At 41.1% G+C, this 288,358-nt stretch overlaps 12 protein-coding genes and 2 pseudogenes across 25 annotated transcripts; 8 read left to right on the forward strand and 6 right to left on the reverse strand.

Annotated features, from left to right (window-relative positions):
- Window positions 1–7,394: 7,394 nt before the first annotated feature.
- LOC138628535 (paxillin-like) lies at window positions 7,395–45,121 on the reverse strand. Of its 3 annotated transcripts, XM_069711648.1 has the most exons (12): window positions 44,897–45,114; window positions 26,544–26,725; window positions 26,318–26,403; window positions 25,923–26,062; window positions 25,523–25,718; window positions 25,227–25,374; window positions 19,283–19,441; window positions 18,113–18,286; window positions 15,434–15,515; window positions 15,180–15,328; window positions 10,751–13,603; window positions 7,395–7,487 (listed from the first exon to the last, which is right to left on the reverse strand). In XM_069711648.1, the coding sequence occupies exons 1-11, from the start codon at window positions 44,907–44,909 to the stop codon at window positions 13,337–13,339; spliced, it is 1,596 nt and encodes a 531-aa protein (XP_069567749.1). In that variant the 5' UTR covers window positions 44,910–45,114; the 3' UTR covers window positions 7,395–7,487; window positions 10,751–13,336. The 3 variants fall into 3 exon arrangements, with proteins under 3 accessions (XP_069567749.1, XP_069567730.1, XP_069567738.1); XM_069711629.1 differs by lacking the exons at window positions 7,395–7,487; window positions 10,751–13,603; window positions 15,180–15,328; window positions 15,434–15,515; window positions 18,113–18,286 and adding exons at window positions 21,895–22,164; window positions 23,072–24,505 and having other exon boundaries at window positions 19,393–21,600; window positions 44,897–45,121; XM_069711637.1 differs by lacking the exons at window positions 7,395–7,487; window positions 10,751–13,603; window positions 15,180–15,328; ... (1 more) ...; window positions 18,113–18,286; window positions 19,283–19,441 and adding an exon at window positions 22,073–24,505 and having other exon boundaries at window positions 44,897–45,120.
- On the forward strand, window positions 7,441–8,313 carry LOC138631031 (GTPase IMAP family member 7-like; annotated as a pseudogene).
- Window positions 8,757–9,649, forward strand: LOC138631043 (uncharacterized; annotated as a pseudogene).
- A 5,386-nt stretch (window positions 45,122–50,507) lies between the features above and the next one.
- myl2a (myosin, light chain 2a, regulatory, cardiac, slow) lies at window positions 50,508–53,035 on the reverse strand. The gene is made up of 7 exons (XM_069711690.1): window positions 52,956–53,035; window positions 52,416–52,508; window positions 51,796–51,871; window positions 51,565–51,669; window positions 51,367–51,445; window positions 51,160–51,208; window positions 50,508–50,886 (listed from the first exon to the last, which is right to left on the reverse strand). The coding sequence occupies exons 1-7, from the start codon at window positions 52,956–52,958 to the stop codon at window positions 50,782–50,784; spliced, it is 510 nt and encodes a 169-aa protein (XP_069567791.1). The 5' UTR covers window positions 52,959–53,035; the 3' UTR covers window positions 50,508–50,781.
- A 2,042-nt stretch (window positions 53,036–55,077) lies between these two features.
- On the reverse strand, window positions 55,078–94,266 carry cita (citron rho-interacting serine/threonine kinase a). Of its 7 annotated transcripts, XM_069711745.1 has the most exons (46): window positions 94,215–94,266; window positions 93,600–93,775; window positions 92,792–92,893; window positions 90,134–90,276; window positions 89,687–89,780; window positions 89,391–89,597; window positions 89,038–89,191; window positions 87,580–87,769; window positions 82,496–82,601; window positions 81,670–81,813; window positions 81,354–81,473; window positions 79,672–79,842; window positions 78,931–78,984; window positions 78,772–78,825; window positions 76,924–77,064; window positions 76,649–76,774; window positions 76,011–76,106; window positions 75,601–75,717; window positions 74,813–74,922; window positions 72,565–72,739; window positions 71,398–71,595; window positions 71,098–71,151; window positions 70,123–70,320; window positions 69,703–69,896; window positions 69,443–69,578; window positions 69,167–69,271; window positions 68,737–68,877; window positions 68,400–68,507; window positions 68,067–68,259; window positions 67,329–67,490; window positions 65,747–65,884; window positions 65,230–65,410; window positions 65,037–65,128; window positions 64,761–64,865; window positions 64,381–64,550; window positions 61,911–61,991; window positions 61,665–61,800; window positions 60,688–60,827; window positions 60,436–60,528; window positions 60,186–60,294; window positions 59,937–60,065; window positions 59,653–59,733; window positions 59,464–59,542; window positions 59,164–59,346; window positions 57,617–58,004; window positions 55,078–57,232 (listed from the first exon to the last, which is right to left on the reverse strand). In XM_069711745.1, exons 1-46 carry the CDS (start codon window positions 94,249–94,251, stop codon window positions 57,209–57,211), a joined length of 6,135 nt encoding a protein of 2,044 aa, XP_069567846.1. In that variant the 5' UTR covers window positions 94,252–94,266; the 3' UTR covers window positions 55,078–57,208. The 7 variants fall into 7 exon arrangements, with proteins under 7 accessions (XP_069567846.1, XP_069567813.1, XP_069567804.1 ...); XM_069711712.1 differs by lacking the exons at window positions 89,038–89,191; window positions 89,391–89,597; window positions 89,687–89,780; ... (2 more) ...; window positions 93,600–93,775; window positions 94,215–94,266 and adding exons at window positions 63,955–63,999; window positions 66,374–66,397 and having other exon boundaries at window positions 87,580–87,662; XM_069711703.1 differs by lacking the exons at window positions 89,038–89,191; window positions 89,391–89,597; window positions 89,687–89,780; ... (2 more) ...; window positions 93,600–93,775; window positions 94,215–94,266 and adding exons at window positions 63,955–63,999; window positions 66,374–66,397 and having other exon boundaries at window positions 76,649–76,777; window positions 87,580–87,662.
- Window positions 94,267–96,105: 1,839 nt separating this feature from the next.
- On the reverse strand, window positions 96,106–97,467 carry LOC138630816 (beta-crystallin B3-like). The gene is made up of 5 exons (XM_069715392.1): window positions 97,393–97,467; window positions 97,138–97,253; window positions 96,896–97,028; window positions 96,617–96,759; window positions 96,106–96,470 (listed from the first exon to the last, which is right to left on the reverse strand). The coding sequence occupies exons 1-5, from the start codon at window positions 97,465–97,467 to the stop codon at window positions 96,176–96,178; spliced, it is 762 nt and encodes a 253-aa protein (XP_069571493.1). The 3' UTR covers window positions 96,106–96,175.
- A 1,057-nt stretch (window positions 97,468–98,524) lies between these two features.
- LOC138628622 (golgin subfamily A member 6-like protein 22) lies at window positions 98,525–120,755 on the reverse strand. Its single transcript, XM_069711764.1, has 10 exons — window positions 120,575–120,755; window positions 117,162–118,172; window positions 112,728–115,131; window positions 103,414–103,526; window positions 102,633–102,723; window positions 102,270–102,414; window positions 101,956–102,092; window positions 101,641–101,840; window positions 101,451–101,533; window positions 98,525–100,700 (listed from the first exon to the last, which is right to left on the reverse strand). Exons 2-9 carry the CDS (start codon window positions 118,160–118,162, stop codon window positions 101,461–101,463), a joined length of 4,164 nt encoding a protein of 1,387 aa, XP_069567865.1. The 5' UTR covers window positions 118,163–118,172; window positions 120,575–120,755; the 3' UTR covers window positions 98,525–100,700; window positions 101,451–101,460.
- Window positions 120,756–124,380: 3,625 nt separating this feature from the next.
- Window positions 124,381–128,455, forward strand: LOC138628668 (protein unc-119 homolog B-like). The gene is made up of 5 exons (XM_069711838.1): window positions 124,381–124,766; window positions 125,708–125,821; window positions 126,062–126,161; window positions 126,354–126,526; window positions 127,652–128,455. The coding sequence occupies exons 1-5, from the start codon at window positions 124,535–124,537 to the stop codon at window positions 127,762–127,764; spliced, it is 732 nt and encodes a 243-aa protein (XP_069567939.1). The 5' UTR covers window positions 124,381–124,534; the 3' UTR covers window positions 127,765–128,455.
- Window positions 128,456–137,276: 8,821 nt separating this feature from the next.
- On the forward strand, window positions 137,277–162,164 carry LOC138628659 (RNA-binding protein Musashi homolog 1-like). The gene is made up of 14 exons (XM_069711827.1): window positions 137,277–137,417; window positions 137,923–137,963; window positions 138,709–138,790; window positions 138,915–138,999; window positions 147,561–147,602; window positions 147,974–148,066; window positions 154,029–154,077; window positions 155,368–155,450; window positions 155,569–155,686; window positions 157,229–157,309; window positions 157,774–157,830; window positions 159,262–159,321; window positions 159,539–159,693; window positions 159,863–162,164. The coding sequence occupies exons 1-14, from the start codon at window positions 137,353–137,355 to the stop codon at window positions 159,902–159,904; spliced, it is 1,053 nt and encodes a 350-aa protein (XP_069567928.1). The 5' UTR covers window positions 137,277–137,352; the 3' UTR covers window positions 159,905–162,164.
- A 2,677-nt stretch (window positions 162,165–164,841) lies between these two features.
- On the forward strand, window positions 164,842–167,857 carry LOC138628692 (transmembrane protein 233-like). 2 transcript variants are annotated; one of them, XM_069711881.1, is made up of 4 exons: window positions 164,842–165,064; window positions 165,175–165,365; window positions 165,923–166,057; window positions 166,591–167,857. In XM_069711881.1, the coding sequence occupies exons 2-4, from the start codon at window positions 165,180–165,182 to the stop codon at window positions 166,600–166,602; spliced, it is 333 nt and encodes a 110-aa protein (XP_069567982.1). In that variant the 5' UTR covers window positions 164,842–165,064; window positions 165,175–165,179; the 3' UTR covers window positions 166,603–167,857. The 2 variants fall into 2 exon arrangements, with proteins under 2 accessions (XP_069567982.1, XP_069567973.1); XM_069711872.1 differs by having other exon boundaries at window positions 164,842–165,059.
- A 13,143-nt stretch (window positions 167,858–181,000) lies between these two features.
- dnai1.2 (dynein, axonemal, intermediate chain 1, paralog 2) lies at window positions 181,001–207,404 on the reverse strand. The gene is made up of 20 exons (XM_069711815.1): window positions 207,287–207,404; window positions 207,080–207,139; window positions 206,682–206,780; window positions 206,384–206,464; window positions 206,157–206,283; window positions 205,290–205,345; window positions 204,993–205,139; window positions 203,156–203,215; window positions 202,926–203,051; window positions 202,102–202,186; window positions 201,875–201,989; window positions 201,712–201,755; window positions 201,212–201,459; window positions 200,769–200,858; window positions 200,529–200,616; window positions 200,267–200,346; window positions 194,201–194,349; window positions 192,431–192,530; window positions 187,989–188,174; window positions 181,001–183,335 (listed from the first exon to the last, which is right to left on the reverse strand). The coding sequence occupies exons 1-20, from the start codon at window positions 207,326–207,328 to the stop codon at window positions 183,234–183,236; spliced, it is 2,085 nt and encodes a 694-aa protein (XP_069567916.1). The 5' UTR covers window positions 207,329–207,404; the 3' UTR covers window positions 181,001–183,233.
- A 525-nt stretch (window positions 207,405–207,929) lies between these two features.
- Window positions 207,930–220,101, forward strand: fam219aa (family with sequence similarity 219 member Aa). Of its 2 annotated transcripts, none has more exons than XM_069711851.1 (6): window positions 207,930–208,173; window positions 212,111–212,207; window positions 213,065–213,158; window positions 213,820–213,900; window positions 216,049–216,124; window positions 217,060–220,101. In XM_069711851.1, the coding sequence occupies exons 1-6, from the start codon at window positions 208,114–208,116 to the stop codon at window positions 217,216–217,218; spliced, it is 567 nt and encodes a 188-aa protein (XP_069567952.1). In that variant the 5' UTR covers window positions 207,930–208,113; the 3' UTR covers window positions 217,219–220,101. The 2 variants fall into 2 exon arrangements, with proteins under 2 accessions (XP_069567952.1, XP_069567960.1); XM_069711859.1 differs by having other exon boundaries at window positions 207,931–208,173; window positions 216,049–216,103.
- A 991-nt stretch (window positions 220,102–221,092) lies between these two features.
- Window positions 221,093–226,751, forward strand: LOC138630825 (BOS complex subunit ncln). The gene is made up of 15 exons (XM_069715404.1): window positions 221,093–221,231; window positions 222,877–223,067; window positions 223,328–223,472; window positions 223,657–223,754; window positions 223,897–223,974; window positions 224,129–224,232; window positions 224,482–224,570; window positions 224,656–224,795; window positions 224,888–225,066; window positions 225,180–225,267; window positions 225,378–225,416; window positions 225,773–225,945; window positions 226,057–226,110; window positions 226,189–226,267; window positions 226,422–226,751. Exons 1-15 carry the CDS (start codon window positions 221,093–221,095, stop codon window positions 226,476–226,478), a joined length of 1,653 nt encoding a protein of 550 aa, XP_069571505.1. The 3' UTR covers window positions 226,479–226,751.
- Window positions 226,752–230,191: 3,440 nt separating this feature from the next.
- Window positions 230,192–236,883, forward strand: myorg (myogenesis regulating glycosidase). Of its 4 annotated transcripts, none has more exons than XM_069711793.1 (3): window positions 230,192–230,273; window positions 232,801–233,179; window positions 233,353–236,883. In XM_069711793.1, exons 2-3 carry the CDS (start codon window positions 232,917–232,919, stop codon window positions 235,142–235,144), a joined length of 2,055 nt encoding a protein of 684 aa, XP_069567894.1. In that variant the 5' UTR covers window positions 230,192–230,273; window positions 232,801–232,916; the 3' UTR covers window positions 235,145–236,883. The 4 variants fall into 4 exon arrangements, with proteins under 4 accessions (XP_069567894.1, XP_069567877.1, XP_069567886.1 ...); XM_069711776.1 differs by lacking the exon at window positions 230,192–230,273 and adding an exon at window positions 230,286–230,469; XM_069711785.1 differs by lacking the exon at window positions 230,192–230,273 and adding an exon at window positions 230,286–230,440.
- Window positions 236,884–288,358: the final 51,475 nt, after the last annotated feature.

Here is a 288,358-nt window from a genome sequence, read left to right on the forward strand (position 1 = left end):
CATCTTTCTTCAATTCAAAACTCTGTCATCTCTGATGGTTTGTAACTCGCATGAGTCACTGACTTTGCCTACGAGCTAATTGGCAGTTGAAAGACGTGACATGCCTTCGGCTCTAAAACTGTCCACCGGCGGCTTCGCAAGCCGGACTACAGGCGACATCATCAGGCTTCAGTCGAGCTGAGACAGGCCAGTTCACAATGTTTCCCCTGCTGCCTTGAAAACAGTTTCATCTCATCGCAATTATTTGGTCTGAACTGGGTTTAATGGTAAATATTAGATGTTGTTTCATTGTAAAACAGATTGCCTGAAGTCCATATTTATATAATGCATTGGGTTTCATCAGTGACCTGTATGTGACCTGAATGTCAGACAATTAGCAAGACGATGGCTAATTCTAAAAGGAATACTGACTTTAATTGGACTGTTTTAAGCAACTCATCTTTTCATTGTAACCTCAGATTGACACACACAGCTGTAAAGTTGATATTGTCCAAAGTATAATTCTTGTTTTTTGAAAGAAGGACCAAAGCCTTCTGGGCAAGTAAATAGATCAGAAGTCAAAACGCTAAAATAATTCAGCACTATAAGTTTCATGTTTTAGTTCAATTCACAAATGTGTGTCCCTTTGTTGACTTTATCGCGGAGAGCCGTCTGGAAAAAAATGTTGGATGATCTCTTTTAATTCAGACTAACAGATACTTACCCTGCAGACAAAGCATTCAGGGTGCCAGAGTGAGTTCAGAGCAGAGATGTAGTTCTCCAGGATAGCATGGGCACAACCACCACATTTAGGGGCAAACATGTCAAAGTAGTCTTTTCTGCAAAACGCCTTTCCATCCTTCTCATGGAAACCTAGAGGGCAGCAAAGGCACACACTGACTCACACTGTACACTTCTTTTAATACGACTAACGAAAACATCTCTGATCCATAACATGCCACGGTTTGTGGCTGGTACCTTCTGGTCCAAAAAAGGCTCCACACTGGGCACAGAAGAAGTGCTCTGGATGCCAAGTCTTGTCCAAAGCTGTCACTACTTTCTGTAAAACAAAGGAAAAGCAAACGGTCAGTTTGTCACTATCTCCTTGAGTTAGGTCAAACAAACTGGGGGGGAAGGTGATTTATCACGGTAATCTAAAATAAGAACAACATGGGGTCTGTCTGTATGGAAACAATGAACACATCAGTGATTCAGAGGCCAGAAATCAGCAGGTGAAGTCCACAGAGGACCCATGGGAAGAGTGGTAATACTTTAAGACTGTTGGCTCATGTTTTCCAGGCCAGATAGCAGCTTCAGCTGGAAGCACACTCACACTGCCCATGTGACACATGATTTTAAAACATCCACAACTGCTCAGTTTCTGCAGCACGGCAACAATTACTCACTGTAAACCAATGAAACAGAGATCTATACATTTTTAGGCAGCTTCGCCACCAGGGGGTGCAATCTTGTAAAGGGGTGTTTTTAAGAGGGAGAAATGTAAAACACCAATAATTAGATTCAGTTTCTAAATTTAAATATTGAGGCAGGGGCAATTCAACCCTGATGTTTAACAGTTAAAAATAGACAGGCATATATGTAAAGTTCTGAATTATGTTTTTATATATATAATTGCCTTTACTTAAAAAATTTAATCTCAGTAGTTTCCTCAGGTCTTTGTAGGATACAATCCCACCTGTGCAGCTGGAACTATGAGGGTTTTTGTCGTCCTTCTTTTTAACAAAATGACCAAACTGCACCACCTTGTTAACCTGCCATCCCTCCTCTCCATCACCGTGCAGCAGAGAGAGTGTGGGGGCAGTGGGGTTGTCTGGCTGAATATGTTAATCTGGTCTGACTCATTGATAATTTACTGTATCTGACTGAGGTTTGCACAAGATAGAAGCAACGGCGAGACCATGGGTCTGAAATATCAGAAGAATAACTGTGTTGTGTGTTACAGATGTGACATAGGCCGATACTATTGTTCGTGATAATTTTGTTTTAATCTAGTTCTGATTTGGAAACTTGTTTGTAAGTGCTTAAATTTAAGCTGTGGCGCTGTGATGTAGGCATGAGGCTGAGAAACTGAGATTTGAAATACTATTTTCTGTGAAATTGCAAACTCATATAGGGTGGTGCACTGGTTAGCACTGTCATCTCACAGCAAAAAAAGGTTCCGGGTTCGAATCCGGTCCTGGGCCTTTCTGTGCGGAGTTTGCATGTTCTCCCTGTGCTTACGTGGGTTCTCTCCAGGTTCTCCGACTTCCTCCCATCATCCAAAAACATGCACCTCAGGTCAGGTTACCTGGCGCCGCGCTAGTGGCAGCCTGCTGCAGCATCTCCCCCCTAAGAGCCCCCCTGCTGTAGTGAAGAAATTTCCCCTCGGGGATTAATAAAGTGTATAAAATAAAAAAAATAAAAAAATCAAAGTGACTTGAAACCCCTCTGGCCATGTCGTTTATTCCAATTGCCATAGTTCTGAGTAGGAAACTTGCTTGTAAACACTTAGTTTATGCCATTGCGCTGTGATGCAGTTTTACATTAGACTGAGAATGTGAGGCTTGAAATGCTGTATTCTGTGTAATTGCGGACACAAAGTTACTTGAAAACCCCTGGCCTTGTAGTTTGTCCCATTTGCCATAGTACTGATGAAGAAATTCTTTTGTAAACACTCCGTTTAAGCCGCGGCACTGTAATGCAGTTTTACGCTATATTTGAGCTTCTCTCGCTGAGATAAGGCCGTTTTTTAAACATTGTGTTTCCTGTGAAATTGTCCACACAAAGTGACCTGAAACCACTTTGGCCTGTAGTTTGTCCCAATTGCCATAGTTCTGAGGAGGAAACTTGTTTGTAAACACTTAATTTAAGCTGTGGCGCTGTGATTTAGTTTTATAGTAGGCTGAGAAAGTGAGATTTGAAATACTGTTTCCTGTGAAATTGCCCACACAAAGTGACTTGAAACCACTTAGGCCATGTAGTTTATTCCATTTGCCATAGTACTGATGAAGAAATGTGTTTGTGACGCAGAAACCACTATATTTGAGCTTCTCTCGCTGAGATGTTTTTGAAACATTGTGTTTCCTGTTGTTTCCACACAAAGTGACCAGAAACCACTTTGGCCTGTAGTTTGTCCCAATTGCCATAGTTCTGAGTAGGAAACTTGCTTGTAAACACTTAGTTTATGCCATTGCGCTGTGATGCAGTTTTACATTAGGCTGAGAAAGTGAGGCTTGAAATACTGTATTCTGTGTAATTGCAGACACAAAGTAAGTTGAAACCACTTTGCCCATGTAGTTTGTCCAAATTGCCATAGTATTGATGACGAAATTTGTTCGTAAATACTTAATGTTAACCGTGGCACTGTAATGCAGTTTTAAGCTGTATTTCTCTCGCTGAAATTGTCCACACAAAGTGACTTGAAACCACTTTGGCCTGTAGTTTGTCCCAATTGCCATAGTTCTGAGTAGGAAACTTGCTTGGAAACACCTAGTTTAAGCCATGGCGCTGTGATGCAGTTTCACATTAGACTGAGAAAGTGAGGCTTGAAATACTGTTTCCTGTGAAATTGCCCACACAAAGTGACTTGAAACCACTTAGGCCATGTAGTTTATTCCATTTGCCATAGTACTGATGAAGAAATGTGTTTGTAAGCACTCCGTTTAAGCCGCAGCACTGCAATGCAGTTTTACGCTATATTTGAGCTTCTCTCGCTGAGATAAGGCCGTTTTTGAAATATTGTGTTTCCTGTTGAATTGTCCACACAAAGTGACCTGAAACAACTTTGGCCTGTAGTTTGTCCCAATTGCCATATTTCTGAGTTGGAAACTTGTTTGTAAACACTTAAGTTTATGCCATTGCGCTATGATGCACTAGGCTGAGAAAGTGAGATTTGAAATACTATTTTTTGTGAAATTGCAGACACAAAGTGACTTGAAAACTCCTTGGCCATGTAGTTTATCCGAATTGCCAAAGTATTGATGAAGAAATTTGTTTGTAAACACTTAGTTTAAACTGTGGCACAGTAATGCAGTTTTACGCTATATTTGAGCTTCTCTCGCTGAGATAAGGCCGTTTTTGAAATATTGTGTTTCCTGTTGAATTGTCCACACAAAGTGACCTGAAACAACTTTGGCCTGTAGTTTGTCCCAATTTCTGCATTGGAAACTTGTTTGTAAACACTTAAGTTTATGCCATTGCTGTCAGGAGTTCAGTTTTGTCCTCCATTTTGCCCCCGATCACCTCTCCTCCTGGGTCCCCTGTCTTTGTCTGTGGCCACGCCACTCACCTCCCGTGGCCACGCCCCCTCACCAGTCCCAGCAGATGCAGCCACTCATCCCTGATCACCACCTGCAGGTGTGCTGCATCTCCCTGATCACCTCCCCAGACTATATGTAACCTGCCCCTGCACAACTCTGGTTGTCGGTTCATTGTGTTTTTGTTAGCCACCCGTCCGTCTTCCGTCTGCTCCCCGTCAGCTCCCGGTCAGTCCTGTTCCTGTTCCCGTTCCTCCGGCCTCTGTGTCTCCTGCGGATATCCCGGTCAAAATCACCAGTCGGTGGAGTTGCCCTCCCGGCTAGGAGGATTGTTGACGCCGTCCCTTCCGCTGGTCTGCCGGCTGCCCTGTTACCCGTGTCCCCCTGGAGCTGTCGGTGGTTGAGTTGCCCTCCCGACTGGACGAAAAGTGGACACGCTCGGTGCCACCCTTTTGGTTTGTAGTTTTTGTTTGTTTATTTTTTGGGACAATAAAGACAGTATTTTTGGAACTGATACCTCGAGTCTGTGTGCTTGCATTTGGGTCCTGGAAAAATAAACTCCACCTCATAACAATTGCGCTATGATGCAGTTTTACATTAGGCTGAGAAAGTGAGATTTGAAATACTATTTTTTGTGAAATTGCGGACACAAAGTGACTTGAAAACTCCTTGGCCATGTAGTTTATCCGAATTGCCAAAGTATTGATGAAGAAATTTGTTTGTAAACACTTAGTTTAAACTGTGGCACAGTAATGCAGTTTTACGCTATATTTGAGCTTCTCTCGCTGAGATAAGGCTGTTTTTGAAACATTGTGTTTCCTGTTGAATTGTCCACCCAAAGTGACCTGAAACAACTTTGGCCTGTAGTTTGTCCCAATTGCCATAGTTCTGAGTAGGAAAACTTGTTTGTAAACACTTAATTTAAGCTGTGGCGCTGTGATTTAGTTTTATAGTAGGCTGAGAAAGTGAGGCTTGAAATGCTGTATTCTGTGTAATTGCAGACACAAAGTAACTTGAAACCACTTTGGCCATGTAGTTTGTCCCAATTGCCATAGTATTGATGACGAAATTTGTTCGTAAATACTTAATGTAAACCGTGGCACTGTAATGCAGTTTTATGCTATATTTGAGCTTCTCTCGCTGAGATAAGGCTATTTTTGAAACATGGTTTTTCCTGTGAAATTGTACACACAAAGTGACTTGAAACCACTTTGGCCTGTAGTTTGTCCCAATTGCCATTATTCTGAGTAGGAAACTTGCTTGGAAACACCTAGTTTAAGCCATGGCGCTGTGATGCAGTTTCACATTAGACTGAGAAAGTGAGATTTGAAATGCTGTTTCCTGTGAAATTGCCCACACAAAGTGACTTGAAACCACTTAGGCCATGTAGTTTATCCCATTTGCCACAGTACTGATGAAGAAATTTGTTTGTAAGCACTCCGTTTAAGCCGCAGCGCTGCAATGCAGTTTTACGCTATACAGTATTTGAGCTTCTCTCGCTGTTTTTGAAATATTGTGTTTCCTGTGAAATTGTCCACACAAATTGACCTGAAACAACTTTGGCCTGTAGTTTGTCCCAATTGCCATATTTCTGAGTTGGAAACTTTTTTGTAAACACTTAATTTCAGCCGTGGTGCTATGATGCACTAGGCTGAGAAAGTGAGATTTGAAATACTGTTTTTTGTGAAATTGCGGACACAAAGTGACTTGAAAACTCCTTGGCCATGTAGTTTATCCGAATTGCCAAAGTATTGATGAAGAAATTTGTTTGTAAACACTTAGTTTAAACTGTGGCACAGTAATGCAGTTTTACGCTATATTTGAGCTTCTCTCGCTGAGATAAGGCCGTTTTTGAAACATTGTGTTTCCTGTGAAATTGTCCACACAAAGTGACCTGAAACAACTTTGGCCTGTAGTTTGTCCCAATTGACATAGTTCTGAGTAGGAAACTTGCTTGTAAACACTTAATTTATGCCATGGCGCTGTGATGCAGTTTTACATTAGGCTGAGAAAGTGAGGCTTGAAACGCTGTATTCTGTGTAATTGCAGACACAAAGTGACTTGAAAACTGTTGACGACATCACGGCGCCAGGTGCACAGCCAAGGCTACCGACATGCAGCCATCTCATGGCAGACAACACACCGGGAAGAGAGCCAATTGAAGGAAGCCACCACTCCAGAGGAACTACCTATAAATGTACTATAAAATACAGGAGCGAGGGACAGACAGTCAGTCAGACTTCGCGAACACTCACACATAATCTGGGCTCCTAGCTGATACTCTGTTGCTTTTATAATAAATGCTTTTGAGACCAGCCGATTCTCTCCAATTGCCTCATTAAAGAATACGCAGGACTGGGGGCTGACACATATTTGCGTTGTACTAGCATAAGCCCGAAAAGTCCAACAATTTGGTGACCCCGAGGTGATGAGGATGGAGTGAGGAACGGCAATCCAACAATAGAGGACAACGGAGCGGTGATCATCTCTGACAACAGTGGCCATATCTAAGAAAGTAAGCAGACACCTGTTAAAACAAAGCTCTGCGATTGGATTTTGTCAAATTATATTGTCGTCATGACAATGAATGAAGCAACAGAGTAACGGAGGAGAGTAATAAAAGGGGCGAGTAGGTCCCGGTGTCGAGAGGGGCACGGAAAAGTATTATATAAGGCGTAAACTTAAAGAGGCCCGGCGATATAATACATGTGAGGTAATTAATTTTTCTTATGGAGAACTGACCACTGCAGTCTGATGTTGAAGTGAAATTGAAGATTGTTGAAAGCATTTAAATACGGGGAAATGTGGGTGGCTTCCAAGAACTAAGCAAGTTTATAGAGACAGCCAGTCTCTGCAAGTTCTTGTTCTGTGGGGACAAAGGGTGGTGTTGGTGAAGAAGTGAGCGTGAATTAAAAGATGTGTGGTTTCTGGGGCGACCCCTAGAGTGAGACTGGACTGAATTTATTCAGCCTAGAAGCTTGTCTCAAGAAACACTCGGTTTTCCGCGGGGGGATTGTTCCTGTTGGGGATATTCAGAAGCGGACAAACGTGTCACTGCCAAAAGAAACACAAAGGTAAGTGGTAAAAAACACACAAAAAAAGCAAACCATCACTGAGTCAGCAGGTTTGTCAGGAGAGCAGAGTGAATATCAGAAGTCCCTTATAAGAGTCTAAATATAGACAAAGAAGTACTTTTTATTATGAAATGACTTGGTCCATTCACGAGTACACCAACACAACCGATTTTCTCCCCTGCGGTACTGCAAATACAAAGTCACATATGTAGAGCTGCTTCTGGCTTTTTAGCTTCTATATTATTTTAGTGATGTATTGAGGATAGTAATAACTTGAGAATACACACAGTTGCACAAAGACGAGTACTTCATTTAGTGAAACAAATGTTGTTGTTTTTGTTTTTTTATTTATCTTGCACAGGGTCCACGTATCTGAACGAGCTGAGTCGTTTTGGTTGGAAAAACCGGATCGGGCAAGAGTTCATCAGGAAACACCATCCTGGGCCACGTTGATGCCTTCAAAGAGGACACGTCACCTGAATCTGGGATTAAAGAATGCCAAAAACAACAAGTGAAATACGGCGACAGGAAACTCGTCTCCGGGGCTGTTTGACACCAACAAAACCCAACAACAAGTGAAAGTCAGCATCGAGACGTGCGTGGAGCAGTCCGTCCCGGGGCCCCACGCTTTCCTGTTGGCGATCACTCTCAAGTCGAGATTCACGCAGGAGGAGCGGGACGCGGTGAAGTGGATCCAGGACAACTTTGGACCGGACACTGACACCTACATCCTCGTGCTGTTTACACACGCTGGATAAATCTGTGGAGGAATACGTGGCGGAGAGCAAACATCTACAAAAGCTGATCAACAGGTGCGGAGGAAGATACCATTCGCTCATCAATGACCGGAGGCCGAGCAGGATCCAGGTCGAGGAGCTTCTACGCAAGATAAAAGACACGGTGAAATTCAACGGAGGAAAACACTACACCAGTGAGATGTACCGTGAAGCCCAGAGGAGACTCGAGGAGAGGAGGGAGAAGAGGAGGCAGGAGGAAAAGTGAAGAAAAAGACAGGAGGACAGGTTGAGAGAGCGCAAGAGAAATATGGACTGGTGTAAAGCAGAAGGCTTGGCGTCGCTGGGAGTTGCCGTGGCAGGAGCGTTTTACCCTTCGTATGCTCTCTTCGCACTGGATGGAGGACTGGGACTAAGAAATGTCTACGATTGCACAGTGGACATGTTTTTCTGAGTGAGTTACCTGTGACAAAAATGAACAATTGGTAATAGAGGCCTGACGGTTGTACAACAGGACTCGCGTCTCACGCACACCCCTCGTCCTCGGGTCTCCCGCAGGCAAAAAAAAAAAAAGCAGAGAGATGGACTCCATCGCCTGTGGAAAATATCAACCCGGTCCACGTTTTGTCTATTTTGCGTACGAGCAAACGTAACATATTAATTTAGCCTCCGCGACACGTGCAGACTACGAATCTGTCCTACACCTCAAAGCCATGGCTGCGCGTTTCACAGCCGAACAGGTCGTGCAACAGCTCATGTCGGACGTACAGCAAGATTACGAAGAGGAAGCGGAGGATGTGTCTGAGGAAGAAGACGGGGAAGAGTACAATCCGGACCACGACGAGTCCGCGTCAGAAGGCGAAGAACAGGAAATTCCCCGGGGTGAAACTCTCCTCTCCAAAAACAGAAAAATAACATGGTCGTCAGCATCGTACGCAAAAGGGCCAAGTAGAGCCGGAGGACAGCCGGAGGGGACCGCCACGGAGCCAGGTCCCACTGCACGCGACATGGCCTCTGCCTTCTCCCTGTTTGTCACCCCAGTGATAGAAAAAAATCATCCTGAAGATGACCAATCTTCAGGGTTTCAGAAGGTACGGAGAGGGCTGGAAAGCGATGAACGAGACCGATCTGCGCGCATACATAGGGCTGCTCATCCTAGCCGGCGTCTACAGGTCCCGAGGCGACTATGGGACGCGGAGAGCGGAAGGGTTATTTTCCGTGCCACTATGCCACTCAAAGTCTATCACACTTACTCGAGATTTTTACGAATCGACGACCGCAAGACAAGACCCGCCAGACGCGCTATGGACAAACTGGCAGCCGTACGAGAGCTCTGGGACGCGTGTGGTGGAGCGACTGCTGCACCTCTACAACCTGAAGTGACCGTGGATGAGCAACTGGTGCCATTCGGAGGTGGGGTTTCTATATTTGTTTTTGTTGTGTGTCGTTGTTCACAGTTTTTACAAAATAACATAACCGTGCGATTGCCAGCTTTCCTCTCGCTCTACCCGCCCGAGCAAAAAAAACCCCAAAAAACAACCAAATGTGTTCTCCCCTTTCCAAAGCTCGTTGTCCATTCCGTCAGTACATGCCCAGCCCGCCCTAGCATCAGCCCCAAACAGCGCGCCAGCTCTCGGGGCGAGTAAGAGGAAGAGGTGTCAGATCTGCCCGCCGAAGGACAGCTCGGAGAAGAACCAGTGCCCCAGCCCTGTCCAGTTTGGAACTGATCGACTGCTTGGATCACGCATTGCCAGAAGATGCAATGAGGCTCATGCCTGGCCTCAAACGTCTTGCTGTTTTCTACAAGCATTCGAATCAGGAGATAGCTGAAAACTTGGAGCCACCTGTGCGTCACCTGGAAACGTGGCTGCATGACCTCCCTCAGCTGTCAACCCTGGTCATCGTGAAGGGTCCACCTGTTATGATGTATGCCAGCTCCATTCCAGCATCAGTGACCAGTCTCACACTGTGTGTCACAGGATTATCCACAGAGGACATGGCGGCCGTTGCAGTGCAGGTACCGAATCTCGTCCACCTCCATGTCGACCCCTGGCCCTCACATTTGGGAGCTCACACTGCTGAAATCCCACAATTTCCAAAGCTCAGAAGTCTCAAAGTTTGGCATGAACACGTACCCAAGAAAGATTTCTTACACCTTCACAAGCTGCAGGACCTAAAGTACTTGGAGATCCTAGATAATAGGCCCTTTCTCTCTGAGCTCATCACCGAGCTTCAAGCTGTCACAAAGAACAGATTTCAGGTCACAACTTCTCACCAGAGAGATTTCATGTATTGTCCTTGTGTTTATCAAGCGTGCTGAATTACTTTGCCATTTGGACTTCTGATTTGAGTATCTACAGTGCCTTTCCATACTTTCCATATCCTTGAACTAAATGAGTGGTAACCAATCTGACTGTATGATGATTAAGATAAGATGTTTGCCTTTTTCTTTCCAAGTGCATGAGCAAGTTGGCATCATTAGCCACAAAGTTGCAAATCAGCGTAAACTCTGTTTACCAAATGTTCTGTTTCCATTTGATAATGTAAAGTGAACATTATGACTATTTTGTTTTTTTTACATTTTACAAGCTATGCAATCTAATTTTGCTCCTTTTTGTAAAACACCTTAGGCATTGCATTTTTTTCTGCATGAGACTCAGGTAAAAACAGAAGATCTTTTTAATACTTTTTTTTATTACAATGTTACATCTATTTTGTGAAAATGTGTGCCAAAGATCTGATTTAATGCAAAATGTTGAATATTAAAGATTTCTGTGAAAATAAAAAGCAAAAAAGTGACAAAACAATGCAAATAAATACTTTATATTTTATTTGCGGAATATTAAGCAATCAGGACCCACAAAAGTTTACACCCCACCCAGGCAAAGAGCCACACATGTTTATGGCTCATGAGGAAATTCAAAAGGTAAAAGATCACATGAATATGTCTCCGTTTACAAAGCAAAGTTCACTTAGTACCAATAACGGTAAAAGGCTTTCTTTTTGTTTTGTTTTTTATGAATTCTGTGACAGAAGCAAAAACTATAAGGCAATATACTGTAAAGAAGATAAATTTACATGAGCAAAATTAACTCAATTCCTGTTCTTTTTTCAGAGGCATACACAATTTAACTGAAAGCGTAAATGTTGAAGTCTTTTCCGACAGTCACATTCGCCCCTGCTGCATCCCGTGAATCTGAGTCTGCTACAAGGGAACACTTACACTGTCTGCTGAATGACTCTGTACAGCAGGTTTCTCCTTGGCCTGTCTACTACAGTGTACAGTTCAGAGTTAAGATGCACCGCAGCAGATGAAGCCTCTCCCAGAGTTCAGCCCAAAAAGAGTCAAATCACAGGAAAAAGGCTGAGAACTCCACAGTGTATAAGACCTTATTGCATTGACACATTTGGCACAAGAACACAAGAAATATCTTCTCAAAAACAATCTGAGTGTGGGTACTGTGCACTCCTTGCACACAGGGATCAAAATTAAAAGACAAGAAATGTTGTCCAAAAAAACCCCACATAATGCCTCATCCGGCAAAAACAGAGCTACAAGGAAAATGAAGTTGAAACGAGTCGTCATATAAATTCTGCTAAAGGCTCAGCCCTGTGTTTCCTGACCAGCAAACATCCAGCTTCCATCAGTGAGCTTTGCACTGACACCACTCTGACAACAGGATCATAGTTCATGATCCTTAATAAAAAATACTGAAGGCTGCGTTTCTTTTGAAGTCTGACACACTGGAATCCAAGCTCGTGTGTGTGCGCGTGCGTGCATGCTTGTGTGCGTGTGTAGGAATGAGACCAGGGTAAACTATTACTGGGCTACATGCCCGTAGAGCCAGCTCTTTGCATATCAGTGTGAGCTCTTAACAGCTCAAAAATATATAAATTTTCATTAAAAATGACAAAACACAGTTCTGTTGAGCGTCTTACAGGTATATAAATTTAGATTGTGATTGTAACAGCAACTGGCAGCTGGTGCTGATTAAACTCCACATATAGAAATTAGTATCTCCTCAATGAAAAGGAAAAACACGTCTGAAACCTTTAACCGGCCTAATTAATCAATTTAATACAGTGATAAATGCACAGAAGTAGCAACAGTAGAATAATGAAAATGTTGAATTTGAGCATCATTTGTTCAGAATAAAATTTGTTTGAATGTTCTGATAATTGTGGGTAGATACAGCAGTAAAATCTCCAGAACAAAAACAATCAACTTTGTTTTGGCTTGGTTTTCTCATAGATTGCACCAAATGTTCATAAATTTTTAAACATTTTACTTTAATTCATTTTAATTTTATATTTTTATAAATGTAAATGACACAACACACACTGACGTCCCTTGAATCTACAGCTGTAAATCTAAAAATAAAGTTGCAACAGGTGAAAAGCTTCAATGTGATATTTTTGTGATGTTTGATTTCACTCCCTGGTGGGTAAAAATTGCATTAAAAACAAGCACAAATGTCAATGAAATGTATGCTTAAATGGAGAAAACATCTGGATTCATTCATCACAGGACAACTGTAGAAAAATAAGAACTAATATCTGGATGACACAAACTTATAAAATGCACCTTAAGATGGTCTCATCAAGAGATCGGTTGTTGGAGTGTGCAAAGAGGTTGGACGATTATTTTAAAAAAGATGAGAGGGTTCATTGTGTGTCTGTGTGTACATATGAAGTATTTTCATGCTTATTTTAAATGGCACCTCAACAGTTTTCAAAGTTAGAAAAATACATCTTTTTCAACACTCAATGGCCAAGCACTGGTTACTCAACATACTTTAAAACTACTTAAATCAACTCTCCGTGGCCCATGCAATCAAGCAACTGTCTCATAACTGCATCAAACTATGTCAACATACGCTCATCACCATATGATGCAAGGGATTGCCCTGTAATGGGGAATAAAATATTTTACAAATCGGGGCTCTCAACTCGTTTCTCGTATGCACAAGGGGAAATGAGCATCTTTTCTCTCCTGTCCCTGCTGCACACAGGAATAAAACTCTAAATTAAAATCTCTTTGGGTTCTGTTAAAAAATGTCTTTTGTGAAAGACTGAAATGTCAAACCTGAGAGGTTGGACAGCCAGGGAAGACCCTCTGTCATGAGTTAGTAGTCAGAGACATTTCTCACCTTTCTCATGATGTGATTGACAAATCCGTCTGAAAAACAACTGACTCCTAAATGCTAGACGCGCGAGTGCACGTTCATCTGCATGTGCATTCAAACACAGATGTATGCATGTACACGCACGTTTGCACAAACACAAATGCGGTCTAACTGAAGAGTTTAACGAAGCAGCCATGACAGTAGGGCTTGTCATTCTGCTCTTTGAAGGTGCCTTTGTTAAGCTGCTTGAGGCAGAAAGCGCACACGAAGTGCTCGGGGTGGAACTTCTTGCCCATGGCTGTGATGCAGCGGCCGGTGATGGGCTTCTGGCAGCCCGAGCACAGCGAGCCCCGCCGCTCGTGGTAGTGGGCCTCGCAGTACGGCTGGCCATCGTGGTCAAAGAAGCTGCCGTTTATGAATGGCGTGAAGCACTCCTGAAAAACACAACAGACAGTGACATTGGATGGTCTGTCTCACACACGAGGGTCATATCTATCTGGCCCGCAACGTTCCGGAAGGAAATGGGGAAAAAAATAATAATAATCAACAAAAGGCAGCATCATGTTTATGAATCCTGAGGTGATATAAACTGGATTTCACTAGCTAGGACCCCGCCTCGGCTGAGGGCGAACCTTCATTGATTGGGGGAGATTAAGCCAGGGTGAGAGTTTCGCGGTTTGGGGAAGACTTAGTCGAGGATCCACTGCGGCTCCCGGGCCTTGCAGATCCCCGAGATCTCCATGTGGGACGGAAGGATAAAGGCTATGAAACATGATAACCATAAGTGAAACGGTTTAACAAGAGGGAGGGAGGGCGGGATGCAGAAAACGTGAACAGGCCGAGGTTTAGAGTGGGTGGATATTTACAGGAGTGTTACTGGAAGTGGGGGAGTGGTTGAGGCGTGGTCCTGCTGCTGAAATTCAGCTAAAACTTTATCTCCAAATAATTTGTAGCTTCGTAAAACATAAATGATGATGTAAACTGATGAGGGGATCCTCTTTTTCATCTTTCTTCTATCCAAAACTGTCATCTCTGACGGTTTGTAACTCGCATAAGTCACTGACTTTTTCTACGAGCTGATTGGCAGTTGAAAGACGTGACACCGTAAAACTGTCCACCGGCGGCTTCGCAAGTCGTACTACAGGCGACATAATCAGGCTTCAGTTGAGCTGAGACAAGCCAGTTCACACTGCTGCAACGTTTCTTTTTTTTTTTTTAATTTTACTTTATTAATCCCCGAAGGGAAATTTCTTCGCTACAGCAGGGGGGCTCTCAGGGGGGAGATGCTGCAGCAGGCTGCCACTAGCGCGGCGCCAGGTAACCTGACCTGAGGTGCATGTTTTTGGATGATGGGAGGAAGCCGGAGAACCCGGAGAGAACCCACGCAAGCACAGGGAGAACATGCAAACTCCGCACAGAAAGGCCCAGGACCGGATTCGAACTGGAACCTTTTTGCTGTGAGGCGACAATGCTAACCACTGCACCACCATGCCGCCCTTTTCCCCTGCTGCCTCAAAAACAGTTTAATCTCATCACAATTATTTGGTCTGAACTGGGCTTAATGGTAAATATTAGATGTTGTTTCATTGTAAAACAGATTGCCTGAAGTCCATATTTATATAATGCATTGGGTTTCATCAGTGACCTGTGCAGTGATGAATGTCAGACAATTTGCAAGACGATGGCTAATTCTAAAAGGAATACTGACTTTAATTAGACTGTTTTAAGCAACTCATCTTTTCATTGTAACCTCAGACGACACCAGATTGACACATACAGCTGTAAAGTTGATATTGTCCAAAGTATAATTCTTGTTTTTTGAAAGAAGGACCAAAGCCTTCTGGGCAGGTAAATAGATCAGAAGTCAAAACGCTAAAATAATTCAGCACTATAAGTTTCATGTTTTAGTTCAATTCACAAATGTGTGTCCCTTTGTTGACTTTATCGCGGAGAGCCGTCTGGAAAAAAATGTTGGATGATCTCTTTTAATTCAGACTAACAGATACTTACCCTGCAGACAAAGCATTCAGGGTGCCAGAGTGAGTTCAGAGCAGAGATGTAGTTCTCCAGGATAGCATGGGCACAACCACCACATTTAGGGGCAAACATGTCAAAGTAGTCTTTTCTGCAAAACGCCTTTCCATCCTTCTCATGGAAACCTAGAGGGCAGCAAAGGCACACACTGACTCACACTGTACACTTCTTTTAATACGACTAACGAAAACATCTCTGATCCATAACATGCCACGGTTTGTGGCTGGTACCTTCTGGTCCAAAAAAGGCTCCACACTGGGCACAGAAGAAGTGCTCTGGATGCCAAGTCTTGTCCAAAGCTGTCACTACTTTCTGTAAAACAAAGGAAAAGCAAACGGTCAGTTTGTCACTATCTCCTTGAGTTAGGTCAAACAAACTGGGGGGGAAGGTGATTTATCACGGTAATCTAAAATAAGAACAACATGGGGTCTGTCTGTATGGAAACAATGAACACATCAGTGATTCAGAGGCCAGAAATCAGCAGGTGAAGTCCACAGAGGACCCATGGGAAGAGTGGTAATACTTTAAGACTGTTGGCTCATGTTTTCCAGGCCAGATAGCAGCTTCAGCTGGAAGCACACTCACACTGCCCATGTGACACATGATTTTAAAACATCCACAACTGCTCAGTTTCTGCAGCACGGCAACAATTACTCACTGTAAACCAATGAAACAGAGATCTATACATTTTTAGGCAGCTTCGCCACCAGGGGGTGCAATCTTGTAAAGGGGTGTTTTTAAGAGGGAGAAATGTAAAACACCAATAATTAGATTCAGTTTCTAAATTTAAATATTGAGGCAGGGGCAATTCAACCCTGATGTTTAACAGTTAAAAATAGACAGGCATAGATGTAAAGTTCTGAATTATGTTTTTATATATATAATTGCCTTTACTTAAAAAATTTAATCTCAGTAGTTTCCTCAGGTCTTTGTAGGATACAATCCCACCTGTGCAACTGGAACTACGTGGGGATTTGTCGTCCTTCTTATTAACAAAATGACCAAACTGCACCACCTTATTAACCTGCCATCCCTCCTCTCCATCACCGTGCAGCAGAGAGAGTGTGGGGGCAGTGGGGTTGTCTGGCTGAATATGTTAACCTAGTCTGACTCATTGATAATTTACTGTATCTGACTGAGGTTTGCACAAGTTAGAAGCTACGGCGAGACCATGGGTCTGAAATATCAGAAGAATAACTGTGCTGTGTGTTACAGGTATGACATAGGCCTATACTATTGTTCGTGATAATTTTGTTTTAATCTTTAATATAATTTTAAAAATTCATATCGTGATAATGGCAAAAATTCAAAGCATGTCATACTGTTACACATCGTAACCGTAACAACGCAACTTACACAAAGCAACAAGCATGGCTTAAATATTTTACAGAGAATCTGAATCTAACTGAATCTTACTGTTGATGTTTACGAACTAAAGAACGAAGACATAATTTTTGTTTACTTTTTACGAAATATTTGAAGGCAAACACATTTATTCTGACATTAAAAGTCCCTTTATATTTATTTGTATGTTTTCATTTGATATTTCTCATTATTTTGTCATGTTGTCGAGATTATCATTATCGCAGAAATACCCTGAAATATTGTGATATTATTTTAGGGCCATAACACCCACCCTTACTGTGTACTGATTAAAATGACTTGATGAATGCTTCCATTGGACCACTGTCCCCCCCAAAAAATCACCTATTCCCAATAACAAACCAAAAGCCAACTTGTCAACTTTAAAAATCCCTGACAAAGTAAAGAAGGAAGAAAAAAAGCTGGAAGTGATGTCTGTGAAATGCTGCATGAGGATCAGTTAGGAAGTCTTGACAGTGACTCATGTTGGCCTTTCCCCACGCTGAAGTCCACTGTTCACTGTCTGCTTCCCTTTCAGACCCTCTGGCACTGCGTGTGCGCACATATGAGCAATGGCAGAGAAAAACCTCCAATGGGAGTGTATGACCAGGCAGATAAGACTGACAAGTGCTGACAAGTGAGAGAAGAGAGAAGTGAGTTTGTCAGTCAGCGTCAGTGTTGGGAAATTATTACTAATTTAAAAAGTAATTACAATATTTTAGTAGTTATTCAGCATCAAGAGTGATGTCTTTGATTACTTGTTACTGTAGGTGCCTTTTAAAAACTCTAAATTGTCAACACCCAATTTATGTATGCAACATGGAAAATAGAAAAGAAAATAATATTGCAGCTTAACATGAAGGTAGCAATAAAGTTTGGAGATTCCCAGACCAACCTGCAGCTAGCTTCGCATTAACAGCTGATCATGAATACACATTCATGACCTGAATTACATTTTACAAACTCTTTTGGTAGAGATTACCACCAACCCTGCACCTCACTTACATCCCAGACTAGTCTGTCACTGAACACAGAAAAACAAACTGCCTGCCAGCAAACAGCATATTTATAACTGGAGAGAGTAACTATAAAGTCATTACTGTATTTTAAATTTCAATCTTTTAAAATGTTATTCAGTAATATGTTCCTGCTCAACATTTGTTTGCATGCACAAGGAAACTGGAAGTCACTTCACTTTGAGTGCCTCTAGCGCCGTGTGTGTGTGTGTGTGTGTGTGTGTGTGTGTGTGTGTGTGTGTGTGTGTGTGTGTGTGTGTGTGTGTGTGTGTGTGTGCGCGTGCTTGAGCGTGTTCGCCTGACTGTCCCTGTCTGCTTAATAGAGAATTGTAATTTCCAACATGTAGTGATTTTTCCAGTAAGGCTTTAATCCGTTAAGTTATGAATAAATAAATATCATTAACTGCCTGTATACGGTATACATGTATGTATGTGTGTGTGTGTGTGTGTGTGTGTGTGTGTGTGTGTGTGTGTGTGTGTGTGTGTGTGTGTGTGTGCGTGGGCGTGTGTGTTAATGCATGCATTACTAACATCCAGTATGGGTCCGTTGCAGTAGTGGCATCGCGGGGAGAACAGGTTGTGGTAGTCTGTCTCGCAGTAAGGCTGCCCATCACGCTCAAAGAAGTTTCTGGAGCCTATCTCCTCCTGACAGTGGGTGCACACAAAGTGCTCAGGGTGCCACGTTCTGCCCATGGCAGTCACCACCTGGTGTGGGGAGACACAGCGCATTAAAATGTAATAAGCTGCAAAGGGAAAGACGTGGCTCAGCAGAGAAAATCAGTGCAGCACAGTACTTCTTGCATGCAAGCAAAGGGAATACGGCAACAGTAGCAGATGTAGATCTCACAACACAAGTTTAACAGAAATAACAACCAGTTTTGGCTTCATGTCTACATTTATCTAACTTTAAAATACAGATGTGCTTTTAATTTGTCCATCTCTGGGATTTTCAAATCGAAAGTAGAGTAAAATAATATTTTCTTTTCTGATATGATGAATTTCCTGCAAGTAAAAAACAATCTGCTAGAAGAAAGACAGCTACTACAAAAAATAGTTAAGCCAGTTAAGTGACATACATGAGGAGAAAATCTCAGTTTAATAATTACATATAAAAGTCTCCACATAAACGCTTGCAGAAAGTTCAGTTCAGTTTGATTACATTTCATTTAGCTGACACTTTTATCCAAAGTGACTTACAACACACTGATGGTACATCATTGGGAGCAATTTAGGGTTCGGTGTCTTGCTCAGGGACACCCAGGCATGTGGACAGGAGGAGCTGGGGATTGAGCCACCAACCTTCTGATTAGTGTGCAACCCACTCTACTGACTGAGCCACAGCCTCCCTCCAGACAGAGAATGTATGACGCAGGCTTATATTACTCCAGTTATTGGTTGTCAACTAAATAAAGTTATTGATAGACTGAGTGACGTTAAGGAATCAGCAGTCAGCCCATGATTATTAGGACGCGAGCCAAAACTGCACAACCCATCTCACTTGGGAGAAAGAAATTTGCAATCTGCTTCTCACCACACTATTACCAGAAAACTGCAAGGATTATGTTTTATAAGCCTCCTGGGTATTTACTGCATAAATACCACGGGCTGTGCGTGTGCGTGCATTTAAAAGTTCAGATTTAGTTTGTGTAACAGATCTGAACTTTCGTCTTTGTTTAAATGTGGAGGACTCTGTGCCAGTACCTGTCCAACAATCGGTTTCTTGCAGGCGCCACAGACACCTTTCGCCACCGTCTGGACTCCGAGTCTGTTGAGGTCGGACTGCAGGCTCCCCAGCATGTTGTCCAGCTTGTTGGCCGGCTTCGGAGGAGCGGTGGGAGAAGTCTTTCCCTGCGACTGGATCTGACAGAGATGGACGAATAAAATGGTTTCATTACATGTTTAAGGGGTTGATAAAACAAGAGAAACACCTTCATAAATCGTATGTGGTAAATACTTCAATGGAGGACCTGACAGTAATAATAATAATAATAATAATAATAATAACAACACATAATGTCATCGTTAGTGTAATTGTTGTGCTTTCCATACAGTATGTTGTCATCATTTAGGACTGACCAAGTGTCATGACCTAATTTTATAAACCTGATAGAATTACTTTACTTCATATGGCTGTCTTTGTAATTGTGATTAACAGCAGCCGCTGCCTGCATCGCTGGTAGCACACCAAGTAAACAATGTGACACATTTACAACATAAATTAAATTGTCTCATACTGTCAATGCTTGTGGTAAAAAACAATCTATTGTGAATTTTTGCATTCAGGAACAAATTCTTTATTTAAAAAGAATTGGTTTTGGTTTAGTGGAATAGATCGTTAGTCTCTTCTACTAAAAATGAGGCTGGTACGACCCTGCTCCACATATGAGATATGCTGTAGGTCTCAAAGTGAATTTAAGGCCTTTTCAAACCGCAGGAACTTTTTTGGGGGTTCTAAGAACCCTGGGATAGAGTACCGCTTTTTTCTGTGTCCGTAAAGCAGGAACTGAGAACGTTTGAAGTTCTTGGAACTCTGTTTTAGGTACTTTTTTCAGCTCCTGCTCCAGGGTACGTACTCTCACCATTACAAGAGGAACTGCAGTGAAGTATGCATACTGTGATTGGTCCATGTGATTGCAAACTGAAAGAAAAATCCTTAAAATGTATTTATTTCTGAGGGGTAAAGTCCCTGTTTGATCCTAAACACTTCTTGATGGTGATTTGGTGTCCCATCTTTCAGGTGCACAGACAGAAGATATTAAGGCAATTCATGGACACATCAACCAGGACATAATATTTTCTGATCAATCCTAATCCATGCTTTCAGGCCTGCATGATGACTCTGATATCGACATTGTGTGTGAGTGTGTGTCTGTCTACTGCAATGTAAGCAAACACAGACCTTCTCAGATGGTTTGGATATTGGAGCTTCATGAGTCCTACATTCCTCTGAGAGAAAAAATAGCATCTCTCCTCCATGTATTCTCTCTCACACCCCCCTCCCCCCCACCCACACAAATGACCTCCTTACCTTTGACAAAATAAAAGTTGACTCGCATGCATATTTAATAATTCTCATGTCAATCTACTACCACAAGTCTTCACCAAATGACTTCACTAAAAACACCTTGAGACTTCAAGATGTGATGGTCAGTACATTCAACATCAACAAACCGGTGACTAACCTAATGGGACCTGTTGACTTAAGTCCTGTGAGACATGCTATAATTGTGGTGGTAACTGTGCTATCATGTGGCAGATTAGGTTTCGGTTGCACCGCAGGCTGGCCATTCCTGTGCATGGCAGGACACTTAGTGTAACGGGAACATCAGGGAGTTCCACTCCACTTTCCCCCTAAGCTCTTAAATTCTCCTCTCCGCTCTGAACGCACGGCTCTTGGCGCCATCAGATGTCAGAATTAGAAAAGGGGCTCAGTCTCTCTGGCCTGAATGTCAGCACCCCTCATAACCTGGCCTGACTGGATTTCAGACAAAGCTTTAAACAGGCTACCTGTTTCGGTACTGAGAGTCAATGACCCGACAAATTCCATAACCACCATAAATAACCGAGTAATCCACAAACAAGGCTCAAAGTGTAAAAGAAAGTGGCTGATAGAAAGTGGAAAGACAGCGTGAGGTGAGAGAGGAGGATAGGCACAGAGGAAGAGAGCTGATCCATGCCTGCATCGGTGGGAAGACGGGGTCGTACTCTGTCTGGCAAGCCACTGATACAAAGACCTTGGGAGGTGGGGGCGGCGTGGCGGGCTTGGGTGGGGGGCTAGGTGATGGAAGGGGTTGGACAGGGGGAGGTGTTGGCTCCCTGGGGGGAGGAGGAGGAGTAGGCTCCCTGGGGGGAAGAGTAGGCTCCCTGGGGGGAGGAGGGGTGGGTTCTCGTGGAGGAGGGGGAGGAGGTAGCGGCAGAGGAGTCTGCTTGACTGGGGGTGGCTTTTTGGGTGCTGGGGGAGATTGAGGAGGGGGGAGGACTTTTTTCTGTGGGGCAGGTGATTCGGGAGGGATGATGATCTGAGGGGAAAGAAGGAAACAGCAAAAGAAGGAGAGCAAACAGATAAGATACAAAAACACAGTCAGAATGGATAAGAGGAAAAAGTAAAACTGAACTGGCACGAGAACTAAAAATGTTTGAACTGACTGCCAAAAACAAAGAAAAATTTACTGGCAATGTGATGAAATGTATTTTAATATTTACCAGTTGATCCCCTGACAAAGGGCCAAACAGCCATAAACTACACCATCAGTAGGACATTTAATTTTTCCAACTGGCTTAACAAGTTCCTTATGTGGACCTCTCGAGTCTACCTTGTCCACAGATGGCTGTATCCCTTCTTCCCGTGTTCGCTGTGGGTTGGACATAACGATGACTCCCTCGGTCAGCCAATCATCTGGATATTGTTTGCGCCTGCGCCCCACTCGCCCAATTCCCAGTTTCCCTTGCAGCTCCTCAATAAGTCGATCCTGCGAGTTGCTTTTATTCACAATGATTGGTCCCATTTTACGTCTCAACATACCCTCCCTGAACATCGGATGCACATTGGAGGTCTCTTTGGTGCGGCGGATAACTGACTTGAGCTGGAGAGTGGACGATAAAGGATGAGTTGGAAGCTGGGATTGTGCCATTCATGAGAAAATCCACTTCAGGACAGGCCGAGCACTGGACGTCTCACTTGTGTGGCAAAAACACTCAAGCACTGGCTTCAGAAGAGGCTCGTCAAAATGGACTGCAGTTTTCCTCAGTCCCAGTATTCAATCGTGTTTGTTTGCAGAAGCCAAGCACAGCCCTCTGTTCAAGTTCACTCTTTACCATCAAGTCCACTGAGCACTAGTTGGGAACCTGTGGCGAGGCATGCCGAACAGCCATGAGGTCTATCACAAAATGCTTCTCCAAATATCTACACATGCCAAAGCAAGGCCAAAGCTCAAAGAAGCAGAATCCTTGTATGTTTCTTGAATAAATGTGCACATTCTCAGTGCAAATATGCAGCAACAAAAAAAAAGTATCCCTTCTACTGTGGACTTTTGCAATCTTATTGCATTGACAGCCTTTGATTAAAAACTTGAGTAAACATGATACGTCAGGCCCAATGACTAATGCAGCGATGTCAATGAAGCAAGTGGGGATGTGTGTAGACATCTTTTCACCAAAGCTTTCAACATCAGCCACAAACGGTGTCTACGGCGAGCCTTCTCCCTGAAGCCCTTTTGTAATTGCAATTTGACACCACATGCATCACACCACACAGATTGAGGAACTTCACTTGCATGTTTGTACTATTGCACAGCTCTCCCAAAATAAGCTTATTTCAGCATCGAGAGATACACTCTGCTTGAACAATCATCTGGCAAAGCCATTCTGCTATTATTGTCAGAGATCATTTATTTCTTAGGCTACATGGTCAAATAAGAGAAAGACCACATGGGGTCTTAAATCATTTATAGCACAAAGCTTATTTTGGGAGAGTCCAGTTGAGCCTCCTACTTGACCAGAAGTAGATAGCCGCTCAACGGCGGAGGGTTGCTGTGTGGGCAGTTCCAGCGTTGCATCCGGTGTCCCGGGGCAGGTAGAGGGGGTGAGACACTCGTCTATCCAGCTGGACTCAGTCATGGGTGTCAGGGTTCCCTCTCGGCTGAGATCGGGGTAAATTCCATCTTCCTCCTCCCAAAATCTGTCTTCATCTCCAGGCATGACAGAGGCAGGTAGCTGGTTCTCACCCGGTTGAGAGGAGTCGGAGCACAAGAGTTTGTCTAAAGCATCATCCAATACGGGCTCCCGACATGGCCATGTTAAATCCAGTGCTTCACCTCCCTGATTTTCTGTAGGAGGGGCATACAGGCTATTTGATGGTACAGCAGCAAGATAAACTGGAGAAGCTCTGGGACTACCGGTGCCTGGAACAGAGTAAGCTTTTCTAATGATTGAAGCAGGACTCTTAGGAACTGCATTTTCACTCTTGGGAACTGTTACTGGACTTGAAAGTCTTGGGCTCATATTCTTTGGGATGGTTTCAGGGCTGGAGCTCTTGGGTATCACTGGATAACTAGAGATATTAGGAACTGTCATAGGACTTGCAATTTTTGGAAATGGACTTGAAAGTCTTGGAATCGTCACAGGACTAGCGCTCATAGGAACCGTTTCTGGACTAGCACTCTTTGGGACAGCTACCGTGCTACAGATATTTGGGAGCGTCAGAGGACTTGCACTTTTTGGAATTGGACTGGACAGTTTTGGCACTGTTACTGGACTAGGGGCCTTTGGCACTGTCACTGGACTATCACTCTTTGTCACTGCTTGTGGACTTGGACTGAGACTTTTAGGGAATGGGCTTTTAGATGTAATGTCAGAAGGACTGGGACTCTTGGCTCTCAGAATGGGGCTAGGGATTTTAGATGGAGTAAGAGGACTCTTGGAAGCAATTATGGGACTAGAGCTCCCGGCTGCAGGACCAGGACTAGAACTTCTGCCAACAGTTACTGGGCTTAGGCTCTTTCCCAGTGGACTTGAGACTTTACTAGTACACACTTTAGTTATGGACATATGTGTAGGGCTGTTGACTTCAGTTTGACTCGAAGGTTTGACTGTACTGGACATAAGAAAGCTCTCAATACGTGAAATCTCAGAAGTGACAGTGCCAACATCATCCTTCTGTTGGATCTGGGAGTACTGAAGGCTCTTAGATGATGCAATTACAGTGGAACGAGGTGAAGATGTAGGGGCTGAACCACCATCTTCATCTATGTGGAGTTCCAGTGGAAGAGGTGTACAGGAGGGAGTCGTGTAACTAGAGGGTAGAGGAGTGTCCACAGAATCAACATAGGGAGTTTTAGATGGGTCGGTTACTGCTTGGACGACTGGAGAACCTGCTACCAATAAAGGGTCGACGGCATCCTGATTCACAGACAACTGAGAGCCAGACTGAGTCACGTAATGAACGCAATGTACATACAAAGACAAGACATACACAGTGGTAGAGAAAAGAGAAAGAGATCAGGAAACGAGAGAATGAATTGAGAATAAAGGGAATAAACAGAAGAGTCTCACACAAAGTAAAACGAGGGCAGGGTTACTACACAACCAAAATACAGTTCAAATGAATAGAATAAACTTTGGTTCAGTTTATTTCAACAAATAAAGTCTTGACTGCTGCCTGTTAATGTACAGGGGACAGACACCATTACTTCAAATTGATAATACTTCTAAGGTTTCTTCAGTCTTAACCAAACTTAATGCCGTCACTAAAGATAAAGATAACATATATTACAATGAGGTAAATATAGACCCCAATGACCATTCCCATGCTTCTGGGATGATAAGATAATGCACTTTTGAGAGTGAAACCTGTGTAAGCAGCTTATAAAGATAAATAGTGAAACAGGAAAACAGCAGATTATTGGAAAATTTGTGTAACCCTGCGAGCACCAGCAATCACTGTAACAATACAAAACCACAAATACAGAAACGGCGCTAACTAAAAACAGCCGATTTCTACAGTTAATTTAAGAGTTGTAAAAATCTCTACTGCAGCATCCTAAACAGAGACACAGCGACAGAGACACAGAGATGCAATGCCAAAAATAACTATCTGCCATCGTGAATGCAAACACCCGAAGTCAACCCTGTAATGAATCATACTCACATTGCTTTGGACTTTGAAGTCAGAGAGGGAGGCCATTAGCTCATCCAGTTCCCGTGTGGCAGAAGAGGCAGACATCCTGGCTTGTTGCTGTGATAGTGTTTCCTCTTGTCCATCTGTTTGCTCCTCTGACACCACCAAAGGTGTGGGACTTGAGAAGAAAATAACACCATCAGCAGAAATACCAGACTAGAAACATAACAATAGCTTATTTCACCTTAATACATGAAAGCACTGATTTATCTTTGACATGCAGTGTATTATCATTCCTATGTTGGTGTAATATTTTTGTCTCTTACATGGATGAGGGCACTGAGCTCTCCAGCTCATCTAGAAGGCTCTCTACACTTGGTCGAACGTCCTCAATTCCTCGAGCTGCTGCTCCACGTTTGGGCTTCTCCAACACAGGTGGAGCGGCTTTGCCTGCGGTGGCGACTCCATTTTCCTGGATATGGTGGACGATGCTGCAGGCAGGCAGTGGCGGAGCTGCTTCTTCTATTAAAGAATAAAAAGATAAATGCATTTCCTGCATGGATCTACAGTGAACAGTTCATTTGATTGTAAAACAAAACAGAAGGAGAGAATTAGATCACTGTATAATAGCATAAAAACAGAAGAGCCACATTTAGACAGTGACGTCTACGTTCCTTCAGAGAAACATGAGAGGTTCATAAACTGTAAAGTAATCTCCGTATGGACCTTCTGTGGGGAAAGCCGGGGTGCTTTGCTGGACGGCGTTTAGCTCCAACAGCAGGCGGTCCAGCTCAGACAGGTTGCTGCCCAACGATGAGTTCATGGCAATAGCTGATGACTCACTGCTCTTCTGCTTGTTAGGGAAACTGTGCAGAGGACAGGAGAACAACCAATATTTATCACTAACCTTTTTTTTAAAACCAGCTTCATTTGTAGAATGTTTTAAGCTCAATGCCGAGTCAAAAAACTAAATCAGATCAAGGATTTCCGGTCAAATGTTTTCAGATGAGTGTCAAATTCTCGTCCGAAATATTTTTTGAAAACTTATCTATTTATTTCCAAAGAGATATGGTCAGATGTTAATATACAGTTCTATATATGTATATGCCCTCTGGTCTAACCTGTATACGTGGTCCTCTTCACCAATGGGTTGGCTTGGACTGCTGCTGTCTTTGGACCAGGGACTTCTCTGAGCTGAGCTGAATGACTGAAGAGAGGAAGTAGAGTCACTATTCAGAGAACAAACTGATGTATACTTTCATTCACGAGTAAATCAAACAATGTTTTAATAGAATGATCCATGTACAATCTGTCAAACACAGTGACTCACACTGTGCATGCATTTACCTCTGTTTCATCTAGTCCATTCAGAGTTCGCTCTGGCTGAGTGGGTGGGACTTGGGGCGGAGAGCAGGGGTCTTGCTGGGTCTGACCTCCAACAGGGAAGGAGTAGGCGGTCTCGTCAGACAGGAAAAGTGTGTGCTTGGAAATGTGGGATGTTGTGGACTCAAGGTCCGCCAACAACGCATCTATGGAAAAACAAAACAGACTGATGAGCAAAACTGTTAAAACTCAACTGTAATCCGGTTAGGTTAGGTTAGGTTAGGTAGTTACTTTATTAATCCCAGAGGGGAAATTTTTTCGCCACAGCAGCATACAGGAAGCAATAAGATAATAATAGAATAATAGAAAAGCAATAAAATAGCAGTAAAAAAATATAAAATGCACAGTATATACAGTACAGTATATATATATATATATATATATTATATACAATTATTTGATTACAGTTGATTACAGTTTATAATCCAATTTTTGCTGCTCAATAATCTCTGCTTTGTTGTATTGGAAGACATCCTTGGTGTTTTGAAAGTCGTCAAGAAATAAAAAATAGTATTCATTACTAGACTGTATCATCACAGCTCTGAGGATTATTTGTGAGTTATAATCTTTAAAAATGTGATGATATAGTCTAATAATTAATAATGATTTTTATTTTTGAGTTGGGTGATATGACAATATGACAGACTTTGCTCAACCATTTCTACAAATGTTGCTATTTTTTTTTAGCAAATGAAAGCCGAGTTTTTGAGGCATTGTTAGATTTACAGGATTTTTGCATCAATGTGATGAGGTACCATGAATGTATTAGCCTAAAACCGACATTCCCATCTGGTTATCTTGTCTACACAGATTCATAGTTTCTAAGTTGAATTTCCAGAAAATGTGTTACATCACGTAAAAAGAAAACTCTGTAAACCATAATAGACTTGATCTGTATCATCCAAACCCTAATAAAAACATCACCATGAACCTCTAGTAGAAACTTTTGTTTTCCTTACACCAGCACCAAATAACGACTGCTTCTTTCGCAACCTGTCAAAAACCCATGTGCATTGACATCAGACGAGGGGGAGTTGTAAAAGTTGAATCATGCAGGCTGTCAGAGCCGCTCCTTTGGTTACTCATTGACACTCTCCAGCCTACAGCCTTGAAATGTTTTAAATCCAAGTCACAGTCAAATCTGCACGCAGGCATACATGCTAAAGTTGACCATTTACAATGGCGAGAGCGAAAGTCTCTGAGTGAGGGGGTTGTTTGGGATTCAGAGCAGAAAACGGGCCAAGAAAACAACTAGCCTACTAATTTAGCAGTCCTAACAAGTAGGTAGAAGGGACACATAACATTAAAGGGGATTTAATGAAGAGCACAGGCTCTATTACTGAACACTTATTTTAGCACACTCACTCACCAGAGCAGAGTTTAGTTTATCTTGCTGAATTTCACAAGTCCTAATAAATAAGACCCTGAATTTAATAACAAACTTGATCGAACAAAGTTTTTGTATAATTAAGACAGTATCTGTAAAAATCTAGTGCTCATACATGACAGCAGTTTAACACCATATTTAGGACAAGGAAATACTCTGGTGTCACAAATATTAAGTTAGTAAATGGACATAAACTTGAAGTATAAATAACCAATATTTAGGTATGCATTATTCTGTATTGTTCCAAAGCCAACTGGCAGGTATCCAAACTGAGGATTATATTCAATAAGAAATTGTAGTAAGATTGCAGAGGTATGTACAACAGCAAACTCTGAGGCCCCATCCTAAAATTAAACACTGTACCAAGAGAGAAACTCATAGCTAAAGTAACACGGAGCTGAAACGTACCTTAGTAAAAGACAGAGCAGAGAACCCTGGGAAGTGAAGAGGAGATAATACAGAGAAAGGTGAAGCAGAATAGGAAGAGTGCAACCTAAACACACTGTCTGCCAGGCAGGAACCGCCTTTCTTAACTCTACCATCAGCATAAATGAAGAACAAGAGACAGGCGGGGGGGGGATGTCACCGAGAGCGGAGGAGAGGGTCAGGGCCGAGAGGGGAAGGAGGGGTTAAAATTAATGGCAGGGTGAGGGGGTGGGGTAGGGGGGGTAGGGTCACTCCTCCACTGCTATCCAGCTCCAAACTCGCTGCCTTAAGAGTAAGAGATACTACTCACGCAAATGATGGACCACTGAAAACGTCTGGAAGGCAAAAGCTGTCCAAGTTTATCAGGCTGAGCACGTTAACGGAGGATGAAGGCAAAGACAACGTAGGTAAAATGAGGAAAGTTGAGAGCAATCAGAGCTCTTATCAACAGAGGCATGCTCAGCTCAGGGAGTGGTATCACACAGGTATATAAGGGGTATAATCAGCCCCTCCTTCACGCTGTTAGCTCAGAGCTTTGCTTACTCATGACTCACACTCATTCCACTGCATTTTAATGCCACATGTTATATTTAGTCTTGTGAGTATAGTCCTATTATTAAGATGTGTTATTTTGAACAGGAATCTAATTACAAACCTGAAAATGAACGCTAGGTGTACCATCGTATCCTCACCGCAGTGGGAACTTGGACTGCAAAGTTTTCCAGACAGAGAGGAGACACGGCAGAAGCTGAGCCAGATCAACACCAGATCCACCTGGACCAGCTTAGCATTAGCATGGTTAGCATGGCTAACATGCCAGGTAACTGGGTTTCACAAGCAGAGGGACTCCTCTCTGGACGCAGAAGCCCGAGTACATTCCTGAGAGTTTCATTATGGCTGCAGCAGAGCACACTGTTTACACCACTTTGTGTGTAAAAAAAAAAAAAAAAAAGCACACGCCCATAAAAGTGAAGAGGCAGAAACAATCTTTATGGTGCCTACTGAGTGTGGTGTGTTATAAAACCTACAATTAAAATACATTTTAAAACAACAGGTGCACCTCACACTCAACACTACAGCTCCATTTCTGGTACATTAGAAGGTCAACAGGGCTGTGAACTAAGAGGTTTCCTGTGTCAAAAACGTAGAGCTTAAGACTTCTTCTTTATAACTCTTCCCCTGTTGCAGCTGAATTTTTTTGTCATGACAACACGGAAAGAAATTGTAATCCGGGTGCACGTTTTAGGTAACAGTCCACCAGATTGCTGATCCTTGGCCATCACTTCTATATGTTTTACAGATGTGCACATTCAGAAGTACAAACTAAAAAAACAAACTAGATCAGAGCAAGTGAAAACAGGCCAAAACATAATTTAGACTTCATCAGATAGTTATCTGACATACTGCATAAATAAATAGTAAAAATATCGGTGGGGCTCAGAACATATCTGTTACTGATGTCAGAACAAAGTTTTATTGCAGCTGGTAGAGAGCTGAGTGTACAGATGTTAGTCCAGATGGTTTATACAAGAGATGTTAATCAACTTAGCTTTGGAGCTGAACTGGATTTAACCCTGCTTATGAAGAATCTGCTGCTCCAAAATACAGTTACTGCTCAAACATGAACCTCCAGGCGACATAAAACACGTACGCTTCCCGGCATTGGTCTGTGTCAGTGTACCGTCTTTAATGTCTGAGAGGCCGTCTCTCAAGACGAAATCAACAGCTCATTTCCCTCGACAATGCGGTTAGAGGACAATCCTAATTAACAGGATATAGTGCAGTTGTGTCAGGGTTGCCTTTGTTTGCTGAACACAGCGTGCTTGGCATGCTCTGACCCATCCACCAGCTACACAAACACACAGAGGTGTGTCAGCCTCCTCTGCCAAGGAAGCATACCATGACACACAGCACATGGCTCAGACTAATTCCCCGGTGACCAAAAATGGAACTGCAGTAAAATGAGGAACTCATGAGACAGGAGGACTAAATCTTAAAATGAGCCTCCTGAATCACTCTTATCTTTTGTGCAGAGCGGCAGAGAGATCCTCCTATTTTTTATATCTTTTTGGTAAGAGCAAGTCGAGAAAACTCCCATTAATTAATTCCACATGGGATAAAACTTTTGTTTTATAAGTGTTGTAAGAGAAAAGTTATGGAAACTTCCTGGGAAGCAGGAGGTTGTGTGAGGGTGACAGATCTGCTCCTCTTCACCTGAAGAAAAAAATAGGCCACATACTCGGTAGATCTCACCAACTGTGAACATCAATTAAACACAGTCTTTTTTAACAGCAAATGAACACAGAAAAACAAGCGGCACTCGGTCAGCTTCTGTGTCCACAATGTTAAATGTGACATGACAGGGCACAGCTGGGCTCAAACATCCAGGAACGGAGGTGGGAGTGTCGAGAGAGACAGAGATAGTGGACCTGGGAAGTGTGTGCGGCGCGCGGCAGGCAAATCCTCAGAGAAAAAAATGTGGGTTGATGTAGATTAAGGAGACTCCCTTCCTCCCAGATGAATGGTGTGCATTTTAATTACACGAACATGGCTTCACATGGGGCTCATTACAGGAAGAGGAGAGAGAGAGGGAGATAAAAAGAGGGGACTGGGTTGGCAGAAGAAGGGATGAAAAAGACAGGAAGGAAGGGGGAGGGAGGATATGGAAAGGAAACAATTTGAAGTATGTTGACAGTGAAAGGATCAGGGTATAATTGGAAAATCAATTAGTCAAAGCGGTCAAAGAGCATGACTCTCACTCCTCATAGTTTTGATCACTATACAAGTCCTGGATGTCAACAGAGGCAAGCCTCCATTATCCCTGACAGGACATCCTTCCTGCCTGACATCCTGCACCCATCAGTGCTGACTGCTGCACAGAGTGAATCAATGCTGTCCACAACTCAACACATCTACTCCTGTTTATTTAGCCCGGCTGCTTGCGATTCATTTCAGGGAATCACTTCTATCAAATGTAACGTAACCAAACATAGCATTTAAGCGCCTGCAGGGGGTGATGGTGAGTTGTGTGTGTGAGAGCACTATGCTTGCGGCTTTTTTTCTTCTCAGACAGGAAAAGGCTTTATCTGTGAGGTTCATAAATGCCAAGGCGTTTACGGAGATCCGAGCTGACACACCAAAGTGAGACTAACGTTGAATATCTGCCGCGAGATGCTGCCTGTGCAGCAAGTTTACCCGTGTTCCCTGACCTCCTTTTCCACATCCCCCCTTACTCTCATTCCTTTCATTTCTTCCCCTCCAAATCTGATGTGTTGCAAGGTGCACGCAGGCTGATATGAATTCCTAACGTGCCGCAGCTCGTCTTCCATATATGAGAGGAAAGAGGGAGAGAAAAGCGAGGCAACAGCAGGCGAACAAGATGGTGTGATAAGAGAGAGAAAAGGAGGGACTAGAGGCAAGATAGAACAAAGAAAGTCAGCAAATATTCAAAGACAGAGTCGGGTGTTGAAATGTTTGAAAATGCAAAAACAAAAATCAAAACTATGGCAATAGTAAAGAAAAATCTACATTTCTGCTGGTGTGACATGAAGCGAGAGAACTTTCATTTTTCAGAGAGAGAGAGATGGCCTTTCAATGTGACACGAGCTGACAGACCATCAAAGAGAAGATGAATCCCAGTCTTAGCTTGTACGAGAAGGGAAAGAAAAGAAAAAAAAAAAAATCAGGACAAGCTCTTATGCTCACATGCTCTTATGCATTACACCCCTGCAGGCTTGTGTTAGACAGCAGAAGGCCTGTGCCTCTGTTCATTTGGAGCGCTTCAGCGGGCACACGAGTGCAAAATTAAATCACACACACACACACACACACACACACACACACACACACACACACACACACACACACACACACACACACACACACACACACACACACACACACACACACACACACACACACACACAGGTGCAACAGTAGACGACAACAACATCGCATGCAGGTGCCTCTCTCAGCATGGCTGCTCACACATACCAGAGACAGGGAAAGAGGCATCCAGGCTCACTATAAATACTTTCCTGCCTGACCCTGACCCGTGGGAGAGGAGACATACAGTAGGTGATGGATGACCACGCCGGTCAAAGCAATAGTAGTGGAGCATTACAGACCACCCAACCAGCCTGCACTTGTAAATTACATTGGCTGTGCCATGTTATGCACCATTTCACTCTATAAAGAAGAGTCTGGTTGGAGTTTCCTTACGTCAAGATCAGTGAAGTGTTACAGATGCTATTATACATGGAAATGGAACTACAGCCCATAAGGGCAATTAAATCACAAAAGAGCCATCGGTGTGTGTTGTTGCCGGAGCGCACCGAAATGAAATGAAGCTCAAACACTTTCTTTCAACCAAGTGAGGAAATAAAGTGTTCACAGTTCTCTTGATCTGGTTGAAATTAATTTCCATATTTTAAGTGCTTGAAGCGTATGTTCTGCAAGAGAGCCCAAAAAAACCAAATGGAATATTCAAGTTGTCACGTTGACATTTAAGGTGTAGTGATTGATTGATTCACAACATCCTTGTTTTGATCCTCTACCATTTGCCCTGTTAGTTAATGCATTATGCATTAATACAAATACAGCATTTCCTATATCGGTTTCAAATTAAAAGCCTTCTAGGAATTAAGTAGACAAACCCTTGATTTCTTAACAAAGCTTTGAGGGATGTGTTCAGACTGAAATCAGACAATAACACTTTAGATGAGTAATCCTTACCAATCGCTCAAAAAAGCAGTATTATATAGTTGACTTTATGACACACGTGTCACTGGTGCGATCCACCATTTCAACAAATAGCACCAGACCTATGAAAACAACATCGACATGCAATTAAAAAGCCACACTCGAGCTCAGACAAAACTCTGCTACTCAAAATGCTAAGTAATGCAAACTCCCTCAATTCTGGAGCAAGTGATTCCTGTTGAAACACACTGCGAGTTGTATCCCTTTGACCTCAAACTGGCTTTAATAACTATTGTTAAATTATGAAAAATGAGACACTCCCTTCACCGTAGGAGGACGTGTGTGCACCGAGCAAGCAGACACACATTTCCAGCTTATGACAGAAAATATGACACAAAACATCCTCGTCGGTTTGCACCTATGACCACAACAGCAAAATAACAGAAAATTAATTGGAAAGTCTTTGAATATTGATTAATCATTTCAGTCATTTGATGGTGCCAGCTTTTCAAATGGCAGGTTTAGTTGTTTTTCTCACCGTGTTGGTCGAATGAAAGAAGTAATCAAAATATATGTGGGACACCAACATTAATCATCACTATGTACTGGCATTTTACAGATAAAACAATGTATTAGTTAATTGAAAAAATAATCAAATAATGAATAAATAATCTAAATCATATCACTATACTTGTATTCCTCTCACTCAATATAGTTCCTGTAATGACAAATGCTACAAAATAAAGCGCCTGCTCTCAGTGTCGAGCCTAAACCCATCTTCATATCGGAATATAATCAATATGTTTATACTGACAATGGATATCATGATTGTTTCCTTCAGCTCTATAAACCTTCATAGACACTTTCAGCTTTGATTCAGAGGCCGATTTGCGAGCACTACTTACAGACAGATTGCAAATTGTGCCTTCATCTCGTTTCACAAATGATTGTCATTCTTAAATTACTGATAAATGTGCGACTTCCTCTGTGCCCTTCCGTGCTCGTGTTGCAAATCTCTCTTTTGATAAGTTACAAGTGCCAAAATGAACCCAAGAGAAAATGATCTCATGCTGCAAGTCACAGTTTGCATGTTGCACATTTCATGAAAGGAGCCTCAGGCAGCAACTTCACTGTTTCGCTTCACTCTCTTCTGCTCTCATTGCAACATTTTCAGGTTCAGCAGACAGCTAATTTTCTGCATGGAATTTTACCCCCAATACACTACCTGCCCAGCACTGGGGGATAAAGTTAGTAAATGACTAGTGAACATAGCAAAGCATCATAAAAGTCAGCTATTTCCCACAGGAGTTAGAGGAGACCAAACCAGAGCTAAAAGGAGAGCGAATGTAACATTGATCTGGTAAGACTCCAAATAAATGAAAACTTAGCTGCTGCTGGATGTAAAAACAAGCAACTGTTTACCATATAAAGAGCTGCCAGTAAACAGCCACAACATCACTCATAGGAATAATCCGACATTTTGTGAAAAACATATGCTTATTCTCTTTCTTGTTGAGTGTTAGAAACCATTCTTATGTCTGCAAGGAGGCGTTTAGCCGACCTTTGCATGACTGCAGACCAGGAGAAAAAAAGCTCAGACAGCTCTTTGAATAAACTTTTTCTCAAAATGATGACAGTACTTGTCTTCCTCGAAGGGTGCAGCCACACCAACAAAGTTACAGTTGACTGCAGAAAAAGTTTGACATCTCATGTCTGTTCACTTCCACTGAAAGAGTTGCACCCAGTCAGCTTCCTGAACAGTCTGCTATCCTTCAAATCGGTGTTTGACCTCAACAAACCGACGTGTATATAAAAGCTGCAGTCTAAAAGGTATCAAAGTCATGTTCAGATATTCTCCCATAGTTTGCAGGTCAAACCAATAAAACCTAAATAATGAAAAAAAAAACCCTGCATTTTACTGAGTAACTTTTACAGCATTATCTGTATCTGTCATCTTTGATGGTGATTCTACTTCTGCTCTTTGTCGAAGGTTTATTCATGCATGCTTCATTTCCTTTAGATTTTTCTGCTGTTCAACCACTGCAGCATTATTATACATTTTTTGGAACGTAATTATTGTTTCTTTGTTTTTCTTACACTCTGTACTACTGCTGCAAGAGTGTGATGGCAATCTGTGGTGTTTGAATTTCTCCTAAATGTTACTTTTGTCACATTTTTGTGTTGTCATTTTCATCATCTTTTGTGGTTATGAACGGGCACATTCCACTTCCTCTCCTGTCTGCTTTCAAGTGCCTACCGATGATGCTCTTTAATGCTTTTTCTAATATGTTTTTCTGTATTTCTGCTGCTTTTGTTGTTCTTTTGTGGCATGTCAGTCAAGGCTGTACTGTTTTTTTCTTCTACTACCCACTGGGGGATAATAATACCCTGAATGAGATGATTTCACTTGAAAGAAGAGTAAAATTATTAATTAAAGGATTTTTGAATGTATAAATAATGTATAAGTCTCTACATATGCCTAAAAGAAGTGAAGGAAAAAAAGGAGATGAGAATATCTGTATCTAAAATAATACCATCTTTCCATCCATACTATCCATTTCTCTTGCAGTTTCCTACCTACCTCCCCTCTTATTTTACCCCCCAGTCACAGGCTCACAGAGGAAGCCATAGTTGGTTTGTGGCGCTAAAGCTTTACACATTGCCCCTTTGGTTATTTTGGGCCTCCGTGTGCGTGAAAAAGTGGTGAAAGCACTTTAAAATTACTTCAATGGAACTACGGAGTCATTTGTTCAAGACGATAAAAAAAAAAAAAAAATGTTAAAAATGCTTTTTTCTTCTTTTTTTTTCAGTGTTTTGTTGATTTGCACACATCAGGAAAATAAGCACTGATATTTAACTGAAACTAACTTCTAAGAACAAGAAAAGTTTAACACAATTTTCCTGAATGTCAGTGAAGAGCAAGTCATTCATCCAGATTTTATAATGGTGACAGGAAGTCAAACTATTTGATGGACTCTTTTATTACAGAACTGTTGCTGTGAAATTCATCCAAACACCTTCTTCAGTTCTACCGCCATATAGAAAATCTGCAGCATTAGTCCCTGAGGTGAAGCCACTCCATCTATTGAACGAGGGTGTAATTGAGGGCACACTACAGTTTCCCTTTCTAGAGGGTAACAAAAGTGGTGCACTGTCTAGGTGATTTGTGTATTACCATGCTATTATCCCAATTTTCCATATTTATACACAGTGCGTTCCATAAATGGAGATTATTTGGGCCAGGCAGATAAAATCATCCAAATTCAAATTAGGTAAATCTATCACCAGAAGGCCTTATTTCACTGTTTTCAATTTTTTTTTTTTTTTTTTTTTTTTACCACACACCTGTCTGAGTTGAGTTCAGAGTTCAACATGTGGGAAACATTGATACACAAATATAAGTAAATAACTTCCAATCTATTGTTATTTTTAATCTTTCTTTTAAATAATTAATATAATTTTTCTCTGATGCATGTAAAAACTATATGATGCATTAGAATGTGTTTAGGATAAATGTGCTGTATGGACAGTGTTTCAATCTCTGATATAATTGCAACTCGCATCTACCAAATACCAGTCATATTATTTAAGACTGAAATGTACTAACTAGTTAAAGTTTGCAGAAAATTATTATTATGTGGAATTAATTAATTTCTGTGTCTCTGCAGCTCTACTTAGGAACAAAGGTGCTTTGAGCAACATACTGATGTCAGCATCCTTACAGATACAATAATAAGAAACTGATGTTATGAAGACAGTTTTACTGTGAGTTTAACTGAAATGATAAAGGCTGTGAGATGCAGAGAGACAAACTACTATATCAACTCTGTTTTGCATTGGTTTATAACTGTCAGTACGAAGACGCCGATAAGGAGCAGAAAATACTAGAGATGGTTGGCTGACTGGCTGGTGGGACCAAGGGATGGGCAATTTCCACTTCTCCTAATCAGTCCTGTCTGGTTCTGTCTTCTGTGGTTGAAGTAGGTCACAGCACCAGAGACAAGCAGCTCTTTGTCCCCCGCCAGCAGGACAAGGACAGAGGGAAGAGGATGGAGAGGAGGGTTAGTGAGGGCCAAATCATTTCACTGGAAAACAATCAGCTCCAAGCCAATGCCAGATCTGTGTGTGTGTGTGTGTGTGTGTGTGTGTGTGTGTGTGTGTGTGTGTGTGTGTGTGTGTGTGTGTGTGTGTGTGTGTGTGTGTGTGTGTGTGTGTGTGTGTGTGTGTGTGTGTGTAAACTCTTGTTAAGCCAACACCCTTTCAAACCTGTGGTGTTATAATCCCAGCATCAATGCTGTCGTTAACTCCAATGGGCTTCCTCAGTGATCCTCTTTAAACAAGCCAGATTCTGATTGTAAAGCAATCTGACACACAAACACACACTCATGCTCACTTTCACTCATATTTTGCACACCCACTTCTCCTCCAGCCTCCTAACTTTCCAATTCATCAAAGGCTCGCATTGTGGCGGATTTAATAGGGCAATACCAGCAGAGTGTTAGTGACAATTTAAATCCGAGGAGGCAAGAGAGGAAACGCTCATATTTCCTAATAAAACAGCAGTGTTATCGAAGCCTGCAGCCACACCAACCAGCTTAGAAAAATGACATTTAGGAGCCAATTAAGGGAATGCCTGAAAAAAGCATGTAGGTGCTTTTGAAAGGCCATCTGATACTGAGACAGCTGTAATTGTGATTCATTATAGTGAAGCGTGGGAGCACAATCTTCACAGCAGTAAGGAGAGTTTTGAAACCCAGTGGTTCCTCCTAGTGCGACAAATCAAATTATGCAATTACTGTGGCATTGTTATTTTCCATGCAAACTGTTGTAGCAGCTGCTCTCTCGCTCGCGTCACAGGATCTGCAGCGTCGCATCAACTGAGCTGTCAGTCACTGACAGACTGGCAGCGATAAGAGTCTGACAACAAAGTCAGCGGGGAGCACAAATCATTGGAGCACAGCGGGATGCAGGAAGGCAGATTACAACTTTAGACGCATTCGCACACGTACAGTGTGTGTGTATGTATATATATATATATCATACCAAATGTGTTAAACTGCTCCTCACTTTCTCCTCATTTCGCTTCATTACTTCCCTGACAAGACAACAGCTAAACAGGACGGCCTTAAATTAAGGAAACTAAGTCCACAAGTTAGTATGACTAACACAAGGTCTGAGGGCTACTAGGATGAGGCCTCATGACTGCCACCACCACAGAGAGTTTACTACGGGCACTTCCTGTCATGAAACAGGTGTCGAGCTGGATGAGGAGCTGCCCAATCAAACAGGCTCAGTGAGCTTAGCTGACAAACAGCAGGAACGAGGGCACAGGAACTACACTGTAGGACTTGTGGTTAGCTAAAAATTAGGATGGAGAGATTTTGCTGGCACCCTCGCCCTCCCCCAGCCTAAATATGTTTTTTTTGGCTTGAGGGACTCTTCCCACACAAACCCTGCTTCTAAAAACCTACAGTAGCTGCTGGAGCATCGACCCTGCAGGCTGCTGGTACACTGCACTGAGCCCATGAGGGATGACATGATGGTTGGCTGAGTGTCGCGCTGTCGATGCTTAGTCAGCTTCCCATTCAGAGCTGTCTGTCCACACCAGCAGTATGTAATCAGGAGCGTGTATGAGCTTTATTGTGAGTGAGTGAGTGAGTGAGTGAGTCAGTCAGTCAGTCTGTGTGTGTGTGCGTGCGCGTATGGCATATGTTTCAAAGCCCTGCAGCGTTTTGATTTTAAACTCAGACAGATGGACAAACCCTGGAGGAGGTACAAGAGATTGTCTCAAACCTACACAGACTGTGTGTGATTAATGTGCACGTGTCCAACAGGAAAGAGTCATCATCCACCGTGTAGGCTTGTTCCCTGTTGCATTAAGCCAAGGGTCACAGAGGACATCAGGTTGTTGTTTTTTTTTTGTTTTTTTTGTGTCTTTTCCGCTTTAGTGAAGAGGAAGTTAACTGCTGGGGATTTTAGATTTTCCACGTTAAACACTGTTCAAATGATTTACATTTTGCACTTAAAAGCCTGAGGAGGTCATATTTAAAAAGAAAAGTCATCATTGAAGCATTAAAAGAAGACGTAGTCTGACTTTTTGTCCACAGAAAGGCAACTTGTTATGACCTCCATTCCAGGTAAATGTGGCCCAAATTGCTGTGTAAATATATTGAAGGTAGACCTCAGGTTAACTTGGAAACTATTGGAGCAGCCTTTAACCAATCGGCATTGACCATCATATACCCGCTGTAGTGCACTAAAACTCTACCTTCAGCTAGCTTAGCTTAGCACAAAGACTGGAATAAGGTGGAGGCAGCTCGTCTGGCTTTGTCCTGAATTACAAAATCCACCTACCAGCACTTCTAAAGATCATTGATCAATATATGGTTGTATGAAGACTATTCCTTTAAAGTATCTCTTAGGAACACACAAGGAAAATGTTTATTATGCTAACAAAGCATCAAATTCAGAAATGTAATTTATGCATTTTCAAATGTATCTGTTCCACTTTTGGACACACATGAATTATTATACTACCAGGCAAACCAGAGTAGTTACCTTTCTGATGCATCACAATTAAAACTGGAACTACAAAGGACTGAAACCAAGTGAGTGACTTGGACATGGGAAAAGAGGTTATTCCTCAAACTGTAAAAGACACCCGTGTCACAGTCTGACAAACGTTCACGTGAAAGCCGTGTGATGCGTCTTTTAGTCTATAAACAATGAACCAACCTAAATTTAGACTCAGCTGAGTATCTAGGCTACATCAGATCTCATTTGGACTTAGTAAAGAAGTACTCTGCCCATGCCCACTCCCTGAGTGACATTTCCAACGCTGCAGCTGCTGCACTGACGCGGCCCAGGGGAATCACTTCCCTTCAAATAATGCCTCCAAAGCGACAGTGAAATAAATCAATGCGGGAGAAACACAGCAGTTAGTGTGTTAGCAGACATGAAAATGGAAATACTGAACGGCGCGGTGCATCAAAGTCAGTAAAATGAAGTTAACTATTTGACATTCATGTCTTGTTGGTGCAGGCCCGGAGCAGCGAAGCACGGAGCCACGCTTGGCAGCGCTGATAGCTGAGGAGGGGAGGTCAGTGAAAGTTTGCCTCAGAACACGAAACAGAACCTTTACTGCAAAGACAGCACAAATAAAAGGAGGCGCAAACAATACAAATATAACATTAAAACTGCAAGCAGTGATATACGGGCCCTCGCACTCCGGCGCGCCGCCTCCCCAAAGCCGTCCCCCTGAAGCTGTCTCCCCGAAGCCGTCTCCCCGACTTGCAGTGCGCGAGGGACAGCATATACCCACTTAAAGTTGCTATTTTTGTCTTGTTTCCTGTCTCCAGCAGGGGGCGCTGGCGATCCGTTTGGCCACGCCCACTCGCAAAACACATTTCAGATGTATCACCACGCCGGATGTATGTCACACGTTTTGTGAGGTTTCAAGCATCCCTTGACCATAAACATCAACTTCCTGTGTCATGGCGTGCGAGCTGTTTGGCCACGCCCACTCGCAAAACACATATCAGATGTATCGTCTCACCACGCCGGATGTATGTGACACGTTTCGTGAGGTTTCAAACATCCATTGACCTTAAACATCGACTTCCTGTGTCACGGCGAGACATCACACTTTGCCGCATTGTCACGGCGACGCCCATTGACAAAGTCGAACGAATGTCTCAATATATCATCAACTACATGTTTAGGTTATTGTGACCCGATTTTACGTTCATGTGATCAACCAGCTCGACGTAGAATGTGAAAGTATGAAAAGTGTAATTTCCAGTGGCCAACAGGGGGCGCTATGACTATGAGCGAATATTACCCCACAGGGGTCTTCAGGCTGTTATCATACCTGTGATGTTTGGAGAAGGTCGGTCCATGTACATAAGATTTAAAGCAACTCGTAGTTTCATGACGAGACGCTCAAAATGGCCGCCACGCTACGGGCACACACATCGATGAAAACAAATTATTTATACAACTTTTAATCCCAAACATGTTTTCTATCCATAGAACCTAAATTCAAGTCGGTCAGACAAAATTCCTCGGAGGAGTTCGACAAAGTACAACATGTATGAATCGCCCAAAATGGCGACTAAATTCAAAATGGTGGACTTCCTGTCGAGTTGACGTAACAGTGCAATGTAACTTTTTCGTGCGTCCAGGTGTGATACATGTGTATTTAATTTAATTTAATTTAATTAAATTGAATTTAGGTAAATGTGGCCGCCGGGGCATCTCTTTAGGGGGCGCTCTCGAGCCCATTCTCGACTCCACTAGAATAAGGAATTTTCCGCCGAGAGACATGTGTGTATCCACTTTCATGAGATTTTGAATACGATAAAGCCTCCAAAAAGGCAAATCACTTTACGTGAGGAGAAGAAGAAAGAGAAGAACGAGAACATTTTCACGAAATACAATAGGGCTTTCACACCGATGCTTGGGCCCTAATAAGAAAACAAAAGCTTGGGTGAAAAAAGGAGGAAGCTGATAATTGCTAGCGATCGTGCTTTATGATCTGCCTTGATTCAAATCTTCCTACAAGGCTAATCTTCTCTCCTGCGAACTCAGCCAGCTTTAAACTGTCAATAGATTGCAGCCTGCAGTTTCCTATGTGGTTCACCACAGGAATGGTGGGGAGTGGGAAGAGAGAGGGTGGGGCAGTGCAGTGTTTAAGGAGGACACATTTTGGCTGAGGCCCAATCCCTGCATGTGGGCCTGATCCACCCCGACTCCCTGCCTGAGATTAGCACTACTCTGCTCTCATGGCCAGCACTGAGAGGAAGCACAACAAAGTCCGGATCACAAGAAAAAAGGCGTTTAAAGGTGAAAGAGATCTTGCCTGTCAGGATCGCCGCTTTCATCTGCATTGTGCTGCGATGATATGGGAACCGGAGAGACCGTTGCAAAGGAACAAAATTGAGGAAAAGAGAAAAAAAAAAGATGTCCCCTGGTTGGTGAAAGGTTTTCGGCACTGCTGGCTCAGCACTTGAGAAAACGAACTCTCCTCTGCTAAAAATACCTGCAGGTTTCCTTGTCTTCTCTGGGGTCTGAGATAGACGGACGGATCCTCTCACTTCAACTCCACTGGTGGTGCTTCGTTAGATCCCCCACTGAATCTGAACCATTTAAAAATCTTTCAACAAATCTCATTTTCATAAACACGTGGAGGTCAAATCTCCCGACGAGGCTAGCGCTACACTCTTCCTGATGACAGAGCACGTCTGGCGTCTACATTTCTCTTGTTGTTTTTTTTTGTGCCATATTTTCACACGTCTCCACTCAAACGATGACAGAATTTACAGCCCTGTGATACGGTAATTACACTGGGTTGTGTAACGCTCCTTTTTTTAGCAGCTACTTTAAGGAAAGCCCTTCACCCGTGTAAGCCAAGAAGGTATCCATAAATATTGACTGGATATAGAGTGACCAATATTCTCGGTACACTCCCACCGACATGACCTCAACCACAGAACTGGGTTTTGGGCCCTGAATAGTTACATCCAGGTGTTCTTAAGGATGGCGAAAAGCTAGAAAAGTGTATTTTTTTGCATCACTTTTTGAAATGTAATCAATAAAAATCAGTTTATTGTTTTATGACAAGTCCACCTGCAGCTCACAGAGAGAGAGGGTGGGGTGTGTGTGTGTGTGTGTGTGTGTGGGGGGAGGGGGTTAATACTTTATGGATGGCTTTTGGAAGACATTTATGATCTTTGACTTCACCAGTGCATTCTGGTGGTTTTTTTTTAGCACCCAATGAACTCGACTCCTTCAATGCATTTCACTGATGTCCTGCTAAACTTAACCTTACAGTCGCTGGGGGGAAAAGAAAAAAAACGCTCATAAAAACACTGATGCTGATTCTGCAGCGCTGTGTGCAAGCGGCATTACTTCAGAGTTTCCTGTCGGTTTATAATTGCGCTGCACATTTGTGTATCTCTGAGAGGGGTTTGCATTATTGTTTTTTTTTAATTAGAGCCAGCTCAGCCAATATCAGGCTCTCTCTGTATTGATGAATGAGCTGCGCGATAAACCTGGATATGAAAACTTGTGTTTTTTGAGGGGATTCTGTGTTCTTTTTGGTCTAATTATTAAACCCCCAGTGAAGTTTACTGCATCAATCAAGTGGCAACGCACCATGACGTCACCCGCTGGTTTGTGAACTGAGGTTTTGTTTGACAATTCAGCCCCATCTTTATTTTTTTTAAAGCCAGAAGTGAGCATAATTTGGACGAGAGGGTGGAGCCACAGAGGAGTGAAGGATTAATCTGACGGAGAGCCCGAGGACGCTATAGCCACCTATGTATAACGGTAACCTGACTGCACCCAAGGCGTGTCAATCAAACAAGTCATGCCCCAAAACATACCTCTCTTTAAGGTTTACTGCGAACATCAAATTATTGATGGGACTTTTTTTTCCCATTAAGAGCACCAGAACACCGATTAAAAAGATTGAGCTAATGACACAGGCTTTGTATTTTTTGAGAGAAGTTGACATCTTCTGAATGAGCGTCTTATGAAGCCAGAGGTATTTTGGGGGCCAGCCCCTAGTGGCCCTAAGTGGTATTACACTTCTGCTAAAGCTTCTCTTTTCAGACCCAGAAGCTACATCCAATTATATAAGCAGTCCATGTACTGATGTCATTTTGGGGGGGGAAAAAATAAATTGTTGAACTGTAATTTAATCTGCTTCAGTGTTTGACAGCCACATTTGAGGGATCACTGTTTTTTTAAAAAAAAAGTGTTTATATAAAGAATGTCAGCCAATAATTAGGGTAATTGCCAGAATTTTTTTGTATTCATTTAATCGAAATCAACCCCAAAAAGCCAGAATCAGTCAGACTCTAGTTTGAATTATTCTACACTATTAAAAAAAAAAAAAATCCTACAAGGTGAGCAATGATCTCATAATAACCACAACATGAAAAGCAAGGAGAAGATTGTTTGGCTCATGGCAAGAATTTTTTAACATCCAAGTCAAACGAACTTTCACAAAGCAAAACTGGAGAACCAGGATATGCTGAGCTCTACACAACCTCTCCCTGCCACCACAACCTGCCCCACGGCTTTACATTTCCTGCTGTCACAAAGTGCACCAGCCGTAATTCACCGAGAAAACCTTCATCCCAGCAGGCAGAGCAGCACAGGATCCGTATGTGAGAGCACAATACAGCAGAGATGTAACAGGAATCAAGCATGTGGCAGAGAAATTGTTGTTTTAAAAGCACTACAGAGGTCCTGATAAAACAAACTCCCTTTAATGATTGTTGTCACGAGAGGTTTCACTAATCTCACCTGCAGCAGGGGCAGTTATGTAACGCTGACATGCACCAGGAGGGGCTCGACAGGTCACCGGCTCCTCAAATGTCAAATGATCAGAGCGGTAATTTTCTCATTTCTGGCAGGTCTGAGCTTGAAAAAGTTCCGCGAGCTCTGCACGAGTCTAACGCGGCTGATTAAGTGATGTAGAGGGGATTTAACTCGTCTAAAACACTGTGTTTGTGTCCACGTTACAAATACCAGCTAATAAAAGACACAAATTAAATGCCTCCTCGTGTCAGTAGCACGCGGGGCCTTTCTGTCCATTTAACCTCGCGCTGCTCTCAGCTGAACCTGGTTAACTTAAACCCACCTGCGAACCCAAACACCGCCGACTCAAACACACTAACTGTAAAACCCTTCTTTTGGTCGGAGGCACCTCCGGCGTTAGCATCGTGTGTTCACGCTAGCGACACACTCTCCGCACGCGCTGCTTTAATGTTGCGTTCACGGCCAGCGAACTTACCTAAATCATCCATGTTGGCCGGAAATGGTTCCAATGCCGAGAACCGGGACCGGTCCTTCTCTCTGACGGTCACAGCTGGACTGCAAAGCGGCCGAATCCGCTCCTAATGCCGGATCTGCGCTGGCAGGTCTTCCGCGCTGAACGCAGCGAAGTTTTCAAGTCGCCCTGCTGCTCGACGAGTCTTAAACACACTCAGAAACAAACCCAGCTGCCCCCACAGGAGTCTCCAGCAGTTCACATCCAGCCCCCCTGCCAGCCCACCAGCCACAACACACAGGGACCAGCGACATCCACCGGCAGAAAGTGGAACTGAAGAGGAAGAGAGGCTGCACTGATGGAGAATTCCCATCACTACTCCATCCTACAGGGTACATCGAAGTAGTAGGATGTTTACTTACAATAATAAGACTGTTACTATATATATATATATATATATTACAATTGATCTACCATGCCTTATCCTTAATGGTTTCCAAGTTGCACCAGTTGTTTATCGACTTGTATATTGTCTAAGGTATTGGTTTTTATGTAGGATAGACATTCAAGGTTTGTACTGTATGTGGCTTTTCAAATTTTTTTCAAATTTCTTTTTTAATTTAATTTAATCAGTTTCTCCCTCCCACTTTGCCTGATTGTGTCTCTGAAGTCGTATCTTCTATCGCCTATCTATCTTATCACAGCTACTTCTGTTTAATCAAAGATCATTTAACACAGTTCACATTATGTTCAATAAAAACTCACAAGTTCTGTTTGCACAGATTCATCAGGAGTCTAACAACTGATGAACATTATTCTTTGTATGTGCTGTTCAGTTCAGTTAAATTTGCATTTAGAAAATCAGTTAAAATACGAGTTCAACAACATAGACATAACAGAGAAATATGTGACATATGGCACCCTGATAGGCAAGCAGATACAGTTTACACTTTAAATACATTGGCATTGTATTAAACAGTTAACATTTACAACCTATGAAACACCCAAGACCTTGAAAAGTGCTATTAAATGGGCCGAAGACATTTATATTATTAGTCTGAACATTGATTAAATAAGTAAGATACAACTCTTTACTCATCTCTTTACGATACAAACTGTTTCTGCTGGGGAAAAGAGTCATGATCACCATCCTCTCCTAACAGAGGGGTGAGGTCTGAGAGAAGGAGACGAGATGAAGAGCCAGGTCTTGTACAAAAACCAAGTGACGAGGTGGAGGAGAGGAAGACTTGAGCTCAGCACATGGATGTGATCACTAAGGAGGTGAAGATTAACCTAGTGGCCTGGGAACAAGAGAGAGAGAGAGAGACCGTGCACCGGGAGTTCCTTGACCTCACACTTCAAGGGGAGAGAAAAAAAACAAACTAGGTCAGCCAAGTCAGCTCACAGAAGGAAGGACACTTCAGAGTCCAGCTGCTTCCAGAGGGAGCCTATAGAGAAGGTACATATTCTGTAGGAGCAGCTGCAGAGGATGGTGGGGTCAGATTTTGAAGAGAAGCATGACTTGGGGAGAGGAGCAGACAGGATTTTCTTGTGGGGAAAGTTGGTCAGGTTCTTCATTTTGGATGAAGGAGGAGCTGCTCATGCACTGAGACAGTGGAGGAGGTGACGTGTGGGGAAAAGCCTATGGGAAAGGTTTGTCAGTTTAACGTCATCTGCTGGTGAAATGCTGTTATAACTTTGCAGGACGGCGTTGCACCTGTACTCTAAATGTGCTCGTACATATACTTTTAACCTTTAACCCGAATGATGTCAAGAATTTTGTATTAAAATATTTCGAAATATTTTAAATCAACAAGTCAAGAAACAGGAAGTTATATTTTATGTTTGTGGTGAAAAGAATCAAAATGCAGTGTATTTTGTAGAGAGCAACAGGAAGCTTTAAGGTCATAAGGAGAAATGCGCATCCACCCTTACTGAGCTCTTTGGCTTTTTGTAAAAGAAGAAACATCAGAAAACTGAATCCCTAAATTTGGGAAATGAGAAGAAAAGTTCTGGAGGGCTTAGTTAACCATTTGTAACTTTTACTGGGTTTTTTTTTGTGCATAACACCTTGTTGTGTCTGTTGTTTACAGTTATTGTTCTTGTAGGTAAGCATCATGGTTTGAGCCTCTGTGTTTTTTATCGTTTACTTCCCGGTAAATATGTTAAAAAAAAAAAGTGTTGTGTAGGTTGTTTTTATGAAGTATAAATGGTAAAGTCATTTTACTCTTATAAAAGTAAAAAAAAGAAAAGTAGAAAAGATGGAAATGCAGATACTACAGTCACACTGAATGAGCAGACCATATTCTTTTAACCCATTTCCCACACAGCTAAAATCTGCCTTCTTTGAACAGTGTCTGTTTTTTCAGCACAAATCCACAGTTCTAACAGAAAAAGTCATCCATTACTCCTGAACAGTGGAAAATGACTAAATGCCACTTAGTACTGTATTAAATCTCAATATGAAGCTCTTCGAGAGAGCGTTAATTGCACCCTCAGCACACTGTAAAATGCTTCCTCTGAGAAATGATTGGCGTAATGTTCATGTAATATTTCTGCAGGGAATTGCAGAGTGGGATGTTTAGTAGTGAGATTAATGTTTTTTTTTTTTTAATACATTTTATGTAATCTCAACAAGATTTACATTATTAATATCATAGTTCTATGTCTGTATGATTATTCTAAGGTTTGTTTTTGAGTAGTTAGTTGTAAGTTAAGATTTATCAGGCCTAGAAATTTTATTTTTCATAGGGGCATTTTATGGAGCCACATTTTGGTGCCCATTTGGTTTATTTCATCTTTCATTTTGTTCTCTGGCCACTAGAGGGGGTTCGTGTACAACGTTTTACAGATGTCCAGATGAAGTCAGAGTCACCACCACTCAACAACATTTCAATTTTAATGGTTTAGTTTAGTTTTAGTGAGGAAAATTAAAGATAAAACATTTGTCAGTTTTATTTTAGCATGTGTATATTTCAGAATCGCTTGGTTTGATTTTTGCTTTCATTTCCAATATGATTTTTTTTTATTTTGGCCGGTGAGAATGTGTCTTTGTCTTGTAGCATTTCAACATCATTTTAATAAAATTACTCTGAAACATCTAAGTGGTCGATGTCGATATTCTGACAAATGAGCTGAAACAAGCAAGCGCTGCAACTAGCAGATTAAACATTAGGCCAATCAATATTGTTATTTTTATGAACCCAGCACTAAAACAATAAATATTCCAAGTCATTTCATAGATTAATGTTTGAATCAGAGATTTGTTGGAGACTTGAAGTTATTGCAGATAGTCTATGATAATATTTCTCCTCCACATGAAAATTCTTTATTTTAGGATTTCTCTCCATGTTTGGCAGGTTAGTCACTATTCTCAGAAATGTTGATGACAAAACTTCGTATATAATCATTATATACAAAACTAACAATTTACATTCAATGAAAAAGGCCAAAGGTCAAATTAAAACCTTTATTCTTAAACTTAGGTAGGCCCCATTTCACTGTCTGAAAAGGTTGTCTGTAATTTTCTTCAAGTTTTAACATTTACTCAAAGACCCAACTATGAGTGGCATCATATTGTAGGATAATTATTTTAATGTCTTCTAATAAACAATACTTGGGTGAGTTTCTGCGCAGCAACATGCACTACTGTAAGGATGTTGCTCACCTGCTGCAGCCAAAAGGCAGACGGTGCAGTTTTAAGAACTAAATTTAACAGACCGTTTCTCATAATTGAATTTAATCACATTAAGTTCAGAACATGACTGACACTAATTTTTAGTCGACAGTGAAGACATGTTGTTTATTAATGTTCTGTAAATCCCAGTTATAGTGACGTCTCTTTAAAAGGTAGCTCTGTTCAAGATATATTTATGTTTTTACATTTACACACTATATACTGTAAAGATAAAAGGGACATTGCTCCTTTCAAATGAGATCAATATACATTATCTTTCTTTTTCTTTCTGTGCTGCAGTCTGAGTTGAGAAATATAGCCGACTCTCTGGGAAGTGGGAATGCAGTGCATTGTGGTTCAGAGGACTGTAGATCAGCTGAAGCCTGCCATCAGTGGCCATTTAGAAAAGATAATGCAAGAAGTTGTCATTGTCTCTGCCTCATTTTTTATGGACTAATCTTGTAATGTTGTCTAAAATCGAATAAAAAAAACTAAAGAAACTTGTGATGGTAAACAACATATTCCAGGATCTCACTCTGGTTATTTACTGCTTGTTGCACACACTGCAGTATGTTTTGAATTCAGAAAACTTTTTACATTGATGATAAAAACACCATGGAAACCCAGTTAGGGTGCAGATTCTGTTGTTGTACTTGTGTTACTGCCTCACTTTCTTTTCCTACTTTTCCTGCCTATCTGGGCAAATAAAGGCAAAAACATAAAAAAAAGATAAAAAATAAAAAAAAGTTTAAAAAATGATTTCAGCATAAATATCAAATGTATAAATTGTTTTTTTGCCCACTTGGGTGAAAGGAAACTCCATGACAAGCTGAAAACACCACATCTGCCATGTTGTCACTGTACAACCTTCTTGGATCAAAACAGTGTACACATCCAGCAGACTGACAGATTAGATTTGGGTCATTTTTCTGGTCACCTGATGAATGCAAGTTCAGTGGTTACTGTTTATTTAGCTCTGTTTTGAACTCCACGCACTCCCAGAAGGAAATAATTGTCTTTTTAGTCTCTAATTGTTGCAGTATTTTCAGCAGCTGGTTACCAACTTTGTCAGACGTGCAGTATTATATTTGGTTAAACCAAAACAAAGACCTACACAACTGTCATAATACGGAGGAACTGCAGACAAAGCCCTGCCGAGTTTGTCCCTACAAATGATTTGTTTCTTATTATATGTTGTGATTTCATTTTGTTGTTACTATTGCAGGTACATTTGAAGGCTGAATGACGAATGCAGTGCCGAGGTTCCCCTCCCTCAGTGGCCACAGTCTGTTCAGTCAAAACACAACACATGATATGAGCCGTTGATTCCGACACTCCCCTCGTACCTGTCTCCTCTACAGGAGACAATACACGTCTGGCGAGATGCTGGCAAACTAAGCCCTCTGCCCCCTGCCCTGGACTCTCCAGCTGGAACAAACAGGGATTTTCACCCTACCAAGGTCTGGCAGGTGGAGTTGGTGAGGATCACTTGGTGGCATCCTTTTGTGAGCCTCCTCAGTATAGTGTTACCCTCCTCACATCAGCACAGCACTAAAATAACAACAGGGCTTTGTTTCAGTAGCCAAACATTTTCATGTGCACAATACACACACACACACACACACACACACACACACACACACACACACACACACACACACACACACACACACACACACACACACACACACACACACACACACACACACACACACACACACACACACAGAGTGGATTGCACTCAGGGATTTCAGAGGGTCACCAACCTCACACCACTACTCTCAACTACACACATTCACTACCTAACATGGAGCTAAAAGAGTATCTAGCGTAGTCATTTATTTGAGCAGTAATCCTGTAAACATGAGAGCACCAATCAATGTAGGTACTTCTGAGTTCAATATTTTCGGTCTCCTCAGGTTATAAAACCTTTAAAAAATCAGAATGAACACTGTTAGCTGTCTTCAAAAACTTTTATTATTAGACTGACATTTATAGATTGAACAAGTGGATATGACAAATATAGGCAAGTGTATTTCAGTGTACAAAATGATAAGGAAAAATAATTGAATCAGTCTGAGGTGAAGGTGGGAATATAGAGTGGATGAAGTAGAAAGAGAGAAAGACCGTAAAGGTCTGTATGCTGATGTTGTCAGATGTCCATTTCTGGGGCTTAGAAACACTTTGTCGGGATTCTCCCTATGGTCATTAAATGAACACCGTTCAAAAAGCTTTACTCCTGGTCCTTCTCCTCTCCGTGAGTAATGATATGAACTAGGTTGTTGTAGTCCAGGTTTCCAGCCACATCTGGGGGGAAGGCAGCAAACATCTGCTCCATCTAACCAACAAAAAGGCAGATTATACAACCAGTCATCAGATGTTGTGCCCCACACGAACACAACACATCATTCAGGGTGCATAAAAAGGGTGTGATGATTCACCGATTTATTATTTGTGAGGTTGTTTGTTTTTTCATGAAAATGTGTCTGACGTGGTCGTGCATGGTCATCATGATGACGTTCATGCCTCAATTTTTTTGGGGGACTCATTCACAAGCTCGCACAGCAATCTGCTATAATGATAATAATTAGAGTAAAAGACTACAATGTACCTCCTCAGCTGTGAATCGGTCGGCTTGTGTTGTTAACATCTGCGTCACACTGGAGAGGGGGAGAGAAAAAAAACAAAAAAACGGGAGAAAACACTGTAAGAGATCGACGAGACCCGAGTTCACACTGAGAGGAAACTGTTGGGATAAATGACAGCAGTCAGACTGAGTCCTAAATTGTGAAGCTCAAGTAGCCCTGACAACACTTACTGGTCCTTCCTCAGCACACCCTTCCCTTCGGGGTCAAAGACTTTAAAGGCGTTGAGGATGGTCTCCTCTGGATCAGCACCTGCACACATTAAAACAGCCATTAAACTGCTTTAAACACATTTACATTGAAGCTTTGTTTACATGACTCAGATGTAGTTTTAATGGTTAAATTGGCACCTTCAGCCATGTGTATCTTACCTTTCAGCTTCTCGCCAAACATGGTGAGGAAGACGGTAAAGTTGATCGGCCCGGCAGCCTCTTTGAGCATCTCGTCAATCTCTTCCTGTTTCACATTCAGACGTCCTGCGGCAACAAATATTCAAGATGAACACACGGTACAAGCAGATTGAGCTGTTGTGTATGGTCACCACACTTAAGGCAATAAAACACAACATCTTGCGAGACTGAATATGGGTGGTGTGAACACACCAAGAGCAGCAAAAGTGTCCCTCAGATCATTTTTGTCGATGAAGCCATCTCTGTTCTGGTCCATGATAGTGAAGGCCTGAGATCAGAGCACAGGAAAAACATAAATGAGTCTCTTCACGTTACAACGGGATCGCAGGAAACTGCTTTGCAGCCACATGTTCTCGATATTCATTTTCAAATTCTCTTTCTCTGCTTGAATATTGTGCCATCTTTATGGATGTTAAGTATTTATAACATGCAAGCCCCCTCGGTTTCAGTGTGGCATCCAGGGTATGCCCAGCAGTTCATCTGCAGCCTAATCACTGATGACAGTCTGGATGTCTGGGCACTGCTGACCCTCATTCCAACATACCACAAAGCCTCGCTGCTGTCAAGCCAGTGACAGAAAAATAAACAGGTGGGCATACTACAGCGATGAACAATGGAAATGGAAAGACCTAGAGGGGAAGCTGGGAGACCTTTGTGTGTGTTTTTTTAATTTCTTTAATGCAAAAACACTTGGATCATAATCCTCGACATGGTGCTTTAACTTGCATATTCATCCATCATTTCCACAATTTCCATGTCATTCTGTGCCAAATGAAAATCAGTGGAATATAAATTGGTTTAGCAGCTTTCACCTCTTTGAATTCCTGGATCTGAGCCTGCTCAAACATGGAGAACACGTTGGAGTTGGCTCCATCTGCTGTCCTCTTCTTGGCTTTCTTGGGGGCCTTTTGAAGAAAGGAGGAAGAGATGAAGCAGAAACTGAATGCTAGTTAAGGTTAAGCAACGTGTCACACAGCATAAATACAAGAGATGAAATGGCTTAATAAGAGAAAATGCATTGTAAACAGTGAAGATATCTTTTGGGCTGCAGCACAAGTGCACAAGTTCAATTCAGGTGTGTGTACAGAGGATTAAAATCTGCTAAAAATGAATTTTTAATACATATGAAGGTAGTTACAATGGAGTTTTTTTTTTTACTTGGTGTTCAAAGGCGCTTAAATTATTGCAGAAGATGCAAACATTTCTGTTTTAAAAGCTAAGAATTAAAAAAAAAAAAAAATTATATGCAGCCAAAAAGATGAAATAATAAAAAAAGAAGGAGCATCCTTACAGCCAAAGAACCACACCTGTCCTTACTTGCCCCAACAAAGAGCACACACACACTGACTTACCATGGCTGAGCAGCTGGGAGGTCAGACCAACAATGATGCCAGTGAACAATGGGGAGATTGTGGGTGTCCTTTTGTAGCCCCAACCCTCAGCTCCACTGGATATTTATAAACTATGTCCTCTTTAGGAAGTGACAGGTAAATGATGCTTCATACACCACATACAGTATAGCATGCTCGCAAAACACACTCATGAACACATACCCCTCAGTAACAGCCACTCTCCCCATGTAGTCATAATTGATGCTGGACAAAGAGAGTGGAATAACTGGTCGAGGATATCAAGTGCAGACTGAAGGTTGAAGCGCTTAATCACTTTAAACTGCCCTTAATCTGCAGACTGTTGTCTTCACTGTCCAAACTATAGACAGTGAATGAAAGTGATGAATATTCAAACACAAGAGGCAGTGCATGAAATCTGCTCTGTTTGGTTTGGTTCGTCCACAGTTCATTGTTTTCTTCTTGTAAATCAAGTTGAACTGGATGTTTTAAGTCTGCATTGTTTTTAAAAGTGTAAGGTAACATTTGGTAAAGTTAAGACAAGTCTGCATCCAACTAATGAATTAGAAATAAAACAGTGCATGTGACTGGTGAACAAATAGGTGAAATGAATTGTCTTTAAATATAGTCACAGGTTTACATTACACCCCATGAATATAGCAACCCAATAAGGTGCTACCTGCCATGCTATTCAATAAGAGACAAGTTTGGGAACTTTTAACTATGAACATGTCTGTAGATTCAGCGGAAAAAATAATGAACTATGCTATGGTTATATGTAGAAGATAATAGTGTATTTTTTTATTTAATGGGGTAAAATCTTTCAGTCCATTTGAGAATTTCAGATCCTTCAAAGCTGTAGACCTAAAATTAAGTCAAATTAAGTCTCCTTATGTATTAAAGCAATTCAAACTTGGAGCTTCATTCACCTACAATCACACAAAAATCAACTTAATCAACTCCTGATGATATTCTGATCTGTGCAACAACCATTTCTCATCTCCACTTGATAAAAAAAAAAGAAAAAAGGCATGAGAGGGCTTGAAAATTATCGACATGTAATGAAGAGAAACAGGATCTCAACAGTGTGAATGCTGACTCATCATTCACACATTTAACTGGCCTGTCAGGACATTGTTACCACCAGCCTTACACACGCTTCTTCACATCATTGCCGCTGGCTTTCGGGATGAAAGCCATGCTCTACAGTACAGCATGCATTGATTGACATGACCTCTTTTATTTTACACAGATATATGCATGTGCTGATATTGATGGAAAGGAATAACTTTCTCTACTGGACCTAACCCACTTTGTTTATGAAAAAATCTTCCTCACATCTATTCAGCCCATGAAACAGATGAACATGAAGGGAAAACACAGATTTTAAATTCATAAATTAGATAACAAGAGTAAATACAGTGGGCAGAGAAAGGAAGGAGCAGACTACACTGGTGTAAGCATTAAAGAGCTTGTTGAAACTAAGCTCCTTGAATGTCAAAAGCAGGAAGTGCGACATACTGAAGTGTCCCACTGCTGACACTGAACACATCCTTACAATGTGCGATGGCTCTCCGCGCCATTAACAAGTCATCCAGTATCACTCTGGGGCTCCCAGGTCAAGAAAAGTGACAGTGTGTGAAAATGAGCAGAATGGGCCGAGGTTAGGAGGTGACGCCACAGGTGTGTGATCTATATAGAGAGGCGCTGAAGGCCTCGGTCCTCTTGCTGTCAGAAACAATGCTGTGGACAAACCAACAGCACATGTCATTGTGTCATGTGCGGACAGGGAGGTCCCTATCAGACGAGTTATTGTTAACTGACGAGGCAGATGCCACTGTTAAAAACTCTTCTCCTTCAGCTCCTCTCGGCCGCTGCAGCTACCGGGACAGGAATGGCAGATTATTGTCACATCGGCTGAGCGCTGGGATCACCTATAAATAGACCAACCTCTTCCCACACAATGGACGGGGACAAATGGCCGTTTCACTGGCAGTCTTCATGCACAAGATAAGAGAATAGATGGCTTCAAATATGACCTTACAGAGAGAATAAGCAGCGTTAAGTTCTTTCTCTACAATTTCTAATATCTAATCAAGCATAAAATGAAGAGGCAAATTAGAAGTGAAAGACAATGGTTATAATATTTAATATTCTGTGACAAAATCTCTACAGGGAACGCTAATAAAACATTTGTTAGCAGACATCAATATCATATCCAGCGTTGCAGCATTATGATTCAGGATCATGTGAAAGCAAAAAGAAATTAAAAAGAATATAAAAAGAAAATAAAACAAAAAAGAAAAGATTGGTAACCCTTTTGTACAGAGTCCTATAGAGACCAGCTGAGAACGTGTGCATTCTTGTAGCATCCGGTGCTTGTTGCTGAACATTTGAGACCAATGAATCAGCTCTATATTCTTGGCTTTAATACATTCAGGAAGATTTTTGATATCTAAAAAGAACTAGGGTTGAGTCAGAGTTGAAGAAAAGTTGGTTAATGTACTGTAACCCCAGATTCTACGAGTATAGGCACGAAGAGCCTGGTTAGGTTTTAACTCCCTCTTTAAGCGCCCGACTATTGACAGACACACTTGGCAAGTTAAAGTGGCCACTCATCTACTTACATTCAAAATCACAATTAAAAACCACAAAGGAATTGTATTTCCATAGATCAAATTATGAGATACAGAAATAAAATCATCGTAGCTTAATGAACCAAATACATTTGAATGGATTTTTATCATATTTTCAAATTGAAAAGGATCGTTTTAACTTGCCAAGACTGCCTTCATACAAGACAAGGAAGAGATTTAGTAAATAGAGTCTTATGAATTCACTGTGCAAATAGGTAATAGTTAAAAGACAGGAGATATTATTCACGTGCTTCGCTGTTAAATTGTGTAATAAAAATATAACCCAAATGAGGCAGAAGCAGAAGACAACACTCCGTTTCATTTCAGATATACATATCCATGCCGTTTACAAATCAGGAAAAAAACAAAGATTATTTTCATCTTCACCTTAAACAATTTGGGGTTATATACAATAGTAGGGGACATTGTACAAAAAAGAAATGCTCAAGTACTATGCTGTAAGCTTCAAACATGATCGTTTTTTTTCCCCCTCCCCTCGTGGAATTCAGCACTGAGGTTTTGCCTTTGACAGATGGAAGTGCATACACGAGTTTGATCCAGATACAATCACTCACTTGATAAAGGACGTTTGGACATATTAAAAGAATACTTATTGGACATTCAAGAGGACACGTTATCACTTTTTTTTCTTTAACAAAAATAGACACGGCTTCTCCAGCCTTGAAATTCCTTCTCAATATATATAAAATTATGTCTTGTCTATTTACAGTCAGATAGCGTTCTGAAGGGTTAGAAAGGTCCTGCTCCATTGCTGCTGGGGATTGTGGGTAGTGCAGTTTTAGTGTCGACCTGTTTGAGGGCAGACAATCATCTAGTGTGTGGTTCTACAGGGCGAGTTGTTCAGGGAGGGTTCATTTATTTCATCTTTAATAATTTATTTGTGCTCCTGCCACATCCTGCCTGCGTTTCTGACCGACGTCTCGACAGAGGACAGAGCTGGAGGTGATTGTAGTTAGTCGATAGTGATTGTGCTGACGTGTCGGTGCAGGGCTGGAGCCAGAAGTACTACTAGATGCTACCCACCTGCCCTGATCTGTAGCTACTGAGGACAGAGCTGAGCGTGGAGAGGAGCCAGCTGTCTTCATGGTATTTAGAGTCAACCTCTGCCATTTGTTTTACTGTAAGTTTGTGAATATTTAGGCATGACTTGCAAGATAAAGTTGCTACGGATGTGCTTATCTATTGTCGTCACTACTGTCTGACGTTGACTGAAGCTAAACGCCACCAAGTCAGGCCTTAAATTGAGAACTCAGATTTTCTTTGTATAAGAAGAAATCAAATCTAATTACTAATTCCTACTTGGAGCAGACTACATGCTCAGATACGTCGCAAAAAACCCTGCTCAGGTTGTTTATATGGCATTTTGTTTTTACCTTCATTGAAGAAATAACCTGATTCTAATGACATCTCTTTGTTTCTCTGGTTCTCGCTCTGTGTTGTGATGGCTGCAGGTGCTTTCCTCTGTGTGTTTTTCTGTTTAGATGTGTGGCAGTGTTTCATCATGAGTTGGTGACATTCTCACTGGTTCGCTGCTACTTTCATTTCTCTTTCCGAAGATTAATTTCTCTGTCCATGATGGGTGTGTGGCTCTGCCCTCCCTCAAACAGACGATTGGTCCCACACCTGCAGGATAAAGACATGAAGTCAGGTTAACGCATAAGGTACTGTCAGTTATTTATGTTTATTTAACCTGCATGTACTAACAGTGCTACAATGCTGGTGTTTAGCAAGCAATTTCTTTGAGGCTGAAGAGCTTCGTTTAACCTGTTAACATGCCACTGTTTGCTTATTAGAACTAAATACAAAGTAGTTTTGTGGCAATCCATGTAGTTTGATACCATCGAAAAGTTGTCACTAAGAAACAAAGGTGTGCTGAGAAGTGCTAGATGTACCGTCAGGGATTACAGAAGATGCCTAAAATGTTTTGTTACCTTCATGCAATCTTGTAGTAACTGCAGCGCATTCAGCAGAATGATTAAGAAACAACAGCAGAAATCACTGACAAACCTTGTTAACAGGGTTTATGGGTGTGCGTCCAGAGCCAGTATGAAGCCTTTGTCGCTCTTCGTACCGTCCAGGGGACCTCTCCCTACGGACGTCCATCATCCGGCCAGGGGAGCGGTCCATGCGAGGGTCCCCCATGGCCCTGCCCGGTGAGTGCTCTAACCGGGGATCGGCCATGGCCCTGCCAGGAGACCCCCCTATCCGGCTCTCCAGCATCCTGCCGGGAGACTTCTCTCTCTCCAGTGGACGGCTGGGAGACTTGTCCCGCCGAAACTCTGTGCGAGCCTCTCGGTAGCGGTGAGGTGTGCCGGGGTCTCCGTGGACCAGAGGGTTTCCTGCCAGCCTTTTAGAGATGTGCTCATTGTAGGAGGGAGGCCCACGCTTGTTAGGACTATTGGAAGGAACCGAGGAAACAAAGACGGGCAACGGAGCATCGGTCAAAGGAAATGTTTTTTGTGTCTCAGGTCACGGGCTTTGCTGTGCACTGTGGGAGTCAGTTTGCTCAGATGATGTGGTGAGGATAATGGATTCATAATCCAGCTTATTTAATAAGCAATAAGTAATTAGAAGAGACTGAACCCATCAACTCCATTTGGTTTGCTAAATGAGAACAGAGTCAGCGGCTGATGACAATAACTGAAGAACAAAGCTTTGACAGGCTTGCAAAGCGCAGTTGTTACTGAGCTTCAAATTGTAATGGACCAGTCTCGGGACATAAAAGGAGGAAGTCACTCTTTATTCAACAATCTCTTTTCTACAATTGACAGGAGGCATTGTTTAAAAAAAATGTTAATCAACAAAACAATAATGAAAAGAAATTTCCTAAGATTTATTACAGATAAAAAATGAACTCCTCCTCCTGTAAAAAAAAAAAAATCAAATGAAGGTGTTACTCCTGTTTTACAACACGAACAAACATTAAGGCCTGAATTTACCCATCACCACCTGTGGATGCAAACCTGTTCCCTTCAGTGCCAGCTCAGCCCAGTGACCCAACAACAACACCAGTGTGCACACAATAAAGGGGTGCAGTGTGCCACTATACAGCCTCCTGAGTAGAGAGGACCAACCCTCATAAAAAATACATAGAATAAATTCATGAATAAGTAAAATGCTCAAATAACTTAGAAATGAAAAAATAAAATGATATTTCTTTCTTTTACTTTTATCTCGACAGTTATTTCCCAATTTAACAAAATAAATTTTCACGTTTTCCTCTAAGTGGTCATTTAATCTAACTTATTCACCTAATTTATTCTCCTTTAATAAATGAAGTAATGATATTTTTTTATCCTCTATATATTAATGCCTCAATAAAATAGTCTAAAACTGATCATATAGGATAATAAGCTTTTAATACTTGATTGTTCTTGATACTTAGTGCTACAGACATGTTTGACTAAGAACCAAAAAGATGAATTATGACATGGAATAAATAAAAAATAAAAAATAAAGTCAGGGTGCCTCGTGGATCAAATATGTCACTAAAATAATTATAAAACCAGAAGGGGATTGTGAGCAGGATAAATATATAGTCTGTGTTCCCTCACCTGCGTCCAGAGCCGTTGCGCTGGAGATCTCCTCCGCCTTCTTGGCTCTGGACCAGGTTGCCCTTGCAGCAAATGACCCGAAGTTTGTTCTGGTAGGAGGAGGCCAGGTAGATGGCCCCAGAGGAGATGGCTGGGCCAAGGTAGCGTGGGTTTGGGATATCCAGGTGGGCGTACGAGTGAGGCCTGGAAGGAACAGAACAGCAGTGATCGACACGGAAGATATTTGTTCAAGCTGTCTCCTGAGCCACGGCAGTAAATAGCACTTTAGAAACTCGGACAAAAAAACAACAACAATCTTACCCAAGAGCAGCGTGTCCCTGAATCTCAATAACATCCAGAGAGTTGAAGTAGGTCACAAACAGGTAAGGCTCTCTATAAGCTGAAACACAAAAATACCACTCAACTTAATTTTAAATGTTGACAACTAGATGACAAAAAAATAAAAGAAACATTGGCAGTGACAGTAAAAAGATGCCGGTTTACACTAACCAAATGAGAGAGGCAGACGGCTCCATTTGATATCATCACTTCTACTCCTGCGGCCATATGCATCCACAAACACGCCAAACTCTGCAAGAAAAATGTCACTCATCATTCAAAAATACCGACTTGTAAACACAAATGAAATCATTCTTTCAACAACAAAAAATATTCCTTGGATACAGATTCACACAAGCTGTTACATTTCAGCTTCTCCACTGGTTCATGTGCTCAGCTGTACACACTACATAGTGTACATATATGTCCACACAAATGTCACACGGATGTCTAACCATGGAAACAGAGCAGGTATTCATCCTTCTGTGGAGCCGTGGTGACCTGGATGATGGAGATGGGGAAGCTGTGGGAGGACGCGGCGAAGACAGCCGAGGCGAGCGTCACATCGTTTTTATCCAGGAACTCTGTGGAAAGAAATCACCAGTATCAGTTTGCTTGTTGAAACCCCACAGAGACAGAATCCCACTTGTGTAGGCTTCGTTAGTTGTCAGAAATTAATATTCTATATACAGAATTTGAGCTACCTTCCAGCACATACTGCTTCATCTCGATCTCATAGAACTTGTTGGTGCCGATAATAATGCTGTAGCCGGTGAAGTGGATACAGCTGCAGGGCTCTGATGTCTCAATCTCCTGCAAAAACAAACAACAGTTCAGCGGTGCCACTTTTTCAAACTCTCCCTGAAGCAAAGCAGAACATCTACACTGGAACAGAAGCACTGCCTTTCCTTCATAACATCATCTATTAGTGGTTCACCTTTAAGACTCATTCACCTTTCTGATGCAGAACTTGTTGAGGCTTTCATTAAGTCGCAGGATTGTAATCTTGTTGGGCATAGCGGCGCAGATACAAGTTCCATTATCAATCTGTAAGGAAAGAACAACTCCACAATCAGGACAGCGGTAAATATCTGCAATCAAACAGCCCGCCGCAACGCTATTACTGTGATGTTCAGCTCATTAACTCTGACTGAATAACGGTCTAGAAGGAGTTTGTTCTCTGTAAGTAACAAGAACATGACTCACCTTTCCAGAGGAGAAGAGGTGGCATCCTTTGACTGTCTCGAAGATGAAGGGGTTGAGGTCAGGCTGAGCTGGGAGATGGGACTGGGACAAAGACTGTTTCACCTTCTTGATCTCCACCAGACACAGAGCCCTCTCCTCCCCTGAATCACACATCAGACATGCCAGGCATAATAAGACATACAAGCAATCTCCTGTTTACTTCAGTGCAGTTAGACACAATAAGTATTACGTACACGTGACAGTTTCTAAAAGACAAAAATATATATACCTGACCCTACGAGGTTACTATACATGTCAGTTTTAAGATTATTTAATTTAAAAGGATAAACAGCTGTTTGTCTAGAATACTTATTTATTACAGGGAAACGCATGCTATGTTCCAAATGACGTATTTGTCTACTAACATTTCATATTTTGAGTGCATCAGCGCGTTCCAAAAAAAGAAGTGTGAAACTCTGGACACTTTTCACCCTAAACGGTCGCCATCTTGGCTCCGCAGAGGAAGGGGGCGGGAGCACATATGTCAAGAATTTTCCAATTAAGACGTCTGAGGAAGCTGCAGCTGTTCCTGAACTCTGGACAAAAGTGTTTATTATCCACAGAAGAATCAGTGTGTTTGTTGAGTGTGTTAAACAGAGGGCACAAAAACACCTTCATTTTTGGGTAAAATAATTAAAGCTGCAGATATTTTAGCAGGTGTTCACATGCTGAGGTTATTTCCAGCCAGCGCAGAACGGCAGTGTGTGATTTCAGACAATACTACGCTGTCAAAATTAATCTATTACACAAGTAAGAGTCCCAACATGTAAGAGCACTATTTGTTAGTGTACAAAGGGAAGTATGTCATTTGGAACACAGCAACAGAGTAGATGTAGAGTTCAAACATTATGTGGCAATAAAATTCAAACTTTACTGAGTTGGAAAAAATGAAAATGAAATGACTTATAATTCCCTTAAAATGGTCTCCGTTTACTGACCAGTGATCATGAGCAGCTTATCAAGCTCTTTCAGGATCTGGATCTGGAAGACCGAGGTCAGGCCGGGGATGTGGGTCAAAGAGTTCTTTATGACGTTCAGAGCGTACAAACCCTCCTCAGAGCCGACCAAGACAATCTGAAGGAAAGGACGAGGAAGATCATAAGAGCTTAATAAGTGAAACACGCAGCAGGGCGGCGCTGTTCCCGACTCTCTGTTTATAAATATATAAGTTTGTATCCTGGTACCTGGTCGGTGAGAGGAAGAGTACAGTTGATGTCCAAACGGTCGTCACCCTCCAGCTTCAGCAGAGAATTGCCCAGAAGTTTCTATCAGGACAAGAAACCGACAGAGAGAGAAATGGAGCAGGGGAAGAAGGTGGGTTAAAAAGATTTCCTGCAAGTCAGTTACTATAGAACAAGACAAGCTAACCCAGCAAGGATGAGAGCCAGAAAGCCTTCGCAAACAGCAAATTACAAAACCCATCTATATTCAGTTAAATATGTAAGCTTAGGACGTCTGAATCTGACAATGGATATCTTACATCCAAAGACAAAATAAATCAGGATTTTTAAGTTAGGCCAGGTGGTGTATGATATTTTTCAACAACACCAAAGTATGAACATAATTCGATACAAAAAGCCTGCTTGTTTATTAAAAGAAAGCCAATCTTGCTTATTGCTATTCATATCACAGGCCACTGAAAATTCAGAATTATGATGGATTTTTGATACAAAAAGCCTGCTTGTTTATTAAAAGAAAGCCAATCTTGCTTATTGCTATTCATATCACAGGCCACTGAAAATTCAGAATTATGATGGATTCAGGGTTAGAGCTTGGAAATTGGCATATTTGTGTACCGACCAATGGCTGAACTATAAAAAAAAGGAATAAAGAGCTTCTCAGTGGGACCCGCAGCAACATAATGTTAAGTGTGTATCATATTTGAGTGAATCTGGAGGTCCAAAGGAGCCAACAGTAGGCAAAGGAAAAAGGCTGCAGTGAAACTGGTCGCCTGAATCTGAGGGACAGCTGCAGAGGGAAGGAGAGAAGACTGGAGAAAATCTAGCCAGAAAATTAATAGAATTACGAGATGTGGAGTGGAGAGGGCGGGGGGAGAGAGAGGGAGAGTGAGGGAGAGGGAGAGACAGAGACAGAGAGAGAGCTATATGACTTTAAACCCACTGGACATATCGTTTAATGCAGAACGCAAGTGTTCAAACTTGTCAGGATTATAGAACTTCTGGCTGAGCCTTGCAAACTCCTATTGACTAATGTTGCAAACATCAGAGAATCTGAGGCCCAGAAAACACATTTTATGATGTGGAGAGCAAGATTAGAGGTAGCTATCTTTAAATCTGATTACGTGCAGAATTTTGTTGGCCCCAGTAAAAGGAGGATTATAGAAAGCAACTTTGCACGTTCCATGATTGTGCATGTCAACACAATCAAGCTACAGTAAATACCACAGAGCTGTTTTCCTATTAGATGTGGCCCTGAGGCTTTATCAGCAAAACATCAACCTGACCTCCCATTTTTGTGGATAAATTGGAGTAAAACTATTCGGCTAGCTTGCAAAAACCTGCAGATATCCTCTGAAGAAAATTGGAGGCTGTTATAGCAATGTATTATTGCTCATGGTTATGGAAAGAGAGATTTATCCATCACATAGGGATGTTCATATGTAGCATGTTGCCGTCAAGAAAACACCCGCATATTGAACTTTTAAATGCACATTTAAAAAAAAGGTAATAACATGAGAGGCATTGAAAACACTGACACACAGTTTAAGGATAATCCAGCATTATTTCCAAAGGTCATATTTGGCACAGAATGTAGGAGATAAAAACGTTCTTCTAAAACTGTGACAAACACGAGCACCCACAGCAGATGGCTGCACGCTGAAGTTGAGCTCAAGTTGCCGGAGGTGTGTGTGTGTGTGTGTGTGTGTGTGTGTGTGTGTGTGTGTGTGTACGTGCCTCTCACGTTTCAGTGAAGGGGGCTCAAGCAGTGCATGGCCTTTGCAGAAGCATGCATGACAGCATAGGACACTAAGTCAAAGGTTCACAGCAGTCTATCCCCATCCATGCAGCATCTATGTTTGTGTGAATGCAGCTGTTTTTTTTTATCAATGGCAGCTATTCCCACAAACCATATTCAGTAACTGACCCCAGGACTGTGTTGACCTGCACCCAAGAGCATCAGTGTCGTATGTGTAGATTTGTACAGCAACTGCATGCTCAGCCGGTCGGGCGACTGAAGCCCAAGCATTCGTGCAGCTACTTACTGTACCTGAACCAGAGGGGATAGGTTCTTCTGTCTTTTAGAAACACCTGCCTATAATATGATCCACACAACCCAGTTGAATGGAGATACATACGCACAGTATAATCACAATGACAACAAATGAATACAAGATGTAGACGTTGAGAACATGCAGAGAGAGAAAGAAGAGGGAGGGGGAGAAAAAGAAGTGAAGGCACTGGGTTGATGTTTAATGGAGGCATTCAATATATTTTAACCCATTTTCACACCTAACAATACAACCACCCTTGGATTAAGTAGTTATTATTAGAAATGGGCCTAAAAAAAACAAGCTTCTGTTGTATAAAGGAGACACAGAGCTTCTGCTACACCTCAGATACACTAAAGTATGCTTAAATTTGCCTGAAACAAGGACAGACAAACCGATATAACATTCACACCCATGACACTTACAGCATCGGCATCCACCTTGTCTCTCGATCCACGGCTACCAGCCACGACAGACTCCAGCACCGCCACCCAGCGCTGCTTGTCAGGGAAGCTGGGAGCCATGAAGTAGATGGACTGGCCTGGCCAACATGTGGTGTGAGGATGTGATTCCAGCTTCAACACATATGGGATGTCTGTGTACACACAAAAAGATGGATCAGCTGGCTCTTCGGACACCAGCTTAATTTCACAGCTGAGCAGAACTGTCAATATTTTGTTATATTTTGGGATTAAAAGTGTAGAAGGGACAGGTGGATCCAATTTAAAATTTGGGGAGAGAATGATACACTTAAAATCCTACAATAGGCTGAGTGCAGCAGGATTAACTGGTATTGATCCAGTACCTGACTTGGCAGTGTTGATGAGCTCAGAGGCTCCAACAGCCCCGTGAACAGTCACCTCTCCATCAGGCAGACAGAGCTCAAACTCCTCCTCAGCTTTTATACAGTCTGCAGGAAAAAACAACTAGATTTTTATTGGATTCTGTAACATTGATCTCCATGGTAACACACTGCATTTATCATTAAAAATGACAAATTTGCATTTCTTTTTATTAAGTTTAAAATGTAGGTTTCTATTATAAATTAAAATACAGTGATCAAATAAATGTAAGCACTGACCTTCTCTGGGCTCCGTATCATAGATGGACACTTTGGTACCATCGAGCACAACATATTTCCTCTCCCAGCCCTGCTGACCACGCTTACTATTTCTATTTAAGCAAATATAGAAACACACACACTGTAGTGTCAATGCTCTGTATATAACATAATGCATATTATTTGTATGGCAGGAAAGGAGTGACTTGGTTACCTCGGCTGCTTCATCCATCCTTCCAAGCGAACATGCCCGCTGGCCTCTTTGACCTGCAGTGCAGGTGAATTTGCCTTTTCTCGACACAGAGCCTCTGAAAAGTGAGTAGCATACTCAGCTGGCAGACCACAGGTGGCGGGAAGACATGGTGAGCATTTAGGGTGGCACAGGGTGCTGCACTCTACAAGAAGACAGAGAGAGAGAAAAAGGCTCATTTTGGTTCATTAAAAACTTCTTTATATGCTCAGTTTTATCATTATTACAATAAAAATATCCAAAAAGCTATCTTAATTTCTATTGATGTTTCTCTACTGTTGGTTTGAGAATAAATCGAACTTTTGCATTTTCAAAACAGGATTTTAATGATTGCCAAAACAAGACAAATCTGATTCCACAATTTGAGGGAGACTTAAGTGAAGGCTGCGCTACAAGAGCTATTTCCAGTAATATATGTATATGGATATTCCAATAATGTGTCCTCTGAAATATTTGGCCAGCTACAGTGCAGGATACCGACCTAGACAAGTGGCAGCCTGCCGTCCAAAATGCACAGTGTCCAGGCAGACGGCACACTTGGCAGCCCTCATGTTGAGGCCCATAGTGAAACGATGAGGGATGTTGTGGTGCATTCTTTCCTTCACACGACGACCAAACTCTACAATGCAAAAAGGGAAGTAGAGGAGGGCGGGGGTACATTTTGTTACAAGCTTAATCTCTTAGAAGTCAGCAACAATTGATCGAGATCCTGTTTTTTAAAGCAGAATAGGGCAATTTGAATAATGAATTGATTTTTTTTTCAATTGCAGGTATTAGTTATAAATGAATGCTCAAGTATCTTCAAATACTCAATTAGTGTCAGATTGTGCATGCCAATGAGCATGGGATGTTTTAAAATGTTACCTATTCTACCATATGCTATATAAATCATGACTCCGGGGATGATGCTGAAAAAAAGAGACCAGAACATCATGTCAAACTTGACCAGTTAAAAAAGAAAAGAAAAAAAAAGTCTTTGGTCGAGTTACAAAGACAATAAGACAGATGTTACAGTATGATAATGAGCATGTGTATGCACACTACAGCATGCATGTACAGCAGATGAGCTCGTGTGTGAGAAGACACACTGTGGTGACTGCTAACTTACTTTCAAATGTGACCCTCCTCTTTTCTGTGAGGAGCAAGAGGAAAGAGACAGAAAGGAGAGAGCAGTCTAACAATAGCTAAGTGAAAGCAAAAGAACGTGGACAGTAAGGTGCTTGAATCACAAAGAAAGTTCAAATTCGTCAGGATAATTGTTTCATTATGAATACATGGAATTTCTGATGGTCTGTGGAACTTTTCACTTCCATATCACTGCAGTACTTTCGTCATTGTAGGATCCTTTTTCCACAGAGCTTACAAGGTGATGAGTTGTTTACACTTTTGAACGTGTTCCACTGAATACACTCCGCAGCTATGATATATGCTGCAAAGGTTCAGTTTCCATGGTGATCAACTCCATAAAAAAATGTCATTCATCTTTGTGGTAGTGGAAAGCCTGGATTAAAACCAATGTTACCTGGCAGCTAATCCACTGTTGCTTTACTTTGTGAGACAGGCCCGAGCAGGATTACAATGTAGCTGGATGACAGTGGATGAAACCCCAAACAGTGCTTTTTAAAAAAAATTTTTTACTTCGTTCATGTTACTGCTTTTACGGCTTAACATGTACTGAGCACAGTTATCCAACTTTACTTCAAGTCATAATCCTGCTTTGTGACATTGGCCATTAAAAGAACACACATAAAACACACCACGGAAACAAAACAAGTGACTAGGGAGTTCATTTGTTAGCATAAGGTTGAATGTCCCTGTGAGGAAAACTATACAGTCTCATAACAGGAAATCCATGGTTTAAAGGCTGACGGGCTGGAGGCTGCGTTTAGTTTACCTGCGTGTTTGTTTATCAGTCTCAGTCTTTGTGTGTGTGTGTGTGTGTGTGTGTGTGTGTGTGTGTGTGTGTGTGTGTGTGTGTGTGTGTGTGTGTGTGTGTGTGTGTGTGTGTGTGTGTGTGTGTGTGTGTGTGTGTGTGTGTGTGTGTGTGTGTGTAAGACACTAACCTTCGGGTGTAGACGTCTCTTTGCAGCGAGTGGAGGGGTTGAGCAGGCTGCTTGGGTTGGGTTGATGTTCTGGAGATTTGACAATGGCTGACATGAGGATTTGATGTCGAGCCTGAGCCGGTGTGGAAGGAGCCACATGTTCCTGGGCTTTGAAATGAGCCGCTGTGTCATCAGAAGCAAATAAAACAACCTAATATTAGATCAGGAGCTATTAAGCTGGAAATATTTCCCTCCATTACCGAAAAAACAAATAGATTCTGAAATGAGCCTCATAGGACCTGACAGGTGTCGGCAATGGTGCAAGGTGCTGCCATGGTAACTGTTTAAAAGATGTCTGGGAATAGATCAGGGACGAATCACACATCAGGATTTCCTGAGCTGACTGAGGTTGTAATTTCTCAGATGGGAGTCTCAGTTTTTGGCGGTATGAATTTGGAGGAAAAAAATATGTATACCAAAGTCAAACAACATGTCTCTGACTCAGTGCAGACAAGAATTTTAAAAATCTGTTTACACCGACTGAAGTGTTCATGACAGGACTGTTGCATTTTAACCTTTTTCCCTTTTCTTTAGGAGAATCAGAATCCAGTTGGCTACTGACAACATCCCTTGACAGCTGACAGGGATTTGCCATCTTGGTCCAGGACATTTCAGGACTCTGCTCAAAAACAGATGCTATTAAGGTACAAAACATAACAGAGTCTGCTATATCTTGTCCAGCAAGAGTGTTATCCCCACCTTCTTCTCTGAGGGATCGCAGCTCTATCCTCATCTTCTGCAGAGCTTCTTCCAGCTCTGAGCACCTTGAACGCTCCTTCTCCAAAGCCATTTTCATGTCGCTATACTGCATGGGAACTGCCGGCTGGGGCTGTGGAGTCAGTGCCCCGTTAGTTGTGGTGCCTACATCCTCCCGCCGCCGCCCAAATATACCCTGATAGGGAGAGGAAACAGCACTGAATTACTGATATTATACAGTACATGAACAATACAGAATATACACATCTTTATCTTGAAGCTGATAATTAATCTAATATGTCTTATGCATTGTTATAATTAAGTATTTTTCCAGACCTTCTTCTTTTTGGTGGGCTGATCCATTTTGGCTTGCAGGAAGTCAATGAGTTTGGTCTGTTGGGAGATGGTTCCCTCCATCTTCACCTTCTCATGGGAATATACAGCCTGCAGGAAGGAAAACAGAAGCTCAGAGAAGGCAATACCTCTGAAGAAAACTTTAAAAATAATTCTCTTTGGGCATACATGAATTAGGATTACTCTATGTTTTTAGTCCCACTGAGATACCTTGTTACTTGCCAACATCAGTCACACTATTTTAATATCAAACTAGGACTCTCTCCCTCCCTGGAGACAGCTCGATTTTGTCTACTTGCGGAGGTATTGCATTGAGCACCTGTATATTCTCCAGCTGGTACTCCAGATCGGTTCTCTCAGTCTTGAGCATGTCAGTCTGGTCCAGGGCATCCTGCAGGCCCTGGGTCAAACGGAAAATGTGGCTCTTCTGCAGGTCCATCTGCTGCTGGAGCTTCCCTTGCTGTTGGGACACCAGCACACAAATATTTAAATAAGGATGTCTGATTTAAAATCTGCCACATTTCAAAGTCGTCAGAAATATAATTAACTAGTGGAGATGTATCCCAAACAGATGTCTTAAACAGTGGCAATTAACAGAATGTGTTTTATGTTCATTTCTTTTAACAATTGGCTATAAAAAGTCCTGTTGGTTTTATGTTTACAAATTGCAGGGAACAACATGCAACTTAAATTGTAAAAAAAAAATACATGTATGTATGTATGTAGGTTGGTGGAACTTCATTTTCTACCTCTTCCATCAGCCTCTGTTTCAGTTCTCTCTCTGTCTCAAGTTTCTGTTGTAAGCTGCGGGCATTCATCTCCAGCATGGCGTGCTTCTTCTCCAGATCATTGAGCTGCAACAACATGTGAGTGAATGTTAACTTGTAACACAGACCAGCCATAAAAAAAGTATTTTTCTTCTGTTTCAGAAATGAAACTTAAATTTGTTGACTGTGGCAATGCCAGACATTTATTTTGAAGGACTGATTGTTGGGTTAAAGTTAAATAATAGGAGAGTGACTCACAGTATCAGACAGACTTTCAGCCTTTAGTCTCTGCTCCTTCAAAGCCTGCTGTAAGGCCACTATCTCAGCCTTATGCTCTTTGACTGCCAGTTCCACTGCCTGGCGAGACTCGGAGCTGCGCTGGTCTGCACGCAGCCTTTCAACAACACAATAACAATTTATACAATGATGGAACATTTGATTTTTAAAGAAAAATTACATACAACAATCATTTTCTATGTATAATAAATGTAGGTAAATTAGAGATGCTTGAGTGTTACCTGTTCTGCTTCTCATTGTCCAGCAGCCTCTGCAGGTCCCTGGTGCGCCTCTCGGCTTGGCTTTTCTCGTCCTCCAGAGCCCCTCTCCAGGCCTCCCACTGCCTCTCCTTCTCCAGCAGCTCGTCATTTAGGGACTCCAGCTCCACCACCTGCTCCTCCAACATGCTGCATGTGGTCTTCAGTGTCTCAATGTTCTGACAGCATAAATGAAAGAACAGACTGAAGAGAACATCTTTCACAGCTTTTGGTGATACCACGTGATTGTTGTCTCTGAATTTTCACTGACAGCACATGGTCTAAGTTTTATGAGGCAACACAATATATATTTGCAAAATTACTGTGGCCTTGAATAGGATTATTTCAGATTTTTTTTTAAATGCAACAAAGGGGTGAAACACCTTTCATTTGTTTATGTTCTACCTGTTTCTGGTTGTTGAGGTGCATCTCCCGGTCGGCCACCTCCCTCCTCAGGTGGTCCACCTCCTGGCTGAGCTGCAGCTGATCCTCCCTCTCGTCTGATGCTTCATCAAGCTGTTTGGACAGGTAGAAGTTCTGGCGGTTCAGCTCGGCGTTCTCCTGACTCAGCTGTGTGAGCTGTTCCTCCAGGTCAGTAATCACCTGTGGCAGCACAAACAGGCAGAGGTGTTAGCCTTGATCGTGGAAGTGAAAATATATTTTCAGGTTCTGGTCACAAAATCCGGGGGTGGTGCTGATTCGGAATAACTGTGATAATTGTTTAAGTCATAGCACAGCTTAGTTGCATGTTACAGCTTTATTGTGTACATTGATAGTAATATTGCCAGCCTCACTAATGACAAACAAATTGTATGCAAGTAGGAGCTGTGCCAGTTAGATGTCAAGTAAGAATTCTTTGATATTTTATCTCCAAGTTGAACAACATGTTTTGCTGAACATAATAAATTAATTCTGTCCATCTTTATTTTCTCAGTAAATGTGTAAAAATGTACGCACTGTTTCAGCCTTAACAGGATGATGTCACTAGGAAGAGCTCAATTTTGTAGAGTGAATGAATGCACTAACAGGGAAGCTAAAAAGCCTGTGTTGACATTAATCTTTTCAAGTAGAAATTTAAAGGCAGAAAAAAAACCAAATTACAATTGATACGTGTCAAAAGTTCTCCATGTTTACAAAATCTGCCCAATTCCCAGCGCTAATTGGAGTAATGTGTGGCATTATGAATCACAAAAACTGTAATGACACCTTTTACTAAATGAATGTAAAAACAATCCTGGGGTGGAGTGTTTCAGTTAAAGTCGATGAATGCCATCTCACAGCAAGCTGTGTTTTGTTGCCAAAGGCTTAACTCAATAGACTACAATTTCACATTAGATTGAGCAGCACAATGCAGAGACAAAAGGCTATAGCAGCACTTACTGAACAACTGTCTCTCAAGGCATCAAACTTGCGTTGAATGTCATCTCTGTGATTCTGTGAGAAACAAGATAATCAAGAATGAAGAGCGAAAATACAATAAATTCTGACTGCTCCATATGATAATGAGCAATGATGCAATTGCTGGCAGCAGTATCTAAAATAGTCAAATGTAGCATACATTTTCTGTCCTTACGCATTCATAATACAGACTTAAGTCTAAATATACTGAATGTACGTGCACCTGCATTTCTGTGAGCGACTTTGATCGCACACATCTGTGCTTGCACTTGTAAGTCTTACCCTGAGGGCGGTGATCTCCTCCTCGGCCTCAGCGGTGGTCTCTTCCAGCTCAGTCTTGGCCTGCTGCAGCTGACTCTCCAGGGCAAGTCGCGCAGCCTGCAGGCTGCTGATCTGGGACTCGCGCTCCTGCAGAGACAGGGTCAACTCTGACACCTGTCTCTTGATCTCCAGTTTCTCTTCTTCATGCTCCAGGCCCATCTACAAGAGAGACAGTATTAGGGTGTCTAAATCATAGTGAATCAGCATATCTTTTTCAGCATAATCGAACCTGTTTAGAGTACCAGATTGTAGGTGTTTTAGGGGAGCAGGACAATACATATGAAACAAAGCTGGAAAAAGTATCCTATTTTAATTCATCTTAGATTATCCAAGTCAAATGTAAGAAAAAGGACAAAAGGAGATTACTTAGAGGACGCCAAGGGACACGAGAGCTGATGTAGAAATGCAGAAAAAAATACACAAGGGTGTATTTAGGTTTTCCATAAATTTCTGACTGTTACAGAGATGGAATAGCTGATTACAATTGAAAGTGCATATTTGTGTGTGTGAGAGGACAGTGTGTGTATGTGTGTTTGTAAGTGGGGGGCACAAAGAGGCCAGCAATTAGTGCCAATCTGTGTATAATGTCTCAGTGGGGAAGAACGTGTGGAGGTAGAGATATGACATCCAGTCAGCAGGCTGTCCACCGGGAACATTGGCAGACAGCTCACCAGGCGGGGAGAAAGGGGTCATCGTGGTCCTCAATTATGTCAAAACTTCTTTTTATAGAGTAGGTTTGCACTGGATGCACAAATGGATAATGGATTTTGGATTGCATCTAGTTTGGAGTGTTGGAGAAACATTATATACTTTTAAAAAGTCTCAACTTGAGTTTAATGCTTTATCAAAGCATTTTTAGCATTATTCTCCGAGCTGTTGTCAGCCAATGCAACAGCATAGATCAAGAGATGATAAAGGAAGCCCGCTGTTGGCTATTTTGTAAATGGTGCCATTATGAACTTGTACTTAATTAGCTGTAAATCTGAAAGCTATCTGAGCTTGCTTACTGATCAACTGCCTTAATCCCTTTTATGGATGGTAATGATGTAAATGTGTGCTGGTTAAAGTGAATTACTTAATCTGGAGCTAACAGATTTAGAACTGTCTCTCCGCCTCCTGTTGCCTCACCTCCCGCAACCTGCTCTCCAGCTCCAGAAGCCGGGTTCTCTTGGTTTGCTCCTGCTGACTCATCTTCTCCAGGTGCTCCTCCAGTTTGGCATTTTGGGCCTCGAGCTTGCCTGCCTGAGACTCCAAATAAAACTTTTGCTGTCGGAGCTCTGAGATCATCTCTTCCTGGGCTTTCCTAACATAAAATAAACAGACAGACGGTTATTGTACTGCAGCTGTCATAGCCTGTTGGGAGGCAGTCATCTTTCAAAAAGCTTTCTGGAGTTGCATAGAATTGATCAAATATATGAATTATACAGTGGGTACGGAAAGTATTCAGACCCCTTTAAATTTTTCACTCTTTGTTTTATTGCAGCCATTTGCTAAAATCAAAAAAAGTTCATTTTATTTCTCATTAATGTACACTCAGCACCCCATCTTGACAGAAAAAAACAGAAATGTAGACATTTGTGCACATTTATTAAAAAAGAAAAACTGAAATATCACATGGTCATAAGTATTCAGACCCTTTGCTCAGTATTGAGTAGAAGCACCCTTTTGAGCTAGTACAGCCATGAGTCTTCTTGGGAATGATGCAACAAGCTTTTCACACCTGGATTTGGGGATCCTCTGCCATTCTTCCTTGCAGATCCTCTCCAGTTCTGTCAGGTTGGATGGTGAACGTTGGTGGACAGCCATTTTCAGGTCTCTCCAGAGATGCTCAATTGGGTTTAGGTCAGGGCTCTGGCTGGGCCAGTCAAGAATGGTCACAGAGTTGTTTCGAAGCCACTCCTTTGTTATTTTAGCTGTGTGCTTAGGGTCATTGTCTTGTTGGAAGGTGAACCTTCAGCCCAGTCTGAGGTCCAGAGCACTCTGGAAGAGGTTTTCTTCCAGGATATCTCTGTACTTGGCCGCATTCATCTTTCCTTCAATTGCAACCAGTCGTCCTGTCCCTGCAGCTGAAAAACACCCCCATAGCATGATGCTGCCACCACCATGTTTCACTGTTGGGATTGTATTGGGCAGGTGATGAGCAGTGCCTGGTTTTCTCCACACATAACGCTTAGAATTAATGCCAAAAAGTTCAATCTTGGTCTCATCAGACCAGAGAATCTTATTTCTCATAGTCTGGGAGTCCTTCATGTGTTTTTTGGCTAACTCTATGCGGGCTTTCATATGTCTTGCACTGAGGAGAGGCTTCCGTCGGGCCACTCTGCCATAAAGCCCCGACTGGTGGAGGGCTGCAGTGATAGTTGACTTTGTGGAACTTTCTCCCATGTCCCTACTGCATCTCTGGAGCTCAGCCACAGTGATCTTTGGGTTCTTCTTTACCTCTCTCACCAAGGCTCTTCTCCCACGATTGCTCAGTTTGGCTGGACGGCCAGGTGTAGGAAGAGTTCTGGTCGTCCCAAACTTCTTCCATTTAAGGATTATAGAGGCCACTGTGCTCTTAGGAACCTTGAGTGCTGCAGAAATTATTTTGTAACCATGGCCAGATCTGTGCCTTGCCACAATTCTGACTCTGAGCTCCTTGGACAGTTCCTTCGACCTCATGATTCTCATTTGCTCTGACATGCACTGTGAGCTGTAAGGTCTTATATAGACAGGTGTGTGCCTTTCCTAATCAAGTCCAATCAGTTTAATTAAACACAGCTGGACTCCAATGAAGGAGTAGAACCATCTCAAGGAGGATCAGAAGAAATGGACAGCATGTGAGTTAAATATGAGTGTCACAGCAAAGGGTCTGAATACTTATGACCATGTGATATTTCAGTTTTTCTTTTTTAATAAATTTGCACAAATTTCTACATTTCTGGTTTTTTCTGTCAAGATGGGGTGCTGAGTGTACATTAATGAGAAATAAAATGAACTTTTTTGATTTTAGCAAATGGCTGCAATGAAACAAAGAGTGCAAAATTTAAAGGGTCTGAATACTTTCCGTACCCACTGTATATTATATAAATCCCTTTTGTTCTTTGAATGATGCATTGTAACTAACTCATATTAGTAAACAAAAACTTGTAAATTAAGGCGATAATGTTTAAATGTAAAAATGACCTAAGCAAGCACTTTTCTAAGTTAAGATTAGTTTAAACTGCATGTCCTGCATTTAACCTCAGAGATGATTCACAGTTTACACTCAGGTGAACAGATCAGCCACAGTGCACAAAGATTTAAGTGCACACTAATGAAGCAATAGGACACAGAGTCAGTGTGCGTGGGGGCTCTCATGAAAGCCAAGTGTGGGCAGAAGGTCTAGTTAACTCACATATTCTTCTGGGTGTAGATGCTGCTGTTGGCGGCCAGCTTGTTAGCCTCTGACAGCTCAGCGATGCGCTGCTCCAGGTTTTTCATCTTGGAATCCATTGCATTAATTGTCTGTAGGAAGAGAGCAGTACAATGACCTGCTGTAAATCACATCCCAACAAACAATTTCAAATGCAAGGATATGTTCCTCTTTGATTGCTAACCAAATCCTACTAAGAATCATGGGACACCCATATTTCAGCAGCACATTTCGTATAGGCAACAGAATGTTGTACTTCAGCAAAATCCTATTAGTGTCCATTATGGTGTTGCCTGAATTGTCTACTGTCAACGTCAGATGACTACCTCTGAAAGCTTCTTAACTGCTTCAATTCTACCACATTAACCAGATTAGAATGTAAGCACAGGCTTTATAGTACAACATGAAGCATACTGCAATTTAATCTGTCTTCTTAAACTGCACATCGCAATACATTTGAAAAGCTACAACCAACTACAGTGTAAAGAAGCAAAGGAAAAACATTACTCAGTCCTGCTATCATTTTGTCAGAACAAATTCAGATGATGTATGTTTACAAACAACTTGCATCCATTGAGATTTATGTATTTAGTACATTGAAAATCCATAGTATCACTTAAAAATCACACAATCATAAATGCTGCATCTGTTCTAATGTTGCAAACTTACCCTTAGGTGGTTTACATCAGGCTCTCTGTCCACTTTAGAAAAGTTTAAAAGCGAATTCATAAGTGGGTATAATTTTTAAAAAGGTTGTTGTGTTGCCTTACTGCTTTCTGTTCGCTGATAAGTTTACAGTTCTCCCTCGATTCCTCCTCTTGCTGCGCCCTCCTGGCCTCCAGGCTCTCCTTGTCCGCCAGGTCTTCCTTCATCTGGGCCTCCAGAACCTTGACCAGTCAGAACCAATGACTATCAGACTTGCCAGTTTTGATTTGACAAATTCATCATCTCCCACATGATTAAGCAATCATTCATGACACAGTTGTAAGTGTACAACCTGGTGTGAAAACAGTACTTAGTGTAGTGTCAAATTTTGCTGTAAGAAATGTGACAGGTCTGACTAACATCCACAGCAACACCAATTTAATGTCAGTCATGACTAAGATTGACTACAGCAATAATATATATACACATTTAAAAATATATCCTCAGCAGTTTAGAAAATATGAAGCTGGCTCACCTTAATCTTGTCTTCAAAAAGCCTCTCTTTTTGGACCAGTTGGGTTTCCATCCGCTGAGCAGTGGACTGGGCATCCCTAAGGTGGTCCTCCAGTTCCTGGAGACATCACAAGTTTAATTGGATAAATCTATCATAACAACAAAATTATACGACGATTTATTATAGAAAAAAAATACAACATTGTGTACTACATACAAAAACAAAAAGCTGTCACCCAGATGATAAATTTAAGTAGCCTAAAACCCCAGACTTACAGAGGTGATGATGGCACAATATACTGACAGAGTGAAAACTATTCTAATAAGTCGACTCTTACACCAAATACAAAACAACAAAAGAAATCAAGGAACTTGCATTGAAGAGCTGGAAATCCACAATTCGATTGTATCGCTGCCTGTTCATCCTGACACCGGTAAAACGTTGTAGTTTATATGTTAGAAATTAGGAATGTAGAAAGACTAGATGACTAGTAGCCATTTGTGAGGGCTCAGAAGTGTGTGTAGCGCGTACATGTGTGTTCTCGGACAAGTGGTGAGGATAAAATGGGAGAGGGCTGAATGAGTGGGAGTGGGCGCTAGGGTGAAATTAGGGGTGGGGTGCCGCTGAGTATTAGCAGGCCTTATCTGTAGCCCTCTCACCAGGATCTTTTCAGCCATCTGCTGGATCTGCTGGGATTTGGTCTGAATGTCATCCTTCAGCTTATTCTCCCGCCGCTCCACCATTTCCAGCCTCTTTACCTGGTTCTCAAGGGTCTTCCTACCCTCCTGCTTACACAAGAAACATGACAATATAAGGCTAAATACAAAGAAACTTGAATTGGGAAGGTCAAAAAAAAAAAAAAAAAAAAATTAACAAATAAACAAGCATTATTTAATAAATTGGCTTGATTAACATTGTGGGTTAAGTCTGGTACCTCTGTCTCTCTCAGGCGGCGCTTCAAAGTGTCACTAGAATCGGTTTTGCCTCGCAGGCGCTCCAGATCTCGTTCCAGCCTCTCTTTGGCCTGCCGGACATTCTGCAGCAGCTCAGTGGCTTCTGTGCTCGCTTTCACTGCCTGGGGGATATCGGGAGGTCAAAGGCTGTTAGTGCATCCCAAGACAAACATCTTGATTTGCTTGGGCAATTCCTTCCCACCAAGACAGCGCGGGGGAAGCTATTCTAGGTGGGAGCTATAGCAGGCTGCAGACATGACAAATCTGCTTATTCTCTATACATACATATGCACTGCTGATCAGTTTTTTTAGACTTTTTTTTTTTTCAACGACTACCGACCGGTTGCCCTCACATCTCATGTGATGAAGGTGCTGGAGAGGCTGGTCTTGGCACACCTCAGGCCGCTGGTGAAATCTTCACTGGACCCGCTGCAATTTGCGTACCAGCCTCATGTGGGAGTGGACGATGCCATCATCTACCTGCTGCAACGAGCTCAGTCTCACCTGGATGGAACCGGTGACTCTGTGAGAATCACTTTCTTTGATTTCTCCAGTGCATTTAACACCATCCAACCACTGCTACTGAGTGAGAAGCTGCGGGTGGTGGGGGTGGACGCGTCCACCGTCTCCTGGATCACTGACTACCTGACAGGCAGACCACAGTTTGTCCGTCTGGGCAGTGTGCTGTCTGATACGATGGTCAGTGGTACTGGAGCTCCACAGGGGACTGTTCTGTCTCCCTTCCTGTTCACCTTATACACCACTGACTTCCAGTACAACTCAGAGTCCTGCCATCTGCAGAAGTTCTCTGATAACTCTGCAGTGGTGGGATGTATAAGGGATGGACGGGAGGATGAGTACAGGGCAGTAGTGGAGGACTTTGTGGAGTGGGCGGGAAGAAATCACCTGCTCCTGAACGTGGCCAAGACCAGAGAGATGGTGGTCAACTTCAGGAGGAAGACGAGGGCTCCACAACCGCTGAGAGTTCTGGGAGAGGAGGTGGACATGGTTGAGGAGTACAAGTACCTGGGTGTCCATCGACAACAGACTGAACTGGAAGACCAACATCAACGCTGTCTACAAGAAGGGGATGAGTCGACTCTTTTTCTTGAGGAAACTTCGATCCTTCAATGTGTGCAGCAAGATGTTGGAGATGTTCTACCAGTCTGTTGTGGCCAGTGCTTTGTACTTCGCTGGGGTCTGCTGGGGGAGCAGCATTGGAGCCGGTGACACCAACAGACTTAACAAACTGGTTAAGAAGGCCTGCTTCATCATCGGCTACAAACTGGACAGCCTGGAAAAGGTGGTGGAGAGGAGGACGTTGAACAAACTATTATCCATATTGGATAATCCTGACCACCCTCTCCACCACCTGCTGCAGGGACAGCGGAGCACTTTCTCCAAAAGATTCCTCCAGCTCCGCTGTCACAAGGACAGATACAGGAGATCATTCCTGCCGACCGCAATAAGACTGTACAATAACTCATCTCTGGCAAAATCCATCACATAACAATAACACTGTTACTGTGTTTCTTGGTTGTTTGTATATAATATATATAGATATATACTGTACTGCATATACTGTGTATTTTATATTTTATATTTATATTTTTTACTGCTATTTTATTGCTTTTCTATTATTCTATTATTATCTTATTGCTTCTGTATGCTGCTGTAGCAAAAAAAAAATTCCCCTCAGGGATTAATAAAGTAACTACCTAACCTAACCTAACCTAACCTACAAAAGATGACACGTTATAGAAATTTATGTAGAAAGAAATTGGTTGAAAATAAGTATAATTACAAAATCAAGACAAAAATTAATTTACCTTGGACAGTTTGTCCTGGAGCTCTAGGATTTTCACCTGCTGCTCAGAGTTAGTCTTGAAGATAAAGAAAACACAGTGAGCTCACTCATCAAACTTCAGGGGAACTATAGCTCTGTATAGATATCTGACATCGAAAGAAGAGTCTGAACCTTCCTTTACCTTCTCAAGTTTGGAGAGAAGCTCCTCCACTTCAGCTTTTCCCTGCTCCTTGGCCTAAAAAAATAAGAGAGAATGAAAATATTAATTTCTCCCTGCAGTCTTGTTTCACTTGAGTAAAAACAGCATGGAATCTGCAAATAAGGGAATTATAATAAACAAAAACATGTGTTATTTGCTGCCATAACCTCCCCAAATTAAGTGTGCATTGGGTTGTCTTTGTGTAATTGTTGACTTTATAGTATGCATATTGTAATTCATTTATTCATACATTATTAAGCAAAACAGTGAGCACAGCAGCCTAGACAGCACTTTTCACATACTCCTCCTCTAGTTACTCCTGAAAGACCCCCAAGAGCTTCCAGGCCATGAGGGACACGTAATCACTACAGCAGTGTGCTGTGGGTCTACTCTGGAGTCTCCTCCCAGCCAAGCATGTCAAAAGGAGGCATTCAGGGGGGCTTCAACACCATGTGACCATTTCAAATGATATCCACACAGCTATCAAGTGCTAAACTCTCCAAAAGGAACTGACAGCTAACTGTAATGTGACTCACACTTCCTTTGTGTGATATAATCTGAGAAACAATCAAAAGAAGTTGTACTTTTGATTTGTTTCACCAACATCTGAAATATTCATGAAGGACAATTGATCAGGGACAAAAAGTGAATCTTCTGCCGGTCACTTGATTCACATCCATTTCATGAACTATAAATGTTATACTGTACGAGGTGCTAATATACCTTCTGGATTCTCTGCTGGTATTCCACAGCTTTCCTTTTGAGATCCTCGCTCATTTGTCTCGAGTCTCTAAGTTCAGATTCATAGAGGTCGCTGCGACGCCGGGCAGCTGACAGGTCCTCCTCCAGCTGCCTGATGGTCACCTGCATCTCCTCCAGCTGGGCATGGTACTCCTGAGGCCACGAAAAGCACACAGTGAGCATCATTATGAAAAATAAATGTGCATCTAAAGACTGACAGTTGAACTTACATCAATCAACTGTTGACAATGGATGCTAGGAACTAAATACAATTAAGTTAATTTATTTGGTTCTAACAATGTAATCTAATAATGTCAAATAATGTAATGATTTATATAATTGTGGTCATTTTATATGCTGTATATATACAGTAGTGGTAATTTGAACCAAACTGCTGAAAGCAGACTGGACACAAGTCACTGTTGTCATCTTAGGGTCAAGAAAACATTTTTCAATAAGTAAAGTAAAACCGCTTAAAACCTTTTTAAAAAAAAAATCATAAGGAAGAATAGAATAAAATTAATGTTTATTATTTTTCTATCATGTTACAAAATGTAATGTAGCAGTATTTCAACATATGCCAACATCAAGTTCTTCTTTGTTTTTACTAAATAAAGTTATTCTTCTATTCTGGCTTTTCCTGAAAAAAAAAAAAAAAAAAAAAAAAAATCATTAGCAGATTCTTAGCTTGTATTTTCAATCAAGGTGAAAATAGCAACAGCAGCAACGGTGTGTTTGTGAAAGTCTGAACAGGAACTGAGCTATTAGTGCAGGCAGAGATTGCAGCCAGTGCTACAGACAAAGACGTACTTCACAGATCTGCTGACACCGATTTATTGTGAAGTGATCTATAGAAACTGCAATGCTCCATAGCAATGACCATTCATCACCAAAAATGTCACAATCAAAGATAACAACTCAAGAATTACCACTTTAAAGCCGTGGTTGCACTACAGAACTCCAAGTGAAAGGAAAAATAACTGCTTAAGTCCGTAAATCTTTGCAGAGACAATGTGTTTCACTGATGTTGGTAAATTCTCTGACAAATCAAAACTTTACGTTTTCATTAGACATTTCTTGTGCATTAAGATTTGCAACCCATGACCACATCAGGCTACTCAAATGGGGAGGAAGGACAAATCTGTTACAGCCCAGTTTCCATGGATGTAATTTAGGGTTTTTGTCTGCAAAAATATGCCCTTGTTCAATATTAATTTCTCATTTGAATCAATAATGTGTATTTAAATATTGCAGATACTGCGTGTCAGTCCCCTCAGTGGAGGGTGGCTCAATCTCTTGCATAATGTTCAAAGTCTCCACTTTTGTACCTTGCAGGGATGCCATCTGCAGGAATGACCTTTATGAGAGTGCAGAGGACAAGGGAGTCCTCAGAGGGGAAGCCCTGCCTGCGTAATAGGGACATTGAGAAGGAATATAATGTCCCTGCTTCCATTATCAGCTATGATAGTATAAATACAACACTATGGGAATCAGCAGAAAAGGATGCAGTATGAAGATGTTTTTTTTTTCCCCTTTCACTACACATTTTTAGTATAAATACCTTTAAGTGATTAAAGAAGAAAAAAAAAATCCAGATGCACCATATCATTAACGTGATGAGAAGGAGGACACAAAGGATCACTGGAATGAGAATATTTACATACTTGCTCCTTAATTTCTTGCAGCTTGTTGCTCTGTTCGCGTATGTCATGCAGCAGCTGCATGGCCTTGTCATCCTCTCTGGAGACCTCCACACGTGCCTCCTCTAAGCTCCGCTTCAGGCTCTACAAACACATACATGCACATAAACTCAAGGCGGCTGTTGGCCCACTTTGACACAGATTTTTGAAGTGTTGAGGACAGTGAAGCAAAATGTGTGAATAAACACTGTGTTACGTAACAGCATTATTATGTATAAACATTTCTTTTTTTTTTAACTCTGCAGACATGCACACGGACAGAGATGGTAGTATGACTCACACTGCACTCAGTAATGTAGGTGGCAAGATCTTGCTCGAGGATGCCCCTCTGAGTCTCGGAGGCCTTCAGCTCCACATCCTTCTGGTGGAGCACCGACTCCAGGTCAGTCATTTTACGCTGGAACCTGGAAATTTCCTGCTCCATCTTCATATACCGGAGAAAACATCACAACCTCTTAATTTGATGCCTTCAACAAAAGGTTGACAAATTTACACCAATTTTCAGAAATCACTGGTTTGTGTTACATCTGATGCAAGAAATACAGCAGAACATTAAGGTACTTCAACAGATGATTTAGTGTAAGTCAGCAAGACGGGTCCATCAGCCAATAGATTACTATGATAACGGATTTCTCATCACCCAACCAAGAATTCTATAAAACATGTAGTTGTAATTTTATACAAACAAGATTAACTTGGTTTATTAGAACACCAACAGAAGCTATCTTGATCTGTGTTAAGCCACACAGCCAGAATAAACACAAGGCAGCTAGAAATAAAACCCAGAACAATTGACTCACTTTGCTCAATGTACAGTTCCAAAATATGGAAATATGATTTTAGTTTCCAATCAGCAAATAGTCCATATGGTTTCCCCTCAACATTTGCTCCTTCTACGAATATGCTAATGTTATTCATATGCTATGAAAATAGACATATTGAGGTTTGCCAAAAAGGAACATTGACAAGACAAAATTATTTTGGGCTTTGCTAAACTATGTCCAGTCAAAGAGTTTCCAAGTGTTACACATTGGTTGGAGCCTGGTTAACAAAGGTCTGTGATGAAAAATAAAAGATGAATGAAAGCATAAAGAGGCTGTAGTGACCTTGTGACATTTGTCTTGAGTTTCTTGTAGTTCTTTGCTTTTAAGGTGCAGCTTCTTTTCCATGGAGTTGGTCTTAGCAGGAGAGTTGAGGCCTGCAGACACTGACCTGGGAAACAACATCAACAGAAGTCTTTAGCACTTTTTAAAGGCCCTAGATTTAACACTTTCCTGGTGTTTTATTTGCAGTCTTGATATCCATAACTAGATGTTTTTGTGGTTTTAAGCACCAAACAAAATCTGAATATTGCATCACATCGTTAAACCACCAAGAACTGCTGTGATGTTTCCGTTTCTGTAAGGTGCACTGATATCAGTAACCCTCTGTTCTGATTGGCTGATTCTTTTCCAAGTTATGCACGTCCAGGCCAACAACAGCCTTGTCGCTTGTTCGCTCTGCGATGGAATTATTGCTTTGTGTTTTCTTCCACATAAAAGTTTGAACATTAGGCCGTGTTCAGGGTGGACATATGACAAGAGTTTGCGACATCGCAAACAAATGAAAGTCCAAACGACTCGTCCAACCAGCACAGTTACTAAATACAGGCTGCGTGCATTTATTTGTGGACTCAGCATTTTGACACTTTCGCAGTACTTGAAGCATTATGAAACAAAAAAAAAACAACGGAAATTTATACAATCAGGGACATTTAAATCAAATACAAATACTTTGACTTTTAATGCAGCAAACCATAAAATAGTGCACATGATGTCGGCAATAACCAACTTGATATTTACTGAAATATTCTTTTCACAAAAATAAGGTAAAAAAAAATTGTGAAAGCACTATCTACAAAATATGATTTTATGAAGTAGTTTGGTGGCCAAACGGTTACACAACACCGGTGGTCTGGTTCTGGCCGGGGATCATGGTTGTACGACATAACACATCTCTTTTCCCTCGTTTCCTGCCTGCTGTTTTACAATCAAGTCTTACATCAGCTAATGAGAATGACTGTCAGTCTTGTATCATGACTAAAGACATAACACATAACAGCAAGACTTGACATTATCGTAGTAATTAAATCAGCTGAAATACAGACATAACACCCACACATCATAAACCAGCCACAGGCACTGCATAAGAGTTTGCATTGAATCAACTTTTCTTTTTAAGAAGAATACTTCGAAGATTATCATAACAATAAGGCTCCCGACAACAATTAGGATGACATTCAACAGAGCATTTTTCAAGCGAGATAGAGCCAATATATTTTATTCATAGTGGTTTATTGGGGACAAAACAGACTACATGAACAAAACAGCCATGTAGATGTGGGAATATTTGCTGTTTGCCTGACAAAATAATGTGACAGGAGAATTTGGGCTATGTTGTTGCTTGGGGTTGGTCTTCACAGAGCTCTGTAGTGAGCACAATGCTTTTTCTTGTTTATGTATGGTGATGTCCTATTTTGTTTCCATTCTTTTGGGAAAAACAGAGCAAAAAGTCGATTTTCACCCTGTAGTTGACCAGAGACATGGCAACTACGAATAGGAGTCTTCCGAATAACTGAATGGGTCTGTATGAATGAGTTCACAAATACTGCAGAGGGATCTTTAATAAAGTTGACTCAGACTGACTCACAGTGTTAAAAATAATCACAAAAGCAAGAACTGCCCCCTGTGCCTCTCTGCATCAAGAAACATCCCCTTGAATCACATACATACTGTATATACAATATATATATATAGTATACATACTGTATATACCGTATATATACATACAGTATATATATATACATACTGTATACTGTATGTATATGTATATATACTGTATATACAGTATATATACATACTGTATGCTGTATGTATATGTATGTATACATACTGTATATACAGTATATATACATACTGTATGCTGTATGTATATATATACATACTGTATGTATATATACGGTATATACAGTATGTATACTATATATATATATATATATTGTATATACAGTATGTATGTGATTCAAGGGGATGTTTCTTGATGCAGAGAGGCACAGGGGGCAGTTCTTGCTTTTGTGATTATTTTTAATAAATAAATATATATAAATAAATAAATCAAATATACAGAAAACCACATATGCATTTGGCTTATATCACAAACAAATACAGCAACACCCCGACTGGTCTTTTTCACAGGACTCTAGATTAAATAAAGTGTTCCAGCAAGCTGAACGTGTTTGCAATTAAAAATTTATGTTAGACATCAAAATTCATAAAGTTCTCCAGCGCCTAGTCGAACAGTTTAGGAGGCTGAAGAAAAGATAATGTGGCACTTAGTCATCAGCTGGGAGTTTTCTGCATTGATTTGCCTTTTGTTTCATCTATCTATTTTCCTTAAACCTTTCAAACAATGAAGAGTTGATAGATTTCTTCTTTACCACCTTCAGATGATTTCTCGTACTTATTGTTATGTACGCTTTATATAAAAAATTGGACCAGATAAGCAAAATATTCTGAAGGAAGCAGAAATATCAATTTAAGAGTTTTAAGCATCATGTAGGCAGAATGGAAAGTTTTTTACGAGACCAAATGCCGGGCAATTGTTTTCATAGCTGAGGAATAGCGTAGTTGTTGTGTCTTTGAACTGTGGAGGAAAAATAAATGAGTAGCCGGTGCGGACTGCATTATTGAAGAGAATCAAAGAAAGACAGGAGCACAAGGAAAGTGGGGAACAAAAAGCTCGGCAGCTCATCAGGTAGAAAAACAGAATACAATTCATACAATAAGGCGAGCATGCACATCGAAAAAAATACAAGCAGACACACATTATTCTAGACACATGCAATTAGGATGCACACAAGGGTTACAAAACAAGGCATTTTTTTCAGGTAACCTTCAGTAAACAGTAAAAATTGTGCCTATGTCAAAATAATAAAGACAAAACAACAAAGGAGGGAAAAACACCTTGATGTTTTCATTTCAAGCTGGGTTTTATCCACTTGGACAAAAATGATGCGTCTTAATTTATGCAAATGAAAATTGTTTTTGCATCTCTGATATTTCTCCCTAAAATTGTGCATAAATTACATTTAGTAATCCAATAAATGGATCCCCTTAAAAGAATCTAAACTCAAACTATTTGAAAGTGCTAGATAGAAAAATAACAACAAACTATTTTTTGTATTTTTACCAGTAGTAGGGATTAAGAGTTCAAACTTGTCCCAAGAGTGGCCTGAGTGGACAGGCATTTGGTATTTTTTTTATTAAACAGGGTTTATCTCTAGTGGAGAATATTTTTCTTGTGTCTATGTGGAGCCTGATGGTGACACTACAGTGAAAGTCAGCACCTCAGTTAAAACATAAGACACCATTTATTAAAGCCCAAGAACATCCTCAGAAGATTTCTGGAAAAACTGAGTCATTAGTTGCCAAAATAGCAGTAAACAGAAATCCTAATCTGTATGATAGCATTAGATAAAAGGCCAAATGGTCAACTAAATCATAAGAAATCATCCTCTGGAGACTGTGAATACACATATATGTCCACTACAGTCATCTGGCAGTAATCATTCAGGGCACTCTAATCAATAGTTGTCAAAATATCCTTCCAAGATGTTCGATGACCAGACAGACTGACCAACGGACACCGGTATCATGCCTAATCATGAGTGGGGGAAAAAACCAGAAAAATACTGGCAACTTGCTAAAATGGTACTTTTTTTTTTTTTTTTTAAATACTTAATGTCTTAAATTAACTCAAAATTCTTAAAAAAAAAAAAAAAAAAGGCACATTTGCCTGGAAGTTTATGACTCTACAGTCCAGCTACACTGCAGAGATGTTCTAACACTAAACCACAGAAGGCTTCTTATAAATTTGAGGCAAGCTGTTAAGGAGATTTTGTTGTTGAGGATTTCTAATGAGGAGTCAAACAGACAGTCAAGTTCAAAAAGAATAAACAAAAATAATAGCAGGAACCTCCCCCAAAACACATGATTAGCATTTGATTATGCCTGGGTCTGGGTTCATTTCTTTTTCCTATTTGGCATTGTAATGAAGAATGTGTACACGCATATGCATGCACCCACACACAATTTTGACACATTCTGTGAGCTCTGAGCACCTCTTAATCAAATGCAGTAAAGAAAATGACTGGCTTCAATTAAAAACCATGAACAGATGACTGATGGTGTAACGGCAAGGGACAGAGACATTAGAAGAGGGAGAAAATAAGAAGAGGAGATGAGACGGGTAAAGATGGGGGTGGGGACTGAAAAAAAAAAATGAAAAAAAACCAAAACATCACAGTTGTAACCATAGAAATAGATTCTCTCCCCCAATCTGAGCTCTCATCCTTTTTCCTGTCTAATCTGCTAACGCTTTTTCTTCCTTTTCTGTTGCTGCTGCTGTCATGATCCGCAGTCTCCAGCACCATTAACCTGCTAGAGCACTGGCATGGGGCTACAGAAATGAAACCCATCCCCTTGCTTTATTATCAGAGGTTAAGATGCCAAACACTATTAAGCATAATTACAGTCCCAAAACCCAAGCAATAAAAGTCAGGAGCCCATTATGCTTCACAGTAACAGAGAAAGCACAATAACAGCAGCGAGGGTGGGAGTGTGTCTATGTGTGGGGTTCCACTTCTCAGCAAACCTCATTGACACACTCAGCCGCATACCAATCAGTGTCGATGGCAAGATAACGCCAGTTCACATCCTCAGGTCCATTCATTTGATCTATCTGTGCATTGGATCAATATGCACGTGATCACAATGCAATTTAGAAAAAAATAAATAAATAAATATATATATATATATGAGCAGGAATCAGAAGACAGCACCAGAAAAGAAGGGGATCCCTCCCCTTCCTTGTTCCTCGTCTGACACAGCATATGGCCAAACCCATTTTAGCCCCAACAGGCATACCACTAATGACAGGGACAATACCAATTGCCCAGGCCACCATGCTAGGTCACCTGAAACAAGGCTACCTGGAATTTGTTGCTGTGGTAATAAGGAGTCTAATGGCAGAACAGCAGCCAATGCTAGCATGGGGTCTTTAACCAACAAAGATGTGGAACAGAAAGTACAGAAAAACACGAGGTCCACTTTGAAAAAAGCCCAACAATGCCGAGTAAACAGGTAGTACTTACTCTGTTTTGGCCAATACTGCCAACGCTCTGCTGAAGAACCAGCCTAGAAAGGGCAGATCCTGGCCCTGGAAGCCCACTGGCAGAGCTCCTCGCTGGGCTGCTGAGGCTGGCCAGGGGGCTGCCTGCTCTGGCTCCTCAAAATTAGAGGTGTCATCTTCAGCATGCAACGCAGGGACGAAAGGCGGGAGAACTGCAGGAGAAAAAGGATGAGAGGAGGGAACAAGAGAGGGCAAAGGGATGAAAGGATGCAGTGATGAACCAGGTAGTAAATAAATGTAAAAAATAAATTAACACAACAAGGAGAAAGGGGAGAGAAAGGAAGGGAGGAGGAACAGAGCAGAGCGGTGGGAAACTAGAGTGCGGTAAGTCGCGCGTTGATGCACATGCTGCCTCTGTCCCTCCCTCCTCTCTCTCTCGCTCTCTCTCTCTCACTCACTCATTCACACATGCTCACTCCCTCTCCCTCACTGCAGCAGAGCAAGCTAATCAGCTGGAGCCAATGCTGAAGCATAGAGCTCTATCTGTGTTCAACTGATAATGAAGCAGGGCTGTATTTTCCATTCAAACATTATCTCATGTGGTACGTTTATGTTGCATTTTATATCTATTACTCAAAGACAATTTACAATTAAGAAAAATCCATTGAAAAAAAACCTCCTGAAAAATCAAAAGACTTCCTCATATTTTCACAATTGTCATGACCTTTTCAAAAAACAACTAGTTTCCTTGATATTCAATGTCTGGATGAATTTGATCACAAAAAAAGCTCAGAGGAAAAGATGAGAATAGCAATGTTTGAAAATCATTTCAGAATAGGAAGGTTTATTCATCTGAAAATAGAAATAAACCCTCATCACCCCTGCAGCTGCATTTGTGAATTACAGCACCACTGTAGGGATGTGGTTCTTCAATGTGACCATGTCTAAATAAAAAAAGGTCTAATAATTTAAGTGTTATGGGTGTTTTTTCCATCAGCAGGTCACGTGAAAATATCAAACTCGGCAGCAACAATGACGTTCAACAAGCGCACATGTATTTCCGCCACAGATAGCGTGTCTGGTGTCGCCTGCGTAGAAGATTTGTGCTGCATCTGTTGAGAAGCAGATGAGTTGCGGATCTTTAGTCTGTCTGCCTCGCTTCTCGTCTCTACCTCCCTCCTATTCTCCCTCCTCAGGAAAGAGTTGGCCTACTGCCAACAGCACACAGAATCTCATTATTTTACTACCAACAACACCACTGGCAACGCAGATACTGTTTGTTGTCTATGTGGACAACCCCCCCCCACACACACACACACACACAAACTACACCTAAAAACAACATTACTATTTGACAACTAGTCATATATCATCTGTCCAGTACCATGATTGCAGCGGACCCATGTCATTTCATGCCAAATTGAGCATTTTGACTAGAAAGACAGGAGCATGGAGTCTCAAGGGAAAGGAAACTCCTCACCTTGTCTTAAGTTGTTCCAATCAACAGTGGAGAAGAAAGAGTGACAGCGGAGTCCCTGGAAACCAAGTCGCTCTTTCGCACCACGCAGCAAGCTCTGCACCAAGTCGACAAACTGCTTACTGGTGTGTGGCTCGTCAGGAAACTTCAGGTAACGCTGTGGGCAAACAACATGAAGAAGGACTCTTTGCATAATATATAGACTGATTACATATAAATGCAGACTGCATATTTTAATGACTATATAGAGAATACTAAGTACACAGCTTATTTCTTTACTCCTCTGGAGTTCCTATTACAGATCAGATACAACCAACGACCCAAGTCAGTATCAGACCAGCTGACTGTCTATGTACCTGGAAATTGAGGATCTTGTGGATGGTCTTGGTAGAAGTGTCTTCAGAAAAAGGCGACCTGCCATAGATCATCTCATAGGCAATGACTCCGAGGGACCACCAGTCACACTCCAACCCGTAGGTGCCGGGAGAGCCCCCATTCATGGCTGCCAGGACCTCAGGGGACAGAAAGTCCTGGGTCCCAACAGGCACTGTGGGAACGGCCACCTGGAAAAACATTAAAAAAAAACACGCTATGATGTCACTGTCATGAATACTGACATTGATACATGGAGCAAACTCTGTAATCCACTTACTGTTTTGTTAGCAGTCAGACTGGCAGCTGATCCAAAGTCTGCCAGCTTAATGTGACCAGTCCGATCAATGAGAATGTTCTCTGGTTTGACATCTCTGCAAGTGGATAGAGACATTTGATACTGATCTTATACAGATGTACTGTAACATGTCTACTGCTCTGATGATATAGGAATACATCTGTGAACTCCATCAATGTTTTTATCGTACATACTTTCACACACAGTATTGTAGGATAAATCACACCGAAACATTTCTCAGTTAAAGTTAGTTTTTTTTCTTCTGAATCATGTACATGTGGCTTTTTTGTGTGAAAACAAATCAAATCTGGAAGCAAGGAAAGTGACTCAGTATTTCTGGGGCTACTTCCTTAATCACGTTCTTCAACAAAGCCCTGATTGGCCAGTCCTTCAACACTGAGAGGTTGGATTCAGTAGCTGGTGTCTTACCTGTGGACGTAGCCCAGCTGGTGGACAGCATGAATGGCCTCTACCAGCTCAGCCAAATAAAACTGAGCCATCGACTCATCAAACTGATCCTCGTATCGGTTTAGCAAAGACATCAGGTCGCCACCCGGCAGGTACTCCATCGCCTGCAGACATATTTGTAACCAATAAACTAAGATCAGCACTAGGAATTTAAAGGAATGTGTTTTTTTAATTTGATTTGTCACGTGTCAAATGCTGCTGAAACATTTATGAATGCCTACAAATGTGTCTATATTTAGAAGGAAAAATAAAGCAACAAGTGTGGGACCACATGTGCTTGAGCTTACATCAAAGCTCTGTTCATCTTAAGCTTATAGGGTGGTTCTTCTCATTATGAATTAATTTATGTAAGCCTGGATATTATTGCAGATTTATCTGAGATACTGCAGTCAAAGCATTGGTATTCAATAGCTAAAAATACACCCACAATAACTGCAAAAACCCTTGTGCAGTGTGTGTCTGTTATCGCAGGGTAAAAAACAAGCATGTTTTCAGTCAAGGCAACATGCCACCAAAAAAAACCATATTATTACATATATATATATATATATAGTTTGAAAGTTTGAAAACACAAAACAACCTGTCATATTGTCTCTAATTCTCTTTTCTGATGTCTGCACCCTCAGATGAAAGGCACTGGTCAAGTCGGTTCGAGCTATATGGTTGCAGCCATACAGCCATAACAGGCAAGCCCCTGGCGCATGAATGGTCGGCGAGTCTGAATGAAGGGGAGCATTCTCCAGTGTTACCTAGCAACACGGAGACTGGGTGCCTCTCTGACACACGGATAAAGATGGATGCTTTGTATTTTCCTCCATGCTCAGTTAGGGAGCAGGGTGAGGCAGAGGGGGAGTGAAAAGAGAGGAGGAGGAAGAACTGAGACCGACATGCAGGGGGCATGAAGGAAGGTACGGAGAGAGCGGGGAAGGAAAACAAAGGGCGGTATACAATGTAAGGCTTGGCTGAGCAGGAAATGCTTTTCCCTACAACCTCAGGCAGTCTCGGTCATCAGAGAAAAATTTGATTCTTTGTGAGGTTAACAGCCATTACAATGATTACATGAGATGTTCTCTGTGAGTAAATTGACACGGTGCTTCGCAGCTGAAGATGAGACAATTAAAGGGACACCAATTTTATGGGAAAAATGTCCATTTCCCTCTTTAACCAGAGTCAAATAATTCACTCATTTTATACATTTACATTAAATACAGAGCTCTATGTGCTGTTTTATGAATAAGTGAAAAACTGTAAGCTTGTGGAAACAGTAAGTGCAGCTCTTAAATTTGTTTCTCTCATTTGCTGCAATGTGACAAATTTTTTATTTTTGTTGCTACTAAATCACAGCAGAACCCAAAGATGCCCACAACACCTGAGAGGTCTTGTCCATTGAAGAGGCCAGCACTGACTTATGTCATTAATGTGAACTGAGCCTTGGTAACTATAGGCTGTACTCGTGGCAAAGCTTCAAGCTACCAAGCTGACACAACCAAACCTTGAAATTGCTGCAAGGTGATTTCTTTCCACTTCTGAGGAAGGATAACAATAACAATTCAAAGCATTTATTCTACATACAAGTTGTTTCTTACATTGTTCACTTCAGATCCCGTCACGTCACCCCTCATGTACTATTCTGACTGATCCCAGTGCTTTATTAGTCACATTCTGGAACTCACAACCATGAAAGAAAATGTAAGAAATAAAGTACACCTTCCAATGCAGCTTTCTTGTACACTGTGTTCTATTGAAATAAAAATATATATTGTATTGTGTATAAAATAAAACAAGATATTGTACTTTTTGGAGCAGGTAATTTATGCAAAATGGAGCAATTTCTGAAGCTCTACACTAACACTTAGGTCCAGTTGTTGAATGGAGTTCAGACAAGAGAAGAAAGGCTGCCTACTCTTCTCATATTACATATTAAACATATGTAGACTGGGAGTATAATTTTAACTCAAGTAACTATCAACCCGTACAAATAAATATCAAATTCCTTTAACAGTCGCAAGGCAAAGTGAGTGTAATAAACCTTTCTATGCCAGAGCTACTGCTGCTTAGGAGTAAATAACCTAACAATTTGTACAAATATAAATTAAAAAAAAACTATGAGTTTTAATATTTGGTATTCTCTGTGTAAAGAGACCAAATTTAGAAAATCGTATCATCGATATTAATTACACCTTCTACTACAAACAATGTCAAATCATCATGATGACTGCTATTGTGTGTAAACTCAATGGCTTTAGATAATTTCTTTTTTGTCAGTGAATTGGGGGATGAACCACACTGGTTCGGTTTTAACCCTTGAATCTACAGTTAAAACAACAAAACAGCGTTTGAGTAAATTATGGGACTAAAGTGGAATTGTTTGCAGCGTATTTCAGTTAACAAGACTACCTCCAGACCTTTACTACAACATAAAAGTACTGTACTTCCTGCATATATATCACAGCAGTGAGTATTACAACATGTGTGCCACTTGCTCTGTATATCTATTACCCCATGATTCCCCTTTGGCCTGTGGTGTTCAGCAGAAGATTCTGAAATCATTCTTCTGACACGTTAAATAGTCGTTTCAGTCAATCCTTAAGATAAAAAAAACATGTGCTGCAGTCTCACCAGATAGACATGATCTTTATCCTGGAAGGCATAGAGAAGGTGTGGGATCCAGGGACTACTGTTCAGAGAGAGTATCCTGCGCTCTTCTTCATGAAAAACCACCTGGGAAGAATTGAAAAGCCATGCAATCAGCATTTATACATGTAATGTAAGCAACACCAGTGCTAGACAAATTGTTGTTGTATGAGTGTCGGTTACATAAACCAATCTGTCTTAATTGCTGAGAAGGTACCAGCTTTAATAATGTAACGTGGTTTTCTTGAAGTATTTTAATTAGTTAAACATTAAAAGACCTCAATACACGTATCAAACTGTTTGTAGGTTAGACCTCCTTTTCTGGCTTCAGTTCTTGTTGCTTATTGTACAAGTAGGACGCCATTCAAATCCAGCAAAGTAGTCATAAGTGGCATGTACAAAACAGTCCCACTCATTCAGATTGTTCAGAGTATTGCTCACTTCTGATCCCTTCCTGTCACAGCTCATGTACTATTCTGAGTGAGCTCTGTTCTATTAGTCATATGCCAGGGAGCACAGCTGTGAACTAATGTACCCAGATTTGATTTTCATATATTCAACCTTACAGCACTCTCCAGTGGGCCTTTGTAAGATTACAACTCTGAAACACCAAATGTGTTGATACACAATTAACGAGACTGGCATGGTTGGTGCATTGCCTACTGCGACATATAAACATGTGAAATTTTAGAGCCAAACTATCAATGTAAAAATACAAAAATAAAAACTTTTCAAATGTTATTTTACTGTTCTGTGACAGTTTAACAACTGAATAAAAAGGTATGACTCTTACATTTTCTTGGGTGCGTAACACTGTCTTGTTCATGACTTTAAGTGCACAAACGTTTCCGGTGGCCTTCTCTCGGACTACTTGGACCTCAGCGAAGCGACCACGACCCACCGCTGCACGAACCTCAAAGTCATGAGGCCCTGGCTGCAAGGCCCGCAGCGCCGAGACCACTTCAGAAACTGTTTTTACAGACGCACACACAAAGATTTCCAGCCATTTTTCTCCCAACTGAAGTCAGGCATAAAATTCTTAACATAGCACTAATATTACACCTCATTCTATTAGTGGTAAGAATACCAATACCAATGGCACATTGTATTTAAATACAGTCCATCTGGCTGGTATTGAAAATAACATTGCATCAGCCCAGTAAGTTTTGATCTATATTTGCTGATTGTGTCAGATAAATGCAAGTGATTTTTTTTTTTTTTTTTAGGATGACACCTTAAACAGTAAAACGTGTGGACTAGGACTTTAAAAACAAGAACTCAGTTACAGTAAATAGGCCTGTCTTAAAAGCGGAATCATTTACACCAAATGATAGAGTTAGACTGTATTGGCCTCAAAGATTAAAACAAGTTACTCTTGTGCAACTGCATGTGCTGAATGTGTGCTTACATTTGTTGACAAAGTTTGCTACATGGTGTATCTTCATGAGCTCTGGGGAGCTGCACTCTTGGTAGAGGAGCAGCAGAGCCTCCAGGAACTCCTCCCGTCCTAAAGTGCATCCTCCCTCCTGACCACAGAGGCTGACTCGGCCCTGGAGACGAAACACAAACACAGGAAAAGGAAGTCAGTTAGTGACGCTTACTTCCACTGGTTTTACACTATGTACAGCGTTTGAGACAGCGTTTATGTGCATGTAATGCCATGACAACACCGAAGCTGTTACTGTACCTGAAACAGCTGGTTGAGTCGCGAACTGCGGCTGGTGATGGGGTCAGCGGAGGAAGACAGCGTTTTCAGGGTTCCCTGACTCACGTATTTGAATTTCAACATGGCTTCTAGACAACAGATAACCTAAACACACAAGGCAAACGATGAATCGAAGTATTAATGCGCTTAAATAAAGTACTACTGCCTCCGGAAGGAAAACTGTCAACAATGGATCCCTTTAGCGTGCTAAGTTAACGGTGGCTAACGCTCGTTTTCTAACACACACGAGCGTTAAACGCGACACCCTTGTTGTTCATTCATATCTACAGGAGCAAAAACCGGGTTGTATGAGATTACTCACCAAATGGCCATGCGGGTAGTTACAATATTCCTTTCAATTTACATAAAAACATTGATATGCTAAAGGAAACACCGTACTCTTCAATGAATCGCCGTTGTTTCCGGGTGAACTTTCAAATTTTGCGCGTTCCCCGCCCACCGCACGAGTCTGCCGATGAAGGCGAGGTTTGATTTGGTTGCCTCGACTCTTCATGGGCGGGTCTCCTTTGGGTTTTTAACCAATAGCTGATGGTTGAGCACATCAATGTTTTATCAAAGCCTCACACACGGAGGGAATGTTTGCTCTTATCAAGAACATTAACAGAATATTTTCTGAATATATTAATTCTTTGCTAAACAAACAAAGTTGAAGTAGTTTTAACATTTGGGGGATACAGCTGCTGCTGACCAATACACCACGAGTATCTGTCTCACCAGTTTTCTTTTGCATTAAACAAGTCTTGTTTGCTGGGGTAAGTGGTCTCAAACTTAAAAGGGCTGATAAAGTGCCCTGCCATGAAATCCCAAAATATTCTGGCTTTAAAACACCAACATTTTCCCATAAATCAACCGCTTTATGTCATAAATTTGCAGTCTCTGAGTCTAAACTGAGATTATCCTGAAATATCAACAAATGTTTTCTCAGACATTAGAAAGCTCCTCCAGTGCCACAGAAAATACTACAAAGCATTTCTTCTCACAAGAAGTGCCTCTTTAAACATTTTACCACTTCTACAATCTTTTTCCATTTGTTTTCCAGTCAGAATGGTCTTTTTTCCCCTTGTTAGCTTTTTTTTATTTTTTTTTTTTTTTTATTTTATAGTACTCTATTAATCCCCGAGGGGAAATTTCTTCACTACAGCAGGGGGGCTCTCAGGGGGGAGCTGCTGCAGCAGGCTGCCACTAGCGCGGCACCAGGTAACCTGACCTGAGGTGCATGTTTTTGGATGATGGGAGGAAGCCGGAGAACCCGGAGAGAACCCACGCAAGCACAGGGAGAACATGCAAACTCCGCACAGAAAGGCCCAGGACCGGATTCAAACCCGTAACCTTTTTGCTGTGAGGCGACAATGCTAACCACTGCACCACCATGCCACCCAACTTGCTTGCTTAACTAATTTACAGACTATTATGATATCATCATTACTATTAGGAGACCTAGTGGTTTACACAAAATACATATCATGTAATAACTTGCACATGACCAAAATCAGGGCCAAAACCTTTATTTTCAACAGAAATACATGTTTCATTATTGTCAGTTCAACTTTTCCAAAATTGCATGGTCAGAAATCCTAAACTAATAGGGAGCAGGAAAACTTCAGCTTTCCCCAGTTGCTGTGGGAGTTCCTAGGGATGCAGTGTTAAGGCTGGGGTTGAGTTTGGGATTTGGGGTTGGGAGCAGGGTTAGGATTTGGGTTGGGTTTGGGGTTGGGATTTGGCGGTGTAGGGCCAGGGGCAGGGGCCGGGGCTGGAGCAGGGGCGGGGACAGGTGCAGGTGCAATATAGCACCCTCTCTTGTGCCACTGCATGTCCCGCACACGTCGGACGGACTGGATCTGAGGTGCAGTGGCTCCCCAATCGTTCCAGTGCTTGAAGTCTCCATGCTCAAACACGTACTGGCTCCCTCTGTAGCCTGGATACATGTATCCCACCCACCTTTCAGAGAGAAGAGACAGAACAACATTACATTTGCATTTATTTAAAAAAAAAATACACGCCTACAAGACTACAAGACTCTATGGCTTCGGTAGAGGTTGTTAAGATTTACTGTAATATACATGACTGAGAGGGCTACATCTTACGTTCCACTGAAAGCCTTAGCACTTGCCACACGGTCCTGGAAACCATAAGCCCACAGACTGGGGACATCATCATCGACAATCTCCATCTTTCTGCCCTCAAAGCCCACATTCTCAAACAGGTGCAGCTTGTGATCTGCGCTGTCCTGGAGAGAGAAACAGCATTTTTCCATTTGATCAACAGAAAGTTACATCTGCTAGTATTACACTAATAGTTAAAGTGGCTGTACTTCCTTGCAAATATGTCTACAGTCTACAGTCAGTGTCATGGCAGGTACTGACCACTTTCAGGGGCCTGAAGGAGCTCAGGTTGTAGTTACTGTGGCAGTTGGTCCAGGTGCTCCAGCGAGGAAACTCTCCTTTCTCAAACACATACTGCTCTCCTGCAAAACCTGGACGCTCAAACCCCACCCATCTGACAATATGGGGAAATTGCATCACAAATAAATGCAGACATTCATTTTCAATTACAAAGCAGAATTCAGATTTTATGAGATTTAATGAAGGCAAACTAAGTCACTCACGGTCCTGACTCCACAATGACTGAGCCCACTCTTTGTGTCTTCTCCCACACATCTTTACATTCACCAGACAACTCCACCTTTTTTCCACGAAAGTTCTCGAACTCAAAAATTGCCAACTACAAGACAGAAACCATTAGAGAGTGGAAACATGTGGTCCAAATATTTAGGTATTTCTGAGTTCTTTTCACTTTAACCCAAACATGTTCTTGTTGGTTTCAAGTGTGAAGTTAACAGAAACATTCCTAAATGTGATACCTTATATGTGGCTCCAGCCCCTCCTTGGCCTTTCTCAGCTGGCAGCTGGTCTGGGGTTCCCTGCTGTTCTGTCATTTTTCCTCTGCAAAGCACAGCAATTACATTATTACATTTTATATTTAGAACATAAATTTGTGAGTACTTTTGTAAAGTTTAAACAAAATGTAATTTAAGTAATAAGTTGTTAAATCTACACAAGACAATTGAGTTTCCTGCAACATTGGAAGCCATGGATATTCAAAAACAAAAAATGTCACAGGTCCAACTTTAAACAGTTGGAAATACAAAGATGTAACTTTCTTTACAGAGCTGCTGTAATTTTGTTGGTCACAAATCTGCAAACTTTTGTTTGTTTCACTCAAATCCATTTGTGTCAGTTGTTTGCTTAACAAATGAATGGTGCACACACATAAGGCAGCTTAGAGAGCAAGCATTTGGATGCAGATACAAGAAGCAATAGAGACAAAACAAAAGAGAAATGCCTATCGGGGAGAAGGACGATCTGGATCCTTTTTACCTGGATGGCTTGTGCTTCACTGCACGCCGTACAAGCCACGCTCTCCGTCTTTCTGCTTTCTTTTCTGTCTGTCTCAGTGTGAGGGTGTGTGTGGTTGTGGAGGCCTGGCGAGCGCTTGGTGGATGGCAGTGGGGGTATTTATGGTTTATTTCTGGCCACAGCAGCAAAAAGCCTGTTGATGCAGCAAGTCTGTCGCACCCATTGTGTCCATCACACTGCTTCTCAATAGGCTTGCCCTCTGTCCCTGGCACACTGGCAAACGCTGGCCAGCGCTGCCCATGCTGCCATCCTCACCATGATCCTATAGTGGGCACAAGCACTGACTGCCAGCCAAGAGAATGAACAGAGATCAGTCTCACTCAGCACAATTGGCCCCACCCAGCTATCTTGGCCTCCAGTCCCTTGTTTCTTTACCTTTCTCATCATCTGCCATCCAAAACATTTGCATCCAACTTTCTGATTTCTTGTCAGCCATCCAAAACACACTTAAATGATGTTTGGATTTATCAACTCTCTTAGCATGACTCCATTTATTACATTACAACTTGACCAAAAAGTTTGATGGCAGCAGAAAGGCTTGTGAAACAAATAAAACCATGTTTGGACACACTCAACTTCATTTCATAGAAAAAGTTTTAATAAAATTCCCTCAATTTCCTCTTAACATACAATATATTCTTCATAAACGATTATAGAATTGATGACATTCATTCTTAAACATTGAAAAGGCACATAAAAGCATTGCGGACAAGATTAATGCATTTTTCTAAGTTTAAAGTTTTACAAAACATGTTTCCTGATATTTTGTTATTGCTGTTGTTTTTGTGACCAGCTATTGGATGTGTTAATAAAGTCAGATAGTACTTATTTAAATCTTGTGGGACCTCGTTTCAAATAGAAGACAGACACTAATGGTTTAATAAAAACATTTAAAAAATCCCTGGATTTTGATACTACAGTTCATACTCGATGACTCTATTGCTTGGATGTACTGTATGGACATTAAATTGTTAAAATTTAAAGTGCTTCAAGCTTTACTCAAGACCATTTGTGATTGGTTACATAATGTAAAACACATTTGTACATTTAAAACTACACACAAGGTGCATTATTTATATTCAGTATTTCTGTACATGTGTAGACTTATTCATGTCTTTCTATATTTGTGTAGACAAACTTTAGTTCAAAACCATAGCGAGGGGAACCTAAAGGTGAGAAATTTGGCTGTTTCTGACAAGTACAAAAAAGCTTTTCAAGGGATAAGATGTGATTTTAAAGGTTCAATTAGTCGGATATATTGGCAGAAATTGATTGTTATTTCATAATTATGTTTTCGTTAGGGTATTACCTTAAACTAAGCCTTTAATCTCTTCATAGAGAGTGGGTCCTTTTTTACGGAGCGTGCCATGTTTTTACTGTCATGTAGCACAGATGGGACAAACCAAACACGGGTTCAAGAAGGGGCCTTTTGTGTTATTCACAGCAACGTAGATTCTTTTACATGCTTGGAGGGAAGAGTGAGAAATATTCACTTGGCTGCAATCTGCAAACTCGCCACTAGAACTTTTTATCCTATTTTTAGCTTGCTTTATTTCTTTTTTTTTTTTAATGTTTTAATCACTGTTTCTAATTGTTTTAAAAGGTCCTTTTCTTTTGCCTGAATGTTTTGGTGCTTTTAATGGTTTTATGTGAAGCACTTTGAATTGCCTTCTTGTTGAAATGTGCTATACAAATAAACGTGCCTTGCCTAAATGCCACTAAATGCTAAACACTGTTCCTTTAAAGGACAAAAACCCTCCCCCAAAAATCAACCACAAAGATCTTTTGTTCACGCGTTGTATTACCACTTACAGCTACGTCTTAGAGTTAAACGACCTCTGGCGGTCATGAAAATACCGATAATCTGGTGTCCTGGAGAAGTGACGCAGTTCAAATGATGTCTATAAGGTGAGTTTTTCCTTGTTAGGAGAAGGCGGGTCAGGTGGATGGTTCAGTGCAAATGCAGACTTGTATTTATTCCTGTTTCCTTTTTTTTTTTTTTTTTTTAAATATGTTTACTGCTGCCATGACAACAAAAGTTGCATATTTTAAGGAAGTAGTTATTGCCTAACATGATTCAAGTCATCATTTTAACTTTAAGTATTACCTTTTCCCACCTTTTTGTACCGAAACCTAACCAGGGGAACTAATTTAGGAAACAGTCCTGTGGGTCGTATTTAAAGACACGAACAAACAACCTTTATGCAGTCACATTGGTTGGATGACTTGTCTTTAAGTTAAGGTTAGAATTAGGTTTAGGTTAGCCATTTAGTTGTCATGGTTAAGGTTAAGATGAGGATTTATGAAATGCATTATCTCAATGTGTCCTCAACTACAGAAAGGCATGATTGTGCGTGAAGGTTCCCTGCTGAAGGCCTAGTGTCATCAGTCCGTGTCAGTTTATGATGGATTTACACATCAAAACAGTAAGACAGTCCATAGCTTTGCTCGAAGTTAAACTGGGGCATACATGCTCCTCTGAGCCTTTAAACAACAGTCAATAAAACATGTAATTTTCATTAACACATCACAGTCTCGGCACAAAGCCTTGGCCCCCTATTTAATTTACAAAATATAAAACTTCTTAATTGCCACTGTGTTTGGCAAAAGTCTGAATTTCCCTCCTGCATGGTTGAGTAAAGGTCCAAAATAAGGCACTTGAAGTGCAGAATGGAGCAATCATATCAAGGTGTCTGTCAGCAGCAGCAGCTGAGATGGACTGTCTCTTCCTGAACAGCAATGGCAGTGTCTCCTAATGGGAACAAAACATGCAGTAAGTTCAAATGGAAGTTTTAAACCATAAAGGATATCTAATATACCATGAGAGCATTTGTATTTAGCATGTGTGTTTTGTGTTGGGAGTAATCTCAGAGCAAAATATGGCTTTTACAACAGTAGATAGTATGAGTCAAATGTTGAAAATGTAAAAACTTTCTTGCTAAATGATCATCTATGGCTAATCCTATTAAGTCATCAAATGTAGACAGAGAAGCAATTTACAGGTTATGAAATTCACTCGTTATAAATGCAAAAAAATTGATTAAATCAAAAATCTGCTGAAAATAGTAGTCATCCAAAACATGCCATTTCAGATATTTGACCATGGAGTGACTATTAGATAATTTTTGAATGAGACAAAGCTAAAAATGTGTCTTTGACAAATTATGATAAAATGAGAGAAAAAAAGAAATAATGTATATTTTGATAGATAAAAAATTCATGTGCATTACAAAAATGCCTAAAATGTGAGAGGAGTGAGGTTATTTTTCTTTCAAATGTAAAAAAAAAGAAAGACGTATGATGGAGAGCAAGCCGAAACTAACAATAAGTGTTAATTATCACAAGGCAACAATCAAACTCTCCTTTATTACAGCAACAAAAGCATTTGGAAGCAAGAAGCTGCTGACAGTTTTTTTTTACATTAAACTTCGTAACAAAATTATGTTTTATGATAACACAAAAATTAGTATGCCTCTTTTTTTAATAGTTTTAAAATACTCACCTGTGTCTGGCTAAACAGCATCATGCTGACTCAGACGCTTCTTAGACTTCAGCTCTTTCAGCCAAGCAGGGGAGGAGACGGCTCTGAGTGACACACAGAATCAATATTTTAATCATTCTCTCTGAGAACATTCATACGGGTCTCATCATTTATAGGACTTTTATAATTTTTTGAAGTGTGACGTGCTTACGCTCCGTCCTTGCTGCCTAAGGGTGGGAACACCCGTGCAGCCCCTGCGAGTTGAGCAGCTGAGCGAGGAGAGCGCGAGAGCTGCGAGGGAGATGGTGCTGGTTTCTCGGTTTGACTTTCTTTGTCTCCTCTTGCCTTGTCCTTTTCTGTCTCCTCTCCAGCTCCAGGTCCTCCTCCACCCGTCCTCCTTTTTATCTGAGCCTTAAATAGCAGGTAAGTACATTTAACTTAATGCAAATGACATTCATTTACATGTTACATGTAAATAATATAGACGAACATTAGATGTAAGCTGTCCAGGACTGGGAGCACTTACAATCAGGGCTGCAGGGCTCAGACCAGGAAACATGGGGACTTTCTGGGAGGAGGGAGGAGGAGAAGAGACCATCTTCGGTTTAGGCTGTTCCTCCTCAGAATCTGACTCCCTTTGTTTCGACGATGCCTTCTTTTCATCTGAAAATAAGAGTTGACAAATCGGTCCAAACATGCAGTGAATCAACATTCCCAGACTTCTTTTTACCCGGAGCGGTTGTATTTGTTGGCGATATTGCCTGTTTACTCAAAATCAAAGGAATCCCTGAGTGCCAGCCCTCCATTAAGACTCCATGACATTATAGATAGTGTAATAACCTGAGGAGTCATGGGCCCTCCAGTCCAGTCTCCCCGTTTGAAACGACCCTGCACGGAGCGAGCGTGACGGACGCGTTCGAATTCGCCTTTTACACAGATCTGCTTTGGATCTCTGAGCGCTGGTGTCGAGGAGAGGAATGGAGACCTGTGCAGAGACACACAAACAGAATCCAGCAAAGAATGAATACGATACCAGTGTGCATTTACACACCGTCACTTAAAAAAAAAAAAAAAAAAAAAAATCAGATAAAGGAGCAGATATTTCCTCAGGTCTGTTTGCAAACAACCAAATTCCAACGTTAATGTTGTAGCATATAACAAGGATATAAACTGAGGAAGATTTAGAAACAAAAAGTGTCCAACCTCGGGGAGTGGAGGTAACTCTGGCTCCCGGGGAAAATCAGTGGTATCAACATCTTCGGCGGAGACTTCAGGGAGTTCGTCAGGTTTCGGACTGAAGAGAACAAATGTTATTTAGAATCATGTGTCAACACAGATGGGAAAGAAAAGACAAAGGTTATTGCTGTAATACTTGTAGTTCAGCTAATTATATTAGTAATTTGTTTAACTACACAAAGCGCCTCTCTTTTAGGCTTATGTGTCTCGTTCTCTGTTTGCCACAAGGGGGCACAAGGAGCTCAACTCTTGAAAATACTTGATTGCACATTTTAGCTGGATTATGCTGTCACAGGATTTGTGTTTCTAAATAGCTTGTTTCATAAGGTTTCATATATTAGCTTTTTAACTGCAAAATCCAAATCACACATTTGCTTAAAAAAACTGAAAAAGAAAAAGGAACTTTATTACAGTTTCACACTCGGATGGGTTCTTATTGGTTACACTGCATGCTTCTGCTGATTAAACTACAAAACCAGAGCTCATCTTGGCTTTCCAACTTGCACCTGCAGGCTACTTACTTTAAAACTTCAATGTCAGATAGCTACAGGGCTTCTGTTTTTCAGGTGTGCTCAGTTTTAATCAAATCACCATAATGTGAAGGCACACCTTCAGCACAACACACAAAGACACTGAAACCTGTCCCGTCTCGCCTGTCTCCATCAGGGTAGATGAAGGAAATGAAGCCACATAAACACACAACAGGAAGTGGGGTTTGAATAGTTTTATAATACAACCTCTTTCCTACCTGTCAGCTTCAGACCTTTGTTCACAGACTCCGTTCTGTTGGTCCGGTTCACTCTCTATCAAAGCATCAGTGTCTTTGTCCTCATCGTTTGTGCTGTAACTGTTGACCTGTGCCTGTGAGAGAGACACAGAAATTCCTTAAAACATAAGCAAAAGAATAAAAGAAAAATCAAGGGAGGTGTTTCATTTTGTGGGGTATATTTTCCTCAATTCATCCCCAATGCATTTTTAGGTTTGGGCAGATATCTACTAATACAACGCTACCTACACTCTGTTAGATCAACTGCTTCATCGTGATGGAAATGTTCCTCTTTGTTCTGGAAATCAGCATATTAGAAGTTCAAATGGTGGAGTTGAGATGGGCCGAAAATGAACTGTGTGCTGAGCCAAGATCACTAACTACAGGGAGAGAGGACTGAGGACCAGCCAAGCATGCGTCTTTTAATGAGCCGGTCACAGAAACTGGGCTGTCCTCAATAAACACCAGGAGCCTGGACATGCACGCACATGCGCTGGCGCACACACCTATACGCCTGCACACAGACACACCAAACCCCACTCATGATGTCACGCCCACATGCAGGAATGCATGGGTGCACAAACACACACAAACACGCACACGCACACAAACACATACCAAACAAAAGCAACTACTGTGCAGCTCCACGCAAAACATTCCTTTGGGCTCACTTCACATTTTGTCAAGAGGTACATCCCAGTGTTGTGTTGCCTGATGTTGTCACCTGGATACAAGACAACACTCGAGTAAACACCCTCATCTCATGTCCTTCACGAGTCTGTCTTTTAGTCGGGACTCACACAGCCGCTTCATTTGCACAATGCCTAGTATCCCAGTATGAATGAATAGGCTTCTGGTCATTTTCCTATAACCGCAGTCCGTGTTCAGATGCAGAGAAATAAACCAGGTCTGCTATAACAAAGACACAGTTTACAGTGTGACAATTTCATTCCCATGAATTGATCCTGCATCTGTCCAACCTTTGCCTTGGAAGTTTTTAATGTTTCTCTGTTCAGCACATCATATGACTCAAATATCTTCCTTTCTAAATATTTGAAAGCGCAATTAGGGAATTAAAAAATAAACTTGAATTTCCTGTTTGGCAGCGATATATATGCAACAATTAATGAAACAATAGGAAAGTGAATCTCAGAATGATGTGCAGATTTGATATGAAACAGCCGGTCTGCTTATTTCAAGTCTGTTGTTGGAAAAAAGCAAAAGACTTCCCTGCTACAGAGAAACTGCCAATGTTACTTAAAGTGCCATGCAACTACACTAACTCTCGCCTCCAAAAAACAAAACAAATTGATATATATATATATATATATATATATATATTGTTAAACCACAGAAGAACAAGTTCTCAATACATATTAGATGTCACAAAACTATTTACACATTAAGCAAACGTAGTTCAATATTAAGAGTCCTGTTTGTGGCCACCAGACAAATAAGTCTAATATTCACTTGAATTTTATCTTTGTTTTGACCTTCACCATTTCCTGAGGGAATTATCTGCCTCTTCAGCAGCTAAGTGAGCAGGTATTTTTGCTGAACGTGGCTGCGTGCTGTGTCTTGAAACAAAGACAATTCACTGTCAGTTTTTTCACTATAGCCACGTTTCCACCACAATAACTTTCCCTAGACTAATAAACTTTTGTAGAATTGATCCTCTACCTGTGTTTAGGAACAGGGTCTAAATAAAGTTCCTGTGAGATTGCTTTACCCTCCACCTCCCTTGTGACAAAAGCACTTCGACAGTGTTTTTGTAATTACTCCATCCGGCAACAGAGGGAGACAAAAGTTCCGCACTGCAGGTTTAAGCAGTTTTGCAAAGACATCCGATGGGAATATGAGGTGCCGACGTCATCACTGTTTCACATTTTCACACGCAAAAACGTACTAAAGCAGCTGTTGCTTTTTGAAACATCAGCATGATGTATCCCATAATATTCACAGGACTTCAGACTGTGGTGGAAACACAGATAACAAAAGGCTGTAGGACCCTTCAGTTCTCTGCTGAATTTCTGGACGCTGGAACTAAAAGTTGTGGAGACTTTAGGTGAAAACACAGGTTAAGATTAACACCTTTCAAATTACATATTTCATTTTAAACATTGTTAATATGAAAATACCTGTTCGCGCGGCTTTAAGCTAAACATGCACACAATGGAAACTCCACAGAGCCATGTTTTCAGATTTCTTAGATATTGTAATAAGTGAGCATTATATAAGTTCACTTATTCCTTGCGTGCTCATTTGCTTGGCCAATAAATCGGGATTCTGATAGATGACAAAGTTGTAGCCATGACACTTGACAAAGCTTCAAATGTAGATGTTGCTGCAAAGAAGCTACCAACTCTAAACCATGAATGCTTCACACACATCTTCAAACCAACAGCACAGAAGATCTGTACAATTACCACAGTTTCAAGGTGGACACCCAAAATTTGTGCCGACAAATGTGAAATCAATCTCAATCTCTCCTTCTGTTTCAGAGTTATGGCATTGCAGTCACAAGAATGGGACGGACATGAGGTCATACTGACCTTTGACCACCCGACTCTAATCAGTTCATCATTGAGTCCAAGTGAACGTTTATGCCAGATTTAAAGAAATTCTCTCAGTTTTGAGATATTGCATACAAGATCCTAAAACGGACGGATGTTCAAATGCACGGACGGACAACCTTGAAAACAAAATGCCTGCGGCCACAGCTGTCATCGCTGCACAGGCATAAAAACAACATCTGTGTGTGCCAGTACAGTACATACTTGTGAGGGAGCAGGATGTGGCGTACAAGTTAAGACAGAGTCTGCTTCATTATAGTTTACCTGCATCACAGTTTTGTCACGGTCAATGGAATGTGAGAGTTTGTTTACAGTTAAGTGGAGAGAAAACCAACCAAAAGAGGCCAGAAACACAACAAACTGAGACTCTACGAGACTCGAATCGAGGAGAACTGTCAGCAAAACATCACTTCAAATGAATGACAGTGATGGGTCATCAAATTAAGAGTGGAAATAGCCTGCAGGTTCTTTTCTCCTTTCAGCAGTTGTGGCTCCTGCACACACACACACACACACACACACACACACACACACACACACACACACACACACACACACACACACACACACACACACACACACACACACACACACACACACACACACACACACACTTACGTGCAGCCTGCAAACACATCAAAAATATGATAACATACTTTGTCTTGTGCCAAATATTCTCCAAAACACAAGATAATAATCTATTGAAATGGACGGACATACGTACGAATTAAAAAGAAAAAATGCCAACAAATGTGAACCAAATGATTAGCATGGACAAAAGGCAGAGTGAGATAAAAAGGGGCAACAACATAACTAGATATAAACAGTCACAGCTGGATAAACCTTTCACACTGTGCTTTATCTCTGACACACACCACAGACACAGAGGGAAAGGGCACGCATGTACACAGATAAAACAACACACTCTGACAACTTCATCAGATAAGGCCGTCCTTCCTGAAACAAACTGTCACTGCCTGCTGCACTCCCAACTTAGATTTGCATGGATATCTGTAAACACATGGACGTTGAAATATTATACAAGGTAAGAAGAAATAAACTTGTGTCTAACTTTGATGAACCCAAGCCTTGAGAGCCGTCATGTTCATTCATCATTTTATCTAATGAAGATGGAAACAAATCCATCCATTAGATTTAATATCGATATTTTATGTGCAGAACATTTCAGAGTATTTAAAAATATGATCTATTGGGTTTCTACATCAGCTCTTACAGAACAGCTTTCGGCGGCTCTCCTCTGCACAGTCTGCCGACTTCTGATGGAGAAGCGACACAGGGATCTTCTGCTGCGTCTGGCGAAGCTACAAAGTGGTGACATGGCTCTCTGGAATCTTCCTTCTCCATCTTCTCCTTCCCCTTCCTCTTTATCATCCTCTTCCTCTTCCTCCTCCTTCTCCTCCGGCCTCTCTTCCGAGTGGCCCCACACCAGCTCCAGAGCCCCTTGCAAAGACCGTCGTACGCTGCCCACCCAGCCCGCCACCTGCAGCTGCGCGGCCGTCAGTTTTCCTCCAAAGTACTGCATGGTTGAAAAAGCTCGGGCAGCTGGTTGTCCCGACGCTACAGTCACCATGGGAACCGGGTCACCAGAGAAACTGAGGTTCAGCTTTGTTAGAGAGGAAGGGATTTTGTGGGTTAGTCAGAAAGCTGGGTCTGTGATCTGCACAAATTGTATTTAGCAGAAAGGGTTCTGATGTCATACAAAACAAGATACAGTCCATCTTTCATTTGAGCACGATCCTTCCTCTTTACATATTTCTATGGTTCAGTTCACACAAGCTTCCTGGAACAGTCTATTTTTTGCTGTCATTAAAGAGGTAAATAGTCTGACCAGCCATGTGTTTGCACTGTGACAACACTATTCCACTGCCACATTAACTATGATGGATGTGACATCCTGAATAGCAGCGTCCCGATGAAGGATCCTCTCATCATCACAGTATCATCCATTGATAAGTCTGAATCAAAAACCTTCTTTTTGTTGTAGCTCTGAAAGTACAAAAAGAAGAAAAGAAAACAATGTACCTTCTTTCTTTGGCTACAGCCTGATCTGCCACTTTCAAGCTTGTTTGCTTGTGTGCCTACATCCTCGTTCACAAAAAAAAAGGTACGAAAAAAAGAAAAGCAGCGTGGGAAATATCTGCCACTCCAAACATCCAAAGCCAGGTAGAGGTAGAGCACTCCTTCATCTCCTGTAGACCTGAGTGATTTCAGAGAACGTCAAAACAAAGCGGAGGTCTGTGCTCGGATGTGGAAAATCCCAAGGGAAGGAAGAAAGGTGCGGCAGGCTGGGCCAAGGTGCTTTCTGTACCTCCCTCTGCTCCGTAGGTAAATGCAAGCAATGAATGAACCGGGTCTTTGTGAGAGGAAAAAACTCAGAGGGAGAAGTGGCAAACAGGAGGCCCGGCAGAAAGCTGAGAGAACATTTTGAGCAACAGGCATCACCAGATGAAAGAATGGACAGCAGACATGTGAACTTTCTTGTCTGTGGATTAGCCCATCCTCTTTTGTGTGTATGTGTGCCAGAAAGTGTGTGTGTGTGTGTGTGTGTGTGTGTGTGTGTGTGTGTGTGTGTGTGTGTGTGTGTGTGTGTGTGTGTGTGTGTGTGTGTGTGTGTGTGTGTGTGTGTGTGTGTGTGTGTGTGTGTGTGTGTGTGTGTGTGTGTGTGTGTGTGTGTGTGTGTAAGAGGAGGGTGACGGGTTCTCCCTCTCAAAACAGGGTGGAGAGTTTGAGTAGAGAGACGGAGACAGACAATGAGAGCAGATAGGGGCACCATGTATGGTCATTCTGACATTCTGCCCTGTTGGGCAGATCCAAATGAGGACATGCTGACCACATAACACCTCGGCTCTACTTACAACAAGATCCATCCATCTGTCTGTCTGTTAGTCAGAAGCCTGAATGAGGGCGCACAGTCGGCCGAACACCTTATGTTTGCGCAGTAAACATTTTCCACATTCTGCCCAGTCAAAATGAAAAGCTTTTCTTGCAGCACAAAAAGGTCAGATTTTATTAATAAAAGCTTGTCTAGTGACATGCTGGTCATATTGTGGGAGTGTAGGGTGCTCTACATGAGATACATTCAATGGTTTCTGTAGCGCAGAATAAGGAAGTGCAAATTTCTAAAAGCTGCAGCGCCACTCAGTGGTGCAAACAAGGATGTGCTCACACAGACATGAAAGGCAAAGCAACAAACTCAGTGGCCTTTACAGCAGCCAAACGCTGCCCCCTTACTGACGGTTCAAGGTTTGTTTGCTGAAGGACGCACACAGAAAACAGAGACCTAATATTACAACAACAACAACAACAAAAAACCACTCACACATGAACACAGTTTAGGGCTCAAGACTTAAGTGTCTTCATCAAATGCAAAAAATGCTGCATGTTCAAACAGGTGGTGAACCGTTTTATCTTGAGAGGCACGTCTCTGTCAGCTGTTCAGTCATTCGAATGCAACCTCATCTTTTCTCTGTTAATCTCAAATGGTTTGTGTTTGCTGCTTTGTCTCTATTAATGGTTAAAGCTTGATAAAAAAAAAATCTGTAAATATCTGATTTTTTTTTATGTTAATTTCTGTTGCAAGATGTAACACTGCAAAGGTAAATTCCATTTTTCTGCAACATTAGCCAACTGTTACGCGCAACATAACTGATGAGGACTTCTTCTATCTAGCTGTATAGTTACAAAGTGTATTTGTTGATCCACCCAGAGACAGTTTGTTGACGGCAGCTGTAAAACAACTTCAACAGATCTCTCAATGTGAACTGACTGAAACAGAAAATCACATTTTTGGAGTTTGAGTTTTTTTTTATCAAACAGGATTATCTGCACCACTAAACACTGCTTTTAAAAATTGCTTGTCAAAGTCTAGTTATCAACGCACCCAAATGCTCTCCAGCTTCACAAAACTACTGACCTCCCAACTTTATAAAGTACACTTACTTAATTACAGATACAAATTAATGACAGAATTACATGACGGATGGGTGATAAAAAAGAATTTGCTCTACTAATAAAAAGAAAACATCCCAGTTTGCTGGTGTCATAAAAACAACTTGTGAACCATTTATTGGCAAGTTAGTATAAAATTATACATTGCATGTGCAGCTTTTATAGTTTATCTGTAATAATGTTGATATGGTACATTGTCTTGAAATCGATTTAAACACAGGAAGGTCTGTTTTGGACAGGGATGCAGAGATTTAAAGGAATATTTTGGCAACTACATTTAAATTGTTAACTGGTGAACATTATTTAGTTAGTTAGGTTTAGTGATTTCAGGGGAGAAAATGTAGCGCAGAACTCATGTTTTGATGTGCCAATCTTTTTTCACAGCAGAACAATAATCAAACTGTGCTTTCAGATTTGCAGTGATGTTAATTCAGAAATATTCGACAGGAATAAAGCCTGTCCTGCTCTTTTGTTCACAGCGAATGTGATAGAAGATGAGGGGAGACCAGTGTGTATTTTATGTCTGAAAACTCTGACGGTGTCAGACTCAAGAAATTAAGAGGACACTTAGAAACATTTGTCACATCAACAAGCCACTCGAGTTTGTTCAGAGAAAACTTGTAAACAGAAACACTACTTTTTGTGGTATACAGAATTGAAACAACACACGACAGTAGAAGAGCTCATCCTCCCTGCAAGAGCTGTGTGACATTTCAAATGTCCTTCAAAAATAAGTCACCAAAAAACTGAAAGACAAACGTTTCGCCTGACAGGTGAACGAAGCTGCTGACAGCCCATCTTCAGCAATAACAGCTGCTTGTTTATTGCGTCTCTTTGCTTTGAGGATTTTCTGTTTTGTCCTGTATGTTACATGTAGAGCAACAGCTGATGAGCTTTTTAGCCTTCTTGACTGTTACCTGACAGAACATGGGGCTGAAATGGTAAAACTGTGTGGGCGTTTGCACGAATAGTGCACAGTTCATGGCAGGGAGAAGGAGGAAGGGATTGCAGGCACCAAATCAGGAAGGTCTCAGCATGTGTGCAATGGACGCACTGTCACATTAACAAAAAAATATCAATGCAGATGAGCCCTGAAATAAAATGATGCGTGGCTGATTGCATCAAAACAAGACTCTGCACTTTATGAGGAAATGACTGAACGTTCAGTTGTGTTTATGTGGCTCTCACAAGGTTATTGGTTGTTTTTGGAGGACTTGAAGGGAAGAGAAGTACTTTATTTAGCGTATGCATGGATTTCTGTGCATGTTTATGAAAGAACCATTTCTGAATAAACTGGCCAATCTCAGATTTATTTGGAAAGCTGAATTAATACAATTTTCGTCTATTGCAGATAAGATCAGCAAATTCACTCAGAAGCCAGAGATGTGGGGCACACGACCTGACAGAGGAAATACTCTGACAGTCTGAGTGAATTTGTTGCAACCAGTGATTCTGGAGCCACCACACTGATCCCATGTTTTAAGGAGCTCATCTCCTCCCTGAGAGGATTCTTTCAAAAATACATGTAGTGTGACTGGGTGAGAGATCCATTCAGTGCAGCAGCACCTGCTGATTTCATCTGCGCTGCAGAGGACCAGCTCATCCAGACCACGTCTGACTCCACTGTGAGCTCAGAAGTTCTGGCTTGGTGTGAAGAGGGAGCACCCACTCATAGGACAAAGGGCTGTGGGCTCCTTTTCACCACATCCTATCTCTGAGATGAGCTTTTCTAAAAACACTGAAAATACAGATCTCAGCTCAACATTGAGCATGACTTCAGACCAGCGGCATCAAGCCTAAAATCCTGTTTTAAAAAGACACAAAACAGGCTACTAATGCAGTGATAAGACTTCAGCTCTCAAAAATGGACTTGCTTATCTTTCTCGCTATAATATATGCATTTGCTTTATGTTTTTTTACACAGATTGAACTCAATTGCTCTCATTTTATTGCAAATTTAATTAATTTTTCTCTATTTTTGAAAAATGTTTATGGTTTTATGAAGTTAAAGTTGTTGTTTTTTATTTAAACAACAGAAAGAAAGGAATTTTGTAATCTTATTTTTTAATTTTATATTTTACAACTAAAACTTGGCCCTTTTTGTCACGATTTTCTTGGGGCAGAGGGCATGTAAGAAAAAACTTGAGAAAACCTACATTAATTCATGTCATACCTGCATTCACACACCTTGCTGTGTTTCCATCTCTTCAGAGGACATTATATTGTTGTACATTATAATAACAACTCCTAATCCTAACCCTAACCTTAACCCAAGCTTTCACACTTGCATGAGGACTGTCTTTTTTTTTTTTTTCCTCTCAATGTGACTGTGGATCCACACACACACACACACACACACACACACACACACACACACACACACACACACACACACACACACACACACACACACACACACACACACACACACACACACACACACACACTCTTGAGCTGTGACTTAATCAGGCTAAAGCGAGTATAACAAGATATTTTTCCTTGTGCTACAGGAATGACTCAGAGTTGGTGCAGGTGAGGTGAGTGTGCCTGCCAGGCTGATATGATTCAGCAGTGAAGTAACCACATTTACATGCACACTCCTGTTCCTGTTTGTGTTCTTAACCTCTCCCTTTTTGCGTAGTTGAACAGTTCACCCATTCATGTAGCCATGGTGAAGTGCACAAAACTAAATCTAGCATGATAGACATTCAAATGAAGTCACAATCCAAACATACGGGACTGATGTGTCTTTACCTCCTTCTTGTCTTCTTCTTCTTCACCTTCATCTTCCTTTGTATCCAGCTCTTCCTCCCTCTCCCTCTCCGTCTCATTCTCCTCCCCCTCCTCATTCACCTCCACAGAGATGAGCTGCTCCTCTGCTGGCCTCTCTTTCTCTTTCTCCTCGTCCACCTCTTCTTCCTCTGGTTTCTCCAGAGCTGGTGCAGGCACGGGGCTGTCTGGTTCTTCCACCTGCTCTGACGTCACTTTGTTCTCCTGAGGTTTGACATCCAGGAGCACCGGTACCTCCACTTCCTCTTTATCCAAAAGGTCAACTGCCCAATTATAGACAACCGGAGTAGTTTCTACTTTAGCCTGTGAGCCCTTTATCTTTGGTTTGACTGAAAAATCATCAAAGTCCACCTCGATCAGCGGCTTCCTAACAGAGAAGTCATCGTAAACAACATCAATCAGACTCTCAGTGGGCTCAGAGATTTTTGGTGCAGAAGAATGTGATGACTCTGACTTCTGAGTCAAATCTTCAGAGTCAAAACTGATAAGACTTTGATCTACTTTGTCCACCGCGCTCGCTTGTTCCCTATTGGACATCCCAAGTCCTTCATTTTCTCTCGCTTCCTCTCTTCTTAGTCTTTCTTTGAGCTCATCTGCTTGCTTTATTTCCAGTTCCTCTTGCATTTTTCTCTCTAGCTCCTCCACTCGTTCTTTCTCAATCTGTCTCTTTCTTTCCTCTTCTCCCTGTTTTTCTATTTGCCTCATTCTCTCCATCTCCTCCTCTTTTTCCAGCTTAATTTTCCTCTCAAGCTCCTTTCTTTTCCCCTCCTCCTCCTCCTGTCTTTTCCTCATCTTCTTCTCCTCCTCTTCCCCCTGTCTCTGTCTTTCCCGCATCCTCTCTTCCTCTTCCTCCTGTCTCTGTCTTTCCTGCATTCTCTCCTCCTCTTCCGCCTGTCTCTGTCTTTCCCTCATCCTCTCCTCCTCTTCCTCCTGTCTCTGTCTTCCCCGCATCCTCTCCTCCTCTTCCTCCTGTCTCTGTCTTTCCCTCATCCTCTCCTCTTCTTCCTCCTGTCTCTGTCTTTCCCTCATCCTTTCCTCCTCTTCCTCCTGTCTCTGTCTTTCCCTCATCCTCTCATCTTCCTCCTCTCTCTGTCTTTCCCTCATCCTCTCCTCATCCTCCTGTCTCTGTCTTTCCCTCATCCTCTCCTCCTCTTCCAGCCTCCTATGTCTCTCTCTCTCCTCAGCCTCGTCTCTTAATCTTTCTTTCTCCTTCTCTTCCAGTCTGAGTTTTTCCTCCTTCTGCCTCACCCTCTCTCTCTCCTCGTCTTTTTGTCTCTGCCACATCACCTCCAACTCTTTCTGTCTCTCCATGTCCCCTTCATCTCCGCTCAACCTATCTGCCTTTTTCACCCATTCTTTTTCCCACTCTTCCTCTCTTTGTTTCTCTTTATTCAGTTCCTGCTCTCTCAGTTTTGCCTCCAATCTGTGCTCTTCGTGCTCCTGCAGTGATCTCTCTTTTTCTTCTCTCTGCCTTTCTCTTTCCTCCCTCCGTCTCTCCTCTTCCTTCAGCCTCTCTTCTTTCTGCTTTGCCCTCTCTCTGTCCTCCTCTTCCTGTCTCTGCCACATTAACTCCAACTGTCTTTCCCTTTCCATCTCTTCTTCTCTCAGCCTCTTCATTTCTTTTTCCTCTTCCTTTAACCGTTCTCTCTCCCACTCCTCCTTCTTTCGTCTCTCCATTTCTTCCTCTCTTTGTTTCTCCTCTTCCCTGAGCCTCAGCTCTTCCCTCTGTCTTGCCTGTTCTTTCTCTCTTTCTTCTTTGTCCCGTTTTTGCTCCTCTTCTACCTTAAGTCTTGCCTGTTCATTCTCCTCTGCTCTCTGTCTTGTTTCGAATTCCAGATTTTTCAGTCTCTCCTCTTCTTGTCTTTGGATCTCATCATCTTTCTTCTGACGAATTCCTACTCTTCTATAGACAGGCACTGAAACGGGGAAATCTTCCTCAGTTTTGTCCTCCGGAGCCGCTTCATCCTCTTCTTCTTCATCTGTGCTGGATTCAGATGCTGAGCCCAGGATCAGTGGAGGCCCACCATCATCTCTCTGCACGGTCCCAAAGCGAACAGAGCGCCGTTTGACATTGTGCCTCTTTGGTATGACCTCAGCACTTTCACGCTCAGCCGAGCGTCCCTCATCAGTGACAGTCTGGGTTGCAGATGGGATTCGATTGTGTATCTGGACGTCATCTGTTGATTTGTTCTGCTCTTCTGGTTTCTCTGTTGTGCTTTCCAAGGATTTATCTTCAGGAAGAGCATCTTCTGGTGAGACCTTTGGAAGTGGATCCACAGCTTGACTGGATGACGTCTCTGCTGCAGGAAGATCGTCGGTTGGTATTTTGTGTGTTTTCTCTTCTGCTGGAGCAGTCGCGGGCTCAAAGCTGCGATGGGGGAAACCAATCACAGTCAGTCATTGAGAAAAACTGAGTTTAATGATGATGGTTGCATTAAAAAAAAATGTCATGACCATGCTCAGGCATCTCAGCAAGAAGAAAATCTGATCACATCAAAGTACGTGACATTCAGGGAAATACACTGAGAGTTAAGACTGATACCACTGTCAGTAAACAAAATACAAAACAAGAGCCTGTTGCTAGTTGGCTCAACTATTCATAATGACTAAAAGCAGGGGAAACAGCCAGCCGATCAGCACCTGGAAAGCTCATAAAATAACACATTGTATTTTGCTTTAAAGGCAAGTTACAGTGTCACAGAGAGTTAAGTGCTGGAACTACTTCTTGTTCAGACCAGTGACTTCTCGGAGTCTCCGCTGGTTGACTGGCAACCTCACAGGAATGCAGGAAGTCACCAGCTGTACAAGAAATAGTCCAGCATGTAACATATATAATTTAAAGCAGTCTTTCCCAAAGAGTCGCAGGAGATTTTATTTGTGTTGCCGAAATAAATTAACAGAATTTCTTCCTGCCTTCTACTACTGCAGTACCTCTTTGGACCACAAGGGGGAACTTGTTTGTTATCTACCACATTCACAGTTTCTGACATAATTCTGCCAGATTTTGCAGCATGTTACAAGAAATGAATGCTTGGCTAATAAATTTAAAAAAAAGGTCCCGCTAAAGACCAGACTACAGCCATTGTTGATCAGAAAACTGCCAATGAGAATAGCCAGCATGAGGATGGATGGGAAGCCATCGGTAAAGTAAATAGCATGTTAAAGTATTGTATGCGTGCACGATTTCAATAATGCACAAAAAACAAAGTGTGATTTATCAAATGTACATATTTTCAAAATGACTCCATTTAAGATAATATTAGGTGATGTGGAAATGGCAGTAAGTTATGCTAATTTATGCACAAAGGATCTCTTCTTATAATTTATAGGAAATCCCTATTGTGAATTGGGTTGTGATGGTTTGTCATTTTTAAAAAGTGGGTCCCAGGAACAACGTTTATAAAACATTGATTTCAGGCACACAGATATAGGAGGTGTGTCAATCTAATCTTCATGTCAGCAAGAAAGTAAATTACTCAAAATGGTGTACTATTCCTTTAAAAGGTCAGTTTTTGACCAGTTAAAAAACTGTTTTTGTACTTGTCTCTTCAGTGTCTATTCATTCAGATAGTTATGACTTAATTTACATACTGTCTATAGTTTTCATAGAATATACTCTATCTTCAGTAGAAGCTCTACTGAAAACAGAGATGAAAAACAAATAAACTACCTGTGAGTGGCTAAAGATATCAGTGGGATAAGTCAAAAAGTTAGGGAACTGACTTTTTCACCATCTGTGTGCACTTGTGCAGTTGGACATCTAATCTCACAATTCACACTCTGTGCTTGCCTTGTTTGTACTCTTATCTAACATTAATAATTCAAGAGCATTAATCTGGCCACAGTGTTGATATTGCAAGCAACGTTATTCCTTTACCACACTAGACTACACAAGACAGTCCAGTAATAGAAGACGCTGCTGGCGACACATTTTCTGCCTCCACAGCTCTAGACTTGGACTCTATCCACAGAAACTGAAAACTATCATAGATAATACTGAAAGCGCCTTGTTTGTTTCCAAGGAAACCAAATGACACACCCAACCCAAGGCTCATACCTGTACTGGGGTCTAAATAATACATGCCAGCTATATTTTTAAATCTCAGCTGTGGAAAAAAAGAGAGAAAAATAACACACTCGCATGAAAAAAAAAAATTCTCCAAAGTTTACTCATCCTGATGAGAGGAAAGACGACAAGATACTGACACTTAAAAGTATCAAATATGAAAAAGAATGATCTCAACTGATACGCATCTGATCATCTGAGTAACCAGTCATAATAGGTGTCAACTTTCAAATAAACCTCTTGCTTGATCACACTTGTAAGAGAATGTTCTTTTCTTTTTATTCATGTCTCGTCATGTCACCAAACACAAACTGCACAGAAGGCTCACTCACCTCTTGGAGCGAGCTCGGGGGCCGTCCTGAGGCTTCTTCTCAGTCTTTGGAACCTTAGGACTCGTTTCAGCGGCCCAGATTTTGATTCGCTCCTTCACACCTCCTGTACCATTCGTAATTTCGGGCTCCTCCCTCTTCGTCATGACCTCCGGCCTCGACGACGAGTTAAACAGAAGACTGATTCTGCGCTTGATGCTGCCTCCTCCGCCATAATCCTCCTTCAGTCCACCATCGTCACTCTCTCGGTTTGTCGGCTCTGGTGCCGTGCGGCTCGGCTCTGGGTCAGAGGACACTAGCTTACTTAAATCCTCTTTTGCGCTGGTCGTGGAGATGGCTATGGTGGGTTGTGGGGGCAGAGACAGACCATCTGACTCAAACTTTGAGGTGAGCTCCATGGACAGACGCTTCCTATTACGGCCCAATCGATTGGCGGAAGAGGAACCATCGCTGCCTGATTCTTCAGGCTGTTGGACGACAGACGGCTGAATTTCCTCACCGTTCTTTTTCTCTTCTTTCTGCTCTGAGTTAGTGAAAATATCTGCTTTGTGGTGTGTTTGGATGACATCGTCTTTCTGGACCGGCTCAGATTTGGGTGTCTCCATGGGTGGAGTTGTTTGAGAGGCTGGTTCTGACTTTCCTGCACTAGAATCATGAGCGCTCTCTTTGCGCGGACCTGCTTCAGTTGCTTTGGTTGTTCCTGGGGGATTTTTGGGGAGCACGCTTGCAGAGGCTGGTCTGGAATCTGAGGTGGAAGTTGGTTGAGGCGGTTTCTCAGCAGCGGTGTTCGATGTCGGTTTGGGGACTTCTGTTGCCTTTGATTTTTCAGTCTGATCTGTTGTTGGCTTGGATGTAACAGAGACCGTCTTTGGAGCATTGATGGAGTGAATGGTGGTGTTCTTCTGCAGAGAGAAGGGCTTGGGAGTGAGCCGAGGTTTGGGGGCCACAGTTGGCTTGGGTTTTGAGGCGCCTCCAGCTTGGGAAGCCTCAACGGAGCTCTCCATAACTGATTTGCTGAAGGAACAAGGGAGAGAAGAAGAGGACATGTGTACATTGAAAAAAACGTCATCACTCTCAGCCGAGACGAAGCCAGCTAGTTATGTTGTTACAAAGGAGACTGGATTGGTCTGGTTGGTCGAGATTTTTGAAAGCGCATTACTACTGCGGGAGTAAAGAGAAACTAATCAATCAAAGTGAACAAACACAAGCAACTACAACAAACCTTCTTGCTTGTCTCATCTTCATTCTCTTGCTCAGCTTTCAGTCCTCAATTTATGTTTTTAATAAGAAATACATTGAAAATTAAAGGGCTCTTTCCTACAAAATTAAACCATTTGAATGTCAACACTCTCCTTTAAGATCTGTCATTTTTTTCAGCCTCATTGTAATGTTGCAAGCCGCCTCTGAGGCCTCATTCTGATGAAGGATATCCAGTCAAACTAAATCATACATAAGCTTCTAAGTGTACCTGTTAGGTAAACAGCTGTGATCATGTGATTATTTAGACTAAACAGGTGACAGAAATATTTTTAACACAAGTATATAATGTATTTAGAGCTGCAACGATTAGTGGAATAAATAGCTAATCAGAAGAAAATGAATTGCCAACTATCTTGATCAATTTATTGTTTTGAGTCTTTTTATAATGAAAATAACGATAAAATTATCTGATTCCAGCTTTTTAAATGTAAATATTTCCAGTTTCCTTTCAACCTCCATGATAAAAAACTTAATGTCATTTAGTTGAAGACTGTTGGTTGAGACCCAACAAGACTGTTTTGGGCTGCACTTCGGAAACACTGGTCGACTTTGTTCAACATTTTCTAACATTTTAAAGACCAAACAGCTATCTGATTAATCAAAAACGAATCAACAGATCAATCAGTTAATAATTAAATAATCGTTAGATGGAGTCATAAATGTATTATACATAAAAACTCAACAACAACAAAAATAAGCAGGTAGTCAATTTGTAGCCTGAAAAATAAAACAAGTTGTTACCGTCCCCCTTTTTGTGACAAGTGGTATTGAATAGGTTCATGTCACGTATACAGATAATTTTTCATAATAATGTTTACAGATGTGAAGAATTACATGACCATAAACATTGAATTTGACACTGGAAGCGAGCTGCCCTTCAGTTTTATCATTACACACTGCACTTAAGAGGAAAAACCACTAAAATATGATTCCAAACAGGAAGGTAGGAGAAACTGTCACAGATTGAAGCACGGCTGATGACTCAGCAACACAATCTACAGACATGATACAGCCACAACAGATCTGTTATTGAACTGAAACCACTACAAGGTAAACCAACTAACTGTCACATGAGCAATTTGGGTAACAAAAATGGCTATCACTAACAGAGGGGCCAAATTTATCCACTGTGACAAACATACCTGTAATGTTTTCAGATCTGTTACACTAACATAGGCGTTGTATGCAGCAGGTCGTCTGGTTTGGCCTGTAAGACTTACACACAAACTGGAAACCACACACCCCATAGTTTAATACTGTGTAACACTCTCAGACAAATGCTTACTGTGACACTCATGTTATCAATCTGCAGCTGTTTTGCATGCACTGTTTTAATTCCAAACAAAAGTCAGTATGAGCACTCAGGTAATTTTTGCATGTGATAATCATGCTGCTCCATTGCTTGATCACACACCACCTCTGGGTGTGCATGATATTGCGTAATTAAATCAGATTGGACATAAACTGTGCACACCACCAATAGAGGTTCAATGATCTTCCTCTCCCCTGTTTGTTTACCCCATAAATTCCTAAGAAACAAACACTGTCTGTTAGATTGATGGATGATTCCCGTTGCTTACAAAATGGACTTTCAGTGAAAATCATTCAGCAGCAGCACTTTGCTTGCTGGTTTTTAAGTTTCTTTATCTTTGTTTGCCTTTCGTGCCTGTCAAGGCTGCACTCGCTGTCTTTTCGTTTGGATGTTTATGTTCTTATACTTCTTTAGTTGATGCGGTGGGATCCCACTGAAGTTCGGGAGCAATTTAGGACTCATATCGCAATGTATTGACTTCTAGTTCACATAAAGCGGCGGAATTTAACGCTATATTAGCATGTTTCATTTAGTGCTGTTAATAAGTCACTTATAAACGCGTCAACAATGAACTCCCAGTCGTTGAACCAGTGCAGTGTCCTCTGAAACTGGACGTGAGATAAACCAATGTAACATTAATTTAAGCTCGTCTCGTGAACGAAACAGTGACTCTTTTATAAGAATATGTGTACGGTATGCGGATGTGTCACTCAAAATATTTCCAAAGCCAGAATAACACTCATAACACATTAATGGAGGTTGTGCACCTGCTCCCAAGCTGAACATTTCCCATCATTCAGACAGCAACATTTCGCTCGCAATATAAAGTTGTTGTTGTTTTTACCTTTCACGCAGTCATTCTGGTGGAGGGACGAAGGAAGCGGGAAGAAGTTGCAAAAGAAAACTGTTCCTCGGATTTCCGTGCTCGTCTCGCCTGTTTGTTTTTTTCCCCCCCTTCAGTCATTCACACCAACAAGGCGTCAGATTGCTCCTATTGCCAGCCTGCAGACACTCCCTCTGCCCGTCTCCGGTAGAGCCACGCTGCTGCCGCCGTCAGGTCACACAGACAAACACCGCGAGACCGGAAGAGGCCGGTAACTACTTCAAAATAAAAGCGCAACAATCTGTACAGGGGGAATGGAGGATGTTCATTGACTGCTGTAAATGCTGCTTTATTGAGTTTCTATAGCCTAATTATTTTGTATTGTTACGTTAACTTTCAGTTTGGTTGAACAATTATAACATTCAGGAAATCATTTAGAGCTCTGGGCTACGAGAAACAGGACTAAAACAGCAGCAAAGTGAATCATAAATCTCAAAAACGTCGACAAATCTGTAATGTTTACAGCTGAGGAAATTCCAAAAATTTACTGAAGTGACTCAACCAACATACATTGACTGAAAGAAATGTATTTATTCTTTTGAAAGGCTGGACCGTAAAATTGCTGTAAATTTGTCCAACTTGATCGCAGTTTGCAGCTCAATGGACTGGATAAACAGGTCCTGGCTGAAATGTAAAGCCACTTTATTTGGAGTGAAAAGGGATAGGATCCCTGCAGCTCTCACTGCTCAATGGAGAGTGCTGAGGCTACCTGGGGCTTCTTCACAGCGGGATCTGCACTCACAGTAATCCCGTATTTGCATAACACCCGGGCCTTTACAACGTGAATTTGCGTTGCCTGGGCATCAAAGCCGGAAACACAACTTTTTACAATTCTGAGAAATAGGACTTCTTAGATCCATCTTTTTTTTATAGACAGCAGTGTGTGGTGTATGTGTTACTGTGTGAGTGCCGTCGGGTGGGTGATATTGTTTCATCAGGTCATGACACATACAGTGAGATAAAATTGCATTTCTTTATCAGACAAAATATATTTTTTTAAATGATAAAAAAAATAAATTAAAAAAAAGGAACTTTATATTGGGTTACTTTATACTGATCATGCTACATCCACTCAAATGTGAAGGTCATAGAGTGGTTGGTAATCTGGAGTTGGTGTCCAGTCACCGGAGTCTGCAACACTGTGGATGCCCTATTTTTGTTTTTTCACATTATCATGAACCTCAATAGCCTCATCTTTAAATCATCACAACAGACAATATGTGCACCAGTCAACCTTCTTGAACCTTTTTACTCACATTATATTATCCTGGATAGTTAAATTATCACAACTTTCTTTTAGCGGCATGCTTTTCAAAACATATGCACATTTTAAATACTTAACACATGTCAACAAGTCAGTGGATTTAGACGGAATTCACATGCTGTCTCATTGATTTTATTTACTCTGGTCAGTAAAATGGTTTGTGTTTAAATATGAGCAACGTCCTGAAACTCAATACTGGCTTACATGATGTTTTGCAACACAGGAATGAACTTTTCATGAACTGTATTAACTGGTTAAACAACAAATGGCAAAATTACCTAAAAAAAAAATAACAAACTAAAACAAAGTGCTCACAAATAAAATAATGAAATGTCTCTGGGTCCAGTCTGGGATTGTCAGTCAGCGGATTGATCGCTGACTCGATCCGTGTTTATTTTTGTCCGTCCTACCACACCCTGAAGTGAAGAAGGGAAATCCACTCTCAAATACTTGTTAGTCTGAAAGATCCTCCTCAAGGATTCATAGGTTGGTTCACCATCCAGTTAACTGGAATATCAGCTCTGTCGCTGGATGTTCTTCTTTACCACCTGGACTTGTATCAAATCCATCAATAAACTGACCTATAGACAGGTCACACATTTATGAACAATCCACACATAGTTAACGCACAGGTCTCATTTAATTGCTCCACCTAACTTGAACGTCAGCAGTTGCTAAAATAACCTCTGGTTCAAATGTCTGTTGAACAACAAAATAGTTATTTAAGATCAAGTTCTGTACTGAATCTGAAATTTTTAAATTTATTGGTATTCACAACCAGAAATGACCTTGATTTGAGGTTTAAGACAACATTCATTCAATCCAACACCTTTTCCCACAAAGCACACAGTAATTTTAACGGTGAATCGCTGAAGCTCCGTGAGGAGACCTTCACAAGTGAATTAAACGAACAAAATAAATAATTATACAGCTAAGCTTTCTTTAAATCCTTCCTCTACATGAATATATGGTTTTGCATTCATAGTTCACGAGCAGACTCGCGGTTTTGCAAGCCACGTTTCACTCACACCACGTGCTAACACTATTAGCATTCGTCTATGGCATTTAACATTGTACAAGTTAGCATAGCCGCGAGCGGATTTTTTTTTTTTTTTCCGCAAGTCTCACTCGATGTATTCTGGTTTTATCAACTTCTCACTGAATATCTGCTCCTCACCGTTGATCAAGATGAATGTCTGTATGCTCTGAAAGGACAACAAACTTGAATCAGATGTTGAGTGACAGGCCAGAGATTTTATTTTTTTTATTTTTTATTTTATACACTTTATTAATCCCCGAGGGGAAATTTCTTCACTACAGCAGGGGGGCTCTCAGGGGGGAGATGCTGCAGCAGGCTGCCACTAGCGCGGCGCCAGGTAACCTGACCTGAGGTGCATGTTTTTGGATGATGGGAGGAAACCGGAGAACCCGGAGAGAACCCACGCAAGCACAGGGAGAACATGCAAACTCCGCACAGAAAGGCCCAGGACCGGATTCGAACCCGGAACCTTTTTTGCTGTGAGGTGACAGTCTGGCGAATAAAAAGTAGCTTTTACGGCAAAAAAAAAAAAAAAACAGTAAATTTTGAAAAGTTAATTTTAAATATAAATTCCGGCCAAAATTCGTCGTGGCCACACGGTGGCGCAGTCATACCATCCCCGCACCAACGGGTCTCAGGGCTCTTGGTACCGGGATCGAATCCGGGTCGTGACAACCTGGGCAGCATCACCAGACCCCGACGTCCGAGAGTTTGAAGATGTTTGCAGACACTGATCATGCTACATCCACTCAAATGTGAAGGTCGTAGAGTGGTTGGTAATCTGGAGTTGGTGTCCAGTCACCGGAGTCTGCAACACTGTGGATGCCCTATTTTTTTGTTTTGTTTTTGTTTTTTTCTCCCCAATTATCACGGGCCGGTATAGTTGCCAGTTGCTTTTCAGTTCGTCATCTTATAGCCTATGTAAAAAACACAAGTTACATACACAGTGTTATGTGTACATTTGAATATCCAGCATCATAGCTCTGCCATGAGTCTACTATTACAAGTAGAAAATGCTGTTCACATGTACATGTCAATTAAGCAATGTCCCAATTAATTATAGGCTACATGATAAATATATAACTTTAAATTTTGAAATTTTGTATTAGTGCTTTTACCTTTAACACTTTAAGAAAATTTTGCTATAAGCACATTTTAAATTTTACTTAGCAGTATTTGAAATACAGTACTTTTCCTTGTAATTTAACATTTCGTCATTGTAATATTGCGTTTACTTAAGTAAAACAATATTAGTATTTTTTTCATATGTATCAATGTATGTATGTATGTATTTATTTATTTATTTATTTAATTCACATATTCATTCTATTCTTTCTTTCTTTATTATTCTTCTATTCTTCATTCTATGGTTTGGCCCAAGTTATTTGGCCTGCCGCCTCCTGGTGGCCGTTTAGAGGAGGCTCTTGACTCCCTGCTCTGGCTCGCTGAACGGGTTGTCATGGCAACTGTACAGCATGCGCTTACAAAAACAAGAGCTTGACCGCTCACCGACACTTCTCTCGACACTCGACATTTACGACGCCATCTTCTTCTGCCCGCGTTTATCAAAGACGGCGACGCTCGTTCAGGCAACAGGAGGCCGACTAGAGAGACCACGATGAGCGGAGCCAAAGCCCGCAGCGACGCGCCTGTTGCTGAAAACGTCTCCGGCGGTGGGCACAGCGCCGTGGCTCCTCCGCGGGACCGCAAGCCCTGCGGAGGGGTTTTGAAGAGGCTCAAGTCCCGGAGAAGCCAGGTAGACAGCAGGCCCGTCACGGAGGACGACCTGCGGACACAGAGTGGACCCATCACGCCGGAGGAAGTGCTGGGATTGCGAGTAGCTACGCGAGGTTTGAGTCTCTTTCTGTGGCCTCTTGTCGGTTTTTCATGACTGGTCCTGAATGAAGTATCTGCACATAAAAAAATATAAATCTTCACTTCACAAATGGGAAAACATAAAGTCCAAATATACAGGATTACATGGCTCTCATTTAAGATGGAGATAACATGGTTTTAAACGTGTCATAATTATATGGGAAAAACACATTTCACAATACAAACCAACCGTTTGACGCCGTTATAGTCTTAATTGTTTCTGTTTTTAAGCAGTTCAGCGGACATGGGGTTTTAGAAATAGTGGGCGTTTGTGATCGGTTGACAAAGTGCTCTGTGGGGTCACTTTAGCTGAGCTGAGATCATGTTATGACTTAAAACTCTTCAAAAATGTCAGGACACAAATCCCATATCACTACTGTGACATCACTGCCATTAAGGACCAGGAAGGCCTGGTCTTTATTTAATAAAAACATATTGCAGCATGTTATATTTGTATCTGTGGCCTTTATTTAGGGCTCTTCAGGCACCATATGAAATATAAAAGCAAACACAGGGACTAAATTAAAAACTTCCTTGTGTCAGAATGGTTTATGACATCATTAAATTGTAAAGATTTAATCAACGCTTTTAATCTACCTTTTAGAAAATGGCACATATAGTAAGGTATTTGCTCAGTGGCTTCATGCATGTCTATTTTCCTGTACAGATCTGTAATGATACAGGATAGCCCCACACTTTCTGATGTAACTAGATGTATATATGCAAAGCTGTGTGTGCCTATGTGCAAGCAAAACTGTGTCACGTGAGTCTTAACAAAGTCCCTCAAACATTTTGCATGCTGTCTATGTCGCTGAGAGACGCCGGTTTGTGTTTCAACATTGCACACATTATCTTCAGCGGCTTGAAAACAGTGTCAGTGTTTACATCTCCTGTGATGCGTCTGTCGTTGTTGCAGGGTACCTCTGTAAGCCCGAGGACAATATTTACAACGTTGACTTTGTGCGCTTTAAGATCAGAGACCTGGAGACCGACACTGTCCTGTTCGAGATTGCCAAACCACCGCACACAGGTACTGCATATTAGCTGCATGTGTTCTGCTCTGTAAAGCAAATGCTGCTGTTGATCATAATGTATGTAGCTACAAAACAAATGTATTAACCCTTCTGACAGCTGCTGGCTACTAGCATGAAATAAAGTGCTCTGAGCAGGTTGCTGGCGTTAGAAACATCCATCGCTGGTTTATTTTGATTAGAAATAGCCTTAAGTGTGAATCATGTGAAACGTCTCGATGTAATCTTGTGGGCGTCAGATGACAATGAGGAGAACAGAGATGGAGATGCCAGTGCGGGCCGATTTGTCCGCTACCAGTTCACCCCTGCCTTCCTGCGGCTGCGGACCGTGGGAGCTACGTGAGCGACTCACACGTCGTCGACACACACCTGACCTGTTGCGTACACAAACAATGACAACAGTTGCAGCATTATCTTCTATCAGCCACACACACCTCACTGGCTATTTTTTTTAATTTTTTTTATTAGTGCACTGACTGTAATGACATCATAGTTACTGAAGTTTCTTTTTTTTTTTTAAATTTCCATCAGGGTCGAATTCACAGTCGGGAACCGGCCTCTGAACAATTTCCGCATGATTGAGAGGCACTACTTCCGCGATCACCTGCTGAAGAGCTTTGACTTTGACTTTGGCTTCTGTATCCCAAACAGCCGCAATACCTGTGAGCACATCTACGAGTTCCCCCAGCTGTCTGAGATCCTGGGTGAGTCATCTATTCGCAAGCCACGACCAGTCTGAGAACCTGCACACACCAAAACACATCCAGGTTACGGCTACATCAACATATACTGTTTGTAGAGATTATGGCTTTCATTTGTTGTCAGATGTTGATTATATTGATTTATTTGTGTACCATGCACACACTAAAAGAAAAGATGAGGGCAGTTCTCATTAATGATATTGACTTGAAGAGGATCTTTGACTCCCTGCTCCTCATGTGTCAAAGTGGAGCAAATCAAAAATGAGGTTACATTTTAGCAAGTGTTTTACAGGCAATGACGGCATCAGCAGCACATTAGCAACAACATCTTTAATCTAGTTCTCCTGCCGCATGACTTTTATAGTTCTTTATAACATAACATGCTGTACGCTCACAGGAAAAATAACATTAAAAAAAAGTTCAATATAAGACTCAATATATGTTTGGTCATCAGTTAACATTGTGTCTACATAAAAGAACCATTAACATGACATTAATAATTTTCAGTTAGGGTTAGGGTTAGCAATCATTGGCATTCTCCGCACTGGCCATAAAGAAATCCTTCCTTGGAGTACAGCAAAAGAACAACTCTTCAGCCAAAGCTAATATGAGGCTTTAATATTATGAATGAGGCAAACAAGTGGTTGTCTAAGTCCTGACAGTCTGTGTAGGTTTCTTGCCAGTGTTTTTACACCAGCATCAAATCTACATGTGATTAACCACAACGTTCTCCTCAAAATGTGCATGTGATTCATGTATTACGGCAGACTTGAACAAAAATTTGAACATATGTTTTAAAGCTGTCACGTAAAAGTTAATGTAAAACTATTTGTATTGGGCACTAAGTATGCATTATGTACCTTATTAATTGCCTGTCTAACACCACTGGGTGTCACGTCATGATATTATTTTGATTTTGTGACCAAATGTGAGTCAAAGCTCTTCCCAATGAGCACCAGAGCTACTAAAGCATTTGGTCATTGCAACAGCTTAATCAACGCTGACCCAATTATTCAAGTTATTTTTAGTTATTATACAATTCTATGCTATTGTAATTGCATGGATTTTTTTTTTTTTTTAAATAGCCTTCGCTTGGTCGTTGACGTGCATTTTGTGTGTGTTTTGCAGTGCGTCAGATGGTGGAGTGTCCTTATGAGACCCGGTCAGACAGCTTCTATTTCGTCGAGAACAGACTGGTCATGCACAACAAGGCGGACTATGCTTATAACGGAGGACCGTGATGTCTGCCTGCTCGCATGCAAACACGCACTCAAACATACATTCTCATCTACCCACATATTGTTGTACACATACACACGTGCATGCATATCTCTGCAGCTCAGATAGTCACACATGCACAAACAGATGCAGACACGGTTGAGTTGCCTCCTATATTTGTAAAGATGAATTGACATTCATTGCAATCATTTTCAGGGCATGTATTTTATGTTGTATTCTCAATATCTGCTCTGACACACAAACAGGAAGCCGCTTTGAGTTTGTGTTAATTTATCTGCTTTTAATGACTGACACATCTCTTTATTACCAAAAGAGGGCTCACAGTAACTAGAAGGGATGTAGCGTGTCTCAAACAGAGGAAATGGCTACTAGATACACGGTTATCCATTCAACACACACACACACACACACACACACACACACACACACACACACACACATTTGCACACAAACATGCACACACACAAATACGCACTCAATCCCCAAGTGACACACATAGTGTTTACGCAGTGTTTGTCAGAAGCAGCTGTTCTCAGAGCTGCCGCCTCCACAATCCACTCCAGACAATATCGTGGGAGAAAGAGAGGAACCATCCACAAAAACACTCCTGTCAAACACACCTGGTCACTCCTGCAGTAGCCCCCTCCTCACACACACACACACACACACACACACACACACACACACACACACACACACACACACACACACACACACACACACACACACACACACACACACACACACACACACACCTCCCTCTCCTCCCTCGCTTTCTTACACTGAAGAGACACATCAACAATAGTGCTGAATAAGAGTTTGATCAAATGTCTCTGAGATTGTTCCTGCTCTTTTGCTTTTACAGTTTTGCCGGGCTGATAGCAACATGAAAATAGATCAGGTAACAGTAATGTAATTGTGACTTTCCACTGTGACCAGACAGAAGATTGATAACCTCATATGATGACCAGTTTCAAGTTTCAAGTAGGAAATCCTAAGAATTTCAGAGGACCAGAAATGATCAGATATCATGATGCATGTGATGATATGGACAAAAACAAGGAAACATGTTTTAACAGATTATCAGAGATTCAGCGTGAGGAAAAAGAGAAAAATGAAAGGACTTGAGCGAAAGAGGTGACTTGGCTTCCTTATTCTAAAGTGACATTAAATACTATTATTTCCCACCCAGGTTTAATTACTCATACTGTTCAACTCTTAAGTTTTGACACATGTCGATTAATTCAGGGGGAATATGTCTGGAAACTGAGTGGTTTTATTTGTAGCTATAGATCGTGTACCTCCTCTTTGTACTTTGTAAACTTTTGATGTTCAGGGTTGCAGGTGATGTTTGTAAAATAAATACATATATATATGTATAGTTTGTAAAAAGTGAAATGAGAAAATAAATGTACATTTTCAGATACGAAACGTGTGAAGTTTGTTTCATTTCTGCTGAAGGCTGAAGTTAAAGGAAGCTGAGTGGATTTTGGTGCGAGGAAGAAAAGTCCCAAAAGGGGCCACTAGGAGGAGTTAGACTATAACAAAGTTAAAAATGAGTGCCATTGGCGTCACTTTAGTTCAGTCGAGTCATGCTTTATTGTGAAAAACATCACATAAATGTTTTTTATTATTGTGCTGGGACATGAGTGTGTTATAGACTACAGCTGAGGTCATGATCTGATCTCTATTTATTTGGTTTCACTGCAAAGGGGAAGTAACAATGAGAAAAATCACTTTAATTCCACATCATTACTTCATCTACAGTCAACATGTGATAAATGCATGAAATAGATTTTTAAGAAATTTGTTGGAATTGTTACTTTGATCTCCATGTTTGGAGTCCAGTGGGATTGAAATCAAATCTCTCTTTGTTTATGCTTTCTCAAGCTGTTTCTTCCTATCGCCGTATTCATCTCTCAGTCTCTCTGTTTTCATCTCTCTCTCCAGCTCCAATGCCCAAAATCTCATGCTCTTTTTCTCTTCCCTCTCCTTCTCCCTTTCTCCCTCCCGCTCGTTTTTTTTTTCCCCACTTCTTTTCTTTCCTCCTCTCTCACCTGGTAACCAGACCTCTGGAGAGGAGTGTTGAGTTTCCACTTTCCCAGAGAAGAGGACAATCTGAGCCACACAAAGACCCACAATGGACCCCTCTGCTCTCTCCTCCCTTCACTCTGTCACCGCACAGCTGCACACACACAGAAACACACACAGATATGTAAGAATACATACACCCTCTTTTTTTATATAAATATATATATATCTTACCTCCTCATTCGATTCTTTTTTACTTTTCTTTGTATGTTGCTTTCCTTCATCCTTTCTCAAACTAAATCCTTTCTATTTAATTCCAGCATTAGTCATGCCTCCACGTACCATTCAGTGTTCACACGGATACATGAAGTCTTTGTGAGATCAGTTTTCACCTTCTTCTCTTCCTTCACTACACGCTTCATATACCTTGTTGCAGGATTACATCAGATTGGGGCTGTGAGATAACAGACGACCGTTGATGGCCTGCTGGGGTCTCCCATCATCTTTAAATATTATTGTGAATCTGTTTTTGCAGCTGTGGCAATGAGGCTCTGCAAACAGGAAGTGGTCCAAAGTTTTACATTTTACAGCAGGAATTGATTATTGGACACTAAGGAGCAGCAGATACATGTATGTGTTTGTATGTAAACACAACATTATTATGGTATAACGCGGGTGCAAACATTCACTCACTGTTTATGTTTTTGTTTTTTTCTCCTGACAAAAACATTTGTCGCTAACCTTGTGTGCCAGCTTGAAACTATGCAAGAGCAGTAAGAATGATCAAAAACAATAAAGTTATGGCCATGAGCCAAAATGAAAAACAATGAGCTGAAAGACAACAAAATACTGAGATGGAAATGCCATCACCACAAGCTCCCCTTCAGTCTTACACATAATCACATGATCCAAAAATATGAATGAACACAGCCTAAAGTTAAAAACATTATGAACACATACATTTTAAATTGCTTTTCAGTTCGTTCACTATACTGGAGATATTTAAAGGTGTAGTTTCCTGCTCATCTGCTCAATCCTAATTAGCAACATAGCTAAACTAAGCTAATCTCATTATTCATCCATCCACCCCGGCATCATGCCAGAGCGTTTAATACACCCGTCAGTCCACAAGATGATATAGTCTCAGCGTGTTTTACCTCGCTTAGTAGTGAAAACTACACGCAAGTGGAGAAGGCCATGTGACAGATGTCATTTGATGAAATATAAAAGTCCCAAAAAATGGAGGTACAGGTCTGGAGTGGTTGGATGGATCAAATCCAGGACTTTTACCTATGAGACCAAGGTGAGCGTCTGTGAAAAAAGCAATGTGGATTTGTTTTAAGAAATGCTTTTCTAACCCAAACAACTTTTTTTCCTAAAACCAGCCACATGTTTTTTGGTGTATAAACAAAAGGCATCTTAATTGTCAAGTCCGACATGGTATCCTGCGGTGGGTTAGACAGATATATGACACATTTGGCCAGATACCAGGTTGATTCATCATGAAAACTTTCAGTCAACCTACAGATGCAAAAGGCATCGGTGACTTTACCAAACTCACAACCTTTACCCTCCAAAAAGTGCAGCATTCCTTTAAAATGCAATAAAACATGCTAGTGTGAGGACCTAATGTGTCAGTTGCTGATTAGACCACAAAGCAGGGTGCAATTTAACTGTGAGCTCATAAATCAATAACCACAGCCTTCCATCAGGCTGTAGGGCCTACACACTGCAGCACGCAAGTAAAGCAGCTGCACGGTACTAAACCATGTGTCGGTGGAACAGGCGTCTCAATATATCCTGCCTGACTCTTTTACAATTAGCACACGTGCGTGTGCAACACTTCCATGGCAATAAATACACACGCTTTCCAGGGATGATTTGTGTTTTCTCGGGCCTTCGTGGAATACATTTCAGCACTCAGTTGAAGATTGACACACACGCACCGGAAACAACGGGACAGGTGGGATAAATCAAGCTCTCTCTCTCTCACACACACACACACACACACACACACACACACACACACACACACACACACACACACACACACACACACACACACACACACACACACACACACACACACACACACACACACACACACACAGTATTTCTTTGTACCTGGCTTTCCCATATATCCTGCTCAGTGAATCCCACTACATTGAGATTAGGAGTGAGAAGCACTGGTTTATTGAGGTTCCCCTGACACACACACACACACACACACACACACACACACACACACACACACACACACACACACACACACACACACACACACACACACACACACACACACACACACACACACACACACACACACACACAGACCTACACTCAGGCAGAGGGACAGGGGGACAGTGGTCTCCTATAAATAGCAGCTAGGAATGGCATTGATAGGTCCTGTGAAAAGAAACGGAGGGGGGAGTGGAAAAAGGATTAAAAGAGATACAGGGACAACTCCGCTCGTTCATGTGTGTGTGTGTGTGTGTGTGTGTGTGTGTGTGTGTGTGTCACTGAGGTAGTATGAATTTCTTGCCACCCAACACAACCCCCCCCCCCCCAAATAAAACATCATCCATCCATTTTCCCTCATTCATACACACACATCCTCTTTTCTTCTTTCTGATTTTCACTCTCTCTGTCTTGGCGCAATTTGTTTCCCCCGTCTTCCTCGCAACCTGCTCTGAGGCCCCGGTGTGAAAATCCATCATGTGTTAACACTGCATAACCCGCAAAGAAGTGATGCGTCACCGCACGGTCCCCTCTTTTTAAAGCCGGCATGATGATGTGTCATGATGTATTTCCAGCAATTTGCTCTGTGACATCATCTCCTGCCCTGAAAGAGGTCAGATTAATATTAATATAATATTAAGAAAATCAGGAAAATCCTTCCTCAGTGTGACGCAGAAAAAGTCATTCATGCATTTGTAGGCTAGATTATTGTAATTCCTTGTGGTTAGGATGTCCAAATTACTCATTAAAAACCTTGCAGCTGATCCAAAATGCTGCAATAAGAGTACTGACGGGATTTAGCAAGAGAGATCATATTTCTCCAGTTTTAGCTTCTCTTCACTGGCTTCCTGTGAAATCAAGAGTATAATTTAAAATTCTCTTGATGACTTACAAAGCCCTACATGACCAGGCTCCATCATATCTTAGAGATCTTATAGAACCATATAATCCTAGCAGAACACTTCGCTCTCAGTACGTTGGTCTACTTGTGGTTCCTAGAGTTTACAGAAGTAGAATGGGAGGCAGAGCCTTCAGTTTTCAGGCTCCTCCCCTGTGGAACCAGCTCCCAGTTTTTTAAGATTACTCAAAACGTTCCTTTTTGATAAAGCTTATAGTTATGGTTGGCTCAGGTGGACCTGAACCAACCCTTAGTTATGCTGTTATAGGCCGAGGCTGCTGGGGGACCTTGTTACATGCTGAACTTCTTTTCTTTCCTCCTACTCTTTAACTGACTCATACCTCACCATCCTTTTCTCTCCCATAGCTTTTTCTTATTGTCTGTTGTCTCCATTCAGTTCCCTCGCTCGTGTAGTTTCTCATCTTTCTTTTGCAGATGTCCCGTCATGGAGCTGCATGTCTCTGCCCTGCGCTTGTTGTCTCCACCAACAGTTCTTCTCTTATATCTCTATGCTGTCCTTTTCTCTTTCTGCTCTCCTCTCACCCCAACCGGTCGAGGCAGATGGCCTGGTTCTGTCGGAGGTTTCTTCCTGTTAAACAGAGTTTTTCCTTCCTTCTGTTGGAGGTTTTTCTCCCTTAAACAGGAGTTTTTTTTCCCTCCAAGCTTATGTGGGAATTGTTGAATTGTTGGGTTTCTCTGTATAATGTTGTAAAGTCTTGCTGTAAGGACTTTAATGTGTTAAGTGCCATGAAATAACCTGTGTATAAATGAAATTGAATTGAATTGAATTAGACGTAGAGGTTGAAAGCATGCAGGATGATCATTTACTGTAAATATGAATAAACACCACTTTAGACGCAAAAAACCCAAAAGCTTACTCATCATCATCAGTTACCTTTCAAAGCAGTGTAAACCAAGAAAAAAAACAAAAAACGTTACTTTTATTCAAACATTTCATTTTGCGCTGAATTAATTCTGTAATTTAACATAATGCCAAGCAAAAGCTTTGTAGATGTGACAAGAGATAAGAGATCATTAGTTATCGGTGAGATAATAATGCACTCAGCACCACAGTAATGGATAGACAGGCCTTTAACAAACTGTGATTCCCTCACCAATTTCCATGGTGGCAAGTGCAGTATTGACAATCTGTCTTTAAGTGTTAGGTCTCTGCTGATTTGTAACCAGAAGCCTTTTTGTGGCATCTGTGTTGTGTGTTTTGTGTGTGTGTGTGTGTTGTTCCTGCTTGCGTTCACCCGCCCAACCGCCTGTGAGGTATTACAGTGCAGATTTCCGCTGCTGCTTACACCCATGTGGCCGTCAGACAGAAATAGTTCCGTGTCATCAAGGTAAAGAGGCTGCGGTGTGTTTGTGCGCACAGGAAGCCACCTTCGCTGAGAGCCTCCCAGCAACATCCCTCCACTGTGTGTTTATGTGTGTGCGTATGATTAATAAAAGGTTAACTCAACCCTCAGTCAACTGTTGAAGAGGCATGTAAATCTCCCCCCACAATCTCTTCCTTCCTCTGCCTTTTCTCTCCTGCCTTTGTCTCTGTCCCTTTGCCACACCTTCCCCTCGGGGATGCAGGGATTGTGATTGGAGAATGGAGGTGGGGCTCCTGGCACGACCACAGGTGTGCTTGTTTCCTCCCCTTCTCCTCTCCCATGTAATGATTTCTTCAGCTCGCCACCTGCCAGGTGGAAAAAAACACCCACAGCAAATGGAGTGCTTTAAAATGGCCCCCTGGCTTCCGCTTTAAAGGAGGCTTTTTATTTCTTCTTTCTTTTTGTCTGTTCAAACATTCCAGTTTTATTCTTCTTTTTTTTCATTATCCATTCACTGTGTTTTATTCAAGTCTTCCTGGAATGACTTGTTGCTTGTTTACATTTTGCATCACATTCAAATAATGGCCTCTGGCTCTAAAAACTGTAGCTGCAGCTGGCCGACAGAGACACTCTACGAGCTTGTCGGATGATCAGAAGTTGCCTTTTCAAACTCTTTTTCTCTTCTCTGCTTTCTTTCAAACTGCCTCCAGGGTGGTGGAGAGCAGGTCCCAGGCCCTGACAGGTCAAAGGTCGCCCAGAGACAAAGGCTTCCCACTCTGGGTCAGCTATGGGTCAGCTGTGGTCAAGGAAACAAACGCAAACTATGGCAGTATTTTCAAGGTGGCAAACTGACAACAAGACAGCTTGAGTGATGGAGAAGGGACAGAGCAAAGGCAGATATCAGATGTGCAATAAGTGCACTGAAAACCTCTTTCACACATTCACCCGCCACACACCCAGTCATGTCATATTTACTTTAGTAAATACTTTACCAGATTTTAAAATCTGATAAAAACAGTTGCTTAAGCCCATAAAAAAAGTTATTCAAAGTTTCTCAATGGTCCTCTCCACTTTGTGTATTTGTTGAAATTAATAAGTGGCTCCAAAACAACTGACTTTCTTCAGTATAATAAGCTCCAGTAAGGCCAACTAATTTCGCTTTTGCTCCAACTTGTTCCTTCCCCTCCCCCACGCTGCTGTCTTTCTCCTCTCTTTTTTTATTCACTGCCATTGATCATGCATGCAGAAATTTAGCACGCCCAACCAGGGCTCCAGCACAGGATAGGTTAGCTAGTGCAAAGGCCCTGTCCTACATACTGTTCTCTCGCTATGGTCCAGCAGGCCCCAGTCACACCCTCCCCCTGACCTGCCTCTCTCTCCCCCTCGCTGACTCCCCCACACTGCCAAACACACACACAAACAGCCTGCGGCCCATCTCGGAACCAGCGCACTGCACCGATCATCATGTGGTGCCGGGAATGAGAACTCATCACGACTGAAAACTTTTAGTCAGGCGCAGAAAGGAGGCAATTTTTTTGGGGGGGGGCTCGTTTTAGTGAGGTTTGTATTCTGTGCTGCTGTAATCAGATTACATTATTCGGATCTACAGTTTTAATTTAGTTGTGCTGCGTCAGGGTCATAATCTGATGAGTTTAGCAGGTGCATTTCATACAACCTGCCTCACTTGTTTCACTTTTGTCAGAGCAGCTGATGAAACCTCTCAGCTGACCAGGTCAGCCCGGGCCAAGAAAATGGCTGATTTAAGAGGTAATGCCGTAAATAGGGTGGCCTGTCACGTGGGCAGAGAAAGAAAGGGATTGGGTTTAAGATCAGGTTTAGACGAGGGGCTGAATTGAGGTGGATGAAGGATGCTCAGGGGTGATCACAGCTAGCTGTTTTGGGATGTAATGGATGAGCAGGGGAGGAGGAACAGGTGGTCTGAGGGCTGGATGTGGGTCGGCCCTAAGGTGGGTGGTGGGGGGGTCACGGGAAGACTCCTTTGTGATCGTGAGAGTAAAAGTCAATGATAATAATAAAGATGAAAGACATTTCACATTATGCAGGATCACAGTGTATAAATTACATTTATATGGTCACATGATACAACACTATGACTCAAATCCCTTTCCATCTGCTCATGTAAGATTGAATTACATCATATATTATCACATCACATTCAATCAAATAAGATCCCATAGAGCATGACTCCCCTCGTGTCCAACATTATTTGAGATATCACGTCGGATAACATCAAACAGCATAACCGACATACGCAATCTGAAAAAAAAATGGAGAATGACCTCATAGGGAGCTTGCTGCTTCCTGTTGTGTTTGAAGAAAGAAGTAGTATCCTGGTTACAGATGTCTCATTTCACCTGAGGCCCAACCTTTGCATCGCACAGACAGCGTGTCCTAAGTCATCCAAAAACCTGTTAAAAAATGTAATTAATATGGGGGGATTGTTAATGCGTGACAGGGTACAATGCACATAAATACAAATAAAAATGCTCTTGCACGTGGATCTATGAAGGATTTTATCATGTAGGTTTTGTTTTTTTCTGTCCTCTAAACGTGGTTTCTGGTTTGTTACGGTGCAAAAAGGCTACTGTAGATTTCCAGACATTTTAACATGCTTTAATGTGCCATGCTGTTGTGATAAACCAATGACGAGAGCGGCAGGGAAACACTAGATATAGAGAGAGAGAGAGAGAGAGAGAGAGCGATAGAGAGAGAGAGCCAGTGGCAGCATGAATAAAGGCAGTCAATGTGCAGGATGGAGGGAAGGAGGGAGGGAGGGAGGTCCGAGGCTGCACGGGGAAAGGCTACGGGAAAACGAGGTAGGGGCGGAGCCTCTCACTCTCTCCCTGCGCGTTAGTTGCATTTGCGCGTTTCCTCGCTCACCCCTCCTCTTTTTAAACCACCCCACCCCCACCTCTACTGCCCCCCTCCCCCTCCTACATCACCCCCCCACCTCTCTTCTCTCTCTCCCCCCCCCCCCCCATCGTGCTGCCCGCCCCTGAGTCTGGAGCAGCAGCAGCAGTGGAGCTTCACTGCCTCTCCTCGCCTCACAGTGCGGGAATATACCAGCGGAGAGCAGAATGGAGACGGAAGGGAGCCAGAGCAGCCTGTCCTCCGGCACGGACAACTCCCCCCACGACCCCTGGTAAAACCGCCTCAGCCCGTCCGCCTGCCTTTAGCTCGCCTCTCGGCCCTGCTTTGAGTTCACCTTGGACTTTAGTTGAGTTCAGTGCGGGAGCGGAGCCGCGCCGAGACAAAAGACAAGCACGCTGTGTGTCTGTATGTGTGGGATGGATCCACTCAGCGGAGGAGATACAGACGCACCGCTGCTTTCCGCTCTCTTTTCTCCTCCTCGTGTTTGTTTATTTCTCTCGCTTTTCCACCAGAAGGCCACATCGCAACTTCTCCTCCATCATCTGGAAAATCCTCTCCTCCCCCCCCCCCCTCCTCTAGGGGATTATAACGGCCCGACTGGCCGATTGGTGACTTCGCAACATGGCCGATGCTTTCTTCTTACTTTATTGATGCTATATCACAAATAATTCCTCCAGATTTGCCCTTGAATGTGCCCGTGTTGTGCTTGAAAGACGCCTTTTTTTTTTATATATATATATCCTGTGTGACTTACGGTTTGTATTTCTCTCATTCAGCAAAATGTTCATCGGGGGTCTGAGTTGGCAGACAACACAAGGTGAGCTGTCCCGCACGCTACTTTAATAAGTGTGGATGAAAGCCTCCTGTTTACTCCTTTACATATTTGGCCTAATATTAGCGATCATATTTCCTGTGAGGCTGTGAAGTTGAGGAGAAATACTGCAAATAGTTAAATCAAAGCCTCCTATTCATTAAGGATCAGCTCTGTGGATTTAGACTTGCCGAGACGCAGGAGATTAACACTGGAAATCGCGCACATACAACGACTTGTCTGCCTTTTCCTGTGCACTCAACCACACTGTTAATAACCGAGAAGGGCATTTCTAGTAGAAAGTCATCGATTATTCAGCGTTAAAGCAGAAGTTGAGCACACATCGATGCCCACGCTCGTGTTGTTGTTTTCCTTATTGTTGCACTCCGCTCGATCCATTCATTTATTTTAAGAGCCATGAAACGCAGGCTGATGCATGAATACAGTTTATTGTCGTTGCGATGGCCCGTGTTATTATCCTGCTGCTGTGTCAAAACAGCAATCGTCACACATCGAGTGTAGCTTTGTTTGTGGTCCTGCAGGGCCTAATGGGCTATTATGCTGAACGGCCAGATAGCCAGTGTATAATCTCGGAGGACTGAAGGGACACAAACACAACGTGGTCCGCCCCGACCCCCATTGTCTCTCTCCAGCCACTGCCAGCACATCACCTCAGCTCACCAGGGCCTGTGAGATAGCCCTCTCGTTCCTGCCTGCTTTATTTCACCGTGTGTCCCCGCTGTCTTTGCAGAGGGCTTGAAGGAGTACTTCTGTAAATTTGGCGAGGTGAAGGAGTGCATGGTGATGCGGGATCCCGTTACCAAGCGGTCGAGGTAAGAAGGAGGCGTGTGCGCTCCGCCGTCCTATCACTGGATGCCTCATGCTCTTCCATGCTTTTCCATGAGGCGTGAGTTTGCATTCTGATTTTCTGACTATATGTATTGTTTTCCTTTGCAGGGGGTTCGGCTTTGTAACATACGCAGAACAAGCCGGTGTGGAAAAGGTTTTGGCGCAAAACAGACACGAGCTGGACTCCAAAACGGTGAGTTGCCCCTTTGAGTAGCTGGATGTGGTACCAGTTGGGTAACTTTTCCTCTTCGGATTCTGTGCTGCATGTTTTTTTCCCCCCTCGGTGCATTTTGCCTCCCACCGAATGGCTTGTAAAGTTGAGGAGTGCTTTTTGGAGCAGTCCCCCCCCCCCCTTTCTCATTTCCCCCTCCAAATCCCGGTTCACGGCGCCAACATGAAAGCGTTCTTTCTTGGTCTTCATTGCCATGGTTACCTGGGGACCTGAATGGGGTAGGAGCCCCTGCAAAACCCTCACAGGTTTTATGCAGAGCAGAGAGCTCACAAGTTTTTTTTCCTTCTCTTTTTTTCCTAGAAAATAACAGCAGCCGTTTTTTTGTTGTTGTTGTTTTTTTTAGTGGCAGCTCTCAGAGTTGGAGCAAATGAAATAGTTGTGTCAGTGGATCCCAAACTGATGAATGATAAGACTGTGAGGTCGAAATGAGTCTTCGTTGAATTTAAATATTGATGTGAAGTCTGAGGCTCTGAGAGATCGTGTATAAACACTGATTGGAGGTTTCTCTGTAATTTCCCCTCCTACACTACTGACATGGAAATTCAAAATGTGGGTAAATGGGACGAATCACTTGGCAAATACAGGTCAGACTGTGTTTGCGTGTTTAGTCGTCCTTATATCGAATACAACGTTTGGTTTGTTTGTTCTCAGAGCTGAGGTGGTAGATTTGAATAGCTATAAAGATGTGATTGCTGCAGTTCTGGTCATGTAGATTAGTTGTAGGACTGGAGACTGGGTGTGTCTTTGTCAGCTTGTGGTCCTTCCCTAACCCTATGTACACACGTACACACACACACACACACACACACACACACACACACACACACACACACACACACACACACACACACACACACACACACACACACACACACACACACACACACACACACACACACACACACACACACACACACACACACACACAATATGATCATTTGAGAGTGAAAATTAGTGGCACAGAAAGGCAGCAGAGCCCAGGGGTGGAGAAAGGTAGAGTTGGTTAGTTGTTGGAGCAAGCCTGTTGCCGGGGGTGACGCCTGCCTCAGGAGACGGTGCTGTAACTGCACAGCCCAATGGGATTTATGTCTCCATAACAACTTCTCAGCTATTCTGCATTAACTGAAGACACTGAGCTCGTCTGAGCAGCAGGGCTCAGTCATGTCAGACGTTTACACTTCGTGGTTATCGTCTGCTTTTTTTTTTACGTGTGTTGTCACTAAACATTTAGAAAGTTGAATGCTGCAATTTTCAAATGGACATCCTTCTGCTCAGTCGCCGTAATATTTATTACTAAATGAGTGTTGCTGCTGGTAATCTGTCCATTTAAAAAAAAAAAATTTATTTGGATGAAAGGAGGTACAAAGCAACTGCAAAGTGTTACCCAGTGAGTCATATTACCTCTTAAAACTGGGCACTGTGGAAGTGTCTGAGAGCCAGACCTTGTGTGTGTGTGTGTGTGTGTGTGTGTGTGTGTGTGTGTGTGTGTGTGTGTGTGTGTGTGTGTGTGTGTGTGTGTGTGTGTGTGTGTGTGTGATGTGAACACTGGTTTGGACGCTTTTGGAAGCTCAGTCTGGCAGGCCACTGCTGGGGTGAGGCGTTGCCCTATTATAAACCAGAATACAGGCAGAAGGATAAACAATAATAATGTTGAGGACTCAAATGCAGCTGCGGTCGCGCAGGTTGTTGTTGTGGCGGCAGCCTGCGGGGGAAGCACGCCATGGTACCATTTACCCAACCAGGCGTTGAAAACGTGGGTACGGTTGCCATTTTGTCGCTCCATTTAGGAAATAGGAGCCCTATTTTTTTTCTATTTTTTTATTTGTGTGTTTGCATATCTAGCTATTTACCAAGACTAAAGAGTAACAACTTCTGTATTTTTTTTCTTGCTATGGCCGAATTCATTGTAACACTGCATAAAATGGATGAACGTGACGTAGCTGAAGAAGTCATTTTTAGTGCCATCCGCTGTAATTGGCTGGATTTCACTAAACATTATAAGGCTTAGGCGCATTGGGAACCACCCAAGCCAAATTAATGTAATATTATTATGGAGAGCATCAAAACTAACTGCTAATTATATTTGTGGACGTCTTTAGCAAGTTGTCTTTCACCTTTTGTTGTTTATTTTTCAGCTGCTTTAGCTTTTCCAAATTTTTATAAAATGTCACACAGACATTAATAATAGTTCAAATAAAAGGATGTGAAATTGCATATTTTGATTTGAAAAACAAAGATTTTCTTGGACGAGGACCCCACAAATCCTCCACCAAACACGTGCACCTAACTTCTCCATAAACTTCGGAAAAACGCTGTACTGGGTCACAAAGTTTTTAAAAGGTACTTATAAATAAAACCTCTTTATAATTTCTATATATTCACTTCTATATTTTCCACGCACCGCGTTTCTGCATCACACCTGGACTCTCTCTCGCTCTATCCACGGCATTGTTTGATCAGCATGAGACGTGAGAAAGACTTTCCTTCCTGGAATGAGGAAGAGTACTGGAAGCTCTGATGTTTGTGCCTTGTTATGCTGAGCCTTTGGTTCGTGATCAAAGATGCTACAAGCCATGAAGCAGAAAGGAGAGAGACGAGGAAGGTGTACGGAAAAGGAAAGAAGACACATGGGGTGAGAAGTAAACTACATGAACTGGTGCAAGGTCCACACTGCTGGTTACAATGGGTATTAAACATTTACAGTCCGGTTACTCCAGTAACCGGAGTCCAGTATTGTTTCAACTAAAGTCAGAGGCTAAACACGAAATACACATTATAAATATTGCCGATACCTGACGAAAGTCTAACTACAATAAATAAGAGGTTGTCTATTGCTTTCAGAAAGAGGTCTGTTGAGGTTGTTGTTTTGGTTGGAGGTTAGATTTCCTATCGGGGAAGAGAGCGGCCTCGGGGCAGTGCTGTGCTGTTGTGTTTCTCTGGACGGAGAAGAAGAAGAAGAAGAAGGGCACAACTGGTATTTGTTTTCTCTGAGAAACGCTTTACTGGCACCAGTTATGGGAAGAAGAAAAGACGAGATCGGATATTCTCAGAAAGACGACCTTTTCTCTTTCACTGGGCTTAAGATGGGCTGCTTCTAGATTTCCCCGTTATTATTTGTGGTGTATTTTTAAGGGAGGAATTTTTGTTCTTATGATTATTTCTTTGGGCAAATTCATAATGCGATGGACTGGACTTATGAGGTCGGTATTCAGTGATGATGTCAGATAGTATTTTTATATCTTTAAAGGTTATTATCCCATAATAACCTCTGGGTAATGCTGAACTAACATTACTTAAAAGGAACCATATTTTTAGAGAAGGGAATGGCAAAATTAGGACTATACAGACTATTCTTTATTTTATTTGTTTGTTTTACGCCCCCAAAAAAGCAGAATGCCCTTTCAAAATGGCAGTAGGTGATAATTGCTGCTTTTTTGGCACCACTATCTGTGAAGGTGCGGTCGTGGTCGTCAGCAGGCTGCTAATATAGCTGCTTTTATCTGCAGCCATGTACTGTAACAACATATGTTAGCAGCAGCCTCTGTGGACCATCGGCACCACAGTCTGCAGCCGCTGCCGGCCCAACACCTGGCCTCCGAGTTCAGATGCTCGCTCCTCGCTTCTGACTGGAAGATTAGCCGTTAATGCTGACGTGGACAAAGGTGGGGGGGGGAGGGTGATTGTGGAGAACGGGAGGGGACCCCCACCCCCCTCCGCTCCTGTGCTGTAATTAGTATGGATCTGAAAAAGCAACTAATCGGATTGAAGGAAACAAACTGGATTGGACTTCTGAGGTCCATGCGAGGGCCACAGATCCGTGGGATAAAGGTCGGGCCTGCTCTGACGGAGGAGCTACATGTGCACCACTGGCATCACGCAGCACCCTCCCTGGTAAAGGAGGCGCTCGGTGGAGGTTTTCAGGGGAAGGGGTGGGGTTGGGTTGGAGGTCCTCATTAGTGTGCTTCGTTAACTAATTACTGTGCCATTGTTGAGCCGTGCAGATCGACCCTGCTGGCCTGAGCCCAAACCAAGTCTCTCTCTCTCTCTCTCTCTCTCACTTTATTGACATGCCAACTCCTTTTGTCTCCTCTTGTGTTTATAGCTTTTTGTTTAGCTTATATTGATTATGTTGTCATAATGGGGTAGCCTGTGGGTTGTGGGTGTTTGCCTTTTTTTGGGTTTTTAAATTTTTTTTTTACAAGAACCTCTTGGCAGGTTAGCCTGGGTGTCAGAGCCTGTGGGAGTGTTTAGAAGAGGTGCATTAGTCCATATGTCTGTGTGTTGGTGTTTACATTATGTGGGTGCTGGCTGGCAACTGTGTGTGTGTGTGTGTACATGTATGTGTGCCTGTGGGGGGTAGCACGGGAGCCCCAGTCCCTCTCCGGGCCCATCTGTTTTGTACTCTTTGTCCTGTTAATTAATGAAATCAGAGGGGCTGCCTGCTGGGACGGCCCGCTGCACCGCTACACTGGACAGGTCCACTTTCTCATGGGCCTCCTGTTTTCCAAATGAATGCCTCCTCTTTCCCCCTGTGCTTTTTTTTTTCTTCTCTCCCGCCTCTTCTCTGTGCTCTCTACCTGTCTGTCTGCCCATCTATTGATTTGACTTTTTTTGTTTTGTTTGTTTTTATTTGTGTTTTCCAGTTTGTATCACTGGTGGATGCGCTGCGCCACGTGAGGTGACTATTGGTTGTAGATTAGTGTAGTCTTAAAAGCTAAACCACTAAAATCATATTGTAGGCTCTGCTGTCACTGCGCTGCTTAGATTGAACGGAGGTTGGATGTCATGAAGCAGGATGTTAGTCAGACCATTTCACAAACACTCAGTTGTAACTCATGTCTGTAAGTTTGGGAAGAGCAACTCTTTTAAAACATTTTTTTTTTTTTTTTCGTGAGTAGCTACATTTTCACCGGTCTTATTGGGACTGTTACACGGCCGAGGCTCTTCTCAAATGTCAGACCTCTGAAGAGCTATTTCTGAGTGTTGCATACAGTGACCTGGCTAAGTCATTTTACTCTTTTTTTTTTTTTTTTTTTGCTTTGTGGCCTATCTGTCTTCCTCGAGGCTAATCTGCCAGTCTTATAGATGCTTTAGTTTTCATTTATTATTACCTCCTTCTGAGTACAGCCAGATGTAGAAATTACATGTTAGATACATTCTGTTACTTCACTGAAGTGGAATTATTTTTTTAACAGCATGGCATGACCGTAGCCGTAGTAGCACTACTACAAATAGTGCATTAGGCCTAACCTAGTCTAGCTGGTAACCTTCAGTATTATTATGGGCTGTTTTTCTAAGCGCTTCTGATGATGAAATATGGGTACTTTGTCAAAATGTAAAGGGAAATATGACAACATGCCACAAGACATGTTAAATTTGTCAAACTTTTAAATTTTTTTTTTTTTAATGTATTTAACGTCTCTAATTGCATTGTGTGGTATTTACAAGATTTTGATCCGCTAGCGATTTAACTAACTGTATAAGCAATAAAAAAAAAAAAAAAAAAAAAAAAAACTGGCAATGTTTACAAAAAACATTAACAGGAAACTGATTTTCAAACCACATTTTGCTTACTTCACAAAAAGGCTGTTGGACATTTGCGCATGTGTGCATTCAGATTGTAGAAACTGCGGCCAACGTTGTGAGACTGCAGTCGTGTGTCGGATGCGAGTTGGTTTTGTGACTGCTGTCATTGTCAGCTCACGTCTCTGCCACATAATGGCTTGAGGGCAGCTCCTGTCCTCTGGTTGTGCTGTAACAGTTGAAGGCAGGTGGGCTGACCTGAACTCGGGGGGCTGTTACCTCTTGACACTGTCGTGTCAGACGGCACGGCGGACATGTTGCCTACATTTCTCAACCACGGTGGTTTTGAGAAGTGAGGATGTGGGCTCAGAACAACGTATATTTATTACTGCTATTCTAGATGTTTGATTATGTTATAATGTCGATTTTCAGAGGTTTTCTTTCTCCGTCTTGTTTGCTTGTCATTATTTTTACCGTAAAAGCTTTTTTTTTTTTTCTCCTGTTACTTTTAATGTATTCGTTATCATAAACAGTGAGCCTGGTAGTATATAGCAATGTTTACATCTGCACTTGCCATTTAAAGCATTCGTGCACTGTCATAGTTTGAATCCAGTCACAGGACAAGCAGCAGGATCATATAGTCACACATCTTTAACGCTACATTTGGGCCACTAAGCACAGACCCTGCAAGAAACGCTGTGTCGTCATCGTTTGTGAGCACTGCTGCTGCCGATGGTCGCTGGTGGCTTTGCGTGTCCTTGTCACCTTTGTCTTTGTGCTTCGACCAGCTGGAGGTGACACGGCTCTTCTCGTCGTTGTGTCCCACTTCAAGGTGCAAAGTCCTTCTGCAATCCCCTCCAAGGATGCTGCGGCTGCATCTTAGTTACACGCCGCGTTGTGCTCTTGAAGCAGCGGTAAATCTGAGGCCCTTGAAGGTCCTTGTGGGATGTATTTGTCAGTCGATTTCTCATCAGAAGCAGAGAATTATCATAGGAATGAGATGAAAGGATTGTTTGAATATTGAAAGAACACCCTCCTTTGTTTCATGTGTATTGTTCACATTATAATAATATAGTAATTATATTTGGCTATTGGCTAGGCTCTTTTTTTATTTGCCAATATCAATTCAATACCTCCGATAGCAGCTGTGTGAGACACAAGGGGTTTTGCTTCACACATCCAATTATTAGAACAAAGATTGAACTCTTAAGACCATAATACACCACAAGGTCCTGTGACCTAAAATAATCTCTCTTGTTGGCTTAAGTGAGAACAACATGAGATTCCACACAAATTTAAAATGCCAGGCCAGGCTTTGCATATTTAGTATTATTAAAGGCCAGCTCATTCAAAGCTCATTTACTTCTCATTTTATCTGTAACCTTGACCATTGCTGAGACATTCCAGTGGGGAGAAATATGGATACAGTCAAAAATGGCTAATCCAAAATGGAGGTTATCAGGATTTGTGAGATGTAAAAAAAAAAAAAAATACATCCATCTGAAATGTATTCAGAATATTAAATGCTCATTTCAGATTCCAGATTGCCCTGCTCTGTCTAGATTTAATGCATTTAGTTTTGTGTCAACACAATTCAGAGACGGTACGTATTTGCGTCTCACTGTGGATGTTGTTCCTTGTGCCTGTTTGTTTGGCCGGTGTGTTTGGATTTTTGGGGCCTTGCATAAACAAGGGTCTACTATACATATTCGCGGATTAGCATACGTTCTATTTCTGGACCTGTAGTCCTTTAGATGGGTTCAGACTTCGAGGCTGTGTGTTGCACCTAATTCTAGTTAGTTAACAGTGTGATAAGTCATTGATGTCCGGAGGGCTATGGACTTCACACGAGCACAGGATCAACCACTAAACAATACACCCGCAGCAGATAGAGATTTGGTATCTGTGCTCAAAGAAATATAAGCTGGGCGGATGCGATTCAATGGTGGGTGCTGCATCCTCGGCTCCATCCCAGAAGAGACGTTAAAAAGTATTCGTTTTCTGTTTATCTCTGTTTTTAAACCTCTATATGCCTTTGGGGTCCTGAAACCGCTGAACTGTTGACTTGTTTCAGTCGTTATTACTCAGGCTTGTGGAGTCAGAGACCCGAACTGTAGAAGGTGATTAATTACTGTAGGGTTAGGTTAGGTAGTTACTTTATTAACCCCCGAGGGGAAATTTTTTTCTGTAGATTTGTTGACGGTACCTTTTATGCATCTCTGCTTCCAAATCCTTATTAGGTCTATTTTTGTATTGTGATATGAGGCTGGAAATATCCTTGCATTTGAACCATGCGTTCCCCTTGACAGCCGTTTGTGTCATGGATGTTGTTGTTAACATGGTTGCGTCTGCATGTTACTGCAGGAGTCCAACAAGGACACCACTGGAACATCCATGGTTAGCCTAATCTAAACCATAAACGTGGCCACATCCGAGCGGCTCAAACTCATCACAACTCCGTTTTCCAACTGTTACAGGAATGTAACAGTCCCACACTTATTTCCATTTAGATTTGCAGGTCCCTGACCCCGTCACATCTCCATTCCCGCCCTACACCACCCTAACCTGTCATGTGTATAGTGCATCTTTTGTACGCATTGCGTTAATCTCTTGAGAATGTGCACAACCAGCGCTCCAAACAGTCGCAGCCATCTCGCGCAGGCAAACGCGTAGTTTAAAGCAAGTCTATCGCCGTCCTTAAAGTTGTAGTACAGAGGGGAAATTACCCCTTAACTTATATAATGTGTTGACACTAACCCGTCTGTGAATTACTTTTTGGTAAACTAAAGCGATATATATTTATTCTTGAATAGTCCATATAACATAAGTGCCCATGATTAATGCTCATTCCTGTATTTTATCAAAGGCAAGGCTGATCACTAGAGTTCTTATCTACATGGGTTTTAATAGACAAATCAAATTCACTGAAGAGTCTTTTGAAATTCACATATGCTCGTACCACTTTTTAACAACTCGTCTTAACTTTTCTCTCCCTACAGATCGACCCAAAGGTGGCGTTTCCCCGCCGGGCTCAGCCGAAGGTGAGTGCACCCTGAAGGGGTTAATAACAAAGTGGGGAGGTGATGATGTCATGTGTCACTCCTAATCATTCAGCTCTGGATGGGTGGGATTAGGAGTTGGACACGTGACCAAAGAAGAGCTGCAATCCACTTGTCCAGCCTGACACCTGGGCCTATATACACGCGCACACACACACACACACACACACACACACACGCGCCTAAGAGGCCTTAAACTGAGCTCAATTACCTTGAATGCTCAAAAGAGCGTTCAGAAATCTTTGAGATTAGATAAATATCAACCAACACAACATCTCTATCGCAGGGATCTGCCCCACTACCTAATGTCATTAGTGCTAAATGCTGCCTTCTTTCTTCTTCTGTGTTTCTAGCTGGTGACCAGGACAAAGAAGATCTTTGTCGGTGGACTGTCAGTCAATACCACCATCGAAGATGTGAAGCAATACTTTGACCAGTTTGGGAAGGTAAACTAAACTTCGCACTGAAGCCTTCACGGTGAAACGCAGCGGTCTGTCTGATTGTGCTTCCCAACCTTGTTGTTTGTCTGGTGCGCCACTCACAGATACCTCCCACCATCCCTCAAATATCGTCATTAAAATTTTACTTCAACCTGGATATTCAAAATAGGGATCTATAATACTGTTTTAACCATTGCATTATCAGTATTTGGTTGATTACTGCTTATCTCCTTATATTTACATAACTATTTCAACCATTTATTCATTATTTTAAAGGTTTCCTATTTACTAAAGTCTGATGTCCATTTTTTTATTTATTCATAAAGCAGGTCTAAATGCTATACAAATACTGTGGAAGTGTCCAAACCCTCCACAGAGAAATGTGCAGCCTGTATTCAGCAACTATCATTTGGACTTCCTTAATTGTTGACATCACAAACTTGTACAACCTTCAATGTGGAAGAAAACACATCTTAGTCATTATATTTTGGGGCTATTAAGCTACAAGACCATTGGAAATCTATGGTTGGTCAGGATGTGTGTCACTCAGAAAACAACCAGCCAATCAGAAGAGAGGGTCACTGCTCCTTAAAGGGCCAGTGTGTAGCATTTAGGGGGCTCTATTGGCAGAAATGGAAGAAAAATATTTAAAAATAATAAAAAAAAATTTTTTTTATGTATAATCAGCTGAAACTTAAGTTCTCTTTTTATTACCAGAGTGAACCCTTCATACGTAGCAGTCCTCTTCCACAGAGCCCGTCATGTTGCACTGCCATGTTTCTACAGTAGCCCAGAAATGAAGGAATAAGAGGGCCTTGTACATTTTTCACAACTAATAAAGGTTATCTTACATGCTTTGAAGGGGACGGCGAGGGGAGAGAGGTCTTCTGTTGGTTCCTATCTGTAACCTTAACGCTAAATGCCACTAAATCCCGCACACTGGTCCTTTGAAGACACAAAACCGCCTGTTCTTGGTGGAGCTCCAGACAGAAGCTTAAGAGATGTGAAACTATATTGCGATTTTTTTTTTTTTTGGTGCTTGAAACCACTAAAATATCCTCAAGAGTGCAAATAAAACGGGGGACCTTTACAATATGTAATGATTTATCCGTTAACTAATAGTTTCCAACAGTTTATGCGTACCTTTAACTGTTTGTTTATTGGCCTGTTTGCTGACTAGTTTTCACACACTTATTGGCAACTTGAGATGTTCAGGAACTGCAGCTGACTCAATATCTGGTAATTAAATGACTTGAGCGCGCAATCTTTCCATGTACCTTCTGGCAACTGCAGAAGTACACCCTCGGGTACAAGTACCTCTGGTTGGGAATCACTGCTCTAATTGACTGTATACCTTTGATATATTATATTCATATGTTGCCTTTTGACACTTTTTAGCTTTTTGTGTACCTTTAACAGAGAAAAGCCTTTTTTTTTTTTTTTTCTTTTACACTTTTTCCCCCCCCTCTCCTATAGAAGGACCTCATTTTAGAGAACAAGTGGAAAAAAGGGGAGATGTTGAAAGTAAAAGAGAGGACTGAAAGAAAAACTACTTGGTTTGTTAGTTTATCTCTTTTGTTTGCTGTTTTGCTCTTTTCTGATCACATTTTAGGGCTCTTTTAGCTTCTGCATTGGTCCTGCTCAGCTCCTTTGAATGAAATTTGGTGAAAGGCAAACACATGCTGTGTAGACAGATGAGTGGCCGGGGGAGAGGGAGGAAGAAAAGAAAAAAAAATCAGGAGGGGAAGAGAAGAGGGAGATGGCAGGGGACTGAAAGGGAAGAAGAAACCCCCTGTAGAGAGAGAGGGAGGGGAACTCAGAAAAGGTTGAAGGGCAGAGAAAAGGAGGAATGTTAATATAGTGAGGAGCAAAAGTGACTATTAAAGGGGAAAAACCACCAATCTGATGGGACATACATGTATCAATGCGCGACATGTTGGGTTACTTTTTAGCTAGCTCCACCTCAGGGGGGTTTGGTAGTGTGTTAGAGTGGAGTTCAGGCTCTTCAGTATTAACTAATCAAATGCAACAGCTGCTGCTGAGACAGCCCCCCCCCACCTCACCCAAAATCAGTGCTTCAGACACCCTCCCATCCCACATACACACACCCTGCTCCAGCTTGTTGCCGTGGTGACCTGCCTTCGCCCATTGTCCCACTATAATCCAGTGGGTTTTCTTTTTTTTTTTTTCTTATAATTTTTTGCTCCCTTTAAAAAAAAATGTGTGAACATGGTGCATTTGCATGAATGGAAAAAAAAACATACGTTTGTGTGTGTGTGTGTGTGTGTGTGTGCATACAAAAGTGTGACAGTGGCATCGTCGCGGCTGCAGAAGGAGGCGAGTTTGCATGTCCAGAAAGAGACAGTGATGCTTCACAGCCTGCGATCCAGTTGTCACAAACATTAAGTGTGTGGTTCTGCTCCTGTTGGTGAGCAGGGCAGTCTGAAAATGAGCATGGCTTCAGGATGTCGGCCTAATGGGTTGGAAGAAATTAACAGCACGAAGCTCCTTCTGCCTCGTGTCTGGCCGTGTTTTCTCCCTGCTGGCCTCTGACTCACTCTTTATGGGGTATTACCGTATTTCAGGTTCTGGTTCACATTTAAATAATGTGTTTTAATTCTGGGTCCTGGATCTCGGGTTGACGTGGATTACGCGTATGACCATCACACTCATGCAGGTGGATGTTGTGACGTGTCATGTTTCCTGAGTGCGCTTTCTAAAATGGCTGTTTGCAGCTCTATGCCGAATCAGTTTTCCCTGGTGATTACAGACACTCATATCTAAGACAACACTCCCTCCGCAGGATGAGGGAATATTTGGACTGTTTGGACACGCGAGACCAAAGCTGTATCATGGATAGTGGCAATCCCACAGTGCATTCCTGCTGAGCGGGAGGTATTTCTTGTTTATTATCTGAGCCTGGTTACAAGGTGCAGGTTTGGATGGAGCAACACTCGGTGTCCTGTTTATTTTCATACTGTGGCACCGCCTTGCAAGGAAAACACAAAATGCACTATGCATTTTGTGCAGCTCTTTGATACGTGCCGAAGTTTATTTTTTTGGAGTACACCTCTGAAAGCGCACCTACGCAAACTTCATTAGACCGAGCCGGAGTGGCTGTTCAGGTGTTTTGGACCAAAGCGAGAAGTCAGTGTTTATGTGTGGTTTCCTAACCGAACAAATCTGAGCTCCTGTTGCTAAATGTCCCCGGGCCAATAAGATGGCAGCAGCCATATTTGTGTGTGAAATAAGTCTGAATCCTGAGGTTAGGGTCTAGTAAACCTCCTCAACCTGGTGACAAAACTGCCCTTCTTTTTGGCCAAGGCTGAACATACAACCTGTCTACCACCACAGAAATGCTTCAAACTGGAAGTCCGGCAACATTTTAGCCAGACGGTCAATTATGGTTAATCTAAAGAAAATCCCTGTTTTCATGCCATTTTATACCGAGTTACCTTACATGAAAAACTGATTTTTTTTTTTTTTTAGCTCCTCTGTACTAAAATGAGAGAATATGTTCGAGCAGCAGGCAGAGGAAGGAGTGGATAAGATGAAAAATGCAGCATGGACAAGGCAGACGGGAAAAGTTGGGACTCCACTCACCCATGTGAGCTGGCGATTAGAAGGCTTGACTGAACACTTTGTCTGCTGGCCTGTTTAGAGAGAGATGGCCGGAGAGAGGGAGAGCGCAAATGAAAGAGGGAGATGTGAGGAGACAGCAGGGAAAAAAATGTGAATGCCACCTTTCATAATCTCGCAAAAAAAGTGTAATGGACTTGTCAGCAAACACTTGTCCCTCAGACAATAGCTGTACGCTTCACTAAAAGCTGGATATTTTTAATGCCGCGCTCCGAGAGCTCCTCCGGATCTCGGCTGACCCCTCATCTCGGTACATCCGAGAATGTCAGAACTTGAGAATATGACCTTAACTTTTCCTCACTCTGTGCTCGCATGCTGAGTAGTTAGCGACTGAGCCACTGCTAAGCCAATCTCAGACCCCCACAGCTATCCAATCAGATTGTCTTACAGCACCCTGGGCAGTGGACATCGTGAGATCGTCCTCTTATTGGTTTTGGCAAAGGCGAGGGGCTGGTGTGCGACCGCAGCATGAGCTCCCACACGTGACAGAACTGTTTGCAAGTCCGCACACCATCATATTCTGCTGGAAGACAATCAGTTGAAACATGTTAGCATGACCGGAGAGCACATCACCTTTTTTTTTTTTCTAGCCATCAGAGCGGCGCAGCTCAAAATGTGAGCCGGGCTCCTCTGGCAGCGTTCACCAGCCGTCATGTCTTCCAGAATAGATGTTGTTGCTAATGCTAACAGGAGGGCTAGCTGTGCATGTAACTCTACTCTTATGATAACATGTTGGCTTGCAGCTGTCTACTTACTGTCCTGTCCCCCGGCTCTCTGCTGTGTCATTGAGTTTGGATGACCGGAGGAGTGGAAGACGTGAGGGGAGGAGGGGGAGAATTAAAAACTGAATGAAGGACAGAAAGAGGAGCGGTGCAGAGGGAGGTGGGAGGGGGTCGGGATGGAGGATGTCTCTGTGTGTGTGTGTGTGTGTGTGTGTGTGTGTGTGTGTGTGTGTGTGTGTGTGTGTGTGTGTGTGTGTGTGTGTGTGTGTGCTATATGTCGAGAGGGATGAGAGTTACAAGAGTCAGGAAGGTTGTAGAATCAACCTTGATCCTCTCCTCAGGTACAAACAGTCGCACAGATTTAATGCCAATCAGACTAGAAGGCGTGCGTGCACGTGTTTTTCATAAGTGTTGGAAATCCTATGGCTGGACCATCCAGAGACCTTTGCCACTCATGTTACACTGGTTTGAGTTTCAGCGCTTGCTGCCTAATGAAAATAGCCATGTAGTCATACGCCACATGTGTCTCCATGTGATGCATGGACAGCTCTGTTGCAGATTTTCTTCTCCTTGTTTAAAGGCAGAAATCTGCAAAAGTTTGATTTCCACAGTGACCCCTGGCCTTGGCTTCCCGGTGTGTCTCCTCATGTCGTCAGAGCTCGAGCAGAAGCTGCTAAACTTTCCTGCCAGTCAAGGACAAGCGAGGGAGGGAGGGGGAGGAGAGAGGGCAAAGAGGGGGAGGAGGTGGAATATGAATAGGGCAGTGGAGTGAGTGCAAAAAGGAAAGTGGAGGGAGAAGGAGAATAAAAGGAGAGCGTGTTGACAAAGACCCCCAGCTCACTTTGTTCCCCGCTCTGTAATCCAAAATGTTCACGAGCAGATTTTTCTATCCTTCATCAAAACTTTACCCTCCGTCGATTTAAATATTTTTTTAATGATCCCATTATTTGTAACTGTTTCACCCTTTTCTGTCACATGCTTTCTGTCCCTCTCTTTTCTCTCCATCCTATTCATTGAAATGAGTTGGGAGGGTGGGTTGGTGGGTGAGGGGAGGTGGGGGTGGGGGTTGGGGGTAAGTTCTTCTAATTGAAATTCTTTACAGGGTCTCCATGGGAATAGTAAACTTTGCAGAGAGGGAAAGAAAGACAGCGAGGGTGAACGAATGAAAGGGGAAAAAGAGGGAGAGAGAGCAGGACAGAGTTGGTGAGAACTCGGGCGAAAGACAAGAGACAGAGCGAAGAATGGGAGAGAATTTCCTCCAGCGCCTCATGAACGGAGAACATTCACTTCTTTTACACATTGATAGATTGTGTTTCATTTTATTTTTATACAGCCCCCCCTCCCCCTTCCTCCTCCCCTGTTTCTCCCATCGCTCTCTTCCTTTCTTACCCTTTCATTCTCTCTTTTCCCCTTCTCCTTTGTCACCTGTCACCCCTCCCCTCCACCCTCTCCATCTGTTTTCCCCTCTTACTCCGATGCTAAAGAGGGACAATGGCACCCCATGCTGTGTAATGATGCATGTGTGCGTGTGTGTGTGTGTGTGTGTGTGTGTTGTGTGTCAGTGTTAATATGTCGAAGCTCATCCATTCTTTGCTTTGTTCTCACAGGTCGATGATGCCATGCTTATGTTTGACAAAACAACCAACAGACATAGAGGTACGTACGCAGAGTTGTACTCGTGTACACACACACACACACACACACACACACACACACACACACACACACACACACACACACACACACACACACACACACACACACACACACACTATGTTAATATGTGTTGACACACTAAATGGGACATCTAGAAACACGTCCTCGCAAATGAAAGGAGAAACAGCGTGAGGGAGTCATTAGGTGAACCATGACAAAAAAAAGGCAAAATATTTCTCAAATATTCATTCTTTTGTCTTTGCTGTGCTCCCGCCTCCCTCCCGTCTCATTTATCTCTGTCCTCTGTGGGTGTGGAGGGCAGCGCCCGCTGAGGGTTGTGATGCGGAGTCAGGACGTTTACAGGCGAGGATGTAACTAAGCAAGACAAGTGAGGAAAGCAAGAAGCAGGAAAGGAGTACGGGGGAGTTAGAATTAACTGGATGTGATGATGTAGGTTCAGTTTTCGGGTGAATCACGCCGCTGCCCGTCTCCTCCACGAGGGCGACACTTGAATGACGAGCAAGACGTGTGCAGTTCGCCTCATCTGGATGCTTTTTGTGTTTATAATCAACAGCTTCCCTCCAAGATGTGATTGTGCTCCTCAGGCAATCTGTCATATCCAAGATAAAGAGTTATGAAAAGTGTGCCAGATATTAAAATTTATGCATCCTAACTGGATCCCAGAAGCTGTCAGGGGTCCAGAATTGAAAAGCATGACCTCTCCAGACAGGTTGTTTTATGCAGGTTTCAAAATAACCCTTCAACAACGAGATAAGTTTTGATTAGACTTTGATCGCATCTCTCTACCTTCACTTATGGTTTTGAGTCAGCCTATTTTATGTGTTATTGTTTGTCTTTATTGAACTGCTCCAACAGAAGTAGCCTATTATTTATACCAATCATTATCCGTTTACTCTGGTTTCTTTATTCTAAAAAGCTAGCAAGGAAGAAGGCATGCTGGGAAATGCTAATTAGTTTGTCCAATGACCTCACTCCCTGTCATCTGTGATTACTTGAAATGACCCCTCAATGGTTTAACCTTTTAGCAAGAAGCCCTTAAGCAAATGGACAAGAAGTTAGCAATGCGGACTAAACGTCTGTATGTTTGAGAGCACGAGTTCAGGCTCGGGAAAGGGGCGGGGCCTAAGAACAATATTTGCATCAGGGCTAATCACAAATATGCTTCTCGGTAGACTCTATAGTTGTGATGTCTCTGCTAGATACGACAGGGTGTCACAGATCCCAGCCAATGAAGTGTTTCTATGAGAGTTTGTTTTCGGTCTTTTACAGGTTTTGGCTTTGTGACCTTTGAGAATGAAGACGTGGTGGAGAAAGTGTGCGAGATTCACTTCCACGAGATCAACAACAAAATGGTACGGATGTGGACATTATTTACTCAGTGACATAAGGATGCGTTTGGTTGTCTGCTAGAATGTGTTGTGAATCTTTTTATAGGACTGTTTTACTGAACGCTGGTTTCCTTTGCTGCAGGTGGAGTGTAAGAAAGCTCAGCCCAAGGAGGTGATGACGCCCACAGGCTCAGCCAGAGGCCGGTCCAGAGTGATGCCCTATGGGATGGACGCCTTCATGCTGGGCATCGGCATGTTAGGTAAGATACATAATCAAATATAGGAAATATGCAAAGTAGGACATTTACATTATTTTTTCTTGATGGACACACAACTTGTAACTTACTTGTTAGAAGTTGGTCTCTAGATACACAGTATTTCTAATTACTCTAAATATCTAGCATGTCTGCAAAAACCTGATTTAAATGTGTAACTAAATGAAAACAATAGAAAAGTTCAAAACATGAAAGACATACTCTTGAATTACAGTATGTTTTTTTAAAAAAAAAATTTTTTTTTAAATGCAGTCTGTCCATTAATCGTTTGAAGGACATTTGAAGAGCATTCAATTCTAGTAAAAAAAATAAAAATTCACGCAACCTTCTTGAACATAATAGTTAAGGTGTAAATACCTGTTTATTTTTATGCTGCAGTGCCCACATGACTCATGGCTCAAATTAGAAAGTAATACAGTTGACTTTGTCTGAATTTATGTCCTTGGTTTGGTTCCTGTTTTATTCGTCTCTTTAAGGTATTTAAACCTACGAGGTCACAGACTGAAGGGCTTCTGCATACTGGAGTAAAACGTTGTGAAAAGACTCATTAAAACAAACAGCGTTACATCACCCGTCTCCTGTGGTGGTTTGGCTCCCTCTAGTGGACAGTTGAGATTGCAGCGTGATGAAGTAATGCACAGTCGCAGCGACGGCTTTAGATGTGGATCATTCATACTGTCTGTCCTCCATATCTGTCCTTCCTCTTTGATGATTTTAATTCTGAAAGAAACACGTATGTTATGACAGCGTGGATGACTGAATCATCGTACGTCCCCTTTAGATGAGTTGACTCAAAGCTTCACTTTAAAATCAAAACATTCAGCAGATTAAATGAACCCAGGATGACAAAGACATGACCAACAAAATACATGTAAATGAACGCCCGTTACAGTCGAGCGCTTCCTACACGAGTTGATTAAAAAGCAGTTCCAGATAAATCTGTCTGTATAGAGTTTTTAAATCGGGTGTCTGGTGAGACATTCCCGCTCTGCTGGATGAATGCATACTGGGCATGCTCTGTAGGCGGAGCATGGGAACTAAAAACACTTATGCAGGAAGAGTCGGCTAACTTCAGGTTCAGCCTGAAGCTAACTTAAATCAGGTTTCAATCATGCGGCTTTTAAAGACTTCCCAAATACTCTCCAGCTGATTGCTTAAAAGTCTGATAGTGGAATGAGTCGTTTGATGTACGCACATGTCGACAGGGTTTCAGTAATTACCCTCACCGGCCGAAGAGGGAGACGAAAGTTCAACACTGCAGGTTTAATAGTGACTATTGCTGTTTTTTGGTTTTTTTTTTTATTGTTTTTTTTTTTATTTAAAGAAATTGATCAACATTATATCAGAAGGTTTATGTGACACACACTTTGCATATTTGCTGTATCAGAGCAGAGGAAAACCTCTGACGGGAGGTTGGGTAGCGAACCTGCAGCAGGTGAACATTTAGATCAGATGGCTTTACTTTGTCTTCATGTGTTTCTACTCAGCCAAATTAATTAAACCAATTATCTTCTATCTCTCTAACAGGGTACCCAGGTTTTCAGACTGCTACTTACACCAGCCGCAGTTACTCTGGAATTGCGCCCGGTTACACTTACCAGTTCCCAGGTAAGTCCTTATGAACCTGAAACACCACTGACTGTCTACAGGTCTGCAGCCAGTCTTCCACTCATGTCCACACTATAAATTAATACCAGTTTAATTTCAGCATCTCCAGCTGAAATTGTCCTTTCAAACCCTCCTTCGCTAAAATATCTCCCTCGGTCTCCAATTGTTGTTTTACCATTGACTTATGATATTTGCCTGCTTTCCTCTCATATTCTTCTCTGTTTATTTGATGTACTTATGTAACCCTCTTTCATCTGGCCGTGCCGCCCCTCCTCTTCCTCTGCTCCTACCTTCCTGCCTGTCGTCACAGTATTTTTTTTTTTTTACTTTCTGTGCATGTGTGTCCACATCAGCGTCATCTCAGTGTGTATGTGGCTTTGTAGTCCGGCCGGTGAATGGTGACTGTATTTACGAAGCTCTCTCTGTGTGTCTCTCTCTCTCTCTCTCTCTCTCTCTCTCTCTAGAGTTTCATTTAGAGAGGACCCCCCTCCTGACATCATCCCACCCCCAAGAGCTGGCAGGTCAGTGGCTTCTCGCTCCTCCAACGGCCCACAGAGCAAAACAAACCTATTTAGCAGCAGAAGGCCAAATAAAACCTTGCATGTGACGTCACTGCTGCTAAATACAGTTAACCTAGATCACGAGAACCTTCTTAGTGCTGTAGAGCAAAAGCTACACTGCTCAGGGATCAGTTGGGCTTCACAGGTCTCCTGTTTTACATTTGATAGCAGATTGATTTGAGCTTCAATAAAGAAATAGTCCTCTCATGTGCACACAGTAAAATTAAAGTGATCCCCAGTTGCCAGTTAGCTTAGCAACAAGACTGGAAGCAGGTTTCCCGATTCCTTTCAAAAGGTAAATAAATCCGACTACCAGCACATCTAACCAGCTAACGTGTTATGTCTTGTGTACCGTTTACTCAGGTGAAAATTTTAAAGTTTTTTAAGCCTCCTGTAAATATTCCAGCCAAATGTTTTTCTTTGGAGGAGTTCAATCCTGTGATTATGAACGATCCTTTGAACAAGATTTCTGTATGAATTTTGGGGGTCGTATTCACAAAGTTACAATAACAACTCCTTCTGAACGACTTTCATCCTGAGAGCATTCACAAACGTTGACTGAGGAACTGATAGAATCCAAGCCAAGACAAAATATGGGTGAAAATAAAGGATAGTTCAATATAAAATGATTAAATAAAGTAATCTTTTAATGATTATATGATGTAGACTTGATGATCTGTCAAGTGAATCTGAAGAGCGTGTTGTTGGTTGGAGGAATATTTTCCTCAGTGGAGACATGATTGACATATGGAGTCAAGAGCAGCTTTAAAAGGTGGAAAGAGTGGAGTTGTGCAAACCTCCAGTGTTTCTGAACTGCTTTGAACTGATTCATTCTTTGCTTATCATCTGCCATCAAAATATGCTGTTAAATATATTGTATTTTTTCTAAACACTGAACTGTAGAGTCACTGAGGAGTCGTTTGGCTTAGGAGGAGTTATTTTAGTGATAAATGCTTTGTGAATTTCTCTTAGATGAAAACGTTAATGGTTTTTTTCTGACCCAGTAAGCAGAAACCTTTTGGTCTTTGGATGTTTTGTGCATAAGGCCCCTGATCCACAAGCAGCTCTTGCAGCTTTGCCTCTCCACTGACATCTAGTGGCGGCGAGCTGTACTCGCAGCTCCTCATGTAAACATCTTCCTCCATTTTTATCATCAACATTATTTTGTTCCTTATTTAATGAACGTAAAGCTAGATGATGTTGGGTGTTTTATCACCGGTGCGGTTGCTGTTTCAGTTTCACTCTGTCCTCCGGTTGGATTTAAATGACAGATGTGTGAACAGATGTCATTTCAACCACAACGAGCTGTAGATTATTACTTGTGATGTGATATGAGAGTCGAGTCATCGTGAGTTGTTTGTGCAATAATTTGGTTTGCTGTGTAATCCTCAGCCATTCCCCTGACTGCATATGGACCAATGGCAGCAGCTGCAGCAGCAGCAGTAGTTAGAGGTACGTGTGTGAAATATACTGAGGCAAAGACTGTGTATTTTTTGTGCATATTTATATGCTTGCCTTAGGTAGAACACGGGTACAACGGCCTGCTTGGACAAATAAAAGAATATTTTTAGATGTGTGAGTGTGTGTGTGTGTGTGTGTGTGTGTGTGTGTGTGTGTGTGTGTGTGTCCCTCTGGTGTTGAAGCCTGAATTGTGTCTCCTGCCTTTCAGGCGCAACCCCTTCACGCACAGCTGGCTTCCTGGGAACTAGCAGCCCTGGACCAATGGCTGACCTGTATGCTGCAGCCAATCAGGACTCAGGAGTCAGCAGCTACATTAGCGCGGCTAGCCCCGCCCCCAGCACAGGGTTCGGCCACGGTCTAGGGGTAGGTCACACACACACACACACACACACACACACACACACACACACACACACACACACACACACACACACACACACACACACACACACACGTGAATTCATGCGTGGATGCACACATTAATTCACAAAGCTACTAAGAAGTGTACTCATTCTTGCTGATGTGTCCTCAGGGTCCTCTGATTGCTACTGCATTCACTAATGGCTACCACTGAAACATCTCAGGTCACTGAGGATTGGAGGGTTTCTCCTCTGCTGATGAGCCAATCACAATGCTGGCTGCCCATTGATGGCACAACCTGATTGGCCGGCCACAGGCTCTACCGGGCTTTCCTGGCTCCACGTGGCTTCACCCACCGACTGAATATCTTTTTAAATCCAGAACACTTGTTTTGCTGTACTAATCTCACTTCGACATAACGTCCCCGTTTCTCCTCATAGTTTAACAACTAGATCCCCCCTCAGTTATCAGTTTGTTTTTCTTTTGAAGCCGAGAAAAGAAAACTTAAAAAAAAAAAAAAAAAAAAATCTCTGAGGAAGCTTTGTCATGTTTGACAAGGACACGGAACTATTATGAGTTTTTTTTATGAATATTTTATTTCAATGTGATATGTCGTTATCATGAAATCCTGCAAAGCTGTTACTGATGTGAACAGAAAGAAAAAGCCGTGCGACATGGGCCTTTGTCTGAAAAACATTTTTAACAAAGGAAGAACAAATCCAACAAAGTCCTTTTTTAACTCACATGTCACGGAAACATGGAAAAAAAACTAAAATGTATATTTTGGTAGTCTTTAAAAACAAAACCTTTGTAATATTGTTATTAATATTGACATAATAATGATAATCTGTAAGGTATTTTATTCTGTAATTGGTTTTAAAGCAATGTTTTTATGTATTCCTGTAAGATATTGTACATAAGGGTGGGGTGGGGGGTGGAGGGGTTACTGAACCGGCTGGCATGTCATTGGTTGGTTTAGAAAGGGTAAACAGCAATTTGACTGGACGTCATCTACTACTACTTGTATCAGTATACATATGGTACATGTATACACTGTGGGCCAGTCCACCCGAGCGACACTTCAGCGCAGCGCTATCGACGATGACGGTGGACGACTAAACTTCCAGGAGTTTGTCTGGCATATTTGTTCGGTTAATTAACACTTTTTGTTACAAAGTCATCCCCTTTGTTTGCTTTACATCTCGAAAAGAGCAAATTAGCCTCTTGCATCGTCATGGAAACAATTTCAGATTAACACGATGGACCACGAACGAACAACCACCACCTTAAACAGGAGAAATCAGGGGTTCATTAGATTGGGGGTTGACTCGAGTTCCTCTTTTTGAAAATATTATATATATTTTTTGCGCAATTCACTTCTTAATGTTTTTGTTTATTGTTTTCTTTTTAAAAACAAATTTCTTTTATGCGGTGTTCTCCACCGCGAGAACAAATGAAGGACATTCTCAGAGAAGCCGTTGTAGAAAATCACGATCATGTTCTGTCCTCTTATCACTATTGAAGGTGCATGTGATTGCGTCTGAGTGTGTGTGAGTGAGTGTTTGTGCGCATACATCAAGGTGTAATATGGAACTACTTTTGGCAACGAAGGAGCATTTTGATTGCCTTTTTTCTTTGGTACTGAAAAAAAAAAAAAAAAGATCGCCCTGTTCCATTTTGGTTCATCTGCTCCTCTCCCCTGCCTCTTTCCCATTTCATAGTTTTAATACATTTGTGCTCCTCTGGAACCAACATAATATTGTTTATATATGGTTGCTGCTCCATGTTGTGGTGAACAGACAGGGTTTCGGGCAGTGAACCAGAAATGGAACAGGGTCTCGCTCCCGGTCGGCTCTGATACGGGACTTCAGTACGAGGTGACACTGGCTGGCAGGAAAAGTCACAGAGCTGGAAGTAATTCAGCATTTGCAAAAAAAACAAGTAGCCTGTTTGTTCAGCCTTCTTGCTGCAGCCTGTTTGATGTTCAGCACAGCAGAAAACTTCCTGATCCAGCCAGTAGTTCCTCGGTCAGACCGGCTGGGACACAATAAAAAAAAAAAAAAAAAAAAAAAAAACTACTGCTGGACACCAACACTGTAACTTTTTAACTTACAATAAAGCAATAAGTTATTTTTTACCTTACAAATGAAAATAGTACTATTATTGGTAATAGCAGACGACAAGTGGATAATTCTGCGGCATTAAGACTTATTTTCAGAAAAAAAGAAACTATATTTTTCTGTTTTGAGATCTTGTTCCCCTTGTATATTGATTTTAATGCTGTCTTTTGTTGTGTTGATGTAAGGAAAAGGGCCAATGCTTTGAATGGAGCTTGTAGCTCTACATGAGCTCGGTTAAAGTTAAAGATTTGGGCTGTCCCCCGCCAGGTTTTACAGCAATGTTTTTCATTTTTCCTTGTTTCTTTTTTCTGACAATTTCAATTTGAAAATCCTAATAAATTATTCTAAAGCGTTTGTGATTGCTTTTTTTCCTTACTAAAAATACTACACACACACACACACACACACACACACACACACACACACACACACACACACACACACACACACACACACACACACACACACACACACACACACACACACAGTCAAGTGAACTCAGGTGCAAAAGTCCCCTTTTAAAATGAGTAAACTTGAACAAAGAGATTGTCAAATTTTTCAGACTATTTCCTAAGCCACTTCCCACTTGAGATTCTAACAACTTAAAAAAATATGAAAAATAAAATAAAATTCACATATTTAACCATGCAGCAGCCTCAGAAAGGCTGAATAACACAATATACTGCAACTACACTGCTCAAAAAAAATAAAGGGAACACAAACAACACATCCTAGATCTCAATGAATATTCCAGTTGAAAATCTTTATTCATTACATAGTGGGATGTGTTGAGAACAAAATAACAAGAATGATCAATGGAAATCAAAATCATTATCCCATGGAGGTCTGGATTCAGAATCATACTCAAAATAAAAGTGGAAAAATCAGATCACAGGCTGATCCAACTTTTGTGGAAATTCCTCAAGACAAGTCAAAATGAGGCTCAGTAGTGTGTGTGGCCTCCACGTGTCTGTATGCACTCCTTACAACGCCTGGGTACGCTCCTGATGAGACGACGGATGTTCTCCTGAGGGATCTCCTCCCAGACCTGGATTAAAGCAACTCCTGGACAGTCTGTGGTGCAACGTGGCGTTGGTGGATGGAACGAGACATGATGTCCCAGATGTGCTGGATTGGATTCAGGTCTGGGGAACGGGCAGGCCAGTCCATAGCATCAATGCCTTCATCATGCAGGAACTGCTGACACACTCCAGCCACATGAGGCCTAGCATTGTCATGCATCAGAAGGAACCCAGGGCCCACTGCACCAGCATATGGTCTTACAATGGGTCTGAGGATCTCATCCCGGTACCTAATGGCAGTCAGGGTACCTCTGGCTAGCACATGGAGGGCTGTGCGGCCCTCCAAAGAAATGCCTCCCCAGACCATCACTGACCCACCGCCAAACCGGTCACGCTGGAGGATGTTGCAGGCAGCAGAATGTTCTCCACGGCGTCTCCAGACTCTGTCACGTCTGTCACATGTGCTCAGTGTGAACCTGCTCTCATCCGTGAAGAGCACAGGGCGCCGATGGAGAAGCTGCCAATCTTGGTGTTCTCTGGCAAATGCCAATCGCTCTGCACGGTGTTGGGCTGTAAGCACAGGCCCCACTTGTGGACGTCGGGCCCTCATATCACCCTCATGGAGTCTGTTTCTGACAGTTTGAGCAGAAACATGCACATTAGTGGCCTGCTGGAGGTCATTTTGTAGGGCTCTGGTAGTGCTCCTCCTGTTCCTCCTTGCACAAAGGAGCAGATAGCGGTCCTGCTGCTGGGTTGTTGTCCTTCTACGGCCCCCTCCACATCTCCTGGTGTACTGGCCTGTCTCCTGGTATCTCCTCCGTGCTCTTGACACTGTGCTGACAGACACAGCAAACCTTCTTGCCACAGCGTGCATTGATGTGCCATCCTGGATGAGCTGCACTACCTGAGCAACTTCTGAGGGTTGTAGACACCTCATGCTACCTCTAGTGGTGAGAGCACTGGCAAAATGCAAAAGTGACCAAACATCAGCCAGAAAGGATGAGGACAGAGAAATGGTCTGTGGTCACCACCTGCAGAACCGTTCCTTTATAGGGTTGTCTTGATAATTGCCTCATTTCCACCTGTTGTCTGTTCCATCTGCACAACAGCAGGTGAAATAGATTCACAATCAGTGTTGCTTCCTCACTGGACAGGTTGATTTCCCAGAAGTGTGATTGACTTGGAGTTACATTATGTTGTTTAAGTGTTCCCTTTATTTTTTTGAGCAGTGCATTAATCAGGGCACTCAAAAAAATCTATCAAAATTACATTTTATCCGGTAAATTCCACTTATTCCACGTTCTGAAATCAACGATTGACGAGTCCAAAACAGGCACCTGTGGCAAAGCACAGGCTAATTTTATTTCCAAAACACTTAAATGATTAAAAACTAATTTTTACATTATCTTGTCTAAAATAATATGAAACTAAATGACATTGTTTGGACTTGGGCCGGTCGGAGTACAACTGTTAGGCTTTTCAGAAAGGCTCTGTACCACCAGATGGAGCCTTATGTATCCCTGATCTCAATCAATTGAATTCTCTCTGATTTTAGTGACAAGTGAAGTATAGAAAAAAAACAGACACCCCTCCCCAGATCTGAACACTGACACATCTTTCACACCCAAAGTGCAAGGTCACACAGAGCATTATATCCAGAGGAGAGTGAGAGGCAGTTCTCCCCGAGGTGCTGCTGTGATGTGAAAGGCTACATGAAGGAGATGATGTTTACAAAGTAAAATCCTCCAATGACAAGACATCCAAAGACGCACTGAGGACACACCGACTGAGCCAAAAAGAAGAAGGGTGAGTCGTTGCAGAGCAGAACGTACAGAATACTATATCCTGTGGTGTGTTAACAACATTCATACACATTATATTGCACCGACTGCTGACGGTTGTTCTGCGAGGTGCCAGCAGTGGTAAACGGAGTCTGATCCCTCACACTCCTACTCGGGTCAGAGTCCTGGATCGAGGCCAGCAGGGTTAGTGATCCTCTCCCTCTCCTCTCTCTCTCCTATCTCGCTCCTACTCCCTTCTTTTCCAACAAACGTCCTTCTTTTTTTTTTTTTTCCAGCTTTGAAAGACGATTAGGTTCAACAGACAAACATCAGACTTTATCTATCCGACTCTTGAGCTTCTGGTTTTAAACATTTTCTCATTAAAAGTTGGACTTCACCTCCTCCAGTTGGACTTCACTTCCTCCAGTTGGACTTCACCTCCTCCAGTTAGGTTTCTGTCCTTTCAAGTCCTGCGTTATTCTTTCCAGATTATTTGCAGCTTTTCACCATTTTTAATTTAGGTGTTTTTCACCCCGCTGACTGTGTTTCATTGCTTGTCAGGTTCAATGGCACTTGACGTGCTAAATTCACAAGTTAAAAACTCCCTAAGCGGGAGTGCATTTTTGGACCGGCGCTCCATAGAGGAGCAGGGACCTCCACCTCCAATCCGCAGCTACCTTTGTTTGACTATTTTCACTTGCTTTTGTCCTGCGTACCCGATCAACATTGTGGCCCTGATCTTCTCTATCATGGTAAGCAGGGACTATGCAGCTCTGACTAAACTGATGAGAGCTCATGAATGTATATCATCTTACAGTATGCATGAACTGTTGTTTAACATGAAGGAAATAATGAGTTGGAGAGAAAAGAAACATGTTCTGGTTTAAGGAGCTTTAAACACACCAGTTACAGAGCATTCTGGTGTGTTGAGCATTAATGTGTCGGACACCGAGATGTAACCCAGTCACACTCACACCTGCTCTAACCCATCAAACAAACATACTGGATTTTCCCTTTTGGAAAATCTAAATTATATTTCCATGTTGCATTTGGATGGATATAAAGAAAAACAGAATGTAACACTGTATTCGGTTTAATCAAAATCTTAAAGAAGGCATAATAAACATGAAATAAATGGGTTGAAAAGCTGCGTATGTCGCTTACACTTTCAAAAACTTGTCAAAACTTTTAAAGCAGAGCTGTAATATCTGTGGTTCTGGTCAAAGTCAGGTTCAGTAGGTTTGTCAGTGTCCAAAATTTTGAAGTAAAAATCTTAAAACGTCCTGACGGAGTGATTTCTTATTCCCAGTCTAGAAAAAGTTACGAGCAGGGCGACTACGACGGGTCCAGGCGACTGGGCAGGAACGCCCTCTATGTTGCTGTTGCCTCCATCATCATCGGCCTCCTCATCATCACCATCACCTGCATTGTTCATTTTACCGCAGTGAGTCCAGGGGTTGCTCAGTATGACCATGACGGTTACAAATGGGATTTCTTTTGCGTGGATAGAATGTCTCTAAATTGAATTTCACAGAAAATGTATATTGTAATATGTAACAAGGATTTGACGTACTCCCACAGCTACTTAAATTTGTGGTGCTTTTGAAAATCACGATGTCATTGTCAAAGTTAATCTGAGACCTCTGATTAGTGGTAGGAGCACATTAGACAAACATTGCTTTCTGTTGCAATAAGGGAGATTATTTTCAAACGTCACAGTTGAATGTTTATAATTATAAAGAGAGGAAACATGTCTGATATTTTTTTCATAATGTACGCCAGGCAACATATTTAGTGGCAGATCTGCAACTATGACATGAAACGCAGCACAGACGTGCAAGAGACTGCGAGTATAATCCATTTATGATATGGTGATTTTAATTGTGCATGGCAGATCTGTCTCTGTGGGTATCAACCACTACGTGTATCAAAAATATATGTCTTTAATGTGATTTAACGTATGACTCTGTGTTGCAGATGGATTTTTAGCACTGTGGGAGTGTAGATGGGGGGACACGAGACATAAGACTCTTGAACAGAAACCTCTGGATGTCTGGATGGGCTCAGCTGATTGGCTCACACCATCTGCCAATGAGAAGATCTGCACTCGGCTCACGTTTACTTTAACCAGTACGGCACTTTCTTATATGTTCCTTTTTATACAGACAATTAATGACTATAAAATCTACTGATTGCATACATTTTAGTACTTCGTATCACTGATGCTTTAAATTGAAGTGGCAGCTTTCTATAAGGGTTTTTGTTAAGACTTGAACGCTGTGAGACGTAATTTCACTGTTTTTAACTCCAAGTATTGATGGAACTAGAATGAAAACAATAAACTATGATCAGAATAACTACTTTATGCATAACTTAACAAATTCTGTTCACAGCATCCTTGATGAATGATATTTCAAAATAAAAATCAATGACAACTTTAATATTTGCTAATCCACTGATGTTATAGAGCTTTAATAAACATTTAGTGCTGACTTTGATAATTTGTGCTACATTTGTATCATAGTGAGTCTGTCAGTGGTGACAATAGCTTGTGAATTTTTTAGAGGTTTAGTTTTAATGGTCTTTAATTCTTATTAAGGAACTGAAATGCATTATTTAAAAAAAAAAATCCCTGCTGTACATTGAGCTTGTGTCTAAAAACTACTGTATAAATAAACCTTTCTTTGATTCCTGTTTACAAGTCACAAAGAATACCACTCTGTATGTGAAAACAGGGAGACTACAGTTTAATGTAATTTGTGCCTCAGAAGGGAACGTTTTTAAAGTGAGACTAAGTAAAGTTTATGCGGAGAAAAAACTAATTTTTCATTTTACAGATTAAATTGTTCAATTCAATACAGTCATGGGTTTTGCTGTTTTGCTGCCTTTGTCTCATGACCTGCATAGTTTATGGTGGCTAATGTGAATTTTAAGTCAGACTTTGGTTAGATGAAGTCATTTCAGTGACTTTGTGGCCCCTCTCCACCTAAAACATGTTGTTCCATCCCTTAAATGTGACTGCAGTGGTCGCTGTGATAGAAATATGTGAAAAGCTACTTCAAACAAGTGTCTTGGATTTTTCCTCTTTGGTATGAGACAGAAAACCTGTGTTACAAACTTGCTCATGTTAGAAAGATGCCGGCTGGCAGAAAGGGTGTAATGAATGTAAGAAGGGATTCTACTTCGCTGCATGATGGGAAATATAGCGTTTTTGGAGTTTGGGATTAAAAGTCCAAATGCTTTGGTCTTTGTTGCTTTAATTTTTTTTACTTTGTTTACCAAATCTGTCTCCTGCGAGTCCCAGAATTAAACTGCCCCATTAAGAACATGTTAAAATCTGTTTCAGCACTTCCCTGGCACTTGTTTGATTAAACGCATCTTGTTAATGACAGAACTATTCCTGCAGTCATGTTACTTGACTTGTGCAACCCTGTTTCCTGTGTGGATTGACGTGCCACGGCACGGCTCCAGACTGTCAAATTAAGCATCAAAGCTTTAATGTAAAAACTTAAACCAAAAGATCATATTACACGTGACTAAGATCTCTACACCTGTCGCTTATTAGACCCTCACACACCCTTTAAATTGTGTTTGAAATAAAGATGTAATGCACTATGTTGAGAGAATTCCTACAATTAGGGTCATTTACAGAAACAGACTGGTGCCTGTTTGAAATAGTTCACATAGAAATCTCGAGTCTTGAATTACAACCTGCCTCGCTGGGACATTTCCTTGTAGTTTGATATGTCATCGTATATCCCAAACTAAATATAGCAGGTTTCCCCTCCGTGTTGCGGACTGGCTAGTTCGTCACATGGTCAAACAAAACTGACCCTGTTACGAGGTGACCGAAAACATAAAAAATGTGACCTACAAGGTGGGAAGAAATAAAGTGATGAGTCAAACGGGTTCAAGCGGGGGGGCATCGATTTGTTTGTCCATTTCAGTTTCATCTCACGACTCATTTCAGTTTTCTGACCGCTGCTATTGAAAAACAACCTTTTCAGGCTGTTTTTCATATATTTCACAGCTCTCCAGGTAACAATGAGCTCTACAGACTCTGAGGACACACAAATGACACATACATGCTACACACAAAACAAAGATGTGCTGTTTGTGCCTGTACATTTGATAAGAAGTGTGTACCTTTTCTTTTCTCCCGTATGCAGGTGTAATTGAAAGCTGTTCCTCTGATGTTATAAGCCTGCTGCCAGGTTCCTGCAGTTTTTCGAAGGCTCTTAGACAAATCAGTTTGGGCAGTAATCTTGTACTATTATCTCCCATTACTTGAAAGAGAAATGCAGCGTGATTGTAGTGGCACCTCTTTGATGTCACACCAAAGCAAAAACTCCAGAGGACGAGATGAAAAATGAAATGAGCGCTGGGATTAGGCGACTTGAAAGCACTTGGTAAGATTATCAAGGGATCACGTTAGACTTTGTGACAGGAAACTGATTAAGGTACCGAGCAACCAAGAAAATTTCACACAAACAAATTCAACTAAAGCAGTTTCCATTCAGTTTTTCTTGCTACATCAAAAAGAGATTCTGACTCCCGTCTTCGTGAGACCGCTGCTTTTACTCTCCTGTACAACAACAGTGAATCAAACTGGTTTCCTGTTTGCATTCACAGCAAAAACTCCGCTGAAGCTGTGCTGTTGTGTTGCTAGCTGCACTATAAGCCAATAAATTTGGAGAGCTGGAGCACCATGACTCATATGAAGTGCTCATAAATAGACCACTCGAACAAGTTGCTTCCATTAGCAGCAGCTAGAGCCTCCATGTGTACATATCCCATGACGCATTCCTCATATCGAGCAGCAGTTTGATCCAGTTGGAATAAATGGAAAAGGAGACCTGTGAGAATCGTAAAGAGCAAGTAGAGAAAGAGAAACGTGCATTTAGGTACCTGATATCCAAGAAAGTAAAAGCCCCTAAAGATTCACAGTTTTTATACTGGAAATAAAATATTTATAATACCAAAGTTTATTTTTCAAATATATAACATTTAAGTCTTTAATTAAAGCTGCATTAAATGTAGTATAACATTTTTTACTACAGCTTCATTAATTCTCGTTTTTATCTTCTTCGAGGCAATGAAACAAACTACAGATTGAACTCTGACATATTATCACCTTAAAGCCGAGTAGGCAATACTTTCACATGACAATTTTGATTGTAATAACTAATTTTGACAATTGCATGTCACTAACAATATTTAATTGAAGGTTTCCATAAATAAAAATGAGTCTGTGAGCATGCCCGTCGCTTTGTTTCTAACTGGATGCAGCCTGAATCAATTAACCAATCAGAGTTAGCCTGTAGCCAGTCTGATTGGTTAATTGTAACTAGCCAATCACAGAAGTTCTACAAACAAGGCTCTTCTGGTTTCTACTGCTTTGGTCCTGCCTTCTTTTCATTAGGCTCAGCTGCACATTCAATTTCAATGTTGTTGTTTTTGTTTTAACTCCCGAGTCACACATAACCAGCCGAATAGAACGGATGTTAGCGTGGTAGTTTGTTAAAACATTTAATAAGCTATTCGTTGCACTTCAAGCCCAGCAAAGAGAGCGTGCATGCTTATTGCGTCATTTGGTGGGAGGGGCTAATCAGAGTGATACGAGGCAGAAGAGAGTATGTTCAACTTGGTTACTGAATTGAACGCTATCGCAATTTGATCAGTTTACGCATTCAGCAGTTATGGTGCAACGTCAGTGTAATTTTGTCATGTTTTTTTGGCAAACTGCTGTAGCCCATCATTCACTCTTCTTTAAGATCAGTTTTTGGTCTATTTTTAATTGATTTCTTTAGCAGTGAAATGCTCCACTGTGTTCACCAGGTAGTCACTAAGATTGTCTGCAAGCGGTTTGATGCAGACAGGCAGAGTACTTTGGATTTTACTATTTATATCACTGTCTGTGTCTGGATATGATGATGCTGACAGCTTTGAGAGGAAACCCAAACAGTAAAGTTGTGGGCCTGAAAGATGCAAAAATACTCCGCAGAGCTGAGTGGAGCTGCAGCGTTGGATGATAATTTACTTTTCCCCACTGCAAGTGACTCAGTTCCCTTAGTTGTTGAGGTTAACGATGATATAACCAATCATTTTATATTATGATAGATCAAACAACTGAGGTATCTCTAGAGTGTTGTTGTAGCTCAACAGTCATATATCCGTATCTTTAACAATGCCGAGTACTAATTATTACAGACGCTAATCGATGTTTAGCAGGATGGTTGTCGAGAGATGATTATCGTGTTTTGTAAAAGAACCCCATACGTGTTGGTGTGGTTGTGCTTATGAAATGGTGCTGTAAATTTTTTTCGAGTCACACGGAATCAAAAGTTTTATCCTCGATTTTGATCATCTATATATATTTATATTTTTGGCATATTTTATTTTCACTTTATTTTGTAAATGTGGTCAAAAACTGGGTCATGCACAGGTTTGTACTTTGATAACAGGTTGCTGCCATTTACCACGTAGGAATGTAGGGCTCACGTAGGGCCCACGTAGGGCTCCGAAAGTCTGAGTTCACAACGAAAAGCTGTCATAAAACACGAGACTTTCTGAGATGTAAAATGAAAAAGAAATATTTCAGATTCTGCACAATTAGATCCGAACTCAAACTGAAGCAAAAGCGTGGCTCCGCTTTTTAACTACTTTAAACAAAAGGTGAGATTTCCTTGAGTTGTATCTCTTGCATTGACACAGCATTTAAAATTTCAACTACACGTCTGGAGGCTTGTTCACATAAATCAAAGCACAATCAAGTTGACCAAAGGTGATCGTACAAGCATCAGGTGATCAATGCGTCGAGCTTCGTTCACGGAGAGAAAAGCAACTTCGTCACAGATACAGAATTTGCTAAATATAGAACGCAAAACAACAAAAGTGAAAGAAAGCACTTGCAGCATTTCACAGCTGATGATGGGGAAAAAAAGTCAATTACTGAAGAATCCAAGTTAGACATGAGCTGCAGAAACAGAAGGGTGGATGTAAGGAGATAAACAGAGGAGAGGGTGAAACCACAGCGGATCAAACCCAAAGCAAATGTTTTCAGGGGTTAGGACTCAAATGTACAACCAGAAACAAAAACTCATAAATCAAAGAAAGGAACAATTCAAATGCTCAGCCAATACGGTCCAGAAGCAGGTAGTCAAGAAAACACGCAGAGGTACCGGAGTGAAAGTCAAAAACAGTCCACAAGGCAAACATGAGGTCAAAACACCAAAAACTTACTGAACATGAGAAGACGACAGGCTTGACAGGCTTGGACACGACGGTGACTCAACAACGAGGATCTGAGGATGAAACCGAGGTGGAAGGGAGCGAGTGGACTTTATCCACAGGAGGGCAGCGACATAATTAGACACAGGTGGAAACAACCAGGGCGGGAAGACAATCACAAACGAGGGCAGGAAGTAACTATGCCAGAAACAAGACACAAGGTGAGTTACCAAAATAAAACAGGAAATGAACATAAAAACATTAAAGGACAGAGAGACATAACCGAATGATGAGGAAAACACAGAAAGACGACTAAACAATGAGAACAGGTTGAAACTGAACAACGAGGATGAACTGTTTTGCGACTCTCCAGTTGGACACCTGCACTGAATTGGCTCTCAACGGAGGAGAAGTAGCCCTCTGTTCCTCAGAGACATGCTCCACCCTCAGTGGGAACTGGAGAAGGATTCATACTGCAGCAGGATAATGAGCCTAAACACGTCGAAGCTTTACACTCAGACTGCCAGTCCAAATCCGGTTTTTGTCATGTCCAGATTGTATCTGGATTGATTTTTGAAAGTCTGAACAGCAAAAAAAACAAAAAACACATGAAATGGGATTTTTCCAATCTGGATCCAAACCACATTTGAAGGTGGTTTAAAATGCGATTCCAATTGGATTTCTGCCAATGCCTCTCAAGTCCGGACGCTTCCTGGTGTCATTCGCAACGTGACTCACGGTGTCATTTTCAGAGAGCGCTGGCAGAGCGCTTTCACAAAGTGTAGATTTTCGCGCTGCAGAGGACAACGATCAATGGTCCACGGACAGAAGCCAAAATAAACTGTCTGCTGCCACTTCCGTGCCGGCAGCTTCTGTGAAAGCCGTGTCACCAGCATAGCTGCGCGTCATTCGTTACCACAGCAACCCATGCAGATGGGCTGGTGATGTCTGGATCAGTCTCGACTAACCAAATCAGATCTGTTCACTGTTCGCAAGTAACAGTATGGTACAGTAATCTATCCGAAAGATCTGATTTGAGAAAAAAATCCAATTAGCCTGAAGTCTGAACACAGCTTTTGAAATCATCACATCATGCTGGTAGAACAAGGGTCATTGAGTTTGAACAAACTTGTTGAGTTCATGCAGCTTGAGTAGCAAAAAGATCTAAAAGGTCTAAAATTCATAGTCATTTTTCAGAGATTTTACCTTTCGATCACATCGTTGAGCTGATATATGTAATCATTTGTAATCCAAAATTGTGTATTAAATTAGACAAATGGAAAAAGAAGTATACAAATAGAAGTTTCTTCAGTCGTGGTCTGACTTTAGACCCGACTGTATGTAGCGTACTGGAGTTCTGGCACTTTAAAAAAAAAAAATATATATTTTTTTTTATCAGTTTTGATCATAATTAACGGATCAACTGTGTGTTCAGTAAAATGACTCCTGAATATTTTTTACATAGACACAATAAATTAAATTTATGAAGCAAATGAGCAAACTACAAACACCTGTCAGCGAACCAATAAAAATAAACTGCCACTGTTCAAAGTGTTAGCTTTTAAAGATATGATTAAACTATTTGATCGTGTCATAAGAAATGGTTGTTTTTTATCTCACTGGTATTTAGCTGTGTACATGTGAGCTGGACTGAGCATGCTCAACTGTCATGTATCCCTGCTTATCTATTATACTTTGCACTGAAGCTAATTACAGTTTGACATCTACTTTATTGAATTCAAAAGTGCATCCGCTGTGAAAAGTTTGATTGATTTGTGATGCTTTTGTTTGTGTGAATCACACGTCCTGCAGCTGTTTTTTTCTTTATTTTTAAATAAATTATGCTTATTAACTTTACGTGCGTTGGTGTGTTTCAGCTGGATTATTTGTTTCCAGCAGCTCCTGGTATTTGCATGATAGTGATGTAGTTTGTGTTCAAAGAGATTACAAACACAGCATTGTAGAAACAACCACGCTAGTAGCAGCGTGGTTACATAATGGAGTAAGACTGAAAATAAGATTTGAGTTAAGATGTCACTAAAGATGAAGAAGTAATGTATACAGTGCACACATGGAACATATCATAAGAAAGAAAAGGACAGTACATTTCAAAATAAAGTACTAAATATATGCACATCAAATTTAGTGCCTTATCATGACTGACCATTTTAAAATATGTTTAAGAAACTATTTATTTATTTAGCAACTGCACAGAAAAAAAAGATGTGGAGAAGCCTCAGTTAAGCACAGAGAGAAAGAGAGAACATTATGTAACCTCGTCTCCACTGAACAGGTTAAATAACATTGGTAGCAGAGAACATTGCTATTCTCTGTTCTTCTTATTACCAACAATCAGAAACACTGACAAAAGAAATTTCAAAGCTCAGGGACAATATTTTTTGATGTTTAAAAGAAGAAAAGCAAGATCATAACTGATGTGTGAATTAGGAACGAGTCTCTCTGGCTGAATGTTTATAGCACACTGAACAGTCTGATAGCTTCAAAACAAATTAAATCAAAGTTCTATTTACATCAGCCTTTCATCCGATTATAATTTGTTCAGGCTTATGATCTGTAGTTGACTGGTTACTCCTCAATATATTTATTGTTTCTGTCAGCCAAACACCACCCTGTTCTGTAACTTACCACAGTGAAGAGTAAACAGTAAAATGAGGTTTTTGCCTGTTTCACCTGCACCTGTAACATCCCTAATCCTCATATCTTCTCAGACAGCACAGGGCTTTGGTTTAAATCTAGAATAAATCTATCACACTTGGATTATATCTGTAACATACTTTTTATTGACACTGGTAACTTCAAACTTGGAACAACTTCAACAAGAACAAAATCCCGCAACAAAGATTACTTTGACTAAATTTAGTGCCGGGACCACAGTCTCTCCGTGTATCAGTTCTGAGAGGGTTTACGAACTACACACTTCACAAATGCTGCAACACTAATTGTTTCCCCTCTTTGCTTTGTCAGATGCCTTTCAGTCTTCTGTGCTACAGCAGTTCATGTGATCGTATTACTCGCTGGAAGTTGGACCACAGTGATGACTCTGCAGCAGACTTAGATTATAGTATTGATCTAAGAAGCTTAAGAGTAGGGCCTTATGCCCTGACTTGAAAATTTAAGCACACACATCCTAGTTTTCCTATCTGAGAGCTTGCAACAATACCAATGCACCATTTAAAAATCTCCCGTTATGTGATAAAAACCACTGCTACCCATGAGTTTCAGAAATATCTAACACGGGGCGCCACAACACTCGAGAGGGTACATCATTAGTGGGATCCAAGGAGACAGGGTGAAGCTGGAGAAAAATGGAAGCAGCACAAAAGACAGAACAAAAACAATAGCAGGAAGAGGAAAAGTTCTGATTGTGGAAGTTGTATAAACTTGTTTTGTGCCGTATGCCATTAGTAACAAATACCATCTCTTCCATCGAGTCTTAATTTGGGTTCTTCTCATAATAGCCTCTGTTTGAGCAGCTAAAATGATTTGTTTATCCAAACTCTGCACTGCGATGCGAGGCAGAAGTCATCGTTCCGTCTGACAGGCAGCTTTGCTTGTTCTCCGTAACAACGTCCACACCCCCTCCTCCTGTCTGCAGCAGGAGCCGTGTAATTACATCCAAAGCGTTCCCCTCTCCCCCTACGCTTGATATCACTGCTGACATCCACCAGCACAGACCCTCCTATCTCGCTCTCTCTCTCGCTCTCCCTGCATCTCTGCTATTACACAGCTCTCTCGCTGGCAGTGTGCAGTCCTGCCTCGTCTTCAGTCATGTGTGTAGTGCAGCAGTGCAGCGGAGCAGATGGAGACGGAGAGGAAGACGGGGAGACAGAAGCAGAGATGAGAGAAGAAGAGAGAGCGTGGTAGACAGCTGAAGAGCGAACTGTTATCCATGTGAGGAGAAAAAGCCAGAGGAAGATTACACCGGGATATTTATTCAAAGAACAAACTGTTGGCTAAGTCTGTCGGGTAAGTGTGCAACTTATGTTTTGACATGTAACAGCTGAGTATTATATCAAAAAAGAAAAAAAAAAGAAAATCTTAACATCTTAGTGATGTGAAGTTGTTACTAAAATGATGTTTTTCAACAGTAGTGGAAGCAATGTGCACTTTGTAAAATGTGACATAATCAGTTAAGCCTTAATGCACAGGGGAGATGTGCAGCATCTTTCTTATTCACTGAACAGTAAAAAAAAAGAAAGAACAGGGGCTTGTCTCCACCTGAGGCTGCACCAAAGCCCTGATCAGATCCACCTGTCACATACAGAGGTCTCCTCTTACAGTTGTGGGGGTTGAAGCTGACTGAGGCAGGGGGATCTGTTTAACAGATGAGGCTGATTGATAACAGGTGAGTGTGTCTGTGTGTGATGGTGCTGTCACTTACATGCAGATGTTGCTGTCTGGGTCTTTTTGTCTTTTTTCTTAAAGCTGCCAGGGTTTACCAACAGTTAGGTGGAGCCGGTGTGTGTGAAAGTGGTGTGTAAGCTTGACTGATGGGAAGAGACTCTGGGTTCACCTGATTAAAGTAAATAATTCAATTTGGGTTAGATCTCTGTGATTTACCGGGTTTATAGAGGTGTTTTTCTGGCGGGTGTGCGAATGCACTCGTGCTATTTAGCACTTAATGCGAAGAAAAGATGTGGACAAACCGTTGGCTTAAATGAGAAGATCAATGACAACGCTAAAAGTGGTGCATTACATTCGACATGACTGAACTAAGATGACCAACATGTTGCCTTTTTATGGCATTAACGCTGAGAGTAAACAAATGAAATAGCAAGTATTTCAGTGTTTAATATGTAAGCTTATGTCTTTATTGTATGAAGAAGACTGCTGTTAGTTTTTACTAAATATGTCTCAAAAACATAAAATGAATAGATCCATTCACAAATAAACTAGTGCTTCTCTGATGTTGTTTGGATATGTTTCTGATTTGAAAATAATGCAGGTCCATTAGCATTCTTCAGGAAAAACCTCCTCAGTCACTGCAATGTAAGTTTATTTCTTTGCATTCACATGACTAAGTGCTTATCCGATTTATTGATATGCTAATTTCCCAAAAGGGAAAATAATGGAAGTGTAGTTCCCTGAATTGTGCATCACATTAGCATACGCCCGGCCTAAATGAGAGATGTTAATTTGAAGGATTATGAAGAAAGATGAGTATCAAGTATACGTGGGTGGAAGAGTGGAATAGTACATGAATACCAAATGTCTGATTTTGGAGAATGAAAGTGCACAGTTCTTGGTACGGTTATCCTTTTAATGTGTAGAACACTTATAGTTCACTATGGTGCAAAAACTTAACGGGATTGATAGAAATCCTTTATAAGTGGTTGTGTTAGAGGCAAGAATTAATCAGAGCAAAGAGCTTATCGCTTCATAAACAGCGCATGCTGACAGCTGTGGTAAAGGAACAAATCAGCACCTTTTGAAATCAAAGCTTTTTCTTATGTGTAACATGCAAAGTTGTATGTGCAAAAAAGACAGCCGCCTGTGAATACTGACGGATTACAAGACTGTTTCCCCAAAAAGTTGGGACACTGTAAAATGTAACTAAAAACAGAATGTGATGATTTGCAAATCATGCAAACCCATACTTAGTTGCTGAAACAGAGAAATTGTATTGTTCTGAGTAAGACATATGCTTATTTAAAATTTGATGCCAGCAACACGTTTCAAACAAGTTGGAACAGGTGCAACAAAAGTTCCTGGTGGAACTTCTAACAAATTAGGTTAATTGGTAATGACTGGTCATGAAAGGAACATCCGAGAAAGGCAGGGTCTCTCAGCAGTGAAGATGGGGAGGAGTTCACCACTCTGTGAAAGACTGCAAAATAGTGCATAAATCTAAGAATAATGCTCATGAACGTAAAATTGTAAAAAAAAACAACAACCAAAAAAACACGGGGAATTCATCCTCTACTGCAATATCATTAAAATATTTAGATAATCTGGAGAAATCTTTGTACTCAAGGGAGAAGACCAAAAAACAATATTGGATGGCTGTTTATTTTGCATGAACTGGGGAACACTTCAGAAAACCACTTTTTGTTAACACAGTATGTCGCTGCATTCACAAACGCGGGTCAAAAGGATAATGCAAAGAAGAAACCACCCGCCTGCGGGCCATCGGAGCTTTACCAGCACCCACCTTCTGTCAACAAAGTTAATGTATAAACTCATGTAAGATGTCTATGGAAAGCTAAGACTCTCGTGATTCGACTGGTAGAAACCATTTTAAGATCCTATAACAACAGCAGGTACAGTAAACAGCTTTGTCAGATCACTACTAAACAAACAATTATAGTATTGAAGAAACTCACCAATACAGCTTCAGAGTCCCACATTGACCAGCAAAGGTTCAGTAAATCCAATCCAGCAAAGTATTTAGTCCAAAAAGCATAAATATATCCATAATACACACGATTGGCCGTGTGTGTTTGGAATTACACCTGTGAGTTCATAAACCTGCACAGATTGTCCTCAAACATGAGATATCCTGGCACAAAGCCAGCTCTGCCGTCGTCTGAATCAAACAAACGTAACTTGTCCGACACCGTTTGATTGAAACCTCAATGAGCCAATAGGACATTTCTAAATCCTGTCTCTAGCCTACAGAAGCCAAACGGAGTGCATGTGGAGATAAAGTGCCCTCCTCTCTTCTGTGTTTTACAACTGCGGCCAATTGCAAGCTACGTTGGCGATGATTGAGGCTTTGTATAGCCAATGAGATTCTGTTCTCGACTAGGTCAGACTTTATACTGTAACCCCAATGTGTTGTCCAGCTAATACCTCAGTCATTGACAGGCACTGCCCGAGCTCATTTAAGATGGATGCCGTGTTCTCCGGGCTAAAGAGGAGGGGGACCATCCAGCTTGCTATCAACACAGTTCAAAAGCCAAAATCCGTGATGGTATGAGGGTGCATTAGTGCACATGGCATGGGTAGCTCTCATATCTAGGAAGGCATCATTGATGCTGAACGATATATACGGGTTTTGGTGCAACATATGCTGCCATCCAGATGTCCATTTCAGGGAAGGCCTTGCTTTTTTCCTTCCAGGAAAACAAAGCCAAACCACATTCTGCACATATTACAATAGCATGGCTCCGTAGTAGAAGTCCAGGGGCTAAACTAGCCGGCCTACAAACAAAATCTGTCGCCCACTGAAAATATTCCGCCCATTGTGAAACAAAAAAATACAACAAAGGAGACCCTCAACTGTTTGAAAGCTTGAATCCTATATCAGACCAGAATGATACAACATTTCACTGTCAAAAGCAGCTGGTCTCCTTAGTTTCCAAATGTTTATAGAGTGTTGGTAAAAGAGGTGAGGCAACACAGTGGTGAACGTGCTCCTGTATGTGGGGTAAAGGTCCCGTAAGGAGTCCCCAACTTCATGAACTAACAGTCTAAGAAGAGTTTGGATTATACTTAGACTGGAAAAAAGCCTGGCCGACTCTGTTAAGCAAAATCAGAAAGGACACGTTCACGTCCTTATCTAGAGGAATGTGTTCAGGCACAGATGTTTAGGAACCGGGCATCGCCACATGTCGTGATCTCTCGCCTCGATCGAGATGCTGCCAATAAACATCACTGCATTGGCATCCAAAATTGGTCTCCTCATATTTCTTCACTTCGTCTCCACGATTTCCTCCTCACTGACTTTTTTGAAATGTGTCGCTGGCATCAAATTCAAAATGAGCATATATTTTCCAAAAAAACAATAAAATGAATCAGTTTCAACATCTATTATTGTCATTGTTTAATTTTCCATTAAATATAGGCTTACACTTTTTTTTTGCCAATCATCACATTTTACATTTTACACAGCGTCTAGACTTTTTAATGAAAAGGGTTGTATTTTACAGCAGCCCAACGGGATGTGTAAAATTTAACTAAATTAGCCACCGGGGATTTTGTGTATGTAATTGGGCTTTGAAAATGCACATTACTTCGAATAGAACGCAAATACAAACGGAGCATATGATGTATATGCTGCCTTCGGCCAGCTGCATCGTCACTCAACTGGAAGGGTAATTACTCAGTAATGAGTGGATGATGATGAATATGAGGATTCATTCCTGTATGTGTTTCTTTTCTTTATTTAGATAGACTTTTTGAACTACCATGTGATCAGTCACAACTCAGGTGCTGATTTTTATCAAGCAACTAAAATTTAGAGTACTTACTCACAAAGCTTACAGACTCTATCATCCGTGCACGTCCTGGTTCTGCGGGTCGTTCCCACGCAACAGGAGCAGGTTCAGAACTTACTGGTCCACCCTCGTACAACTCAACACACATCGAGGAATATACAGTAGTCGGCAGCAGGGGTCCTGTCACGCCTCCTCCTGGCACACGTGCAATAGTATAGGCTTGTGCTCACAAATGCAGACTGTTTGTAATGACAGTTACAGGAGCCAGTTGGCATTATAAAACGAGAGTAAACATTATAATATATAAAACAGCAGGAAAAACAACATGATTTATGAGCTAATTGCATAGATTGATATGTTAACTGGCACATAGCTTGTTCCTACATCCCATTTTATACTCTGCTTGTTTTTACTTATTCCTAACTGTTCTATTTGTTCCTCTCTTACAGACACTGGCAGGCCTTTATTGGAAGTGTATAAATAGTGTTTTGATAGTGCAGACTATTGTAAAGTCATCACTGCCAAAGACGGCTGCGAGGCTCGTCTGTATGGGGGAGTGCTGGTGTGTCACCCTAAAGAAGCCATCCAGAAAACCAGAGCCAACACAATGCACTTTGTTGATTTTTCTCCTAAAACTACCTAAAAGAAAGAACTATATGATGTGGTTACAGTAAATGAAGTCCACCAGTGGAAACGGGAAATCCCAATCCCAGTTTTACCCGAAGATGAGTCTCATTCATTACCTGATGAACGAAGGACATCATGGAGCCAACTTGATATCTAATATTTAAGTTGACTGACATCGGACACTGCAGTCGAGTCCTCATTATGGAATCTGAAGAAAGCACAACAGGACTGTCCACAGCTGCGTTGGTGGCCATCGCCTGCAATACATTAGTTGCTGTGCTCCTCCTTCTACTATGTGTCATTCTCTACAGAGCCTGCAGGGTCCCTTCCAGCCAAGAGCAAGAGCCAGAGCTGGCTCCCAGAGAGGCAGAAACCCAGCAGATGAACGAGCACAAGTACCTGTTGACCTCCTGACTGCAGAAGAATGAGTCAAATGTAGCAACAAGTGATGGCGTCGCTGTACTCCTCCCCAGAAAAGGGAATCCAGGAAATACTGGGAGTGACGGCAAGCAAAGTTAAGGCTTATCCTTCCTCGTTTTTAGAGTTAGCTGCTGCTTGAATGCTGGCGAGGCGGGGGGGGGGCGTCACAAAAACAGCAAGGATGAATTGTGGTGGAAAAAGGACATTTTTAATAAGCAGCTATCACTGCAAATCTGGTCCTTGGTTTGACAAAGCGTTCAAGGGAATGCTGATGTCAATGTATGTTAAACACAAGCAGTATCAAGACAAAGACATTGTTACAATGATGAATGCAGGTTACACAGCGACTGAGACAAACGAATGTTCAGCACACAAAGAGCGGCTGGCCTGTTGTTAAAGGTTTCTAAATATATCCTCATATTTTATAAGGTGGACTGAAAAAAAGAAAAAGACTGTGTATTGCTGAGAACAGGAACTTGAGCCTGTGTGGAGTGAGTGTGTTGCTGTCACTAATACATTTCAGCGGACTGTGAGGCAGGGCGCCCTGCTGAGGGCGTTACATAAGGACTGAAGAGGCTTAGTTGAAATTTGTGTCCTCTTTAGTATGGCCCACTGACATCTGCGTCTGCGAGGGGTCACTCACTCTGGACTGAAACACAGGTTGTTCACATACAGACGGATTGATTCTAGGACTGACTCAGTGGAGTCCTACAGATCGTATACAGAAACTATCCACATCCCACTGCAAAGTAATAATACCAAACTATTTGACCTGTATCGCTGGTACTGCAGTCTCAGTCCCAGCAAGGCATGCTGTAGATTTTATGATTTGTATTTTAAACTTTACAAACTTCCAAACATTTAGCTGATATCCGAGTTACACTGAATAAAGAGTATAAAAGATACTCATGAAAATGTGGGTAATATAATCAGAGTAGGATTAGACATTTTCCACCAGTGGCTTCAGTAGATTAAAATGCAATGCACTGATGAAACATAAATGAAGCTTCTATTTTCAGAGGAAACCACAAATAAAAGTACTCCATACCCTTTTGGGAGGTTTAGATGCAAGAAGCAGTGGAAACACAACAAAGTAACTTGGAAACTCACTGAACTGATACATAAAAGTGGAATATTTCTCTGGAAATAAAGTGTTACGATAAAATAATGACCTGTGTACGAGAGGTACCCCTAAGAAATGGACCTCTTCGAACCAACACAAATGTAATACACGCAGCTACAACAATCCAGACATGTGAGATAGACATATCAGAAAGGCCTTTAATGAGCCGAGCAGTTGGCTGCTTCCTTTTACTGCAATACTGAGGTAAATGTGTAGCTGCATGTCATTACTACCAAATGGCAACAATCATTGGTTACATGTTGCATGAGAAAATGAGAAGATTAAGCAGTTATTTCCAACTGAACTTGTAGAAATAAATAAATGAATCACACATACGCGGGGAAAAGAAAATAGCTGTTTGTGTTCACAGAAAAATCTGAAGGGCAGAGGAGCTCACTGTGACAGAGTGAGAGAGAAAAAGTCTCGGGACACGTTGGCAACATAAGAGTATTAGAGCACTGAGTGGTACTTTACTGAGGGACAAGATCATTCAGAGAAAGAGAAATGAAGGGAGAGGCAGAATAAAGACATACACCACTACAAAGCAAAGATCTCCCTGTAGATGGGAAACTAAAAGGCTCCTAGATCCTCCCTGGACGGGTGCCCAGGACACAGTGTGCCAGCCAAGACAAGTTGTATGGATGAGGCCCACAAGTGCTCAATCTATTACTCTAATATATCTTCACTTGCAGTGACTCTCCCCCCTTACTTTTTAGCTTAATCAACTTGTACACTTCTTATGGAATGGTTTTAATAAATCACTGCAGAAGAGGTCGGCCAAGTCATTGAAAGTCTAATGTTTCCTGGTTTATATGTATCAAGTACTGCATCACCAATAGATGCACTACAATTTGAATAAATAATTTATCCACCACTTATCTTAAATCAGCAGAAAACATTTTAATAAACATATACAAATTGTGTTTGTTATGCTGATGTTATTTAGTGCACGCACTGAACAAAAGGAGTGGGCTTTAATGAAGGAGAAGGAAAGATTGTACCATGTTGCTCTGCTGGGCAGCGAAGCCGCCGTGGCTACATTAGATTGTGTTTTGCTGCGGTTCCTTCAGCAGACTGAGAAGCTTCTCCATCTTGGCTATCTCCACCTCTGGACCCTCAGACAGCTTCTGACCCTTCTTGCTCTACACACACACACACACACACACACACACACACACACACACACACACACACACACACACACACACACACACACACACACACACACACACACACACACACACACACAAACAGAGAGAGAAAGAGAAGAGAAGAGAGAGAGAAATTACAAAGTGTTTATCAAGCACTGAAGGACACCAAGAACCCAGCAGGCAGGCAGTTAACAGGAGGACAACACAGCACAAGCACACAGAAACTGAAATGGATTCAAGGTGAGAATGTTTATATTATTCAATTACACAACAAGCTCTGTTCATCATATTGTGAAATGTCCTATGACGACATGGAGCCGATAGAACACAATCGCAAGGAGCAAATTCAAAGAGATCTTTAAAAGTTATGGTGTGAGTAGATTAAATCCTCCTGGATAGCTTCTATATAAGCATTCAATAAAGAAGCTCAACATTAGTTCTATTGAGCTGCAGCAGCTTGTTCCACCTGAGAAGATGTTCAGCAAGCTTAAGGTTATCAAAGCTCCTGTACAATTGTTATATACTTTTCTAATGCTGCTTTGAACTTTGATTTAAGAAGCCCAAAACAATTATTTTGATTTAGATTAACTATCTTGACCAAGTATTAACATGTTAGACTGTTGAGCTTTAAGAGAGAGCATACATGACAGCTTTTACCGCTGAATTGTGAGAAACAATATTTTGATCTCTCTATGTCTTGTACATATGGTAAATTGACAATAAAGTTGACTTTGACTTTGAATTAATGCAAGTTTCATTTTCAACAATGAAGTAATTTGTGTTAAGTTGTCTCATGCGTTCAAAAAGTTGATGTAATCAGGAATTTGCTTGACCGCCCAGTTTCCATAAAGATATTCAAGATTATTTGATGCAGAAATCAAGAAAAGAGAGCAGTTAGAATTTTGTTTGGGTTTAACGAACCACACAGCTATAATAACATTACAAATAATATTTATAATGGTTGGCTACATTCACGTGTCATGTTGGTGATCCAGAAAAACATACAGTCAATTCCCTGGAACCAGAACTTCTGAATGGGTCTTCAGTGTTACATTAAAAAACATTAAACATTGTTGTAAAAAATTTAATCAAGTGAGTTAATTGCGTTTACTATGATCATCATGAAGCAGAAAAAAGTATAAAAAAGCCAGCTTACACAAAAATGTATTAAAGCTTGTTGATGGACATCATATCCTGCTAATAGAAAAATAGCAAAGCTCATGAATTCTTGTTTAATAACAAAAACATATCACTGTTTACATTAAAAGTAAAAGCGTAATAATGTAGACAATATATTTTTCACCTTATTTCTTTTGAAATGGGACGCAGTGACTGTTGAATATTTAAAGGGTGCCTTCCCTGTCAGCACAGCGGTACAAATGACAGCTGATTTACTAACTCCTCCTTTGAAGCTTGAAAAATATATTTTCATATATTTCGGTGGAGCTATTCTGATATTTTGACATGGATACACAAAGGGCCTGATCAAAACCGACAGCTGTATCCCTGAATAAATGAGCATCAAATCTTGATGCAACATAATATCTCTACAATGACTAGGACTAAATAAAGGTTTGTTCAGATTAGATAGAGGCTGACAGCACAAGAACCATCTCTTACAATTGATGAAACTTGAAAATCAATCGACATCATTGAAATGTACTGTTTAAAGATGTCAACCTGTGTTCTGATTTATTTGCTCAATTTTCGGTTTTTCCTTGCTGGTTAAATTAGCGCAACATTTAAAATCCAAACTTTGTCTGCAAGGCGTCCCGTGTAATATGGAGATGCATACAAATTCCCCCTTTGCTGTAAGGACTACAATTTTGCATCTGCTCATTTTCTAGCAGCCTACACTGATGCAAATATAAATGCTTTTATGCAAGTTATATTCTGGGAAGCAATAATGATAAATACACTCATCAAAATCATAAAATATTTCAGAATGCTGCTTTTATACTGCAACTCTCATCTGGTGATTTGTCAACAAAGAAAAGAGAGAAAGCTGAAAAGAGAACAAATGAGATGAACACATTCATGCTGCACACAGCTGAACAGAGCAGTGTGTTGTGTTGAGCATCGGCAGGGTTCATCTGAGGCTCGTGTACATGCAAAGAGTAATAATAATTTGATGTGTCTAAAGTTTTCACTCATGCTCACCTTCAGGTACAATATACATATGATACAACTTGGTTTCAGACCTGAAAATTCAGCTCAAAATAATGAATGAAAAACTATTTGAGGAGCACCACAGCACAAAGCAAGACAAGTGGACTTGTTCATAGTACGACAGCCAGGAGGATGGACTGCCTTGTGAGCTGTATCAAATGCCCTTCAAATAGGTGGGTACATCACACTTGTGTTGTCACAGTTTGGCTGGCCGGGCCACTGTGCAATGTTCTGGATATATTAATTGGCCATCATGCGCATCGTGCTAGTTTTAGTGGGCTGATGGGCCGACTTTATGAGACATATTGTTGAAAGTGTTTGCTGTGGGTGTTTGTGCTTGATGCTTATTTGCCTCACTGGGTTCCAAAATGCTCTGAGCGCTGTCGGTGGGGCCGAACTGAGCAATTATTTCCCAATTGTACACTTTAGGGCTGCAGTCTGAGGTCACTAATGAGGTTGTGTGTGTGTGTGTGTGTGTGTGTGTGTGTGTGTGTGTGTGTGTGTGTGTGTGTGTGTGTGTGTGTGTGTGTGTGTGTGTGTGTGTGTGTGTGTGTGTGTGTGTTTGTGTTTGTGTGTATTTGTGTGTAAGTACGTGTGTGTTTGTGTGTGTGTTGCAATGCTGTACCCACACAAACTGTGGCTGAAGGAAAACTGTGTAGTGTGTATTGCGCCCAGGCTGTGCAGCCCATAGTGTTGCAAAAATAAATGCATATTACTTAAATCATTACAATTTCTTCTAATTCACATGCACAACACAAATGAAAACGGGAGAGTCTGTAGCGCTGACTCTAAATGGACCCTGATTAAAGTGTTATGACTAATTGTGCCATTCGGTTTTCTTGGGTATTTGAAAGAACTGCTGTGATTAGTTCACGGCTCATTAACTGTAGTCCTCAGAGGCAATGAAACTTTCAAGGACACATCAATTGTGAGTGGACCAAAGCAGTATTTTGTATAGCTGCAAGTTGGTGTGAACACAGATTTATGTATTTAAATGTTTTCTGTTGAGTCTGGGCCGTTTTGGACAGTTTGACATGATGAGTGACAGGTAATATAAAGAGAGAGACTCCATGCATCACTACGGAAACCCTTGAACCCAGAGCATTGAATTACATTTTTCAAGATAATTTTAAGAATGTTTTTTCAAAAAATAATCTTTGTTACAAATTACAATTGTTAATGCCTGGTGCACACTAGAGGATTTTCAAATCTTAACCAGTTTTAGTGACGGATTTAAAAAAAAAAAAAAAAAAAAAAAGAAGTATATTCTAATCATTAGAATGCACAAACCAGATGATTCAGTCAACAAGCAAGACCACACACTTGGCATTGATACTAAACCATGTCAGAGTAGAGAATCAGATCAGATCAAACCTGAAGGTGGACCGATGTTGTTAGCTAGGTAACTAGCACCCAAAAACAAAGTAAGAGAAAAAAACGGAGAATACAGTCGTGGCTTAGGAGACAGAATCAGCACGGCTTATACACTTTGCAGCACAAGCTGGAGATGAATTTGAAAAAAATGTTTTATTGTTGGTCTTGAACCGGGTGAGTGCAAGCTACTGCTACAAGTTAACGTTGTCGTTATGAGTTACACAAGTGAAGGGGGCAGTGAAACCTGTGACCATTAGAACGGCAGCCATTTATACATTACCTGACCTTCCACAGCCAAGGAGATGACGCTCCATATCCGGTCAGCTCTCTTTAATTTGCTAATGTGGGTTTCTGCTCGATATCCCCTTGCTGCTCCTTTCACACTGCAGGATTTCAAGTCTTCAATATCAAATGCATTTGCTATTTACAGTTCGAAATGGGGGAGACTCCAATCCAGTCAGTGACATTAAGATTATGTCTGGAAACATCTCGTACCATGGGATCATTTGGGGAGATATTTGGTGGAGACCAGCCTTGAACCTGAAATGCCCCCACGATTGCTGGGAGGAGAAAAACTGACCCCAAATTGTCCTAATTATCGCTAGTGTGAAGCGATTAGTGATGCTAATGATGGGTTGGGAATGGGATGGCATGTTATTTAGTGAAATTAGCATGAAGTCAGGACTCTGAATGAATGAATCATTTGAACTGCTTTCATTGACCTGGAACACTTGTTCAATGACCTGGAACACTTGGTCAATGAAAGCAGTTTATTATTCATGGCAGTCATGAATAATGAAAAAGTGCAGTCAGCATCCAGATTGTTCACAGATTTAAAGTAAAAGGAAAAAAATAAGTAGTACCAGTATAATAGCAACACTTGCAGAACAAACTTCTCGAAACTGAAACTGCTGTAGAGCCTTAACAATAAAACAAAGAGAGCAAACGTGGATGGGTAAAGCAGCAGCATTTAAAAAGGGAGGTTAATTGTCTTACTGCTTATAAAATAGCTTAAAACAGGTATAGCTCTTGGGTAAATTACCTCAAAGGATTCTGCTGTTAATGACCGTCTCTCTCTCTCTCGCATGTTAAGTTTCTTACCTTGGGCTTCTTGCGTAGGTTAGGAGAGAGTTTGAGGCTGGTGACATGGCCTCGATCATCACCCACTATGATGATGGGATGAATGGGATTGAACTCGATGTGAGTCAGCTTTGTCTTCTTTTTGTCCACCACCTGCTGCTGGCAGAGAGCCTGGTATTTGTTGACGTTGAGGTCAAAAACATGAACCTGGGAAAGAAGAGTCATCATACCAGTTAACGTGTTTATTTTGAACTGTTTTGACCCTCTGACTTAACTGACATTTCAGTTGTACGCTATTACGACAATAACACTGCGCGAGTCCCTCAATAAAAATCGTATAAAAAAACTAACCTCCATATTTGGTCTTGAGGATATAAGTGTTGAGGGCTAAATGTGTCATTACAGATGACTTTTCCTATCCTGTGTGTGTTTTTAATTTTTTTAAAAAATTTTTATTAACAGGAGAATAGTGGTGCACAAAGCTCTGCAGGGATGCAAGTCTGACCATCTGGTGAAAGGAAGGGTGTTCCTAGTAATTCCATGAGTGTGTACTAGTAGTGCATGTGTATGCATGTGTTTCTTTGTGTATGCTGGCAGGACCAAGATGCTTACGATGATTTTATATGCATCTTTATCCAGAAGGAACAAGATCACAGGTATTCTTCTTCCACCTTAAGTGCATGTAGACAATCTGTCGACAACAAATGAGCCCACTGCAAAGCACAGCCCACTCCTTTTATCAGAGATGACTGTGCCTGGGCTGCTATGGTTCACACTGTTTATGTGTATCAGCACCACTCAAGGCATCATAGTCATCATTTGTAACCAATCATCATACTCCACCAGGGTATGACTTTTTGCAACCCCTTATGACTACAGTCATTAAACTACAGTGTTTTTGCTATTCATATATAAGCACTAATGTAACATTAGTCATGGTTGATTACAGTGCACACTGACTACATCTGTAATTCAGGCAAGTACTTGAAGCAGGCAGACATGTTACTGTATTGAATTTATGCCTATAATGTATAATTCATATTAGCATGAATACACAGCCACACATTATAATGTCTTTTCCTATTTTTAAATGTAATACTTTATCTAAAGGAGCTTTAGATACCAGTTGCCGTATTAAACAAGATTCTTAGAATCCTCTCAGAGAGCTCTTAACTTAGCCTAAAACATTTTAGCAAAGAGTCTGAGCTTGGGATTGATTTAGGAAACTTCTCACAGCAACTCTGAGCAAGCAAAGGACAGGAACCCTTATCTTAGTGAGGAGGTGTGGTTCACCCCTTTGCTATGTGTGACATCCTTTTATAAAATGTGATTGGTTGATCAAAGAAATCCACAATAATGGGCACAGAATGGACAGTGACATCCAGTGGAAATAAAATTAACTGCAGGCCAATACGAGATTGTGAAAGAGCTGTTTTTGTTTGTGTGATCACTGCTGGTGAAGACTGCTGATGAAAGCTGCGACAGACTCAAGTAATTTTTGTAGTTACCAAATATCTACGTGCTGCGATCACTTTCATTCCTGTGTTATTGTGTTGAGTGGGAGAAGTGATCGACCACAAACATCATCCCTGCACGATATCATTTTTAGTGTTTTATTAACATGCCGTCATTCAGCATTCGAAGTATATTTCTCTTACCTCGCTGTACTTCCGCAATTTTCTCCACAAGTCAAGAAATTATTAAACTCTTAAAATCCTCCTCCATGCTCCTAATAGCTTTTTTCTTTTAAGGGCTAAGATGCTTTGTGAATACCTTTTATGTTTACAAGGATCTACTTCTAACTTTCAGGGGAAATTCTTAGAAAAATAAATGCAACTCTAAGAATTTTCATAGAATTTCGCCACTAGGAATAACTTTTAGTCTGAGGAATCTTTGTGAATAAGGTCCCAGATGTGCAAAGGATTAAATGCCTCCCAGAAAACTTAATTTAGGTCATATTTAGAATTAAAAGCCAAAGTATTTTTATAACAGCACAAAATCATTGAGGCAAAATAAAACATTGCTTTGGGCTAATGTTGTTAAAGTATTAGATATAAAACTTGTACAAAATATGATGCTAAATTAAATATGTGGTAGTCGATGCGCAAAAAAATTTAAGTGGAGCTGCACAAACAATACTACTAACTTCTAGAAATATTTCATCCTGACACTTTATTTCCTCGACAGCTAGCTCAGGCGGAGAAGCGGGGGAGGGACAGAATGAGGAGATATTTGTTTGCACCACACAACTTTGAGTCATTCTCGCACCTCAGTCTGCCCGGCAGGTCCTCATCCTTATGAACACGTGAGAACAAGCACACAAACACATACGCCATTGTGTCTCTGTCATTTTGAAGAATGGCAGCAGCAGCGGCGGCAGCGGCAGACCAGGTTGTCATCAACAGTTTGTGTACGTCAAGGAGCACGCAGCGCATGCTGAGTCACTCGAGCGCCGTCACACACTTGTCACCGAGAATGAGAAATGCACTGCACTGAGATCTCTATCCTGGGGAAGATTACGCCGATTGCCATCTGAGACTCCACCGCTGAATGTGAGAAAGCTGTCGACATTCAGTCATTCTTCAAGATCTGACGGTAAACAAATCTCAGGGAGAGTTTAGCCTTCACTCGTAATGAATGTAGAAAATATTATTTAGTGGGGATGGTTAAATCCATGTTAGGTTTATTTAAGATATCTCAAAATGTGTGATTGCAATAAATACTAGTATCACTAATCACTAATAACTGGTCGCCAAAGTGTAAACTATTTTTTGTCAAACACGTTACTAAAATCAGACTGGAATTATCTACTCAGTATTGAGATCTGCTCACTGAGAAAAAAAAATGAATCAGCCACGCTGACCTTGACCAGTTTTATAATCTTGTCCTTCCTTTTGCTTTTCAAATTGTGCTTGTGAGATGTATGCCAGCTGATGAACTCTTAATGAGTTTTTTAATAGCTGCTGAAAACTGCTTTTGATCTAGTTTCAAAGAATAAATTAATATCCACGAGACACACACTTTCTAGAAAAGTCATTTCAATCAATTTTTTCGCCAAAAGATTTTCACAATTAAACAAAGTATTGATTTTCTGTATGTACTGCAGGATTCTACTTGTACACTATAACATAAGCATCTGATTTGTACACAGGATGTGAATTTGTTGGGAAATCTGATGTTTCCTCATTTGCATGTCTTATCAAGACTGATGCTTGGTTGAGGAATATTTAGCATAATGAAGGCGAGTATACTAGAGCGAGTCTTGTGGCGTCCTGTGGTGACTAAATGCTGATGTTGGAGAGGACAACACACACACACTATCACATAAGGCATCTCTCAAATTGCCCAGCTCTCATTCCCTCATTGTCATTCTCACTTGACTTCATTTGGCACACTGAACAGGAAATGTGTCAGACATAGCACTCTGGACTTTCACAGTGTGGCGCAGACTGTGAAGACAAACAGATGGGGACAGCTTGCAGCCATACTAAGAAAATATGTGGAGATAAGCAACACAGCATTCACTGAAATTACTTTTGGCTGGAATCAATAACTGCTGGCAGAGCAGGAAACCCCTTTGAGACGAGATACAATGTTTGAACAAACTTGATTGCCTGAGGCTATTCAGCAATAATCTCAGGCTTAGCCTGAGACCATAGCCAGCCAGGTTTAGCCAGCTGAGACTGTAGCTATTATTAAAAGGATATTAATTAGTTGGGTGGCAGGTGGTAGATGGTGCAGCTGTTTGTTATTTTGCATGTTCAGTCAGGCAAGTGTCAAGCTCATGTTATCTTAGGTACACAGCAGATGTAAGGTGCCTGTAACAGCTGTTCAGACTAGCATCCTATAGGCCCTCATATGCAGGTCTGAAGCTGCTTGTATACTGTGATAAGCCAATATCAGTCGGAGCCATGAAAATATCTTGTACTTCACATGCAATTGCATTTTTTTAAAAATCTAATATCTTTATATAGATCATTAGTAATGTGTCCCTTTTTCTAGTCCTAGTTGTACGAAAAACAACAACATTTAAATAAACTTTTTAATACAATTAAGAGATATTTTCTATTCTTAGCTTATTATTAATGAATGCAGTCTGATTCAACACTCCTGCCAGGCATCCTACCTCCATCAGGGTTATTAAATGTTTTTGTTGAAACTGTTGTTGAATAAATTGCATAGTCATTTTGGAACCTGTAGTTTGTGATGGTGTCGTATTGCACTGGACTGAAAGGTGTTATTAATATTTTGTCCACCGTTTGTATTTTAATGACATTGCTAAGTTGCACATTCTTACTGTCTTGGTGCAAAATCTGCATTCTTCCACTAAAAATAAAAAAAAAAACCTGAAGTAGCTTGAACCAGAGTATTCTTAATGGATAATACAAAAATAGTTAGGAGCTGTTGAACTATCAGGTTATGCTGTGGGTTCCAAACTTAAGGAGGAATTTAGAAAGACTTACTGTTCCATCGATTGTCACAGCAGCAAAGACTGTGGAGGAGTAAGGAGCCCAGGCAACATCTCCAACGGGTGCTTTCAGGTCAAAGGTGAACATGGGAGTGCTGGAAAAACCCACCGACATATTAGGTCAGAAGAAACAGGAAATATCAAACTAATCATACTGCATGGACCGCAAAGTGTTCAATATGATGATTCATATAATTATACAAAGCTCCTCTGTATAACTGGAGCGGTTCACACAATCTATCCTAATATTTGATCTGTTCCTGGATAAAAAAAAAACAGTACTTGATTACTATAATCATAGTATTAGTAGACCTGTGACTTCTTTCCTACAAGTTTCCAGTAGTGGAGAACCATTAGTAGACTGTCATGTAACATCGTTACAGCATGTCCAGATACCTGGTCTCATCAGAGCCTGGCACAGGAAACATATGGACTTCAAACAGAAGTTTCCAGCACACTGTTTCTTCACATTATTACTTTGTGAAACACCACAGGAAGCAAGATGAAGAAATGAATTACCGGGCACCTATGGGCCATCTTCAAATATTAAGGAGGGACCATGTGTCCAATTCACATTTGTGTGAGTTTGAAAGTGAAAGTGAGAGAGACAGACAAAGTAAAACTTTCAATAGATTGTATCTATAGAAACAAATAAGTACAGACTTGCATGTGTATAGAAAGCAATTTGCACCTGCAGCGTGTTCCTAACTGGTGTTTGATTTTTTTTAACGGCTGAACTAATTTAAAAACAACACCTGAAAAGGCCTTATAGGCACATTTTACAAGTGAAGCGGAGCTCAAAAGACACACACACACACACACACACACACACACACACACACACACACACACACACACACACACACACACACACACACACACACACACACACACACACACACACACACACACACACACACAGGTTGGTACACAGGGAATTAATAGTCATGCTGAGGATGGCGATATAAATACAGCATTATGTTGTCGTTACTGTTCTGTAATCAACTTTTGCTACCCATTAGAGGTGAGTTACAAATGTCTTGCATCTTTTTCCTGCTAGAGAGCCTCTGAAAACCTCAAATAACGATTAAATATAAATATTATTTCACTGAACAAAATCATAAGAAACTGAAGAGTGCTGGATATTTTAAAATCAACAACTCAGATTGACTCAGATTGCCTGAATTTTTACGATCTATTTTGGTACATCTTGTATGACACTTACACATATGGAGTCACACTCGTTGTCAAGCTTCTACTTTTCACCCAACTTTGAGCTTCACAGGGAGAATGTAACACTGAGTATTTCATGTTTTCCCCCAGAGATTACACCCTCCTCTGCAAATATGCCCCAGCCACCCCGTGGGAGTCACTAGCATAGCAAGTACATGATCCCTCAACAGCCTCCAACTAGCCAACAATGCCAACTGTGCTTAATGGGACACCCAGTTAAGCAGTGACAGAGATTGAAACCTAGTCACTGTAATGGTGGGCGGGCGTGATATACTACAACATGTTTGCGATGGACATGTGTTCGTATTTCTCAATAAATGAAATTACAATAATGTACAACTAGAAAAAACTGCACAGAAATGGAAACAACACTTGATGAAGGGAAACCAAACTTGACGACAAAATTCTACTAAAAAACTAAATAAAATAGAACCAAAAAAGAATGTTAACTTTTCAACTGTCCTACAACATGCAGTGTCTAGAGTTAAAATTATGCCACATCTACAGCAGATGCTGGTATTGCCTCTCTTACTTGATGATGTGGTTCCAGATCTTGACAGTCCAATCTGAACTGCAGGAGATGAAAACCTTTGGATGGAAGTGGTTCCACTTCACATTGTCCACTGGCATGCTGTGGGCATCATAGGTCTCCAGGTACTGGCTTGAGTAAGTCTTGGAGCACTACGGAATAAATGCAACATCTTAATTTTGACTAAGTGGGTGGTTAAAAAAACAACAACAATACGAGGTTTGAGACACCTACTGTGTTAGAGGATTAATGAGATGTCATGGTACAAACAAAACCAACTTACTGTTTAAGAAGTGGACCTATGTGCTTTCACGATACAATATATTAAAGCGCAATAAAGGTACATACAATGCAACAATTTACATAAATCCAAGCTTTCAACTACCTATAATAGATTTGTCTGAAAATTTAACAAACAGCAGACTTAAAGGATTTGAAAACAACTGAAACTGATTTCTAACACACTAAGTGATTTCTCACAGCAGGTAAACATTAAACTGTCCAAAATCACAGATTGTTCACTCATCTGCTTCTAATGCAATATGCACTAAATGGCTTACTAAATAATGAGCAGTAAATTGACATTTTAGAGACTCACTTATTGTCATCACAAACAGCCGAGTGTCTAACAGTCATTTTGCCATCTCTTAAATATATGGAGCATTGCATCCTGGGATTGTGCGAAGTAAGAAGTGCACATGCTACAGATGCTGCTTTTTTTAATTGCAATGCAGAATATCTGTTGTTATTTTTTGAGGGCAGTACCGTGGATCCATTTACACCAGAATTTAGATTCTCAAATAAAATGGTTGACAGTTCATTTTCTGTGCTATACAGTTAATAGGTGAGTGATTCCAGACAGTCATAATGTTGTTGGTGCTTAGATAAGTTCTGTTAGAGAACTTAAGTGGGTTGAAGAGAAACTGGTGAAGTTTGAAGCTGCACATGTGGCAACATGTTTTCTGACTCACTGCACCTTTGTTGGTACTTTAAATATCTGGTTATCGAGTAAAACAATTTGCCATTTATTCAGCCTAGGTAGGTCATTTTAAGTGTTTTCCCTTTTTTCATTGAGAAGGACATTTGCACACTAGGTGATATAGTTTAAAAGAGTGCAGTGGTTTGGTACACATCATGTTGGAGGACTTTCCAGAGACAGATCTTGAGCATTAGCATTCGCTCAGACAGTCTGAAGGTCGGACTAATCAGCGACCAGTGTCAGAGATTAAGTATGAAGATGTAGTTGAGTGTTTTCTTCTAAATGTAGCCGCAGCAGTGGTAGAGTTTCAGCTGGTTTTGGCCACATTGATTGGTTAGAGATGATCCAATAGCCTCAAAATTAACCCAGAGGATTCCCTATGGAGTACCCCGACCTAAATATTCACACTGTGGATTTGGGTCATAAAGCTATAAAAACATTATAAATTTCAAAGGTCCCTCTAACACAACAGAAAACATGACACAACTGTTTTTACACACTAAGTAGTAGTATTCCTGACAAGGAAACATACAAAACAAAAGACATTACTTGGACAGAATTTGTAAAGTTACCTTGTGGAGAATCTAAAATTGCATACCTATATAATATACAGTGCATCCGGAAAGTATTCACAGCGCTTCACTTTTTCCACATTTTGTTATATTACAGCCTTATTCCAAAATGGATTAAATTCATTTTTTCCCCTCAAAATTCTACACATAATACCCCATAATGACAATGTGAAATACATTTTTTTTTTTTAAATTTTCGCAAATCTATTAAAAATCAAAAACGAAAAAAAATCACATGTATCACAGCCTTTGCCATTACACTCAAAATTGAGCTCAGGTGCATCCTGTTTCCACTGATCATCCTTGAGATGTTTCTACAACTTGATTGGAGTCCACCTGTGGTAAATTCAGTTGATTGGACATGATTTGGAAAGACACACACCGTCTATATAAGGTCCCACAGTTGACAGTGCATGTCAGAGCACAAACCAAGCCATGAAGTCCAAAGAATTGTCTGTAGACCTCCGAGACAGGATTGTATCGAGGCACAGATCTGGGAAAGGGTACAGAAAAATTTCTGCAGCATTGAAGGTCCCAATGAGCACAGTGGCCTCCATCATCTGTAAATGGAAGAAGTTTGGAACCACCAGGACTCTTCCTAGAGTCGGCCGCCCGGCCAAACTGAGCGATCGGGGGAGAAGGGCCTTAGTCAGGGAGGTGACCAAGAACCCGATGGTCACTCTGACAGAGCTCCAACGTTGCTCTGTGAAGAGAGGAGAACCTTCCAGAAGGACAACCATCTCTGCAGCACTCCACCAAGCAGGCCTGTATGGTAGAGTGGCCAGACGGAAGCCACTCCTCAGTAAAAGGCACATGACAGCCCACCTGGAGTTCACCAAAAGGCATCTGAAGGACTGTCAGACCATGAGAAACTAAATTCTCTGGTCTGATGAAACAAAGATTGAACTATTTGGCCTGAATGCCAAGTGTCATGTTTGGAGGAAACCAGGCAGCGCTCATCACCTGGCCAATACCATCTCTACAGTGAAGCATGGTGATGGCAGCATCATGCTGTGGGGATGTTTTTCAGCGGCAGGAACTGGGAGACTAGTCAGGATGGAGGGAAAGATGAATGCAGCAATGTACAGAGACATCCTTGATGAAAACCTTCTCCAGAGCGCTCTGGACCTCAGACTGGGGCGAAGGTTCATGTTCCAACAGGACAACGACCCGAAGCACACAGCCAAGATAACAAAGGAATGGTTTCGGGACAACTCTATGAATGTCTTTGAGAGGCCCAGGCAGAGCCCAGACTTGAACCCGATTAAACATCTCTGGAGAGACCTGAAAATGGCTGTGCACCGACGCTCCCCATCCAACCTGATGGAGCTTGAGAGGGCCTGCAAAGAAGAATGGGAGAAACTGCCCAAGAATAGGTGTGCCAAGCTTATAGCATCATACTCAAGAAGACTTGAGGCTGTAATTTCTGCCAAAGGTGTTTCAACAAAGTATTGAGCAAAGACTGAATACTTATGTACGTGTTATATTTTCGTTCTTTATTTTTAATAGATTTGCAAAAATTTTAAACAAACTATTTTGACTTTGTCATTATGGGATATTGTGTGTAGAATTTTGAGGAAAAAAATGAATTTAATCCATTTTGGAATAAGGCTGTACCATAACAAAATGTGTAAAAAGAGAAGTGCTGTGAATACTTTCCAGATGCACTGTATATATAATATCTGGGCACGGCTTTCCATTGACAGATTATGAAAAAGTCTTGCTATAAGAATTAATGACACAAGCCAGGATAAAAACAGCTTTATGGCTTGTGGGGAGAGCTGTTGCATTTCTAAGCAATGACAGTTTGATACTGACCTACAGCGAGGTGAAAGATTCTTAATATGTCCTCTCCTGAGGATTCTGCGCCACTAAACCTTGAAGTGACAGGCATATTTTATCACACGTACTGGGTGTGTGTCAGCAAAACTGCCAAGAGACGTAGGCGAGTAAGGTGATTTTACTGGCTGACAGTAAAGATAGGAGTCCTCTTTCTACCTGTGCAAAAACGCACCATCAACTGTTTCCGAGTGTCTGGTTTCAACACGAAAATGCAATGAGTAAAATGAGTGGCATTTTATATTTTCATGGTCAAGAATTCTAAAGGAAGGAGATGAATCTTTAAGGGGTTCCTGTACACTGTATTTCTATTGCTTATTAAAACATATTAAGTGGAAATGTAATTAATTTAATCACCAATTATAGTATCTTAAAAACGTTCATGTGCTCTATACCCGCTTTATCCTGAACAGGGTCACTTTGAGCGAAGGCAGGGTAAACCTTGGACAGGTCACCAGTCTGTCACAAAGCCAACACAATGAGATAGACAGAAACAAACACCATTCATGCGCTCATTCACACTTAAGGGCAATTTGTTTTTCAGAATCACCAATTAACCTGACATGCCTTTGGATGGTGGGAGGAAGCCGGAGTACCCGGAGGGGACCCACACAGGCAAAGGGAGAACATGCAAACTCCACACAGAAAGGCCCCAGGCCCGGGATTGAACTTTCTCACTGAGGCAACAGTGCTCTTTTTCTGTATATATCATTTCAATGAAGTACAATGTGCCCCACTGCAATGGTACAGCTCTTTTATATGATTTAACTTGTATTTAGATGTCAATGACGTCAATGATGCTCTTTAGTGCTGGAGCCCTTGCTATATTAGGCGGCTGACAGATTAAATCACTTGTTAATTTTACTTGTTTCAGAATATATTCCTCAGGATGAAATGTTGACAATTAATTAATCATTACCACATGCACTTTACAACATTGCCAGCGTGGGCACCAGCCTGTGTGTGTATTGACATTGTGGCACTTGAGTCTCAAGTCTCAATGGGCACCATGAGGATGAGAGAAGGAGGTGGGGGGCAGCCAAAAACTACCAGCTGTCTATAGTGGACAGAGAGCGCCTCTGCTTAAAGAGACACATTAAATGCTAAATGCCGAACCTGAAGCACTCCCAACAGGCCACACACACACACACACACACACACACACACACACACACACACACACACACACACACACACACACACACACACACACACACACACACACACACACACACGAAGGCAAAATTAATGGAAAATGTCTAGCTTATGTATCCTCTAGAGTACAACCGCAGCCGGATTTCTGTAAATGCCCCACAAACAAATTGATCTTCCATTTTCAGAGCAGATTCTGGGAGACAGTATAAAGCCCAAAGATTATATCATTTAGGGGTGGTCGAAAAAGGCAACACATTTTAGGTCTAAGGCTTTGCTAAACAACATCAGCAAAAGTTGCAGATACATTTTCAATGGTCATCCTAATTAACTAAACTAGGATAACCTCCATTTCGGTTATACCGCTGTAAAATATCTTATGTGCTAAAATTTATGAATTTGTTTTGTCTGTTTTCCTTTCTTTGTCTAACTACTTTTGTTCACTGTCATTAATATATATTTTGAGTGGGACCATAGTCATGACATCTTAACATTGGATAATAATGTATACTACCAGCACTATCCCTTTTATTGCAGCTGTACCGAGACCCGACCCTGGATAAGCTTCAGAGAATGGATGGATGAAAGGACATAAATACAGGGCATATGTAGTGTCCACTGTAAAATGAGAACATGCGTTTTATCATTGGATCATTTGAAGAAAGTTTCAAGGTTCTGCCGAAATGATTTAACAGGCTCATGTTGACTGGCAGTCAGATCAACGATTGACAGCTAAATACACACAGCAGAATGTTTGAGTCCCCTCTTTCATTTAAAGTGACCTGTTTGTGTTCCCTTTTGCACTATCCAGGGAGTCTGTATGCCATAACTGACTCCCGGCTCTTTTCTACACCAGAACTTCACTTGTGAATGTATATACAGTTAACGCATGTGCTTATTGGCAGTTGGTTTTGCTTTAACACATGAACAGCTTAGTTTTGGACAGTGAATGAGGGAGGGAGAAATGTTGCAGACTTACTAACAGTATGGTCAGTACATTGTCAAATGTACAACAATGCAGGTTAATGAAAACAGCTGGACTGTGAGATCAGTAACAGGCAATCAGATATGATGTGTAACTAATGACAACTGCTGGTAATGACAACATGACAATATGAAAACACAGATGATTAGCCAGCCTGTTTTTGGAATACCTACTCCTGTCAAATTGCTGAAAAAGTCAGTCTAGAATTAACATCATAATGCAAATTATACACAATTCATACTTAATGAAAACCACTGCTGTCGCCAGTTAAATTACTTTAATGCGATGATGTCTTATTAATTGACACTTTTTAAAACAGTTTTACCATTTTATATCGGCATGTTACGCAAATACTGCAATGTATTGCCATAGATGATTGTGCTGTATTGAGTATTATAGATTTGTCTATATCCTGTAAGTGTCTGGATGTTTCTGTATCATGAGTTATGCTGACAAAATAAGTTAGTCATGACAACATGCTTGATGTAATTTTAAAAGTGGCATCCAACCAAAACCCACATTGCAAAATCCATGAAACATACCTTGTATATTTTCCCCACCTCTGTGCCAACCACAAACAGATAGTCTATCTGTTTATGGAAGTCAAACGATGTACCACAAGCTGTGTAAAAGAAGCAACAAGCACTTAAATTAGACACACATCGTTACAGACACCAGTCTGATAAACAGGACTGAAGAAAATCAGAACTGATATCAGATAAATATTGTCCAGTACTTTTTATAATTTATAGCATTAAATAAGTGTTATAAGTATAATAACACGCTACATGAATAAAGCCTTACCAATTCTGGGTAGCTGTGCAACCTCCAGTCCCACAGAGACAAATCCATTCAGTGACAGTCTGATAATGTCTGTAAAAACCATCTCATTCTGCAATTATGGAAACACACAGTAGATATAAAAAAAACAACACGAAAACAACTACAAATGTGAACTGACACAAACACGCTTATCCATAGCACGCACAAAAGCATCTAATTAGCCACGTATAAGAGAGCAAGTTACAAACATAACATACTAACCTTGACTAGTGTCCAGGACACAACTCTGCCATCAGATGACACAGAAAAGAAATTGTGGTTGTTGTCCATGTCATCATTCTGCCAGCGCACCTGAACAAAAAATGTAAACACATGGACTTAAAACAAGAGTTTTAGTTTGATTTGGATTCAAAATAATATCTGAAAAAGAAGATAGATTTATGTGAAATTTACTTTATTCTACAGAGCCTGAAATTCAGTATTAGGCTGTAGGGTAGTATTGTAACTCAGCATCACTGTATGCACAATGTTGGACAGTTTATTAGTCCACGTTCACTCCAAAATAAGTGGCTTGGGACAGCTTGCAAAATGGAAAAACTTCCATGTGAAGGTATAAATGGATGGAGTGGCTGAAATTAGATTGAACAACATACACCCTGAACTCCTATTACTCTATCCTCCCCTGCCGTGTACCCTAATCTCACCTGCCAGACAGGGTCAGTGTGCTTGCCAGTCTTAGCTGTGCTCTTGTAAGCGGGCTCTTGTCCCTCCTTCTTCAGGTTGTAGACAGCCACACAGCCATCATAGAAGCCTACTGCCACCAGCTGGGAACGTTGCTCATGGATGTGGAGGCACAGGACGCCAGAATTGGTGGGGTAGACGTACTCTGGGAAGCCAGGGTTCTTCAATGTGTAGAAGAGAAGCATGCCATGTCCCTGTTTACTGAAGTCATCTAGACAGGAGGGGGAAACAAGAGAAGATGAATGGATAATCGATTGAAAAAAAAAATCTGCTAAAAAAACAACAACATATGTTCTTCATAGTAAGTGAAAAATACAAATGTTACTAGATCATATTAGATTCGACTAGTAAAGGTTTATTAACGGCTAACTATTCATAGAAAGTGACAATTACAAATGTGACTACATGAAATTAAAATCCTGTGTGAGATAGTTCTTAACTGCTCACTATCCTTTGTACTTACATGACCCCATTCCCACAGCAAACTGATCCTGATATTTCTTATTCCTGTTAAAGAAAGGTGACTCAATCAGTCCCCCTTCTCATGACAGCTACAGGGATATAAAATCACTCGAATACAATTACCATTCTGAGGAAATGTTAGCAGAGTTTATGAGCCAACCTACCAGCAGAGGGCAGTGACAGACAGTCTTTTGGCTTTGTCTTTGAACTTCCACAAAGGGAGCAGAGTGCCCTCCGGGTCCCGAAACTCATCGGAAGGATCCTCAAAGTATGCAAAATCTGAGGGAACATGAAAGGAGGATGACTAGAGGAGAAGGGAATGTGTTTGCTTAATTATCAAATGGCATTGTAGTGTATTATTTTGTCACAAGCCTTATTTAATAGAACATACCTAGTGCTATGTCGCCACACGTATTGTGATAAACTATTCGTTCACAGATCTTGGCCGCCTTGGCCACTCTTTTAAGTTCATCAATCTGTAACAGAAACATGATAAAATATTGGATGAAAACACTTTAAAAAAACAACAACAACATACATTACACTGTTTTATTTTGGAATTGTTTTGATTCATGGTTAAGTTATCATAGACTAACATAAGAACCTGAAAATGATGGTAGAGCATTATCAGGAGTCCTGGGCAACTCATTTTGTTAGCTCTGAAGATACAATTATGGTATGGCAGCTATTAGTAGTGTATAAGTAGGATAATGTGTACGTAGCATGTATCGCAGCACTATATCAGACATAAATAGGAAAAATGGAAATATTAGACACGTTAAGTAGAGCCTGACTAATATATTGGTCAGACAGTTTTATCTGCCAATGTTGGCCTGTCACAGGTATATTGGTATCAGCATATACTGTATGTAGGCCGCAAAAACGTTCTATTTCTATTTGTGTTTTATAACAGTTATTTTGAATTATTAAACACCCAGTGGAGTTTACCGTTTCACTGTTTTGGTGCACTGATGTCACTGTGGACAATAAACTGTCAAATGTCCAGCCTCCATCTTTGTCACGAGCGTTCAATAACCACATTTAAGGGTTTATTGCAAAAAATGTGTTTTATATTTATTCGTGTGTGTGTGCATGTGTGATATATCAATATCAGAATTTCTTTACTCCCTATCTCGCTATTAGCCCTAAAACTCCGGCATCAGTCGGGCTGTGATGATAAGTTTAGGCTAGACAGTTGGTCAGCAGTCGGTTTACCTGACCATCCATCAGCACCAGCTTCTTCTTGCTTTTGTCATCATCCTTCTTTGTTGTGACTTTCTGCTTCTCTTTATTTTTTTCTTGTTTCTGTAGCTCCTCGTGGTATGCATCATAGATCACCCACTGCAGAGAGAACAGAGTTATTACTGTCATCCCAAGTGAACAAAAACGGGACAAAACAAGACTGGTGAAAACATATCTTTTAAATAAGTGAGAGAATTTACTACCTGATTAGAAGTGGAAGAGAAGGTGCTGCGTTGAGGAGGTTCAGTCTGGCAGCTTCTTTCCTACAGCGGAAATAAAAATGATTTTGCTGAAAATTGAGGCGACTAATAATAAACTACAGCAGATAAAATAAGTATTGAACACGTCACCATTTTTCTCAGTAAATATATTTGCAAAGGTGCTGTTAGCATGAAAATTTCACCAGATGTTCGTAACAACCCAAGTAATTCATACATACAAAGAAACCAAAACAAATACATTCAGAAATTAAGTTATGTGTAATACTGTGAAATGACACGGAAAAAGTATTGAACACGCTTACTGATATTTATTTAATACTTTGTACAAAAGCCTTGTTGGTAATGACAGCTTCAAGACACCTCCTGTGTGGAGAAACTTGTCATATGCATTGTTCAGGTGTGATTTTGGCCGATTCTTCCACACAAACAGTCTTCAAATCTTGAAGGTTCAGTGGGCCTCTTCTATGAACTCTGATCTTCATTTCTTTCCATAGATTTTCAATTGGATTCAAGTCAGGTGATTGGCTGGGCCATTCCAGAACTTTATTTTCTTTCTCTGAAACCAATTGAGAGTTTCCTTGGCTGCGTGTTTGGGATCATTGTCTTGCAGAAATGTCCACCCTCGTTTCATCTTCATCATCTGGTAGATGGCAGCAGATTTTTATCAAGAATTTCTCTGTACATTTTTCCATTCATCCTTCCTTCAATTATGTGAAGTTTGCCAGTACCGTATGCTGAAAGCAGCCCCACACCATGATGTTCTCACCTCCAAACTTCACTATTGGTCTGGTGTTTTTAGGGTGATGTGCAGTGCCATTTGTCCTCCAAACATGGTGTGTGGCATCCAAAGAGTTAAATTTTGCTCTCATCTGACCAGACTATATTCTCCCAGTATTTCACAGGCTTGTCCAAATGTTGTGCAGCAAACTTTAAACGAGCTTAAACATGCTTTTTCTTCAGCAATGGAGTCTTGCGTGGTGAATGTGCATACAGGCCGTGGCGGTTGAGTGCATTACTTATTGTTTTCTTTGAAACAATTGTACCTGCTAATTCCAGGTCTTTCTGAAGCTCTCCACAAGTGGTCCTTGGCTCTTGGACAACTCTTCTGATAATTCTTTTCACTCCTCTGTCAGAAATCTTGCGAAGAGCACCTGGTCATGGCCAGTTTATGGTGAAATGATGTTCTTTCCACTTCCAGATTATGGCCCCAACAGTGCTCACTGGAACATTCAGAAGTTTAGGAATGCATCTGCAACCAATGCCATCAGTATGTTTTGCAACAATAAGGTTGCGAAGGTCTTGAGTGAGCTCTTTGCTTTTACCCATCATGAGATGTTTCTTGTGTGACACCTTGGTAATGAGACACCTTTTTATAGGCCATCAGTTGGGACTGAACCAGCTGATATTAATTTGCACTGACAAGGGGCTGGATTGCTTTCTATTTACTGATAGGTTTCAGCTGTTGTCTTGACTTTCCATGCCTTTTTGCACCTTCCTTTGTTCATGGTTTCAATACTTTTTCCCTGTCTAATTTCACATTATTACACATAACTTAATTTCTGAACTTATTTGTTTTGGTTTCTTTGTATGTATGAATTACTTGGGTTGTTACCAATATCTGGTGAAAATTTCATGTCAATAGCACCTTTGCAAATATATTTACTGAGAAAAATGGTGATGTGTTCAATACTTATTTTACCTGCTGTATATACCTATCAATACTGTGTTTTAAATGTACTTCAACATCAAAACCTTCCATCTGTAAATATCAGAGATCTCAACAATTATGCAGAACACTGGCAATGTAGCGCCTTCCTACCCTCAGTGGATTATTGAGAGTCTGGGAGGCCCTCTCACTGAAGTTAAACTGATTGGTAACTTTCAACTCTTTCTTGATAGTTTTGGAGGCAACGCTGTCCTCCTCTCCAGCTTCCTCCACCTCCCCGCCATCCTCTACAGGTGTAGCCTGGGAAAAACTAACAATTAGAGGTTTGTCTTCAAACTCTTGACCTATTTACATTTTGAAGAACTGTTGACTGTTGAAATGAAATGCAAAACATTGCCCAGCACCAACCAGTGGTCTGATTTCAGTTTAAAAAAAGAAAAGACATTTTACCGGGGTCTCTGTTTTCTCCTCATCACATTCTGCTTCAGTGTCAATTGTTGCATTCCCTGGACACATTAGAAAAATTACATCATAATTGACAGTGAAGAAAATGAACATTTTACAGGCAGACTCTGGACACATCTTAAATTTCATGGCTCAAGTTGAAATTGACATCTTGTGGCACCAGTTATGTACTACACCAGGGAAAAAACAACACAACATGCTGTAAAAAGAACCTCTGGAACATGATCTAGAGTTTTTATGGTTTATGTTTGGTTTATGTTTTTGTAAACAGAGAACAGTATTCGACTGGTCATTAACCTCCGAAATTCACTCACACTACTCCGCTCCTCCGCTCCCTTCACTGGTTACCAGTAGCTGCCCGCATCCGTTTCAAAACATTGGTACTTGCGTACTGTGCTGCGAACAGATCGGGTCCAGTCTACATCCAGGACATGGTCAAACCCTACATCCCAGCCCGCTCCCTCCGCTCTGCTTCGACCAATCGGCTTGTTGCTCCCTCACTGCGAGCTAAACACTCTACAAAATCACGACTGTTTGCTGTCCTGGCTCCTAAATGGTGGAATGAGCTCCCCGCCGACATCAGGACAGCGGAAACTCTGTACATCTTCCGCCGCAAACTAAAAACACACCTCTTCCGACTTTACCTTGAACAGTAGAACTTTAGTAGCATTTAAAATGGCACTTACTGATAGCACTTTGTAGTTTGGCTTTCTTGAAGAAATTGTATTTTCTTGATTCCTGTTGTTCTGGGTTTTGTACCCTCATGGTTGAAATGCACTTATTGTAAGTCGCTTTGGATAAAAGCGTCAGCTAAATGAAATGTAATGTATTGTAGAACATTTCAGTAGCTACCTTCAGTAAGACTGTCTCTGACCCTCAGTCTACGGGCCTCATCAGAATCTTTATGCAAAAGGCCGCCATCCAACTCAAAGAGAACAGCCATCTGATCCATGACAAGCGTCGGCTTGAAGGAACGTTCCTGAGAAAAACAAAAAAATTGCTAATCTACAGTACCTTAATTTGATATGAGGTGGCTTCAACATTGCAGTTATGCTTGCATCTGGATGTAACTGCTTTACCTTGAAGCTGTAGCGGACAATATTTTGAGGGGCATGTGGGTTGTTTGCAGTCAGGATCCTCGTGATTTCTTCTTTCAGCTCCTAGTCATATCAAATTTAGATAAAGCAGAGAGCATAAAAATGTACGTATGCCTGACTAACTTGGCAGAGGTGTTGATTACAAGGACATTGAACTAAATGATAACAATCTTAAGAAAACTGAATAAAGCAGAACAGCAGCAAACTCTGAGACTATTCCCTCGACTCAACCCGTCTGATTCTTAAACTTGAGAAGTGAACATTCCCATCCTTCACTTACAGCCTCAGTGAGATCCACTTGATCTGGAGGCTTGGTGACACCTTCTCCATGAAACCACTCTTCCCCTCCATCACCCAGCTCCACAGCCTCTTCCTCATCCTGTAATGTCATATAAAGAAGGGATTTATTATGTCTTAAATAAATGGGGAACAGCATTATGTTGTACTTGCACAAGTCTCTCGTTTTTCTCCCTCCTGTAACAAAATGTCAAAATTCAAAACTTAGCAATTTCTTTAATTTGTTTTGGGAAGTACACCATTGCCTGTGTATAAAAGTTGACATAGCTTCTGGTGCTGTGTTCCAAATGACATACTTATCTTAGTACACATACAAATAGTACTCTTACATGTTAGGACTCTTGCTTGTGTAGTGCAGGAATTTTGATAGGGTTCACCCACCTTTTTCTTACCGGCTGCTTTGGTTGACTTCACACCAGATACCTTTTGAACAGTTGAGGCCTACATCAAAACAAAGGACAGAAAACTTAATGGTTAGCTGTAGTATTAAGGGCACATTAATACGTTAACAGTAGTCTACTCATACTTAGTGCGTCATGAATTTGCCACTTAGCTAAATTACACTAGCTCAAATTAATTGGCAGTTACCTTTCTTGCATATGCTGCTGCGTTACTTTTAGGCACGGACATTGCGTAAAGAGTCTCTTCTTTAAATCTCAACTAACAGTATAACTTGTTAAAACTGTTTTTCCGACACAAAGTGAAAAAAAAACAAGTTTTAAATGGCTAAAAACAAAGAAGGTATTTATTCCACGGCATGTGCCTGCTGCTGTATTTGGGTTGCCAAGACAACGGCTTTAACAGGCTGCGCGCGCGCGCGATCCCGCGGACGATCGTCAGTTTCTGACAGAGGTTCACATTTTGGCACGACACCTGTCGTCTCGGTCGATGACAGCTCAAAGAGCCTCGGAAAACCAGCAAAATAGTCCCCACCATAGACACACACACACACACATATATATAATAAATATATTATATATATATAAAATATATATCATATATATATACAGCATTTTCTTATGAGCAAAAGTGGCACACAGACATCTGAAAGCTAAAGACGATAATAATGTATAATTCAATCGTAAAATGCAGTCTTCATACATTACTTTTAAACAAGTGTTGACTTACATAAATATTCTATTCGATATATTAATGAATTTGCTTCACAACGTATTTCCATATGATGTCCGCCGTGATTGGACAGATTTGTCATGAATATTCTATAGACCCGGAAGTAGGGCGGGTGCTGCTGTTTTGCTGTCGAGTCACCTCTGTCAGGAGGATGGAGGAAAACGAGCTGCTATCATGCTGATTAACGAAGGATACCGACAACCAAGCATCGTAAACCGGAGGAGTTGAACTAAACTCAACGTTTACCCGAAACCACTGCGTCGTTTTTGTAACGCTTTGCCAAAATGATGGAAGAAATCGACAGGTTTCAAGTGCCTCCAGTCAACGGAGAGACGCAGCCTTTGGTAAGAGACGACAGACAAAAACACATCTTATGCAAATCATTCTCTATTGAATGCAACATTTTTTATTTTTTTGGGGGGGGGGGGTCTGGCCTGTGTGATTTATCGTGACAGCTGTGTCATAATCTGCGTGTGAGCTAACCGATAGCAATTTTGCAGCTTTGGGACAAGCTGGATCTTGGGATGGGTGCAAATCTATAGATAGATACAACGATCGCGACTATTACTTTACCTGTCGAACAATTTGATAAATATCACGTATAGTAATTTATAAATGAGCACTTGTTATTTAAACTACGCACTTCGCTAGAATCGTGATTCTGTAAAATCCACGTCAGTCTGCGCTTGTTTACATCAATAGCTCACTTTTTTTTTTTTTTTTTTTCATTTCGTCATTTGCTGACGTGTTATTTGGGTCGGAATGGCAGTATGAACGCGTGGATTGGTGCTCGGTGTCCAAACCCACACTGCAGGGCTGAGCCATGATGAGCCTGGCCAGCTCCACAGGAAGATAATGGTCCCTCCCTCCAGGGTTCACCATATACAAGTTTCACAAGTGTCACTAAAATTTGAATGCTCTTAACAGTCATGACATTCATGTTTTACGAGTCCCAGGGTATATCCATCTACTGTTCCTCTGCTCTTATTCCCAACATATTTTGAGTTGAGCTTAATTTCAGCAATGCATCACTACCATAGATAATTGTGGCCTTGTTCTCTCCACTTCAAACAAAGCACCCTCAACCAGCTGTCCCTTTTTAAGTGTTTGCCTTTGGGGTTCAGTCCCAGTTTTTACTCTTCATACCATATCAATGCTTCCCCAGCCTTACTACCACACCCTGGAGCTAAACTCAGACAGAAATCATAGAAGAACATACTTTCATCAGTACAGAAAGTCTCCTTTTTTTGATGCTATATGCAACTGCGTTGCCCCATGAAGATTTGATCAGCCTGCCTTCATGTTTAATACAGTGAGATTTTTGTGGAGCCAAATCCAATATCAGACACTTGGTGGCTGAAGTGTGTCAGTGGTCAGCTCATGCCCTCAAACACTGGAAACCATAATTTTTGTTGTTGTAATTTTTATTATTTTTCACTGTAATAGCTTGAAGTGGTCAAACAACACCGTGGCCATCTCCAATTCCAGATTATACAGTCTCTCACTTTACATTTATACAGTATCTGACCACATTAGCAGTGGCGCACATGGCTGTGCATTTTAATGCTAATAACTTCATTGTGATTCCTAAACCGCATGAATGCACTCGCCCCCGCCTCATTGTTAAGCAATTTCACAGAAATAAAAAAGCTCTGTATAGAATTAAGAGTGATTTGAATTATTGTCTATTGTATTGATTTCTTTCAATGAGACGTGAAATCCCAATAAGTTCCCTTCTACAAAGCATCGCGCCATTCAGCACAAGGACGTCTGAGTCCCGAATCCATTTATGGCAGATTGCCCTACAACACGACCGGGATAGTGATATATATAGCATAAGGATAGCATTCAACTGTTTTAATGGTCACCTGACGTATCAGCCTTCACTGCTATTGGCTAGTGGGCGGCCATGCTGTATAATCCTACCAATCACTTGGTGTTTATGCTGTGTCAGCAACCTTGTGGCTCTTTATCATCAGAGGTAGCAAAGTAGTCGCGGCAGGAGGACAGACTGATGAAACTGATACATGGAGTGGTCATTTCTCGTGTATGTGACCGTGAGTGTAAGTGTATGTGAATGCATGTTGGAGGTCAGGCCATGTTTTACTGTAGTACATAAAATCAACGTGGGGCCCCAAGTGTCAAAGGTCAGATCTTAGTCATTTTAATAAATGACTAAGATCTGTCAGCAGACAGCACATGTTCTGTAAGGAAACTACATTCATGTTTAAAATGGTCGAGTCAGATTATTGAGGCTGTTGCTTCGTTCATTTTCAGTTCAGTTTTTATGTTCATAAACTTTATTTGCATTTCTTCAGGCCAAACTTTTAACTGATCTACTGTCTAAGTTGTGATCTTTCAGGAAGAGTTTTAACGTGTTTATTGTGCCATTTGCTTTCAGTAATTGTGCTGTCTTCTTTCTAAGAAGTGGCAGGAAATTTCTGTCACAAGCAGCTTCATACCAAATCCCTTTCATTATTCACTGGCAGCTCTGCCAAATGTTTTTCAAAGGGATTTATTTGACAGACAGTGTGACCCTGCGTCTTCACAGTATCTTTCTGTTGTAGAAGGGGAAAATGTAAAGAAAAAAAAAAATCCTGTGAGTAAGCCTAATGATCTGAGGGAAGGGCCTGTCACAGAACAGAAAAATGTTTGTGCTTGTTGCAGCGGGAATACCTCATCTGTGTGGTGTGATTTCACAACCTTTATGCGTGTGCGTATTGTCGTCACTGTTGCAGCTCTCATTAATTATTCCAGCCAAGTGAACAATTCTTCATCACCAGATGAAGATGAAGCTAGAAACGTGGGTGGATTCAACCATATTGGTATTTTAATCTAGGTTCCTATTGAGAAGTGGGGAAATGTGAGGGGTCCTTTCTTTCAAAAAAAAAAAAAAAAAAAAAAAAAAAAGTTATTTGGTTTCTGTTTGTTCTTTCATGTTACTTAGAATTTTTATTTTTATTTATTAATTTTTTTTGTGATTTTTATACACTTTATTAATCCCCGAGGGGAAATTTCTTCACTACAGCAGGGGGGCTCTCAGGGGGGAGATGCTGCAGCAGGCTGCCACTAGCGCAGCGCCAGGTAACCTGACCTGAGGTGCATGTTTTTGGATGTTTAGCTCGTGCATTAAACCACACATTACATGTCTAAACATGCACTGCTTTACCATGCTGTCCCATCTGATTGTGTTGTTGACAGTTTGTTTTTAATTGTGTTACATGAGAATTGATATGCAAAATAAGCTTTTCACCGCCTGTGCTAAATAATCAGGAATTGTTCATCCAGCCCTTTGATATTGGATAAGATCTATTGGCCTGGATTGGTGCCGTATTTCTCAATAATACCATAAAAAGGTTTTGATGTTTTGAAATCGATTGAGGCATATCTGTGCCTAGACCTCTTTATTTTGTTTTAATTTATGCAATTTTCAAAGACGCTTGTGTTTTTATTAGTTTTTTTTTTTTTTTATAAATGTTGTTGCCTCTGCCTGTTATAAGACTTTGGAATAACCAATACTTGTACATTTTATTTTATATTACTAAAACACATACAATTATCATACTGTATCTCGTATATCTCTCTGAGCCTTTATGAATTTTTTTAACTTTAACTGTAAGTGTCTAAATTTCAACTGCAGTTATTTAATTGCTTGGAGCATCTGTTTAATTCCAGCATCCAATTTTCTGGAGAGAATTCGTAGTTATTAAAATCCCAATGCCTGGTAGCCTTTGTTTATGTGGCCTCGGTGTGTCCCTCAGAGTGCAACAAGGGGAGGCCTGTAGGATCAACATAATGTGGAGCTCTGTGAGCGGAGCAGGCCAAGCTCGGCCCAGCTCCCGTCTCGCAATCTGGGTAAAACCGTGACTCCAACAGCAACCCCCTCTGTTCTCCCACGGCCGCCTCTCCATGCCATCACTGCTCACACATGAAAGAGACAGAGCCACCAACATAGGCTGAACACTCAAGCCTATTGATGCTGCAATCCAGGCGGCCATAGCAGGCCAGATAAATCTTGCCAGGGTGTTGGATGCAAGCAACTCCTACAGTGAGCTGATTTTCCAGGCTATGTTTGCTAGCGATAAACCAGATCACAGCACAAAGGGATTGGAGGTGAAATATTTGAAAACAGTTTGAGTCCAAGTTTAATCTCTGTCCAATATGACAAGATAATTTCCTAATATGTATATCCGAGATGTGAGAGTCTACTAAAGTACCATCAATTGTTAGGTGTTAGTGTTCAAAGCTAACATACTCTGCACGGTGTGTTTCTGTTTCCAGGATCCAGCAGCATCATCCACCTCAGAGGCAGAGCCTGACACGAAGGGAGAGAGCGTGACCATGAACTACAAGCCCTCACCACTGCAGGTCCAAATAGGTATCATAACCAACACACTACAAATCAATACATGACATAACTTACCCTCTTATTTCAAAAGTAAAGTATATCAACAGTAAGCAGCAGCGAAGAATGTTAAGTATTTAAATATATCAGTGAAATTTGTCATGGGAGACCGCTGTATGCAGGTTTGTTTTACTGCATCACACAAAGTCAAAATAAGTATTCAAAAACTTCTTGTGCCATATGATAGTCACTATTGTATGTCGGTCAAATTATGTCTCCCGGCATTGCAATTTATTATTTCTACTGTCAGAGGTGTCAGAAGATTCCTGCGCAGCCTCTTTTTTTTTTTTTTTTACCACCACAACACTTTTTTAGCACTTCTGGTTCCTCATTTCTATTTAGTCCTGAGGGTTCTGCTCCAAAAAGATTGCGGGAGAAGATGGTTTCTGGAAACTGACTAGTCAATATTTCAAAACTATTCCTTTTGGCCAACTTATACCATCCTCTAAACATATTTGTTTTGGGTAGTTATTTATTTCAAGGTCGTGGGATGAAATTCTTCTTTATTTCTTAAGCAATCACAGATGTTTTTGACTTTCAATCCACAACACAAAAAGTTTGGAATATATTTTATAATTCTTGTAAAACAACCACATATTTTAACATTTCCAATTCATGGATGTGTTAATGAAGACTCACTATTTGTTTTATCGACATAAAAATACTAACCACCACAAGGGGCAGCATGTTGCGTATAAAAATGACCACATTCACAGCCTATGCTCTCTACCAAAGTTCAATACTGAACTGCCTAAATAACCGACTAAATGTAAATGCATTTAACTTAATTGATGTATTTACTGATGACCTCACATCCTGTGGTTGCCCAGAGAAACAGAGGGACCTTGCCAGGAAGGGATCAGTGAAGAATGGCACTGTGGGAAGTCCTGTCAATCAACAACCCAAGAAGAATGCCAGGACAAGGTAGCGGCTTCCACCGCCTGTTTGTTTCTCAGTTATTTTAACCAACTTAACCACAAGTGTTACACTTTGCATTCATTAGCATCACAAACAATATGGTTTTGCATCTTCTGTTGTCCGTTCAGTACAAAATACCACAGGCAACTGAAATGCAAAACATGAGCACAGTGCACAGTGCTGCCTCTGAAGGCTTTATTTGCAGCCAGCCTGGCTGGGACGCCATCGGACTTCCTAATGTTGTAAGTAAACACAAACAGGGCGCAGCGAGGCTTCTTAATGAAAGGAAATATGATTCTTTGCGAGTACCAATGCTGATAAAAGAGGCAAAAGCACTGAGTATAAACCCAGTACAACCCACAGTATTGAAAATGGGCTCATCTGTTTAATCCCACTCCCTGGTGGATTAGTGAAAATATAAGAAAAGCTACCCACTGGTCTGGATGCAGAATCTCTGAGGCAGAAAGATAATCTCGCACTGCCAACAGTCTGAAGGCTATAGATTAGCCTCAATTTTGTGGGGAATGAATGAAGTATTTTGGACAAATACAGTCTGTTTCTTTAATATATCTATGATTTCTACATTTGTGAGGTGTTTCAGTTTTAATACAATAGGTTCAGTTTTTAATACAGAAGTGTGCTGTTTGTTCTCTGTGCTCTCTCATAGGCTGGTGGTGCCAAACAAAGGCTACTCCTCCTTAGACCAGAGCCCAGATGAGAAGCCTCTGGTAGCTCTGGACACTGACAGGTAGGTCCAGTACATGTCATCACATCAACCTCTGTAACACAAAATTTTCACACAGATAGAGGGAAATAATATTTTAGGAACAGTAGAGATGACCTAAAAGATTGGCTAACTTGTAGTTTTGCAGGCCTCACTCTGTAATGATGGCACATTAATCCACAGAGCAACTTGAGAGAGTTCTTAACAGAAGGGATCCTAAAAAGGGGCAAAGCCTCTCCCAGGGCTCAGGATTAGAGGATAGCGGGGTGAGGATTTGGACAGCAGCTCAGAGAGCACTCGCTTCCGCGCCCTGTAACCAGCAGGTCTGTATTTGACACTGACTCCAACCATTTGTGCTCCCTCCCCCCAACCCCTCCCTCCCCCCAACCCATATGATACATGAGCAAACCCTCTCCTGGAAAATTAGCTCTCTGGTGGACAACACAGCTTACATCATGTGTTGCCTCATATACTGTCTCCAACAAGCTTTCTGACTCACACCAACACACGACAGCCATTTGTTTATTGTCCACATTTCAGATTCATGTACACACCCTCAGCACAATGTCCCCCTGTTCTACAGGTTTTTAGTTCAGGAAAGGCAGATTACTCATTTGAGGGAGAAAGACCCTGAGCTGCATCACCATGATGTTACTACAACTCAAAAGAATTTACGCAAGAGGCTCCAAGTTGATCTGACCTGCTTATTCATCCACATTATTAAAGCGAGTAATTTCTAAAGCAATAAAGACATTGTCTGTGCCTGTTAAAACTACTTCTACAAACAAATTTGTTTTTCAGTGGCACGTATCAATGATTTAAGACAATTTGTGGCACAACAAATTTCCAGTACCAAGAATCTTTCTTGTACATGCAAATGAAACTCATGAGTGATCACAACCTGCTGTCTGAGTCACATACAGCCAGTCAGTCTGCCTTTCCCCAGAGAAAATACAAACATTAGTCAGAATTCATTTTTAGTTCAAATATGATGCAGGACTTAACTATAATGAAATATGTCTTTTGCAAAATTCTTCATGTCATCATGATGTGCATTTATTCTGAAAAGGATTCTTTAGATTTTACACTATTCTCACTCAGCTGCCTCAGGATCTCGCCAGTTCTGTGTCCTGTATCACACTGCTGCACCTGCAGTGTAACACCACCTGCTGTAGGTTATAATATTCTCTTGTCTCATGCCTCCATCACATGACCACATCTAATAATAATCACGGACCACTTTGCTTTAGAAAGATGTTGTTTGGCATTCAAATTCATGCAGCTCAAACAATTCCCTCTTTCTATTTCACACTGCAGCTCTGTTCCGACACATCATCAGCAGCTATACTATTAATATTTTCTAATTGGTTGTGGTGCTCTAATACCACCGCTGTCACCGCTGAACACATTTTCTTGTTTGCTCACTTCTGACGGCAGGACTTGAAACTCCTAAAAAAACATTCATGGGAATGAAACTCGCTCAGGAGCAGAGCATGTAGCTCCACATAGCCATTTTAGAGAGCGTTGTTTATGTTGATGACCAAATCACATGAATGGACACCAGAACAGGTGACTTTCTCCGGGCTGAAATGAGTGATTTACAGAGTTAATGATACAAATTTTCTTGCATGAGACTCAATAATCTGGAAATATCAATACTTTGTTTACTAATCCCCAATCTGCCAGTTCAAATATGAGAGTTCAAATATTAACCAACAAAAGCAATATTTAAAGAGTAATGTGAATTATTACTCAGCTTATGGAAACAATGTTGAATGATTTCCTCTGAGGCTGTAGAGTGAACCCTGATAGAAACGATACATTTTAAATTGAAAGTCTGCATTACAAACAGAGGTCACAGTTTGAAATTCATGGCCATTTCAATTTATACTTATCAGGCTGAAGTGTCAAACAATAGACTGAATTGCATTATGGGAAATGTTGCATCCATAATTTTGTACCCTTTCTCTACACCAGAAATAAGTCAGGATACCTCAACCTCTACTGTCTGTATTTTGAGCATTTTCATTTTAATCTGACTCGTGTCGAGTCCCCAAACTTTGTGGAAGTTCAATACTAAATTGCTGCACTGCCCCTTTAAATATTCACTGTGTTAATGTTACGTAGACGCTCACCTTTTGTGTCTAAGTGCTGTTGTCTCCTGTCTTTCAGTGATGATGACTTCGACATGTCCAGATACTCCTCATCAGGATACTCCTCAGCCGAGGTGAGATGTCTGAGGGACCAGGTATATATACACATATTATATTGTTTCACAGCATCATTTGGTGAAACCACAAACATCACCATGTGATCACCTAGTCCCTTTGTCACACCAGGTGTATGTTCACCCATTGAAAAAATTTTACACAGGCTCCTCCAAGCATTCATAGTCACAGTCACCTGTAATGACTTCTCCATAATTCTCATCCAAACCGATTTGTTCCTTTCATTTCTTCCTCTTGGAGTTGAATGTCTCGCGTGTTTTTGCCTCTTGAATCAGCCCATTACCATCAGTGATCTACTCTACTACAATATGTTGGTGCCCTCAAAATGTTTGTAATCATTTTGAAAAAAACCTTTTTTTTTACATTTCCCCCCAATTCTTTGTTTTCTTTTTCTTAATCAACATAGTAACTACTTTAACTAAAATGGTAATTCACAGTTAGCCTGACTCCGCCTATTGCTAACAGCTTCAATCTTCAATGCCCCTCTGACTAGAGGACCAATCAGAGGCCAGTGGGGGTGGCTAAGTGTGGTGACAAATGTAGTTCCAACAATGGTGGCAGCGTCAGAGTGAGATGAAGAGATACAAACAGTTGTAGCAGATATCGAGGAACTGAACCAGAGTAAGAACAATGCTGAAAATAAAAAATTAAAAGTCTGCAGATTGCATCATATATATCTCATATTGTGGGAGGGTCACTGTTGCTAATGCTTGTTGCATTAGGGTGCACAACATACGTCATATTGGTGGTCAATGGCTACTCCAGTAGTTTTAAAATGAACCTACGGTCTACGCCCGGGAGGATGCAACGACAGGGATCAATCTCCAATGGAGCGTTGCCAGATCTATTCTCGCAGTGAATTTGGGTCTGGTATTACCAAGTTAATTCCAAGTCTTAGGATTTTACAAAACTGTCTTGAAGTTCTGCTGAGCTCTTATTTTCTTGGCTTCTACAGCAGATCAACCAGGACCTGAACATCCAACTCCTGAAGGACGGGTACCGCCTCGATGAGATCCCGGACGATGAGGATCTGGATCTGATCCCCCCTAAAGCGGTCAACGCCACCTGCATGTGCTGCCAGGCTGCTCCTTCTACAGCCTGTCAAATCCAGTAGCGCCCCCCTTTCCCTCTCTCCCCACCTCCCTCCCCCCAAAATCTCATGCCTGCCACCTGCACTGAGGCCAACTACTGACCAGAGTGGCAACAAGGAAGAAAAACTATTGGCTGGCAAAGGCACAAAGGGACAAAACTAGGGTTTATAAATGCTAAAATAAGAAATTGAGAAAATGAATATGTACAGTATCTGTGCATGTTCCTCCTATGGAAGGATCTGTGCGTCTTACTTCTGCATTGTTGGTTCAGCAGGGACTCGACTGATGGCAGAAACCATACCTCTAAGGAACCCTGTTACTTTTGCTTCTCCTTTGTTTGACTTCCATCTCATGCTTGTGGATTTCCTGGTTTACAAGGACCATGAAGGATTGTGGGACATTGTGAAGAGAAACAACTAAATGAGATGATTGGGACTCAACCAAATACGTGTGATGGTGACATAAGTGTCAATGCCGTGTTAGTGGACCATCCAAGAGGTCGACTTCTTCTCCTGGTGTTTAATTGGTGATCATTTACAATGGAGAAGACGAAATGGGAAGTTTTGTAGTGGCCATTTTCTTTTATAATTTCTTTTTGTCAGTCTGCGTTGTCTTCCTGTATATACGTGTCAAACACGAAAATGACATGTACCAGATTATGCCCAGGAACATAGTGCTAACCATCAAGCTGCTGATAAAACACTAATGCTTACATTTTTAACACAAAGTTAGTAATCAAGATTTTTTTTTAAATTTTTTTTTATCCGTTACACCGAAATTGTACCGCTTAATTGTTCTACATTCAGTTAAAATAAGCTGAAAAATGCATGTTGCCTGTTAACACTGTGTCCTGACGACCAGCCTGTGCATATAAGTTCAGTTTTTATTGATCCCCTAACCACATCCTTGTGCCGAGGAGATGTTAGGTGCTTTCAGAAACAAAGTTAGTCATATTTAGGTCAACCTACTGTAATACCAGTAGATCTCGAGAAACCATTGTAATAACGGCAGAAATGAACTCACGAGTTAGTGTACTTTGTGTGTTTGTCCATGTTAGCCTCCACCAGTGAAGGTTACAATATAGTTCATATACTTGAGGGAATTAATAGATGGATAAAAAGCTGCAAGTTTTCTCAGATACACTGAAAGTTGTGCAATTGTGGTCAGACGTGCTTCTGAAGAATGTCTCTAAAGTGATTACACATTAATTGGATGGGAATGTTTTTTTTGTGTGTGTGTTCCTTAGAAGGACACTCCTCTTTTTGCAAAGGGGAGTTCAAAGATTCTCCTTTTGTTTAGAATTATTTTTGTTTTGTAAGGTGAGAAATGAGTGCATATTTCTTCTGAGTTACAATATAACATTTTAATTAGTCTAATGTGGGGACAAAAACTGTACATGTAGCACCAGACACAGCTGTTTATTGTCAGTGCTTTATTCCATTTAATGTTTTCCATGGCGCTCAATAGGAAGTAGCCCTTGTTATTTAGAAGCACTGAATGTACATTGTTTCTTTTTTCATATTTTTTTATGTTTAGATCACGCTGAAGACATTTGAAGAGCTACACAGATATCAGCAGTGTTTCTAATAGATGGTAACAGTTACATGCATGTGAATCTGCTCTTAAAGAAATGATGACAGGAAGTCAGGTCATAACAAGACTTTTTAAAAAGGTACCAATTCCTGATCATGACACCTCAAAAACATTTTCTCATTAAAAACTAAATATTAAATAAGCCGTCATCCATCTTACAGGAAAGATAGCTGGTAGTAGAACCACAGTTCTAAGTATGTGTGCACTTTACACTGTGGCGTAACTTACTTCCTCATAATCTTAATATTCTGTGTCTGATGTTAAAGGGATTTGAAATACTGTGTGCATCTACTCTGAACAATCTCATTTTAGTTTGAGTTGGATATGACTGTTTTAATGAACTGCACATTAATCTGTCATAATTGATAATCTTCTGATAAAGGTTTTACATGTTTATAATGAAAATCTGTAGAGTGCAACAAATGTAACTCGTATGATTCACTGACGGGAGGTACACCGTGTCATTTTCGGCTCCAAAATAACTCCATGTTAGTCATTCTTTTTTTTTCATTTGCAGATCTGCATGTATGGGAAGTCAAAAGAAGAACCTCAGCACCGGTCAAACACGTGAATGAATGGTACTGTATGTATAGCATAAAGATAACTAAATCCTACATGAATAGAGAAAACTAAATTATACTTTTTTTAAAAAAAATTCTGGTTTGAGTAAACACTCCAGACAAATCTCTCTGACCCAGTCAGACAACATCTACAGTCTCTTACCACTCATCTCACTGACACAGCCTCAGTGTCTGGCATTTGATCTACAAAAGTGCACACAATAAAAAATACTTCACATTTCTTTTGCAAAATGGTGCCATGTGTGTAGACAATAAAGTGAATTGCATTAAATAGAAAATTGCAGCGCAGTAGGTAATTTAACATATCTTAAATGCATCTACTAGTCGAGGTGAATGTTGCATTAGTAGCTGTGTGCAGTTAACATAAACACTGTAGGGACTGACTATGTGAAAAAGGTGCTGCATTTTTCTGCCATCAACATCACCGAGTTGCACACAAGTCATCATGGTTGTCTTCTACTGAGTGCAATACTTGTTGCTAACCTTGTATAAATTGGGGCGTAGCTTCATTAACGTCAGTTTAGAGTCGAGAGTAATTCATTGTAAACTATTTATTTGCAGGTGTGCGTTTTTCAGTTATTTTCATGAATGGAAATGAATTCATATACAGACAGACGTTTTTTATTTGTCAGATGCTTGTTATGATTGTGAACTGGTTCCATTTAGCTTCTAACAGTGTTATAGTTCTGTGTTTAGTGCAACATATCAGAAAATAAATATTAGATATCTCAAGTTTTATTGTGCTTCTATAATTTTCAATTGTGCCTTTTTCATTTGGTGTAACACAACAGCCATTTAGTTTTTCTAGTCCAACACTCGCTCAGACTCAATCAGTTGTCCCTGCGTGTGATGAAACAAATAGTTACGGGGTGAAACAGAGGTAGTAACCAAGACTGACAGGCTGTATGGATGGATGGATGGATGGATTGAAAGACAGATTGAAAGGTAGATAAATAGAGAAGTAGATAGATAGATAGATAGATAGATAGATAGATAGATAGATAGATAGATAGATAGATAGATAGATAGATAGATAGATAGATAGATAGATAGATAGATAGATAGATAGATAGATAGATAGATAGATAGATAGATAGAGAGGTAGATAGATAGAGAGGTAGAGAGGTAGAGAGGTAGAGAGGTAGAGAGGTAGTGAGTGTAAGGGTTGGGGGGATGGGCATTTGTGATTAGCCTCGAGTTGATCCCTTGGGAGCAGATGGTGAATGGTGGCTTACCTAGACGCCTTGGATCCCAGGAGTTAACAGCAGTGTATGTCCACGTTGCAGAGAGTAACGCTGAAGTTGATAAAGAAAAAGGGCTCATGAGACACGACTGCAGGAAGACAGGTGAGAAACATTTCCATGCCAAAAATAATGCTATTAGTGCAGTCAAACTTGTGGTTATAGATTGAACATATTGTACACAGTGGGAGTCTCCTTATGACAGTCTATATTAATTGACACTATAGTACAAGACAAGATGATCCTAATCTTTAGCAACCAATTTCTTTATTAAATTTCCCAAAACATTTCTAAGGCGAGGTGTAAAGCAAAGAGATGATGCAATTTGCACAGGGGCATAGATGTTTGTCTATCCTTCCTCCCTCGACTGATCTGACCAACTCTGGGCTGCTTGAGTGAATGAACACAGATTTGGACTTATTTAACATATTTAGCCTAACATCAACCTCCCTTCACAGACTGAGATCCCAACCAGACGAGACATGATGTTGCTGAGCGTCACTGCTGTTGTGCTGCAGCTCTGTGTGCAGTGTCTGCACGGCTCTGCTCTTCCTGCCGTGTCCTCCTATGAGTTCACTGCCTATAGGATGCAACAGTACGACCTGGTACATCAGAAGCATGGTAAGCTCATGTCTCCTTCCCCTAAACTGTACTGTGACACACCTGGATATGAATGTACTATGATTGTAAAAAAAAAGAAAGTTACATCACTTTCCTTTACCGCATCTCAGATAGAATTTTGTGTTGAGAAAAATGCTAAGTGCTTCTAAATTTAAAGTCAGCCTCTTCTCAAAATTGGTTTTGGTTTATTGTTACTTCATTTGCATATCTGACCTTAACTGTGCAGAATGAAGTGTGTTCAGATGTTGAAACTAGAAGGCTGTTTTTAAATTAATCTGCTGAGTGACTTTCTTTGAGCTCACCATAAATCTGAGTTTAAGACAAACAAATACCACGAATGGAGTTTGCGAAGAAGGACGTGTTGCATCTAGTTGTTAAACTTTAGACTTGGAAAATAAATGTATCTTAAAATGGAAGATTTGCCAGTGATGGAGAGGGAGTAGATCTAATCTTTAAAAACGCTGGATAATTGTGTGCAACTTATTCTACAGTTAAAAGCCATAAAATAGCAAGAAAAAAAGAAACTGAAATTAAATTGTCCATCATTCAGATTCTGTTAATACCTGGGTAATGTTACAATCTCAGTTCAAAATGTTTTCATTAGTCTACGCTAATTTTCTCCTCCTATTTCTTTTTTTAAAGTTTTAGTTTAATAAAGTAATTTTTTTTAAATATATATATATATAGTTTCAGTTCAAGTAGGAGCCCCCATTACTTCGACCATCTTTCCTCCCTCAGAAATCCACCACACAAAAAACCCCACCTGCATATACAAGATTTTCAATTAATGTAATTTTTCTTCAACATGCAGACAGTTCTTTATCACTCTCATTACTAATGTAAACCTTCATAAACCAAACTAAAATCAGTGACTGGAAAAATAAAATGCAGTCAGAGTCATGAAAACAAACACGAGCTCTGTTCAGTATAAGTTTGCAGAGAAAAACAGAAAACACACTCACCGGAGAATAAACATCCAGTTCTGATCCTTCGTAACCTTCTTGTGAACAGCAAAATACCGAAACATGATAAAACATTCTTAAATGACTTTAACTTGTACGCAGTAAAACAACCTAATCTTCTAAGTGAATATGCAACTGACGACACCGGAGTCTGATAGATGTTCTTCTTCGTTTGAATCTCCCTCCTGTTTTTCTGCCTTGACTTCGGTGCAGTCCTGCAGGCGCCGCCCCCTACACGACATCTGTAAAATTGCAACATCATCCGCAGAGTTAAATTGAACTGGGTAAATTCCTATTAAAAACAAATTATAATTCTAAGCAGAATATTTTTCAGTCTGTATATTTTTGGTTCTATACATGTCAGTGTTAGAACTAAAAATAGATCAACATGATTTTGCATTAGTGTCATATTTGTTTTTGTTTTTTTAATGGAGCAGTTATTAATCTTAAAAAAATGCAATGGAGTTATGAGATAATGAATTTTAGGTGTTCGTGTGACCTAAACATAGCCATTGACTATGAGGGAATGAACCTTGACTGGTGAAAGTGTGAGCTCTCTTGACAAATAAAGTTTACAAAAATGCTTTTCTGTTTGGAAAAAAAACCAGAGGAAGAATTGTTTTTGTATGACACTCAAGTTGATATGTCTGTTTGATTTGCCTTACCCTGTCTCTTTGGCTGAGGTTGCCGTGGAGCCATTGTTGTGGCCGAGGCACGCTCAGCCGAAGAGCCATCGTTGACCCGCCGCTGTGTCATCATGAAGGTGCCGGATTTGACCACAGAAAGATACTTGGAGGCCCAGAGACAAAATGCTGCTGCCATTCTGATCCTGCTGCCCCAAAATATCTCCAGTATCTCCCCTGACATGATACAGGTAATATGTTATCTAAAGGCAGTTTTGTGCTTCAAGACAAGCTGCAAGGGAACAAAAAAAAAGATTTTATCAAACCATTTTCAGAATAATATCTCTCTGCTCCAAAGTACAAGATAACAGTTTGGTGAAGTATTGTCACAGAATATGATACAATTGCTCTAGAAATGAGAAAAAAAACATAAAGGAAAGGGAGCTATCAGGCAGTTCTTAACCGTAAAACAGTCCTTTCTTTACCCAGTTGGTTTGCCTTTTTTTCTCAGTCCTTTATGGTGAGTGAAAGTGAGAGTTTGCAGAAGGAAACACTCATGCCAGTGTATGTAGCCCCCGAGGACGAACAGCTGCTCTATATGTATGAAGAGGTCAAGCAGACTGCAGCCACACGGACCTCATCCATATTTGTCAGAGGTAAAAAAATACAGTAGAATATATGGAAGTATGGAGGATGCGTGAAGTATTTGAAATACAATTTGAAGGGATAAAGGAGAGAATATTTGATCAAAAATGGATATGAAGAGCTGAAGAGACAGAAAAACTGAAAAGACAGCAATACCTTTCCATTAAAATGTGTTTTTTTTTTTATGGTCGGCAGTCCTTCGGAGTATGGTCACAGCTACAGCCTTTCAGATCTTGGTGAGCAACAATGCCGCTATTAAGGCCACCACTGATAATGCTATAGTCACACTGGAGGTGAGTGTGGAGCTCAATACCTTCTTTTATCTACATTGAGAAGTAACAGCTATGACAGAAGTTCTTTAAATTTTGGCCAGTTTTACACTTTGCTTGTGATTCCCTCTTCGTTCAGTTCTATGGCTGGTGATGTGTATTTCAGGGAGTGCTTCCTGGAGCAGGAGAGGATCCGCCCACCATCGTCATCACTGCCCACTACGACTCCTATGGGCTGGCACCGGTGAGTCACATGCAAAAACAGTTCATTGAGAAGTGTAGGTCACCGTTTTCAGAGCTCCAACCTGATGAATTGTTTGATCCAGTCCCTTTTTAGTATGTCAGTACATACAGTATAATACTGGGCTCATACATGGTAATGTTTCTGTGCAACATAGTGGTTGTCATATGGAGCAGACTCTAATGGGAGTGGAGTCACGATCCTGCTGGAGCTGGCACGTCTCTTCCAGAAACTTTACAGTAGCCCCAGCACCAGACCACAGTGAGTTTCTGTTAGTTTTAACATAAGAAAGCATATGTGAGATGATCAATGTGTGTTTCTTTGAAGCTTTGAGATCCAAAATTTGTGTTATGTGTGATACTGTTGAGAAAGTAACCTACAATGAAGGCACACGCTGCCATATTGACATACTCAAATATCAGATTTTTCACCATTGTGTTGGCGAAAATATTTATACAGTTTGGTGATGTATAGAAATCCTGATAGTTTGACTGTTCTCTGGTGTTTTAGATATAATTTAATGTTCTCCTTGGCTGGAGGAGGAAAATACAACTTTCTCGGCACAAAGAGATGGATCGAAGACAACCTGGACCATGCTGGTAACATTTCTGTCTCAAACTTCTGGGCTGTCTAATATGTGAGAATATGAATTATTTATATTTAAGCCAAATGTTTTCCCTCCAGAGTCCAGCCTGCTGCATGACAATGTGGCATTTGTTCTCTGTTTGGACACACTGGCCAACGGTGACGAGCTGTACATGCATGTGTCCCGCCCTCCGAAGCCTGACACTCCCATGCACTCTTTCATTCAACTGCTGGAAGAGGTAACCATATTAACTGTTAATATGTGTGAATATGGGCAAGTCCTGTCAGTTAGAGTCACCTTGTGCACCTTTATCTTTTGTTTGTCCTGCAGGTGGTTTCCTCCAGATTTCCCTGGGTGAAGGTGGGACTGGTTCATAAGAAGATCAATCTTGTGGAGTCAACAGTAGCCTGGGAGCATGAGCGCTACAGCCTCCGCAGGATCCTGGGCTTCACTCTGTCTCATGTGGAAGATCCCAAATCTGAGCTGCGTGGCTCTATACTAGACACAATGTAAATTGTAAATTCAGTTTATAAGGATGAATTATTTGAGCTATACTTGAAGGGTTGGTTTAGTTTCACAGTCCATAAAAAGATAATTGACTTATGTGAATATAACCTCATAGGTCACAGGTGGATTTCAGAAAACTTAAGCGTAATGGCATCATCATAGCAGAAGCACTGGGCCGGTATATGTACAATCTCTCTGACAAGGTGAATCAATACACACAACCTATTGGATAGACATGAAAACAGAAACTGTCTCCATCATTTGATCTTTTTATAGCATGTTAATGTGTGATTACTGTATTATTCTCCACAAGGGTTCACCAAAGGATGTGCAGGTTTTCAAAGGCCAACTGGTGAGTTCCTGATGATTTTGGTCAATATGCAAGGACAAGTGCTGACCTCTGGTGTTAATATATAGACATTACATCATCAGCCTGGGTCTGCATACTAACCTCGGCTTGTTCAATGGGTTCTTTTGAATATCAGGGGCATTTCAATATATGAGGTGCTGTTTATTTCAACACGTTTTGAGTGTAAAAACAGTAACAGCTTGATTTATGAAACAGTAAATTCCCAACTGCGTCTTTTATGACTAAAAATTCAGACTCCTTGACATAAAGTAACTTTTATTCTATCTGATGACACATAGGATGTTTCCCACCTTTTCCCCCCTCTGTGAACCCACATCCACTAAATATTCTTGATGCAGGACTTTCAGGAGACTCGAGTCTCCAGTCTGATGTCCTACTTGACGTCGGTCCCTCGAGCCACCCAGCTGCTGGATAAGGAGCCCAGTCATGTCCTGCTCGTCAGCTCACTGGAGCACGAATTCAAACGTTACCTGCAGCAGGTCCACAGACAGACCTTCCGACAGGACAAGAGGTGACGAATACAGCCGTAGTTCAAAATAATGTGATGTCTTCTCAGTGCTCTGAGCAATATGGAAGAAAGAGATCAAATAAATAAAATGATTCATAATATTTCTTCATACAGGGACCCTGACATTACCTTTTTTGATCAAATGAACCAGCCAATAGTGATGTACAGGTAAATATCCGTGTTTTTGTGGACATGTTAAATTCAATGAGACATTTGGACACTGACACACATTTTTCTTTTTTTTAGAGTGAAGCCAGCAGCCTTTGATCTCTTCCTAGGTGGCTGCATTGCTGCTTATTTGGGGATTGTTTACTACGCAATCCAGGTTTGTAAATACTCTTTTCCATTCATATTGTATTTTTGCATTCTTTTCAGACAGCGCTGAACCTTATATGTTTCATATAGTTTCAAAGCACTGATAGATATATTTAAAAAAAAATTATATGTCTGGTTTATTTTCTGCTCTTTCTCTTTTACAGAATTTTGGTTATCTCTACACTAAACTGAAAGCAGCAGTGAAATCCAAGCACCAGTAAATACTGTAAGACTATGAATACTGAGTCTATGACAAGGCCTTTGAAGTCTGCTCAACCCATGTTGGACATTTGCTTCACTGTCTGCGCAGGCCATGAAAGCACTCTGAATCCTCTCCGAGTCCCCCTATAAAGTGTGCTTTTGCTTTGAAATGTAGAGTGTTTTAAAGATGTTTGTACCTTTCACTATACCCAAAGTCATTGAGCTGTGAAAAATATGAGCAGACTTGGAAATGGTTGTTTGTGAACAAAATAAAGAAAGAAAGAGTTTGGTATCAAAGCTGGGAACACAAACCACAGCTTGGATCTGATTCAAGTACCCGTCAAGGACGTTCCTGTCTCATCATTACTATGATTGCTCATGTCCTCTGCTTTGCATCTGTTGTCATGGATTTGACTGGGCTTAACATGGCTGTCAAACAAGACCCAACCACTGCAGTGTATGAACATCCAGTTCCTGTCACAGATAACTCAGTGAGAGCGCTGGAGACACAAAGGCACCCTACAGCGCTTGGTGAATTATTAATGCTTATGTGGCATGCTCACAGTGAATAGAGGTGACGGTGGATAGTGGTGGGAGATTCTTAGAAGTCCCATTCCTTCACTGGTTTGCTCTTGTTCGGCAGATCTGATAAGACCAAGTCTGTTTCAAGTACAAGGCAGCGAAACAAACTGAGCCTCAGTGTCTGAGATCAGTGCTGCTTGTTGGTAAGGACCCCTGGGAGGGAAGTAGGTCATGGACAGTGACCCCAGGTATGTGTGTCTCTGCAGGGGGCCCAGAGCTTAGGAGGATTAGTGTCCGAGCGCTCAGGTAGCACAAAATTGTTCTGCTTCAGCAGGGATGCTCTTAACTTGTTTCTACTACCAACAGAGTAGATTCATCATAATAGCTACAGGTTAAACAAAAAGTTGTATTTATTTGGTGGCTGACTAGGATCCATGGAGGATTTATAACTGCTGATGCAAAACGGGGTTGTGATACACTACACACATCATAAGTAATTTATAGCAGCAAAATAGGTAGCATGCACAACCCAGCAGCAATAAACCCCACACATGTTAAACAACTTAAAAAACAAAAAAATGAAATAAAACCAGGAGGTGCAGGGAGATGGGGGAAAGGGGTGGAGCTAACAGGTGACAGGGGAGGAGAAGGATGCTGTTTGACTTTCAGGCAGACTTGAAGCAAGCAGTGGAAAATAAGTAAGGCAGTCAGCGAAGATGGTTCCCGAGCTCTATATCACAATGTACAGAGAGCAGTTCAGCTCTCCCGGCAGGGCGAAACGAGCACAACTTCGACCCACCTCTGCCCACCGCAGGAACAACCCCCAGCCCCGACCGGTAAGACGCACAGCCTGCTGCACTGAGAGGTTGACTGGACAGGGTAATTACATGTGATTGTGCACAGATGTGTTGAAAAATTACTCTCTAGAAATTGACAAGTGGTAGTTCGTTACTCTATTTAATCCAGAAAAATATGGTGCATTTAAGGTCAGACAGGACTAACTGGGTCACTTATTGCTTACACCCAATGCATTGTTCTTCATTTGGCCATGCTGAGGTGTCTTGTACGAATTGTTTACATTTCTCTGTGCATGGGGAAAGCTGTGTCCCATTTATTATTCAGTACTTCCTTCATGCCTATATATATTCATCCAGGAGTAAACAGAGCTAAAAGGGGTATAATCAGCCTAGTAAGGAAAAAAACAAAGCAAAACTTATGCAGGAGAGAGGCGACATATGCAAAAATTTTTTAGTTTGCACTGCACTGTCTCACCCTTTCACGGTATTCAGTGTATTATAATGATAATAATACAAAGAGAAAACCATTTAAGAGATATAAAATGGAATTTTGTCACCTGAATCTTTACTGTTTGGTGCACAATACAATGTTACTGAGAGGGACATCTGAGAGGAATCATCTCAGACAAGAATAAAGAAAATAAAATGAAAAAAAGTATTTACATGTGAGATACAAAACATGTAAAGAGGAAACTGAGGTCAATGTGTGCGACAAATCTGTGACAGACATCTTTTTTTGCCTTTCTTTCCTGGCCCGTCCCAGGATTTTCTGTTTCCCCGGAGTCTTCAACCCAGCTACAGGTCACCCCGCACACAACCACATCCCTCGACCCCTGTGGACACCGGACGTCCTCGCTTCCCCCCTGTCAGACATTTGTCATTTCATAGTCCTGTTACAACTTGCCATGACAATTCTGTAAACACAGCGAAGGCAGCCAGACCTCAAAACATGCCCCCTTTTAACTCCTCCACCCTACAAGCTCTGCCCTCTGCTGACAGACTGCAGAAACAACAGCTGACGGAGTCTCCTGCTGGCACTGCCACTCAGCTCCACACCGCTTTGAAGATGCCCCAAAGGTATTATTAACATCTCAGTCTGTGGTCCACAGATAAATACACACCAATTCAGATTGATTCTCTTTGCAGGAGAGTGGATTATCAGAGGAATGTCCATCCCCTCTCAGCAGAGCAATGCAGGTAAAAAAATGACCTTTGACCTCTTCTTGTGGCCTTTTGACTCTTAAAACACTGGATGAGTTGATGAACATTGTTGACTGATGAGTGATTCTCTTGTTTTTATAATTAAAAAAACTAGAATAACACTGTTTTCAATAGGCAACATGCAGGAGCTCAGCTTCTAACAAGACTCCAAACCAGCAACCCACCTGCCGCTTCTCACCTCTTTCCACCAACACAGTACCAGCGGTATCGTTCTAACAGCTCTCTGGATCGCAGGTATTCACTTAGCTGTGGTGTTGAATGAACAAAAAGCACGCATCTCATTTGTCTTATTGTGCCTTAAACATTGAGGTTTCATTTCTGCTCTTGTTCTTTCTCCACAGTAGTTGCTACAGCTGCTTCCATGTGGTGAAACCCTACCAAGCCGGGCACTACATCATACACCCGGAGTTTGTGTCTGAGTGCCTTTATTAGGACTATCTGAGCAAAGACTTCCAAAGTGGGTTTTTGGAACTTGCCTTGCGGAGGTCCTTGAGGGAACCTGCTGGGATTCTCCAGCAAAATGAGGGATTATTAACTATTGTTTAATTCACTGCTAATTAACCCAGTGAGACAAAGTGTAAGAGTGAATAATGTACAGCGTCACCCTCAACACTATTATCTCTGTGCAGCATGGACACACTTAGTACTAAATCAGCAGCAAAGATCTTACCACAAGGGGCTTGTGAGGAGCAGATTGAGTGAAGCACTGTGGCCCTAATGTGCTGTGTGTGACATTAAAATTGTAATGTGCTATTAGAGGGATACTTTTCTTCATGTGATATAGGAATTATTTATTGCACGTTTGAAGGGCTAAAACAGAATAGTGCTGCAAACAATGAAACTTTACTCAGAGGAAACACATACTTATTTTAGATACTTTCTTCCAGTAAAACCTGCACAGATAGAACCATTACAGAGTCACTTTATTGCATGTAGTTACATATACTGTAGATGTTAACCCCCGCAGTAATATAGGAAGCCTTTTTCTTACTTTGCAAACTTCTTTTTCTGTAAAAAGTCAGTTTTGTCATATTTTTCTCTCTCTCGCTATACAAACTGTAATGTGTTAAGTGAAGTATTTCAACCCGTGTGATGTTCTTAAACCATGCAACACTGCAGAATAAAGGCTCTTCTCTTGGAACTACATTTCCCATGATGTTGTGGGCGTACACGAGGCGGATACGCAGCAACGCGCTTTGATTCCTCTCCGTCTTTTTCTGTCAACTCTGGCAAACAAGTTTCACTCTGAGCTGCCAGGGGGACCGCTGCTGACCGGTAGGCAAAAACTATTTTAACGAACGAGCTGAAAAAAACCCTGCGTGGACATAAGCGATAGCGATAGCGCGCGTGCGGATCCCGTGTTGTTTTTTTCTTCAGTTAACTTTCTCGCACCACCCACCAAGGCGCAAGACAACACCAGCTTTCTATACATCAGACCAAATGTATGTAGAAGTTATGGATACATGAGAAAGTATGCTTTATTTTCTTCTTCATGATCATTACAATAGAAATGCATGTGTGTCCCTAGTGCACTTTTTTATTCAGTGGATAAAAATAGGATTTTGAACAATTTCTCAGCCTCATCAATGCATAGGCTAATGTAACTGTTTCGGTGCTCTGTAACATAAAAATAACAAATTCAACATGCTGCAACAAGCCACAGTCACGCGCGCGCGCGCATAGCTACTTTTGGAGGTAGTTCGACTTTCTCAGACAGCTGCAATAACTGAATCAGCATTTCTGTGTTTATTTTTCTTCCCGTCAGTACAGATACGGAATCGGCTGAAATGGCAGATATGAACCCCCCTGATCACAGCATAAACAAAGAAATGCCTCAGTCTGACACTTTCATACTTTTCTGTTGTCGGTTTAATGTAAAAAAAAAAAAACTTAAAAAAAAAAAACCCACTACGCGTGTGAATGAAAGTTTCGTTGTATTTATGTAAAAAAACAGGATTACAGCTCAAACGATTAGTCCATTCATTGATTAGTTGAGCGACTAAAGGACAATTTTGATTATGGATCAGGCCTGCTTTTTGGTCCTACAGTAAGTCATTGCATGAGGCTACTATTGGATTTTTCTCAATCTATTTTGTAAAACAACTAAATAAAAGGCAACTAAATGATTAATTTAATTGTTTAATTTAATATTATTCTATTTTATTGTATATATTGTGCATTTTTATATTTAATATTTTTTACTCTGTTGTTTTATTGCTTTTCCTGGATCTATAATGCTGCTCTAGCGAAAAAAATTCCCCTTGTGGGAATTGATAAAGTAACTATCTATCTATCTATCTATCTATCTATCTATCTATCTATCTATCTATCTATCTATCTATCTATCTATCTATCTATTGAATGTTAAAATGTTTTAAAGAAAAAGCTTCTTTTCTGCAGTAACAAACTTGAATATTTGTTGAATCAATGCAATATCTTTGTGTTTCAGACTGTTGGTTGATCAGAATTTCCAATATAAAGATATCATCTCGAGCTCTTGAAAGCTATCATACAGAATTTTCTGATAATTAATGGATTTGAAATGTAATTAATAAATGGAGAAAATATTCATCAGATTGATCGGTTGTAAAAGTTAATGTTAGTTGCAGCCTGATATACAAATATTAAATCGCAGATTGCTATGGTTCAGTCTTTGCATATTTCCAATAAATAAAAATAAAAAAGTGATTTGGCTTAGTGTAATCATCTAATGACTCTCCTGGTTATTGTTCCTCCCTGAGTCCAGCAGCCTGAGCTCATCTCCAAGGAACCAACAGTTAGTTCATTGTTAATTAATAATGGGCTCATGTTATCACTCCTGTTGTTGGGGGAAATCTATACTAAGGGTGGCTAAACACAGAATTAGTCAATTAGATTGCTAAGTAATAGCCAACATTTTTTATTATTGACCCCTGCTGCCGTGCAGGGCAGAGCATGATGGTCAACTGCAGTTAGGAGTCAGCAAGCAGGGAAGTTGGTAAGAGAAATGAACTCCCCACACTCGGCTTTATATTGTAATCAAATCTCTTCTGATTGGTTCAAGCCACAATAACTAACATCAGCAAGTTAATTACCCATAAAATGTTCTCCTGTATCCCTAATGGGAGGTACAGTGAGGTGCATGCAATACAAATGGATCTGAGTCTTTTCTGTGTTTGTTACTGATGTTGTCAAACTATAATAGAATGATCCAGGTTACTTCCAGTTTTGGTTAGTCTGGCTTGATAGAGAACGGTGTTTAGTATTCTTTCCTTTCCTTCTTGACACTGGCAGAGGTTTAAGGCCAAAATCCCCTTTCCTGCGTGTCTACTTCCTTACATACAAATGAGTCTCTTTTCAATTGAACTCATATGTTAGAATTACTGCTGGCAACATCCAATTTATATTTTTATTGGTAATTGGCAGTAGATTAGTTTTGTTAAATCTCAAACACCTCTTTAAAGTTTACATCCTGACACCGTAATACCTTTAAGTGCTGTGAAATAACTTTGTTCAGCAATGCAGGACGTGTAACACAATCCCAGAAATGTAATGGAGGCTTTGAACTGACAGGAAAACAAGAAAGACTGAGCACATGTCTCAACACAGTGATCTGGCTGGGATTGTTTTCCTGGATGTCTCTAAATCAATATATTCTGAAGATTGACAACTGATAAGCAATAGTAGGTGAATTAACTGTACAAAACCTTATTAAATATTAACTATATTTTGAAAACACTCCTAAAATGTAGTGTTAATATGAGATATGCAAATATTGTGTGGAGACCTCAACTCTGACTCTGTTATCTCATTCTCATGACAGGCAGGAAAACAGATGTGACAGCAGGGCCAGAGTCCAACAAAAGAGGCTCCCTGCAAAGCACTTTGATGATCTGTGGAGCATAAACTCTCTGTTTTGCCCACTGAACAGCACAAGTCATGTACCAAGTAGTGCCAGGAGGAGCGGGGGGCACAATTACAGATGTTATCCCCAAGCAGAAACACAGCAAGGACACTCGACCCTTAGTCGGAGCCGGAGTAATCGGCCTGGTGCTGTTGATTGCAGCCGTGACCGCGTGGTGTTATTACATCGCCTCTCTACGCAAAGCTGAGCTGCTTAAAACTCAGCTGCTGGATCTGAATAAAGATGGCTACATTATCCGCAACCAGGGAGGCTCCATTGTTTTCAGGATGGACTTCAGGTTGGTATTTTTAGGTTGTTATTGAAATGAGTTTGGAAAATTGATGTGAAATATAAATGTACAATTTCAATTTTTAATTGTCCTTAAATGAACCTTGTTGTCATTTAAAGGAAATGTGAAGTTGGTATTAAGTGAGAAAGCGTGGAAATATAAATGTTTTTAAACCTTGGCAGATCAGGTACTCTGGATTTGGATTCCTGCTCTAAAGAAGGGGAGATGCTGAGCTGTGGACACACCACTGACAGGAAACTAAACTTCTTCATTGAGACAGTGCGACCCAAGGACACTGTGCAATGCTACCGTGTGCGTTGGGAGGAACTGGTTCCTGACATATCTGTTGAGCATGCCATGACGTACAAGTTTGCACACTGGTATGGCGGTGCAGTGTCAGCAATTCAGCACTGGCCTATTTCCATTTCTGGTCAACAGGCTCCCAAACCCTTTGTTACTAGTGACATCTACAAAAACCGTAACGAATTTGGTGGAATTTTGGAGAGTTACTGGCTTTCGTCCAATGCTACGGCCATCAAGATCAACAACTCTGTGCCCTTCCACCTGGGCTGGAACAACACGGAGAAGACCATGTACTTCCAGGCACGATACAATGATAGTCCCTTCAAGCCAAACCCAGGGGAGGCGCCATGTGCTGAACTTAGCTACAGAGTTTGTGTGGGCTCGGATGTGACATCAATACACAAGTACATGGTCCGCCGATACTTCAATAAACCCAACAAAGTGCCCGCCAAAGCCATGTTTCGGCATCCTATCTGGTCCACCTGGGCATTACATAAAACTGACATTGACCAGGAGAAAATCTTGACGTATGCCGCCAGCATCCGCAAGCATAACTTCAACTGTAGCCACCTGGAACTAGATGACCGCTACACCAGCCGCTACGGGGAATTTGAGTTTGACACTACAAAGTTTCCGAATGCCTCAGCCATGTTCCAAAAGCTGAAATCAGATGGATTTCTGGTGTCTCTTTGGATCCACCCTTTTGTTAACTATGACTCAGAGAACTTCCATACCTGTGTAGAAAGGAGGTTGTTTGTCCAAGAGCCGACAGGCCGGCTGCCTGCCTTGGTGCGTTGGTGGAATGGCATCGGCGGCATTTTGGACTTCACAAACCCAGAAGCCCGTGATTGGTTCTCCTCCCAGCTACGTTCACTGAGCTCCAGGTACGGGGTGTCCTCTTTTAAATTCGATGCAGGAGAGACCAACTATTTACCGTGGAAATTTAGTACTAGGACTCCCATTCGGGACCCAAGCTTCTTCACAAGACGTTACACAGAAATGGCGATTCCCTACAATGATAGAGCCGAGCTGCGGAGTGGTTACCAGTCCCAGAACATATCCTGCTTCTTCAGACCAATTGACAGAGACTCTGTGTGGGGCTATGAGTTGGGTCTCAAATCTCTTATTCCCACAGTGCTCACCATCAGCATCCTGGGCTATCAGTTCATTCTACCCGACATGATCGGGGGGAATGCCTATCTGAACCGCACTGATGGAAATCGTGCATTACCTGATCGAGAACTCTATATCCGCTGGTTGGAGCTGTCAGCCTTCATGCCCTCCATGCAGTTCTCTATTCCGCCGTGGGAATACGACAACGAGGTAGTTGAAATTGCCCGGAAATACACAGCCCTCCACGAAAGTATTGTAGCGCCGCGGGTCCTGGAGCTGGCTGGCGAGGTGCTGGACACCGGGGACCCAATCATCCGGCCCCTGTGGTGGATTGCCACAGGTGATGAGACAGCCTATAAAATCGACTCCCAGTTCCTGATTGGAGATGACCTCATGGTAGCCCCGGTTTTAGAGCCTGGAAAGCAAGAGCGAGACATCTACCTCCCTGCCGGCCGTTGGAGAAGCTACAAGGGGGAGAGATTTGATATCAAGGAGCCGCTGCACCTCACAGACTATCCTGTAGACCTGGATGAAATTGCCTACTTTGTTTGGGTGTAGCAAGAAGAAAATGACAGACTTAATTAGACTATGCTCCAGTTTGCTTGCGAGATGAGGTAATCTTTCATGGTTGACAGGAGAGACATTATATGAAAAAGTTTAATATGGAACAGCTTTTGTGCAACAAGACTTTAAAAAGGAATTTAAGTTTTAACACCACATTACTTCACAAATGTGAAGTTGCATCAATCAAAAACCTCATCCTAATTTATGATTTTCCATTTCATTCAAACTTTTATAGTATTCTGCAGTTTAATAACAGATAGCCAAGTGTCCTTTAAAGGGAGGTCATGTAACTTTTGCTGACTTTGCTTACAGGTTAATGAGGAATGGTAAAATGTAATACAACAGTAACACAAGAGAGTCATAGACATAAATCAGTTATGCTGCAGTATTTGTGTAGATAGCAGCCAGCTACTGGTCATGCCAGACTCAGTAAGACTGTTGTCCCAGTGTGTTAATATAATAAGGGTTTGTTTTAAAGCTAATTAATTAAGCATTTTTATGCTTAGGAAAAATTGTAAAGCTGTGTTGTGTTGCTTTAAATGCCTACAAGTCATTTTTGTGAAACTTTGAAAAAGGGAATATACAAGCTGTGAACTAAATAAGGCATGATTGCTAGTGTATGCCATAAAGCTGTTATATTTTTGAGTCTCGCAGCACTTTGAATTTCAGCTGAAACCAAACAGACTGTATTGTGGGAGGACAACTACACATGTGTCTTTATTATCATTAAGCAGATTGTAGGCTACATAAAAACTTGACATATTCTGCTTTTCTGCGATGCTAACGACTGCTCTACTCTTCTGCTCCAGATACTTTTCAGGTTTTATGCTTCACTTATCAGGATGAATGCTTGAGGTTTAATCATTGCAAACTGCCTGTGCCCTCATTTGTGTTACACAGTGTCGTGTAACTACTCTTAGCCCAGAAGAAGATGCCTTTTATTAGGTCCTAAATATTTTATGCTCCTCCTCAGGTACTGTAACTGCTTTCTCAGGTTGTCGTGTGTTTGAAGTGTGTGCTAACTATTTTTAACGTGCTCTGCTGACTGTGACTGCAGCTGAACAGCTAGTAATACTATAATGTCTAATGCATTAAATAAAGGCCACGTCCAAAATAATGAGCATTTTTGTAGCAATTTGTTTAAATTTTTTCTAATTCGGAAACACAATTAAAATACATAATAGTTATTTGATGTCTATGGTATGTGTTGGGAATTTAGCATCATCTAATTATCACATTAAATGGTAGTATTGTGTTTTGTTAATGTGAATATTTGAACTGCACCAATATTCTTAAGGGCATTGTGTTAATAATAAGGGCTATGTAGTTTTTTTTTCTTTTTTTTCTATGCATTTATTATAATTCTTATTGATTATTAGCTAATGTTTTTGGTAGGTTAACTCTTTATGGGGTCAACTGAGTGTTGCAGAACATGGTGATCTTCAGACATGACATTTCCCTTGAATTTTCCAGCATGTAGCTGCAAATGATTTTTTTTTCACAGTTCTAGATCAAAGAACATCATGTAAAATCATGTATGATATCATCCAGAGATGAAACAGATATTGGTATTTTCATCAAACTAGGGGTGAGGCAGCATATTCCACTGACTGTCACTCACAAAGTATGGGTCATCTTATTACAATGTTTTAAAAATATCTTTCTGACATAATTAAAAGTATTATAAATCTTTCATAAAAATGAATAAATGCATAAATTATTCAGTTTAATAACGTCCATCTTTGACTTCCTGTGGTTGTTAATAGCTTTTTAAGAAATGTTGAGATTGACTGATTGGTTTTGAAGCTGCAATGAAAAATAATGTGTTTTGACTTTAAGCTAAAACAGTGTCCACCTACTTATTGTGCAATTTGCTCATTTGAAACATGTTCATGTCTTCTGCTTTTCACACATTATGCAGCCTCTTGTTGACTTGTGCCTTCGACATGTGTCTCCCGTGTTGACCCCAGCTGTTTGTGCCTTTTGACATGGTTTCATCACAACAACACTTCCTATTTATAGCACTTCTCACTTAGCATCTGGGCCAGGCCAATCTCTCAGGCTATTTCTGTCTCAGACTGTCTTGCTTTGGGATGAGACAGAGTCTTCATCTTGGACTGAAGGTTTCTGTGCTTTTGGCTGGTTGGTTTTTTTTTTAACCCAGTGTGCGCTGTTTGTTATAAGTGATTATCAGCAATATTTGCATGTGACTAAAAGGCTGCATTGATTTCAAAGTGCATATTTGATGTCACTTTATATGAATGTATTAAAAGATATCAAGTTTGACTTTTAACTTTTGTTTGCTTATGATAATTTTTGTTGGGTTTAATTTGCATGAAACAAACAATAATCTTCATTTTAAGATTGAATATTAAATTGTTATATTTGCTACCATGATTAATATTGCCAGACAGGTGGTTTGAAATCCTCCAAGACTGCTCTAAGAGTGATGAGTAATTTGTCTTTAATTTTTTACACACCAGAAAATAAAGGAAATAAATATACAAGAATGAATGACAAATGGATTCGAAATTTCAGTTAGAAAGCTGACCGTGCAATCAGTGAGCCAACTAACAACCTATAACCTCTTATGAGTCTGAAATACATGAAGACTAATGTGCCTCTCAGTTCAATATTGAAAGAGACACCCTTGAGGGGCTCCTCCAACTTTTTGATGCCCAGCTCATCATAGGGCAATAATGACAAGGTGATGAAACAATTGTGCAGGTTATTTGGAGGCTGTGTTCAGATCAATAAATCATCTGCTGCTTCATGATGCGAGGCCAGAGAGCAGGTGATATAAAAGTGTATGACTAGACACCGAGAATAAGAAAGATAAACTTACTGCAGTAGGAGAGCATAGCGAGCATATTTATTCCAATTACAGCATCAAACATGGTTGTTCTTTCTCAGTTCAAACAGCCTGGCATCTCCATTCCTCATAGCTGCAGTCGATCATTCATATGTTTGTTTCCCAACAGCGAGATATGCTTTAGAACTGCTTCACTTTATTTGCCAATGTCTCATCTGTCTCCAGAATTGATCCAGACTTGCAGCCTGTGCGGGGAGGACATGCATGCATTGATTAGCTGTCTGTGTGTTGCTGGGATCAATATTATTTGTCCGTGTGTTTTCTGCAATTATATTGTTTGGTTCTTACCATCTTTTCATAGACTGAACAAATAATTTACTCTATGTGAGATCTTTAGGAGCTTTAGAAATATCCGTGAGATTTCTAGGGTTAAATCAGGGAACAGAATTAGAAGTAAAGATGACACAATAATAAAGGCTTCATTTTTTTTATTTTAGTACATAGTTCAGTGTATGGAAGCACACGATTTTCTGCTTTCACTCAATCACTATGTTACACATGTATTTATTGTAAAAAAAAAAAAAAGAAAAAAAAGAGAGGAAAGTGCATATTTGTTGATAGTAGTAGGAGTAGAGTTTGAGTAAGTTTAGAATAAAATCCAGAATATTAAAATAAGAAAACTAACAGGGTCATCTATTGAAGTGTAGCCACTCAAATTTGTAACAAAACACGGAGACGTATTGTTCAGGATGTGTGGTGCTGCAGCCGTCCAGAAGGGTGCAGTGTAGCTTCAGTGATGAATTCAATTTCTGACATGTCAGTGGACTGTAGTCCAGATGTTGCGTGGGCATGCACACACACACACACACACACACACACACACACACACACACACACACACACACACACACACACACACACACACACACACACACACACACACACACACACACACACACACACACACACCAAGCAGGACACAAAACTGGCAGAGCACTTACCCCCCCTTCCTTCTCCACCTGTGAGCCCACCTGTGTGTCCATCTGCAGGGGAGAGACGCCAGTTGTTCTGGTTAGGAGCCAGTGTGTCTCAAGTACCTTCCCATATCCTCAATGAGAGACTTCAGCAAGTCTGTCTGCTGTGTCCTACAGCAGTAAGGCAAATAGAGAGAGCGTTGCTCTGAACATCAAACTCAAAAACATCACAAAACTCAAAAACATCAAAGCAGCAATAGCAGAATTAATCATATTACTCACATTAAATTTGTTTTTTTTTTACATTATTTAAAATACAAAAAGAATAGCAAACACGTATTCTTTTTTTCTATAATGTGCTTGTGCATTTTCGATGCAGCTAAATTCATCCAGAATGACTCAACAACTGCCACAGAAAGGGTAATTAATAAAGATACATATATATAAAAGCTGATTTTTGAACAGCATCACTTGTTCATTAGAATTGTTGTTGGATCAGACATAAAAGACCAAAGTGACGAAGTGACAAACAATGATATATAAGGTTCAGTTTTAATAAAAAAGCTTTCTGGCGCCTCAAAGCTACGTGTGGAATGAGCATTTATCGTGGACGACCACAGGGGAAATAAAACCTCATGGCCATCTCGTGTGAAGTGAGAATCTTTGTCCTTAACCCAAGATTTTCCCTCCGTAACTAGAATGACCTCGCATCTGGTGCTGCCACAGTTTGTCTGACAGGAATATGTCTGTCCTCGCTAGGTAACAAATGAACCCAACACCCCAGAGACTGGTCTCGCATCTGTTTATCTTTTTCACCTGTCTGCTCGCTGCACTGCATCAGGCTGACACTCACTCTGCAGCCTTTGTGGATTTCAGAGCCTGCCTCTGGCATTACAGGGACACAGTCAGCGTTGAGTGGGAGTAATATTTGTTAACTTTGGGACTGGGCATGATAGTATAGTAGTGTGTGGGTCCACCTACATATTTTAAAGAACTTTAATAAGTTTATATCCTCTTGGTATACTGTTCCTCCTAATCATGTGTTTCTTTGGTAATTTTCTTGTGCAGAAGCTCATGCCGAATCAAAATTGACAGAATAATTGGAAACTAGTTTAATAAGTAATTGTTTAAATCATTGTTAAGCCAAAATTCTAAAGATTCTCAGATTTCAGGGGCTAAATGTGAGGATTTGCAGCCCAGTATCGCATAAAAGTGTGTAAAACACCAGTCAGTCCACAATAGTGACAATTCACTACAGTCACTTATCTCAGTGTGAAAAATAGTAGTGTGAAAGATTTATAATGTCCCAATACATAGTTTGTGAAATGCAGTATGTCAAAAAAAATACCAGGATGTCCTACATCTGGTAATTTTTTGCAGTATGCCAGCCAGCATGCCTCTCTGGCCTTTCTTACCCACAATCCCTTGTGCAGCAGAGAATGCATCACATTGACTGAGCCCCCGAGAGACTTGGTGGCGCTAATGTTATGTCCTGTTGCAATTTACAAAAGGAAGAGGAAGAAAGAGGCATAAAAAAAAGTGTAACGTTAAGATATGACTAAGAAGTCAAAGTTCAAAACGTATTTTTCTGATGAGGTAGTATGTTCCAATTGTATGCATACTATAAGTAACAGTACATACTTTGTAAGGGTAGCTGCAGAACGTACTGACAGTAGAAAGAAAAAGCATATCCCATTCAGAATGCAGCTCGGGTTGAAGAAGGAGGTCATATGATGGAAGTCATGTGACAGGGGTCATTGATGAAGTAAATAAGTGCTTGAGTCTAAATAAGAAGGTATAGACAGAATAATTGGCAACCCGGTGGAAGATGGTTTGATAGAGCCACAGACTTTTGGGGTGGTCCTGGGTTGGGATTTGCAGCTGCTTCTTGTCATGTGGTTTTAGACTGTTGGTTGGACAAAACAAGCAAATGGATGACTTCCTGAAAGTATGGAAATTATGACAGAGATTTTTTTTTTTTACTACTTTCTGACAATTTATAGAGTAAATGAATAATCAAATAATCAAATAAGAAACTAATCTGTAAATGACTTTGTAATTAAAATGATTGTTAGGAGGAGCCATGGTCTTAACCGATTTTGCAGTAATTTGTTGTTGGAAACAATAACAATAAAGCGGTCTTGAATCTTGAGTCTGTTTAGATCTGTTTGGATATGTTATATAGAGTGATGAAAGATAAGAAAATAGCAACATCAATGCCAGCCAACTTAAATAGTAAAATTAAGGTGAGGACAACAGGCAGGGCACATTCTCTGTGCCTCAGTGGGCGTAAGAGGTTGAACGAAATGTCAGCCACCGAAGAACAGATGCATAATTGAAACATTGCGTTGCTGCTGCAGCCGCGTACAAGGTTGTTTGATTGATACTGTTTTAGAGCACTCCTGTCCCGTCATGCTCCTGGGGTTTACCTGGGGAGAAACCCCAGGACTGGGAAAGGTGCTTAGGGGGCTCATCTGGGTTTTGGAGGGAAATTGATGCCATCCATCAAACACTGCATTTAACAAATGCTAACGTAGGCCCAGCCAACAAAGGATTCATATATAAGGCAGCGAAGTGGGAAACATGTGAGGTGCAGGGACTGCTGAGGGTCTATCAATCAGCCAGTCAGCTCCTTTATTTAACAAGCGAGGGCCACAGACCCCGAGGGCCACACTCCATATTGTGGCTGGTTGGGCATGCAGTCTTCCCTGGTAAAAGGAAGAAAAAAAGGGGAAAAGAGGGATGAAGGGATGAAGGAAAGAGGGGCATGAAGGGATTGGGGTTGGGGTGGGTGATGGAGGTGCACAAGGGTTTGGCCCGTGTCCCCTGGTGTGCCGGTGTGCTTCATCTTCTCAGTGCAAGGGCCTGGAACTGCTGCTTGATGGGATTTTCAGCCCTGTGGCCTCCGCTGTCCCAGCATCCATCTGGAGGGCTGCCGTGTGCGCAGCGGAGAGCCAGCCACTCAGCGACACAGCCATAAAGAACAACCCGTAGGCCAGCCAGTGCCACTGATCTGAGGCTTGCAGCTCTGTTCAGTGGACAGGCCAACACTCAGTGGCACACATTCCTGTCAGGGACATAGGCTGATCCCTAAGCTACTGTGCTCAGTGGAACAGCAGACATGCTCTGAGAGGCAGCCCACGTCCAACCACTGACTCCTTCAAAGCTTAGAAAATTGGAATGGAACAAGAATTTCACTATTCAGCATCCTTAATGCCGCAGAGACGGCCGCTCTCTCATTCTCAACTCTGTCTGTCACTGAAACAGCATATATGCAGTTATCTTACATTTTCTGCAGCACATGACTTGTGATTTTTTTTTTTCATGATACAACAGTGAGTTTCAGTATCTGCGGTTACACAGATTCCTGATTCAAATAAGCCTGTCGAAAGGTTGGACATAATAACCTTTATCTGAAAACAATCCTTTTTTTGACACTGAATCCATTTCTACTGAATGGTGCAGTTTAATACCACACTGCACAGCATCCACAACAATAATATGAGCGATACATAATTGAAAATCAAGACCAAATATGCAAAGACAATCATTACTGCCTCTCATTATTGGACCCAATTTATGTATGCCCCAGGGAATAGAGTAGCAAATAATGGATTGGTGCTGTGAAGAGCTTAGTTACTGTATACATCATATTTGTGTTGAAAATGCACGAGATCCAGCCTGATATAACTGATGTTAACTGAATTTTGGATAGAAAATGTTTTTGTTTCTCCTCAGGGCTGCGCAGCATCATTAGCATATTTCTTCCCTCCTGACGACTGTAAATTCAGTGAATGTAGCTCTGTGGTGGGTAAGGTGGGCAGACGGCAGACTGTATAAATAAACAGAGTCTGTCTGAGGGCAGCACTGTGGCCCCCACCTGCCCACCATCAATCAATATTACAGCGGCCACTGGCAGCCCAATCGCCCTTTTATAGGCCTGTGAAATGATCAAACATCTGCTCATAACCATGCTTCATATATAGATGGATTGCACATACAATATCAAATCCTATCAAAAAAAAAAAAAGATGTAACAATGGAAAAACAGTACATTTATCCAAAAGTGTGGACAGTGCAGGGTAAAAATGGCCTTCAGGCAGCTCTCATCAAACAAGAATCAGCCTCATCAAGGCTCCCCAAATCCTGACAATCAATAAAGTCTTGTTTTTGTGTGCCCACAGCTCAGTGTCAAATATTTCAGTGTTTACTGTTTAAAAGTCGGCCTTGTTGATGAAAGCTCAGCGAACATGATAAAAGTTGAGGCCAGTAACTAGTTTGGCAGCTGTAGTAGACAAAGGTTGCTGGGGCCTGGTCCATGGAGGGGAGGAATGAATCCAAATGGTCCAAGGTTAATGGTGGCTTGGAACAAAATGGATTCAGTGCCAGGGGCGTGCTGACAGGTGATTTGACATGAATGAAGGTGGGCAATCAATCTCCCGTTGGCCCCTCTGACCCTCCCCCGCCCAGCCATAGCAGCTAGGGGGCGCCAGGTGTCATGGTACCCTGACCTGTACAGGTCTCCAGATAGCCCACCTGCTGTCTGCCTAAAGCTCCCCCTACGGCTAGAAGAGACTCCCATCACTTCACGCTTGGCTGGCATAATGAAACTGTGATTGGAAGATAGTGAACTGTGACAGGCAGTGGTAGACTCCAACTTCTAGCCAAATTCAAACCTCTCGCTCCAGGTTTCCTCTTCTCTTGAATCGGTCTGACAATTTAATGTTGGAAAAATGATAATCTGCCAGCCTACCTTTAATATGCTTTCATACTCCGGGTGGCTATTGTCTCGTGTACTGTAGAATAAAGGGATTTAGTAACTCACTCAACCTGAGGAGAAAAAGCAGGTAAAGTATGCTGAGGCGAAAACTACTTTGTGTCGTTTGAGTGTCATTACATACATGTGTGTGTGTGTGTACACGCTCTCCCCACTACAAAGATCAGGTTAAAGCTTCGCGTTTAAACCTGACATAAATTCCCTGTCACAAATCCCCGGGGCAGCCAGGCTTGTAGGCACAAAAGCAAATATTTCCGTTCCTGATCATGGCCGATCCCTTTTAACATCCACACTCACTGACCACCCTCCTCCCCACTCGCCTCCAAACCTACCCTAGCACCGCAAGCCAGCCATTTGTCACAAAGTAATTATAGAATTATCGATTGGCAAGCAATTAACACCTTTCTTCTCTTTTTCCATCAACCCCTCCCCCCGCCCCGCTCCCCACAGAGCCCCCCATCCTTTAATTTGAACTCAGAGAGAAAAAAAGAATAAGAAGTGAGGAAAAAAGCCGTTGGAGTAACACATTTAATCCTAATGGCGTTTCCTGGTTCTCCTCAAATTAATAGGTTGACGGGGACAAAATGGCTTTTCTCTTTCTTCCTCTGTTTCCTGTGTTATTTTCTTTCCTTGTCTTGCCTTGCTGATCTATCTTTAACAGACAGCGAGCTGCTCAGAGTGCAGCCAAAATGCTCCTGGAATGAATGAAGATGCCATTAAACCTTATTTCAGAAAGAACACTTTACATGCTTCATAACAACCACACAAAATCACTGCTGCTGAACTTTCAAAGGGAAAAAAATACCTCGCCACTGCAGACTCCTCTTTTCATATTTGGCAGCCTTACTTTTACCTATTCCTGCTGTCCTGTTTTCCAGCTGCCACTGGTAGTATTGGTCCAGATGGATGCGCAGGGGAACAGTGTTAGAACCTCCGGCTGGCAGGTGTCTGAGTCAGGATGGATGTCATGGAACATCACCTTAGTAACATATGGATAGGGACAGAAGAGTTGATTCCCCTTCTGGCAAGTTTGATAACACATCTTCCCTTTCTGTTCATCAGTCTCTTTCTCCCACCATCTCTCACTCTCCTAGCTTTTGTGTTTTACTTGACATGTCCACAAAAGGGTTTAATGTCATTTACTTTATTTTCATTATGATTGTCTATGATGTCTTTTGATCCTAAATATTGGAATATCTTATTTCATTTAAAAATGGAGCATAATCTGTATTCTTAAACTGTGGATCAGACCCAAAGTGGGTCACAGCTCTACTTTTAGTGTGTTCCCACAAAGTAAAAGTACCAATAAATATTAATGAGCCTGTATTGTAGGATGAGAGACAAAATTTCTAATTTGAGGTTCTGCACTAAAAAAAGAACACCCCCGATTTAGATGATTTAATTCTCCTCCGCTTCCCAAGTTGGGGGGTTGGGGTTGGGGGTGGTGTGTGGGTGTAAAGCTACTTCTACATTGCAATTTGTGTCATCACATCAGCGTGTAATTCTCCCCCCCCTCCTCTCCGCACAGAGCAGATGAGATAGAGCTGCTGTTGCACCAATCACAGCAGTGGCGAGAGAATGAGTCCTATTGATCAAAAATGATAACTAACACAACAAAAATGTGAACTGAATGAACTAAACTATGTACAATCAGAGTAATGTGTTTCTCAGATTTACACCGTTACCAAGTCAAAATTTTGGCACTCTTATGCACAATAAAACAAATATTAAAATGTCCTCCGAGTGCAGCGCGCTCAATTATACCCAAGACTTTCTCCTTCTCCTTTCAACATGCCGCTAACCTAATGTGAGTGGCATTAATTTGACAGCAATTTAGGAACAATTTGAAGCAATTTAGGGCCCTTTCTCTTTTATGCTGTAGTGTTGATCAATAATTCCCTCAGGATGTTATTCAAACACACATACAGCAATATTCCTTCCTGAAAAACACTGTGATATTGACCTGTTTTTCCTTCCCTGCAGCCCTTCTTATTTTCTCAAAGAAAGGATCGCCCAGGAGACAGACATTGTTGTGGCCCTCTGCTCCATGCAGGTTTTCTGCCTGTTATGGGCACTATGGCTCTCTGTCACACTTTCTTTTAAAGTCTGCCTATAACTCTGGAATAGATTCTGTATGGTTGACATTTACAAAAGGAAATGTGGAGCAGCGTTTTGTATGTGATTTATCTCAGCTTACTTGTCCATCTACATTTGTTTTGAAATGAGTTAGGATTTTAGGAATGTGTTGCCATCATCATTACATCCTCGTTTTGGACTGTAGACTATACAAATATGGAGGTATTGTAAATTAAACAATAACCAAAATTTATTGTGTCACAAATTTCTGTCCATTAAACCACTCTTGATCTGGCCAGACTGCACGAATCTAGAGTTAAAAGTAAAAAGCATTGTTCGGACAATCTAAAATACCCTCTGTAATCTGTATATCTTGTGCTAATTTTATTGCACTAATCAATATTTTTACATTAATGAAAAAAACCGTCATCACTTGTAGTAACAGGCCCATCTCGCAGCTCTGCTGGGGCGTTGTAGCTTCTTTCAGCTCCCTGTTTTAATTTTTCCTTCCACAACTTTACTGTTTTGCTTCATTCTCATGGCTCTCATTGAACTCATTTCCAGCATGCAGCTGATTATCACATTGGACACGACCACAACACCCCCAAAAAGGAAACAGTCAAAGTTAGCAACTGACTTAAGAGTAAGAAATATCACCCAGGAGTTGGTGGGGACCAAAACAGAGCTAAAAGAAGAGTGAATATGAACTTATATTCATTATGTGGACGCAAACATGAATCCAAATATATACTTATTTAACTAAATGAAATTAGTTTTACATGTTAAAGTTGCATCAACCAATCTAGACCACTACAAAGAAAGAAAAATACTCTAAAGATAAAGCTTGCGAAACAATAAGCCCTCTTTCCAGTAGACATTTTGATTTGTCGCAGTAGGTAATGCACAGGTGTGTTAATGATGGCTCAGTTCTAATAAGCGTCCACCCTACAATGAATAAATAAGATCTATAAGCCCTCTTCACACAGGGTAACAGATCATATTAATTATACCTGTGTTAATGTCATGTCTTTTGTCACCACCTGCTCAATATACAGACACTTTTGTGCCCTGTGTTTGGACCACCAACTCCAAGAAAACATCTTGTTTTCTTTGCATGACTTAATGTTATAAATAAAGAAAAGAACAGCCTTTACTTATCACCTTTGAATTAAAAGTAATTTGTATCAGTCAGGAGGAAAAATCCATAAAAGGTAAGGGAAGCACTCAAACATTTTGCATTTATGGTATCTTGAAAAAATATTGAAGAAAATGAAAAAACAAGTGTTTACTCATTTTGCTTATTTGTAAATGTTCTCATGTTTACTTTGGTTTTTACCCTTTTGAAACAGGCAGGATGTGTACGAATGGCTTGTCTGATCTGGCAGGTGGTGATAACCAGATAATTGCCAAAAATAGCAGTTGTGTCATAACTGTCAATGATTGATTTTGATAAGGATGAAATATTTTGCACAAAAATCTTAATCCAATTTCTTTCTCCATATACAGTGCATCTGGAAAGTATTCACAGCGCTTCACTTTTTCCACATTTTGTTATATTACAGCCTTATTCCAAAATGGATTAAATTCATTTTTCCCCTCAAAATTCTACACACAATACCCCATAATGACAACATGAAATAATTTTTTTTTGAAATTTTTGCAAATCTATTAAAAATCAAAAAGGAAAAAAAAAAAAAAAAAAAAAAAAAAATCACATGTACATAAGTATTCACAGCCTTTGCCATTACACTCAAAATTGAGCTCAGGTGCATCCTGTTTCCACTGATCATCCTTGAGATGTTTCTACAACTTGATTGGAGTCCACCTGTGGTAAATTCAGTTGATTGGACATGATTTGGAAAGACACACACCGTCTATATAAGGTCCCACAGTTGACAGTGCATGTCAGAGCACAAACCAAGCAATGAAGTCCAAAGAATTGTCTGTAGACCTCCGAGACAGGATTGTATCGAGGCACAGATCTGGGGAAGGGTACAGAAAAATGTCTGCAGCATTGAAGGTCCCAATGAGCACAGTGGCCTCCATCATCCGTAAATGGAAGAAGTTTAGAACCACCAGGACTCTTCCTAGAGTCGGCCGCCCGGCCAAACTGAGCGATCGGGGGAGAAGGGCCTTAGTCAGGGAGGTGACCAAGAACCCGATGGTCACTCTGACAGAGCTCCAACGTTGCTCTGTGAAGAGAGGAGAACCTTCCAGAAGGACAACCATCTCTGCAGCACTCCACCAAGCAGGCCTGTATGGTAGAGTAGCCAGATGGAAGCCACTCCTCAGTAAAAGGCACATGACAGCCCACCTGGAGTTTACCAAAAGGCATCTGAAGGACTGTCAGACCATGAGAAACTAAATTCTCTGGTCTGATGAAACAAAGATTGAACTCTTTGGCCTGAATGCCAAGTGTCATGTTTGGAGGAAACCAGGCAGCGCTTATCACCTGGCCAATACCATCTCTACGGTGAAGCATGGTGGTGGCAGCATCATGCTGTGGGGATGTTTTTCAGCGGCAGGAACTGGGAGACTAGTCAGGATGGAGGGAAAGATTAATGCAGCAATGTACAGAGACATCCTTGATGAAAACCTTCTCCAGAGCGCTCTGGACCTCAGACTGGGGCGAAGGTTCATCTTCTAACAGGACAACGACCCGAAGCACACAGCCAAGATAACAAAGGAATGGCTTCGGGACAACTCTGTGAATGTCTTTGAGAGGCCCAGGCAGAGCCCAGACTTGAACCCGATTGAACATCTCTGGAGAGATCTGTGCACCGACGCTCCCCATCCAACCTAACGAAGCTTGAGAGGTCCTGCAAAGAAGAATGGGAGAAACTGCCCAAGAATAGGTGTGCCAAGCTTATAGCATCATACTCAAAAAGACTTGAAGCTGTAATTTCTGCCAAAGGTGCTTCAACAAAGTATTGAGCAAAGGCTGTGAATACTTATGTACGTGTTATATTTTCGTTCGTTCTTTTTAATAGATTTGCAAAAATTTTAAACAAACTATTTTGACTTTGTCATTATGGGATATTGCATGTAGAATTTTGAGGAAAAAAAATGAATTTAATCCATTTTGGAATAAGGCTGTAACATAACAAAATGTGTAAAAAGTGAAGCACTGTGAATACTTTCCGGATGCACTGTACAACTAAAATGTTACAAATCACATGGAGTCGATAAAGACATGTAGTCATTGTAGTGCATTATATGTATACCATGATGCCCTGCTTTACTAAATGTGCCCTCCACTCATTGAATCAACACACTCCCCAGGACACAGTATCAGTGGGAATATCAAAATAGTGATCAAATATATCAGAATGAATCAAAAGATTAGGCATAAAGACTTCTCTGCAATAAAAGTCAAACTAGGAAGAAGATTCCTGAGTGATGCGAAAACACTTAACAATGAATGCCTCACATGACCTATCAAAGATTGTTCCAGGTATTCACTGTAAAACCCCTGAGCCTTATTCACACAGTGGTGTCATATGAAAGTACCTGTGGTTACATGGCAGTCATATAAAAGCTGTTCGTCAATGCTTGTTTCTGCTTGGTGTTGCAAGGTTTGAGGTACACCTAATTTATCAAATGGACGCTGGGAATCAAACAGAAGGTACTGGTGCATGTACTCGATCTCAGAGCTCCACCCTCCCCCTTCCCTTTTTCAGAGAGACAACACAATCTACGAATGTCTATTCATTGTTTGACATGGACTCTGTTGTAAAATTGATGCTATCACCCACTGAGTTGATGTTTTTTGTGAGATTCGCCTCCTCGGAGGTTGCTTTTTTCACATGAGTCATCCACATATCTGAATCAGTGGTTTACTTGCTTCATGTTGGCTATAGAAACTGCCCACAGATTTTTGTCAACTGACACGGGTTGTGAACCAAAATGACAATTTCAACCACACTATGCATATTCAGTGTTGATTCACAGTGGTATCACCAGTAATAGCAGGGAGTATCAAAAATTCAATCACTCCATTCCATGTGCTCCTGATTGAATGAAAAGTCAAATTTACAAACAATAAAATGCAATGTTACTCAAATTAGTGGTCTTGATAGTTTTGCTGATGTTAGCTAAATTTAGACATATATCACTGTATGACTACATTTGTTGATTTTATGACTTTTCTCTTCTGATGTTACTATTATCTTACATGTTATCATTTAATATTAACTAGTCTAGCTTTTTTTGGTTTTTTTTATGGCAACAGTGGCCATCAGTCAGAAAAAGTTTAATTATCCAATAGATTCCTGCTGTCCACCTAAATTTACACTGTCTCACTCTAACTTCACTGCCACCACAGGAAGTCTTTATTGGACAGTGACAAAGCGCTAACCAAAATCAGTTTAGCAGTAATTAGCTGAATTGTTAAAGTTAAGCATCAATGCTGATCAGTCTGTTGTGTGGGCTTTTTAATAATGACTTGTTGATTTGTTGTGTATAATGAACACACAGTGAATACTGTATTAGTACACTGACCAGAAAGGTTGGTTAAAATATTGTACATCCTCCTTATTTTAGTATAATGACTTAATGATGTAGTGTCTTGTGAGTTTATTTAACAAGAATAAGAAAATGCTGGTGGAGCAACAGGTTGGCCATCAGGAGGTTGTGCAAGAAACACTGGATGGGTAATATAGTTGTGGGAATGGCAGGTGTAAAGGGGGCTTCGCTGGTAGACAGAATGGAGCTCCATGGAGCTGGTCTCGTTCCCAGTCGGGCCAAGACCTGTGAGCAAAAGGTGGACACCCCTCATCAGCCTCTGTTCCCACCCCTACACGTGCCTTCCAGGCTCTCATTTTCCACATGATTAGCTTGCCACCTGTACTCTGGCTGGCCCTTGGCCTCCGGGCCATCCGCATCACGGCGCCATTTAGCACTGGCAAGATTTTCACTAAGACATGCTTCATCACTGTGAACCCGATGACTAGAAGGTCTCAAAAATCATGCAGAGAATATGTTTTCATAGGTGTACTTTCAAAGTGATGCAGTAAGTTGTGCTGAAACATTATGATTACAAAATTTGCAAAATTCAGTTTCTTTTCTGGGTTTTCTTATTCACATGTTGGGTGCCTCAAAAGTCCTAAATTGGTTGGTTTATGGATTAACAAATGAAATAGGGGTAAAGTTTAAGCAGATATCAACCGAAAAAACGTTTCATCACAATGACGATCTCGGTAACTACTACCTGGAGTTACTTCTGTTTCAGATGAGAGCCGTGTTAGTGTAGTTCTCATAAGAATCAGCGGAAGGCACTGTTTACTACAGAATACCTGTTCTCAAGCTTCAAAGCGCAGCTGACTGCTGAACAATCACAACTCTTAATCTTTGTTCACAGATAACAAATATGAACGGACTGATTGGCTTTTGCTAAGATCACAGTATCCTTACTGTCTTAAAGCACAAAGATATACAGAGGATTTTCAGTCTCGGTTTCAGTCTCCAATATTGTTTCAACTGGATTAACTCCCAGTGAATTAATAAATCTCATTATTTGAGATGTGATACTCCCGCTCAAAGCTTGTCTCACTTACAGATGAATCCACATTAAGTTAAAGGTGTGTCTTCTTGTGCAAACTGACAGAGGCTGACTTTATTCTTCTCCTCTGAATACATTTTCCACCTGTTTGAACCTGTTGTGTGATGCACAGTGGCAAGGCGTGACACACCGTGTTATCCCTTGGTAATTCAGCCCGCTGGTAATACATTTATGCTCCATCAGAGCAAGGGATTGGCCCTGACCCATGTTGGCCTTGCCTCTGATGTTGGTGGCTTTAGACAGCAGAGACAAAAAGAGGGCTACTAAAGAGGAATCGAGGTCACGGCGTGAAAAGAGAAACCTCCTCCTCTTAAAATTATGACAAGCCAGTACATCAGTAAATCACAGATCTCTGTTTGTCTTCGGGCCTGCATAATCACACATAATAAATCGCTGAAATTTCATTGCCACATTTTAGATTAACACAATGATCATGAATATTTGAGCAGGTTATTTGTAGTAACTGCGGTTTGAAAAAAAAGGGCCCTTTAGTACTTCAAATTATCCATAGTGTTAAATTTAACACATTGAAACGATGCATCAGAACAGTACATCTGTGTCGTGTGAGAACACATGTATGTGTGCGGTCAGCTGAGGATACAACTTGTTGTGACTGCAATATAATGTCAGAAATTACATAAGTTTTTGTTCTCAGGGCTTTAACGTCATGCTGTTGAACCCCCAGTTGTCAAACATTTTGGCTATTAGACTCTCCATACCTAGCGACACGACACAAATTCCCACATCAGACTATTCAATACAGATCCAGGCTTAATTGAACACAGGTGGGAGTTTGGCAGCAGGGAGGAAGAGAAAGAAAGAGAGAGGAGGAGGAGGTTGTGAGACAGAGTAAAGTTTTTCAAGTCTTTGTCCCTCCTCAATTTGCATGCCTAATGAAGCTGAGCAGGAGTTAATAGCGGGTGTAATGACTTCTGACTGGCTGGGCTGTGGGCTGCTGGGACAGGAAAAGGGCTCTGAATGGCTAACTATGGAGTAAGGTGGGCAGGTAGGGACACGCTCTGTGGGAGATGGAGCAGAAGAGACCGGACTCACTTCTCATGCAAACTGCAGGAACTTCACTCAGCAATTCATGTGTGTTGATGCACAGTTTTTGTTATGACTGCATATAAGTAGGCATGGTAGAGTATTTTAGGACAGAGGTGAAGGTTAAGTAGAAAATTTCTCCAGCAGATGTCACAAAGTGTTTCACAGTAGAGTTAAGGACAAAAGCACCAGACTTAAAATGAGATGCATTAGGGCTGCTAAAACAGGCTGAGGAGTCTTCCAAGATGAAAACCACTGAGTCAGAAGAGGCAAAAATGCATTATATAAGTCATCCAATCAAGATAGACTAACTAATCTTTGTCTGATTCAGGCTTTGTAACTGAGAGGAAGATTGATCCATTTTTTTGAATACAGTTTTTACATTTAAAATGATTTTTTTTCTATATTTTGAAGCTTGTAGTTTGTCACATTGATGGCATAGATGCTCCTTAAAGTACAGTTATCTTAAATTAACAAGGTCACATTGTAACATGCAATTCTCTCTGCAGCGTTTTACATAGCTTTAAACTCAGAAAAATTTGCAGTACCCTGCATTTTATTAATGAAGTACCCCGTAATTTGTAGTTTGAACCTCTCTATATAATTTTATATTTTTCCTACATTTATTTTATATTGCAAGCTGTATTTACAATTTATTCTATCGTGTGTGTATATAGTATGTAGTGTCTACTTTAAATCAATATAAAATCTAATCTGCCCTGTTTCAACCAGAGATCATTTTAAAAACAATTCAAACTAAATCAAGAAAACCAGACATTTCTTTGTTCTAAAGTAGGAAAAGAGGCCATTGAAAAATGTAATTATTTTTTAGAATTGCCAGATCTCAGGGAGGCTAAAGTCCCAGTCCTTGTTCACCTCTTATTTTAACAGGAAGGTAAACACCACAGGTTCTCAGGAAAAGCCATTTCTACTTATTACTCTACTGTGATTCATTTGCCATATGAGAAATACTTATTTTGTTTCATTAAATACTATTTATGAACAACACTTTATTAAAGCAAATGAAAAGAAAAAAAACAAAAAAAGCCCTCTTTAAACCAGAGCAGAATCTGGCAGTCCACATCTCCCTAGCTACTTTTCTTCTTCTTTTGCATCTCCTAGCTGATGTGTTTTCCTGCTTTTCTGGCGCATCTCACAGAGAATTCAGGCTGGCACCATCACCCTGGTCACAATGTGCCAACACTTCTGTTGGCCGTAGGACACACACACACACACACACACACACACACACACACACACACACACACACACACACACACACACACACACACACACACACACACACACACACACACACACACACACACACACACACACACACACACACACACACACACACACACACACATAGACGTGCACCCATATGCACACTCTCCTGATGGCCACAGATGTAGCGGTGACCAGCCCATCTCCTCCAGGTGTTGCTTTATAGCTGTGTCACTTTGAGCCTGACTCCATCTGCCACACTCAGCAGGAGAAACAAAAATCCCAAAACAAACTGCTTTTCACAGCATGTGCACATGAACAAATATACAGAAACATGGATGTGCTCATGGTAGATCATGTGCATTCTGAGGTTTGGTATCATTTTCTCATCATATGTGCAAGTACCTGCTCATAAACGTACAAGTAGTCTAGTGCAGACTGCAGTTCACTCGAAAATAGTTTTTTTGTCAAACAGTTTTTTTTTTTATTGTTGCCTTTTCATTTATGGTTCCATTTATTGTGCTTTTAAGGATGCTTCTGCATTATTATGGCTTGAAACTGTTCCTCTGTCATTTCATCCCATATATTTAGTTTGATTTGATTGTTAGTGCACTATTTTGACCATAAACCAGCTCTATCCATCTGTCACTTTATGAAAGTGCCAGAAAAAGCACTGATCTCAAATGAATTTTTAGGTCACAAAACAGAATTCATTAAAAAGCATTTCTCAGATAGCTTTTTTTCTTTTTCAAAATTATCTATGGAATCAAGATACCTCAAGTCCTCTGAGGCATTGGTATAGCATCTCTTCTTTTATAATCATAATTGTGTAATCATAATTAATCACTCTCTCCAGTATCACAATAATGTTGTTTACTTGCAAAACTGAACTTGGGATCTGAGTCATGGGCATCGAATCCTAATAGCATTGTTTAGGCTCAGCGATCCGTCATCCCACCAACAGGTAATATGATAGTAGAGGAAACAGGCAGCGCAATTAGATTTGTGTTGAACAGCAGGGCGTGTTTTTCTCCACCGCATGCTTGAATTTTTAATCACACTTGTTCTATTTTGGAACACACCTGCCTTGACGCAGCGTTTCAGAGTCTGCGAAAGAGCAAAAGGTCGACCCCAAAAAGTGATCAAGAGATGGAGATGCTCATCACTGGCTCATGCATATTTATACTTTATATAATTATATGTAATGAGAGGGAGTATTTGATGTGCACAGTGCTCTTAATCAGAGCTCAGGGCGATATTCTAGTCTACCAAAGGCAAAAATCTTCCAAGCACTTGTAGTAATTTACTATTTGAGATGTAGACTTGAGGCTTATGTGGGACTATTTTCTCGAATTCATATATAAATCTTCAAAAATATCACAGTTTATACAAAAAATTGTGTATGTAATGTTTGTATTTTATCTATAATGTTCAATTGCGATGAAAAACAATCATGTCTCATGACTTCATTTGCACACCATTCCATTGATATTCAGTTAGAGGCTGTATTATACCAAGAAACTTAGCAATGCTGCAACACATGCAGGAAAGAAGACTGCAAGCTAGCAAATTGAGGTTTCAAATATTCACAAAATTGGCTTTGTAAAAGTTTGTGAGGAAGAAAATGCATTCAGTGCTTGTTAGACCTTGAGATTAAACACAATGTGCTCTGATGAGGAACAATAAATGCAAACACAACTGTTTTTGTTTACTAGAAATCTCCACAGGTCACCGTATGTATATTCCACCAGCTGCAATTGTATCTTTGTTTTTACCTGAAATCCTCTTTGTAGAGTGCAAAACCTGCTGGGTTTATAGAGGTAAACAACATTTTAGCACAAATCAGCAACATCCACACGGTGTCCAAATTGTACACAGAAATAGACATAAGGCTGTTAAAATAGTGATGTTCACTCTCACTGGAAAATCAGCACCACTGTCAGAGAGGGAGGTGAAGCGGCTGTGATGTTTTAAAGGCTCAAGGAGGAATCTAGCAAATTAAGTGAACAACAGATTTTCAGCTGATGCTTAGAGAGACAATTCTACCATCTACACATGCAGATAACGTGGCTCAGGAGGACTACAAAGTTGCCCTTTAATTCCCGGGTTGGTGGACGAATTCCTGGCTCCTTGTGTCAAGTTGTGGTAGACCAAGACACTGAACCCCTGATTGCTACTAGGGCAAATAAAGCAATTTGCTTTTCATCCTTAACAGACAAAGCAGTCTGTTAAGGATGAAAAGCACTAAATAAACGTGGTTTATTTACCACCATGTAGCCTACAAGATGTAGGCATATAGGCTACCAAACTCAACATTTCTGTGTAGCTAATGTAGCAGAGGTTTTGACCAGACAATTGTCCTAGAGACAAAAAAAAGTATTATTACATTTGTCTGTCTGATTTGTCATGGTTCTGGAGATTGGACAAATACCAGAAAGGTTGCCTTCTACAGGCCATTACGGCATTAATTTATTCAAAAGTTATTGGCGAAGCCCAAAACATTTTAAATCAGCCCAATTGCACCTTTAATAAACACATTTTCTCCCAGAATCCTCTCTGTTCCCATCTGTTGCGGCTGGAGAGGTCAAGTGAGGGCAAAAATGTAAATATGAAATTATGACAGTGTTGCAGGCTATTAGGAAATGAATGGGGGCGGCAAGCGACCAAAGGGTGCAGGTGTAAGGAAGCAGAGAAAAAGAGGAGAAAGACCAACAAAGCGCTGTTAGGTGACGGTGACAGGTGTGCAAAAATAACGCATTTATTCGCGCGAGTTCGGCTACAGCTAGCAGCGCTGACGTTAGTATGGGTGACGACACGCACATTGCAGAGGCAGACTACCGAGACAAACAAGAGGAGGCCGTGTACACTGGACTTGTTGAGAGAAACTGACGAAAAACAACAAAAAGCCTCGAGAAGCGGGTCAACGGAGCCGCAGGAAGAGGCGGGTCAGGTGGAGTTAGAGCAATTATAAATGAATGAAATGCAAGAACTGTGCTGCTATTTGCTCACGAGGCAGTTTAAATGGTTCGTTCAGGTGTATTATGCAATAGGCTTGGCCTTCACGCTTTTTGTTTACTTTCTGCTGCTTACAAGTGAGGTGAGGAAAGTTACTCCACCCAGCATGGAGATGAGTTGGAGCTGATGGTGACGGAGGAAGAGGTCCTAATGAAGGTGGACTGACGATGTGATTGACATGATTGTGGAGACAAGTCAGAAGCTTCTTAACTGCATGAAGGTAAGGCAATATCATTTATCATTATATACTGCGTTATTGTAATATGAACTGTGGCTGTGCAGTACTCTACTGTAAAATGCACTGTGGCTGTGCAGCGCTGTTTTAATGTTTTGGTGGAGCTGTTTTACTATTATGGATTGTGTATTTGTGTGATGTGCCTTTAGAGGAGCGTATTATGTTGTATCGCCTCGCCCTCTGTTGCTCTTAGATTGGGTTCATTTTTTGTCAGCATCTGCTTCCTACTGTTGTGGTCATAGTGTGTGTCCTTTTGAGTGCGTGTCCTCTGTTGTGAATTCATGTTTGCTTTGGCCGCTGGCTTTCTGAAGCATTTTAAGGCTGTCCATGACCGATTTCCTGTGTTTGACACATTTGATGTGCGCTCTCTGATCAAGCCTATGCTGAAATTGCAAATGTGCACGTACCAGTGGGCACTAAAATGTCCGTAACTCGGGTTCTTATGTTGATCATGCATGAATCTTGAAATATTCACTCACAGAAGTTATTGTTTCCCTCTGCTCTGTGCACGTCAGTGTGCTGAGATCTGTTTATGCGCAGCAGGAAGTCTCAAATGTTTGGTTTGCACCTCATTTCTTTTATATTGTAGCACCTTCTTTTTTCTTTAACAAAAGAAAGGTGATTCTGTCTCATCAACTTAAGCTGACCAGAGCAACTGTGTCTTACTTTGAACAGCTTTCTTTTAAGCTTCAAGGAGGGAAGGCTTTGATAATACATACTGTGCACACAGTGACATAGTGAAACAAAAATTAGTTTGAGTAGACTGTGATTGTGCTTGGGCTCTGTCTCTCTCATTGGTGCATCCGACACACAATCATCATATTCAATTGACTGTTAAATTCACCTGTTATTATCTCTTCTGTTTTTCATGTGGACATTGTGCTGGTTGTTGAAATTACCACAAATAATTCTGACTTAAATTGACTGGAAATGATGATGATGATGGACTGATTTCCTTTAGGTATACTTCGCTTCCTCTGAGTGGTTAGAAGAAGATCTAAAATCTCAGCTAATTTTCTCCGCTTGACATTGTGGAGAGAAGTTTTGAACCTGACAGCAGCATTGTATCTCCGCCAGACAATCTGATGGGGCTCTTTTCTTTCAAGATAAACTGCATGTGCTTCAGAGGATATTTATCAGAAAAGTCCAAGTGGGTACCAGGTGTTTAAACAGCAAGTAAGAAAGTTTTCATGAGCTGGATAAATGTGGATGTCTATTGTATTGATCAAAGATAAAACAAAAAAAAATCAATATCAAAATATGCTGATTATTGAATTACTAGGTGGTACATCTGCCATTTGAGCTGTTCTGCACATCAGAAAGAAAGTAAGGTCATGTGCCTGTCCCATCTGTGGTAGCCAGCTCCTCTTTCCTATACTCTTTTATCTCTCACCGGCTCCCACTGTTAGAAGTGTTCCTTAATCTAGCCTTGCTTGCAACCTGTCTCCGTCTCTTTCTTCCCCTGCATCTGTCCGCATGTCCGTCTGCCAGCCCTACCTCCTGCTCTCACCCCGTTCCCCACCCCCACCCACCTCCCCGTTCCCCCCACCCCCGTCACGAGGAGATGAATGGTCCTCTGTCACTCGCCAGGCTCTTCAGAGGGCCGGCGCTCCGTATGAGGAAAGTGCCAGTCATTAACAGGAGGGGGAGGAGGGAGAGAGGCAGGATGAAAAATGAGTTCATTTACGGGCAAGTCCTGTGAGCCGCGTAACGTCAGCAGCAGCAGCAACCCCCCTTCACCTTCTCCTCCCTTCTTCCTCCCATCACTTTCTGTAGGTGTAGGTGTGTGTGTGTGGGGGGGTGTGGGTGTGGGTGTGTGTGTGCGCGTGCGTGCGCAGGGTGATGGTGAGGATGAAGGAGTAGGAAGGGGGTTGGTTGGGTGGTAGTGGGAGTTACTCAGCAGATTTTCACCCTGGTTAAAAAAAAAAAAAAAGGAGGCCACTGCCTGTGAGAAGAAGCAGACACAAGATTAAGGAAGGTAAGTTGGAGCGGGAGGAGTGCAAGCACAGAGGAGAAGAGGGGAAGCATTTGCAGGCGGGGGATTAGACGAAGCCTCATTATTCAGATTGGAAGGGCCAGGTTGAATTTTAGCCAAAGATTAACGCCTCTGGTCACAGCTAAGTGCTGCATGAAATCTAAAATGCTATAGGTCAAACTGTCTTCATTAGAAGTTCATTTACTGGCACATGATAGGCCAGGAAAGCTACTCAGTCATACAAAGTTGTATCAGACAAAAATTTATTTATTTAGTTAATATAATGCTAGACAACATTACTCTTTGGACATGTACAATAACAACAGCAGCCACTGGTGATAGAGAAGCTTTTTTTTTTTCAGCATTTTACTATTTCAGCCACTATGAAAAGTAAACCTGGCTTTCACTAAATGATAAATAGAGTGAAAGGAAGGAAATAAAAAAAATGGTTATTAGAGCTATCACAAATAATTGTCATACAATCAGTTGCAATCAACTTAATTGTCTTTTTCTGTTCATTGTACTTTGACAATCAGCTTATTGCTGTAAATTGGAAAAATCGCATCCTTCTAGGAATCAGGCTTTTCTTCTTCTTAAAAAAAAAAAAAAAAAATCTGGCCTAATACCAAAATGTTGCCAGAGCAGCTTCTTGGTGCTTGGCTTTCGATCATCAAAAGCGAGTCAGTCAAATATCAGAGCGCTTCCAGGTAAACAGTTGGGGGCGCTAATTCTCCACCTTAGTTAAATGACATCATTAAAGAGCACTAGTCACATCTCAAACTATAGAAAATGATGGAAATATGACATCTATTAGTTTTCATCCACCTGTTTTTACACAGATTAATAGAAATGATTCTGATGATTATGCAAAATGATTATAATCATCTCAAATAATTGTGATGAGATGGTTATGAAATAATTTTGGCAAAACTTTCAGGCTATGAAATGTGACTCGTACATATGGCAGTATGTACATACAACAGAACATCAGAAAAAACTTAAAAGATGAATTTGAACTTTTGTGTTTAGTTGTTCATTGCTCTGCACTGGTATTGTTAAACACCGTATGTTGTTACTTATAGACAACAATCAAAGCTTGACTCAATCCATTTTGTAAAAAATAAACAGAGTGAAGAGAAATGACAAACTGGCCAAAATTAATTTGTAATGGAAAGTTTTAAATGTTCTCAATGAAACATTTCCCCATTAACCTCACTACAAAAAGACCGCAGGTGTATTTTAACTCTTATTTGCAGTGATCTGAACAGATTGCCTTTAGTTTTAAGGATCGCAGCCTTCTGAAGTGGCAGCCTGACAGTTTGCTCCTCCTTTCTATCTGAAGGGTCTTTTTTTGGGCTCCGAGTCTATATTTTGTCTAAATTATGCATGTAGCTGCTATGATTGTGGACTGTGTTGTGGGCAATATGAAGACAGGTTTTATATTGGGATGAAAGTACATACAGTGGGTACGGAAAGTATTCAGACCCCTTTAAATTTTTCACTCTTTGTTTCATTGCAGCCATTTGCTAAAATCAAAAAAGTTCATTTTATTTCTCATTAATGTACACTCAGCACCCCATGTTGACAGAAAAAAACAGAAATGTAGAAATTTGTGCAAATTTATTAAAAAAGAAAAACTGAAATATCACATGGTCATACGTATTCAGACCCTTTGCTCAGTATTGAGTAGAAGCACCCTTTTGAGCTAGTACAGCCATGAGTCTTCTTGGGAATGATGCAACAAGCTTTTCACACCTGGATTTGGGGATCCTCTGCCATTCTTCCTTGCAGATCCTCTCCAGTTCCGTCAGGTTGGATGGTGAACGTTGGTGGACAGCCATTTTCAGGTCTCTCCAGAGATGCTCAATTGGGTTTAGGTCAGGGCTCTGGCTGGGCCAGTCAAGAATGGTCACAGAGTTGTTCCGAAGCCACTCCTTTGTTATTTTAGCTGTGTGCTTAGGGTCATTGTCTTGTTGGAAGGTGAACCTTCGGCCCAGTCTGAGGTCCAGAGCACTCTGGAAGAGGTTTTCTTCCAGGATATCTCTGTACTTGGCCGCATTCATCTTTCCTTCAATTGCAACCAGTCATCCTGTCCCTGCAGCTGAAAAACACCCCATAGCATGATGCTGCCACCACCATGTTTCACTGTTGGGATTGTATTGGGCAGGTGATGAGCAGTGCCTGGTTTTCTCCACACATACCGCTTAGAGTTAACACCAAAAAGTTCAATCTTGGTCTCATCAAACCAGAGAATCTTATTTCTCATAGTCTGGGAGTCCTTCATGTGTTTTTTGACAAACTCTATGCGGGCTTTCATATGTCTTGCACTGAGGAGAGGCTTCCGTCGGGCCACTCTGCCATAAAGCCCCGACTGGTGGAGGGCTGCAGTGATAGTTGACTTTGTGGAACTTTCTCCCATCTCCCTACTGCATCTCTGGAGCTCAGCCACAGTGATCTTTGGGTTCTTCTTTACCTCTCTCACCAAGGCTCTTCTCCCACGATTGCTCAGTTTGGCTGGACGGCCAGGTCTAGGAAGAGTTCTGGTTGTCCCAAACTTCTTCCATTTAAGGATTATGGAGGCCACTGTGCTCTTAGGAACCTTGAGTGGTGCAGAAATTATTTTGTAACCTTGGCCAGATCTGTGCCTTGCCACAATTCTGTCTCTGAGCTCCTTGGACAGTTCCTTCGACCTCATGATTCTCATTTGCTCTGACATGCACTGTGAGCTGTAAGGTCTTGTATAGACAGGTGTGTGCCTTTCCTAATCAAGTCCAATCAGTTTAATTAAACACAGCTGGACTCCAATGAAGGAGTAGAACCATCTCAAGGAGGATCAGAAGAAATGGACAGCATGTGAGTTAAATATGAGTGTCACAGCAAAGGGTCTGAATACTTATGACCATGTGATATTTCAGTTTTTCTTTTTTAATAAATTTGCACAAATTTCTACATTTCTGTTTTTTTCTGTCAAGATGGGGTGCTGAGTGTACATTAATGAGAAATAAAATGAACTTTTTTGATTTTAGCAAATGGCTGCAATGAAACAAAGAGTGAAAAATGTAAAGGGGTCTGAATACTTTCCGTACCCACTGTATATGATGCGTAGAATTTGAGCTTATAGAAAAGGAACGTAGTCTCTCTATTCCTTGCATTCATAACTTGTATTTGATTTTTATTTATTTATTTTATACACTTTATTAATCCCCGAGGGGAAATTTCTTCACTACAGCAGGGGGGCTCTTGGGGGAGATGCTGCAGCAGGCTGCTACTAGCGCGGCGCCAGGTAACCTGACCTGAGGTGCATGTTTTTGGATGATGGGAGGAAGCCGGAGAACCCGGAGAGAACCCACGCAAGCACAGGGAGAACATGTAAACTCCACACAGAAAGGCCCAGGACCGGATTCGAACCCGGAACCTTTTTTGCTGTGAGGTGACAGTGCTAACCACTGCACCACCGTGCCGCCCATTTATGTCATTTTGTGACAGAAAGCTGCATAATTTGAATATTGCACAGTGACCCTGGAAAAACAGGTCATACCTACGTTGAATCCATGTAAACTTGTAACTTTGCAAGTCATAATTACTGTATGACTGGCTGGGCATTGCAATGTTTGAGGTCAGCATGACCAAGGAAGGTGGAGACGGGGGTTTTGAGGACAGAAGAGACAATAAGAATTTCTCAGGTAGGACATTTTCATGGCTTTGTTGGATGGTCACATGACGTACATGCATAGATGAAGGCCAATGGAAAAGAGTAGACCAAAAAAATGAAGGTATCTCAATTTGTGAGCCGTTATTGTGAAACGAATACATTTTTCTCTGTTTACCAACGTCGCTATCACACATTTTGATGTGAGACTGAGTTGACTGGGGAACAAGAATGGCTGTGCAAGATTTTATCAATGTACTCAACTGTTGTTAAGATGTTTCAGTCTGAGCCAAAATGAGTTTGAACCATGTACAAGCATGCAAAACCCACAGTGCAGCAGAATTATCAGTGTTAATGGACCGAGTGCCAGCTCAGTGGTCTGCCAGACACTCCAGAGAGCCAGTCAAAGCAGCATTAACTAATCTGGCCCGTTTTTTCAACATAGCTGTGTGGTTAGAATAAGATATCATATCTCTAATAATCAATTGTTATAAGCAAGTATTTAACCAAAACTAATGCTACAAATTACAGTAAATCTTTTGATTTAGCAACAGACCAACCCTTATTATTTCACCTTATTCTTTTTGAAAGGCCTTTAAGCCACCAGGGGTGTGATAAGTAAATTAAACCAGAGTGTGCAATACCTGCCTGCTAATAGTTTGCATAAAAACTATTCATACCATCATTGATGAGAATTTGCATCAGCTGTTAAATGTTGTGGACAGTAGTTTGAATATATTTTTGTCAGTTCCTTCATAAAAAATGATTGAGTCATCTTCATACAGTGATGACTATCTTGTCCTGCTCCTCTTGACCTTGCAAAAGAAGAGGAGATTTTGGTTTGTGAGACAAACCGGCTGTGACACTGTTGGTTACTACCAACTCTGCTACATCCAAAAGTAAACTATATAAACTACTAGCTGTCCTGACAGCCTAGTTGTTCGATGCTGGTCCATACGTTGTCTATGAGATTGTTTATTTTGTAATTTTTGCGCCCTTTGTCGGATAACACCGGCTCGCTGGAGACGCACACAGTCAACATTGTCTTTGGAGTTGTGATGTCATGTCCGTTACTTTTCCACACAATTAGTTGATTCCTTTACTTGTGCTGTGTAAGCTCTGAAAAATGGACCTTCTTCAGAAAAAAACCAAACGCTATTTAACTGTGTAATATTTGCGTTTTGTGGGAAAGTACTCATGACAAAAACACTTCGATAAAATATATTGCCGTGCGAATTAATCACACGAAAAAAAACGCCCCCAGTGTGTAAAGACCTTTTAGAGTGTAACAAAACAAATGAGCAGCTCAGCTGTAGTGTCATTGAACTGTATCTGACCCACTGCTCTGAACCCCCTAGAAGGAGAGAACATAAAGAGAATTTCTCAGTTGGGATTCATAAAGTGTCACATCATTATTTTTGGAGAAGTTCTGGTTTTTACTGCTTGTCCCTGTCGGACCACTGTTGCACTGGTCCCTGAAAAGAAGAGTGGTTAGCAGGGTTTCCCCAGGTTTGTGGAGGGCTTATAGGTGCTGTGGTAGCAGTAAAGGCTGGTGGGGACTTATTTTACTGAAACCTACGCATTTTCACAAAGTTTTGGAATATTATCATTACAGTATTTATTCAAAAATGCAATGTCTTCCATGAAAATAATAATCTCCAAACATAGGTAAAACAGAGTTTATAGTCCTGTGAAAAATTGCTTGGTGTGTTATAATGGTGGGGAAAACCCTGGATGGTATATTCAGTATATTCAAATCAATTTCTGTGACTCAGGTGGGTCATTAATCTTCTGTCATATTCTGTTTGATTGGAGGCAGAATTGTGAGAAATGTGAGATGTAGCTGTGGGAGCTTTTCTGACTGTTTTGGATAGAATTCCTAGTTCGTCCTTGACAGCTGTTAAACATAAAGGTACGTTTTCATCAAAATGTTAATTATTTTATCAAATCCATTTTCTCTTCTCTCAGGTTTCGGTCAAATTTATTTTGATATCATTCACTGAAAAAAAGAAAGAAAAAAGAAGCCAAATGTTGATCCGTATAAAGTGCAGGTTGCTGTTTGATGATAAGCCCTATAAAGATTTGATTTGATCTCTTGCTGTGGAACATTGACAGTGAAGAAATGGGCAGAAAGAGAGAAATGAAGACCCTTTTGAGTAAAGCTGCTGAGGTGAGCAAACATTGCAGGTGTGTTGTGCTTTGTGTGTGGCGGTGTTCCTCCGTAATTTAATTTCATACATCATAAATGCCACTTTGACACTTAGTCAGGCATGTGGCGACATGAAAGCGGAAACCATAAATTAAATCAAAGCCATTTCCTCTTTTCTCTCTGTCCAACTTCTTGCTGATTTACTCTGGTTGGCTGGAGAAGACCAAGGTGTTGGAGCGCTGATTAATGTTGCTCTTTGAGTGTTGAGCGTAGTCACGGTAGTTTGTATTAGTTGGAGCTCACACATATGCCTGTGTAGTCGGACAGACTGACAGAGACTTAGACAGACAGAAGCTGAAGAAAAAGGAAAGAAAGAAGAGAAGATAAAGTCTTGATCCTCTGGCTTAAAACGGCATTTCTAAAAATCCTCTCTGTGTCAGACTATCCCTGTACAAGTCTGAATAATGTGCTTTTCTGGAAATGTTCTGTTTTATTCCCATGTCTGTGCACACAAAAAATATCCTCATCAAATGTAAATGCAATACAAAATTTGGAAGCAGTGGGACTTGTGGATACCAAGAGAGTACAATATCTCTTTCGATGCTTCTGCTTTTATCAGCATCATGCTGCTGTGACATGGAAGCCATTGCACTTCAATAGTCTACACTACTGTGAATGCTTCATGTTGCTTGACTAATAGCCCTAAGCTTTTTGACAATGGTCTTAAGTGCACCATAGATCTTGGGTTTATCACCCCTGTGTTCAGAATAAATTTTTTGCCACTCATGAGCCAATACTCCTCCTGTGGAACGGCAAACCTGTGTTTATGAGTGAATCTCGCCCCCCAGGGCTTTGCCATTATGTGCTGTTGATTTCCTCCAGCACTGTTTAATTTCAGGCTCCAATTGGAAGTACACATTAAACGTTAATGGGTGAGGTAGCTATTGATTTTAAGATAAATAACGCACACAACAATACAGACCAGCTTTTGATTTTCATTCACCATTACTTCATACTCTCTCGTCAGATGGTTTGTCTGCTTGGCTCTTCCTTTCAAATTTTCTCTGTTTTTCATGGGCTGCAACTCATCTTTGCTGTTTTATATTTTCTGTTCTTGCTTATTTCACTGGAGTATCAGTGAGATGGACGTGCTGTGAAGAGAATCTGCCCCAAAGCGTTGAGGCCACATATGCGTCCTGGCTGGTGCAGCTGCGTCTCAGCTCGCGCTGCTGGCTGCTCCCTGCCTGTACCCAGTGGTCTGTCAGGCAGCGGAGTAGGGGAAACGGTGGGATAAATGATTATTTATGATCTGCCACCTCCCATCCTCTCAGCTATCCCCAGGCCCCGTTCATTACTGCTGCAGGCTGCCACTGTGTGGGAGAAAACATGTGCACACACACAAATGCTAAGCAGCATCTGCACACATGTACTCTTGGATACAAGCAAACAAACACACACACTGTCTTTTATTCCCCCACATCCCATTCTTTCCAGTTAAAAACAACACATCTCGCGCGCTGTCTGCCATCATGTCATTTGCACCATCATACCCAAAAGAATTGGGTACTCAACTCGGCAAACTTTCCTGCAGCATGCTCTCCACCGAGAAGAAAAGACATCATCTCGTACGCTGCTTTAAAAATCAGATCTTACACTTCACATGTTCCTCGCTTGGCATTAAGTGGCACACGGCTGATGAGTCTCCATAGTATTTGTTTCTCTCGCTCTCTCCATGCATCATGTTTTTCATTGTGCCAGACTTCCAGCAGGTGGACCTAATAAATCCTGGGAAAACCCAGAGAGCTCAAGGTAGCTTAAATAATTGATCAGACTGAGCATGGAGGCTGGCAGCCAGCTTGCTTAAACTACAAGGAAATCACAATAAGACAGAGAACTCTGTATGTCCATGTTTGCTTGTGTGAATGCATGAGTTTATGTTTGTTCTTTTTAAGGCTGTACCACAAAGTCAATAGCGTAGGTGGATTTTTATAATACAAATGATAGAGCAACTTGTATGCACATCTGAACACATGCAAACTTAAGGAACCACACTTTTTTTCTCTGCCTTACTACAAACACATAATCAGTACACACACACACACACACACACACACACACACACACACACACACACACACACACACACACACACACACACACACACACACACACACACACACACACACACACACACACACACACACACAAAAGCTTTGTACAGCTCTGTACAGTGATCTTTACGGGAAACAAGTGAAAGCGAGGCAGGCCCTCAGAGGAGCTTTGACGTGTCGGCGTATTAGGTGGTGAGACCTGCAGAACACAGGCTATTTCATGTTTTCAAAGCTCCGCGTGACGTCTTGTCTATAAAGCAAAGAGTTAGGGTGTGCTTTAAATGGCATATACATCACATGTACCAAGAACTTGTTAAGAGAATGTATATATAGGTCCCAGGGCTGAAGTGATATGTTACAGCAAGTCCGTTTAGCTGAAAATACATGTTGCACACTGGACACTGTAATTGTCCACTGGGCAATGGAAGCCATAGTCTGTTGAGTCTATAGGTGGAACCATACTATGATAACTCACATTAACGGTCCACAGCTGACCATTTAACAGGGGGAAAGAGAGCGCAGTCTCGGAGCGTGGTTTGTACAGATGATGAATCGATATATCGGGTGATAATATGTGAAGGGGAGGCAACGTGTGCAAAATGACGCTCCATTAGGAGGCCATCAGCGGGGTCTTTCCCAGGGAGGAGAAACTGGGCAGCATTCCTCAAGATCTTCAGATGGATTGGTGCTCTATAAGCCTCCTGACTCAACTACGGCCTCTTTATGGGTCCACAGAGTGAACCTCCCCGGGTGTTTTTGTGAAGTGTGTTATGTAATTGACAAGATTATTTTGAACGTAGATGGTTTGATATCATTAGTTGACCATTCTTAAAAAAAAAGAAGCTTCCATATATCAGGGTATTTGCATAATGTGTGCCAACAACCTTCGTAAAAGTGACAAAGCCCTGTAGTGGCTGTGGTAGTTATGAGATGGTTTTTTTTAAATTGCTGGTATTACGTGGCTCCTCCTTGTTGTTGGCTGTAAATCACCATTCAGTTCATTCAATAACTCAGAAATGTCATCGCTGGACAAACGATATGTCTAAATATTTTTTTGCCTCTGACATCTCAGAAATGTTTAAACAGGTGGAAAAATACGTTCTCGACATATTCTTTGCTTTCCTGCGTCTCCTTCTCACCACAATAATAAGAGCAGCCGTCTCAACAGATTTGCACACCTTTCAGTTGTACCAAAATACAAACGCAATCACTTCTACTATTTCTACTTTCAGGTTTTAGTAAATATCAATGTGAGTGCTAAATTTATGTATGTGCATTTCCCCTCCCAGTATTTTGCACGTTCAATAGAAACGCCCAATATTACATATGCATGCAGGCAAATACGCAAAGTGGACGCACATTTGAAAGATGCAATCCTCACCGCATGTTGTTAGTAGATCAGCTTGGACATTTTTTTGCTAGGTGATGTGAAGTTTGCATGTGATTTTACACACGAAAACCTTTAGTAAATCAGGCCCTAGATGTTGACATGAAAGTTTGCTGTTCACTTCCTGTTTTCCACTAACAGTCCATAATTGTGTCTTTCCAGCATGAACACAATCATTTCCTAACCTTAAGCAAGTGCTTATTGCAAGAGCTTAGTACTAAAAGAATGTAATGTCTTATGTAATTTTCTCTTTCTTGAAATAAATATTATGCAATTGGAATAGAAAAAAAGTACCCCCAAAAAGTATTTAAGTCAAGGTATTAGTACAGGTAACAAAAATGTTTTAACAATATACCCAATTGGAGTCTTGAGCTTTAGCTTCCTCTCTCGATGTCATTTCCCTCAGCAACCAGCAGCGTCAATGCAATTTGTAATTGGTCAATAGCATATATTTGCATGTTGAAAGTTCATCACTGTTGAACTCTACGTGAGCGCCCTTTATTATTAATTATAGATTTTTATTTTTGAAAGAATCTACTGATTGTGGTAATGAACGGTTTTAGGTGCAAAACTTTGCAGGTATAATTACAAGTGTGCTCGTCTGTTAGGCCTTCACATACTTCAGTTGCACAGCTAATGTGTCCTCAAAGTGATGCTATAAGAAAGCCGATATAATTGCCCATTTATTATAATGCCTTTGAACTTAACTAGACCTCCTCGCGCCTGTTGAGAACACCTGGCAGTGAGCGATACAGTAAAGCAATAGGCTGCGGGAGAAAAGCCTCACTGTCACCTTTCCTTGTTTATATCCTCTTTCCCTACCAGGACGACCCATCAATAATTACACGCCAACTCCCTCTGGCTTAAAATCTTTTTTGCTCTCTCCTTCCCCTCTCACTTTCCATCTCTCTTTTGAGTTTCTCTCCTCTGCATGTCAACAGTCAGGTCCCTTGGCACCGACAGAGCTATCCGCTGTCTCGTTCTCCCTCCCTCTGCCCTGTCCCATTACAATGACAATAACAGATAAGAATATTTATTATGTTGGCTCACCACTCCCCGTTCCTCCAAACATCTCTCAGGGGAGCGGCTCCTCACTATCACCCTCAAAAGCCTCATTCAGTTAACAGAAAAAAATACACATCCACCCCTGGCCTTGATGCTTTCCTTTATCAGTCCAATGAAAGAAGAGCCAGAGCATGAAGGCGTCTCATCTCCTCTGCTCCTTTTCTTCTCTCCCAGCTCTCCCTCCCCACTTTTAATTTTCATCTCTCTTTTCCTACTCATTTCAGAAAAAGGGGAAGGAAAAGAAGGAGGGAGGGAAGGAGAGAGGGAGGGGTGGGCAAATGAGAGTGGGACGCTGGCTTGTGATAACTGCCATGCAGAATGGACATCTCCCTTGTTTATTGGCTTTTGAAATTCAATCCATTGTCTGGGACGGGAAGTGATAAAGGGAGTGGAAATACAGACGCTCTTATCATGCCAGCTCAGTGAAAGGAACTTTTTTTTTTCCTCCTCCAGATGCCTCCGTTTGTTGTGGGTGCGTTTGTTGTGCGCGCATCGCCACATCCGAATAATGGTGTCTGAAAAATGCATTCATTCAGCTGATTATTTGGACCCGGCTATGCCACTTACTATTGTGCTGCATCGTTGTGTGTAGTCATCACATTTAGAGGAGGCACACAATTGAGAGTGGTCACACTTGTCTCATAGGCTTTTCCTCAGATGTGTCATAAAGGTTGAAAATGCTCTTGTTCCCCAGATGCAGAGTATGTAGAGCAGTCTGTGAGTATTGTGGCCGTTCTGTTGACCACACTGACCTTTCAGCTCTTTTAGTGTCGGATTAAATGTCTGACTCGTCATGCCATTGAAATTTGTTGTCATTTCAGTTGATTTTTATTCTGAGATGTACCAATTTGAATGTTACCTTTTAACGCACGTCACGTTTTGATGAGGACACTTAGATGTCAGATGTTCACGGGATCGCGTTCCTGACTAACTAAAGTTTCATCCCAATGCAAGCACACAGGAGAAATTCACAACATCCTCTGGTGTGAAATACGACAAATCTGTCGTAAAATGTATTTACAGGTGAAGCTACAACACAACCCTACTAAAAGGGAATTCACATTAGTATACTGGAAAAAGATATGGCTGCTATATAATGTGGCATAATGTTTGTTATATTGTAGTAATGTAAAAAATGTCTTTGTGCTTGTTTGATCCATATATGACTGTGAGGAAAAATACCCCCAAATAACACAAATAGAAATGCCCGTGTGGAACTATTTCTAAATTTCATACAAGTACAGTACTGAAACTTTAAAACTGGTGACTTAAAGGAGACATCGTGGACTCACTGCTCAGAGTCTCTGATGACAGTTGCACCTTGTAAAGCTGTAGGTCAGGTTACCAATGGGGTCAGCCAAGCTAGCTTGTTACTAGCGAGCTAATGTACTAGTATGTTCACTGCCGGCTGAAAATCACTGGCTGAGTGAGCCACTTTTACAACGTTATCCAATAATCCATCTTGTTTTATTTGAGTAAGTTTTACCAAAAGAAAGTCACATGTTCCATCGGACACGTTTCAGTCGGTAGTGATGTTTGAAAGTGAAGTTTGTTTTCTGTTACAAAGACATAGTGTTTTTTCTTCTTCATTACTTCTCCATGCAGACAGGGAATCTAAACAGTTGGTAGGTGTCTTTTTGTTTTTTTTTGGTGACACAGACCCACAGAATCTGATGAAGATTCCAGTAATAATTCACCTTTAATATATAAAGTGTAACTTATATTGAATAAGTCCTTCAATGTGGTTTTTAAGATCTTATTGACAAGAATCTCTATTAGCAAGACGACTGAAAATGGTTTTAATACATTCATGTTTTGGCTACAAGCCCTTAGTTTGTTTTTCTCAGGCATTTAATTTTCACATTTGAAAACTGTTTGTTCGAATAACATTCACATTAAAGTAATATTGATTAAATAATAAATAGCTACTTTTACTATACAGCACTTTATAACTTGCCTCATTCGAAAAAAAAAATTCAGAATGTTTTCCTCTTTTTCCAAGATCAGCTATGAGAGCTTTCTTTCCTATTAACTCTCATCTACAGTACAGAATAGCTACACCTGGCTGTGGTAGCTATTTTGTCAACAGTCTGTCCTTCACCTGCTGCCATCAATGAAATGATCTTTATCCTGCTGTGACCAACCGAAGTGTTCGCATTTACACTTTAATCATAGCAGCAAGTAAGAGTGGCCTGTTTGAGAGATGAATTTAAATGGACTGGTTTGAACTTTTTCCATCAATAGCAATGGAAAACCGATTCCCTCATGGTCATTCATTTTTGCATATCATTCTAAGGCTTGATTACATGGTGACTGATTTATCATTTGATTGATTGGGTCCAAAGCATCTCTTCAAACATACAGTTCCAGTAAGTCATATCATATTGCATTGAGAAAGGTCAGATTTTAGTAGCAAATATTTTTTTAAATTGTTTTATTATTAGTGTTGATTTGATTCCCATCTGCGACATTAAAAAGCATATCTGTAAGTTACAATGCAGTTAGTGTGCAGCAATGAATATTTAACCATTCACCTGTGGGGATTGGAAACAAAAGAACAATACACAATATAATATTCATGAATACTTTTAAATAGATAGTCTAAGAAGTGTGTGTGTGTGTGTGTGTGTGTGTGTGTGTGTGTGTGTGTGTGTGTGTGTGTGTGTGTGTGTGTGTGTGTGTGTGTGTGTGTGTGTGTGTGTGTGTGTGTGTATTATGTGATCCAGAACTTTCCGTTTTTACTACAAAGAGTGTAAAGACAGCCGCCAAGAGAGCTCCAAACTGTTTAAATCAAATGGGATTTTTGAAGTATTACCAAAGGCTTAGTTTTATTACCCAGCAGCCCTCTGAGGTTTTTTTAGTAGACAAAAGTGAAGTCATGTTTTTCCCTTCCCGGTGGCTTTATTCCTATTGAAGAAAAGCTACTTAATGTTTTGAACTGATTTATTATTTAACATTTTTTTGTAGTTGTGTTGGACTAGCCTGGCTAGTACTAGTCTTTGAAAAACCTCAGATGAACCACAGCAGACCAAGTCATTCTTCTGTGTGATCATTAAATTCCCATGTAGGCCAAAACATTAGTGGAAAAAAGAGTTTACCTTGTATATTCATTGGATAAATTACCTTTAACAATTTTAACAAAAATGTCCTTACAGGAGCCACATTGGATGAAATGATGTGACAAAAGAAAAATATATCAGCATTCAACCTGCTATTCCTCCCGTGTCTGCTGTGGGGCTCTGTCGCACAGGAAATCACACTGTGCTTTCTCTCTCTCCCCTTCACCTAATCTTCCTCACACTCATCCTCTCTCTTCTCCACTCCCCATTTCCTTTGTCATTCATCCCTCTGATCAGGGAGACTTTTAGCTTATTTTTCCCCATCATGCAAAGTCCTTCACATGTCATACTTAGCATTACTCAAAGATCAGACTGACTGGACAACAGATTAGCAAAAATTGTATGTGCCTGTATTCATGTGAAATATTTTCAATCTTCAAATGCGTCTCAAAACTGTGTTTTCAGATGCCTTCACTGCTGAAGATGTATTCTAAAACTGCAGTGATGAGATGATAATCATCTTGAATAAGAATATCTCTTTTCTAAACAACATGTTGCCTCAGCAAGCAGCCAAATGCAGTATATAAGTGTTGGTGAGCTTTATAATTGGATGGTTAAGAGGAGATTTGTACCCAAATCCCTTGACGCCCTTCGTGGACACAAGGTGTTGTGTCACTGTACCATAGAAAATGGTAAAGTGTTAAGGAGACTTAAGTATTAATTACCCTATTAACTACATAGGATTCACTGTCTATATTGGGTCAGCCTCTTGTGTTGAAGCAGGCTGTGGAATTAACAGAGGGTTGCATTAATCCCCTCTTATTTTCCACATCAGCACTGGCGCATCTGAAAAACATGGTCCATTCAGGCGTTAATTACATAAAGTTCAGCGATGTGTGTGTGTGGAAGGCCATTTGTTTTCTAGACGACATCAGCGGTGAAACACATTAATCAATTAGGCTTAGGTGATAAACACACGAAGCGCACCGTCACGTTTCACATGGGATTCCCAGGTTTCAAGGTTGCTACTGTCCACTGACAAGCAACACGATCCGTATACACACAAACACCCACACTGTAGTGTACACACACACACACACACACACACACACACACACACACACACACACACACACACACACACACACACACACACACACACACACACACACACACACATACATCTAATTAAAACCAATGTTGTAAATAGATCTGATTCTATTTCAGTGTGGTTAACAGTCCTTCATGGATAAGTAATGAGCTGGTGCTGATGGAGGGAGCTCACTTCAACCCACTAAACTCTCCAGTTCTGCTGCTGGACTGCAACAAGACTCCTTCAGGGGTTTCTATGGTGATAGTTACTGTATATGGCAGCAGAATGAGTGTAACTCTAATGAACTGAAACACTTTCAACCTGGTGGTCGTGTGATACTTAGAATTACATTAATGATGGGTGTGAAAGGAATTTAAATATCAGAAATACTGTAAGTCAGTACTTTAATTATCATCTACAGTATACATCACATACACAGTACACAGTCAGAATCAGATTTTTCCACTTGTAATTGGTTTTTAAAACAAGAGAAGTTGATTTTCTCTGGTGAATGTGCTCCTACAATCACCAAATGAAGGACATACATCAATTCCATTAAATATAGAGGAAAAACTAAGTTAATTTCTAAATGAGGATAGACTCCCAATGCTAATTTTGAGTGTATTAAAGTGTAGTAAAATGAGTACAGTAACAAAATAGATAATTGGTAAAAAAACACAAAAATTCTGATAATAAAATGATAAGAAACATGATAACAATAACAGCCCTACAGCTTTATAAACATGTAGAATTACTTTGAAATCAATTATAAAACATACTTAGCCAATGCTAAGTCACGAGTATTGAGGTGATGTGCCTGTTTTTGTAGCCAAGCTTGTGTGCAACATATTCCACTCTCTTTTACAGACACAACTTGAACTATAGCAGCCTGTGATAGGTTATTGGGAACAGGTTATTCAGAGAGAAAGAGATCTGTATCGTTCATATATCATTCATGTCCTTCATATCTCTCAAAGCTTACTTTTGAAGTATCAATGGCAAATTTTCCCTTATGAATATACAGTGGTGTGAAAAAGTGTTTGCCCCCTTCCTGATTTCCAATTTTTTTGCATGTCTGTCACCCTTAAATGTTTCAGATCATCAAACAAATTTAAATATTAGTCAAAGATAACACAAGTAAACACAAAATGCAGTTTTTAAATGAAGGTTTTTATTATTAAGCGAGAAAAAAAAAATCCAAACCCACATGGCCCTGTGTGAAAAAGTGTTTGTCCCCTCCTGTTAAAACATAACTTAACTGTGGTTTATCACACCTGAGTTCCATTTCTCTAGCCACACCCAGGCCTGATTACTGACACACCTGTTCTCAATCAAGAAATCACTTCAATAGGACCTGCCTGACAAAGTGAAGTAGACCAAAAGATCCTCAAAAGATAGACATCATGCCGAGATCCAAAGAAATTCAGGAACAAATGAGAAAGAAAGTAATTGAGATCTATCAGTCTGGAAAAGGTTCTAAAGCCATTTCTAAAGCTTTGGGACTCCAGCGAACCACAGTGAGAACCATTATCCACAAATGGAGAAAACGTGGAACAGTGGTGAACCTTCCCAGGAGTGGCCGGCCGACCAAAATTACCCCAAGAGCACAGCGACGACTCATCTGAGAGGTCACAAAAGACCCCACAACAACATCCAAAGAACTGCAGGCCTCACTTGCCTCAGTTAAGATCAGTGTTCATGACTCCACCATAAGAAAGAGACTGGGCAAAAATGGCTGCATGGCAGAGTTCCAAGACCAAAACCACCGCTGAGCAAAAAGAACATTAAGACTCGTCTCATTTTTGCCAGAAAACATCTTGATGATCCCCAAGACTTGATTGCGAGTTATCGCAGACGCTTGATTGCAGTTGTTGCTGCTAAGGGTGGCCCAACCAGTTATTGGGTTTAGGGGGCAAACACTTTTTCACACGGGGCCATGTGGGTTTGGATTTTTTTTCTCCCTTAATAATACAAACTTTCATTTAAAAACTGCATTTTGTGTTTACTTGTGTTATCTTTGACTAATATTTAAATTTGTTTGATGATCTGAAACATTTAAGTGTGACAAACATGCAAAAAAAAAAAAGGAATCAGGAAGGGGGCAAACACTTTTTCACACCACTGTAAGCACCTCTGCATTTTAGCAGACAGCGTGTTCCTCTTCTTATCTACAATATTGCCTCCTGTGCTGACAAGTGACTTAGTATCTACATTTACACGTGCACAGAGGTAGGCTCGTGCTGCTTGCGGGAAAGCAGCTTTTATTGTCCTGGCAAAAAAAAATTGTGCGTCCGCTTCGTGACACAACTGGCTCCGATGGGTAGAGGTTCATCTGCTGTGATGCCGGGCTGCTGATGTTGCTGCCACTTTGTACCTCATCTTCATCCAACAATCCAGCATACAGAGTTTGCAAGAAGCCAGCTCATGGTGCTTTCTCTGGCTCTGTGCCGTAACTCACCACACCGTTCTGCTGCTCCGCTCCAGCAACCAGGACGTCACAAAGCAGCACACGTATCTGGGGCTCGAGTCAGTCCGGGACTTTTATTAACAACAAAATAAAAACTACTTCAGGCATCTGGTTGAATACCCGGACCAGTAAAGACAGTAAAGCCGTGTTAGCTGAGCGCAGAGTTTTAAGTCATGTGATCGGCTTGTCTGATTGGCCTTTTTAAGGGACCGGTGGACAAACGATTTAGAACAAATATCAGCCGATTGCAATCGGTGGCTGATTAATTGGAGCACCCTCACACGTCAGTATAACTCTAATTTAAATATGGTTAGACCATCAGTGTATGGTCCTTATTTAAAATAGATGTGTTTGAAACCGTGTTAGTGTGGCAAATGAAATGCACTCTCAGATGTTTAACAACCAAACACTGATTGCAGCTTCTGTTGTGCAACAAGCAAAATCTTTGTAAAGAAAACAGTTATTTGTTTGACTTGCTGTTTGTTTAGTACACTTCAGTTGCTATTATACAACTGTGATACATCAGTGGAAAGTTAACTGTGTTAAACATTTCATACCTATAATTAATACCTTCTAATGGTATTAATGTCAATGTCCTGGAAAGTCATGAAATGGGTTTGGGGCAGATTCAACATAAATTGCAGGCACAAGTGTTTTCAATTACCTTGCATGATTAGATGTTTAATCATACTGAAGTTGGGTGGAGCTGTATGCTGGTACACGTGTGATGTCACCAAAGTACAGGGCTCTTAAGTTCAATAGGCTTTTTACACAAAAGATCTTTTGATGTGTCACAGAATGAGCCAATGAATCCACAAAATAATACAATTAATGGAGGCTGAATTCCATTTAACTGCTTCAGTTTCAGGGTTTGTGGTGAAAAAAGCCTGTAACTGTGTAGGTCGTCCCCGGGTAACAGGAGCAACAAAACCAATAGAAGGATGAGCGAGATGCCAATCAAGCACAGTTTGTAGCGCTCACAGTCCTGATGGGAGATTTAATCAGCTACCGTAAGTGAAAACACCTGTGTGGATGGAGCCTGCAGGCACCGGTACAGCTAAGTGACACTTTGTGTAACGTGGATTATCAATATAATGTGGGACACCTTTTTCATGATGACAGAGGTGTCCAAACTAATCCTCGTTGCTGTAAAAATTGCACTCGCTTTTTTTTTTTTTTCTTCTTTTCTTTCTTCTTTTCAGTGTATGTTGGTCAAAGAGTACAGAACTTCGATAGTTTTACTGACCGATTGCTTCGGTACTATATAGTATTGCAAAAATGCCTGGTTGTTTGATGCAACAAAACTAATGTATTTTCATTTTAGAAGGCATCATTTTTGCTTTATTTATGAGGAGTAAATCTTGGCAGTCTTTGACCCTCAGCATTTAGCATGTGTAGCCTCTACTTGGGCGACCTGCCCAAGTAGATTAAAGTAATTGGTTGGTTAGCTGAGGTTAATTTTCTATTACAACACCTTATTTTGCTATTTTCAAACAAGTTTTGGCCACACACCTGTCTGAGTTGTGTGCACTGCAGTTTGTGGAGGCTAGCTGGTGTTTACACATGAGGCGTTTGGGAAACATTAGTAAATTGTAGCGTATAGCTATAACTTCTATGTGAGGTGTTTAGGGAACATCTTTAAATTTTAGTATCCACTGATAGCTTCCATGGGAGGCATTTAGGGAACTTAGGTCAATTCTAGCAATAACTTGCATGTGAGGTTTTTAGGGGACATTTGTTAATTTTAGCGGCAGAAAACCATCTGGGTTACTGTCTCCCCCTCTGATCTGCAGCAAAACTAAAGATTTGTATCGTGATGTGTCATTTAATAAATTCCTATATCATTCAGGAACCTGTATTTAATTCAAGGTATTGGTACTGTTATTAATAAATGTTGAGCGATAGCCAGAATGATAGGACTGTAAAATGGAGACGATAAGAAATAAAATTAGGAGAGTGAGTTGGTGTACCACATTAGGAAAAAGTATTTCAGTATTGTTCTCAGCGACCATGATGATGGAACCTGCCTGGACCAATTTGAGTGAATTCTCTATTGACAGCAGAGCTGTTGGAAAATAGGAAAATAAAACAGGACAATCTCCTCGTTTTTGTCTGTCTGTTAGTGGAGATAAAAAGTGTGTGTGTGTGTGTGTGTGTGTAGTGCCTCTTCCTTTAACATATTTTCCTCTCTGTGCCTGTCGGAGCAGCAGGGCCACTTTGATCAGAGTGTTATCTGCACTGCTGCGGCCTAATCCGTGTATTTGCTCCGAGTCTTAGCTGGATCACCGCGCTCAAATCAAAGCACTACAGAGTCAGACCAGGAGAGGACGGAGACATGCGGGAACACACACCTTCAAACACTCATAGTCATACTGTATGCACACACACTCTCAAACACACACTTAAAATAAATCTACACAGGTCTACAATCCACCGTGTGGTCATCAGACTATATACCGATAATTGAACTTCTGTGATCAAAGTCACATGAACATCTATAAAACACAGGCAAACACAGGAAAAAGACAGTCTTTGAATAAAAGCCCCTTTATAAATTTAGCACTTACTTTCTGTCTAACTTCTGTTTGAACAATAACAAAGACTTAAGCTTTAACTGAATGAATAATTTCAGCATAACACCTCTGAAACTGTTGTTTACCAGAGTAATGCTCGATATGAGACTATCAACGGATGCATTGAAAAAACAGTTTTGTCTACCTCAGATTACTGAGTATTGCTAATTACAACACGACTGCCTACGCAACATTATAAGACAATCAAAAGATGATTTTGTATTGCTCCCCACACTCAATAGTTCCTCATAATTTATTCTGTTTGCATCCTAATGACAGTCAAAAGTCATTAAACCATCTCCCACCAAAGAGTCCTGTGGATTACTTTGCTATGAAATAACAAAGTAGCCAAATATAAGGAGCTCTGTGAGGGTTTAATGAATGAAAGAATTTTTTTTTTTTTTTTTTAATATAAGACTCCCCTTGTGTCATTGACCATCTAAACATTTTTAACCATGTTTTCCAGTGGGTGTTCACAAATTTATTTCAACAAGCATTAACCTGTACAACCTTGAATTAACTTCATACCATCAAATTCAGTCTGTTAGTAGTCTAAATCCAGGCATTCATAAAAGAAACCAGACAATTAAATGTACCGCTGATCTAAATGAAAAATGACCAAAGAGCAATGACCAAAACAAACTCGTTTAGCAAGTAGCCCATCAATGCTGCAGACATGCAGCAGCTCAGATTATTATATCAAACACTTTGACTGCAAAATCATTTCTGGAATACCCTCTATTTAGTAGATAATCCCATACCCTTCGGTGTGACCTCCTAAAGGAAGCAATACACACGGGGAGATAAAAAAAACAAAACAAGGCAGAGCTAGTGAGATAATGAAATAACTTATGGAGATGTTCCTGCCTCTTGGAGAGTGAGTGAGAGAGAGATATAAATAAATAAATAAAGAGGTAATTGCTCTTGGCTCATAGTACCTTGAGTTCAGGTCAGACTGGGGGCAAAGAGATGTTTTATAAGACCTGCTGCTGTTGGACACAGGTTAGTGGAAATAAAGACAGCGACTGAGGCCATTATCTCCTCGATACAAAGGGGGAGCTTGGGATTTTCTGCTTCAGTTAAATATTCAGTTTGTGTTCCAGACTTGATCTAATTACAATTTGGTTCTTATGTGGATGAAAGCTCCAAATGATCCACTCAAACTTCTCAAGAGTTTGTGCCTTAAAACATCTTTCCCTACTTGATTTGTAGTGCTGCACTATGAGGCTTCACAATTACACAATAACCAATAACTACAAAGCTGCTAAACAATCGAAAGTTTTACGGACAGGTGTGTTTTTCAAATACTGTCAAAAACATTAAAAAAAAATCTGGCCAATTGTTCTGAACCTTGATTCATGTTTTTGTTACGTTGTATAAATTTGATCTGGTTAGTTTTAGTTTCACGTTGCAATTTTGCCAGCGCACTTGAGAATTTTGTATGACATCCGTCTTCATCCCCTACGTGGACTGTATCATCTGTTATGACCCCTCCCTTTCTGTTTGCTGTGGCTCAAGTGGCCTCTTCCTGCTTGAACTTGTAGTCAGGGAGAGTCGTTAAGGTAACGTGGTGGCACCTGTGTAGGCCTCGACCAGTGCTACAAGTATAAGTGATCCACAGTATGAAAATGTTTTGGCTTTTCCACACTTACACATTTGGTAACAAATACTAGAACTACAGTAATAAACACTTTCAAAAATGAATCATAAGGGTGTTTTCTGATCTGTCACTGCTGTGGTAAAAGTTGAGCTATCTTCTCTTTAGTCCATCTCTCTATGCTGTCCGCATTTCCAAACATATCTCAAGACATACTAGTTTAAGGTTTAAGCACAGCAAACAACTCGGTCGAGGTTAGTTAAAGATCACGATCATGGTTAGGTGAACCATGATTCAAACGGGGGTCTTTACATGGAGTCACATGGTTTGATGTCCCAACCATCCTCTGCTCCGGACAGCCAGGAGTTGAATTTCAGATGTCAGATTACAAACGTTTTTGTCGGGGAAAAAAGTAAACATGATCCATTTTACAGTGAACATTTGAGAAGGAATTTTTTTTTCTGTTATATACAGACAGATGATTTTAAATTAATACGGTGATTAAATACTGATGATAGTTCACGTCCCACCTGTTGATGGAAATCCCAAGTGCTTCCTGGTGATGATGAGCGCTGCGCTGAAGCGAACTTTGATGCTGAGCTTTCTGATCCCTGTGAGACTTCCATGTTAATAAATGAGATCTCCTGCAAAGCAATACTGCTTTAACCCTATGTATTATGTATGAGGCAAAGGGGAACGGCACTAAAAAGGAGGAATCATCTAGGCTCACATAAGTGCCAGAATCCAATCTCAGCTCCATTAGTGCAGGACAAATCCTATACAGTGAGAAGGGGTCTCCATATGTTTCCATGAGGGAGCTCAAGAAACCATTATGGAAATGAAAGGGGACAAATCACATGTTACAGATCACTGGGTAAAGCAGGAACAAAATCATGGTGCAGGATAACTTTGGACCGGTTGGCTCAACAAAAGAAGGCTGAAACCTTCAGTTCCCTCTGCAGACTTCTAATAAACTCTCACAGCGAGGAGGACAGTATGAGAATTCTACTAGTTCATATTTATGTAATCTTGTATCTACAAATGATACCATTGTGTTGTTGTGCAGATCAGAGATTACAGCTCTTTCCATACTTTTTCACGGCGCTGGCATCTTCCACATAAGGTTGCGCAGCATGGCATCTTATTTGATCACGTGTCAACACATTATCGCTATCTCTCCATCTGAGCAAAGCACAGAACTCATTCTGAGTACGCTCCGAGTCACAACTACTGCAGAAGGTTATAGTGGAAGACAATCTGTCTGTGTTTTCAAATGAGTTAGCATCCCCTCTGAGCGTATGCTCCATCACTGTAGATACAGATCCTTACAAACAATCTCCCAAATGCTAATTGAGGTAATTAAAGCCGCATCATCCAGAGGAAACAGGTGCAGGTGCTAGACATTATTCATGTCCCCTTGCCCTTGGAGGTAACCCTCTCAATCTAGCGAGGTAAACAAGACAGACAAGGGTGCAGTTTTCACTGTTTTCTTTGTTAAGGTGAGCACACAAGAAGCTATATTTCCCACTGGTGTTGTAGTGCCATTGCTTGTGTGTATGACAACAACAGATAAGTAATCTTTCCTCCTCAATGCCAATATCTTTTCAAACATACACATTTTTCTTGAACTGTATGTGCAGTAACTTTATTAGGACATTTACAGATATTTGGAAAATAATGTACTTTCTTTGGTTGCTACACTGTTGGCATGACGAGCCTCTAAATATCGCAAAGCCAGTGGCACCAGGCACATTCAGTTCCCAAGGAAACACAATCACATAATTAATAGATGACAAGTTGCTCTGGTAAGAGCCAAATACTTTCTTGAAAATAAACCGGAGGTAATTTTTTCTTGCCATCATTATCCTCCCTTCACCCTCCTGCCTCAAGAATGTCCTTCAATTTGCCAATACCTTTTTATAGGAAATGCAAATGCCCTCAGCCTAAATGCCAGAGTTAGGTTGTGATGGCAGTGGGGGTCTGACATCATTACAGAGGCCTTGTTTATATCAGACAGTGATTAGATTAATACTCATTAGAGAATATTTGTGTCTGCACCCTTCCTGTCCCCCGTAGGCAACCAGGCAACAGGAACCATGGCAATTAAAAATGGGAAACTGTCATCCTCCATCAACCCACCGATGTGTTGGCCCTGAAAAAAATACACCATACACTCTCCGCTTCGTGGAATACACATGAGCAGGAGAACAGAAACTAACTCTCTAATCAAACAGCTATTAGATCAAACATAAATTCACCGACTCAAACCAACAGTGCCATCAAATTCTGCTCTCGACACTAAATATATCTCCGCATAAGTTTTGCTTCTTTAAAAAAAAAAAAAAACACGGTCCAAAAAAGGATGATATTGCAACATTATAAGGAACTGCACTCAGCCTACACAAATTTACACTCCTGAATAACCGTAATAATCAGGCCTGTTACAATTTCATCAGCCCGGTGTGTAGGCAGTAATAGAGAATTCTGCAAGCATTTATTTCCTTTCTGTGCCAGTTTCTCCATGCAAAGATTTTTTTTCCTTTGGCATGAAGAAGCCTTTCATTATCTGCAATCACACCCCTTTTCCAAAATCCATATCACTCTCATTTCAACTATGATGTAAAAATGGAAGCTAATTTAAATTTTTGTCACAGTTCCTTTTTGCTTTTGGATGTTTTTTTTGTTGGATTTTTGTGGTGAAATGCCAAGGAAATAAATGAGATACACAGCTTTAAAATATAATAATAACATCATTTAGTTCAGATGAAATCTTTGTGTTAAGTAGCTCATGAACTTGTGTGACCCTGTTACCTGCACGTGAAGTTTACATGTGCCTTAAAAAATACCTTAAGCATGAAAATTGGTCCTGATACTATGAATGTGCGTTTGATCCTCATTATGTCCTCTTTTCCATGTCGTGAGATGCATGTGAAAAATAATGATCTTGATGACTACAGCATAATTAGGACTTGGAAAGTCACCATTGCCTCCTCTTTGCCATTGCTAACTCTATCATTATAATTGAATATATTCAAGCCACTTTTTGAATCATTTTAGCCGGCGTTTGGTGCTCCATTAGCTATGGGTTATGATCATTAGGATAAAAGGAGGCTACTTTAACATGCCCGTGTTCGGAGTGCTTGGCCTAAAGGGACTGACTTCAGAGAATTGGGCTCAATCAGAGACTAAGGAAAAAGGAAAGTGCTCAGTCTGAGGCGACTTTAATTATGCCTGTCGTAAAGCCCCCTTTCCCTTTGCTATGGAGGAGACCAAACTCTGATCTGATCTGTCTGGAAAAGGGTTCCTCAGATGTTTGTCTTGAGGTGGCTGCTGGCTGCTGCTTTCTATGAGCTTGTGAATCAGCCGGTCTCTTGCCTGTCTCTGCGTCTGCCTGTCACTCTCCTTTCGCTGCCTAATTATCCAGCGTACCAGCGACTCTGCTGTGCATTCCCCTCTGTGTTCCATTTCTCCTTCCCACTCTTCGTGCCCTCCCCGCTCAACTTCTGATTCCTCCAAGCTGAGGAAAACACTTGTGGTTGGATGGTGTGAAGGGTGATATTCTGGGCCAAAGACAACAGATACAGTGAAACACAAAAGTGGCTTGGGACAAAACCGACACATTAATTTCATCAGGTGCTCCCCTGTGCTGGTTGTCAGTCGCCAGCATAGACTGTATATAAAAGTGCTGATGAAAAAGCTAGTTTAAGCTTTTTATTCATTTTCTGGTGGTCCATCTGAAAACAATCCCGTCATTAATTAGAAAATAAACTTCAAAAAGATGTGTTTTTGGGGGCGTGTCTGTTTGATTGACAGGCCTGTGGTGCATGTCAGGTTAAGGATATCGGCTCCAAACTGCTCGGAACTAGCAAGATGGCCCCGGCCTGTATCTGAATTCGAGGCTTTATATCGTTCACACACCAACAGGTGACGTCGCTGTTGGTTGCTGCTTGCCCGCCAGATACCTAACAAAGAGGAAGACTTCAAAGTTTTGCTATTTTCAGTGGCAGTTGTTGTTTTAGAAGACAAGGCACCATGATGAGCTCTTGTTTTGTTTGATTAGTTTGGACAGATTAGTCTGGTTTTACTTCTAACATGTATATCATCAATATGACTATATATACCATCCTCCCATTATGTGTATTTATGGTTTTGTGTTATAGCCTGTTGATTAATCTCTTTGTGTTCATCAAAATGTTAAAAAACCTGCATGTTTTATAAAAAAAAATAGATATTTCTAAAATATTCCCATCACTTAGACCGATCTTATTAGATTTCTGTATTCTCACAAAGTTCCACTCGGTAGTTATCAAGGTTTATTCGTCTGGACCAATGCGGTGGACCAATTGACTGACTGACCATCAGACTGACATTTCCATAGAGCTGCACTATCATATTTTTGATGACATGGCTGTGTTGGTAAAACATCATGTAAATACAACTTTAGAAACCTCAAAGTTATGTAACAAAAGCTCAAACTGACTAATTTGATTGAGATGTTGGCAGTAAGAAAAATGACTTTTGGCTTTTCAAAAGTTATTGTGCAGCCCTTTGGTGTAACAGCTTAGTTTAAAAGTGTACTAAAGTTGTTGTTGTTGTTGTTATACAGTTAAGTGCTGTCGTTAGCGCCTCTTAGATCAATTTCCCCTTAACACAATGTCCATATTCACCCTGAGAGCAGGGGGCTTTAAAATAGTTGGTATTGAAGTATAACAGCCAAAAAGGCACTTAATGACCAACTGCATGCTTTGTTGAAAATCCTAAGGGGAAAATGCTTAACATGAGGAGGGATTTACTCACACTGTACACTCGGGTATTTTCAATTTGATTTTGGGATGAGCAGCATGGATCTTATATCAAAGCTTTGTTTCTCCCTCTTCATTTGTTGTTGGCTTAAGGCAGTGATTCCTTCTTTCCAAGAGTGAATTAGGTTGAAAGTCAAAGAGGCTCAGGTTGTTGTCAATAGTCATTAGAGCTGGCTGCTGGCCTTGGGTTAGGACCTGTCCCACTCTGCCATCAGCCTCAATATCATGTGGACACGTGTCCACGTCACTTTTTCTGCACCTAATTTGCCACAGCCTTTAAATAAAAAAAAAAATCCACTATAAGCCAGCTCATATTCAAACTAACTAACTAACTAACTAACTAACTAACTTTGTACAAAGATTGTTGCTGTTTATTATTGTATTAAGTCTGTGACATTTATACTGAGCTGTCTAATGACACTAGCAATACAGCCAAAAGCTTGGGATGTTAGTGTATTTTTGAGGAACACAATGTGGGAATAAAATTAACAAAACACATAATTGTAGCCGTTCTAGCTGCATAGTTTTCGGGGTGGCCATGTTGGTCTGTTCGTCAGTCGGTCTACCACTTCAGTCCAAACTCAGCAACTATTGAATGGATTGCCATGGGAGTTATTACAGACATTCATGCTGTAAACCGGCAGGAACTGTATGTGTAAAATTGTAGATAAATAAATCAAAAAATGTTATCTCCTTGATGTGATAATTTGATCAAATCCAAATCTTTAAATTTTTGACATGATAATGACCAAATACCTGCAAAATGATTGACATTCCAATCAGGTTTAGCTGTACTTTGTGTTTTGTTTTTTACATTATACCTACAGTGCCTATAGCATTAGCTGGCTAGTATTATAACCCAGAGCATATTTAGCCTGACATTTAGAGTCTTAGCCTGACAAAGACTCTTGCATGGCTCCATACATTATTATTATTTTTTTCAAAGTGAATGAATCAGATAATTGAGGTGTAAACACCTTACTTTTATTTTAAAGGATGAAGAGCAATTCCTTTAAGTTTGCTCAAACCTCCTCAAAATGCAAATACGAGCACAAAGAGCAACTCTTACTGGCAGAAATTCTCTCTCAGCTCTGGGTTTTGTTTTGCCTTTTTCATTTTTCCATTCATTATTTTTTTTTATCTAGCACAGATTCAAATGCCCTGCAGATGTGTTGGCCTTTGATTTCATTGTTTGATTTTCACTTTTGCTGAGAGTGCCATCTACAGTAGCCCTGCATATTCCTTGCCATCAACATTATTTCAGTTTGTGATAAAGTTACTAACGTGTAGAAGGGAAAGTTTAGAGGGCAAGTGTGAACTGGACTTGTCTTATCAGACTTGCAGACATAAGGCAGTGATAGGGATCTTGGAACCGACTCTGAGGTTGGTCCACTGGGCATAACAAGACCTTCCTCCTGTTTCAGCAGATATAATTAGCTTTGAGTTGAGGATAAACTGGCAAACAGTGTTCCTTTAAGGTCTTTCTTCCTGTGTCCTTCCCTTTCTCTTTTTCCCTTCCCTTTCTTCTCCACTTTTTCCTCTGAATTGCTGCCAAGCCCTGTTTGCATCGGTAATTAGGAGCCAGAGCGGGCTTTCACGACTCCATTATGAAAACAGCAAACGGTCCAGTGGTTTATTGATAAAGCATTACACTCTGCTGCAATACTGTATGGCGATGTACAAGGAGACTGCAGCTTTTTTCAGGTGGACCACCATACAGCCTCCCTCACTGCAAGATGAAATAGCATAATGCTATAATAGCCTGATCACATATCCCATATAATACACGACTGAAATGTCAGGATACGCCATCTGCATTAGTGAAATTTAATGCAAAAAACCCCAACCCAACAGCAACAACATGAGTTGTGCCATGCTCTGTCAAATGCAGAAAATGACCACAGAAAAAAAATATAGCCAATCTAATCTGCAGCAGACAGAGACAGTTGAAAAGGTAATTTCGCTCTGCAATATGCGAGGACAGCTATTTAAATGTGTTGTTGGTGCTCCAATCAGGTTTCCCAGGGTGCTGTGATATTTAAAAGTGACACGGGTGACCCTCCACATTTGCGAGGTGTCATCATGCATCAATCGGCAAGGTGTATATCAAAGCTGCCTGTAATGGTGTGTGCATTGGGATTTATATTTCCAATTAAATCTGCAAATTATATGATTATCCTCTGCACCGTGCCGAGGCCATTTTGGAAACGGATTGTGCTGTTCATTTTGTTTTTCTACAAAGATAATAGTGCCAGTGGCAAACCTGCTTATGCGCTGAGAATATTAATGTCCATAGCCTCGTCACACACACACACACACACACACACACACACACACACACACACACACACACACACACACACACACACACACACACACACACACACACACACACACACACACACACACACACACACACACACACACACACGCGTGGGTGTTCATACTCAGACACACGCATGTACAAAAGTATATACACCAGCCATCACTCTCCTGCAGAGACACAAACAGTGTGTCGTGATGGACAAACAGCTCTGAATCCTTTTCTATTTTTCTGTCACTCCACCTTAAACACAGACACTATGTAACTCCCTGTTAGCTGAGATTCAGCACCTGCTGCAGACATTAATTGCCTGTGAAAATGATATCAGACTGAGGATCTGCCTGATAAACCTACATATCGGTCTGTCAGACATACAGAGCAGCGAGACCTTTCTGATGGCCTTTACGGGTCTCAAAAACAATCACATGCATGTAGACAAACTCGCACAACCAACCGCACGCACGCACGCACGCACGCACGCACGCACGCACGCACGCACGCACGCACGCACGCACGCACGCACACACACACACACACACACACACACACACACACACACACACACACAAAGAAACACCAGCATTCACTGGATGTGAATTATTGATTTGAACATGTCAGCTAAAAGACAGCTCAGACTGCCACTGTGGGAATAGGAAGGATATTTTGCTATGGCTTTGCTATGCTTGACTGCCAATACAGTGTTCACCAGAAAGTTTCCACTTTCTGAATGTTTACAGAGCGATGCCTAACAATGCCCTAAGACAGAGGAAGGAGCTGCGAGAGTTTAAGGATGCTGGGTGAGAAGTACAATCATGAAGGAGGCAGGATATTGAAAGACGCTGGAGACTGCGAGTTGGAAAAAAGAGCGACAATTGGAGAAAGGAAGAGGAAAAGTGAGAAGGAGGGAGACGGAGTGAAAACTTTTCCTCACAGGCTATTTGTATATGCATCTCTGGGGTACCATTTTAGCTTCCAATATTTTACACTGAGTAAAATGCTGTGGGAGTATTAACTGAGTTGCCATTGCCTTCTCCTCCTTTATTACTTTTCAGCATTGCACCATAAGAGAAAAAAACAGTTATGGGTGCCATTTGGTGAGGGTGAGAAATGCTCTAAAAGCAAAATTTAGCCCTATCATTTTAAAATGCACTTTCTATTGGACTCTTTGTTTCCAAAATGCAATGTTCACTGCGTGGAAAAAAAAAACCTGGAAAAATAGATTTTGGCAAACAATTCAA

Source organism: Brachyistius frenatus, unplaced genomic scaffold, assembly GCF_029030835.1.
Source record: "Brachyistius frenatus isolate BFR_SWC_R1_liver_20210118 unplaced genomic scaffold, ASM2903083v1 Contig_4, whole genome shotgun sequence".
NCBI classification, from domain to species: domain Eukaryota; kingdom Metazoa; phylum Chordata; class Actinopteri; family Embiotocidae; genus Brachyistius; species Brachyistius frenatus.

Coding starts and splice junctions, on each gene's coding strand:
- LOC138628535 (XM_069711629.1), bottom strand. Junction 25,375..25,522: donor AGCTCAGTGCCCTCATCCAT/GTAAGAGACAAA, acceptor TTTCTTCTCAAG/TCCCACACCTTTGGTGGTGT. Junction 24,506..25,226: donor ACTTCAAAGTCCAAAGCAAT/GTGAGTATGATT, acceptor TACGTGACTCAG/TCTGGCTCTCAGTTGTCTGT.
- myl2a (XM_069711690.1), bottom strand. Junction 51,872..52,415: donor AGATCCAGGAATTCAAAGAG/GTGAAAGCTGCT, acceptor CTCTGATCTCAG/GCCTTCACTATCATGGACCA. Junction 51,209..51,366: donor GGTGTGCTGAGGAAGGACCA/GTAAGTGTTGTC, acceptor CCCCCTCTCCAG/TGTGACGCAGATGTTAACAA.
- cita (XM_069711745.1), bottom strand. CDS start 94,251: ATGAAGATACACCATGTAGCAAACTTTGTCAACAAAT. Junction 87,770..89,037: donor TTGGAACAACTTAAGACAAG/GTGAGGAGTTTC, acceptor TTTCTCCTGCAG/TTCTCCCGCCTTTCGTCCCT. Junction 60,529..60,687: donor ACCTCTTCTCCTCTGGAAAG/GTGAGTCATGTT, acceptor CTTTCCTTACAG/ATTGATAATGGAACTTGTAT.
- LOC138630816 (XM_069715392.1), bottom strand. CDS start 97,467: ATGACAGAACAGCAGGGAACCCCAGACCAGCTGCCAGCTGAGAAAGGC. Junction 97,029..97,137: donor GTCATTGTGGAGTCAGGACC/GTGAGTGACTTA, acceptor CCATATTGTCAG/ATGGGTGGGGTTTGAGCGTC. Junction 96,471..96,616: donor GCTAAGGCTTTCAGTGGAAC/GTAAGATGTAGC, acceptor TCTCTCTGAAAG/GTGGGTGGGATACATGTATC.
- LOC138628622 (XM_069711764.1), bottom strand. CDS start 118,162: ATGGAGAGCTCCGTTGAGGCTTCCCAAGCTGGAGGCGCCTCAAAACCC. Junction 102,093..102,269: donor GAGGGCCCATGACTCCTCAG/GTTATTACACTA, acceptor TCTTATTTTCAG/ATGAAAAGAAGGCATCGTCG. Junction 101,534..101,640: donor TTAGGCAGCAAGGACGGAGC/GTAAGCACGTCA, acceptor TGTGTCACTCAG/AGCCGTCTCCTCCCCTGCTT.
- LOC138628668 (XM_069711838.1), top strand. CDS start 124,535: ATGAGCGGAGCCAAAGCCCGCAGCGACGCGCCTGTTGCTGAAAACGTC. Junction 125,822..126,061: donor TGCCAAACCACCGCACACAG/GTACTGCATATT, acceptor TGTGGGCGTCAG/ATGACAATGAGGAGAACAGA. Junction 126,527..127,651: donor CCAGCTGTCTGAGATCCTGG/GTGAGTCATCTA, acceptor TGTGTTTTGCAG/TGCGTCAGATGGTGGAGTGT.
- LOC138628659 (XM_069711827.1), top strand. CDS start 137,353: ATGGAGACGGAAGGGAGCCAGAGCAGCCTGTCCTCCGGCACGGACAAC. Junction 154,078..155,367: donor AACAACCAACAGACATAGAG/GTACGTACGCAG, acceptor GGTCTTTTACAG/GTTTTGGCTTTGTGACCTTT. Junction 155,687..157,228: donor GCTGGGCATCGGCATGTTAG/GTAAGATACATA, acceptor TCTCTCTAACAG/GGTACCCAGGTTTTCAGACT.
- LOC138628692 (XM_069711881.1), top strand. CDS start 165,180: ATGGCACTTGACGTGCTAAATTCACAAGTTAAAAACTCCCTAAGCGGG. Junction 165,366..165,922: donor CCCTGATCTTCTCTATCATG/GTAAGCAGGGAC, acceptor TCTTATTCCCAG/TCTAGAAAAAGTTACGAGCA.
- dnai1.2 (XM_069711815.1), bottom strand. CDS start 207,328: ATGTCCGTGCCTAAAAGTAACGCAGCAGCATATGCAAGAAAG. Junction 206,284..206,383: donor TTGTCCGCTACAGCTTCAAG/GTAAAGCAGTTA, acceptor TGTTTTTCTCAG/GAACGTTCCTTCAAGCCGAC. Junction 200,859..201,211: donor ACACTGACCCTGTCTGGCAG/GTGAGATTAGGG, acceptor TTTTTTGTTCAG/GTGCGCTGGCAGAATGATGA.
- fam219aa (XM_069711851.1), top strand. CDS start 208,114: ATGATGGAAGAAATCGACAGGTTTCAAGTGCCTCCAGTCAACGGAGAG. Junction 212,208..213,064: donor ACCACTGCAGGTCCAAATAG/GTATCATAACCA, acceptor GTGGTTGCCCAG/AGAAACAGAGGGACCTTGCC. Junction 213,901..216,048: donor GTAGCTCTGGACACTGACAG/GTAGGTCCAGTA, acceptor CCTGTCTTTCAG/TGATGATGACTTCGACATGT.
- LOC138630825 (XM_069715404.1), top strand. CDS start 221,093: ATGATGTTGCTGAGCGTCACTGCTGTTGTGCTGCAGCTCTGTGTGCAG. Junction 225,067..225,179: donor GGCTCTATACTAGACACAAT/GTAAATTGTAAA, acceptor ATAACCTCATAG/GTCACAGGTGGATTTCAGAA. Junction 226,268..226,421: donor TTGTTTACTACGCAATCCAG/GTTTGTAAATAC, acceptor TCTCTTTTACAG/AATTTTGGTTATCTCTACAC.
- myorg (XM_069711793.1), top strand. CDS start 232,917: ATGTACCAAGTAGTGCCAGGAGGAGCGGGGGGCACAATTACAGATGTT. Junction 233,180..233,352: donor GTTTTCAGGATGGACTTCAG/GTTGGTATTTTT, acceptor AAACCTTGGCAG/ATCAGGTACTCTGGATTTGG.